The sequence below is a fragment of the Trichogramma pretiosum genome, unplaced genomic scaffold (assembly GCF_000599845.2).
Source record: "Trichogramma pretiosum strain Unisexual culture from Peru unplaced genomic scaffold, Tpre_2.0 scaffold116, whole genome shotgun sequence".
Classification (NCBI taxonomy): Eukaryota; Metazoa; Arthropoda; class Insecta; order Hymenoptera; family Trichogrammatidae; genus Trichogramma; species Trichogramma pretiosum.
In genome coordinates this window covers 137,146-386,172 of record NW_019641661.1, presented here as the reverse complement: position 1 = coordinate 386,172, position 249,027 = coordinate 137,146, and the positions used below count along the sequence as shown (strand labels likewise).

General features: G+C 37.0%; 1 protein-coding gene across 1 annotated transcript; it reads right to left on the bottom strand.

Moving 5' to 3' along the window:
* Positions 1–6,683: 6,683 nt before the first annotated feature.
* LOC106648904 (disintegrin and metalloproteinase domain-containing protein 11) lies at positions 6,684–232,267 on the bottom strand. The gene is made up of 22 exons (XM_023460222.1): positions 232,090–232,267; positions 214,638–214,688; positions 206,506–206,654; positions 168,007–168,066; positions 164,455–164,534; positions 154,077–154,146; positions 148,497–148,643; positions 134,769–134,972; positions 127,404–127,478; positions 114,855–115,027; positions 109,620–109,789; positions 100,955–101,118; positions 92,446–92,613; positions 87,413–87,717; positions 76,541–76,660; positions 75,398–75,482; positions 59,959–60,054; positions 48,319–48,478; positions 45,139–45,277; positions 24,777–24,929; positions 7,508–7,656; positions 6,684–6,766 (listed from the first exon to the last, which is right to left on the bottom strand). The coding sequence occupies exons 1-22, from the start codon at positions 232,169–232,171 to the stop codon at positions 6,684–6,686; spliced, it is 2,883 nt and encodes a 960-aa protein (XP_023315990.1). The 5' UTR covers positions 232,172–232,267.
* Positions 232,268–249,027: the final 16,760 nt, after the last annotated feature.

The window sequence follows — 249,027 nt, the reverse complement described above, 5'->3', positions numbered from 1 at the left end:
AGGTCTCCTCTTTGGCTGGGACGTTGTTGTTGTCATCAACGACCTGCTCGTGTTCGTGCGGGTAGGGTCCGGTGGCGCGCTTCGCCGCCGCAGCGACCTCTGGTGGCGACATTGCGGGTCGCTTTTTCCTCGTCGAGAACGGTGTGGATGCAGCCACCCCGGCCTGCTTCGAGGAGAGCACTTCAGAGCACTCCGTTGGTCTCTGTAGTGCTGCGAACGCCCGAGTGAGGCAGGAGGAAAATTTCCGCAGCTGTGTCGCAGGTTTCTTCCTGTTCCTCACGTAATCGGAAAGGCCACGGATGAGGCCCTCAAGCCTGGCCATCTTCTCTTCCTGGTCGCCAGAGGAGAATTCCTTCAGAGTGGGAACAGGGGCATCCTTGGCCATCAAAGGCGCCTCCACTATCCTCTTGGTAATGTCCGCCGCTGAGGGTGGCGGGACCACCATTGCCGGAGACGACGGCCGTGAGGAACGTAGCCACGTCGACATCGGCGTGTTCTCCAGCGGCTCGCTGCTTTTGGAGAGCGCCTGAAGGTCCAGCAGCCCGGCAGACATGGCCGTCATGCCTGTCGCCGCGAGCTGCGCGAGATCGCGTGTGAGCAGCCGGTCGGTGTTTCGGCGATCGGCACACACACACTAGCGCGAACCACGCACCAATAGGCCGAGCGCGGGAAAAATCGCCTCAACTGTCACAGGCCAGCGAGCAGTTAAAAAAATGCGATTTCCCACTATTCAGCTGCACTGGGGAGTTTAACACACACAGGCTAATGCAGCACCACACTGTTCACGTAAGGTGCAGCACTCGCACCAGAAAGAAAACGCCGATTTCTGGCACTGTGGGCACAACTACTTAGAGACACATAAACACACGACCGTAGCGGATCACTTCCGAACTCGGAATCCCAGAAGTTGCAGTTTGATGTATCGATGAACATATTACAGTATTGGCCATATCGCTGGATACGAACATGTTTCTTTTTGGCTTTCAGACTGATCTTTGGTAATTTAGGGATTTGGAGGATATGAATATGATTTTTGACATCAAATTTTACATAAAAAATCATGTTTCAATATCAGATAAGTATTACATGTTTATAACTAATATATCTCATTCAAACTCTGTTTACTTTGTGGGTTTTGTTTACTTTCTTTTTCCGGTTATCTACGCATGGAAGATAATTACAAGTACATCACAAAACATAAATGATGGATAGTTTTCTGCAATAATCAAAAAATTTATTTGTAAGTACACATATTTTTATAGCTTGGCATACAAAATTTTATCAAAAATGATTATTCTAATACTCAGAATGATAAATCCTCTTAGCATCAGCCTGGTTGGCATATTTTATGGCTACTGCATCTGGTTCAACATCCAATTTTTTCATCAATGCTAGAAGAGATTGTTTTCCATCGTTGAAAGAGTCAATAGCCATATTAGCACCCATCTCTAAAATCTTTCCACCAATCCATAGTTTCTTTGGAACGAATTTCCTCAATATATGATTGAACGACTCATTAAGATTTTGTGAATACGCTCCAATACATCTCTGTAGTAATTCTTGATCAGTTAGAGCTTTGATTTCATCCATAACAGCAGGTGGTAGATTAATTTGACGATTGTGATTAAAAGTGTTTAAAGTGCCTCCAAATTTTGGTGGATCGCTTGTGCTTCCAAGTGGCCCATATGGCATTATGCATATCCTTCACTGTTTTTTGTTCTCTAATGGCGTTAATGTACAATCAGGAAAGTTGGTCAATGACTTTTGTAATTAGACATCCTTTTGCACCAATGATTTTATTGTCTATAAAAAATTTTTCCTAGTTGTTTCTTTTTATTTTTAAAATGGGTGCTCATTCTTTTTCTAACATGGTTTATGTCCTTCTTCTTTTCCATTGTGTAGTTTTTACCAAATTTTTTGACCACTGATATTTTCTTGTGAACCTTACAGTCTCCATCTCCAATATCATTCTTGAATCGAACTTTCAATTTTACTTCTGCTCTCTAAAACATCTCCACTATACCATTTACTTCTATTAAACCTGAACTTCCTACATGGTTGATTGTGCATTCATTTTTATGCTCTTCAAACCATTCTTCATATTCGCATGACTCTTTGTCTTTTTTTACCCAGGTCAGCTTTGCAGTAGGTGTTCTTGGTAATTACATCCAAAACTTATCCAGTCCCATTACTAATAAGCAAGAAGGTCAGCATTGAATCTAGATAATAAACTGCTACTATACGAAAGTATTCTACAGCCTGCTGAACTTATGGCATTCAACTCTGGAGTGCTGTGTCCAAGTCAAACATCGAAATTATAGAAAAACTACAATCGAAGGTGCTGCGTGGCCTAGTAGATGCATCCTGGTACATTATTAATGAAGCTATGAGGAAAGACCTGGAAATTCCAACTGTGCATGAAGAAATACAACGATTTAGTAATAAATACAAAAAGAGACTCAAAAACCACCCAAACCAGCTCACACTGAATCTTAAAAACGTGACATTTGATAATTTAAGGCTCAAGAAACATAAATTAATGTAGTATACTGTAAAATATAATATACTGTACATACTGTAACCCCCTGGCATAAGAGGGCCGATTCTATGAGAGTTTTTGTTAATGGACAAAAACTCATTAATCTTACTTATCCTTCATATATGTATAACATTTAACGAATGTCCTCAACCAGGACAGATTGTAAATAAAGACTAATATAAAAAAAAATTACTAATAACCATTGCATCCTGCACCTTGCAAGGAAGAGAATCCGGGTGTGCACCATGTACCATGGCCTGATACTGTAAAATCACTGCTTTTTGTTAGTTGCATTTTTTCTTTGACTGCTCGACATATGAATTCTTTAGTGACACTTTCAGCAGCACTCCTCATGGTTGAAACTACTGCGTCATATGTATGTTGCTCCATAACCTTGGATAAATCTAAGAGCCCAAAAAGAGTTTGTACGGTAGTTAAACCATGGCCTAATGCTTTCATTAATTTCGCTAATATTATTTTTCTATTATATTCATAGACATTTTTCTATGGGCCAACTTTTTTGCAGGATGAAATTTTTGAAGATTTCAGGCACTTGTTACAGTTGACACTAAGAGTAAATCCAAAGCCACCAACATGACTCGTTTCGAAGGAATCTTTGCCACCACATGGTCATACTATAATCTCTGTCAGGAATAGTAAAAAAAAGAGATATATCTACCCGTCGATACTGAGATACTCCTGGCGTATGTGTCTCTGATAATGGTTGCAATTCAGAAGATGATGCAGATTGTAAAACTGATTTGCTCTCAGCAGCAGATCTTTCTTTAGCACTCATTAAGCGAGTCGTCTTAGGAGCATCTACATACTGATTGCCTTTGAAGCATATTTTTCTTGTTTTTCCAATAGAATTTTCAATCTCTGGATTGCTTGCAGTCTCTTCCATCTAGGTTCCATCGCGTAATAAACTAACAATACGAACAATAATTATCGCACTTTGTAACTTAAAAAATAGGAGAGAATGTGAAGCGTACGCAATCGTAGAGAATATTAAGGGGACACACTTGTGTTTATACCTATAAATGAAAAACATGAAAATAAAGGATTTTTATTACAATTTTTTGTTTCTGATGTAAAAATATGTTTTTATAGGTCCTTTTACAACAAAAAATATGTCTGTAGTTCCTCTTATTATTGAAAATCATCCATCAAACATTTATATTGACTTGTGATTTCTAAGTCATTTTGAATGAAATTTTTCACCAATCCGGATCCTTGCTGTCTCCAAAGTTTTGTAATAAAATTTTCTTCCACTTAAGTGTAACAGAATTTAAATAAAAGGCTTGGAAAATTTTTTTCATTCTAAAGTACAAAAAAAATGACAAAAATAGCTATTTTAATAATGCTTATTGCTATATTTGGAGATTAGTTGATTAAAAAAATAACTAAATAAAAAATCTGCTACACTTAAGTATAGAAGAATTTTACTACAAAACTTTTGAGACCAAAAGTATCACAATTGATTAAATATTACATTCAAAATCATGCGGTCAAGAACTTAGAAATCACAAGTCAATATATGTGGAAATCCGGGAAACTTTTAACTTTTAAGAAACCGATGTGGAACTCGTACTGTAATTATTTAAACGGGATCAGTGACTATACTTCTATTATTATAAACTATATTGAAAGTCATCATGTATATATTATTAGATTTTACTAGTGTAACATGGAGTATACTGAGTTATAATAGTTATTTATGTAACAAGTGCCCAAAAGGCGTTTTTGGGCACGAGTATGCGGAAAAAGACACGAGTGCCGTATATGCCAGCACGAGTGGGTGTTTTTTCCGCACACTGTTCGCAAAAAGCTGGGCACGTGTTGCATACAAAATTTTATGCAATAGTAGGCGAAAAATACGTTTATTTAAATGAGGCGTTTTACCGCACACCCGTGTCAAAAATGGGGCATTTTACCGCACACCAGTGTCCACAAACGCTTTTTGCGCACTAAAAAATGTGCGAAAAAATAAATTTTTCGTCAAACTATTGCATAAAATAATTTTCATACGATTTTATCACACTGTAAAAAGGAACCGGAGCCGATTTATAATTTCTTAGTGATATTTAAAAATGATCGAGTCACCAAGCACTTTGAAAATTTTTTTCTGGGTAGTTGAGGGATTATATTTTTCAAAAAAAATTGTGTCCAAGCAGTGCCCTCGTCACAAGACTCCCAATCCTTAATTATGTAATGGGAACTCGAGGGAACTCGATTTTTACAAAATTACGTTTTTAATACTTTATCGAATATTCTGAGATGATCGATTAATCGTTCTCTACCAAAATTTAGGGATTGAAGGTCTTGAGTAACCAAATCGATTGAGATGTCGCTGGTCCGCGTGCTCCTTAAGGAAAAAAGTTACATCGAATTGAATACAACATTTATGCTGGGCCAACGGACTAAAAATAACACATTTTTTGATAGCACACTCAGAAGGTGAAAAAAATCGACTTCGCGCCCCAAGCCAATTTAAATTTGGGTTATTTTGGACATTTTGGCAGAACGATCAAATTTAATTTGCCTCTAATCTCTCAAAAATGGACTTAGTACGCTCTGCATTATAATTATCACAATAACAATTTTTATTGATATTTCGTAAATTCTCAAATGATTCTATCTCCGTCAATTTTCATCGAATCAAGATGAATTTTTTTTCATTTCTTGATAATTTTGTCTTCTTTAAATCCATATATATTATGAATGGATTTGAGTTGCTCAATTTATCTGCGTCAATATCCAGTTGCTAGTCGCATTTAAGCATAATACTTTAAATGACAGAAAAACTGGATCTTTTAAACGTTCACGTGGATTACAGTATTTTTTAGTCCAAATTAAACTTGTATCATCGCAAAGTTCTTTTCTCGACAAGCAATTTAAAAAAAATAGAGCTTTCTACGAATATTTTAGCACCCTTTAGGCCCTTTAGCAGATATAGTTTGCAGTACGCAAATTACCTCGTATAACTGAAATTAAGTCTACTAGAAATATTAACTTGATAGCGAAATATTAAAGAAAAATATAACGGCATATTTTAACGTAAAATTTTCGGATTTTTTCAAATCTGCAATAAAAAATGGGGGTGTTTATTTGAAAAATCGATTTTTAGTTCACTGTAGCTCAAAGGTTATGTTCAAGGTCAAATTCAAGGTCACTATTCGATTTCTCGTCGAAAAATACATCGGACATGAGATTTTGGATTTTTTTATAAAGCTTAATCTGTGAAATTTCTAGAAGTTTCCATAAAAATTTTAACCAAAAAAATTCGAATTTACCTTATTAGTCGCTTATTTAAATAAAAAAAATACCGGTTGATAAAAACCGTAAGCCTTACATTTTTATCATTTTTCAAGTCGATGAGTAGACAAAATTGGATGTTGCACATGCGTGCCATACGAAAAAAAAAAATTTTTTTTAGTCGAAAAGTTAAAAGTTTCTCGGATTTCCACATATATGTTTGATGGATGATTTTCAATAATAAGAGGAACTATGGACATATTTTTTGTTGTAAAAAGACTTATAAAAACATATTTTTGCATCAGAAACAAAAAATTTTAATAGTAACCCTTAATTTTCATGTTTTTCATTTATAGGCATAAACACAGGTGTGCCCACTTAAAACTATTTCAACGATTTATTTCAAAATATCGTTTGAATTTTGAAACGTTTGCCCTATCTCGCTAGGGATTCGACTTCGCCCATCACCGAAATTCACTCAACATCATCGGATGTTGTGTGTTTGAAAATAATAAATGCTATTTATTTAATGTAATCCTACCATTGCTATAGCCTTTCATCGGAGACTAAGTCTACGTTAACTTTATTAGAATAACTTTTTGCAAAATTTTGGCTTCAATTTCATTATAGTAGCTTCTATAGATTTCTAAGAATTTTGTAAACAGCGAGAAAAATGTGATTTTTTGAGAATTTGAAGCCGAATTACTGAATTTTCAACTACGAAAACGTATCTTACAAAAATAGCTGTATCTCAACGAAATCTAAACCGTTTTGAAACGATTTTTCTAAATAAAATTTTTAAAAGGTGAAACAAAAACCTACCAAACAATGCATTGTCATTTTTTTCATAGGTGATTGTTCTTTGAAAAAACAAATACACTTTTCTTGATTAACGCAAAAACGACGTTTTCCAGCATAAAGTTGCTTGTAAAATGTGAAGTAATGCATGAATCTCAATTTTAACGCTGGATTCTGAAAGATAAAACAATTTTGCATTGAACTAAATAAAACTTTTTGGGGCTTCATTTTTAGGCGTACTAAAGATATTAAAATTGTAAAATCGAGGTTTTGAAGACCTTCAACTTTTCTGAAATAGTCTAATATACATACTACAATAATCATAATTTCTTAGGGCTATAAGCATTTTTCCAAAAAAAATCATGTGCAACAAATATTGTTTAGAATTGACCAAAGAACGCGTGTAAATTTTTTCAGAATTTCACATTTTTGAATACACCCAAAATAAAATTAAAAAAGATTATGTTGTAATATACTGTGGTCGGGATTGGACAATAAACTATTATCACACTCATTGCTCGGACCATATGGGACAATTTTCGACACGGCTATTAGGACCCGCTAGACTCGGGTCCTAAAACCACGCCGCGTCATAAAGTGTTACTTATAGTCCTTGTATCGTAGGGTACAAATTTATTAGTTCTTGTTGCCAAGGTGTAGTATAAAGGAAGAGTTTTTTTGGTTGTGATTTATATTATACTTTGTATTGGGATGGTTTTTAATAATATTAATTATTTATAATTAAGAAGTGACATTGTTCGCTACAGATTACACGCACACACACATACTCGTTCCTCTTTTGTTTGCTCGCTACGCTTGGACGCTAACCACGCCGTGTAATAATGGCCACATATCATAATATACTATTTCGTTACCTTCAAACAAAAATACATGCACATGTGAGAATTTACTTACCATATCCGACGTGTTTCTTTAAAATTCCTTTTTCAGGCAATTTAGATAAAGTGTTTGGTGGAAGATCGATGAAAGACACTACTTCATCATTTGTAGTCCCAATATCATCTTGATCTAAGCTTAGCCTCTGAATGGTTTGTTTGTGATCACTGAAAAAATAGTCAAAATGAATCATAGTTACATTATCAATTCATGAGAAATTTATTGGATTTATAAAAACATCGAAGTAAGGTATTCATAAAAAACAGTTACAAAATATCATAAGGTTGTGAGAGCAACTATTTTGGCTTACATGATTTGATTTGATTTGTTTATTTGATCCGGACCTCGGGGTAGAACCCCATGTGGCTCACATAGCAGTATACAGTATGCAGCTTTTTACAAGCTATTTTCAAAATTTACAGCAGTAGTTTTACAATTGTGCTTATTGTAACAAGATTGTACAATATTTAGTAATTTTTACAAAGTGATGAGGCGTAGATTAAAGATATCTATATACATAAATTCAGTGTTTTGCAAAAATTAACAGTGTGGAACAGTAGGCTCTCATACAGTGTTGTAGATTACAAAAGGATAGTTTGAGTACGAATGAAATTATTGAGGAACATTTTGACAGCTCTTGACGACGAAAGGGTGCAGGATTCTATGATGCGCTGGTTGGTGATGGATGATGACTAGAAGTGAACGAGCTAGAGAGCGATGGTAGTGCTATAGCAAACGCATTCAGGTCAGCTTCGGTGTTGATTAGGGTGATTTTGGTGCGATTTTGGCAACGCATGTAAATGCGCATGTTGCGTACTACAGGGTTGGGCAGTCTGTGTTGTTTGCGTAAAAGCCAGCATCTCCTCAGTAGTCGATAGCGCTCAGGTGGCAGAATGGGAGCGGCACTAAGACGGCCGTCCTCGGCTTCAGGCAATACAAAAATCTTCGACACTGGGAGACGCTGGAATCGCGGTGCAGCAGCGAGAAATGATTCACGTGCGTTTGTCGAGGCAAAGCGCAGCACGCAGGCATTGGTGTCTGGTACATGTTTTGCAGCAGTGTCAATCTGAATAAGCTACTGATAAGCTACTGGCTACTATTTCAGAGACTATCATTCGCAATTTTGAAAATAGCCGTTTTTGAAGGAAAAAAATATTATTTATCACAAAATTATTATAATTATCATAACTATTATTTTGGTTTTTTCATGAGGGATGATAAGTAATTAAACGATTGAACGAAATTCAGTGTAGTTCGATTAAAATTATACGAACACCTTCTCCTTCAAGATCAATGGTAGCCCCCCCCCCCCCCCCNGCCCCCCCCCCCCCGATTCATGTCCTAGATATCACACGTTATTAACGTATTATTTAAAATTGAAATCAGCCTTGCGCGCCCTCCGTGGTCGTTCCTCTGTGCGCCACTACAATACGCGTCATTCTTTAAAGTTTACCGTAGATGTTTAAGTTTAGGATGTTTTTAGAATTTAAATCAATAAAACAAGGTCCGGGTGGGACCTTGATCTTTCGGAGGAGGTGTTCGTACAATAGTAATCGAACTTCACTGAAGTTCGTTCGATCATTTAATTGTACTTTACACCTCCTCTTTCAAGATCAATGGTAGATGTTTAAAGTCATCATCTACGGCTGTGTCAGTGGGTTTATAATATCTTTATTCTTATTTGAAATACAATTTCTCACTTACTAGTTATTTACTCTCTGCTTTTCAATTAAAATCATCATAGCATACTCAGCACTATCCAAAGCTAGTGGTCTATTATACAATTTTAAAAATGTTTTGTAGCGTTAGTTTAGGTGGGGAGAAATAAATAAAAAAAAAAGAAAAACTGAAATTACTAACTTAAGTTCGACTTTGATTATTAATGAAAATATTTGATGTTATTACATGAAAGGCACCATTGCATGATACGGCAATGCAGACCGTCGTATTAATTTCATTTATTCGTTCGCGAGTTCTTGTCGACCGGCTCGGCTCGTCGGTGAGATGTGATTCCCGGGTGCGAATAATTACGTACGCGACGGACGCGGCGACTCGACGGTGAAGTTACGGCTTAAAAACTACCTTTACGCTAAAATCTTCGGCACATCGTTGGGTCATCGTCGTCGTCTCGTCTCAGTGTCGTTGATGATGGCGGGTGAAGGTGTTGAGGGTCGATGACTACGCTCGCTGTCTCTGCGATGCAAAAAACTTCACTTAGGCTCGTCAGTCCAAGTGGAGATTTGGCAGTTCGTCGAGCACACACACACAGTAGCTTAACAGAACGTTGACTCTTTCTTTCGAGAATAAACTTCGTGTTCGTCTTTTTTTCTGTTCCACTCGAGGTTAGTAGCCTCGTATCGTTTTCGTGGCACGAGAGATTCTGCGATCCTTCTCGCTGATCGATAGATCACAGCGTCGCGCGTGCCTCAATTGGCTGCATACGGTGATTCGTAGGCACGTATTGTGTACGCGTGAATATCGACTCGCGGGCCTCGTAAGTCGCCACTTGTAGACAGTACATTAGATGTACTGCTACAGTTGATTCACTAGACCAACCTGTAGTTTTGGTAATTATATCAACGTTAACTCCCAACCTCTGAGCCGATGAATTTGACGCATGACGACAACTATGTGCTATAAGGGGGTTTTCAGGCGTCTGGGATAAATTATAACAAAACTTTTTTATTAGGTTAAAGTATAATAAAAGAGAAGATGATAATTTATTGAATATACAAATGATATGACAGTTCGTTGGTCAACGATAGCAAGGGCGCCACCACGTGAAACGTGGCACGTGGACCGAAAAATACAAATAATGAAATAATAAATATTAAGTGATATTATTCTAATTAACAGATTTCGTCTTTGTCAGCATACAATCTTTTTTGTCTTCAAGTCTTACATAAATATTCGTCTGGCTTAGCGGAGAGCAATTAACACTGGCAAAAAAGTCTCGGAGGGACGCGGGGTCAAGGGGGGAAGATTCTACTAATCACGAGAGAGCTCGTGGTTTCGCACTTATAAATTACTTAAATTAGCTTACTCTATTTTCTTCGATCTTCGTCGACAAGTTCGATGGCCGGCTTCCACGAGGCTGGACGTCGTCACTAGGAGCACTTAGAAGGCGAAGAGATGCTTCTCGAGACACACTTTTGCATTCTTACTAGTACTTTCACTTTCTCGTTTTCGGCACAGCGTAACACGTGTGTAGCGTACAAGTAGACTTTCAATAATGGCCGATTCGCAACGTGGTCGCAGTCGTCGATCTCATGTGTCCTCTGAAGCGACACGCGAGCGCCAATCGATATTGATCGATAGGTGTCGAAAATTCGATGTTAGTTGTCTGCTTGTTTCACATGTCAACACTGCCTGATTGCGTCTGGTGTGGTTTCGCTGTTTATCATTCGTCTGCTTGGTGTCATCTGTTCCATTGTGCTTTACGATGAAGGCATCGTATCGACTGATTCTGTGTGTCTCATCGTGTACTCTTGATGTTCTCGCTTTGCTTTTCTCTCTTTTTTAGGTCTCAAGTGCTAAAGTGTATGGGAGAAGAATATACATGTGTGATAGGGGCAAGGTGTACGGGGTTCGTCTCGTCTGTACATCTTATATCTACGAGTGAGCTCGAAGGTGGATTCCAATGACTTGTAGCGTATACAGTATGCCGCTACAGTGCTATAAAGATAGTTAAGTCAATGTTCAATTCCTCAAAAACCTTTTTAATCCACCGTCTAAGAGTTTGTTTACAGACTGCTTTTGCTGGGCCGTCTAAAGATAAAAACAAATTATCTACAGTGCCTCCTTTTGCGCGTTACGTTGATATTATCTTGAATTATTGATGCCGGACATATCTTTTTATTTCAATTGAACATAGGTAATACCAACAAGGGTTGATTAACATTATTTTTAGAATTTTTTATTTTTTCGGGTATCAATATTTCAACTTTATCTTTTAAAAACTTCATGTTAGAAATCATTATCAGAGATATGATCTGAATTTTGTGAACTGTACTTAAAGCTAAGAGAATAATTAATTTATACGATAATTCTTTTAAACTCAAAAATTTGTTATCTGGTTTACTGTTATAATAATGAAGTACGAGCGAGGAAAGCCGCTAGTGAAGTATTATCTTTTGATCCCAAGTGGCATTTTATTTTGGCTGAGCCGGTCTCAGTTTCACGCCCTTGAGAAACCTCTGTAACCTTGGATCTTCTGAAATTTTTCTTGATATTATCAAAGCTACAGCTGATCTTGTCACATTCAAGGAACTGCAGGATATACCTTTCTCGAATTCTAGATGAAGAAATTTTATTAATTCTGTAATTGTTGGCTCCTAGAGCTGAACTCTTTTTTGCTGACAAAAGTGCCACCACTTCTTTAGTGCGATATCATAATTCTTTAAAGTTGAATTATCAATGGAATCTAATTTTATCTCCACTGCTTATTCTGGGATTCCTTGGTTTAATTGAGCGGCCCAGATAATTTCCGTGCCACCAGGGTAATTGATTTCCATATTGGATGAGGCCTGTCGGAAAAAAGAAGAAGGTCTTTGTTAGGTTTAAATTTAATCGGCTTTTGCACAAGCATTGCCTAAAATAGCGGGTACTAAGGTTGGCCCCGTCATTGTAGTACAATGATAATGCCCTCTGCCGCAATCACTCCTTATTTTAAGTTCGCAGCACTTTAAGTACCATGCCGAATGGTGGAACGGCATAAAAATTTAGATCTTTCCATCGTAACGTAAATGCGTCGATCGCTTCCGATTCTGAGTCTCTTTTCCATGAGACAAATCGTTTACATTTTTTACTCGAGTGACTAGCGAATAAATCTATATTCGGAGTTCCAAATCTTTTAATTATTTCTTTGAAGGCGAAATTTGCGAATAAAAACTCCATCTCCAGTTCCAGTTTTCGCGATTCTTCGTCTGCCTCCCAATTTTCTTTAAACGCTATGTACGAGGTGAAGATAAAAATCTTCCGACTTTCTCAGCGTTATTGCCAAATTTCCCAAGCTATATCGTTCAAATATTCCAGCTGCGAGCCACGCATCTTATTAATATAAGCAACTGCTGTCGTATAATCAATACGCAGTAATACGCCTTCTTGTAGACTCTTTGCGAAGCATTGAAGCTCATGAAAGGCTGCTTTGAGTCTTCCACCGTCCAAAAATCATTTGCTCGCTCTTTCTTACAAGCAGCTCCCAACCCTGATAGAGAAGCATCAGAAAAAATTTCGATATTAAATGTTGGCTTTGCGATATCGTTACAAACTATGAATGTATTGTTGCTCCACCATTCGAAATCCTGCTGGACATCTTTGATTATCATATTGGCCTCATAGGAGCCCCATGACAACGATAAACCCAATAGTTTGAGATGCTCAATATAATATACACCCAACTGTATTTAATGGCTGGACAACAAGCTGTAAGGCAACCGATAAATTGAGCCCAATCAGGAATTTTAAAAGACCCCTTGTTTTTGAATTCATCAATTAGATGGCTTATATTTTGCCTCTTATCAAGTGGCAATTCTATAGTCATATATTTTGAATCAAAAACGAATCTTAAAAAAGACCGCTGTTATCGCGGCTCTGGTTGACACTTTCTTTTTACATTTCAAATCAACCTATGTAAACCGTCTTTTTTAGGTATAATAAATATATTTGACAAAAATTGTTTATCGATCGGTTCACTAGGTACGAAAATTCCTTTGCTAATGAGATCGTCAATTAATTCGGAAATTATTTTTGTCTCTTTGTCCGAGAATTTTGTTGCTTTAAAAGCACTCTGATGAGGAAGCAAATCAATGGGTATCTTGTACCCTCTCACCCACGATAATATAGCTGAATGGGATACTAATCGTTTTCAATTATAGACGAATTTTTGCAACCCGCCGGCTGTCAAACTTATATTTAATATCTCTTGGTGTTCGATCGACAGTAGGAGCTCTTGTTCTGCTGTGTTGTCGCACGATCGTATGTGTTCCCTTTCCGATTCTTTCATTCTGGAGCAGCTGCTGAGTGTTGCCCGCTCGATATTCTCGACGATCTTCTGCTCATGTTGCAAGACGGGCGTTTCTAGTTTTCTGGCGTCCGTCGTTCCAATTGTTTGAAATCGTACCTTTCTTTGATTGTGTTTTCACATCTTTGCCTGTTGTTTGTACTTGTCTCATAATTTTGGACAAGCTGTTGCCAAAAAGCTGTTCATCAACTTCTGATGTAGCAAGCATGTCTTTTACTAAAGGATTAACATTGGCTAGTATCAAACTTCGACGAATAGCAGACTCATCATGGATTGAATCGACTATTAATCTAGAGACATTGCTCAAAGCCTCTATAGTTGGCAACTCTTCGTCCTTGTTTCCTATTAGCAGAGAATACAGCGCACCTGCAATTGCGCCGAACTTTTCCTGTTTTTGGACAATGCGCTGGCCCCTATTGCGACAAGACTCATTGATGGCTAGTTTTATTTCCTTTTTAAGTGGCGGTGGGTCAAGAAATAAATAATTTTTTGGAAGCCTATGCTTTTTTAAAAGCTCCTCCTGGGTAAAACCAATTTAATTACCTCTGACCATCGTGCCGCAAAGCTTGAATGGATTGCAGGTACCAGTGTGCCCTCTTCGATTAATTGTTGGCTGATCAACTTGAGTACGTTATCACTCAAGTTTGGCTCGATCTATGTTGTTGCGTTGGCTTCTGCACTAACGACAGATGCTTGCGTAATTCCCAGTGGTGCGTCATCTTTTGCTGCATTTTTTGCGAAAGTTGGTGTAATATTGGCGTCTTCATTACGCTTATCCAATGATTCGTTTGTCTACGCCGTGTACCGATCTTTGTCCATACTGTTGTTATTGGGTGCTGGTCTCCCTACTGATTGTAAGTTGACCGATTGTCTCTGGCTACTGTCTCCTTCGCTATGAGCTGCATAAAAACAAATAATCAAAATTAAATTATGTAATCTTTATCCAAACAAAAGAACTGTGTACTTTTTCATGTAAAATTATTGATACCAGCCATTCCTCTGTCATTTTGACTCATGTAAGCCTGAATAGAGAAAGACGTCTCTCAATACTGCCCGTGCATATGTAGCAATGTACACAGGCGGTAGCGATCCGCAACTCTCGATTACTTGCTTAGCTTAGAAGCTAGAGTCCTATTTTGGTTAGGTACTCTTTGAGTGGCTGGCGTTTACGAATGCAAAATCCGTTTGCGATTAGGGCCGCTACGCATGACATTGAGAGTTCTCAGAGAATCTCACTCAGAACTTAGAGCCACTGAGAAACATAGTTGTACAATATGCGTAATTATTCATGAGCCACTCAATGCAATTATCTGCTACGTAAATATTTATTGTTTCATCTGTTCACAGCATAGTTTACCGGCATCTCCTTGCGAGGAATTGGCATGCCCGTGCTTATATTTCTCATCCCAGCCATCATGGCGCCTCTCTGGTGCGCGGGAGATAAATCTTGGCTTGTACCGGAAGATGATCCGCTCGATGAGCTGCTCTCGTCTCGATATTTATGTCGCCTTTACTTCTTCTCCACCACCTTCGTGATCTCCTCTGCCAGACGATTCTTGTCCTCACTATGCTTCGATTTCTTCGATTTAACCATGTTTTTAAGATAACCTACTTATCTATAAACGTGTTAGTTCTTTTGCACAAAGAAGAAGCATAACACGTATTTTTTAAATTTAAAAATGCTTATTCTAAAATGGCCAAAATGGCAGTTCGAATTGCGTGATGCTCATTTTCACAGTATTTATTTTTTCAAAACGAATAAATAAGTGCACGTTTTTATTGGCCTCGGCTTCGCCTCAGCCGCTAATTATACGTACTTTATGACTTTTCTGTTTATCTTGGCTTCGGGCAGTAATATACTCCGTATCAAAAAAATCTTAAGGTCACCCATATATGTAACTATTAGAAAACCAATATGATTCCCATATGAATTTCTATGAGAATTCTTATATTATGAGTTCCCCGGACAAATCCCTATATGGCAAACCATGTGTGTTCCTACTTGAGGTTGATATGTGGAATGTCGCACTAAAAAACATCGATGTCCATATAAATTTTTATATCCCTAAAGAAACTGAGTAATAACTTAACAGGTAATTACAAAAATAAAATGATAAATTATTCAACTTTTATTTCTTCATTCTATATTGTAGTCAAGTACATATAGTTTTAAACAACTAAAATATGCCTGGCATGGATTCCGCGTCCAACAGAATGTATATTTCCTCATTTTTGTTGTTAAATGTTTTTGGACAACTGGTTATGGAAAAAATTAATAACAAAGCTTCATACATCAACTAATAGCTTGTCATCACAAAACACACTTCGAAAACATACAGGAACACCCTGTTATACGAGGAGGTTCGGTTCCTTAAGGGTACCGCGTATACGGAAACCGCGTATAACCAAGCATTGTTTACATGCGAATTAGGGGGTACGGTTCTAAAATAATCAAATTTTTACAATATACACTCGTAAAATTTTATTAAATCATTCATTTTTAAGTAATCAGTGATTCTCAGTTGTTTTTTACTCCTTATAATATCTTTATAAAGTTCTTCATACACTTATATCGCTAAAACACAGTAATGTTTAAATTGCATACTTCGACTCATCACGGGGTTATGATTCATAGCTTCGTCTATAATATCTTGTAATACAGTCATCACTTTTATTATGCTACTTGCACCAAATTGAACAGTGGATGGTTCTTCAGTATCCGGGACATTTTCAATTTTTGTAGCGTCAACAATCTGTTCTAAGTCTTCAATTTCAAAATGTTCTTCTTGAGGTGACACCAGTTCTAAAATTTCTGATGCAGTAACGTCTTCAAAACTTTCTCCACCAACTTCTCTTGAAACTTCAGCTATCTCTTCTGCTATTTTAAGAGGAGTTTCAATAGGATTTATTTGGCCAACGAATTCAGGCAACAGTTTGGACCAAGCTCTGTTTAGAGTGGATTGTCGAACTTCTGCCCATAATTGATCCATAAATCAAATGCACTGAAGAATTGAACATTTCTGCCAGAAACTTCGAACGACGCTTGCAGATATAAAGTTTTGTTGTTGATTCACTGCACGAAGCATAGCTATCATTACCCTTCTTAGATAAGCTTTGAACGTTGAAATTACCGTCTGATCCATTGGTTGAATTATGGAAGTCGTGTTTGGTGGTAAAAATACGACTTGAACGTCTGGATGTAATAGTAGCAGTGAGTCGCCGTGATCTCGTGCGTTATCCAATAAAAGTAAAACTTTAAACGACAAATTTTCTCTTGCTAAAAACTCCTTTACCGCGGGAATAAATGAATTATAGAACCAATCTTTAAAATGAATTTTCGTCACCCATGCAGTCCTATTAGATTCCCAAAATACTGGCAAGTGTTGTTTATTTTTTCCTTTTAACGCACGAGGATAATCTGCCCGATAAACAATCATCGGTTTACATTTGAAATTTTCAGATGCATTAGCGCATAATAAAAGTGTAAGCCGATCTTTCGATTTTTTAAAACCTGGTGCGTCTTTTTCTCCTTTTTTTAGGTACGTGCGGCTAGGGCATTTTCTTCCAGTATAATCCTGTTTTATCAGCATAAAAAATTTGTGATGGTACCAGATTTTTTTCACGAATTATTGCACGAAGTTCAGGTGGATAGTTGCGTACTGCATCTACTGAGGCAGACACATCCGAAAATTTAACATTGTGCAATGAATATCGTTCTCTATATCTGTGAAACCAGCCTCTACTTGCAAGAAAAATATCGCCCGTGGGATTTTTTTCCTCCAGATACGCATAAAAATCTTGAGCTTGCTACTGATTTGCTGCCTGGCATAATGGAATGTTTCTACAAATCACATCTTGTATCCATACTAAAGTAATATATATGGGTCGGATTCAGAATTTTTCAAATAAACCTGCGGGCGAGGTTCACGAATTTTCCTGAAATTTTGGTATGTTATAGTACATGATAAGAAAGATCCAAAACCAAAACTTTGGATCCCCTCCTCCCTCCTACCCCCCCCCCCCCCCCCCCCCCCCCCCCCCCCCCCCCCTCCACCCCTCTAAACGTCCATTTAATATCTATATTTTTTCTGAAGGCCTCAAGCTATTCAAAAATCGGAAAAAATTCATGAAGGTACTTTTCAACAAAACTTGCTACAGGCCTTCAGAAAAAAACATTGAAATTATTTTATTTTCGGTGAAATGGTTCGATATACCAGACCGAAGCATTTTTTTCTTAATTTTGACATCAAAAAACGATTCCTTGAATTTTTTCAGAATTTTTCATTCATGCCGATGAAGCCTAGAGCTAAAAAACCGCTTTTTTCACGGAAATAATAGAGCATAACAAAGATTAATGCGAAATTATGAAGACATTCATCATACTTAAATTTTTTTCAGATGTCTTCAGAATTTCGCATTAATCTTTGTTATGCTCAAGAATGAGCTAGGAAACTTCAATCGAAACTTTGAAACGGTCAAAATTTATTAATATTTAACAATGAATTCAAAAAAAATTCATCCAGATTTTTTGAGGCTCCGTACCGCCCTAAAAAAATTATTTTCCTGAAAAAAAGCGGTTTTTCAGCTCTAGGCTTAATCGGCATGAATGAAAAATTCTGAAAAAATTCAAGGAATCGTTTTTTGATATAGTAATAACATACCAAAATTTCAGGAAAATCCGCGAACCTTGCCCACAGGTTTATTTGGAAAATTCTGAATCTGACCCATATATACGTGTGAGAATTTTGAAGAAAATATGTAAATGTTTAAAAATAAATAATCTTACGTATCAACATTTCTTCCATTTTTTTGAGGTCGACATTTTGTGAAATTTTGACTTGTTTCGCATATTGGCCAAACTTCTGTACACTTTGGAACATTTTCTCCTTGTTTTTTCTAATTGAACGAATAGTCGACTCATTAACAGCGAATTTTCGGGCAACTGCAGCAACTATTTCTCCATTTTTCAATAAACCCAAAACTTTTATTTTGTCCGGTAACGTCATGGGTTTTCTTTTTTTGTGTAATTTTTGTATTAGGAGCCATTTTACGATAATTTAATTTCTTTAAATATTTTGCATAAAGAAATTTTTAGAGGTAACCTAATTTTTATGTTTGTGGATTAATAAACAAAGCATTGTTCGACGTGAATCTATCTTCAAAAACCGCGTTATTGCGAGACAAACTTCCGCGTATAAAGGGGTAAGTCGAATTTGGAAAACCGCGTTATTACAAAACCGCGTATACTGGATCCGCGTATAACGGGGTATTCCTGTATTTTATCTGATGACAGCTGAAGTTCACTCAAAAACGGTTGCAGCTGCTGAATCATAATTCTGATAAAGTTTCTGCAATACTGTTCTGCTGCTACTACTTCTGCTGCTTCACTTTTATCACGAAAATCTCTTGCTACGGTCGATGCAGCGCACCGTACTTTGAAAAATGAAAATTCTGAAAGTTTCAGACGCCTAGGTTCATTCCTCGTGGATCAACGTAGGCTTAATGTTAGATTTTCATTTTTCAAATTCTATTGATAACATCAAAAAACCCTCAATTATGAAAAATAGCATTGAGGGGGGCGTTTTTTGAAGAATTTTTTGACTAGTAAAAAAAAATTACTTCTAAAATATATATGGTTCATTCTCCTGAAGTCTGCTTTTTGCATGTCTACATGCCATGTTCTTAAACTAGTAAAGATAAGCCAAAACTGGCTCGGTTGTTCATTCAATATTGTTGTATTCTTCATGATTGGACATGAATATTTCAATTTTTTAGTGCCAGTTAAATTTGCCATGAAGATATACATGCCAAATGTCACCTTCGTGGCATTCTAGATCTCAAAATCAACTCTACTTGCATAGACCTTGCATTATCCCATAAGCGCGTGGCCCTATAATAACTACGAAACCAGGTTCTATACATCCAAAGTAAAGTTTAAGTCTTTCATAGTGCCTTAAAAAATGTTTTAAAGCAATTTCCCACACAATTGAAAAATGTCTCAGATTTAAATCATACTTCTGAATAATTTCAAATGTACCGCCTGCTTTAGGTCGCTAACTTAAATTTGATGTCCCTGGCTACATAACTGTCAAGTATTATGACCCAACTTTCGATTAGTGTAGGTTGCGAGTTCAAATTTTACATTTTAGCTATGCAGCGATAATTATTCTATTGGAAAATTCACGTGTTTCAAAAAAACTGTCACCTCCATGGAAATGAATATCTCGAGCTATGATCATTTTTTTAAACCGCTTGCCCCGTGAATTTATTTTTCATACTTAGTTGATCAAAGCAGCGATTTGTCACCTCCGTGAGTGTCACCTCCGTAACCGAAAATAGTCAATTTTAATAAAATTGGACATAGTTTTCGTATAACGAAATCTCAAGGCCCCAGATTCAATGATTATTCATATTATATGGTTTAAAAAAGGGTAAACTAGTTCGCGCCGTTCAATGTGAAAAAAAATTTTTTCATTTTCTATACCCGAAAAAGCAGACTTCGGGAGAATCAACCATACGTGAAAGTACATGACTTCGAGAGTATTTTGTAAAAATTTCATCAAAAAATTTTCATTTTCTGGCCTTTGGAAGCAAATCTACGAAAAATTCGTGAAAATTCTGGTGAGACACGTAACTTTTCACAGAAGCATCTGAATCGAAAAATGCAAAATTACCTCATTAGTTAATGAGTTTTCTCAGGTACTGACATGAAAAATCGACCTTTTTTCGGAAAATTTGTTGTAAACAAAAAAATTTTCGGAAAAATCGAAACATCTCGATACGTCAATACTTGCTAAAAGGATTAATAAAGGACTATGCAAAATTTCAAAAGGATCGGTTGGATACTTTTTAAGTGACGTTTCTCACCTATTTAAAAAATGTAATTTTGAGAAATCGCAACTCAAAGATACAACATTATATATTAGATACATAATAGTTATCGAACTAAAAGTTCAATATTTTCGTCAATTTTAACTGAAATTTTAACAGAATACTATTGAAAGTATAAACAATCAAATAAAACAATAAAAAAAATTCAAAATTTTTCAAGGCCAGGACAATATCCTCCCCTTAATGTCGAAAACATAATTTTTTTCTAATTTTCCTAGATTTTTGACTCATATTTGGCACAAAAATGAAATTTGTTAGTCTACACATGACCTTAATATAGTAAAAATGAGCTATGGATCAGTCGATGAATATATTACAATATTGCGGCCTAATCGATGGATATGAACATGTTTATTTTTGGACTTTTTTCATAATTTAGGGTTTTTTTACTTTGTGAATATGATTTTGGATAACGAATTTGAATTCCTCATTAAATTTTACATAAAAAATCATGTTTCAACAATTTTTTCATACTCACACCAAAAAAGCAAAATAAAATTTGAAAAATAGAAATCTAACTTTGAGCCCCTATAGATACACCAGGGATAAACCTAGGGGGATGAAACTTTCAGGATTTTCATTTTTCCATGTATTCTTTAAGACTACATACTTGCATTTCAACTGCATTTTTTTAAACATATTACGCTTGACGTGGCTTTGCTCATATACATTATCACACATATGGTCAAATCTCAAAATAAAATTCCGTTTCGTTAACAAAAAAAGGTGAAATTTTTTTTTGCGTGCCCAGCGGCCCAGATCCCCGCAAATTGTTCATAGGACCTCCAGAAGTGAAAAAAAACGCGTGAACATGAAATTTGAAAATAGTTAATTTTTTTTGGGGCACTTTAGTGTTTTAGACGCCGAAAAGTCATCTTTTCACGCAAATACGACTTATTACTCGATTTCCAAGTCGTTGAAAAAGTATCAAAACTCATCTAAAAAATGTAACTGACTACTCTATTTGATAGGAAATTTCCTTAGCTTTCCGATGGTACTATTCGATATTCCGAAATATCCAATTTTCACCGCAAAAATCGCCATCAAACTTAGAGGGCTAAATATGTCGAAAAATTCAGTACGGAAAAAGTGTACTTTTTGGATTATTTTCGATTTTTCCTTGTGAAAATGAGATTTTTCGGAAAATCTAACTGCACCATGAGAAAGCTGAGGAAATTTCCTATCGAAAGCAAATCTTCATTTATTTTTTGAGTCTCATTACGAGCGAATTTCGATTGTAGCGAGCCGTGCAACGCCAAAAACCTCAAGACCGCTCGGAAAACTGAAAACGGAGAACAGGGCAGTCAAAATACGCTTGTATAGGATTTAATTCGGCTAAAAAAATAAATGAAGATATGCTTTCGATAGGAAATTTCCTCAGCTTTCTCATGGTGCAGTTAGATTTTCCGAAAAATCTCATTTTCACAAGGAAAAATCGGAAATAAACCAAAAATTTCACTTTTTCCGTACTGAATTTTTCGACAGATTTAGCCCTCAATGTTTGATGACGATTTTCGCGGTGAAAGTAGGATATTTCGGAATATCGAATAGTACCATCGGAAAGCTAAGGAAATTTCCTATCAAATAGAGTAGTCAGTTACATTTTTTAGATGAGTTTTGATACTTTTTCAACGACTTGGAAATCGAGTAATAAGTCGTATTTGCGTGAAAAGATGACTTTTCGGCGTCTAAAACACTAAAGTGCCCAAAAAAAAATTAATTATTTTCCAATTTCATGTTCACGCATTTTTTTTCACTCCTGGAGGTCCTATGAACAATTTGCGGGGGTCCAGGCTGCTGGGCACGCAAAAAAAAATTTCACCTTTTTTTGTTAACGAAACAGAATTTTATTTTGAGATTTGACCATATAAATACTCGCAAAAAAATTGATACTTTGCCGTAAAATTTATGTTTCAGCAGCTTCAACCGAGTTTGAGTTGCTTCAGCTAATTCTAAACTCCGCGATTCATCAACTTATAGGCTAATAAACATGTTTCAACCACCACCTGAGCTCAGAATTAAGATATGGAACAACGTAATGCGTATAAAGCCGGGATTTTGGCTGTTTTTTGCCCATTTTACCTGATTTTCGACTACATGGTCGAGGTCGATTTTTAAATTCAACACCATCGCTCGCAGTCTCTTTCTTTTCTTTGAGATAAGTACTAACAATAAAAGTGTCCACTGAGGTGATTTTTAAAGCAGGAAAAATTAGGCGCGCTCGAAGAAAATCGGATTTTTATGAATTTCTTAAAAAAATGGATCGTTTCAACGTGTACCTGGAGTGGACTTGTACATATAGCAAAGTGAAATTGATTTATGGAAAATGATAAAAAATGAATACTAAATTCTAGAAAATTGTACACAGGAGTAGCTACAGTTCATCTTATGGCTAGCTTTTGGTTGCGACCATGGCCAATTGGCTATCGAACAAAATGAAACTACATAGGCTCCTTTAGCTGAATGCTTGATCTTGGATTTCTACGACAGTTAGCTTACATATGCGTATAGCTTGCGTTGATGACCAATACCCTCATTATTATTGTACTCAATTGTTTCTAAGTATCTAACTTGACAAAATACTTTCAAATAGGCTATTGAAAAAAGTTATCATTTGTGTTATTGAAAAAAAACATGTTTTTTACTTTTACAGCCTAATACTGTAATTGAAAAATGATAAATAATTAAGCCCCCTTTTAGCCCTTAAAGAATTTAATGAAGGAAATAACGGTTAATCCAATGGTAAATATTAAAAATTAAACAAAAATAAAAACATATAAAAAGTTTTGTGTTGACATTATTTCAGGTGTGTACGTTTGATGAATACACACAATTTGACGCTGATATTGCTGTATGTATTTCAATAGAAAATGACAATAATAACTTAAGTGACGAAGATATTATCGAAAACGATAATGAAATTGCCAATTCAAAGAATGACGAAGAATTAAAAAAAAAGACTAAGCCATATACAAATAATGAATGCCCTTCAAATAATGGAAGATTATTATTCTACAACCGATGTTACAATGCGATTCATTGAAAGTTTAAACTACATGAATTCTAAATACATTTCTAATAAACGGTAGGGAGACAAAATCTCCAAAACAAAAGTTCTAATGCCAAAATATCCAAAACCCAAAATTCAAAAAAAAAGTCCAAAGGTACAAAAGATCCAATTATCTAATGTCCAACAAAACAAATATCCAAAGTTAATTTGCCCAACCCCAAAAAAGTCCAATAATGAAAAATGCATAGCTGCAGCGTATGTACACGTACATGCGTACATTTATATATGTATACATATGTATATGTACTGTCACGTGGGACGACAGGGTCCCCACCTGTGACGAGGTGCATTGATGGGAGTAATGAGCACGGCTCATTAGTAGTAGTTTCGCGCTGAAGCGCATCGCATCGTAAAAAAAAAAAAAAAAAAACGAGCTCGATACCGCACGCAGCAGGGCAAATACACAGTCAGAAGAGTGAATCGCAGGGCTGTAAATGTGGCATGGAATAAATAGCAAGCTGCCTATACCATTGCAACATGAAAAAGGCGACACTTCAGTTGGGCCAAGCTGTTCGCAAAAAGCCCGATGGTCACTTTGTCACAGTCAAGGATCGAATAATGAACATCGTGATGCGTTATGATGAATACGTGGAGGACGATTCGCAGCATAAATATATCAAGGACCTTGGCCACTACCTACACCTTTAATAAAGGATTTTTTTATACATATCTTTGTTTTATTTTTCTTGGGGATATTTTATTTTTTGGGCCTACAATTTTTGGATTTTTGGACTTTTTGGATATTTTAGATTTTGGACTTATTTTTGCCGTTGGATCTTTTGGATTGGAGGTTTTGGTTTGGAGATTTTGTCCACCAATCCTAATAAACACAATTCTCAAGTTCAAAAATCTATAACGAATTATTTTGTATATTAACGGTCAAATTCAAATCAATATTCATATTTAATAAAAAAACATCCGTTCATTTTCAATATGAATTTTGATTGTTTCGTTTAACACAAACTTAGTTTATGTTTACGAGGGTCCATGTTTTCTCGATAAGAAGAACACTTGGTTAACACGAACAAAATTCCAATTGTATTTCAATTTTTAGTTTTTATTATATCATTATATTTTGCTCTTCAAGTGATCTCAAAAATAAGCAAACCTAGAAAAAAGCTTGTGTTGGATTCGGATATTAGCAATCCCAAAAACATTAAGTAATTGGAGTCTCGTCACTTGAACTGAGCTTATTTTGTGTGCTTGTGTAAGGAATTGACAAACTCAATTAAAGAAAATCTTAAAAATTTGCTTTAAAATCATTTCAATTACATTTAATTTATTTGTCACAATAAATAACTCACCGATAATGAGGCATCCTCCCAAATTTCAAGATTTTGTTAACACTATCTAAAGCTTCTATTTCTGGATTTTGATTATTTGTTGCATCATCATAACTTTTTTGACCAAATTTTTTTGAGTATGGTGGCTCTAATTTCTGTATTGTATTTTTTTTTCTGATAAAAGAAATGGTATTTTATTATTCGTTTATTCAAATATTCCGATTCTAATTATAAAATAATGTAAAATGAATTTTTGATGTTTCTATGTGATAAGTTCGGTTCTATATCTGACGAAGGCTTATGCAATTGTGGGGACAGATAGCCTGTCTACGTTTTTTTATGTTTTGTTAACCCTGAAAGGGCTGATTGTGTGTAGTCCTGAAAAAGACCGGTGGACTGTACTTCGCTTCTCTCCTTTTCTCGCGCTTCTTGGTTAGGTAGCGCCACAACCGCTCGTGGTGTCTACGCAATGTACTCTGAGTCTTAAATCTCCCGTTTCTCCTTCGTCTAATGGGCTAAAGTCTACTGGGTGGCAGAAAAGCGAGACTTCATCGATTCAGACGATCATAGAGATCTCGTGATTCGTCTGAAGGATCGAACTTGGGTACCTTGTCGTGGAGATGCACTTCCAGTGTGCGGATAACCAAACCACAGAAAGAGTCGGGCAAAGTCTCCAGCTCTCTATCAACCGGTCGAGGAGGTATTGTTCGACGCTTTCCTGGCGTCTCGCACGCCAGCGATCGCTCTTCTGATGTGACCAGCACAGGACGCATCGGCTGGCGGACACACGGTGTTTCTTCCATAGTTGTCGCGAGAGCTGACTTAAAAGAAAGCTTTTCCGCGCACTGTACCGGCGGACTGTCGCTCAACACGACTGATCGAATTGACCAATGCAGTATTAGGATGACCAGCCTTCTCAAAGTGTTGCCACTCGGGACAACTCTAACCGAGTTTAAGTGATGCATCACTCCTCTCTCTGACTCCAGATTCAGGTTTCTCCTAGCTAGGGTCCAGCTTTCCTACATTGAAGCGGTATCGCAACTGCGAGACTCGAAAGAAAATGTTCCGTGCAAGCTGGAAATCCGAGCTGGGCTGGTAAGTTTCTCGTGAGCAAGAGCGAGTGACTTTGTCGTCAAACGAGCCTACCGCTTATGCTCTGGCAGGGACACGTCGCTTGCTGAGTGCGACCTAGCGACCGAAGCAGGAAATGGGGAAGGCGAGAAGGGTGAAGTGAAAAAAAGATTGTTTCGTTGGAGAAAAAAAAGTTTACTTTAATTAAAATGAACTGTACCTATCCAAGTCAACAACCTTGAACAACTCGAGGAGTTGTAAAATCTCTGGAAGTCCGAGAGATATGCGTGTGTGTGTGTCCTCCAGTAATCTGAGAGAAGCACAAGTAGGCACCAAGCAGTCTTGGTGACTATGGTAAACCGAGAGTGACGTACTGCTCCGGAGATTCGGGAGATATGCTCAGTTCAAGAGCTCACGAGCGAATGCCCGCAGCGAGCCGGTACGTCTGGTTATATAGTCTGGTGGCGTCGGCGCGCGACGCCGGTAGTGGCGGCGAGGTTGGGGGTCGCGGCTGAAAAGCGGAGTGATCCACAGTTCACGTCTACATTGGCACATCCTCGACTTTGCGTGCATCATATGGTAGTGTGACGAATCCTGATACTAAGCGCACGAACGCTTCATAGATATTTGTTAATTTTATTTAACCTAAAAACTTTACTGCAAATACTACTAAGGAAGGGTAAGAATTAAAAGTACATATGGGTCAAACAAAGATGATACGATTTTAATTTAAATCTTATTTTTACCAAAAAATACTCGCGTTGTCATGAAGATAGCTGATACAAGTTGCAAGTAGTCGTCACTGGCTGAATATACGTAAAGAATATCCACATACACACAAACACACTGACTGTCTTTGCTCTCGGTATACTACTCACACACATTATACTGAATACTACTCGGAGACTACACTGAAATCGGCGTAATTACAAAATAATAAAAAAACTTTCAACTAGATAACAAATTCACGTTTTAACTTGGTAGCGAGACGCGCTCACATAGTGATTGGCAGAGTGCACTTAAGGGGGGAAAGGTACCTTGAACTTACAAACGCAAGCACTTTTCGATTTTTTACATTAGTGTCCCGATATACACTAATGTGAGGAAGCGTTCAGAAGGCGATCGTTAAATGGTTTTTTTAAATTTTTGAACAACATTTTCATCATTAGTTTGAATAAACGATATAGGCTTGGCATGTTGCCAACCTAAAAAATACATATTTTCAGAGACAAAAAGTACTATACATTGTATCTAACGTATATAAGAAGTTTTTTTTTCAAAATTTTTAAACGAATCGATCGTGCCAATTTTCGATAGCATGGAAAAATAGTATAAGGAGTGTAAAAAATGGCTGATGTTTTAGCTCGGTACGTTTTTTTCCTTATAGCTCGATCAAAATGAGCGTTTGTACCTTCAAAGTGTACTTCTTGACAAAGCGATTACCGGTCTCAGACTTGTTTTTTATTACAGATTACGCATTCGGGACGATATCGAAAATGCACAAAAAATCGCAAAAAAAGTCGAAAAATCGTCGTTATTGGGGCTATACCAGTAACACAAGAGTTTTTAGGAGTAACTATAACAATCAAAACTGATTGTTATTGTATTTTAAAAAAGGTTGGATCAATTTATAAGGGTCCGGTACGTTTTATTTCGTTTATTTGGCTTAAAGTTCAATTTTTATTCGAGAAAAACGAAAAAATACGAAAAAACGGAGTTTGACGTTTTGGTTGCAGTAGAAAATATCATTTGCCAACGTCTAGCGAACGGCTGTTGTTTTGTTTGTGTAAAAGATGAACTTTGAACACTATTCCAAAGTGATTTAAAATTTTTCGCCTACTTCGCTCCACCCTACTCTACATACTCTAGTATTTACATAACACATACGTTCTAGTAACTTGAACTTGAATGTTATCCCGGTTGAAAAATCATGTGAATTTCTACGTGGATTATCCACGCAGATTCCGCGTGGGAAATACGTGGATTCTACAAGGAAAGTGCATTGATTCCATGTGGAATCTGCGTGGATCATTTTTGTAAAAATCTGCCAAGATTTTTCGGTTATCTCTTGAAAACTTAACTCTTGGCAGATTTTTACAAAAATGATCCACGCAGATTCCACATGAAATAAGTTACAACTTAGTTATACAGTCGACCCCCGGTATAAGCGGTTTCGGTATACGCGGATTTCGCTTATACGCGGATGGCCAATTGCGAATTCCCCCGCTGTACGCGGATTTTGGCTTCGGTATACGCGGATGTTTTGAACTGAGGCAATGTTCAAGATGCTATATGTTTTCATTGTATTATTATTAACGTAACCTCGGGGTACATTAAATCGACAATTTTCTTAGAATGGCGCCTAAAATTACAAGAGCTCGAAAAAATCGAAAAATCGGAAAGTTATGAACATTGCTCAAAAATTAAAAGTGATTGAGCTTCTTCAAAATGGAGAGACGTGTGGATTCAAGATCTTGTACATAAAAAAATTCCGCTTGATGGCTCTGCCATTCGACAACAGGCATTGGACTTCTACAATCATTTGGAACTAAAAAATCACACTGGCGAAACATTTTCCGGCAGTAAGAGATGGTTCGAACGATTCAAAGAACGATTTTCGCTACGCAATGTCAAATTCACAGGTAAATTTGATTGAATGGTTTTATTTTTTTCTGCAATATGATGGGGTTTTGAAAACATTTTCATTCTCAAGGTGAGAGTGCTTCTGCTGACCACGATGCTGCAGCAATTTATCCTCCCAAGCTTCGTACATTAATTCAAGAGAAAGGCTATCGACCGGAACAAATTTTTAATTGTGATGAAACTGGGCTCTATTGGGAGAAAATGCCTTCTCGCACGTACATCACTCAAGAGGAGATGCGAGCTTCTGGATTTAAAGTGGCAAAAGACAGACTCACGGTCCTGTTGTGTGCGAATGCTTCTGGAAGCTTTAAATGTAAACCGATGTTGATGTATAGAAGTGAAAATCCACGAGCTCTGAAGGGAAAAAAAGGAACACTTGCCGGTTTTTTAACGATCTAAAAAAACAGCATAGGTCACTAAAACGAACTTCAAAGAGTGGTTCTTTCAAAGTTTCATCGCTGAAGTCAAAGAATATCTTGCCAAAAATGATATTCCTTTCAAAGTGCTGCTTTTACTCGACAACTGTAAAAGTCATGGAGATGCAGTATTTTTGCAACACCCAGAAGTGGATGTTGAATTTTTGCCACCAAACACCACCTCGTTACTGCAGCCAATGGATCAAACAGTGATCGCTACGTTCAAGTCATACTATTTGAAACGAGTCATCAAAGATATGTTGCGCACTGTAAATAGACACAGAGACTCTGACAATTTTCATTCCGAAAATGTCGTGCGAAAATTTTGGAAAGATTTTTCCATTCTTGATTGCATAAAATTCATACAGGAAGCGTGGCAAGAGTGTGCAGAAGCAACTCTCAACAGAAGTTGGTCAAAATTGTTCCAGAATTTGTAACTGACCCACGAAGACCTGCTCCATCTTACGAACAAACAATTCCAAGTGTTGTTCAGTTGGCGAGATCAGTTGGTGGAGAAGGATTCCAAGATATCCAGGCCTCTGAAATTTTAGATTTGGTCTTACCGGGATTTTAACTGTTACAGATATTGAAGAAATTATCAACCAAGCTGACGAAACAGTAAAAGAAGACGAAGAAAAACAAGACGATTCAGAACAGCAGTTTCACTTCAGTAAATTGAAGATAATCATAAATTCCATACAGAGTGCAATCGACGAAGCCATGGCATACGATCCGATCATGATTAGATCGTTACGTTTCAAATATAATTGTGAATTAGCTTTACAAGTATATGAAGATTTGCACAAAAACTACTTACGGCAAATGAAACAACCCGAAATCACTCAATTTTTCAAGAAATGGAAAAAAATTTTCATAAAAAATGGTTAATTTTTTTTTCATTGGAACGTATCCCCCCATTTTCCATAAGCCATGGGTCCCCGTATACGCGGTTTCGGTATACGCGGTACCCTTCAGGAACCTATCTCCCGCGTATATCGGGGGCCGACTATACTATCGAACCAAAATATTATAAATAATGTATAATTTTTGACTATGGCAAAATAAAAAAAAATATATTTTTCTAAATTTAAAATACATAGGGTAAAAGGGGGTATTACTGCGCACTTTTCAGATCTCTGATTCTGAAGTAAATTTAACGAATATAAAAATGATTATGAAACTGGAAATCATTTTTATAACAGACGAGAGCTTCATCAATGCATAGAAAACATTTCTTTCGAGGTTTAGGGTATTAAATTATTTAAAAAATGTTGCACCTATTACTGCACGGGTGTATGAATTACTGCGCAGGCATGTGTCTATTACTGAGGACTGAATTTTTCATGATTACTAACAAGAGACCACATGAGATGCGGGTCACCAAATGTCCTGAAAATTTTTTTCTGGTCTCCTGGTATCTAATAATAAAGCCCCGTATGCTTAGTTTGATCCAACGGGCCTTAGGGCCCATGTTAAAAATCTTTTTCTAATTGATTGAAAAATATTTGTGATTTTCTAACTCGTAATAGGCTATATTAAACGGAAAATTGCACAATGTACAAGTCTTAGAATTAGTCACAGAATACATTTGAATTTTTTCAGAATTTTCGACACTTGCTATCACCTATTTTCAAAGGCCCAAATTTAGGACGTTTTTACTTTTTTCTTAAGAATTTCAGAGACCTTTGAAAATAAGTGATAGTAGGTTTCAAAAATTCTGAAAAAACTCAAATGTATTCTTTGACTAATTTTAAGACTTGTACATTTTGCAATTTTTCGTTTAAGATGTCCTGTTACGGGTTAGAAAATCACAAAGATTTTTCAATACATTAGATATGATTTTTATAGTGGGCCCGAAGGCTCATTGGATCAACCTACGCATAGTGGGCTTCATTATTAGTTACCAGGAGACCAGAAAAAAATTTTCAGGACATTTGGTGACCCGCATCTCATGTGGTCTTCTTGTAAGTATTCACTAAGTAATAATCATTTTTACACTTTGAAAACTTGTTTATTGATAGGAAATTTCCTCAGCTATCGATTGGGACTATTTAAAAAAATCTTAAAAATAGGCTTTTTAAGATATTAGCGTTTTAAACTTTATGCCAAATTTTTTTGGTAAAAATGGAAAATTTCAGAGAATCTGACCACACCATCGGAAAGCTGAAGTAATTTCCCATCGAAACGATGGGTTCCCTTTTTCATTTAAGTGCATTTCAATACTTTTTACGCGAGTTAGAAACTGAGTAATTTCATTTAATTGGGCCATGTGGATACTTCTAACAAAATGCCTTATATGTGGTATTTCACGTCAACTCTCCCAGTGCCGCGCGGCGTGGCAGAATTAAGTCAAATCACTAAATTTGTAAATCGCTGTAAAAGTACTAAAATAAACTTAGAGAAAAAACGAATACATGATTTCGATGGAAAATTGCCTCAGCTTTCCGATAGTAAGGTCAGATTTTTCGAAATTTTCGGCTTTACCCAGGAAAATCGCTGGGAAAACTTCAAAGTCGATTATCTTAAAAACTTCATTTTTAAGAGTTTTTTAAATAGTCTAGATCAAAAGACCAGGAAATTTTCCATCGAAGAAACGTGGCTTTTTCGTGGTTTTTGCATGCCCGGCCGCTCGCGCGCGCTAAAACCACGTTTTTTCTTCTTTCTCTCGCTATATCTCGCTAAAATCAAAAAACGCCTTTCTGGAAAATATCTATATCGATGGAAAATTTCCTGATCTTTCGATCTAGACTATTTAAAAAACACTATCGGAAAGCTGAGGCAATTTCCCATCGAAATCATGTATTTGTTTTTTCTCTCGGTGCATTTTAGTACTTTTACAGCGATTTAGAAATTTAGTGATTTGACTTAATTCTGCCGCGTCGCGCGGCACTGGGAGAGTTGACCTTTTTATTTTTAGAAAAATTAAAGATAGTTACAATAAAAAGATTTTACATTATTTTTTGACGAAGTAATAGTTTTTCTTGCTTTCTACATAATTTATGTACGATCTATCTTCTCCTTTCTTGTTCCCTTCTTGTTGTTTTTTTTCCCCGCGGGACCGCCGTTAGGCATTACTTCGCGGGAAAGGAAGATTTAGCAGTTTGCTCTTTCTGAGGGCTGGTTAGCGCACCGTCTGCTTCCTACCATGAACGAGAGTTCCATCTGCAGCTGCGGAGCGGTGCGGGTCCGGGCGGCTTGGCGTCACGTATTCCGAACAACAGCGCCTGGTGGTTGCTGTGCGTGTCAGCTTGCTCACTTGCCATGATGTTGTTCGAGGAGAAAGTGTGTCGCGGACGAAGGTGACATCTATTATCAATTGTCCATTCGGGCCGACAAAAGTCGGCGTGTCTCCCGTATTGAGAAGCACCGCATCGAACGGAGCCAGGGAGTCCATGAGCACGGTGCCACGCGCACGGGTCTCCGAGCATCCCCACTCCAATGACCAGGCGTTGAAGTCACCTGCAAAGACGAGTGGTATTTTGCCCTAAGCCTCCTCTGTGATGTTGGCGAGGAGGGCTGAGAATTCCTCGTCGGTGAGTCTCGGGGGGGCAAAGACGCTGAAGACATAGATGTCGTTTATGCGGGCCCAGGTGTGGTATTTCCTTGCACGCACCGGACGCTCCTGTACTACGGCGCCACGAAGCACCCAGATGGCGGCCTGCTTGTCGGTGTGAGCGAGCCAGGTGTAGGGCGAATCGAGGTTCCTGTACTGGTCACATACGATGGCCACGTCAATGCTCCGCTTACGGACGGTCTGGCGCAGTAGGTCCTGGGCCATCTCGCAGTGGCTTAGGTTCAGTTAGAGGAACCTCATCGACGGTGGGCCTGGAGGGTCTCTCTGGCTCGTGGGCAGCTCGGGCTGGTGGGCGCGTGTTCATCTGCGCTAAGGCCTTTGCAGAAGATGCACAACGGTCGATTTCTGCAGTCTTTGGCCCGATGGCCCTCCTGCGCGCAGCGATAGCAGAGCCCGGTGCGGTTGGGTCCCTTGCACCGGACCGCGACGTGTTCTGGGGTCCAGCAGCAGTAGCAGCGCGTAGCCTCCACACGGCCACGTATACGGCAGCTTACCCAGCCGACTCTCAGGTGGCCGAGCTTTATTGCCTGCACCGCGAGATCGTCGCAAAGTGCGATGACTGCCGTCAGTGTACCTGCATAGGCCTTGCGGAGTGATTTGACAGCGCCTGGCTCGAGTCTGGGGCTGCTCAGCTGCGTGCCAAGGGCTCTCCGAACCTCTTCTGCGGTGGTGCTCTCGTCCAGGTCCCGAGGTGGTGTGTCGTAGGGCGCTGGCAGTAGCAACATCGCCAAGCACGCCTCCCAGCTCTGTGGTCAGGGCGGAGACATCGTGGACACCCTTGCTCAGTCGCAGCACCAGCACTCCGCATGCACTGTGCCTGATGCTTTCGACCTTCTTGCCGACAGTGTCCTGGAGACTCGGTTCCGCGTAGAGCTTACGCGGGATATCTGCATATGACGCAGCTGCCCCGTTGGTGGCTTTGACCACGATCGCATCCGGGCGTGTCTTGTGTCGTCGAGGTTGTGTCGCCTGCTGGTTTTGGCCGGGTCGCGTTGTTGGGGGCCCGTGGGTTTTATTCTCGTGAAGAAGCACGCCACGACTCTTCACTTCAATGAAGTCGCTCTCTGCGTGGGAGAGTTGATGTGAAATGCCACATATGTATGTCACTGTACTTTATGTATGTGTATATTACTGTATCATATATATTATTGTATGTTGCATGTGATGAACAAGATTAGTGGCAATTGATCAATTTTGAGTGATTTTATTTCCAATTATAGATCCAGTTATTAATGTTCTATGAATGTTAGTGAATAGTAGTATATAGTGGTAGAAGACTAGGTTCAAGTTCTAATGTGAGATTGTGCATATTTGTGTGAAAAGTTGATTTGGACATAATCAACTTAGTTACCAGTTTCCACAAAATCCATATTGGCGTATACTAACATTTTGGTACAACTTATAAAATGTAATAATGAAATTAGCTCATTTGGCTTTGTGTGGCTGTCTGGGATAATTGAACATTGTCCTTGTGGGTCCAATATGTTGAAAATTCCAATTGAATTACTGTTTTTTATTGTCCAAAAAGTTTTAAGCAGCCTCAGTGACATGAGAGTATTATTATGACATATATTGGTGTATTTTTGTTGTTTTCAACTCTTGAGCAGTTACGTTTCATCTCAAAATTGCTTTGTTGCCGTAACTTTCCATGTGAACCGTTTGAGCAAACGAGCTGAAATTTTCAGGGATTGTTGTACATGAGAATGGCTACAAACGCAAGCACTTTCAAAGGTATTGGGATAAATGAGCACTTTTTTCAGGGTATATTATAGCATAATCTATCATTTTATCATATTATATTAATGAATAAATGTGTTTATGTGGCTGGCAAATTGTGTATAACTAATTAAAAAATCTGAAAGTGCTTGCGTTTGTCAATACACATCTAATGATCAAAATGAGACCCCAATGACCATGATTGAACCATCAATTCTAGCTGGATCCTACGGCACAGAGGTACCTGTCAGAACTGTGGGCTTGCTTCATCGAGAAGGGTTCTATGGTGACTGAGACCTCAATTTTCATATTCCAGAATGAAAAACTTTGCAAAAAGAGTGAAAAAAAACAAAGTTTTCTCTGTTTATTCCAAAAAAATTTTTTCTTCATTTTTAATAAATTTTTTATAAATGTAGGTTTAAGGTACCTTTCCCCCCTTATGTTTTCTAATACAACACACCAATAACATACTAATAAAAGCTTTAATAGTATGATGCATATGGGTCATTCTCCTACTTTTTAAAAAAAGTGTGCGTGGTGGTATTTCAAAAAAAGTTGAAAAAAATATATGTTATTAAACAACATAAAAAAAGACTTTTCCTAAAGTTTTAGCCCGGAAAAAAATTTTTAGAGGTACCAAGCGACAAAACAGTGTCGAAAAACGTGGTTTTTTTCGCTTTTTTTGGCGATTTTTGAAAAATTCTACAAAGCGGAGCTTTGACTCGTCGAAGACGTAGTTGGACTCACTTTTTTTGTCTGAAAAATTCCTTATTGAAAAAAATTGACCCCGAGGTTTTCGACGATAGCCACATCTTGAGCTTAACTCAAGTAAATAGCTAATTTTGGTGATTTTCAACAATATTCAAACGTTTCTACAGCAGCCAATTTTGAAGCAATTAAACTTTTGAAACCGACAAATTAAAGGTATTTTTAAGACCTTTAGAATTTAGAAGAAATTAAAGAGCTTCTGTTCGATGGACAATCTTCTTCAGATCGTCATGACATTATCGCACGTGTTTTTAGACAAAAATTAAAATCTCTCATGGACTTCATTGTCAAATATTGTATTTTTGGAGAAACTCTGGAGAAAGAAATGTTTTTATTTGAGATTATTATTAATTCATGTACGAGGTCCAACATCTTTTCAAGATTTAAGAACTGTGAATGGTCAAATTTGTAAAACCTATCGAGATGCTTGCTGCAAGTTACATTTTCTTGAAAACGATGCACATTGGGATATACTACACTCTCTGATGCATCAAATAGCGGCCACCCATGTCAAATCAGAATGTTATTTTCTATAATATTAACGACGTATTTTCCTTCTAATCCAAAAAATCTTTGGGAACATAATAAAAATTTCATGAGCGAAGACATTCTGCACCGCTTCAGAGCATCAAATCCAGACGCATAATTTGAAACATCAATATTCAACGAAGCACTCATTTTGATTGAGGATATTTGTTTAGCAATCGACAATAAAACATTAATTCAACTGGGACTATGTGCACCGATTCGATCTGCGGTTGAACCTTATGAACGCGATGTGCAACGTGAATCGCAGTATAACGTTCACGAATTAAACATTTAAACTCAAACAAATCTTCCGAAATTGGTAACAGAACAACGCACTGTGTATAACACAATCATTAATGCAATAGCAAATAAGCGTGGTGGATTGTATTTCCTCGAATTCATTCCATTCCATCGAACATTGCAAGATTTGAAAGAAAACAGTGCAACCCTCGGAGGCGCACTCATTTTATTGTCCGGAGACTTAAGACAGACTCTGCCTGTTATTCCGCGTTCAACGCCGGCCGCGCTGATGAATTGAATGCGTGCCTGAAATCCTTATTATTATGGAACAAAGTTAAAATATTGAGTTTAAAAACAAATATGCGGGTTGAGTTACAAAGAGATACATCTGCTGAAATATTTGCACAACAGTTATTATATATTGGAAATAGAATAATGGTCATCGACAGATCTACTCAATTAATTGCATTGCCACAGAATTTCTGTACAATCACATCGACAAAAGAGGAATTAATCACTCAGGTTTTTCCAAATATTGTGCTCAATTACAAAAACCATAAATGGCTTAGTGAACGTACTATTTTAGCAGCTAAAAACAACGATGTCAATACAATCAATTACCACATACTCCAAGAAATACCAGGCGAATTAACATCTTATAAATCTATTGACACAGTAATGAATCAAGACGAAATAGTTAATTATACTACTGGATTTTTGAATTCACTCGATCTACCTGGAATGCCACCACATGATTTAACATTAAAAGTGAGCGTTCCTATAATTCTCCTTAGGAACATTAATCCACCTCAACTATGTAATGGTACAAGACTTTCAGTTAAAAAACTTATGAAAAATATCGTCGAAGCTACTATTTTAAATGGAAGATTAAAGGGTATGGATGTTCTTCTGCCACGTATTCCAATGATCCCAACTGATATGCCTTTCGAGCTGAAACGTCTCCAGTTCCCTGTGCGCCTTGCTTTTGCAATGACCATAAACAAAGCACAAGGCCAATCATGGCAAATGTGCGGACTCGACTTAGAAATTCCGTGCTTCTCACACGGACAACTTTACATGGCCTGTTCACGAGTTGGTAAACCATCAAATTTGTTCGTGTACGCGCCAACAGGCACAACTAAAAATATTGTGTACCCACACGCACTCACATAAATAAAAATGCCCATATAAACATTAAACAAAAATGTCTAAATTCTCTTTATGCAAATGCATTTTCACATTCTTCCTATACACCTAAAAATTGAATGTGGGCGAAGCCACGACGGGGTCGCTAGTTTTTTATATTGAAAAACTGGTTCCGTGAATCTGTCAAAAAGTAGAAAAATGAATTATTTTTTTTCAAATCTCATCGTTTGGTTTAAAATCTACGTTCTATTATACTATAACACACACCACTTTGAATGTTTTGAATTCTTTTTTACACACTATTTGCAATGTATATTAATTTAAGAGGACAAGATGGTGTTTTATATATAAAAATGGTCATAAAAATAGTAAGAATTAAAAAAATTTTTTTTTATTGTATAATATGTTCATACCGCACCTGATTGACAAAAAAACTCCTACTTAAGTTCTGAAATCCCGATGATATTAATTTTTCATAATACTAACGAGGAGACCAACCCAGCTCCGGGTCATGGATTTGCTCCAAAATTTTTTAAGGGTCTCCTGGTACCCAATACTGAAGCTCCCTGTGCTTAGTTTGATCTCATGGGCCTTAGGGTCCATTTTTTAGAGGATTTTCCACATTATAAAAAAATTTTTGTTATTTTCTATACCGATATAGAAGTACTTAAACGAAAAAATGCAACGATAAAAAGTTTTAAAATTTTCCAAAGAATCTGCTTGAATTTTTTTTAGAATTTTTGGGACCATCTACCACTCTCTTTGAGAAGTCCTAAAATCTATATAAAAAAGCGTCAAATTTCGGCCTCTTCAACTATGTGAAAAAATTCAAGCAGATTCTTTGGAAAATTTTAAAACTTTTTATCGTTGCACTTTTTCGTTTAAGTACTTCTATATCGATATAGAAAATAACAAAAATTTTTTAATAATGTGAAAAATCTTCTGAAAAATGGGCCCTGAGGGCCCACGAGATCACACTAAGCACAGAGAGCTTCAGTACTGGGTAGAAGGAGACCCCGAAAAATTTTTGGAGCAAATCCATGACTCGGAGCTGGGGTGGTCTCCTTGTAAATATTGGGATAGGATTGACTGACGTGAATTTTTCATCAATACTGATCCATGGCGTTTCACAAAATATTCAGAACAGTACTGAAGCGTACTTTTTGAAGATTTTAAGACCCGATCTATATGTATGGGCTAAGCCATAGTTAGTGTGATAGTTAAAACATTTTTTTTCTATATTATGTACTTTTGAAGAGTACATTGAAAAGTAAAAATCCTAAAAATTCTGAAAATTTAAGCTCTCTGGGTCCAACCCTCTTAGATCTTCAGGGTCTCAAAATAAAATTTTCTTTTTCTGATGTTATAATGATTGTTACTCTGATTTTTGTTATATCCAAAAAATCGAGTCTCGTCACGCTGTTTCTCGACCTCGAGTTTTTCGATATAACGTCATTAAAAGGGGTAATAAAAGAATGATGTAATTTATGGGTTATCATACCACGCGCTAGTCACGGGATAGCTTACGCGAATTCGGGTAATCTTCCAATATCGCCCCACTGTAATTCGGGATTAAACAATTATTATATATAGCACGCATCTTTGTAATCTCGGGCGGTCGGCTCTCAGCTCTCGCAGACAGACGCACTTACATCTTGCGGTCTTCACGCGCTAACACCTTATCCTAGTTTTTTGTAATTGAGCTACAACTGAGCCAATCGCGTGGTACATTATAACTAAAAGTGTAACGAAAAATATAATATCCATTTTATATGTGCAAACTCTATAATAAAAGTTTTGTGTCAAACCTTAAACGTGTATCTCAGATTTTGGTGCAGTTAGATTAAAATAAATGTTCGGGTATTATTTAACAAATAGCCCGGACATAACATTTTCTAGGGTTAATATGAAAAAATTGTTAAATCATGGTTTTAATTTAAAATTCTAAACTGTACTTAAAAATCATATTTATAACCTCAAAGCTCCACAAAAATGATAAAATAGCTGAAAATAGCGTAAAAGGACAAAAAAAATGAGGTCGTCTTTTTTGGTTGGGCATCGAATTTTCCAAATTTTTTTTCCAACGTTATTTTTTCTAAACTTTTGATTTTTCCAATGTCATTTTTCAAATGCTTTGATTTTTTCAACAATTATTGTTTCCAATGATTTTTCCAAAATATTAACAGTCTGAGCAACAAAGCTTGTGCGTAACCCAGTAACAATAATAGAACGGTAAGCACCTCGAGAGCAAACATCAGCCTTAGATCAGAATATTCAAACCGATTTCAACAGTATATCATTACGTCTCTATAGTAAAAGTTATTAGTTCACGCAATGGAAATTATTAAATCCGGAAATTCACCTTTTTTACACATAGGCGGCTATATACACTTCAATCACTGTAACGGAAGAAATGCCACAAGCTATTGGAGGTGCTAAAAATAGATTACTGCAGAGCGCGAGCAAAAACTACTAGGATGGTAAATCACTTACTCTTGAAACAGGTGGGCTCTTAAAGGATCACTCAACTCATACCTCAAATGGTGAAGCTGTTCAAACAACGAAAAAGAGCACCGAATTTCAATATTTCGGACAAGATAAAATTTTAGTCTGTTAGCACGAAGCCGAATATGATACGTCGATGAAACGTTTAAACAGCTCCCAATACTTTTTATCAACTGTTTGTGATAATGGCATCTATCCAACAACTTGCTCATAGCATCGAGATGAATGTAACTCTTCCATTTATGTATTCTTTTCTGTCAAGTAAATCGAAAGAAATATATCAAATAATCTTCCGAGTAACCATATCAACATCTAAAAAGTTTGGAATTCTGATGATTGCTCCCCAAATTGTGACATACGACTTCGAGCTTGCAATCATTAATGCAGCACAAAAGGAATTCGGACTAATTATACCTAGCTGCTTATTTCATTTGTATCAAAGTATTTTAAAAAAATGCGAGAAGATAAATGACAGACTCTATGTAACAATCATATAAACATTGTAAAAAATTTTTTTTTCAATTATCTGAAAAAATAGCTTCATAGGCATATTTGTATTAGTTTCGTGATCACTCCCAAAAAATTTCATGACCATAGGTTGTATACTAAATGAAGAAAATGGGTACAAAATACGCGAATTTAGTTACCGACCGAGTGTGTATAGAGGACCCTTAAATGTATCATTGTTATTTGCGGTGATCTATGCAAGACTTCACTATACCCAACTAGAATCCTTCTTCGATGCCCTTACTACAATATCCTCCAATTATGCCAATATAATCGTCACTGGTGACCACCAATTGGGAACACCAATTTAGCTGTATCAAACCAAACTGCAATAAAATTCAGAAATCTCGTAAACTCATTCGCCCTCTTCATAGTCCCGTCCGAACCCACTCATCATCCCATGATTGTGATTCTACTCCGGTGGGTCATTACAGCAAGACCTCAACCCCATTTTTATCAGCTTATGATCTGATAGAGCTTCGATACTGTGTACCCGTCAAGCCACCTAAACCTTTAAATGTCAGTCAATCAAGGAGACTCGGATCGGTGAACCATGGCAGACTACAGAATCTCTTGACGTCACTTCAGCTGATCTTGCTTCTTCTGAATCTGGTGTAGATGCAGCCGTCACATCTTTTACTACTGGGTTGCTCTCTGTGTTCGACACAATTGCACCATTGAGCCGTGGGTGGCACCCGATTTGCGCCAGTTTATGAAGGATCGAGACCACGCCTATAAACGTGCCTCAGACTCGAAGCTGTCAATAGATATCTATAACTACAAAAAAATCCGAAATATAGTCAAAACAAGACTAGACAAGGCTAAAAACGACTACATCGCAAATAGGATATTGTCGGCACCCAACGCCAAATCAAGGTGGTTCGAGTTTCACCGACTTGGTCTTGCTTCTCCGGAGCTCCCTTCATCGGTAGGCATATTTTCACTGGATGCATTAAATAATCATTTCGCAACCATCTCATCAGCCTCCCCTCCATTGTCAGAAGATGACCTGCTCACTCAGCTCGCTTTACAAATTGACTTGAATCGCCCGGTCTTTGACGTGAGCCCTACCACTCCTACTGAAATGTTAAGAATTGCACGCATATCAAGCTCACGAGCGCTGGGTCCTGACAGTATCTCTGTGCACATGATCAAGATGGCAACCCCTGCTCTGTTTGAACCACTAGTCAGGATTGTAAATTTTTCCATCGAAATGGGAGTTTTCCCGCGTGCCTGGCTTTTGACCCTCATCATACCGTTAGCAAAGCAGCGTGTCGTGACATCCTTGTCACACACGAGACCGATTACCAAGCTGTGCGAGAGGGCTGTATATATCAGGTGATATCCTTTCTGGATGAAAAATGTCTGCTAAACCCTCGACAATCGGGATTCAGACGTAGTCACAGTACTCAAACCGCGCTGCTGGGTGTCATGGATGACGCGAGGCGTGCCATCGAGAGTAGTCAGATTACTGTGCTCGTCCTGATCGATTTCTCCAAGGCCTTTGATACAGTCCCGTACCAGCTTCTTCTCGCTAAACTGAGAAAGTTCAACTTCTCTGACCGAGCAGTTCGTTGGTTCGCGTCGTACCTCGGGGGACGAATGCAGGCTGTTGCACAGAATGACGGTAGAATATCGACATAGCTTCCTGCGACGTCGGGTGTGCCTCAGGGAAGTGTACTTGGCCATTTGCTCTTCTCACTGTTTGTCAATGATCTGCCTACTGAACTCCGATTCTCCAAACACATGATGTTTGCTGATGATTTATAAGTCTACCACTCCTTTCCACTATATGCGTTTGATCAAGCGATTAGTAGAGTAAATCGTGACTTGGGTGCGGTGTCAGAGTGGGCACAGGCAAACGGCCTTTCGTTGAATGCCATAAAGACGAAGGCCATTTTGATTGGTAGCGACCCCTTCCTGTGAGGGATTGATCTCCGTTTGGCGCCTAAGATCACAATTGGTACCACGCAGATTGACTATAGTACGGAGGTAAAATGCCTGGGTGTATGGATCCAGTCTAAACTCGACTGGTCCAAACAGGTGGACACCGTTGTGGCCAGAGTTTTTGGGGCTCTTAGATCCTTGAGGCACTACAGGCATGCACTCACTATGCAAAATCGCAAGGACTTAGTACAATTACTTATATTTCCCCATTTTGATTATGCCTGTGCTGTTTACCATGATCTATTCAATGATGAGAACCTGCAACTATAAGGAGCACTAAACGCGTGCGTTCGCTTTGTTTCTGGAGACATTGGCTGGAGAGAACACATAACCCCCTATTGCCACCAACTGGGTTGGTTGTCGGTTGAGCACCGCCACCAGTACTTCATTGCTACACTTGCAGTATCGGTACTATCACACAACAATCCGCTATATCTCTCGCAAAAGTTCACCCATGTGGCAGGTGTATTGGACCAGTGGGACCCACTGAGATCAAATCCACAATCTCTCCACCATGGACCGGTACACACAAGCGCCATAAAGAATTCTTTTGTCTACGTAGCAACTGATCTTGTAAATAGTATTTTTACACAGCAATGAGCCTTCAATCCATGATCCTTACCTCAGCTGAAAACAATATCCTTCATCAAACTCCTGGCCGCCGACTTAAACTGATCTTCTTTTCTTCTGCAACCATACTCCAGGATCTATTATTCAACTATCTTTAGTTCAGTCTCAAATCAATAAATCCTCCCGTATCAGTTTATATTTCCATCCAACTTTCCTCCGTCACTTTCAACCTTCATCTTTTATCTACCCACGTTCATCACCACACATTTTTTAGACCAGTTTCACCGGCGATTTAAAATTGTAGACTTGAAATTGAGAATTGTACACATGTGCGTCGAAGATCTGTACATGTTGTACTTAATATGCTTAATATTGCCTAAAATCTTTGTAAATAATAATCTTTCTAGTGATCTATCTATCTCTCTCTCTCTCTCTCTCTCTCTCTCTCTCTCTCTCTCTCGTTTTTATACTCAGCAAATCTGCATCTTACATGTGCCTCGTGTTAAGATAGCTGCAACTGCGACTGAATCCCCGACATCTCCTCAACGAAAGCTACATTGAGCATCATCTTCAAGGAAAATCTCATCAACTCGACTACTCCAGCTCATCTCAACAAGTGCCAAGCAGTTCATCAAGGACTTTTACAAAGTACATCTCATCGGCGTACTCATTGAGGCTCAACTTATTGGTCAGCAAATCTGAAGCTGCTCATCGATTGCGACCAGGTAAAGACACCATCCAGGCTGCAATTGAAGACCAATAATGTCTACTGCAGCCTGGTGGGATCTTTTTGTCACCGACTCAATTCTCAGAATAATTTGGTGCACCTTAGTTTCACGAGTGCACGACGAGAGAAAGTGAGGTTACACGGTGCCATGTGTAACCTCACGTGATCTCGGTCAATTTCTATTCCGGCCTCTCCCACAGGCAGACAAGAGGATTAATATAACCTCAATCGTTGTGCTACGGTTTTCTCACAAATCAAGTTCAACTCGCTGTGTGCTCAAGAGAAAGCCTTGTTTGTCTCAAGTGCAACAACTGGTAGAAGACAAGTGTGAATTAATAAAATCTAGCTTCGCGTCGACTGCTCAAATCATTTGTATTTGTACAGACTCTTGACTACCCATCGTGTAGTATCAATAATATCAGTGAACACGACAACTGTTGTAATTATTATTAACGTTCCAAATTTATTGACTCAGTTTAAACTAATTAAGAATGATTTAAGTGATAATAAAAAACAAAAGTTAAAATTGAAATTGATGCCACCTATGCAGTGTTTTATTGTAAGACCTACTCATGAACCCATCCAATTATTTATTAATTATTTATGTAATTCCTGAACAATTACAAATGTGTGGACTCGACTAAGAAATTTCCTTCTTCAGTTAAATTTATTTGTATACATCCCACGAGGCATAACTAAAGATATTGGGTACCTGCAAGTTTTTATGTAAATAAAAATGGATCTATACACTTCAAACAAAAATGGACGACGTCCGCCAATACCTATAAACGGGGAAAAGGACTGCCGAATATAAATTACTGTTGTACAATCGTTTAAAAAAATAATAATTATTGACTTTATTGAAAGGGCCCCAGTCGCGGATGTGAGGCTTAAATAGTTGAACAATTATGAAGTGTATACATATCAGCCAAATAGATTCTATATTGTATAGCCGGTTCCTATCAATACACTTAGGGTCTTCAATAGCAGCTTCGTGTCACCTCAGCTAGTTTAATGTAGACGACAGGTCGTAGGGACAGGGCTAAGAGGTGAATGATGATCGAGAGAGATAGAATCAATAGTTTAAAGTGGCGCAATGCGTAGCGATAAAGCAACGGTGACTTACGATTGGATTCTCGAAATGGTTAAATAGTTGGACCAAGTCTGAATTGTACACAGCGTGAACAGACGAGTAAGGCCAGCTAAATTTTCTCCAAACACAGTTCACACTCGAAATCGCAGTAATTGGATACTCGACTTTCCAGTCACACGGGCCAATACAGGGTGATCAGTCCAGCGTTCACTCGTGGCTCTTTGATCCCACTCGACTCAACCGTCGCCGATGCTGTCCTCTGCTCTCGCTCACTCGCTTACGCCAGTATCGCAATTTTGCGCGCTTCGAACACAAATACGCATGTTTCGGCGCACATAAAATTATCTTGTGAGCGCGCTGGTATTATATTAGGCTCCTAAATGTCTCTCTCTCTACTTGGGAAGTTTCTAGGATAAGGTGAAGGAACGATCTACACCGTCAGACCCTGTCATAGCCGATGTAACTTCGTTAGAAGTATTATTTTGTAAATACCTTTTCACATTTTTCGTATAAATTTAACATAGGCAAAGACAGATGGAGTCGCGAGTCGATCAATATTGATAAAAAACTCACGTCAGAATCACGTGGTCAATCCATCCAATCATAATATTGACTATTATGAAAAAAGTCATGTAATTGGGATGTCAGAGCATGGGTATAAGTTTTTTTGTCAATCACATGCAGTATGAACATAATTCATGATAAAAAAAATTATTTCAACTACTTCGATTTGTGTGGCAATTTGAAAATATCAGCTCTAAACATCATCTTGTCCTTTTTAGAAAAACTGACAAGAAAGATCAATATGTACAAATTTGGAATGGAAATTGTAATTAGAACTAAAAAAATGTGTTATCTATGTGTTATGCATGCAGGATATTTGAAGATATTTGTTGTTTTTCTATTCTATGAACATTCAACTGCATACTAACCTGAGGCAGAGTGAGAAGTTTTTATGCACTACGACTGACCTGTAGCAAAGTGCCATCATTGCAAATACTACAAAAACCCCCCCTACAACTGACATGAGCGTTATAACTAAGTATACTGTGTTAGAGCCATGGTAATTTTCTGTTTATATCATTTTCAGCGTGTCCATTGGAGTCCAAAGATAAGCATAACAATGTCAACAATGGAAATGAAAAATTATATTAGTTATCACATGTTTATTATAACGCATTAAAGATGCTATAACATACGTAACAATTAATAAATTACTTATTCAAAAGTATTGGGTACCAAGAAACCGAAAAATTTTTGGAGCAAATCCATGACCCGGAGTTGAATACTGAAGCTCCCTTTGCTTAGTTTAATCTCACGAGCCTTAGGGCCCATTTTTTAGAGGACTTTTCACATCATAAAAAAATCGTTATTATTTTCTATATCGATATGGCCCATGAGATTAAACTGAGCACAGGGAGCTTCAGTTTGGGGTACCAAGAGACCGAAAAATTTTTGGAGCGAATCCATGACCCGGAGTTGGGGGGGTCTCCTTGTTAGTATACTTTTTGGGGCAGTGTGCAGAAGGGCTAAGCAGCAATCATCTGAAGCAGGGTTTTTTTTGTATGTAAAAAAAAGGAAATGAATTTTACTCATTTATCTCTTTTTGCTGTTTCGTTGACTTTTTTCTATTTTTTCCCTTCTTTGAATTACGGACAATTTTCGAGGTTTTAATAATGTCCACTAAAGAGACTTTACTGTATACGAGTGGTTGTACTATAACTTCAGCATGGGAACAGTGTTGGGGCTGACTGCGGCCATGGGTAGTTATTGAGAGCAATAAGAAGGGCGCACCGAATCTGCTGAGTGCAATATACAGGAGAAACAATTGCAGTTTTTTTGCTATATACTTTATTTCTTCTATTTTAGAAGACTTTTTTCGGGTGGTTAGGAGTCACCATTTTAATACTATTGATTAAGTATCTCTATGTAAGGAACTAATTTTTGCCCATATCAAATAATATCTTTGGAATTGAAGTTCATAATGAAACAAATTCGACAAATTTAAATTTTTGTTTCAGAATTTTTTCTAGCTAAGATATAAAATAAATTAGAACGCAATGTTAAAGACATTTCAATAATAATTTAAATAGATAGAAGCTAAGTAAGATTGCATAAGTGCTGCCATCTTGGCGGGAGTTTGTGCTATACGCTCGATGAGATTCTAAGATCGCGTAAGTAAACGAACAGACACAACCGTCTCGTCTCGAGGTACGATGACTACTGATTCATTATATTAAGATGAATGTTTTTTGATATCTTGGAAATTTATTTTTGTATTTAATATTTGAAGGTCACAATTCACATTAAGGTATACGCCCCTATTTTCGATCAAATTTAAATCAATTTTTTATATAGAATTAAAACTTGATATCTGATTTTAAATAATGTATTTCTGTTGAGGATGTTCGATTCATTCAGCCAATTATTAAAAAAAATTTCTTACGTACAATTAGGTTGTTAATATTAATTATTGATCGAATATAGGAGCTTATACCTTACTGGTGTTACATCGTGCAATGTAACTTTCCATCTGCCGACTCTGCCTAAATTTATATGAGTAAAAGCAAACAAATCAGCCAAAATCGACTAGCGAGCAGCCACACATTGGATGATCGTGAAACAAATAAATCGGTCTGTGCTGCCGATAAATATACACACACAAGTCCTAAATTTACAAGTAGCCGCAAGATTGAGATATACACGGCTATCAACCAAAACTGCTGTGAGGTTACGTAGATCAAGGCAGTACAAGATAACCGAGAGCTTGAATGAAATATCTAAATAAATGACCTATGAGCACCCGTTGCGAAAGGTTTCACAAATCTCAGCTCTATTATTAGGCCATTGATTCTGGCACGTTGGTCTTACAGGTGCAAAACAACAGTATCGAGTTGATAAGCGCTTGATGAATCAGGTATAAACTTGGCGTTAAAGACAACTCGTCCTTCTTGTAACTTCGATCTTTGTACGAGGTGTATCGTAATTGATCGCTCTTATTGCAACTATTGGTTGTAATTTTGGATTATTAAGACTACACGATTCAGAGCATCTACGGCCTTCGCCCATTAACCATAGCCAAGGGGCATTGCAGGCAGTCAACGATTTCAACCAGCGAGGACAAGAGTTGTATCAGTATGTGTAAGATCTGCAACCAATGAATGTTATTAAGGGATATACTACCATTAAAATTTTCAAAAAATCGATTTTTTTATTGCATTTTTAAAAAGTATACGTAAACAGAAGTATCTTATTAAAAATTCATAAAGACTGGAGCAGTCTAACTATATTTTTAGTCAAATTTCAGTTAGTCATTTCATCGCGCTCAAATGCTAAGAAAAAATTTAAATCGCGTTTTTCTCAAAACAAGGTTTTTCAATGGCACATTGACAAAATCTCGGGAAGCAATGAACCGATCCTTACGAAATTTTTATCAGATATTCTTTAAGACTATTGTATGAATTGGGGGTCACTATTAACCATTTTAATAAAATATATGCATAAAATTATAAATTCTACCTACAACCAATATTATAATCATTAGACCTCAGCAAGAAGGTTAATATAATTCCTTAATTATATTTATATGGACATTTGTATACCTGGAATGTCACACTAGGTCCACAATGTAAGTTTCTGGAAAGCATTATCCACATTTATTTTTAACCAACTTATTATTTAATAATTAATTAATAGATAAATTAGATTTTGACAATATTTGTTTTGGAGTCGAAAATTTCATGCAGAAAGTGATTTTTAATTTTTTTAATATCAAAATATCAGAATTTTCGCCGATTTTTTCTTATGATTATCACACTAAGGCCGGAACAGACGCTCAAAAAGTGCGATGAATCAAATCTCTTACCATTTTAACAACAATTTTTCTTAAATAAAATTTTTATTTTTTATTGTTTAGTTGTATACAACTTTTAACTTTAAATTTCAATTCAGTTTTAAGTCCAGATTCTAAAAAAGCATAAAATTTTATATCAATGACATGAACTTCAAAGTTTAACGAAAAACTGTAAATGATAATGAAATTCGACTTAAAATTGTCTTAAAAAACATACGTCCTGACGATAATGGGTTAATTTATTAACTTTATTTCTCACCATAAGGCGTTTCTTTCTTTTCCATTTTATTTTTTGAGGATGGAGAAAATGTTATTTCCACACTGCTAACTGTTGTCTGTGTCGGCAGCTCTTGTTGCAGTGAACAATCAGGACCACTCCAGCCATGATCACAATGACATTTATTGATGTTGCTACATACCTATTAAGAAAAACATTCATTGATTCAAAAAATTTTAACAGAAACAAAAAATAAAATTATAAAAAAAATTATCAACGTGTATTTAACAAAGTGATTTAAGGGCTAACGGGGGTCTTAATTATTTTTCATTTTTCAATAACAGTACTAGCCTTTAAAAGTGGAAAAAAATGTTTTTTTCAAAAACACACATGATAACCCTTTTCAAAACCCTATTTGAAAGTATTTTGTCCAGTTAGATAATTAGAAACAATTGAGTACAATAATAATGAGGGTATTGGCCCTCAACGCAAGCTGTACGCATATCTAAGCTACCTGTCGTAGAAATCCAAGGGCAAACATTAATCGATGGTACCCCAATTGGTTTAATTTTGTTCGATAGCCAATTGGCCATGGTCGCAACCAAAAGCTAGCCATAAGATGAACTGTAACTACTTGTGTGTAAAAATTTCTAGAATTTAGTATTCATTTTTTATCATTTTCTATATACTAATTTCACTTTGCTATATGTACAAGTAGCTACAGTTCATCTTATGGTTAGCTTTTAGTTGCGACCATGGCCAATTGGCTTTCGAACAAAATGAAACCAATTGGGGTACCATCGATTAATGCTTGCTCTTGGATTTCTACGACAGATAGCTTAGATATGCGTATAGCTTACGTTGAGGGCCAATACTCTAATTATTATTGTACTTAATTGTTTCTAAGTATCTAACTGGACCAAATACTTTCAAATAGGGTTTTGAAAAGGGTTCCCTATCAAAAAAAGTCAGATGATAAATCAGATGATTAATCATGTGATAAGTCAGATGATTTATCATCTGATTTGTCATGACAAAACATCATCTGACGTTGAATCAATAAATACCACCTTAAGTTTCGATGGAATCATGTCATTGTTTAGGTGTGAATTACTTATTTTTCCTAAACATAGTTTTTTATTGTATTTAATTAAATGAAATTATTTTTAATTGTAAATCCAAAAAAAATTTTCTTGTCATTATTTATCATTTTATTGTAAATTTGGTCATTTTTTCAATAAAATGAACCATGTCTTGATCTTATTTTGTAATGGTGGGTCTTTACAGTTTGCACTTCCATGAAGAAAATTAAATACTGCACCAAAACTTAAAAAAGTTTTTCATTTTTCATACAATTATTTAAAATAAAGTTATTTCTGCTGGAAAAAATCAAGTGTAAATAAGGTGATTTGTCATGTAAAAATCTGAAAATTCTCATAAATGTCATCATTTTGGTTATTTTGAAATTTAACAATAAATTTTTTATTTTTTTAAGACAATTATATAATTTATTGATTTTGATTAGTGAATAATTAAAATTCAGGGACCTTAGTACTCCTCAGTACATCTAAATAAAGCCCGTTATAGCAGTTTATTTTAATAAGCCAATTGGAAAGCATAGGAAAAATCAATTTGTTATAATTATAACAATAAATAAATAAAGCACACTGAAGGCTTACAGGGAGCTACCATTATTTAATTTTTAAGGGTTTTTATGAATCTAACTGGATAAAACAGCTTCCTTTGGCGTATAAAATATATCTAATTTTCAAAATTTTCAATTTCTTTAGCTTTCTATGGGGAAAATATTAATTAATATGAAATGATGAACGTTTTAAATCAAAGCACTCAAGGATACAGTAGTAACATTATAAACACTAATTAACAGTACCTTACCCTTCACAAACTTCAAACGTTGAAACTTGTTTCCACATAGCATATTTACAAAATACATTCAATCTGATGACAGTTATCTAAACATCTAACATCTGAGGACAGCCAACCTAAAAATGGATGCAGCACCTGAAATATAAATTGTACCACAAAGTATCACTTTCTTGCCAAGTATATATCTCTGTATTTATGTATATGATATATTATTATTAGTAGGAATGATTTCATTTTGCTTAGTAAACAAATTACTTATCTGATAAAGTCTATGTAAAATACTGCTGCAATACTGCTCGGCTGCTGTCAAAGCGATCACTAGGCAACATAACCATTGGTGTCAGTGCGCAGCAGAGGCTCTCTGGTGCTCTGTGATGGCATCGCCCGCAGCCGAGCAGTATTGCAGCAGTATTTTACATAGACTTTATCAGATAAGTAATTTGTTTACTAAGCAAAATGAAATCATTCCTTCAAATAACAATATATTATATACATAAATACAGAGATATATACTTGGCAAGAAAGTGATACTTTGTGGTACAATTTATGTTTCAGGTGCTGCATCCATTTTTAGGTTGGCTGTCCTTAGATGTTAGATGTCTAGATAACTGTCATCAGATTGAATGTATTTTTTAAATATGCTGTGTGGAAACAAGTTTTGACTTTTGAAGTTTGTGAAGTGTAAGGTACTGTTAATTAGTGTTTATAATGTTACTACTGTATCCTTGAGTATTTTCCTCATAAAAAGCTATGAAAATTTTGAAAATAGTCATAACAGCTTCTTTCAATATGCCAAAGGAAAGTGTTTTATCTAGTAAAACACTTAAAAATTGAATAATTGTAGCCCCTCTGGAGCCTTCAATGTGCTGTATTTATTTAAAGTTATAATTATATGATTATATAATTATATGTTATAATTGTATAAAAGATGAAAAACTTTTTTAATTTTTGTTGCAGTATTTAATTTTCTTCATGGAAGTGCAAACTGTAAAGACCCACCATTACAAAATAAGATCAAGACATGGTTCATTTGATTGAAAAAATGACCAAATTAACAATAAAATGATAAAAATGACAAGAAAAAATTTTTTTGGACTTACAATTAAAAATAATTTCATTTAATTAAATACAATAAAAACTATATTTAGGAAAAATAAGTTCACACCTAAACAATGACATGATTCCATCGAAACTTAACGTGGTATTTATCGATTCAACGTCAGATGATGTTTTGTCATGACAAGTCAGATGATAAATCATCTGACTTATCACTTGATTAATCATCTGATTAATCATCTGACTTTTTTTGATAGGGTTATCATGTGTGTTCTTGAAAAAAACATTTTTTTCCACTTTTACAGCCTAGTACTGTTATTGAAAAATGAAAAATAATTAAGCCCCCTGTTAGCCCTTAAGAAAGGAAAAATAAGAAAAATAAAATCTGATAATTTGGAACCAGTTTGAATGATTCGCTTATCTTTTTTTCCCCAATAGGTGCATATTTTTGCTCAATATAAATTAAAAATCATTCAAACTCGTACCAAATTATGAAATTTTATTTTCTTTTACTTTTTCTTCTTTCAATCAATAGCCAAAAGTATAAAATCGAGAAATATGTCGAATTTTTGGTTTCCGATAATTCTGTCAAGAAATATCCTGCCTATCGTAGGATAACAGGATGACCGAGGAAAACAGAGCGGTCTTTGGTTCAGTGGTTAGCGTGCTAGCTACAGAGACAAAGGCCGCTCGAGGAGCCTTGGGTTCGAATCCTGGTGGGGACAATCGGATTTTTCCGATTGCCATTCGGCAGGATGAGAACCCATGTACTCCGCATGTCTCGCGGCGGGTTTTTCCCTGAAGGAGGAGGAGGAGGGTTCAGTGCATATGCACTACGTACACCCCCAGGTTTCCCTTGCCCTACAGGTCTTCGGGCCTGGGCAAATGCGAGACAGTAGGGAGGGGGGTAGTAGTAATTTCTTCCTGCGCACATGCTCTAAACCTCCTGCAGGCCCTTCTAAGAAAAAAGAGTCTAATAAGAAAGAGAAAAACAAATCAACAACTCTCAATATTTTTTACAGCTTCTCTAATGCATAAACTTCATTGTTTAAAAATGTAAGTTTAATTTGAGTTTTACTAATTTTTATTTGTAATTTTTTAATGCCGAATCGTAACGTGTTAATTACTGTGCCAAATCCTAGCCCAATTGCGAAGGCTTCAGACAATGTCCTCTTCCCATGTGAAAATAGTATGTAAGATCTGACTCCAGATCTGGCATCAGATCTGGTATAAGATCTGACATCAGATCTAATGCCAGATCTGAAGTGACTGTATTGCATTGAATTAATTAAACAATAAGTTTATTAACAATTAAAATTGTATAACAAATTTAGTTATATCTTAATAATCACATCGATAATATCTTTAAGAAAAATTCCTACAATATTTAGGTTTCTGATAATGAGAATTTAAATTGATTCAACAACTTTTATTACTAGTGGCAACCCCAGTTGCAGAATGCTGAGCAAATAGAAAATTTAAATTCAATATTACAACCTAGTTGCTGACAGGACTGTTTCCGTTAATTATTATTAATTAATAATATAATTAACAATATAATTAATAATATATTAATTATTATTAATTAATATTATATTATATTATTGATATTCTTATGAATAATATGCAAACGAAAAAGATATGAGTAGTTATACGAATGGGTTATTTTGTGGGTTACCTCCCAATTTCCCGACTCCGCTTTCACGACAACCATTTTCACGACAAGTATTCTTTCCGACGTCGATCATAAAGAATAATGACAATGAATATGTAATAACAAATTTATTAACATAAAAAATGAAAGTATCTATCAGAGATTTATAGTGTGAGCCAATGAACGAAGATATTTCTCTGTCGAAGATATTTTCATGCTGAGCAATCCATTTTAGTTTTGGTGCTCTTTTTATAGCGCGTCCTAATTCTAACTCTGCGATGCATATCTCCACATCGGCCTGTTATTTTTGGAACTCCCCTAGTGCACTGTACAAGTCTGGATGGTGTTTGCCGACAATTAACCGAAAGCGATTGTGCCATCCTTCACTAACGTTATTTGTTTTATGAGTCCCTGCTAGCACAGCATCATACTGATTCCAGAACTGTATAGGAGAACGTGGAAGTGTAGCTTACATAGGACGTCTTCCTTGAACTGCTGGAATGCCAATAACATAGTATTCGGAGAAGTAATTGAATACAGTCTTCAGTGCACTTGGAGCTTCTTTTATTAAAGCTTTAAATGTTGGCAACACATCGTCTACGGGAACATAAGCTAGGGCCATCATCATATGTACAAAATATGAAATACTTGTGAAAATGGTTGTCGTGAAAGCGGAGTCGGGAAAGTGGGGGGAACCATTTTGTGAGTACGAGTGCCGGTTACGCTTGCACGAAAAGAGAACTGTTTCACGCAATTTCTGGGGAAAAAGCTTGGCACTTGCTGCATACGACATTTTATGCAATACTATGCAAAAAGTGCACAAATAACGAGCATGATATCTCACGAAATATCAGAAACTTTACCGCACACCAGTGTCCAAAAACGCTTTTTGTGCACTAAAAAGTGTGCCCAAAAGGCGATTTTTCGCTATACAATTGCATAATAGTTATTTATGCAATAGTATGACGAAAAATGTCCTTTTTGGCACATTTTTTAGTGCGCAAAAAGCGTTTTTGGACACTAGTGTGCGGTAAAATGCCTCATTTTGGACACGGGTGTGCGGTAAAACGCCTCATTTAAATGAACATATTTTTCGCCTACTATTGCATAAAATTATTTTGATTACCAGTTATTTGGCAACAATATAGAAACGGCATGAGTGAGTTACATGAGTTACTAAAGTTTGCATATTATTTACAAACTGCTCGAGCTGTGGGTCGATTAGATTACTTATGTAAGCTGGATTACTTAGGCTACTTGATTTTGCATTCATAATTATCTAATTGCACGAGCTGTGTCTATTGGGTTATTTGGGTTACCTTTTTATGTATTTTGAAATTGCACGAACTGGAAATTTGCCTTCGGCTTGTCATGTGTAATGTATCGATACAGCGACGAGCAAGCGCTGCGCACGGACAGTGCCGGCGTGATGCTGCGATACGAGCACCGAGCTCTTCGATGTACCCGACATTGCGTAACCTTTCCAATGAGTACATACACTGGGCCAAAAAATGCTGGTGATATTTTAAAAATAAAATTAAATCCAAAAAAAAATACAAATTGTCTATTTTTCGACCATCTTATCGAGCTGTCAAAGACCCTGAGCTTGGAATTCGGTTAAATTTTTATTTTTGACATCTGAGAGCATTATAAATGAACATACTGTCTAGAAGTGCATGAGGAACCTATTATCGATTTTCAAATTTAATAAAAAACTTTTATATGACAATTATTAAGGGTACCCAACGAAAATCGTTTCTGCTAATAAAACCTACAAACTTTTACCAACTTTTATAAACTTTTATAATCTGTTAATAATATGCTCATTTTGGATTCTAATAAAAGTTATAAAATGTTAATAGTAGTTTATAAAAGTTTATAGTTTTTTTTCAATTTTGGGTTCTATGATGTTGAAATAATCTAAACTTCTATAAAAATTTATAATTTGTGAATAAAAGTTAATAAAAGTTTAGAAAACTTCAAAAAAGATGATAATAGTTTACAACAGTTTATAAAAGTTCATTGTTTGTGTGTCCAAAACATGTTTTTTTCGTATTTTCATAATTATTGTATAAATATCATTATACTGCATTGAGACAATGATTTTGTAAGATATGGACAAGACCAAAGTTGGTATAATAAACCAGATTTACGAATTAACCCGTCTAATACCAAGAGACCCTATTCTTGACTTATTTTTCTACACGTTATTTTTTCATGAAACTATAGTCAAATTAATGTGAAAATTCCATATTTAATGGTAATTTTTATCGCTCTTTTCGAATCTGGCGTCAGATTTACGATACATGCAACCGCTTCAAAAATACATTCGTTTAAACAAAAAAAAAAACGTTGTTTTTGAACATTTTTTCTCAAAATGATGGTTTTTTCACCATAATTATGCATTCGGATTGGCTTGAAACTCTGGGTCTAGTGGCATTCAGGCCAAAACTAAAAAAATTAGCGGTGTTGGTTCATCCAGATTCAAGATGGTGGCCACCAAAACAGCTGATTGTAGCCGAAAATGTAAAAAGAAAGCTTTGGTATTTTTTTACTCGGTAAGAATGGACTCTACGGAAAAATTTTATAAAACAAAAAGTGCTTAGAATTGATCAAAAAACGCGTGTGAATTTTTTCATAATTTGTTGGATGATTTTTTATTTTTAAGCGAGCTTTTATTAGCAATTTATAGTTTTTTATAAAAGTTGAGATTATTCTAACATATTGAAACCGGAAAATAAAAAAAAACTATAAACTTTTATAAACTTTTATAGACTTTTTTAAACTTTTATAATCTTTTAATAAATTTTAATAACTTTTATAAACTTTTAGCAACTTTTAATAGAGTCTAAAATCAATTTAATAGAGTCAGTACAACCCAAAAATAACGAAAATTCTTGAAGAAGTTTTTACAGGGGCCAGATCGGTGACCTGGTGCACCAGGTCGACGGAATGCGATTCTACACTTTACAATCAGTCACTACGATCTGAAAATAACGAGAATTCTCGAAGAAGGTTTCACGTGGGCAAGATCGGCGACCTGGTGCACCAAGTCGACGGAATGTGGTTTGACACTTTTTACACATTCAGCATAACCTAATAATAACGAAAATTCTCGAAGAAGTTTTCACAGGGACCAGATCGGCGACCTGGTGCACCAGGTCGACGGAATGTGGCAATCAGACCTTCGGCTGACCGCCCTCAACAACCCTTAAAAATTTTAGACCATTCGGTAAAGTCGTTTTCCAGAAACTGTTGACACAAAATATGTCAAGATCTACCGAGCTGAAAGGATAAGAGACTTCGCTTTGCTCAGCATTAATTAAGATTTATTATAAAATTTTAATTATTAATAAACCTATTGTTTAATTAATTATAGGCAATACAGTCATTACAGTCATTTCAGATCTAACATTAGATCTAATGTGAGATCTGATATAAGTTCTGATGTCGATTATCGAATACAAGATCTGGTATTAGATCTGATGTCAGATCTGGCGTACATTTGTCAGATCTTATACCAGATCTGATGCCAGATCTGGAGTCAGATCTTACATACTATTTTCACGTGGGTTTTGCCCGTTATCTCTCTCTGGCGTACCACTGGTATATGCAACAGCTCAGCACAGACATAATCTTGTATGTTATTTTAAAACGGCAGTGGCCAATGTAATCGTTATCTATTCTATTATGATTTAATGCTCAGGTCTATTGCAAATAAAACCCCTGTTATGCAACAGCACGATTTCTTTTGTATCTTTTGGTTAATCGCCCCCTTTAGTTGGTACGGAAAATTATGAATTCTCTGCACAGTTGGCAGTTTTCTCGATACAAATTGAGAAGTTAAAAAGTTAGCCAGGATATCCTGGCATAACTGGAGCTACGATACAAATAAAGCCGAGTAATATGGTTATTGCAAACTGCTTATTCAAATTGCTTTTATTAATTGTCCCCGACGTGGTCGTAAGCTTGAAGATCAGCATTGTCTCTTACCCGTGATCATTTAAAATATTGTTTTTTAGAACGCATTTCAGTCTGGTGATAGCCTGGGCTTTTAACTTATTCGCACCTCGGACTCGAACCGATTAAAACCGGTTTTAATCCTGAGCCTTGGTGTCAAACCAGGTTTTTAACTAGATTTAATCTTAGTTTTAATATAGTTTTACCACCATCGGGTTTCCACCAGCTTTATAACCGGGCTTTAAACAGTTTTATATGATTTTTTAAATCTGAGTATCAACCAATATTCTATCAGGTTAAAGCTCGATTATCTACTGATTTTAAACCAAGTTTTTAACACGGATTAAATCCAGGTTTTAAACTGTATTAAACCCGGATTTTAACCCGAATTAAACCTGGATTATACGCGGATTAATTTTACTTGCTCAAAATAAGTTTGGCTCTAACCAACTTTCTCGGGGATACACGGCTTGGCTCTAACCACCGTGGTGTAAATAAAGACACACATCCCAAAGAGGTAATTACGAGCGCGTACGAGCTTGTATGTGCATACACAGGTTCTAACCTTTGTATAGAGCGGCAACTGAGAGAGGCCCTAATCTCTACTCTTCGCTCGCATGCACGAATCAATTACATACCAATACGTACATGATGCAGCTACTTGCTCTAACCTGTTTTACACGAAACTGCAACAGGCTCTAACCTGTAAAACAATAATATACAAATATGAAACGTTACAAACACCTTTTGTGTGTGTTTGTGTTTGCAGGACGCAAAAGCCGGGCTCGTAGCTTCAACAGCCGCAGCCGCAGCCACAGTCGTAGCGTCAGCCGCAGCGCTGGCCATAATCGCAGCCGATCTACGACACCGAGAAATACAGAAGAAAACCCACAGATTTCTGCCACTATTGGAAAACGCTTCAAAGAAGAACGTGTTTTAGCTCCTGACTTGCATCTGGAACTGACGCGTTGCAGGCAAGATGTCATAGAAGACGGATTCCCAGAAAAGGACAAAAATGAAATCATGAAAAAATATGATTTGCCGCAGAACTGCGTATTCAGAAACCCTCCAAAAATAAACGCAGAGCTAGTGTCCGTTGTTACGCCATCCCCGACACAACGATACCTCCGATACTCGTGTGGCTCGAGAGATCGCGACTAACTTACACACATTCACACACACCATAGACAAGATCATCAAGAGAACATGGCATAGCCAAGACGCTTTGGCAGGTCGATACGTCGATACTCCTAATTTATCGATAACGACACATGCGCACTAACGAAATTCACAAGGAGCCGAACTCATTCAAATTCGTGCCTGCAGAGAGTCGCCTCAGACTAGACCCACTCGCAATTAGGACTTTGACCAGCCAACATCGCTCACACTCGTAGTGTCTTTTGAGAAGATCTCCAACTCAAGGTGTCGCTTGCCATCCTGCCACCATGCCAGCCAACATAGGGTGGACCTGAAACCGTCGTCGCCGAAGAGACTGGCCAGCGATAATTTAAGTACACAAACACATTCACTATCTCTCGAGCCATATCGGTATTTGCGTAGTGAAGTCATTTCTTAGTTAATCGGATTCTTTTGCCATCGACATGTACTCGCGTCCCCGACATTATAATCGTTGAGTCTGCATGCTCTTCATGCAGTGGCGCCCAGAGCATCTTGTACACACACTTATTTTGGACTATACAATATACAGTTTATAATTAATTCTTTATTAATATCTTTGATAATTTATTATTTCGTTATCCAACTAAAATCCCTCACAAACAAAACAGCAAAAAATCATTCCTGGCCTCTCTGCCGTAGTTTAAAAGCTTTTCGATTTTAACAAAAGACGGCAGAGACCTGGAAGATCTAACAGCTATCGAAGCGCTGAGCGACAGTGTCAAGCTTCTCGATCGTGATAGTTATCATGAGAAATGAATCCATGCTTCATCGTTCATTAATCATCTCTAATACAAACTTAGCACTCAAGGACACATTAATGAATACTAAATTCAACACCTTTTTATTTGACTATAAATTGGAAGAAAGTCTAAGATCAGCAAAGTCAATGCAAGCCGCTATAAAGGACCTGCAAATACCTGCAAAACGTGTCAGGCACATCGAATGTAACAAGGTTAAAAAACTCAACTCACTCACCCCGTCAGATCAAGAAGAGCTACCAGACTTTGGGCAGGTTGAGACATCGCAACAAGCCATTGCACCATTACAACGACAAGAGGAAGGACAAGGAGCACCAGTCAACCCTCTTTTATTAGCTAAATGGTTACAAGATCCACTAAATAAATCAGCTGAATATGTCTTCAAACATTTAACTGAATAATATAACTCAGGTTCTGCATACAGAACATTGAATTGATACAGATCGGCAATAGCTCTCTTGATGGGCTCAGAGATTGGAGAGGACGGAAAGATCACAAGATTTTTTAAGGGCGTAGCTGAATTGATACTGACTACTCCGAAATACGAATCCACATGAGACCCAAAAATCGTGCTTGATCATTGTTCATCGCTACCTACTAATGATAAGCTATCATTGAAACCATTGACCCAAAAAATAATAACTTTGATTTCTCTTGACACAAGAACAAGCAACTCAAAAAGTCAGTCGTGTTACTACATCAACTTAGGATCGACTTGAAAAATATGAAAATCTTTGACTATGAATCCAATTTTATTTATTAAAATTGTGTATCTGTGAAATTTTGTACATCGATTTTCAGAAGTCGATACTTATTAAGTAAGAGGATACTAAAAAATTTAAACTAGATTTATAAAAAAAATTTTAAATAATATTATAACGACCTGTTAGTCTTATCTTGAAGAGGTTAGGAGACATACTGGTGAAATCTTGACGATATGTAATAGTAATAATTTTGACATGTATAATTTTACTTTTGATTGTGAGTTTTTATAGAAGGGACAGAAGGTTAACCTTCACGCAATTTGTTTCATTAATTTTTACTTGATAAAAATGGAGTAAAAATTTGAACTATACAATATACATATTATACAAATGGCTACAGCATTTATGTTTAGAAGCAAATCATCATCGTTTTGTACTCAATAATTTTATTTTCTAAATAATTCATGAAATTTTTCAAACTTACCCCATGACCTGAACACTCGTGATTACCATGGTTACTTGGACATTTAGATATTTGTATGAATGGAAATTGGCTGACACATGTTTGATTAATGCAAATCTAAAGGACAATATGAAAGAATCAGTTTACAGTTATGAAAAAATTATTTAAATAGCTGCATGGATTCAATAATAATTTATAAAATTCATAAAAAAATGGACTGTTAGAAATTGTTGTAAGTTCTAATCAAATGTATCGGTAACATGGAGAAACATATATCTTTTAACGCCTGCAGGACTAAGGAAAGTGGTGAATAATAGGGTGGTCCTTATTTCCCAAAGTGCTCCGATCCTCGCTCATTACCCCTCAAAAAGTTAGTTTAGGACCACAAATGAAGAAACCCGTCGTCATAACTCCCAATAGTAGTCGCTAAACACTTCCCGTTTACAAAAAACCGTTTTTTCCCCATATTATACTCAACCATGTTATACTCAATATTGTAGGATAATTTTATACATTTTATATTGAAGAAACTTTACCCTTTTACTGTTTAAGAATCTAAAAAAAAATCGTTTACACGAATATAACGTTCGAAATTAGGAAAAAAGGCGAAAAATGAGCATTTTCTTGAGTTTTTTCAGTTTTTTGAGCAAATATCGAATTTTGTTGTCTTGACCAAACTACATTCATCAAATTAAACTTTAAGACTTTTATTTGTTTTCCTAATGATGACTCTGAGAGTTTTAGAGACCTACGATTTAACGTTTTGAATGAAAAAAAAAAACAAAAAAACCTAGTCCGCTAACAACGAGATTATATAATTTTATTTTAAAGTCAAAATGAACCTCTATCGTATGTTCTGTGATACAGGATCCCCTTTTCAAGTTTTTTAATAATTGTTTAAACCCATTAAGTCCCAAGAAAACGTTTTTCAACACTTTACTCGGTCACTGTATTTTTCGTGAAAATGGGGTCATAAAAACATGCGAGTAACTAATTGTAATGTAAAATTGAATGCCCTTTTAAAATCTGACCTCAGATTTTAGAAAAAACGATCATGTCAAAAGTTAAACTTGATTTTAAAGTATAATTAAAAAAAAAAGTTTTCATTATTGAATTTCCAAATGAAACCATTTGAAATCTAAGAGGTTTCGTGCAAAAATCGCGTCCTCTATACCTAAACTAAAAGTTAGCGAGGTTTAGATTGAAGACGATAAAGTTGAAAAATACTCTTTTCTCTCAAGTCCTTTGTTTTTGAGAAAAATTCTAGAAAATTTCGTTTATTTTTTCGTGTTTTGACCACTATTTTTTGTGTTGAAACATCAATTTTTTTAATCGAAACCCTTCTTACTTTTAGTTCAGATATCAAGAACGCGATATGTGCACAAAACCCCTGAGATTTGAAATGGTTTTCATTTGGAAACTCGAAAAATAAAAAAAAAATTTTTTAGAAATCTCGGTTTTTTGGATAAAATCAAGTTTAACTTTTGATCTGATCATTTTTTCGAAAATCTGATCAGATTTTGAAAAGGCATTAAATTTTATATTACAATAAGTTACTCAAATGAAATGTGGATTAAATTAAATGTAGTGTTTGTAAATAAATCAGTAACCAGCATAAACCTGCTGCAATAAAAGTGGTTTAATTGCCGAAAAGACCCAAGTGACGATATTACAACTCACATATCAAAGGTGCATGACCCACGCTGTAGATTTAAAGCCTTGGGAGAAGAAATCTCCTTTAGTATGCTCATCACAAAAGTTTTACTAATATTGCCAGAGGATTACAATCACTTCATATCGGCTTGGGAATCTACGAGTTCAGCTAATAGTACAACTGACAATTTATCATCATGCTTAATTATGGAGGAAACAAGGAGAAAAACGCAATCTGATCAAAAAAGTGTTGCCTTGTCAACGAGAACTTCGGAGCATAAGGCATTTTCCAAAAATAAAAATAAGAAGTCGACCGATAATCATTCGAAAAAATATGTCGAGTGTTTCAATTGTAAAAAAAAGGCCATTTCTGTAATCAAACAAAATAAACGACCGTCAAGCATGAAGCAGAAAAATACAACGAATAACCATAATAACGACAACGCACTCATCGTGGTGGGAGAGACATATCTCGCTTCTATCTACACAGACGACGTAAACAAAGACGCATCGGTATGGATGATGGACTCCAGAGCTACGTCGCATATGACAGGAAGGAGAGAGATATTCTCCGTATAAGAGCATTTCAAGAATTCCAATCCCGTAAGATTAGGCGACAGTAATTTTTTATACGCAGTCGGCAAAGGTGATGTAAAAATAAGCGCTTTTATTGGGAAATCATGGGTTGAAAAAAGGTTAACTAACGTCTCATACGTGCCGAAATATAAAATTTAATTTGCTCTCTATGGGTGGCGCTTTAGGTGCAGGATTGACTTTAACAGCAAATGATAAAAAATACACTTTTATGAAAAACGATGGCATTGTCGCGACTAAAAATTAATGAAAAAAATCGATTGTTCAACCACGTTCATAAACTACAGTAATGAGTTATCAGAATCTAACATACACCATCGCAAAGTACTCTTTTCAACGATTAATGTAAAAAAATAGAGCTCTCAACAATTACTTTTGCGCCCTGTGCGCCATTTCAAAGATATTTTTCTGTATTTAACAAATACCACTATGAATTCCATCATTAGCGTTACTGCATTCACACCACGACGTAATAGTTCGTCGAATCCAATCTATTGTTTTGGCCTTCAACTTAAACTTATTAATTTTACAAAACATTAAATTTAAAAAAAACAAGAAAAGTACAGTGTGCAAAATGCCTCGCTTAATTGAAATTCAGTCAGCTCGAATCGTTGCCAAAGGTATATCTCAAAGCAATGTAGCAAGACCAATTCCCGTCCATCGGACAACTGTTTCTCGCGCTTTTAGACGATACCAAGAAACAAGTGGCTACCGCTGGAGGCCTGGCAAAGGTCGACCTACAGTCACCAATCGAGAAGATCGCTATATCGTAGTCGAAGTTCTCCGCAATCCAGCACAAATCGCGTATCGAATCCGTACGAATGCCTTACTGAACAGACCAATCAGCAATCAAACAATAAGAAGACGACTCCATGAAAGAGGTTTGAGGTATTTTAAGTTGTAATAACTGTAGCGAATTTAAAAACAATGGTATGTCTCCTATCACAGAAAAGTTCGATATAAAGCATAAGTTATTTTTTAGAAAATTATTTTAACATTCCAAAACAAAAAAGATTAAAGTGGGATCCGAAAGCTGAAAAAGACATTTTTGTGGGTTATAGCAAAAGTATAAAAAGATATAAAATTTTGAATGTTAATACTGAAAAAATGGAAATGCATCGAGATGTTGTTTTTACAAATTAATTATTAAGTAACAGCAAAATAAAGATTGATGAACATTATACAAAATTATTAAATTTTAAGACCGATTTAAATTTTCATGAACTGTTAATAGAAATTGGCGAAAACAATGGATTTTCGATTGAACAACCGCTCGTTGATGAAATTGATTTAGAAAATAATTTTGAAAATGAAGATATAACTTTACATTGAGAAAATCAAAATAGAGAAATTGAGACAAGTGAAAATGTAAATGAAAATGAGCAAAATGAGAATGCAAATGAGGCAAATAAAAATGCGAATGAAAAGGAACAGGATGAAAATTGAAATGAGAATGCGAATGAAAATTAACAGAATGAAAATCGAAATGAGAATGAACAGAATGAAAACCGAAATGAAAATGAGCCAAACAAGAACCAGGACAAATCCGAGCAAAATGAAAATACACAAATACAACTATACTAACAACCACCAACTATACCAACTATACAACTATACAAATATACTAACATTCAATTCAGGTTTACAAATAGAACAATGAGCAAAAGTAACATTAGGATCATCCACGTGATAAAATCAATTTAAGCCGTCTTCAAGAAACCAGTCAGTATTGAGCCTTGCCTTTTTTCTCGAGGCAGAAGCCGATTCATCAAGTTAACGAGCACGTTTGATTTTTTTCGAATCTGACATTCTACCCAATTTACTATTATGTACGCGGAAAAATAGATTTATCCTAATATATCATAGTACGATTAATTAAAGATAATGATAAAAGTAATAGAGAACACTTACAAATCAAGGAATATCAGGCGAAGAAATACAGCCATCGATTGCACACGTTGCGACAAGCAGCAGACTATTATCACATGGAGCGTGGTAATCACCCGCTAAATTCTTTTCAATACTCGATTGTCTGCTGTTAACAATTTTCACGCTGCTGCATCCATAGGTGCCGATATGCAAGCAGACATACACGAAATAGCATAGAAAATCAGTCATTGCTTTTGTTTTGTTTCAGCAAAACGGGAGCGAATGTGTCAAGCGAGAAGTATTAAATACATTACACGCAACGTAATAATATACACAACAGAGGAATAAAATAAACAATATAATTCAAAAAGTATATTTTTATATTATAAACTCAAAGGTTTTTATTTATTATTTTTTGCGCATAATATGGCCGTATAAAAAATACGCTGGTCTGAAGCCCAGAAGAATAAAAAAAAATTTTCATTTCAACTGAGAGAGATCGCAAAAAAAATATTTTCTCGATGCTGGGATCGAACTCGGTCGCCCAGCTGTATAGGCAAAAGCATACGCGCGGCGTCAAACATTACATTTGTTATGAAGTGTTAGTCGTATAAAAGCAGCACCCCCAGACTTGGGCAGCCGCGGGGCACTAGCGAGCTTGCCAACTGAAGTGAGTTGCAAAAACTCCAATTGTGTCATAGGAAGTTGGCTGCATGAGACGCGTTTAGCTAACTGCCGAACGCGGTATCAAAATTATTCAAAAAATGATTATGAAAAATTATGAGAAAAAATTGTATAAAAATTTAAAAAAAAATATTTAAAATGCAGGAAAATGCGAACCAAAAGTGACACCCACGTAGCCCAGCTGGCTTATATTTTATTAAACAATTAAACTGCATACCAAAGAATTAACCAACGTAGCTCAGCTTGATTCTTATGTAAATATTTGAGGGCTTATATGCACCTTTAACTCAAAATTATTTTATTGGATTTTAGAGTAGGATTTTTTCTCTCCTTTTCGTTGCATTATTCAAAATTTTAAAATTTTGATTTTGAACAGAACACAGCAGTTTCCGTGAGCTTTTTTCGTATACTTTAAGTCTTAAAATATTTTTTCTTTTACGTTCTCAAGCAAGTAGTGTTTTTGGTCACCTCTTGTAATTTTCAGAGGTTACTGATTGAGTTTTAGTAGGGGGGTCGTATACACTTCTTTAGAACATCAATGCTCACAGCTACTACTTCGGGTGAAACGATCGAGCACGCAGATTACTATTCATAAACAGTTCAACACCGATTCTTTTTCATTTTTCGTTTTTGCCAAGGTTGAAGTCATATCAGTACTGTTTAAGAGTGATCTATGAGCTCAATCGTCTCACCTGTAGTATCCCTGGCAGCACAAACATGTGAAAAAATAATTGCGCAGATCACTAATCAACTGTTTCAGCATTCAATTCAATTTCTGATCAAAGTGAATTTAAAAAGTTTTATTTGTTAGAATTGAAAAAATCTTGCTTAAAAACTCTGTCATCTAGCCAAAATAAAAGTAGTCTTAAACTACTGACCACATAGTGCGCCGCCATACACATGGTTCTGCGTGCGGACGAGTGCATGCAAATTCTGGTTGTGCTCGCCACTCACGCACGTTATATAGTGAAACGTATTATTTGTATACGTTATGTGAGTAATTCTTTAAGAAAAACGCATTTTTTGAGGTGGAATCATCAAATTTTTTTTTCAACCTGCGTGGATACGGAACCCTGGGAAGTGTTTCTGAGGGTCCTGGGAATATCTTACAACGTAGGAACCATTGACATTTTAATAGTGTTTATTTTTATAGCTACTTTTGTGATTTAGAGGACGAAAAATCATGTTTTTCCGTAAATACTCAATTTTTGAGTCGCTCAAAAAGTATCAAAACTTATTTCAAAAAAATAACTGACTACTATGATAGGAAATTTGTTCAGCTTTCTGATGGTGGTATAAGCTTTTCCAATATGTCGCACGTTCACCCAGAAAATTGCCATGAAATACGGAGAGCTAAATATATCGAAAAACTCAGTACGGTAAAAGTGAACTTTATGGTTTATTTTTGATTTTTCCACGTGAAAATGAAATTTTTTAGAAAACCTGACTGCAGCATGAAAAAGTTGAGAAAATTTCCTATCGAAATGATACCTTCATTTATTTGTTCAAATCAATTATTGTCCAAAGAGAATTACCAAAATATTCAGAAAGTAATTGGTAAAATTATCGCAATAAAATTGATGCAATTCTGCTGCGCGATTGTTACTGTTTCAATATTAAACAGGAATTGCATTGTCTGCAGAAATTAACGGGTTCATTTCTTCTGAAATTTTCTTACATTCTAGTACTTTGCGTCAGATTAGCATAAGATTCAAAAAGATTTTGCTACCGAGGATGAGCAGCGATATCAAGGTAGACGAGATGTTGCAATGATGGCTGATTACTACTGTATATTGAAGAGGGAGAGCGAACATAGAGAAACTTAACGCAGACGGCAACCTTTATGCCGATCATTTGAAGAAAACAAGGAGTGTTACAAACGAAAAAGTAAAAAGGCATACGAAATTAACAATATTTCATCAAGTTTAGCCCTCTTTTCATTAAGGGCTAACAGGGGGCTTAACTATTTTTCATTTTTCAATAACAGTACTAGGCTGTAAAAGTGAAAACAAATGTTTTTTTCAAGAACACACATGATAACCCTTTTCAAAACCCTATTTAAAAGTATTTTGCCCAGTTAGATACTTAGAAACAATTGAGTACAATAATAATGAGGGTATTGGTCCTCAACGCAAGCTATACGCATATTTAAGCTACCTGACGTAGAAATCCAAGAGCAAGCATTAATCGATGGTACCCCAATTGGTTTAATTTTGTTCGATAGCCAATTGGCCATGGTCGCAACCAAAAGCTAGCCATAAGATGAACTGTAGCTACTTGTGTGTACAAATTTCTAAAATTTAGTATTCATTTTTTATCATTTTCCATAAATTAATTTCACTTTGCTATATGTACAAGTAGCTACAGTTCATCTTATGGCTAGCTTTTGGTTGCGACCATGGCCAATTGGCTATCGAACAAAATTAAACCAATTGGGGTACCATCGATTAATGCTTGCTCTTGGATTTCTACGTCAGGTAGCTTAGATATGCGTATAGCTTGCGTTGAGGACCAATACCCTCATTATTATTGTACTCAATTGTTTCTAAGTATCTAACTGGGCAAAATACTTTTAAATAGGGTTTTGAAAAGGGTTATCATGTGTGTTCTTGAAAAAAACATTTTTTTTCACTTTTACAGCCTTGTACTGTTATTGAAAAATGAAAAATAATTAAGCCCCCTGTTAGTCCTTAACTTAACCTTGAAATGACCTTGAAGGTGACATCGTAAAGGACATCTGACTTTAGATTTGAATTCAGCATCCTTGAAAACCCATATAGAAGTTTTTCAATTTTTAACCTATTTTTCATAATTTGACCTTCAAATGACCTTTAAATGACCTGTAGATGTCTAAATTTAGTCAAAATGACCTTGAATTTGAGTACAATGACCCTCAAAACATAAAAAATATATTTTTCGGATTTTTATATCGACTTTTCTAAGTTTGACCTTCAAATGACCTTTAAGGTAAGGTCGACTATGGATTTGAATTCAACATCCTCAAAAACTTATGTAGGGATAGTTTCGAGTTTTTAAACCTATTTTTCATGATTTGACCTTTAAAAGACCTTCAAATCCAAGTTTTAAAGTGTTTGATACAATTTACCAAGCGATTAGAGTAGTTTATAAAAGTGCTTATGATAAATACAAAATCAAAACTCGAGATAGAGTGATATTAATTTATATGAAAATGAAGCATACAATTTCATATAGAATGTTGGCTTTGCTTTTTAATTGTCCTACAAGGCCAGACCTTCCAAGGAGAATTTTTTGGGGAATGATGAGGGTGTTATACCGCTGCTTGGCAGTGGCAATTCCTTGGCCAACAAGAGAGGAAATTCTATGCAATCTTCCAAAATGTTTTGATGGATTTGAAGACACAAGAGTAGTGCTAGACTGCTCTGAAGTCTTTATACAGCAACCCAAAAACTTGTGTTGTCAAATGGGAACATATTCTCATTACAAAGGACAAACAACAATAAAATTCATGATAGGAGTTTCAACAGCTGGTTTAATTACTTTTGTGAGTGATGCATATGGTGGTAGAGCCAGCGACACAGCAATTTTTTCTCAGAGCAAATTAATGAATATGCTGGAACCTGATAATAGGATAATGGTCGATAGAGGCTTTCTCATTGATGAGATTTGTGTCAAGAATGAATGGAAATGTATAAGACCACCCTTTAGAAAAAAAAGAAGACAATTTCCTGAAGATCTTTCTATTAATACTTCAAAAATAGCCTGTGCTAGAGTTCATTTGAAACGTGTTAACCAACGTCTCACGGTCTAGTCCATGATTAGTGGTAAAATGCCAGTAAATGTACTGGGGATAGCAAATGAAATTTTCACTGTCTTGTGTGCAACAGTCAATATGACTAATCCTATTTTAAGTGATGATAAGTTCAAAGAGTCAGTCTAAGGACTAAGTTGATTTTTACAAATAAATAGAAGTTTTTATAAATAAAAAGAAAAATAAATGTAAGCAAGTAAATTTGTTCAAATAAATCATTCTTTTATTGTTAGCTTTCTTTTTATTCTTTTACTATATTAAACAATATTATGTAATAACACTTAAAAATTATACATTCATCATGATTTGCAGATCATTTTTTAACTCAAATTACTATAATAATTTTTTTTTAAACACCAATAATGTAAAAATTTTTAATGATAAGTTTTTTTCAATGATTCGAGCATATCTTGAAGAAACTCATCATTTCTATTTATAACTAAAACTTGTATAGCATCGTCAAAAGACGAATATATGTCAAAATGCGTGTACTGGACATTTAGGATAGCCATGACCAACTGTACCTGACCATAATATGAATGCTTCTCTTTCAGGACAATTTTTCCATTAGCATTTGCTAAAAATCTTCCAATAGAGTGCCTCACAGTATCGGAAATTCCAACTTTTTCTCCAATAACTAGATACTTAATTTCTAGCAAAGCTTCTGGCTTATCATTAAAATAAATAATACCATCCGGGGAATATGCCAGCCAAGAATTCAAAACTGACACAATTAATCCAGTATTGATAACAATATTTTTGGTTTCTTTTACATAAATTTCTTGAGCCTTACTCTCCATTTTCTTTCCATACTCTGTGTGTGCTCTTGAAACTTTTTGGGTAAAATGTGTCATGAAATTTTTTTTTCTAATTGGGAGAATTATTACTTGCATAAGTATGTAGCGAACGTCGAATGTTCGTTCGTAACTACGTTCAGCTACCAAAGTGTGACGGTTAGGAAGGAAAAAGAAGACTGGCATTCGAGTCGCTCTCTCCGAGACGAGAACATCTTTAACCCTCAATAAAATTATTTAATAGAAATATTAATATACATCTTATTATATCTATAAGTATATATGCTGTAACAAATGCTTCCTGTGATGCGCATCTTCCTTTGATCAATCCATTCTTTATAATGCTCTTTTGTTTTCTGACATACCAAAGCAGCATCGCATTGCAATTCAAGTAATCTTTCTCCACAGCACTTATTGTTAACTTCAATAACTAATTTACTCAACTCTTTCATTAATTAAGCTGTGTGTCACTTGGATCTGAAATAAAAATATTTATTTAATAAATTGTATATAAAAAATATAAAAGCAAGAAATAAAATTTATGACTTACACATGTTTAGCAATGCTGCAGTTCCTTAAATTATTTGTTATCAAATTTAAGATTGTATTCTTCATTTGATCCTGGATATTAACTTGGGTAACAACTTTCTTGGGGTATTCGTGGTCCCTTAAGGGCTTTGCCCAAGTGCTAAACCAGCCGGGTCCGAGTTTTTCATAACCACCCGAGAGTCGGTAACTTGTCGACTTTTGTCGACAAGGCTAAGTAGTTGGTTATTGCTAATAGTCGGCTCTTGGGTTGCCAGCCCAAGAGTTCGCTTTGTCGTTGGCTGAAGGAACAATAATAGAAACTTCTGTGGATCAAGTGATCCACCGCTGGCGGACCCTCGGGTCAATCGGATCGCCAGCCCAGCGGCAGCAAATACGCGAGATGATGCCGATGTACCAGAGGCAGAAAGGGCAGCAGTAAATTTAAGGCATAGGGTAGCCTTGACATCATCTCGCGCACATCTTTTGGAGAACGTGGTCTCCCACCATCTAAGACGGCACCACGAAATAAAGCCGCGTCCGAGCACTTTCATCGCTCGGGCAGATAGAGTTTTAGTGGGTATTCCCTCACCGACGCAAATCGGTTGAGGGAAAGTCACACACACGGGGAGGTTCGGGGTTGATTTCAACTCAAACCTCCTTACGGTGCGTAACGCATTTCTCTATCTATAAAAAAAAAAAAAAAAAAAAAAAAAATGAAGCTTCATATTTTTTTATAATTTTATTGTAGTTATCTTTCCATTTACACTTCACATCTGTGCTGGAAAGCTTCGGTAGTATTTCTTGGCTGGAACATTTATTATAATCATTATAAGAAGTATAGAATACAACATAAACATGCATGGCGCTCACCTTTCAACATAAAGTAGCGTTGCTACAATGTGCTTACACTGGCCCCCTAAAACAGCTGTGCAAGTGCATGTGGATTTTAATGAGATTTCTCTCCCCAAACTTATTGAACCACTTATTTGATGTAGTTTCTCGCGAAATTTTGTTAGTTTGTGCACAATCTGCTGAAATCACAGCTTCGGTTTGACAAGCGCCGTCAACTTCTCCACAGAGTACAACGTGTCCTGCTGCATATATGCGTTTTCCTTCAACCATTTTTCGTTCTCCGTCGCTTGAATTAAAAAAATATTTGATATCCTCTTTTGTAACGTACATGTTTAAGCTGGTACTGGACTTTGGACACAACATAAACATCTACCATATAACCTTTAAACGTCTACCACTGTACAGAAATCAAAACAAAACTTGACAGGTAGCAACCAACACTAGCCTCCTATGCACGGTTTGAATAAATAAATAATTATTGCAAACGAACGGACAATCGGATTTGCTCAAAACTTTTTTCCTAACAATTTAAACTTCATATAAACTTCATTTTGACTGAACCCTAGACCTAGAAAAAAATTTTATACATTTTTAAACAATTTTTTAAGGCTCTGCCCCTATGATTTCCCGTGTTACTGCCCGATCTCCTTCCGCCATCTTGTCTAAAAAATTTCTACTTCATATTTCCCAATAGGAGTAGTAGGTGTGGTAAACTATTTATAAAAAGAATAAAAAGCAAGGGGCCGAGAACATTGCCTTGAGGCACACCAGATGTAATCCGGTTATCAATCGTCAAAGAGCCTTCCTCCCTCTGCACTGCAATGGACCAGGCAGAAATATAGCTGTCAAACCAGCGAACCCTGGTACTGTCACAGTCCATTTCAGGACGCTTACGAATCAAAGGAAGATGGTCGATCGCATCAAATGTCTAAATTTTAGTGGTATTAAAAAATTTTATAGATTTTTTCTGTTCAAATGAACTTTGCGAAATTTATAAATAAAATATTGAAAAGGGGCATTTTTTCTATGTTATCGTACTACTAGGTCAAAAATAACGACGGGGATTGATACTAAGCAAAAAATTATGTAAAAAAACATCTTTTTAATATAGATTGTACCTTCAGAGCACAGTAGGCAATATAAATCTTATTTAGCGATGCTGTCCAATTTTGGCACAACGTTTTTAAACTTAAAAAAGCTATCGACAGCTATTCAGGGCACCTAGGGACATCAGGTAGACGGCAATTTTCATGTTTTTAGTTAAACTAAAGGGTTCTGACAGTGTTCCCAAAATTAAAAAAATTTTTTCCAAAACGAACCGGTCTAATGTACGTAAGCAATTATTTTAAAAACCGCTGCCAATTTATTTGCAAAGAGCTTCCTCATAAAAAATTATATCAATGAAAGGGTTCAGTTACTGAAGGGAAAATTCGTATTTTTTGTAAATTTTGATTTAAGGGGGGCGCGTAGCACCCAAAAATTGCCTCGACTAGGAGGTAAGTGTACATGTAAATGGGGCTCCCACCCATTGCAAGGGGGGGGGGGGAGGTAATAATGACGCCATGTGAACTCATTGTGATTCGTTCCGGGGTGGGCGCGATGTGAATATGAATAATGATCTACCGTGCTCATTACTCCTGATACGGCGGAGATCGTCGGCCCTAAGCTAGGAGTAAGCGGTTTAGCGTACTAAGACTTATGCCTTGGACATCGTAGCCAATCGGCCGAGAAAATTTGTTGGTAATTTAATTTAGTTTCCAAGTACGTAAACCAAATTGTCCTACGACGTCTGGTTCCAAATCTTATTTTCAAGCCTATCACATAACTTCCTCTATGAGGAAGCAAAAATGCATTTTTGGAGGTGAAATCGCGACAACATTTTTTTCACATGAAGCTTGTACGGACCCCTGCAAAATGTTTGTGAAGGTTCCAGGAACATGCAGAACGTATGTGCAATAGGGTGGTCCTTGTTAGGTTGGTGTGATCACCGCCTGTCGATATCGCAGAGCCGCTGCTCTACCATGCGATACCTACGAGAGAGACTTGAGCGCCGCGAGTCTGCCGGCCGCCGTCTCTCCCTACTCACTCCGCATCTATACACCGCCCCGCGCGCACGTTTAGATCCTTCTCTAACTTTTTCTTTGCCTAGTGCCCTTTTGTTTGTTTTACGATAAGCTCGATTGCTAGTCGTACGTTTTGATAGAAACTTTCACATATCTTTCTTAACTACTATAAATAAATAAAGTTCAGTGTGTATTTGATAAGTGAATTGTGTAAGTGTTTAATCAACCCTTCCATTCCAACTAATTATCCTCGTCAAGCTCAATCAAATCACCACAGTCCTCTTTTTCAAAAATTTTTTGTATCTCGGGGGATCCATCGGAATCTGAAAGTTTGAGGTTTAAAATGAATTTTCCATTAAACTAGAACTCAAATAAATGATTTTAGATGGTGTCGATGAATTTTTGAAGTTTAAAAACGTGCTCCAAAAAAGAACAAAAATCGGGCTATTATTCGATTTATTTCAAACTCTGTTCAGAGTATAAAAATAATCGTAACAATACATTTCCTTACGTGTTTTTGACTGCAGAATCGAATGCCGTGGTCAATTTTTACCTAAGAGCACAATTTCATTCAAAAAAATACACCTTTTCGATCATTCTTTTTCGCAAATTCCGCAAAGTTCATTTTCGAGCGAGCGGCAAATGAACGGAAAAAATTGGGAAAATTTTTTGACACCACCAAAATTTAAGATGTTTTATGACAAATCCAACGGTATGTATTAGTATACACTTTAAAATTATTTTAATGCAGAAAAATACGACTTTATCCCAAAAAACGATTTTAAAACAATGGAAAAATGAAAAAATATATTCGTTTCTTCAAGACAATGGCTGAGTATAATCACTCATGAAAAAAAGTGCATGCAAATATCTGATAGGTTTTTTTCTCACCTTTCCAACGCCGTTTACCGATTTAAAAAATCAGCAAGATTTGCTGAAATACAGCTGTTTTTGTACGATGCATCCCCTGAGGATGCATTCCGATGGATCCCCCGAGATACAAAAAAATTTTGAAAAAGTGGACCACTCTAATGTACAGTCAAAATTTTGATATTGTCTTTTTTATAGCTACTCTTGTGATTTAGAGGACGAATAATCATGTTTTCTCATAAATACGGCGACTTACTCAATTTTCTAACTTGCCAAAAGCATCAAAATTCATCTAAAAAAAGTAGCTGACTCTGTGTATTCGATAGAAAATTTTCTCAGTATTTTAATGATAATATAAGATTTTTGGATAGATTGCATTTTTCCCGAGAAAGTATCTATCAAATATGCTAAGCTAAATATCTCGAAAAACTCGATACGAAAAAAGTAAACTTTATGGTTTATTGATGTTATTGATTTTTCTTTGTGGAAATGATAATTAATGGAAAATCTGACTGCACCATGAGAAAGCTGAGAACATTTTTTATGCTAACTACATATTTATTCATTTGTTCAGTCAAATTACGAGCGAGTTTTAATCGTGGCGTGCCACGGGAGAAACTGCGCGACCACGCTAAAAATGGCTACTTTTTTTAGATGAATTTTGATGCTATTTTTGTGGACTTAAAAATTGAATACGTATCCGCATTTCCAAGAAAATATGATATTTTGTTTGTACGTTCTTACTTGTTTCTGGGACTTCCAAAAACATATCCAGGGGGTCTGTACCAGCATCATGTGAAACAAATATGGGACAGTAAATCCTAATGAAATGAACTGCTTTTATTACCGATTATGTTAAGAATTAAGCCTGAAAAAGTTTCATTACGATTTATTTAATATTTCCAAGGTTATTGCAATTTTTTTCGAAAATTATTTTTTTTTATTTCAATTTTCCTGATTTTCGTAAAGGCCAAAGTGTGTTTCTAACATTTTTGAGAAGTGGTTTTGGAAGATGAGGAGCCAAACGTTTATTTGAGATCAAAAGCATTAGGATTTATCTATTATTTCAAAAATTACATCGTGAAAAAAAAAGTTTTTATCTTCCTTTTTCAGAAACTTTTTTTTTTTGTCACTGAGTTGAAGTTTGAAAAATAGCTTCATTAGCACTTATAAATAAAATAGAAACAATAATTTTTTTATGAAGAAAGTTTTTGACAATAAATTGGCAGCGGTTTATAAAACACAATTCATAGTGGAAGGTGGCCACTAGTTGCATAAATAAGTTGATTTTATTGATCGAAGGTTAAAAAAAGAAATCTGCCTTTATGTTTGATAAATTTTCAAATTATTAAAAGTTATCGATATTATTATGAGTAAGGCTCAGGATTTTTGAAATGATTGTACTCACGTATGTCACCGATCGGGACGCGCTTTTGGTATGATATAATACATAGTAAAAGGGTTACAAATGTACTTTTAAACAACCTCAAGTATCCAAACAATTTTAAAAAATGACTTTAGAATTGGCAGCGATAGAAAATTGACGTTTTACCTACAGGTCTAAAATTTCATCTTTGGAACATTTTTAATATGCACTATAACATAGTTCTTGTATTTGTCGCCCTCGGTTCTCCAACAAACTTTGATAATTAGTCATTGTAATAGTTTAAACCAATTCGTTAAAAAATGTTGTCATTTTGAAAGTTTGTTATACATTTGAAAGTATGTTTATAGTATATTTTAAAATTCCAATAAGTTCTTACTAAATTATCTCCACACAGTGTGCCATCGTGAACTAAACCAAGACCTGGAACTGATCTTTCCGATTTTATATCTTCCATCGTTGCTCTAAAAACAAATAGTCGTTATTTTAAAAATTCAAAGAATATATTATAGATTCTTCCATTTTTTTTAATAATAAAAATGTGTAAGTAATCTTTCAATACCAATTAAGAGAAAAGATGGTGTTTTAAGGTAATATTTGAAAATAGTCAAATAAATCGAAATAGTTGAAAATTTTATTTCTCGATAGAAAAATATGTTAATACTACACTTGTAGATTTGAAATCTTGTTATGGTACGGCATCAGTGGTACTTTGCAAGAGACTCTGGGATTCCAAAAGAAGTGTTGCGTCGCAAGAGTCTTAAGTCTCTGGTAAGTCCAAAGGCTGCGCTCTCTGGGATTTTTAGAGATGTGAGCAAGTCAAGACCTTAAGCTAGAGTGAGGCTCCGGACGAGTGCGCTCGCTTATGTAGCGGCAGAGTGGGGAGCCGACTGTGGAGCGCATCTAGCCGATGGATATTAATTTTCTTAAAATTTGTCGTATTTTGACGTGAATATCAAAATGTAAAGAATTTTTTTCAAATTTCGCTTTACTTGCATAAAAGAGGGTACTTTTCTGAAGTTTTTGAGACCCTATAGAACGAAATTGATGAAAAACTCGCTTCAATATCATGCAGCGAGTGACGAATATCACAATATTTCGTATTATGAAAAAAGTAATGTAACTGGGATTGCAGAACCTGGGTAGAAGTTTTTTTCGGTCAATCAGATGTAGTTTGATTATATATTATTACCAAGAGAAAAAATTTCAATTATTTCTTCATATGGACATTTATATGGATAATCAAATATCATATTAAAACATCATCTTGTTCCCTTTAGTCAATGAACATAAGTTTTTAAAGTTTTTTAGACCGGCAGTTAGTGACAAATTATATGTGCTGATTTTCCAATTTATGCTCATAAAATGACTGAAAGTTATATCAATAATAATTACAAAATCGGAATATGACGCCGTATTAGCGTGGAAATTTATTTTTAGGTGCTGATTTTTTAACTTATACTATTATTAAAAATGTCTCTATTTTTGCAGTATCTAGTTGTAAAAAATATTTTGCGCTTACTTGCATTCATACTCGTTTCCTTTTATTGATATTATTGTTCTTGAATATAAAGTATCAACACCATCAATGGCTGGTTGTTTTCCACCTTCTTGACACTGTAAAAGCCCACAATACACGTTTCTGTAACAAAAAATTTCATGATTTCAGAAAGTTCATGGGTAATTGAAATAAACTTCCACAATCAAATAATTATAAAAGGCTTCTCAATCTTGACGTAAAGTCAGTTCTTTATGAAAACTAGCGAATTACCTCGCTCGCTAACGCTCCACGGAAAAAAAGCTCAGTAAACGGTACGAAAACGCTAGTTATAACAACAAAATTCGTTTTTGTTACCACAACCGACATATTTTAGTTACGACAACTATTTTCCCTGTTGCTACAAAAAAATGGACTTTTGTTGTCCTAACCGAGAAAATAGTTGTCGTAACTAAACAATTTTGGTTGTGGTAACAAAAACGAACTTTGTCCTTGTAACTATCATATTGACTTCCCACTATTTACTGCACACTGAAAAAAAATGTACACGTAAGTCCAGCGAAAGTTGACAGTTGATCAGTAAAAAATATTTTACTGTGGTAGCCAATATTTTTGTCGCCGCGGCTAAATAATTTTAAAGTCCGAGCAAAAGGTTTTGTAGCAGTAGCAATCTATCTTTTCATGTCTTCGATGGCTACTCTTGTACAGGTAAACTCTTGCAGAAGTAACACGAGTAATCGCGTGAACACCGAAGAGCACTGTCAACATTTTAAATCGAGTTCTAAATGCGGCCGCATTGTAACTAACTATCATGCTACATAACACATGACACGCTGAACACCTACACGAGCTCGAGTAGTTGGCGGCTGCTTCGACGCACACACACGAGTCAACTCAGAACTTGTCGATCCAACACATGCTGCATACAAACACACTTACGCACACGTATACACGTACAAATACGAAGAGCACAGCGTAGCATTGTTGGCCGTCTGAAACAGCGTGACTGTTCTTCGTATTCGTATACGTGTATACGTGTGCGTAAGTGTGTTTGTATGCAGCATGTGTTGGATCGACAAGTTCTGAGTTGACTCGTGTGTGTGCGTTGAAGCAGCCGCCAACTGCTGCCGCATTTAGAACTTGATTTAAAATGTTCACACTTGGAGAGAAAAATGTTGGATTAATCCCGTAGCGCTACACATGGGGTATTCCGCACTATGTCTCATGCAATCTTTCCCCGCGCGAGCACAAATAAATACAGTGGCGCTACGGAATAATTACAGATTTTCCAAGCTCGGAATATTTCCAAGAGTGCCCCTGGAATTTGCTCAGCGCAAGATCAGGGAATTGACCACGCATGAAGCCGTCGCTGCGACTGCCGCCGAAAACCATCGTACGGATACATACTATTTAATAATGAGCTATTTAAAAAGTCCATGATTAACTGGGAAATAATAAAAATTAATAATAATACTTATTTTTATTTACCATCAATCTATTTATTGACATACATAATAAATTATAATACAACTGAAATAAAAATAAAAATACTGACAAAGTTAATCATAACGAGTAGCGATCAATTCATATTCAGTTTTACGTTTTACATAAATACACGGCGGCAATGGAGGCATGTTTTTTTGATCTACAAAAATTGTTTCATTTATTGTAACCACTTCATGTGCATGGATAAAATTATTGAATCCCAACTTTTGGAAAAGATTCGTTTCGAAAAAAATTTTATCATCGCAGTAAAAAATTTGTTTACTTCTACTAAATCGCATACCCTCGTCATTGATTTTATAAACTATTACAGTACCTTCATTAAAATCTTTTCCACGTATTTTTATGTATTTGAGCGTAACCACCTTTTTATCTTCAAATGTCTCTGGCATTTTTAATGGGATGATAACATTACTGTTCTCAATCGGACCAAGCTCAAATTTTTGTAAATAGTGCTCATTGTTTTCAATATAATTACAAAATAAAATTTGATTATGAATCGCAATTGTTAAAGGTAAATTAACATTTGATGTAGTCGCTGACGCAATGTCCTTTTTACTTTTATGTTCCCTTTCGAATTTATAGCATGAAAAATGCACTACAGGACCGAACGATTTTGTTATGTTCCCGTTGACACTGGGTAATAACTTTATTATTTAAATATTAAATATTATTTTCTGTTGTGTCTGAGTGGGGAGGGAACATGAAATAAAGTGTATAATGCTCAGGTGAGATTTACACACAAGACTTTATTACAAGAAAACTACTCACTATTAAACAAGCTTACAAAATAAGTGTGGCCGATGCTCGTCGATCTGTAGGGCTGCAAACGCCGTCGGGACGTTACGGTTGCCGCTGTTACTGGGGTGTTGCGCTGATGCTGCTTGGCCGTCGGTCACGGTTGTCTCGGTGGTGGCGGCGGCTGTTGCAGTGACGGTCGTGGCTGCTGTTGGGACGTTGCGCTGCTCGGCTGGTGGAAGCACTCACTCGGGCTTTACCGTTCGCGAATACAATTAGTAATTTCGATGCTCGCGGCGTATAATTACAAGTACAAGCTAGTCGCTGTTATAGCTCGTTATTGGTTCTCAATAAGTACAATATGTGCAATTCGTATTGTATTACAAGTCTGTTAAATATCGCGAAGTCGCTATTACAATGATTCTATTATTCGCGCGCACAGAGCTTCGCCTTACTCGACTCTCTATAATGATCTGCCCAGAGCTTCGCCCTGCTCGACTGTATAAAATGATCTGCCCCGAGGCCTAATTTTTATGCACGTTATATACTAATTTAATCGTGGACCTTTTGGCGGGGGTACGTCTTGGGTATTTTCCTCAAGTCGCAAATCTACCAGCTATTTCGTCACTTGTTGACTAAGTTTGCGCAAGACCAGGATGTGCCCAATAGTTATCTGGGGTCAAAGGTCAAACTTTTGGAGATATGGGACTTGCGAGTGCGCGTGCGAACTTGTTTCGCCCCTTTGTACCAATTCAAATCATTCCATGAGTCTCGTCTCGCATGTGTGTGTTATGCCTTCTTTGTGTTCGACTTGCACACACACGCGAGTACACATACACGGAATATATACGCGTGCGGGGCTTGATCTAGTGCGTCGGTAATGTTGCTCGCGCACGTCCGTACATACCTTCAGCCTTTGCCTTGTTCTGTGTTCGGCTGATACACATACGCGCGCGGGATACATATATGTGTGGGCTCGACCTAATGCGACGGTATGCGTAGGCCACTTACATTCACACACACATTCATGCGACAGCGCTTGCCTGTCTCTGTATTCGTCTTACACACATGACTCTTTACCCGCGAGATCAAGCGTCACACGTGTTAATTTAACGGTCTAATTTTAATTATTATATCTTGTGACGGGGCACAAGGCACATAAGCGTAGCGCCGTGAATTTTAGCATAAGCCGCGCGAGCATGTGTGTGTGTGCGTGTATGTTTTCGCGACTTACAGGTCGAGAAGAACAGCAGCAGCGGCAGCAGCAGGCAACGACGTTTTGGCACGTGCGGCGGCGTACGCGTGCGAGAGAGACAGATTGCTGCGCGTGAGCAGACGTGCCGACGCGCAATAGATCGCGAGAGAATAGCTCGAGCAAGCAACACGTCGAGACACGTGAGATACACGACAGCCATAACGAGTTTCGAGGTTATCGCCAAGTTACAAGTGCGAGAGCAGTAAAGTGAAAAGCCACCGCGGATTGTGCTCGTGGAAGACGACACGTACAAAAGCCGACGCAAAGATACGTGTGTGATTTCGCCCAGGAGGGCTAGTTATTGTGTGTGCTCGCGAAGCAGTTGGCGGCAGTAAGGCAAATCTCGCCCAGCCGGGCCCGTGCCAGCCAGTGCACCCGTGTGAGTGTCGCCCAGTGGGGCTCGTACAAGTGAGTGCGCACGTGTACACAGAATTGAACCTCGTTGCCCAGACGTGGGCGTAAGAACGCACCGCGTCGTCGCACGTGCTCATCGACGCCCGGACGAGGGCCGAAACCGGTGAGAAAAGGAGCCGATCCAACGTCGAGGCGCCGAAGATTTGGGGTTAGTTGTTAAGATTATTTGCGAGTCATTGGTCGACGCGACTGCCGGGTCGCGGGCGTGTGATTGCGTGTGTGTTCGAGCTCGGCTGACGAGTATCGCAGCGGCGATACGCAGCCAGCATTGTATTGGTGTGCGTGAGTACGTCAACATCCGTGCCGGTAACATTAGAGCGGATCACCCGCGACAAAGTATAAGACGCATCATCGAGACCACGGCGCGAGTGCCACGTCGCGTCGGTACACGTGCACTCGACATCGTCGCATAGATCACGCGCGCAGCGGCCATATTGGCTCGGCCGATTAAGCTCGTATCACGGGATACGATAGACGCGAGCGCCGAGCGCGCCCCTGGTGGGCAAAGTCGGAAGTAAAGTTGAGTCGAACTTGTGCCTCGTCGCGTATCATTGTAAGATATCGCCCGTTGGGCAATTTGAAGTGGTCTTTCGACCAGTTGGGCCTTGCATTGAATAAAGCATTACATTTAATCGACATCATAACCTAGTTATTTCGCGACCGTTCGTTTTCGCGGATTTCAGCATCAGTTGCAGGAGGTCAACGGTAAGCCAGCGAGTCTACAGCAAGCTCGCACTGACGACGGGCCCAATATCCCCTCTGGGAGTACTCGGCCAGGTAAGGTGGTCCTATAGAAATTTATTCGACGGCAGGTGATTTGCTGCTTTCTCCTACCCCGGGGTCGGCCATCCGTCGCAATCTAAATTTTACTATACCTAACGCTGGGTTATTGGTATATAACAATTCAATAATGCGGACGTAATGCAATAAGAAATGCATTTTTGGAGTTAATCGTTCAAAACATTCGACATACAACATAGAAAACGATTGAATTTTTTCTTTCAATACCGCAAGTTCTCCCTTAATAATGGATGGTTTTAAAATGATTCCTATTATTTGCCTAAAAAATGTGTATATTTTCCAACTCTTGTGATAGCCAATAATTTGATCGCCAATAATTAGACCCAGATATCGACATATCAATTCAGCCGAAGATTGTTTCACAACGATTTTACCTTCTTTTAAAAATAAAGGTCTAGGCTTATTTTTTTTCAACATCATTTAAGACAAATTGGTCAATTCGGTTATTAATTTTTTCTAAACATATTGCTTTTTTAGAGTGTAAATCATTCAAGACTTTTTCAAGCATGCACGTTCCAATCCCATGCATATCGTGCATACAATCAACGTAAATATTTTCTGTTATATTTATTTTGTCTATGTTATGAAAGATGCATTTTTCCTTTATTCCGGTTTTTGACGGATCATTTAAAATCAAATCTATTTCGTAATTGCTTGGATTTCTAAGTTTGAATTCATTTTCCGTACACAAAGTTTGGCATGTCTCTTTTGAACATGTACAGATCCTACAAAAATAATTTGCTTGAAAAGACTTATTAAAACCATAGATGGTATTTAATCCTAAATTATCACCTAATATAAGGGGACAAGCAAACTAAATTTTTTTATTTTCATTTGTGACAATTTCCTCTCAAAATAAAATGTTTAAATCCTCTATTACTTTTGCAAAAATAGCACTATTACCAAACGCATCGTGATGTTTCGCATGGGCAATCGTTGAAAGAAACACGTTTTCATTTTTACCTGCCATGTGAGGAGGTAAGCAAGCAAGAGATATGTAAACCCCTCCCAACTTTTCTTCTCCCGCTCCTCTTAAAAAGACCTTTAATTTGCTTTTTTCAAAGTTTTGATTGCTTCAAAAATAACTGCTGTAGAGCCATTTGAATATTGCTGAAAAATGGAAAAAAATCGCAATTTTTCTAGTTTTCTAATAGCTGAGGTTCGTTGGGAGAAACACTAATTTTTCCTAAACTCCGGGGTATTTTTTCGTGTGTAATAAGCTAAAAAATGACGTAGATTTTGACTGGAATATTGCATCCTAGCTCCGTATAGAGACATTAAAAATATTTAATTTTTTCGTATTTTTTTTTTGCTTTCATCCGTCTAATGATCACGCGCTTTTTATTGTGACGACATTCACAAAATACTGCAACATTTTTCAAATACTACTGATGATTAGAAGCATCTCGAGACCTGTCTTTTAAGCCCCCTAACGCGCTCAAAGGTGCCTCAGAACTAAATCTACAGCCAAATTAAGAATATAATCATTAACGAAATTGAAAAATAGAATCGCGATTTCGAGCTTAACTTTACTAAAGTGTCCTTTATTTTCTACAAATCCCTAATAAATTTTCAAAACATCATGTTTGACATATTTTTCGACGAGAAAACCAATGGTGACCATGGATTTGACCTTGAACAGAACCTCTAAGCTACAACGAACTAAAATTGATTTTTCGCTCGGTGACCCCCAAAAGAGCGGAAAATTTTAAGGTTCAAATACATCTTTTGTAATGTGCGCTTGAAGAGCAACTCTGACCTCGATGATGCTATTAAAGGCCTATACAACTGTATATTTGACGCTCTAGATATAGCAACCCCAACGATCAAAGATAAACCTAAGCTTTTTTACCTACCAAAACAAATCGAGCAACAAATCAGAGAAAAAAGAAGGTTGCGTAGAGTTTGGCAAAAAACGAGAACACCGGCCGATAAATATCATTTCAATAAAGCAATCAAAGACTTAAAGAAAATGCTGATTGAGCATAAAAATAATAGACTAAATAATTACCTTAAAAATCTTACGGCGGATAAAAATACTAACTATTCACTCTGGAAAGCTACAAAGCATTTAAAGAGACCCAAGCAGCACATTCCTCCTCTTTATAACCCGAATAACTCATGGGCGAGAACGCCTATGGATAAGGCAAATCTTTTTGCTTCACACTTGAAAGAAACTTTCACTCCACACGATAGAATGGTCGCCGAAGAAAAAGAAAATGAAATTCTGGCTGAATGCCCACCTCAAGACAATTTAAACAATGCGCCGATCTCGGTCAAAATTAATGAAGTTTCGGAAATAATTAAAAACCTAAATTTCAAGAAAGCTCCAGGTTTTGACGGAATCTCTGGAAAGGTATTCAAGGAGCTACCCTCAAAGGCAGTAAGACACATAACAATCCTGTTAAACGCGTCTTACCGGCTCTCATACTTCCCAAAGCAACTAAAAATCGCAATTTTTCTAAATTAAACTAAAAATAGCACAAATCATTTTGATAGCTAAACCGGGAAAAGACCCTACCAAGGTAACATCTTACAGACCCATAAGCTTGCTGCCAGTCCTCGCAAAAATCCTGGAAATCACAATCGCAAAGAGGCTTCATAAAATTATCGAAGAAAAAACGCTGATTCCAAATTATCATTTTGGGTTTCGTAAGAAGCATGCCACCATAGAGCAAATAAATAGGATCACTGCACTGATCAGGACTGCATTTGAAAGGAATGAATTTTGTAACGCAGTGTTCCTTGATATTTCACAGGCCTTTGACAAGGTCTGGCACAAGGGACTCATTCATAAACTGAGGAAATGTTTGCCCAGCAAAATGGTAGCGCTTATGGAATCATATCTAAGTGATAGATCCTTCAGGGTGGAATGCGAAAATCACTTCTCTGCATTCTATCCCATCGAGGCTGGAGTACCACAGGGTAGTATTTTGGGACCAACCCTGTACCTCATGTACACAGCAGATTTCCCGACGGAACAAAACATCACCATTGCCACCTATGCTGACGATACAGCATTGCTTTATACGAATACAGATCACATCTTAGCCGCGGATATCATGCAAACCCACATGAGTCGAATGGAGGAGTGGTTTAAAACCTGGAGGATTAGCGTCAACGAAACTAAGTCGGTCAACATTACATTTACGCTAAAGAAGGATACATGTCCTCCAATCAAACTAAATGATAAAGTAATACCACAAGAAAAACCAAGTTAAATATCTTGGTATTTATCTGGACCGTCGTTTGACATGGCGCCCTCACATCTGGAACAAGAGGATGCATCTGAATCTCAAGGTCAAAAAGATGTACTGGCTTCTGGGAAAAAGATCGCAATTATCACTAGAAAACAAGCTCCGATTATATCTATCGCTACTTAAACCGGTGTGGACATACGGTATCCAGATGTGGGGAGTGGCATCAAAAACGAACATCGATATTATCGAAAGGTTCCAGAATAAAACCTTGCAAAGCTTAGTTGACGCACCCTGGTACATGCCTAACAACCTCATCCTAAAAGACCTTAAAATAAGTTCAGTGCAGGAGGAAATCAAAGCAAGTTACCGAAGATACGACAAAAGGTTATCTGAACCCCCAACAACCTGGCCAGAGCACTGCCAACAGTAAATAAAAAAAGAACACGACTAAAAAGATTAAGATTGATCGAGACAAACAATGCATAACATATAAAACTACCAAGAATGTAATATCTGCTCTTTTTATGTAATTTAATTTTCAACTTTTATAGACTTCGCGTGAAATCATTGGATTTTCACGGAAGAGGATATTTGTAATTTCACAATGATATAAACAACTAAATTGCATAGCAAATGAACTCATTGTCCTATAAGGACAGATTGTATCATAATCTCTTGAAAATAAAAAAAAAAAAAAAAAAAAAAAAAAAAAAAAAAAAAAAAAAAAAAAAAAAAAAAAAAAAAAAAAAAAAAAAAAAAAAAAAAAAAAAAAAAAAAAAAAAAAAAAAAAAAAAAAAAAAAAAAAAAAAAAAAAAAAAAAAAAAAAAAAAAAAAAAAAAAAAAAAAAAAAAAAAAAAAAAAAAAAAAAAAAAAAAAAAAAAAAAAAAAAAAAAAAAAAAAAAAAAAAAAAAAAAAAAAAAAAAAAAAAAAAAAAAAAAAAAAAAAAAAAAAAAAAAAAAAAAAAAAAAAAAAAAAAAAAAAAAAAAAAAAAAAAAAAAAAAAAAAAAAAAAAAAAAAAAAAAAAAAAAAAAAAAAAAAAAAAAAAAAAAAAAAAAAAAAAAAAAAAAAAAAAAAAAAAAAAAAAAAAAAAAAAAAAAAAAAAAAAAAAAAAAAAAAAAAAAAAAAAAAAAAAAAAAAAAAAAAATACATCTTTAGTTTTTTTGAAGGTTATAGAATAATATGTTCATGGTCACTTAAGGGCGATGTTGTACGCTAAAAGACCTTCATAGAACCTAGAATAATCTCATATAAGAAATGAAATAAAATAACCTCAAAAAAAAACTATAGATGTATTTGAACGTAAAATTTTCTGCTCTTTTCAAATATGCAATAAAAAATGAGGGTCAAATCCAAGGTCACCATTGGTTTCACGTCGAAAAATACGTTGAACATGATGTTTTAAAAATTTTTTGGGGATTTGTAGGAATTAAAGGACACTTTAGTAAAGTTAATCCATTAAGTCCAGGATAGACACTTTTTTGATACTTTTTTGAGGCGTTATATTTTTGTTTAAAATGGGGTCTGAAAAAATTGCGAGTAAGCATAATCTACGCAAAATTTAATGAACTTTTCGAATCCAGCGTCAGATTTTTGATATAACCAACCCGTCAAAAGTTATGGCTGATTTTATCCAAAAAAACGCGGTTTTGAATAAAAAATTTGTTTCTTTTCAATTTTTCACATGAAAATCGTTGAAGTCCTGGCGTCTCGGGTGCTAATGAAGCGTCCATAGACCCTAAACTGAAAGTTATCGTGGTTTAGATTGGAAAAAATAAAGTTTAAGTAAACAAAATGGCGGTTAGAACACCAAAATTTTTTAGAAACCTTCTAGAATTTTTAAATCGAAAAAGAAGGGCTTAACGAAAAAATTTTACAAATAAAAAGTTCTTAGAATTGATCAAAGAATACGCTAGAATTTTTTCAGATTTTTTTCACTCAGATTTTTAGCTTATTACACACGAAAAAATACCTTGGAGTTTAGGAAAAATTGGTGTTTCTCCGAGCGAACCTCAGCTATTAGAAAACTAGAAAAATTGCGATTTTTTTCCATTTTTTAGCAATATTCAAATGGCTCTACAGCAGTTAATTTTGAAGCAATCAAAACTTTGAAAAAAGCAAATTAAAGGTCTTTTTAAGACCTTTAATTTTTTAAAAACTCTAAATTTTGATTTGCTTAAAAATTGATGGCTACAGAGCCATTTGAATATTGCTGTAAAGAAGCGGAAAAATTTAATTTGAATCAAATTTAAAAACCTTCAAGCGACTGGTGGCACGGGTTATCTCAATTTATATTAGCTAAAATTTTGCACAGACTATTTTTTTGGTAAATTGATCACTTTTCCGTTTGGTCCGGGCAAAATAAAAAAAATTTCTTTTTTTGCTTCCAGTCTACTGGTCATAGGATGGAACCGAAAACGACTGTTTAGACCAGATTTATTGGGAGGTCGTGAAATAAATATAATAATAATGCTTATATTAAACTGATTTATTATTATAAATATAAGAAATAAAGAATAAATGACAGAGTATGTGTTTTCGCGGCCGTGGTCAGACGTAATCTGCCGAGCGCCGAGCGCACAGGCACGAAGGGACTGGTATCCCCACTCTTGGGCCAGCGTCTCGCGTGAGCGCGCGTATACCATATGAATCACACTTCGCACACACACACAAGCATAGCACATACTAAAATAAGAGAGTCACAAACATTTGTGATTTTCAACAAGATTAAACGGATAGTCATATAAACCATAAAGATCATAAGCAGATTCTTGTATATTTAAATGATAGAACAAAGAAGAACGGAAAAATAATAAAATGGGAAAAGATACAAGAGATATAGAATGAGTTTATAGAGATTTTGATTCGAGTCGAGGTCGTATAGGTCTAAAGATCCAAAATTAAAGGTTTGAGCGTAATGGTCGTCTGAAGATGCTATATTTATGAATTTTCATATTTTCTTATAAACATATGATAATTTTTACTTACTCTGCTTCACATTTTATGAAATGACCTGAACGATCTGTACCACAATGACCATTTATAGATCCTTTTGAATTAAATTGTTCAAAGCATTGTCTATCTGCAGCCATTCCTCCGTATCCCCATATTTGTCGACATTGTTGATTAAGGGCAGGACATTGGCCATTGAAACAAAATCCTTCGCCGCTTGCGCAAGGGTGTCCATTTTTCTTGAAAACATCAATTGGACACGAACCAACATTACCAGAGCAAAACTCAGGTAGGTCACATTCGTTAGTTGCTTCTCGACAAATAGATCCACTTAATTTTAGCTGAAACAGAATAGTTTTTTGAAGTGCATTGATTTACTAAAATGCAATAAGAACTGTTTATTAATTTGATAATTATTTATTACAATTAGATAAGAAAAATGAACAATGGTTAAAAAGAATAACGCTTATGTTGCGTACTAATGGTACTCTGACCGTCGCTCAGCCAAGGTGTCTGTTAAAGTAACAGTTCCTTTCGGTAGCTCTTAGTTTTAGCGAGATACCTCATATCACAACTATCTTAAATATCGCGAAGATGATACTGCCCTTCTAGCGGCTTACTCGAAGGTATTTATGGACTCCTAAAAAATCCAAAGCCGTCTTGAGAATGTGCAAGAGTGGTTTAGCAAATGGCGTGTCAAAGTCAATGCAGATAAATCTGCACACATCACTTTCACCCTCAGAAGAGAGACTTGCGCTTAGGTGTTTTTTTATGGTAGCCCGATCCCGGTGAGCGACCAGGTAAAATACCTGGGACTGCACCTCGACCACCGTCTGACGTGGAGAGTGCATGTATGGTCTAAAAGAAAGCAACTGGGCCTCAAGCTGCGTTCGTTGTACTGGCTGATTGGCCGCAACTCAGCTCTTTCTCTGGAAAATAAGGTGTTGTTATACAAGGCAATTCTGAAGGCCGATTTGGACGTACGGTTGTCAGCTCTGGGGCAGAGCGGCAAACTCAAATATTTAAGTGATCGAGCATTTTTAGGCCAAGGTGCTTCGATGTTTGGTTTGTGCCAAATGAGGTGATTTGGGGAGACCTCAGAATCCCGACGATCCGAGAGGAGATCGACAAGTGTCGCAAAAAATACGGGTGTAGGCTGGAACTACACTCCAACCTTCTGGCGTTGATTTTGGCCCCATCTCTCATACGGTCGAGACTCAAGAAGGCACAGAAGCTTTTAATCAGCTAAACTCGGTCTGGCCATTTTAGGACAAACCCACAAATAAATCGCTAAAAACTGTCTGGTGTACAGTGGCGCACCCTCCAGACTAGCACTATTCACTCAATACACGCTAAATGTATTTAATTATTGTCCTGTATTGACAGATTTCAAATAAAAAGATTACAGATGAAAAAAAAAAAAAAATTTCAAATTTTTTCAGAGATGTGAACGCACCTTGTAACGGTGGGATCTGGTGGGGGCTTATAATGATAAGTCGTAAAGTTCGGTAACAAGTATTTGTTGTTTTATTAATAAACTAATGATTAATTATTTACAAATATAACAAATAAATTAAGTAAACAAAAGGATTGGACTTTAGTTAGAAAGAGCAGAAAGCAAAGGAAAATATTAACTTTGATTGCAAAGAAATAAGAAAAGCAACAAATGATTATTCAATATTAACAATTAAGCAAAGATTAATCAATGATAGCTAAGCAATTAGGTGACAGGCAAAGCGGACACAGGTGCGGTGGATTACCCGTTGGTCGGATAGGACCGGACAGTCGGTACCTGGAACAAAGTGAGTGTCGGTTCGTATAAGTATATATCTATCGGATCAAGTGTCACACATAAACAGCCCCGGGTCGGTCGGTACGGAACGGAGGAACGGAGGAACGGTACGGGGATCGGGACGGGGATGCTCACGTGTGCCCACGAGAGTCGGAGAGAGTGCGTGTGCTCACGCACGGAAAGGTTTGAGTGTGTTACGTGTGCTCACGTACACAGCTTGATGCGTGTGCTCACGTATTAAGAGTCGAGCTTCTCACCTCGTGTGCTCACGATGTATCGCTCGCTTTGGCCGGAGCCGAATCTGCTTTACCGCTGCGGCTCGCTCGTTTATATAGGCGGGCGCCGACGGTGGGGGCCGCGCGTTGCCTAGCAACGCAAGTGCCCGCGCGGGGCCTACAGCGGCGCGCTCGTCTGCTACGCGACTCGCTCAGCTGATCGCGCAGCAGACGAGTGTTCGTACGGCCACGTACTTGGTCGTCACAACCTTTTGAAGCCAAAAACCCCTTTTTCACGAAAATAATTTTTTTAGGAGTTTTTACGAGTAAGCACTCTTTCATAATGCACCAGATGTGAAACATTGATGCTTGTGTTGGGATTTTCTGAATTTTTTTCTAGTTTTTTGATTTTTTAGTTTTTAATTTGGTTTTTTGTGTTGACTATTGATTCATGTTTTTGGATTATTTTGGTTTTTAACTTATTTAACTTTTACCCTTCATGCAAAACACCGATAAAGATGTTTCACATAAAAAAAATCCTGAAAATATTAATCATCTAATTGAATTTTTCTTACGAGTCAAGAAGGCTCAGGTAACAATGCACACCATTCAATGATATTTTTTTCGAAAGAACAGTTTCTGAGAATTTTTCGGTGTTGACTTCGATAGTAAAGCTCGATGGGCCTATCAGTAATTAGAATTTCAAAATTGAAAATAGAATAAGTTGAATTTCAAAACGCATAATAAACGCCATAAAATGCATGATTTTTGTATGAATTCGAGTTTGAATCCCACTACACGGAAAATGTTTTAAGTTCGCTGCCGTACTTTTGGCGGTATTATTATTATAGGCGATTTAGTCCCTCAAAATGATAAGTACTGGAAGTTGTACAAATATATGCGTCGAATTCTAGATATTGTTACTTTACCTAGGATGACTGACTCTTTGATTTCTAATTTGAGTCGTGTTATTTTTAAACATAATAATTATTATAAAAATCTAAAACCCGTTTTACCTTATAAGCTGCACTTACTTACACGTTATGCACGCATATTAAATTTGAACGGTCCATGTATCAACTTTTGGGGCATGCGATTTGAATCGTATCATAGACGAATTCGATTGAATTTTCAAAGTACTAGTTGCAATAAAAATCCTTTAATCACTATTGCTACTAAGCAAGCTTTTGGTATGTAAGATTCAAATGGTAATATGAAAGTTGATGAACAAATCATTTTTGGTCCTTCTTTGAAAGAGGATCTAATAAACCATTCTATTAAATTAAACAACCATACTTGTCATGGATATGTGACCATCAAAGGGACAAAATATCATAAAAATACATTAATTGTAATTAATGCGACAAATCTTGAAAAGGATTTCGGAAAAATAATCGAAATAGTAAATGATTCAGATAGAATACTTTTCTATATTCAAATTTATAAATAGATAACGTTTGATGATCATTTCTACGCTTATAATGTAAGGCTGACAAATGTATTTAAATTGATACCTTACGAGGATCTACCCATGTTGTACCCTGTTTTATTTATAAAAAAAAATTTAATTGCTTCTAGATATTGTATCTAATAAATATGTTTGTAAATATACATTAATAAAGTTGTTTATTCATATATGTTTTCTAATAATGAATTTCCTGCCATCGCCACATTAATATCATCCGCGCGCGAGCGCTTAGTCATCGTCATCGCTCGAGCTCATATTCTTCCCAATCATGAGATTGCTTCGCTCTCAGACCCATGAGACAAGAGACATGCCTGAACTTAGGGAGCTCTGCGTTCCCAAAACGATAATGTCGCGCTCTCAAGACAGAGCGTTCGCAGCGCTACCGCCAAAAGTACGGCAGCGCACTTAAAACATTTTCCGTGTAGAAGTTGTTCTCTAGAAGAGAAAAAGTTGAAGGTTTAATATTAACAATGCCACAAATGGTAATTTTTAAGTTTTTACACAAATATTGTAGAGTTGATACAAATATTAAAATTTCACAAGATTTACGCATTAATGCTGAGCGAAGCGAAGTCGTTTATCCTTTCAGCTCAATTGATTTCGGCATATTTTGTGTCAACGGTTTCTAGAGAACGACGTCACGTAATGTTCTGAAAGTTTTAGGGGTTGTTGAGGGTGGTCAGCTGAAAGTCTGATTGAAACATTTAACCGACCTTGTGCCTTGTGAAACCTTGGGCGACCTGGTGATTTGACGCCTTTAACCTAGTCGGCAAAACTCAAAAATAAAGAAAATTCTTTAAGAAGTTTTTACAGGGGCCAGATCGGTGACTTGGTGCAACAGATCGACGGAATGGGGTTAGCCATCTTTTGCACAGTACATATATGAACAAGCGTTGCAACATGATTAAATTGAGGTTTTTGTACAGGTATTGTAAAAATTAAATGATTTAGTATCATTTTACCTAGTCAGTACAACCCAAAAATAACGAAAATTCTCGAAGAAATCTTCACGGGGGCCAAATCGGCGACCTGGTGCACCATGCATTAATTACTCTATGGTATTAATAATCTTCAAATAGACTTAATATTGTAACAAAATATCGGCTTATTCATGGCGATATCGCATAATTTTAGCTTAACAAATTCGTCCGTGAACCTGCTAACCACGTTTGGCAAAATTATAGCGTAAAATCAGAAAGACACTGCGAGAGATACAGATAAACAGCAGGCAGCTTGTCACGTTGAAAAATGAATGAAAAACACTTATTCAAGGGGAGGATTTCATAAGACTAGATCAAAAAATAAATTTTTTGTTTTGCTTACTCAGTTCGCAAATGTCCCGTAGAATACATCTCCGAAGCCCTTTTTAGCAAAATCAATTTGATTAAACAATTATAGGCAATAAACTGGAGCTTCATTTATGTTCAGTGTTATACATATAATAGTATTTTCAATAATATGCTTCACGTGCATCAGTCAGTTATTACAAACAGCACTGATTATCATTCAGTGTGTAACCGATAGTGGGTAATTGATTTCTGTCTTTATAGCATAAAAAGAAATGTTATTCAATTATGTATATGAAGATGGTTACCTTGCAGTTCTTGCAACAGGGTCCAGATGCACATTCTGCTTCTCGAAATAATTTACAAGTTATAGCGTCACAGCATGGATCAAAATTTGCACATTCATCAATAGTTCCACAATCGCATTCTTCACCATCATCAATGATTCTATTCCCACATAGACGCCTAATATCAAGCTGTTACAAAATAATATTCATTAGTTAATCGAAAATTTATCATACACAATTGGAAAATGTATAGTAATGAGTATTTGAAAATCGAAAAAATTGGATATACTCTTTAATACAGCAATTTATAATAAATTTACAAAATAGCGAAAATTTTCAAAAATAACGTTATTCAAAGAAGAGATTTCATTTGTGTATTGTCCGCCATTGAAAAATCATTTTTTACTAAGTTAACGCGTGTTTCAAGAAAACAGACTAACATATTTAAAAAAAATTTTTTTGAAAACTATTTTTATTCTCATCATTGAGAAATAAATGACATTTAATAGTACATTATGTAGCAGGCAGGATCTAGCGATCGTTGCGAATCATAGCGATACATTATATGGCCAAACACAGCGACACGCAGTGACACACAACGATTGAGGTTTTTCCCATCCGCCATTGTTTCTTGAAATAGCGCTCATTTGAACCACCTATTAACATACGCGATTGGAAGTGATATTGTTCAGTTGTTTTATAGCAAACTGTGTAAAAGTATAATAATGTCGAGCGACGATTCAAGTGACGTAGGGGGTTAATGAAATTGTATCAAAAGAGATAAGAGAAATGGCCCAAAATGTTTCGCTAGATTTGCTCGCAATCAATATTGCGAAGATTTGCTATTAGCCTATTTTGTGCATTTGTCTGAATCATACGTGCCTATAAGTCTTGGGTCGATTTATTTAAAATTAAAAGCGACTATCAAAGCCGACAACAAAATCGCCATTGTCAAATATTTTCAACTAACTGCCTTTTTAAAAAAAAAAATTTTCTTGCTACCGTTGTAAAAAGTCAGTCATATTTACTAAAGAAGAAATTAACAAGTTTCTGAATGAAGCCGCCAATGAACTATATTTGAGCGCAAAGTTATGTATATTTTTTCTTATAAATTTTACTTATTATTCGTATTTATTTATTTAATTGAGGGTTCCGTGATTGAGACCGTTACATGCTTGCGAGCCGAATGTTGGAGATGCTGAGCAGCATGTTGCGAAGATAGCAGACGACGCTTTCGGCGCCATGGGCTTGAATAGCCGGCGTTTGACCAGCGTGAAGCACTCTGTTTCTATGAGCCCTAGCGCGAGCGTGCGATAGAATTCCTCCTTCGATACTCCATATCATTATTATTCAACACGCAAAAGTGTGAGCTGCTGCGCTACGACAAGTGTCCTTCCACTGCCGAACACCTACTACCGCTTTTGTTGGGTCCAGGTTGCCAAGAGTATTTACGCCAATCTTCAACCCCTAGTCACCACAAGTAAGTCATTTTGCGAACTCCTTTGAATCCATACCCGCATCTACCGTGCAGAGTCATCATGAAGCCGAGTATAACAAGTCGAGTCATATATTTAAGGGGGACACATACACCTCAACATCCTTTTCATTTCATTTAAAAAAAATATAGACCTAAAATAAAAATTGATATTAGTCAACTTTAGAATTCTTACGAACCATTTAAACAAAAACGCTGCCGATTCATTGGCAAGAAGCTTCCTCCAAAGATGGTTTTTACTTATTGTTGAAAATGAAAAAAATTAAAAATTTTTTTCCTGCCTACTAATTCAGAAAGAGCAAAGATAACTTTAAAGAATTGAAGGAAAGGCTTGTCTCCAGATTTTGTTATAGTTTTTTCGAAGACATAAACAAAAAGGGTAAAAAAAGAAAGAATAAAGTGTTTTGAGTATTTTTCAATTTATCAATGATGAAATTAAGTTGGAAATATTAAATCATGTGATAAACTAAAAAAATTTTTTGTTTGAAATTTAAAATAAAAGGCGGCGACCTTCTGCTAGAGCTAAGGAAGGCCTCTGGGGACGCCAAGTAGATGTGTCGAGCTCTCGACGAAGCCCTTGGTGAGCTGGCCACAACCAGAGCTCGTCCTCAGGTCTCCCTCGTAGAGATCAGAGACCTTGATGAGGCTGCCACAAGAGATGAGATTCTCTCAGCCCTCCACAAGCAGCTAGAAAGAGCCTCTGAGCTGTCCCTGGAAGCAGTCAAGTCCCTGCGAAAGTCTTACGCAGGGACACAAACGGCTGTGGTTGTCCTGCCTGTTATCTTGCAGGAAAACTGCTTAAACTCGACCATATAAGAGTTGGTAGGGTCAACTGTCGAACCCGCAAAAAGCGTGAAACCTTACGCTGCTATCGATGCTGAGGCTTCGACTATACCGCGTCCGGACGCAAAGGCCCAGACCGCACCAAATGCTGTCTACTCTGCGGTGTGTCAGGCCACATGTCGAAGAAGTGCAAGAACGAGCCCTCTTGCGTCTTCTGCCAGGGTGGAGGAATTAAACCCCACTCTTCCATGAGCATAAGTTGTCCACTCCCCAGGAAGCACCTGCAAGGCGCAAAATAACCCGTGTCCTTCAGCTTAACCTGAACCACTGCATGGCGGCCCAAAGCCTTCTAATGAAGTCGGTGAAGAAGATGAAGATCGACGTGGCGATTCTGAGCGACCAATACAGAGACCTCCGGTCACCACATACCTGGATATCCGATGCCGACAGTCAAGAGGCTATCTGGATGCGGGCAGGAGTTCCTGTGCAACGGCGTGCCTCTAGGCAAAGTCGTTTTTACACCTAGGCGCAGATAGCTCGAATATACTTTTTCAGCGTATATGCGCCCCCTCGACTTTCCATTGGTGAGTTCGCTGGCTTATTGGCCAGCATTGTTGACGAAGCTAGAGGAAAAAAACCAGTCCTGTTAGCTGGTGACTTCAATGTCTGGTCCACTGAGTGGGGCAGCAGTGAGTCGAGACCAAGAGGCGAGATGTTGCTCGATGCAATCTCACCACTCGATGTGCTGCTACCGAACACCGGTTCGAGACCAACTTTTGTTGGTTCGCAGGGAGGCCCCGTGATCGACCCGACCTTCGCCAGTGACACGCTCTCCGAGCGAGTCAAGTCCTGGCGCGTCAGTGACGCCTACACCGGCAGCGACCACCATGCCATAGTGTTTAAGGTTCTCCCTGCGGGCTCCAACCCTGCTCCAGCCGGCCGTTGCAAGTGGAGCGTCTGCACGATGGACAGGGATTGCTTCGGCGAAATGATGTCTAGCGTTGACGTTTGTTCAGCGTGCCCTGAACGAATGGCGAATGAGCTTATGTCCGCACTCATGAAAGCCTGTGACGCCTCCATGCTGAGGGGAGACGGCCGCCGACGGCATGAGTCGGTCTAATGGTGGACTGAGGACATCGCGGAGTGTCGGCGGGCATGCCTGTGGGCACGGAGACTCGCTCAGCGAGCGCGTGGTCGTGACAACAAGGCCGCCCAACGAGAGGACTTCACCGTGGCACGTAGGAATCTGCACGTGGCCATTAGGGATAGTAAGCGCCGCTGCTGGAAGCAGCTATGTGATGAGGTGGACCGTGACGTGTGGGGCAAACCATACCGGACAGTCATGTCATGCCTTAAGAGCCCCAGAAGAGTATCCTCCGGCGAGCCCGAGCTGGTGCGATAAGTGGTCTCGACGCTTTTCCCAAGAGTCGCAACTCTTCGAATTGGCCTGCCTGCCCGGACGTACGAGGAGCGGATCCCTGAGGTAAGCGTTGGGGAACTTCGTGGAGTGTACCGCGGGGTGCGTGACCAGGCGGCTCCGGGGCCAGACGGAATCCCTAACCTTGCCCTAAAAGACGCAGTAGGTACTCGCATGGATGTCTTTCGCCGTGTTTTTACGGCATGCCTCAGCGAAGGATGTTTTCCCTGGCGCTGGAAGCGTCAAAGGCTCGTCTTAATGCTAAAACCAAGCAAGCCTGCCTTCAAGCTCTCGTCGTACCGCCCGCTCTGCATGCTGGACACCGCAGGCAAGCTTCTGGAAAGGATCATTGTGGATCGCTGGAATCATATCCTCAGCGCCTTAGAGAAGATGGGAGTGCCACCCTATCTTCCACGAATTATCGCCAGCTATTTCAGCGACAGGGTGCTGGAGTACTCCACTGACGATGGCGTGGAGATCTACAGTGTCACAGTGGGTGTCCCCCAGAGCTCTGTGCTTGGCCCCATTCTCTGAAACTTACGATCGTTGACGAAAAATTGGAAGATATCAAGGCAAGCGCAGACGACGCCATCCGGCTTGATGCCCAACATCGGGGGCCAGTAGCCAGCGCAGGCTTTATACCAACGTTGTTGACTCAGTCCTCCTCTACGGAGCCCCAACATAGAGAGAGGCTACAGAAACACACAGATATGTCCGCAAGGCAGAAGCAATCCATCGGCGCGCCTGTCTTCGTGCGATATGCGGCTTCCGCAGCATTTCCCACGAGGCGGTGCATGTTCTTGCCGGCACTCCACCACTGGTCCTCCTCATTGACGAACGCTCAAGGCTCTACGAGCACAGTCGTGAGGACGCCAGGAGTGAAGCCACTAGTGATGAGCGTGTCAAGACGCTGGCGAAGTGGCAGACCCAGTGGTCTACCACAACGAAAGGTCGGTGGACTCACCGGCTTATACAGAGCATCGCCGCGTAGATCGAAAGGAGGCATGGAGAAGTGAACTACCACCTCACGCCACTCCTGTCCGGGCACGGCTGCCTTAGGTCTTACCTATGTAGTACAAAGAACGACACAAGCAGCTCGTGTCCGACCTGCCATCCTGCAGTGGAGAACGTCGAACATGTCATCTTCCACTGCCCTCGATTCACGGTGGAAAGAGAAAAGCTTTACCGCCTATCAAACGGACCATTGGAGTCTGAGACATTTGTTGGATTCATGCTCGAAAACGAGCGAAACTGCGAAGCAACGTCCTCCTTCACTAGCTCAGTCATGACAAGACTTAGAAGCGAGGAGAATGCAAGAAGAAGATGACGAAGAAGACGCAATCCGAAAGACAAGCTAAACCATAGATTAGCTCCCAAGGAGTTACAGCCTTCCCCGCGAAGTAATGCCTAACAGTGGTCCCGCGGAGAATAACAAAGGCAGACGAAGAGGATGGGTTTAAGTCGGTATGAGTAGAGAGGCACACTACCCACCCACACAACACCTGTACACACCAACAGTACACTACTCGAGTCCGATATATCCATGCGACAAATACCTTTGTCGCATGTTGAATCTGTAAATAGGATTTCCCTCCTCCCCGAGAAAAAAAAACCACACACACACACACACACACACACACACACACCAAAGGAGCTTAGTCGAGGATCAAAGAGCGCTCGGCGCCCAGCCCGGATGGCGTACCCAACTCGGCGTTCGGGCTCGCTATTCCTGCACGTCCCAACATCTTCCTGCGGGTGTACACGACGTGTCTGGAGACCGGCGTCTATCCGTCTGGCTGGAAACGCCAGAGGCTCGTCCTGCTTGCAAAGCCAGGTAAACCCCCCGACTATTGCTCGTACCCGATTACTTGCTGAGAATAATCTTCAGCTACTTCTCAGCAAGAGTGCTCGACTTTACTACGGACGATGGTCCAGAGTCCTATGAAGTCACGGAAGGTGCCCCGCAGGGTTCAGTCTTGGGCCCGATCCTGTGGAATGTCATGTACGACGCCATCTTGCGCCTCAACTTCGAGGTCGATGTTCGTATCGTCAGTTTCGCGGACGACATCGCAGTGGTGGCTGTCGCCAAACACCTATGTCATATCAAACACGATCTGAACGCTGCCATTCTACAGGTGCAAGGCGCGCTCCAAGCTCTCAGCTTACAAACAGCTGACCACAAGACGGAGGCCCTGCTCATCACAAGCAGGAGGGAAATGGAAACCATCACCATCACGGTAGCCGACCACAGCATACGCTCGTCGCCGTCCATCCGCTACCTGGGCCTGCAAATCGACGCCAAGATGAAGTTCGACCACCACCTCCAAACAGTCAGCGCGAAGACAGCCGGTGTGATCGGTGCCCTTACGAAGATCATGCTCAACTCTGGGAGGCCCAGAAGTAGCCAACGTAAGCTGTATGCCAACGTCGTTAACTCTATACTCCTGTATGGAGCCCCCATTTGGAGCACAGCCGCACAAAAGCGAGCCTACATTCGCCAGGCTGAGTCAGTCCACCGACGAGTCTGCCTGCGTGTGATCGGAAGGCCGGCCACATGTCTCTTACGAGGCCACATATGTCCTTGCTGGCATACCACCGCTGGCCCTTCTCACGGACGAGCGAGCGTGGCTCTACGGCCGCCGCCGAAAGGACGCAAAGGACGATGAACGCTTGGCAACGATAAACAAGTGGCAGGAAGCATGGGACCAGTCGACGAAGGCCCGATGGAAGCACCGTGAAGTACTGCCTAACGGCGGGGATGGAACAAAGGGAAATTTAATGTGGATGTATCTACATAACCTATTTACAGCCCAAACCCATATGTTGCATTTGCTACCTAATGTAAATTTCTGTTTTCTCTTGTTACTAAATAAAATAAAATAATACATTCAAAAAAAAAAAAAAAAAAAACACCGGACTCCTTGGCTCAGTGGGTATAGTTCTTGCCTGCTGATACAAGGATGTGCCGTAAGGCGTGGATTCGATTCCCATTGAACGAATATTTGAGGATGTTTTTTCGCCTAGTGTGGTTGAGCCCGGGCCCAAAGTGGTACCACTCAAAAAAAGAAGAACCGAACTATGTCATCAGGATACGAAGCGGTAAAAAACCCCGATCACTGTGCGAGCGGGAAGCGAAGAGGGTAACCATAAGTAGGAGCCCGAGGCGAGGACTCACAAGGCTGGCGATAGATGCAGAGCACAACACTCCCACGATGAAGTCAGAAGTGAGAACCACACACACAAGATGGTAACAGAAAGAAGTATCAAAAACCCACCGTGACTTACAGGGTAGCGCCGGAAGCGAGAACCACACTTACATGATGAAGCTGATGCGGCAACCTGGTCACTTGCAGGGTGGCGACAGAAGCGCAACTACACTCACAAGATGGCACTGGGCAGCGAGTTCTAATACTTAACTCAAGAGGAGATGACAGCAATGTGTGACCACACAGTGGGGAACCCCGGCTCCGGAAGTGGGATACGACAATCGAGAGATGGCATCGCGCAGGGTCCCTGAACCCCTAATCGTTGCATATTACTATGCGACGGATGGGGATAGGATGGAAACGACCAAATACAACGAACCAGCAGAAATGCCCAACTAACCCCGAACACACCAAAGCAATGACTAGCGGCGGTTACCGGTGAGTGTCCAAATGGGGTTGAGTAAGGAAAAACACACACACACACACACACACGAACACATCTTCCCACGCTCGGTCCTATGGGTGTTAGCCACGCGAGTTAGTGTGAGTGCATGCCTCGCGATGTTATACCAGCACTGTCCAGACGACTTGTTGCAAGTCGGAAGCTATGAATGACGGGCTGCAGGACCAACAAGCACCTAAGACAGCGGATAAAGGCGGAATGATGAGTTAGTTGGAACGCAGGTCACTGCCGTTGACGACCTCCTCTTCGATAATAGTAGCGTCCATTACGCGGAAAATCATTGGCACCCTGCTGATAGCCAAAGATGCCAAGCTCCTGACTCCTGCAGAGTGCGACGGGGAGCCATGAAGGGAAAAAAGCTACATTCCCTTCGAAGAGGCAGAAAAAATCATTTATGCACCTGTATTGCACATGCCTTTTTTATATAATTTTAAAAGAAATTTGCTACTACAAGTAGATTTTCAAAAATCGTCCAAAGACCGCTCACCCTAATGCGTAGAGCTAGCAGATGATTATTGGTATCAGCATAGATGATTCAACTAACTGACTTATCTCACACAGCTTGACAAATACTCGAGGCTTACTTTGCAACTGGCTCGAGCTGCCTGATGTTTACTGAACGGCAATAGCTATCTCGATCACAAATTAGATGTTCGGCACAATTAAACACAAGCCTGAATAAAATGAAGTCACAGTACAACGTAAAATGACCTTTCCATACCGGATGAGACAATAGTCAAGTATCTATAATTCATGTGTCAGTCGTCTTCAAATGTATTAAAATTTGTACAAAATCGGGGAAACCGTTTACCTAGTTTTTCTGTCGATAACCATCTAAAACGAGGCCATTTGGCTGAACAGACATGTTTTCGTTGAAAAACTTTATGCACCGAAGTCACTGTTAGTGCATCTTGACAATGAGCAAATTGAGCAGTGTTCACGAAATTCATTATTAATGAAAGAAAAAATCTCCATGAGAGTTCAATTATATAGCATTATCATGTTAATTACTTGCAACACCAAAACTTTATGTGCATACAGCCCAATACATTTTTTATAATCAATTTTTTAGGTCTTCGTTACTCGGTACTATAAGAGGTAAAAGAAGTTATGTTTTCAAAGCAAAACTGAAAAATTTCATGGGAAAAATGAGTAAAGATACTTACCTCATTTGGTTTATTTAATAAACATACGTCTTTACCATTCTTCAACGCCGTTACATAATCAGCCCTGCTACATTCAGAAAATTTATATGGTTGAACATTTTCTAAACCAACAATTGATTGAGCCATGATGCAACCATGCCAATCATAACAACGACAATCTGATCCTGATGAATAAAAAGAAAGTTTTTAAATTATCTATGTAATAGTGAATTGAACAAAAAATGTATGAAAAAATACGATAAATGCAACTTTTTTGTGAATGAAATAAAATGTAAATTTTATGTGATTTTCTTGAACTTTTATTCTTTGGAAAAACAATTTACACTGGAAATCACACAATTCGAACTCATATGATTCAAATCATCTCATAATTTGAAGTGATCGCACATTTTCAAGAACTTAAATATATTTGTTTCGATTCGTCACCGCTAGGTGGTGACGACGCCGATCGTCGCAAGCACGGTAAGAAAAGGCGAGTTAGCCGCTTAAAGGAGCCTAGCGTCAGCGGTAATTTTTGATTTCCAGCGAATGCTAGTGGCAGAGGAGGACTTGTCTTCCAGCGCGCTGCGAAGCTCGAGGAGTTGTCGGCTGAGGAAGGTCCATCTTCTAGCGCGCTGACGATTTCGAGAGCTGATCGTTGAAGGGGGCAACCCCTGGCTCGCGATCACTTGAGCAACCGATGCTTTCTGCTGCTAGCTGGCTATTTTGTAGCAGTTCGGCTTGTTAAAAACCAAGCGCGACCGCATTCACACTCGGCGAGTCCGATAAATCAATCTATCAGAAAATAGATTGGAGATCACTGGTGTGAATAAGTTTAACATTATAAAGAACAAATATTGTTTCCAACTTCGGTCATCCATTATAGCAATCAACACTGTATCATATGTACTTATATTTAGCAATTTAATAAATAATACTTTTATACTAAACTAAGATTTTTGTCGGATCAATTCATTTAATCCTTTCCATCACAGCAAAGTCAGAAAAAAGGTTTTATTGTTTTTGGCCTTCTATTACAAAAAACAATATTTCAAAATTAATAAAATGGTTTAAGTCTCAATCAGCTACGCAGAATAATTCATCCAATTTAAATAATGTGGAAGATTTTATTATACAAAAAAATATTTTTTCTTAAACAGGCCACTATTAATGATTATTTTAAAAGATAAAAAAAAATATTTTTCTTTCAAAAAGCGATTAATGAAGTGTAAAATGAATCAGTGTCACACAATTCGAGAAAATTCCATTAATAAAAAGTACCATAGTTTCGGACACGACTGGCCAGTGAAACCAATTCCAAATTGATCGGCTTAGATCCATCACTTATTTCTTATGCTTCTGCTAAAACTCTTGCGAAAATATGATTCGCATGACGAAAAAATGATAAATCTCGGCCACGAGTATGAATGGATAACTGAAAAAAACTATAAAATTGTGATGATCGCGACTTCACCGATTTCGGGGAAAGAGCGACTCAAGGTCCGTTAGTATAAGAGCGCTAGACTGATAACCCAGGTAAAAAATGAATATAAGATCTGACTCCAGATCTGATGGCAGATCTGTTATAAGTTCTGGTGAACGCTAGGATGTTTCGCTTTTGCAAAAATGTTCAGAATCGAGTATACGTCATGGCGATTTTTAAAGTTTAAGTCTTTACGAAAAGAAAGCAGGGTTCAGAACCTCAAAAAAGTGTCGGTAACCGGTGTCGATCGATTTTTGAAGTTTAAAAACGTGCTCCAAAATAGGAGCAAAATCGGTCAACAATTCAATTTATCTCAAACTGTGGTCAGAAAATTTAAGTAACCAGGAGCGATACAGTCGTTTCTGATCTGATGTCAGATCTAATGTAAGTTCTGATGTCGATTATCGTATGAAAATTCCGATATAAAATCTGGCATAAGATCTGATGTGCATTAACCAGAACTTATACCAGATCTGATAACAGATCTGTAGTCAGATCTAACATACCATTTTCACCTGGGAATATAAATATCGATTTTTTCAAATTATCCGGGACATCCCTTCAAAAGTTTCAAGGTATCAGTAAATACTTCCCCTAAAATTTTGGCTCATTGAAAAAATTTTAACCCGTGCCCCAAGGCAATTTTTTAATTTTTTAAAATTAACTTAATTTTAAAAATAGCTTTTTTCGAAGCGTTTTTCTGACTAAATTTTCTTCAAATTTGCCAATTTTAAAACTCTGATATATTGGGGTGAAAGTTGACATGTAGACCATGAATTGGATGTCGGAAAAAAAATTTTTCATTGACCAGAGATCCGCATAGGCTGCCTCTAAATAATTTGGATTGAGTGCGACTTCAATTGGATAAGTTCCGCAATAGCGACCGATGCGACCACAGTGTGTATATAGAGTACAAACCTCGAAGATAGAATAAACATCTAAAAATGATTTATTATAACCTTTTAACTATTTTTGAGGTTAGTACTCTATATACGCACTGTGGTCGCATCGGTCGGTGTTGCGGAACGATACAATCGAAGTCGCACTCAATCCAAGTTATGAAGAGGCAACCATAGGTAGGTTTGAAGTTTTAAAGAAAGTAGAAACATAAAAAATGCAACAAAACTATGGAAACCATTTTAAATCTCACAAAAAAGCTGAGTATAATCACTTATGATAAAAATTACATTCAACTATCTGATAGGTTTTTGGATTTTGAAGATTCGAAAATTTTCCTGAGGTACAGTTGGATTTGTTTGATGCGTTCTTTTAGCGTAAAACTTATCATACAAAATCCTGTTCACTGGTTTTTTAATAAATAAAGTTAGCTCAGAATTACTAAATTTTAAGCTACAAAAGTATCTAGTACAAAAATATATATATCTCAGTTAAACTTGCAAATTTCAAAAATTTGAAAACGGCATTGGAAAAATGAGACAGAAACCTATCAGATGGTTTAAAGCAATTTTTTCGTGGGTGATTTATATAAACTGACGATCGATGAAGTCGTTTTTTTTGTATGTTAATAATTATATAGAATATAATATATATATGAGCAGTTTTTTCATATATGTCCAACTTTTGTGCGGGGCGGGGTTTTAACCCGGAGGATCGCCTTTTTAGGTCAAGGCATATATTTTTCATAAGAAAATTATTTATAGCTCGATAACCCAACCCCCGGTTATGGGGTGGCAATGAAGGGGCATGAAAAATCGCAAAATTGTCGTTTTTTAGCTTATTTGAATAAATGTAGAAGGCGATTGGATTGACGTATTGACTTTTTCAAGAACTCATTTGCAAGATATTTTTATTACCTTTTAATCACCGTGCGCAGGTTTAAGATTGGTTCGAGAACGACGGAGATACAGCTGTTTGAAGATATCAACATTATGAAAAAGAGCGTTTTTTCAAGATTTTGATAAGCTGTAACTTTTTTCTAGTGTGATGCAGTAAGTGCATCAGATGCTCGGCTGCCCGGCGAGCCCCTGTGTGATCGTCGTCGTCGATCCAATGATAATTTAAATGTAGGAATTAAGTATCTGATCGTTGTATTTATGTTTTCATGTGAGCGCGACGATCGAAGGAGACAAGGCCGTTGACTGCCGGTCAACGAATCAAACGTGTAGTGTAAGAAAAGAGAAGTCAGTTGCCTACGAATTGGCAAGATCGAGAGACCGTGTTTTGCGTGTGTTTGTGTGATTACTTTGAGTAAGTGTGTGTGATACGCAGTGTGTGTGAGCGCGACATCCAGGGTGATCCTCTGGATGTTTAAGTTATATTTATTATAACAACGTGTTATTAATTATTGTGTGAATGAGCCCGAGCCCCTTTTCTATTATTCTATATAGGGATTCGCGACGGACGGACCGACGACGAAGGGACATACGTGGCCGACAAGGGCCGTGGATCCGTGGAGTAAGTTCTAGGTCACACTAGTAACATGAATCTCTTTGAAATTTTATGTGACGTAGTTGATTACATCGTCGCCCCAGCGCAGGAAGGTATCTATTTCCAAGCTGTAGCAAGAAGGATACTTACTCGCACGCAGAGGCTAAAAGGTATCTAACTCGAGCGCAGCGGCAAAAAGGTATCTAATTCGAGCGAGAAGCAAAAAAGTAGTTTATTCAAACGAAGTGGCAAGAAAGTTTTGACGCGCTGAATTTAGGTTGGCAACGCAGCCGTAAATGATAAAATTTTGTTTTGTATTAGAGCAAAAAAGAGAAAAAAACGATTGAGCTAGTGTAATGATTTTCATCCATTTGTAATGCGAGCAAACAAATCAATCTCACCATGATTTCGACTCAATTTGGCACTTATGGAGAACTTTCTATGTTCTGAGAGGAAAGTAGAAGTTATCAGCTTTACATAACTTTGAATTAAATGTTGAATGTTCAATGTTGAAACAAAATTTTATCATTTACGGTTCCGTTGCCAACCTGAATTCAGCGCGTCAAAACTTTCTTGCCACTTCGTTTGAATAAGCTACTTTTTTGCTTCTCGCTCGAATTAGATACCTTTTTGCCGCTGCGCTCGAGTTAGATGCCCCTGCGTGCGAGTAAGTATCCTTCTTGCTACAGCTTGGAAATAGATACCTTCCTGCGCTGGGGCGACGATATGTAGTTTGAAGCCATGTAAGTTAGGATCTTGGTTAAAATTAAAATTACCTTAAAATTACTTAAAATTATCTTGAAAAACAAAAACAAAATATGTATTTGAACGTGAAATTTTTTGCTCTTTTTAAATCTGAAATAAAAAAGGGGGTCACCGTGCAAAAAATTAATTTTGGTTCGCTATAGCTTAGAGGTTATGTTCAAGGTCAAATTCAAGGTTACTATTGGATTTCTTGTCGAAAAATACGTTGGATATAGGGTTTTTGATTTTTTTTTATGTTTATTTTGCGATAATTTCAGGAGTTACCAAATAGTTTTGCTGACCAATTTATAATGTATTTTGCCTATATTAAGACTTAAATACCGAATTTCTGGGGCCTCTTTTTCATAATGTTAGTATCTTCAAACAGCTGTATCTCCGTCGTTTTCGAACCAATCTTAGACCTGCGCACGGTGATTTAAGCTAAAAAAATGCATCGTACAGAAATAGCTGTATCTCAGCGAATCTTGCGAATTTTTAACTTCTGAAACCGAGAGAAAAAAATCTATCAAATAGTTTCATGCAATTTTTTCCATAGTTGATTCTACTTAGCCATTTCCTGGAAGAAACTAATACACTTTTCGATTTTTCAATTTTTCGTAATGTCGTTTTTTGGGATAAAGTCGCTTTTTTTGTATGAAAATAATTTTAAAGTATATACTAATATATACGGTTGGATTTGTCCTAAAAAATCCTATAGTTTGGCAGCATTAAAAAATTTTCTAAATTTTTTCTGCTCATTTGACACGCCCTTGAATATGAACTTTACGAAATTTATGAAAAAAAAATATCGAAAAAGTGCATTTTTTTCAATGTTATCGTTCTCCTAGGTCAAAAATAACGACGGGGATCGATTCTTCACAAAAAATTAAGTAAGAAAACGTCTTGTTAATATTGATTTTACCCTCAGAGCACAGTACACGATTAAAATCTTATTTAGCGATGCTGTCCAGTTTTTGCACTACGTTTTTTAACTTTAAAAAGCTATCGACAGCTATTCAGGGCACCTAGCAACACCAAGTAGACGGAAAACTTCATATTTTTAGTTTAACTAAAAGATTCTGCCGGTGCTTCCAAAATTAAAAAAAATTTTCCAAAACGAACTAGTCTAGTGTACGTGCTTGTAAGTGTGATGAAGTGCGGTACAATTAAATTATTTTCTTCTTCCAATCCAATCTGCTGCAAATATCACACTTATAAGCATGTACACACAAAGAGAGATGGTCTAGAGACTGTTGATTCACCATTTATTTACTTAAAATTTAAATACATTGCGAGTACTCGAAAAAAATCGATTACTCGAATAAATTCAAGTACCCGAAAAAACCCGAGTACTCGAAAAAAAATCGAGTATTCGAAAAAACTCGAGTACTCGAATTGTCCCGACTCGACTCTAACTCGATTCGCCAAGTTCGAGTCGAGTAAAACTCGAAAATCGGATACTCGCACAGCCCTGAAAAATACATGCCTCGACCTAAAAAATGCGACCCTCCGGGTTAAAAATTATGTTCCGGTGCTTGAGTTACAAATATTTGAATAATACGCAAAAATAGGTAAAAACGGCTATTTTTGGATCTCTAAGGGGCCAAAAATTGGGCCCTAAGGCCCTTAGAGGGCTAAAAATTTACCTGAAGGCTATTTTTACAGACCCGAATAACATACTAAATTTTGGGGCAGATCCGAGAACCCCCCGCTCTAAAGTTGTACATATATGAAAAAACTACTGATATATATCTGCCTATGAGTATATTCCTGTATGAAAACGAAGTTACAGGACTAAAGTGACTACGGTATTTGATTCTCCAGACCAAAATCCGTAAGATAATATATTGATGAGATTATTTTCACTCTCAGAACAAAGTTTGAAATATATTTTCTGGTCGACCGAATTTTCTCCTTTGTAGGACCATGTTTTCAAATTCCAAAAATCCATCAGCACTTTTAAAAATCACTGTTTCTAATTTTTCCAAATTGAAAACTGCGTTTCAAACTATAGACTTTCAGAATCCGTTGGATCCACCAAGAAACAAAAATTTTTTGAAAAAGTGGACCATTCAAATGTATATGCGCTCATTTTAGTTATTTTATATTAATAAATCAAAGTCTTACATGAATATACGTCTCGTATTATTCATTTATTCACGACCACTCTTTCCCGCAGAGAGAACAGTACAGATACTCAAATCATAGGTAATCAACTCGGGAAAACGTTCATTAGAATTTTAATATTTAAAATTATTTATTTAACAATATTCTTAAAATCTTTCAGGCTTACACGAGAAATGCGTTTGTATAACTGTTCAAGTATTTTAAGGGCTAAAGTGTCAACGGCATTCAATTTTACGAAAAAATTCTAATCAGCCTAACGTTGAGTTTAAAATGTTTCAAAGGTTAAACTATACATTCTATGTTCTTTATTGGGGAGCGCGCCTCACGCTCCCTCTGGCAAGTATGACAGAGAGAGTTATATATTGCAAGTTTGCTCTCTTTTTTTCTTTACCTCGCAGCGAGTCGCGTAGTAGGTTTTACCTACTATTGTATTTAGTTATGAAATTGTTTCTGCGCGTTCCGCGGCGAGGTATATTCTATGAACTTGGGGATGGGTACGTGTACACTGATACACTGATTTTGCTTTATATTTTACTATAATTTATTTATTATTTTGTTTTATTATATGAAAATAGTCTATTTTGCTGGCCGTCGCGATCCGAAGTCGCGCAACCTTGGAATGGCTCGAGGATCTAGCGGCTACCCACGCACTATCGTCGGTGCGTAATACACTTCACGATGTTTACGCAGGTATCCGCGCTGCTGGGCTCCTAGATAAATGAAAAACGCGGTTGTGTGCTCGTTTATGATTGCGACGGGCTGGCAGAGGGGAGGTTAATACCGCGTCTATGCTATGTCCCACGCACTTTTTTTGTAGGCGGCACTCTTCTAAAAACGGACGGAGTAAAACATTAAAAGGACACTTGCATTTTTGTGCTTGTCGCTCCGTGGTGTTCCTCTCCGTTTTCCAGATGTCCCTCTTGGTGACGTCGGCTCGCTCTCGAAGAATTTCCGCTGGTTTCCGAATCTGGTGCTGTAAGAGCTGGCGATGAGAGCGAAATTAGGTTGCGTATGAGATTCGTCGGCTCTTGCTAGCACCACACTCCCACGGTCGATCGGGATCACGATCGGCGCACGAGGATTACCGCGGCTGGACGTGGTTATGATCGGCACACACGGACTTGGGAATTCCCGGTCAATTTGATCGTCGGCCTTGCACCGGGTCTCGGAAGACCGGTGTGCGTACCCAACGTCGTGCTGTACGAGCGTTGGGACTTGCCCGATCTATGACCAGTTTGGTCACCGCAGCCAACGAGTCAATGAAATTATTCACTGAGCTCAGCTGCTAGTCTGCTCTTACCGTCCGGTACGAGTCGAGGCTCTGTAGTGGCTGCGTGTGGCAAACTGCTGCGGGTTATAATCCCATAAGAAAAAAAGGTTAAAATTTACCTCGAGTGTCTCAGGTAGAGTCCTCGTTTCAGGTTACTGCTCAGAGGCTTGGACTGAATAATAATGAATGTTCGGCTTCTGCGCGGCCCGTATTTATACGCGCGCGCGACCTCCCCTCTCTCGGTGCCTCAGCGTTGTGGTGGGTCCTCTCAGCACACGAGTGCACGGCGCACGTGCGTGCAAGGGAGACGGGTGATGCCCCCACGCGAAGCCTATTTGCGTACGTTGCCGCGGTCGGAGGGGCACATGGCACCGCCGCGAGGACTTGCCCCTCGCTCGCGTCCGCCAGCACTCTGCCATGCCGATCGCCGCTAAACGCACCAACTGCCTCGCAATATACACAGAATTACTTACGTAAAACTTTGAAACAATAATTATATAAAACAGCTATTGATTTATTGAAAAAAATTTGCTAAAACATACTGTAACCATGAAAAATGATAATATATTAAAGAATTAAGCTATATTTTAGGCAAGATTGAGAAAAATTTCATGCTCTTTGTTTTCACAACCTTAAAATGAAAAAATTTTAATCGCAAAAAAAGGGATACCTACTTCCATCATCATGTGACATGCCTATATTATGACCAATCATGTGAGCCATAGATCCAGCTAATAAATGAGGTTCATAGGTATTAATATCCACACTTATTCCAACCGATTTTTGACTACAAACAGTATCTGGTGCTGCAATTCCAGATTCGCCACCAGCAAAATTTTTACCACTGCAAGAAAATAAAGGTTCATTTTTGTTAGAATTGTTTGAAAATCGTTAAGAAATTATTCAGAAATCTAAAAAATCAAACTAAATACGTAAACATGCCTGACCAAAGTCATGTTTTTTTCTCAAAAATTCTTAAAAATTTTAAAAAAATTCAAACATATTTTTTTCATCAATTTTAAGTCTTTCTTGTACTTTTCATTTTTTTCGTTTGTGAAGTTCTTTATAATTTGAGAAAATGACAAATATTTCCATATAATATTTAAAATATTTCCAAAAAAGAGCCGGATTTCTCAATAAGTTGAGGTAGATTCATTATCATGTACCCAGAAACACCGAAAAAAAAAAATAATTCGGTTAATATTTAAGACTCATAGGTGGAAATGTTTCTTCATAAGGATTACGTTGGTATAAGTTTTTTTACCTTCAAAAATGTGTTTTAAATATCTTTAATTAATACTTAAATTAGTTTAGGGACCTAAATTTGGTAATAGTAAGAATTTGCAAGGGTTTCGTTCAGGGGTAGCTTCAGATTACTTTCAAGACAGAGTACGTAAGGGCTAACAGGGGGCTTAAGTATTTTTTATTTTTCAATTACAGTACTAGGCTGTAAAAGCGAAAAAATAGTTATTTATGTAACAAGTGCCCAAAAGGCGTTTTTGGGCACGAGTGTGCGGAAAAAGACACGAGTGCCGGCCATGCCGGCACGAGTGGGTGTTTTTTTCCGCAAACTGTGCACAAAAAGCTGGGCACGTGTTGCATACAAAATTTTATGCAATAGTAGGCGAAAAATACGTTCATTTAAATGAGGCGTTTTACCGCACACCTGTGTCCAAAATGAGGCATTTTACCGTACACAAGTGTCCAAAAACGCTTTTTGCGCACTAAAAAATGTGCGAAAAAAGACATTTTTCGTCGTACTATTGCATAAAATGTTTTTTTCAAGAACACACATGATAAACCTTTTCAATACCCTATTTGAAAGTATTTTGTCCAGTTAGATGTTTAGAAACAGTTAAGTACAATAATAATGAGGGTTTTGACACACAACACAAGCTTTACACATATCTAAACTATCGTGTTTCAACAAGATAGTTGCCCAGCCTGTCCAAACGCGATAGAAGACGCGGAGCATGTGTTCTTTCGCTGCCCACGATTCCACGAAGAGAGGGAGAGACTTCAACAAGTCCTCCAAGAAGAAATCGAGCCGGAAAACATCGTCCGGCTCATGCTGGAGACTGCAGGCAATTGGATGGCGGTAGCGTCTTTTGCGCAATCAGTCGTCACTAGATTGAGGCAAGAGGCGCAAGAGGTTCAAAAACGATCCAGCCGATGCTGTAAGAAAAACCCAACTAGAAACTAAAAAAATCAAGAAACAAGAAAAAAAACTCAGAAAATCCCAACACAAGCATCGATGTTTCACATCTGGTGCAATTATGCTCGAGAAACTACTCTGATTTTAAGAGTAAGCACTCATTCATTATGCACCAGATGTGAAACATCGATGCTTGTATTGGGATTTTCAGAGTTTTTTTCTTGTTTCTTGATTGTTTTAGTTTCTAGTTTGGTTTTTTGTTTTGACTATTGATTCATGTTTTTGGATTTATTTTAGTTTTTTTTAATTATTTATTTTTTTTTATTTAATTGACAAAGATGCTTCACATCTTGCAGCTGTTCATAAACAGCTGATTTTTTAAAATTTTTTTTTAATTTTTTCAATTTTCAATTTGTTTTTCGTTTAGATTTTTCATTGGAAATCACGTTTCTAAAGTACATTTTTATCAAATTATTTATTTATGAATTATAATATAAAATTAGTGCATTGAGCGGTTATCGCTCAGTATTCATATGACATAAAAACATCTATTTCCTTGGACAAGTCATCGCCGAATCAAAATATCGTCCTAGTGCATCGAGCGGCTTTCATTCATTGTATGCTAATATGTATATAACATTATAAAAATTTCGTCTTGCCTAAAGAAGACACACACTCATAGACACTTATACATACATGCAGTAAGCATGGGACCGGTTGACGAAGGCCCGATGGACGCATCGACTGATCCCAAACATCAGAGTGTGGATCGAGAGGAGGCACGGAGAGCTGAACTACCACCTCACGCAGCTCTTGACCGGGCATGGCTTCTTTAAACACCATAGCCGACGCTATGACCACAATTAAAGCGCGCAATGCCCGGTCTGCCCCTCATCCATCGAGAACGCGGAGCACGTATTCTATCACTGCCCGAGGTTCAGCGAAGAAAGAGAGACTACAATCTCTGCTCCACGAGGTCATGACGCCGGAAAAAACCACCAGGCTCATGCTCGCAAGCGAGCCGAACTGGCTCGCGGTTGCTTCTTTCGCCTACTCAGTCGTAACTAGACTGAGAGACGAGGAAACAGACAGAAGGTGATGACCGGATGATGCGGCTGGAAGAAGACGCCATTCCAACCAAGCCATCACGAAGCGCATAACGCCAATCCCTCCATCCCCGTGAAGTAATGCCTGACGACGGTTTCCGCGGATATGGAACAAAGGGAACTCGACGCGGATGTATTTACATAGTCTATGTACCCTTAAGCAATATGTTTCATTTTCATTTCTATTGATACATTTAACCTAATGTAAACTTCTACCTCTACTTTCTGCTCAATAAAATATATTAATACATCCTAAAAAAAAAAAAACATACATGCAGTAATAAATATCAGATTTGACAACGTGCATGATAGTGCGTAGTCTCGCGACTTAAATGCATAGACAGCACATACGTATTCTATATGTATTATCGTATACGCATAAGCAAGAGAGAGAAAGATATCTCAACGCAGTCAATCCCGTGAGCTAAGCCGACTGCTGTTGCTTATGTTGTTACGTTGCATCGTGCACTGAGAGGGCCGTATTGCCAGCAGAGCGATCTCATCGCTATTGCAGCTAAACAAATGTTTAGCTTTGCCTGCAATGCTTGGTTAGGTTGTTATGGTGATTATATAGCTGATATAACTATTTTAAATGTCGACTTAGCGTTATATATTGCTATGTTGGCCATACTATGACAGCATTACTTCGTATTGCTCTCACACCAATACGGCCCTCTCAGTGTGTATATATGTAAACACAGACATACGCGCGTGCGAGAGCGAGAGAGAAAGAGATACACGCGTCAAGTCTTGGCAGCGGCCAGCAGCAGAAAGCGGTTCTATGTAGCTGGCGTGGCAGCCAATCACAGCGCGCAGCGCAAACCGACGCTGTACAGGCAGTTATACTACCAAAATTACGCTCGCTCGGACGGACGGACGGACGCTCGGTTTTCACGGGTTTACCCCTCATACCAAACGCCATTATAGATGTTTCACATCAAAAGACGAAAACGACGCTTCTGGTTCCTGGACCCCTAATCACCGTAAAGTGGACGGGGGATGTACGGAAAAGATACAGATGTAGCAGAGAAGCTCTACAGAGTTCCCACCGAAGTAATGTCAATGTAATAAAAAAAACATATCTAAGCTACCTGTCATAGAAATCTAAAGGAGCATATGTAGTTTCATTTTGTTAGATAGCCTATTGACCATGGTCGCAACCAAAATCTAGCCATAAGATAAACTGTAGCTACTTGTGTGTAAAATTTTCTATAATTTAGTATTCATTTTTTATCATTTTCTATATACTAATTTCACTTTGCTATATGTACAAGTAGCTACAGTTCATCTTATGGCAAGCTTTTGGTTGTGACCATGGCCAATTGGCTATCGAACAAAATGAAACCACATATGTTCCTTTAGATGGATGCTCGTTCTTGGATTTCTATGACAGGTAGCTTAGATATGTGTAAAGCTTGTGTTGTGTATCAACACCCTCATTATTACTGTACTTAACTGTTTCTAAGTATCTAACTGGACAAAATACTTTCAAATAGGGTATTGGAAAAGGTCATCGTGTGTGTTCTTGGAAAAAACGTTTTTTTTTGCTTTAACAGCCTAGTTTTGTAATTGAAAAATGAAAAATAATTAAGCCCTCTGTTAGCCCTTAAGTATATTATCGATGATTAATCAAAGGGCATCAGCATTACGGCTGGTGTGCCACAAGCGTCAGTCTTGGGCCCAACACTGTAAAACATATCGTACAACACTATTCTACGCCTCAACTTACAGAACAGGCTGAACATATTGGGCTTCACAAACGACATCGCTCTAGTCGCAGTTACCAAACACCTATGGCAGATAGACCACCTAAATGAGGCTGTCCTACAGATGCTCGAGGCTCTTCGAACGCTTGACCTGATCGCAGCCGACAATAATATTAAGTTCTGCTGCTCCCTTGCACGTAAAGGATGGTAACTATCACCATCATGTTGAGGGGCAGATACATAGACTCAGTGTCTTATAATTATTTTTCTTTACACCTTCGAATTGTACCTTCAAACCTTTAAATTGTAAGTAGCTTAAGGGCTCAAAGGAGGCTTAAAATCGAAAATATTTCATTTTCGAGTAAGATTTTTCGTCCCCTTTCCATTGCATTTTTCGAAACTTCAAAATTTCAAAATAAAGAAAAAAAATGGTGTTTCAAGTGCAGATTACACTTTTTGAAAAATAGTCACAGCACTTATCTTTGTACCATAGCGGACACTTTCTGATTTGACTTGACTTAAAAGTTACGCATGCACTAGTATTATAATGTACCATTAAGTATTCAGTTTCGAAGAGTAAGATCTTGAGATCAGTTCCTGTTCTTTTTTTCATGATTACTTATGAAAGATGAACAAAATCAATAGACATGAAATCAGCATCAACTGATATTAACTTCAAACTTCTCAAATTATTTGTTCATGTTCATTTTCTACCTCTGTTTTTCAGTACTACAATTTTTTTTTGAATTGAATAAAATGTCCTGAGCCGTTAATAAAATAATTCTTTTTTTATCAGTCGCATACACTTTTTATTATCGCTATTGAATTTTTTACATATATTTCAACTTAAAATATGATAATTTAAAAAACATTTAAAATATACTTGTAAATAATATAAAGGTTATATTTATATCATAATAATAAAATGATTTTCATACTTACGATAGTAACTGTGCCGTGTCATGAAAAATTTGAAACATGTTTCTGGTTTTGTAATCATTAAAATCAAGAAGAGCTCTGCTAATATCTGTATTTTTATCCAATGATATTTGATTTTCTCCTTGCCAAGTTTCAATATAAACCACCGACACTCTTGTATTTAAAGTACGGAAGTACTAAAAAAGTGTTAAAAAAGTTCAAATTAATTGATTGACCGTATTAAATATAAAAATAATCAATAATGAGCTAAAAAAAGGGTGATTGGTGTTATCGTTCAAGTTTTTAATTTGTAGGCTCTTGTGTCTGAAAGCCAGGATACAGCATTGTAATTGACTCCAACGTTTGAGCGATGGTGTTGGATGCTGACGTATCAATAAGGGACACGTTAAGTAAATTGTGTAATCACAGTAATTGCTCTCCCTCAGCTATAGTGGCGCAATATAAGTACCATTTATTATTTAAATAAGTCCAATTTGCTCCAAAACTTACTTATCATTACAAAGCTCTGTTCTGCGTGAATCTGAATGGAATCTTTGACCATTTTTGATCCTAGAGGTCTTAAAAATTTTTGTAATAACATTTTCTACCTTTTAAATGTAATAAAACTACAAGAAGAAGCTAGAAATTTCTTTTCAAACTAAAATATAAAAAAAATTTCAAAGATAATTTTTCGAACGCTTATTGCCACTATTCACGAATGGTAGATTGAATAAATAATATTATCAAAAATCTATTGCACTTCAGTAGAAGAGAATGTTATTACGAAAACTCTATGACCACTAGAATTAAGAATGGTCAAATATTTCATTCAGATTCATGCGGTACAGAGCTTTATAATGATAAGTACGTTTGGGTGCACGTTGGACTTATTTAAATGATATATGGTACTAGCGATATGTTTTCTGGTGTAAAGAGGCTTAAAAAAAATTTCAACATTTTATTTTCATTACGTTTGTATGCTCTAAGTCGACGAGTGCGAGCTGCGCTTTGTTTACCTTTACGATTCTTGCCTAGAATTACCTTTTATTTCATACCCTCTCGGCCAACATTTTGCTTTCAAAAGTAGTGATTCCTTTGTCAAAAAAATAAAGATTCGAGAAATCTGGGCCTAAATCGTGTATTTGTGTACGACAGAACAGATAAACGCGATAACGCATCGCAGTTTGCGATCGCAGCGGAGTTTATATGTTTTATGCCGTACCGGAATTCAGACAACTAATACGCCCATCGTTGAAACCAATTATCTGCTGTCTGTGGTATTCCTTCGCTTGGTCCCAAAAAAAGCTGCAACGACCTATTATCGGTTCGTAGGATTATTTCTTTTCCGAATATGAAATTTCGAAAACGTTTTAGTCCAAAAATTACGGCTATTGCTTCTTTATCGAGTATTATCCTTTTCTTCTTTTTTGGTGTTGTTGGCATTGTTTGAGTCGCGTACGCAATTGGTTTTTCTTGTATTTGAGCGATAGTATCGTGGATAGGCCGTAGTCAGAGGCGTCGCAAGCCAATACGATTTGATTATTTGGGTCGTAGTGTGTCAATACCCGTGGCGATATTATTTTGTTTTTGACCCAATCGAACGATTTTGTGCACTTTCCGTCCCAGACAAAATCTTTTTGACTTGCTAAGTCGTGAAGCGGCTGTGAATTTCCTGTACGCTTTTCTAATAATTGTGCGTAAAAGTTGATAAACCCAAAAAAAGAAGCCAATTCTTTGGCGTTTGACGGTTGAGGTACGTTTATAATAGCGGCCACTTTAGACTGTGACTTGTGCAATCCATCCTTACCGATCATGTATCCGAGTACAGTAAAACTTCGATAATTCGAACTTCGATAATTCAATCTTCGATAATTCGAATTCAAGTTCTGTTTTTAGCGTTTTCGATGTAAATTTAATGTTAATTTACCTCGATAATTTGAACAATATCGTAATACGAAATTTCGATAATTCGAAATGAAATTTTGAACTTAGAGTCTCTAAATCATGTAAATTTACCTCAATAATTCGAAATAAAAAACTGAAAAGTTATTAGCATTACACTATAATGTAAACACAAGTATGTATTGTGTATAAGCCTAACAACAATATTAAAATGAACACGTTAAATTTGAGTCACCTCTAGGCACTAGCCGCGTACATACATTACTAGTCTATTTAGATTAGTCTAAATATCATGTCAAGTGAAAGTAAATATAAATCTCGCCCAATAGCGCAAAAAATTGAAGCCATACGAAAAGTTGAAATAGGTGAAAAAAGTAAATCCCTAGTAGCTGAAGAATATGGTGTTTCTCGAAGTACCTTATCCACATGGCTGAAAAACAAAACTGCAATACTGAGTTCTTCTTCTGCTCTTCTTCTGTTGGTGGGAAACGGAAAAGAAATAAGAAACCAGGTTTTCCAGAAGTAGATGAAGAAGTAAGAAAATGGTTTATCGAAGTACGAGCGCAAAAAATCAACTTTGACGGCACATTTATCAAAGAAAAGGTGGAAAGTTTTGCAAAATTATTGAATATTCAGACAAACAATTGATTTTTTGGAGTTCTCCAACGATCTGTTTAGGCAGTAATTTAACTCATAATTTTATGAGTGTTGATTTTCCACGAAAAGCTAAGATAGGACGATGATTTTCAAGATTATTTAAAATACGAGACTTTTTTCTACGCTAATTTCAAATCTGGGGAGTTGAAAACATCTAAAGATGACTATTTTATCAAAGCCACAATGCAATTTGAATCGTACACAAAGTGAAAAAATTCAACCTAGACCAGGAGTCGAACCTAGAACTCCCCACCAATAGCCGGCGAGTGCTATACCAGTTTCGCTACCGAGGTCTTGGTCAACGCGAGTAATTTCATAACAAAATTAGAAATTTGAATCGATAAAAGTAACATCTTCATGTTACTCGGTTCATGTTACACCTCGGTAGCGAAACTGGTATAGCACTCGCCGGCTATTGGCGGGGAGTTCTAGGTTCGACTCCTGGTCTAGGTTGAATTTTTTCACTTTGTGTACGATTCAAATTGCATTGTGGCTTTGATAAAATAGTCATCTTTAGATGTTTTCAACTCCACAGATTTGAAATTAGCGTAGAAAAATGTATCGTATTTTAAATCATCTTGAAAATCATCGTCGTATCTTAGCTTTTCGTGGAAAATCAACACTCATAAAATTATAAGTTAAATTACTGCCTAAACAGATCGTTGGAGAACTCCAAAAAATCAATTGTTTGTCTGTATAAAAAAACGGCAGAATCGTGAACTCGATTAAAAATTATTTATTGAATATTGACAATTTTAAAACCAGTATTGGTTGGTTTGATAATTGGAAAAAGCGAAATGATGTTGAGTACAATCAATTATGCGGAAAAAATGGTAGTGTAAACTATAAATCAGCCACCACTTGGATGACATCGCTCCATCCAATTTTAAAAGCCGAGAAATATTTTTAATGCAGATGATACCAGATTATTTTACAAGTGCCTTCCATCAAAAACGTACAATTTCAAAGGTCAACCATGTTTTGATGGTAGACACAGTAAAGAGTGAGTATCACTTCTTGTTGGTGCCAATATGGATGGAAGTGAAAAACTTCCATTGCTAATGATTGCTGAAATATTCAATTGAGCCAATCCCCAGTGTTCAGTTCCCCCAATAAAGGTCTGTCTGAAAGGATCCGTCATTGTTTCGGAAAGGCTCGCTTTGCAATTGCATTTGAACCAGTCATACAGATAATTGAAGAAATTGATCAAAATTGGTATTGGGAAGAATATGTTTCTATTGATGATGGTGTATCAACATTTGGAGTATAAAATGAGCAAGAAATAATTGCTGATATTTTAAATAAGAAACGAAAATTGAATGAGGAATCATCTGATGATGATGACGAAGAAGGAGAAAAAAAGTACTAGGAAAATCATTCCTACACCGAGTGGAGCAATCGGAAAGTTTCAAGGAGTGAGAGATTTCATCGAGTCTTGTGACAACGAAGTTTCTGATGATTTATTTTTTGCAATGCAATAAGTTGAATCCTTTCTTATAAAAAATTAAAACAAAAGCTGTTAGTTCAATCTAAAATGACTTCTTATTTTAATTAGAATTGTATTTAAATATGTGACCTTGGTCTTACTGCCTGAACTCACGGCCCTTGTCGGCCACTCTGGTCCCTTTTGTCGTCGGTCCGTCCGTCGTGAGTTCTCCTATTGAACCCTAGATAAAATAACAACACGGGGCTAGGGCTCAATCATACAATAAATATAATAACCACTAATTCAATTGAATAATGCGATTTATTACTCGCGGTAGCTATACATGGCCGAGTCGGCCCGAGGAGGTCGTCGCTGGCGCTCTCGCACGGTGACGCGTCAAGCGCGAGGCCTAGACGAGGGGAAAATCACCAAACAGAAGACTCGTTGCCCGACTCACCACCGTCGCGATCTTCTATTATCGGGGCTTGCCGGTCCTCCAGATGAATTCCCTCCTGCAACACAAGTAGAAAGCTGGTGAGCCTGGACGTCTCGTCGTCCCCTCCTCACGATGACGATGACTGGCCCGCAGCACACACTCTCCGCGCACTCGAGCTCTCGTCGAGCTGACCACACTCCTCACGAAGAGGCCTTAGGGTGATTACACCCGTGGAGCTCGACCAAGAGTCGACTTAGGCATCCAGAGGGTCACCCTGGATGTCGCACTCACACACAATGCGTATCGCACACACACTTACTCAAAGTTACACTCGAAAGTCGATCGCACGATCTTGCCAGTTCGTAGGCAACTGACTTGTCGTTATTCATACACCGTGTTGACAAGCTGCCAAACGTCCTTTCTCTTCTCATCGTTGCTCACATGAAAATATAAATACCGCGATCAAATGATTTACTATATTCAAATTATTACTATTGGCCGACGACAACGACTACGCATGGGCTCGCCGGGCAACCGAGCATCTAATGCATTTACTGCATCACAAATATTAAATAAATAAAAATACCTGCGTTTTTCTATAATTCGAAATTTATTTAATTTGGCCTCTTTTTCACTTCGTTTATTTGAACTTCGTTAACTCGAAATTCTCATGAATTCGAAATTAAAGCCTGTATTTAGAATTTCAAATTATCGAAGTTTTACTGTATATCTAATTTAGGTTGCAAAAATTTGCTTCTGTAGGTATCGATTCGAAGGTTGCAGTTTTGGTTTTGTTCGCAAACGGATTTGAAATTCGTTAAATGCTCCTCGTTATTTTTGCCTGTTACATAAATGTTATCTATGTACGTTATTGCACCATCGTATAAGGGTATTCTTTCGTCTAAATCAATACGACAATATAATTTGAGTTAAAAGAAAGGAAATAAATAAGAGTTTATAATAATACATTTTGAAAGCTAATTCACTACCTATAAGAAGAAAGGGCGCCACCACGTGGTATGCGGCACGTGGACCGTATACAATAAAGAATTAACGATATTTTAATGCCTAATTCTGTATTACAATGTCTCGTAGTTATACCATTTCTATTTCGTCTTGGTAGATCTAAAGCAATTAGAAATTCGGAATCTCATACGGGCGGCGAGTTCATGTGGAAACTTCTGGGTTACATTATTATGAAAAAGGACGCTAGAGACTCGACCAATTACAATATAAATTCTTAGCTCATCTGATGTTTCGTCTCGATAATGGTGTCCGTCGGTCGTCTCGTCTGGTCCATCTTGTTTAGGGACTTCTGGCCTCTGGCTTCATGCTTAAGTGGAAGTGCATCTCAATCACACGTCTTTTTAGCTCATGATGTTGAGTGTACGTTAGGGCGGAACGAAAAAACACTTTTGACGCCGATCGCTTTGTAATAGTATTTTATCGAAAGTTTAAGATAAAAAAAGAGAAAAGCCGCGAGCTGGGCGCGAACAAATGATGTCTTCAGGTGGCGCATGAAGCCTGAAGTTTGAAATTCGTAAAAACAATATCTTTATGCTTCAGTATGAAATCGTTACCAAATTTTTCTGCACTGGATTGGCCGATTGGGCTGAAAGTTTCAGGGCTTGTTTTACATGTTGAAAGGAGTTTCTCTGTAAAATTTTAGCCCTCTAGGTGCCTTAGAAGCAAAGATATAGTCATAGGAAGGTTGAAAAATAACGTTAAATTAAATTTTTTTTGTTCTTTTTCCATCTTCACACAGCTGTACGTTGCGTAATTTTGCTGCTATTAAAACGAACGAGTAACCAATTTCTTCGTCTTTTAAAGGCCTTTTCAACCATATAAATTTGTATAGTGTTTTTTAAATTTTTACTGAAGTTACAGTATAAAACGTCCAACATTTTGTGTCGCGCTCGAAACTACAATTGTTATTTTTTTTTCTGTTTCTTAAAAGTTACACATTCTAGACAAACTTGAACCCCAATGATAGTTATATGGTCTTGAAGAGCATAAAATTTCCTTTAATTTGGTGTATTTAAAAACTCTCTAGGTCCTCTAGAACCAAAGATACAGCTGTTTGAAGATTTACTGAAAATGTAAGATACGATTGTGTGATGATAATACCATATCTGGCCTATGATAGATTCACAGATGCAGTACTTTAATTTTTGGTAAAACTTCAAACAGCTGTATCTTCGGTTCTAGAGGACTTAGAAACTTTTTACATACACCAAATTAAAGGAAATTTTATGCTCTTTAAGACTTTATAACTATCATTGGGGTTCAAGTTTGTCTAGAATGTGTAACTTTTAAGAAACAGAAAAAAAAATAACAAACGTAGTTTCGAGCGCGACACAAAATGTTGGACGTTTTATACTGTAACTTTAGTAAAAATTTAAAAAACAGTATACAAATTTATATGGTTGAAAAGGCCTTTAAAAGACGAAGAAATTGGTTACTCGTTCGTTTTAATAGCAGCAAAATTACGCAATGTACAGCTGTGTGAAGATGGAAAAAGAACAAAAAAAATTTAATTTAACGTTATTTTTCAACCTTCCTATGACTATATCTTTGCTTCTAAGGCACCTAGAGGGCTAAAATTTTACAGAGAAACTCCTTTCAACATGTAAAACAAGCCCTGAAACTTTCAGCCCAATCGGCCAATCCAGTGCAGAGAAATTTGGCTACGATTTCATACTGAAGCATAAAGATATTGTTTTTACGAATTTCAAACTTCAGGCTTCATGCGCCACCTGAAGACATCATTTGTTCGCACCCAGCTCGCGGCTTTTCTCTTTTTTTATCTTAAACTTTCGATAAAATACTATTACAAAGCGATCGGCGTCAAAAGTGTTTTTTCGTTCCGCCCTAGTGTACGTATTCACAAGTGGATACGAACATTGGAATGGCTTCTCGCGGATCTGTCGCGTCTCTTCGACTTCGAACTACATGTATGCGTGACGCAAGTCAAGTTCTGTTAAGGTTTGTTCTCTTTGCAACGCCGAAAAAATATCATCGATTGTGTGAAATTGGTACTTGTTCATGATGATGCAGGAGTTTACTGTGATTTTGAAATCTCCACAAATGCATATATTTCAGTTACTTTTGAAAATGAAAACGATGGGCGTAGCCCACTCACTGACCTCTACTGGTTCTTAATGATCTAGTGAGACTAATCTGTCTAGTTCTTTTTCGATGAGTAACCTCGCAAATTTATCTGGGTATCGAAAAGTTTCATGCTCGGCCATTTTTCGCGCCAAACTTTTTGAGATATTACCGTTTCATAAGTTCCTGAATCGACTTTTAAAGTTATTGTTATGCCGTTCACGCATACATCTACATACATCAGCTCACCGTCGCGATCTCCACTTAAAAATTGTTATTTTACAGAACGTTTTCCGTTGAATTCTAGATTGTAAAAATCTCCTCGGTGATCGTGATAATCTTCTTCGTACTTGATCTCGTCGTCTGAGTCTTCCTGAGTATCTGCTTCCTGTTTCGAGCTTTTCAAGGCCGCGTTTAGCTTGAGCGCATTTCTTAAAACAGGCGTCTTATATGTGACCGAGCTTCTTGCAGTGATCGCACGTCACGTTTTTATACTTACATACATAAGCGGTGTTCTACCTAACTCGTTTTTTTTAAGTAGACGGGCTCGGGCATTGGTAGCGTGTATAACCACCGGTATTCCAGCATATGTTATCTTGTGCGCGTCGGCCTGCTTGTTGCTGTCTCGGTATGTAGGAATTTCGGTTATCCCTGGGGACTGCTTCGTAATCTGGTGGGGTGTTTGGATTTAACAATTTTATGGTCAGCACATCTTTTTGCAAATTATTTCTTTCCTGCGCAGACGTATTTTTCTGCGCAGTTTCTCATGCTAATGCGCTTTTCAGTGCGGAGTCGAATTCTTCAAAAAGCTAAATTTTTGTGTCTTTATCCTGCAGTCCGTTAACGAACTGGTTTAGTAGTGATTCCGTTATTCTTGAGAAATTGCACTTGATGGATAACTTTTTAAGTCGCGCGGCAAATTCGGTGACGCTCTCGCTCGTTTACTGGTATGCTTTGTAGAACTTACTCCTTTCCATTAACTCTGATGGTTTTGGTTCGACGTGGTTTTGCATTAACTAGGTGAGCTCAGCATATTTTTTGTCTGCCAGTTTTTGTGAAGCACAAAGATTTTTTATTGATTCGTTATAGGGATCCTCATTGATTGATGTAAGAAGTATGGCTGCTTTTTTGCATCAACTGTTGTGCCAAGAGCTAAAAATTGAAACTCTAATCGTTCCACAAAAATTTCCGACTTATCTTTACTTAAAATGAATCTTATTTTTGAACTGTTTTCCGACATGATGCTGTCGTTATCTGAGTCAAGGTCTGACTGGAAATCTTTATATAACTCGTTGCTGCCGTTCCTGTTTTCTTTGATTGCCTCTGGGCTCTCTGCAGTCGATTCAGCTTTCTCTGCGTCTTCTTTCTGTTTTGCGTTCAACTCTTCTTCTTGCACGATTTTTATTAATCTTACGCGTAATTCGTCTCGCAATTCTGTGGGATCAACGTCGGCTCCACGTATTTTTCAGGTTTTCAACTATTTCGTCCTTAGAGAGTTTCTAAATCCACCCTGTGGCTTGGCTTTGTTCATGTGTTCACCCTAAATTCACTTACAAGGAGAGCCTTTCATCTGCGGGTCACAGATCCTTACCAAACTTGTTTGGGGGTCTTCTTGTACATAATAATAAAGCCCCCTATGGTAACTTCATTCCAATGGGCCCTGCAAACCATGATAAAGCACCATAAAGTATATATAATATAATATAATGTTTAAAATACCACTTATTGGTATCAGGCCTTGTACGGTCAAGTCTAACTGTCTCAAAAATATTTGTACATGAACTTATATGAATTCTAAATACTTTTGCAAATAATAAACAATTGAACTCAATTGGTTTGCTGTGTATGTTTTAAAGAGCGCACCAATTTGATCTAAAATTAACGTACCAAACAATAAATATTGATGTAAATAATATGAAAATGTTTTTTATTTGTATAACTCACATATCCCTTCTCTTCACCTATTCCTGACACTCATATGGAGTGAATTTACATATGTTTTGAGGGCCAGAAATAGGTGATAAAGAAAGAACAGTAAGTTTTATAAATGAAAACATTTTTACATGATTTAATATAAATATTAGTTGATAAATGCATAAATTTTAGCTTGAATTGATTCGCTCTTTTGAGAATATCAGTAAACCAATTGAGTTAAATTGTTTATTGATTGAAAAGGTGTTTTGGACTTTAAAAACTCAAAGTATAAATACTTCTCAATCAGTTAGACTTGACTGTGTAAACCTGATATTATTATACGTTAATATATGGTATTGTATACATTATATTATATTATATACTTTATGGTGCTTTATAGTGGTTTCCAGGGCTCATTGGAATAAAGTAACCATAGGGGGCTTCATTATTATGTACAAGAAGATCCCTACACAAGTTTGGTAAGGATCTGTGACCCGCAGATGAAAGGCTCTCCTTGTTAGTTCACTTAATTCACGTGAAAGTCACTATCAAGCATCCTCGTCGCACTTCTTGTCATAAATAAAATTGTTTATTATACACAATAATAAAATCACTGGGTTTGATTACAATAACTTTATTTAAATAAGTATGATGTATGTTTACATAGGTAATGTGGAGAAATATTTCGTCCAATTGCGAGCAGCATGGTGCGTACACTGGCGGTGTGTAGGCACGCACGCCTGCGTTACTTGGCATGGCTCAGTCACACACGATACACACTCGCACAAGCTCTTATTGATATACGGCAATATGTAATTTAAAAATGTATAATTAAATACAATCTGAATCGGTAATTGTGGCAATATATCTAGGCGAGCGGGAGGTCGCCGAAAAACGTCAAGATACGAGATAAAGTGACCACGAGAGCTAAGATAAACAACATGAATCCTTATGTATTGCATCCAAATATGACATTTATTTTTCCCTAAAATGACAGTGTCATTGAGAAAAACGCAATTTTCATGAAAAATGCGTAAAAAAATTTTTTTAATTTTTTCATGTTCAACTATAAAAAAAGTTAATTAGAACCCGAGATATGAATTTTTAAACTTTCATTGTCCGATTTAGCAGAGGGTCAACTACGAACTGAAATGTTGTGTGACGGAAGTTCGAAATTGGATTTTCAAACGTGATAACATTAAAATATAAGGTACAAAAAAGATTTTGGTAAAATTTCAGCCAGAAATATCAATTAGGAAAAAAATGGCAAGAGTTTTAAGATTGCGTACCGACCGCACGCGTTGGGTCTCGGCAGAGCAGCAGCCGCCGCGCCGGCCGATTGTGGTAGACACTGTAACTGAAAATCTACTCGACCGACTCTTTCCAAATTTTTCTCACTATTTATCTACATAAATTATGAGGTAATGACGTCGAGATATTTCGTTTAGAATGATTTTTGAGATTTTGGCATCATTTTGAAGTGAAAAAAATGACTTTTTTGACAAAATGAAGGCAAAAATTCATCGTACTTGTTCGTAAAAAACATTTAAAAATGCAAAAAGTTAAAATATCTCGACGTCATTACCTCATATATCGTCTACTTAAATAGTGTATAAAATATGAAGTTGATCGGTCGAGTAGATTTTGAGTGATGGTGTCCACAGGATTTTTTTTACGTTGCATGTGAAAATTTGCTGTAGCCAGCTTATTTTTCAGTATTTTGGGCTGAAAATTTAACTGAACATTCTTCAAATAACTATTAATTATGTATATGATTTATAGATCAATTCGATTTACTATATGTTCAAAAAAAAAAAATTTTTATCGAGACTGCGGAGGTACCTGCGAGCCCCGCCGACGACCCCACCATCACCCGAGCAGAGTGCCCCTGTCTCGACGCTGCAGACAACTGCGCAGCCTGCGGACCCCAGCGGATCTCCTCCACCGGTGTGGCGATTGATACGCCTGGACACGCCGCCTCCACCGCGGACCCCACGCCTCGACCGGCGCTTCCGCTATTCGGACCCTCGTCGCTTCAGAACGCCATTAAACGGCGCACAGACGCCACCGCTGCCCAACGAGATAGAGCGTGAACAACGGCGGAAAGCAACACACCATCAACTGGCCTTATTTTTAGCCAAGCATTCGCAGCCAGTAAGCAGCGCACCGAAGAAGCCTCCACGGACGCGACTTTCCCTACTACGTAAGCGTAGGTAGGGACAAACATCAAAGTCCTCAGTGCTCGTCACAGTGAGGCATTCAAAAAACCTCCAACCTCGAACGACGAGTCAGCGATACGCCTGCGTCCTCGAGCTCTCGCTCCAAGCCGCAACTGCATCAGTACCTTATATTTTAATGTTATCATGTTAAGAAATCCAATTTCGAACTTTCGTCACACAACATTTCAGTTCGTAGTTGACCCTCTGCTAAATCGGACAATAAAAGTTTGAAAATTCATATCTCGGGTTCCAATTAACTTTTTTACTCGAATGATAGCTTGTTTTTTTTCACAAGATCTCAAGAATATACGGTTGAAATTTCATCGAAAAATATTGAAAACTCTGCAAGATACAGCGAGTTGAACATGAAAAATGTTTTAAAATTAAAAAAATTTTTTTACGCATTTTTCATGAAAATTACGTTTTTCTCAATGAGGCTGTCATTTTAGGGAAAAACAAATGTCATATTCGGATGCAGCGACCAAAAATACATAAAGAATCATGTTGTTTATCGACTTAGCTCTCCGTGGTCACTCAAACTTACTTTTTGGGCAACCTCCCGCTCGCCTAATCCAAAGAAATTAAAAACCAATAAAAGTACCATTTCCGTTTCTGAGATTCATGAAGGAACGGTAATGATATCTTTGAGTCATTTCATTTATTTTTGCTAAAATAATCATAAAAGTATCGGTACTAAATAGGCTTTAGCTCATGACGAAGTTAAAATTTTCAAATTCTAATCATGGCACTGGAAAGCCGAAAAAAAATCCTATCGAAAAAGAAAATACTTTTTTTTTAGGGACTTTTTTTCCTTAGGAAATTGCTAAAACCAATTGATTTTTGAAAATTTTTTGAAACGGCTTAGCTTAATATTAATAGCATTTATGATAGTAACTTATGGCTTAACTTACCAAATCAGCTATATTTGCTACTTGAATAATGTCATGGACTACCTCTGTTCTCGTACTTCCATTTCTTTTATCAAACTGTAAATAGGAAACAAAAATTTCAGTTTATTGCAATTTAAAACAGCTACAATCTCAAATGGTTCAATTGTGATAATTCAAAATTTATTTCATAAGATTATGCTTAAACGTATAGATAATATGTAAGTAGAATAACAAACTGGTGTATTTGATCTGTAGGCTTGCTTTATTCAAATCAGAATGATCTCTGTGGCACGTTACAAATGAGCTACGCATTATCTTGTCGTTAGGTGCTCTGCGACCTACAATTATCTCCTAACATACCAAAGCAAACACACACACACACACACACACACACACACACACGTTGGAGTCTCGGCTGAGACAAGGGATCTTAAGTATGGACCCAACACATAATTTTTTGTTTTATTTATTATTCATAATAGTTTAATGTCGCTACAACGAAATAATATTATATATAATGACTTCGCTGGAAAGATTACTCAAGTCTCTAAAGCTATGCCTACACATAAGCAATTAAAACTCATACAATACCATTATCTGAATCATTTAAGAATCGAGTCGTTGTTCACACCTAGTATCCAGCAGTCGTGCAATTAGTTTGTTTACTCAAGCCGAATGTGATGTTGTTACGATGAACAGTAAAAGAACGACATTAAAGAGACACCTCTACATGTGGAACCTGATATACATCTTAAAACATTATTATCTATTTTTATTATCTTCAGATTTTGAAGATGATCTTTTATCTTTCCGTATTTCAATGACTTGACGTAATTTAATCATATATTAAAATAATAGAGAAGAAGATCATCAGCCTCGGAACGCGCGCAATTATACAACCCATAAATCTTTGGGACCAATAAAATCTTTGGGAAGAATAAAAAATAACAATAAATAATTAATTAAGTAATTGTAAGATAAGACTGTTTTATCAGGTAAACTTGAATTTGAATGGAAGGCTTAAATACTTGACACAAAGAAGTATAGAGGCGTTACAATCAAATAATAGAAAATCTTTCACGTTTGAGAATTGATCAACTTCTAGAAAAATTATCGATCACTCACCCTCTTCTTTTCCGGCTTCCACACTGGACAATTTTTAGAATTAAGCTTTGTTTTTTTGTATCAAAAACAGGTACTTTATTTAAGGGGGAAAGGTACCTTAAAACTACATTTATAAAAAATTTATTAATTATGAAGAAAAAAATTTTTTTTGGAATATACAGAGAAAACTCTGTTTGCTTCACTCTGGAATATGGAAATTGAGGTCCCAGTCACCATAGAACCCTCCTCGATGAAGCAAGCCCACAGTCCTGACAGGTATCCCTGTGCCGTAGGATCCAGCTAGAACCGATGGTACAATCATGGTCATTGGGGTCTCATTTTGATCATTAGAAGTGTGGTTACAAACGCAAGCACTTTCAGATTTTTTAATTAGTTATACACAATTTGCCAGCCACAAATACACATTTATTCATTAATATATATGATTAAATGATAGATTATGCTACAATATACCCTGAAAAAAGGGCTCATTTGTCCCAATACCTGTGAAAGTGCTTGCGTTTGTAGCCATTCTCATGTAGAACAATCCCTGAAAATTTCAGCTCATTTGCTCAAATGGTTCACATGGAAAGTTACGGCAACAAAGCAATTTTGAGATGAAACGTAACTGCTCAAGAGTTGAAAACAACAAAAATACACCAATATATGTCATAATGATACTCTCATGTCACTGAGGCTGCTTAACACTTTTTGGACAATAAAATCAGTAATTCAATTGGAGTTTTCAACATATTGGACTCACAAGGACAATGTTCAATTATCCCAGACAGCTACACACATCCAGGCGCCAATTTCATTACCACATTTTATAAGTTGTACTAAAATGTTAGTATACACTAATATGGGTTTTATGTGGAAACTGGTAACTAAGTTGATTATGTCCAAATCAACTTTTCACACAAATATGCACAACCTCACATTAGAACTTGAACCCAGTCTTCTACCTATTCTATAACATTCATAAAACATTAATCACTGGATCTATAATTGGAAATAAAATCACTCAAATTTGATCAATTATCACTCATATTGTTTATCACATGCAACATACAATAATATATATGATACAGTCATATACACATACATAAAGTGCAGTGAAATACATATACACTGATGTATACATGTCAATTTACAATGGAAAGCTGAGAAAAAATCCTATCAAAAAAGTCAATAAAAAAATTTTTTTTTGTTGAGATTTTAGGTACCTTTCTCCCCTAAATTCAACGATGTAAGTTCAGATTATAATAAATAAGATAATTAAAATATATTCATTTTTCTATTTCTTTTTTAGTTCAAAATACTTTTCATAATTATTCTACGTCTAGATAAAATGTTCATCACAATGTGAGTCACGGTTTCAGAGGCAATGAACACTCCAGTTTTGCCTCCGAAGAATTGAATTCTTGTTACCAAATTTAATATAAACCACATAAGAGAGAATAAAGAACTAACCAACAATTTATGAGTTATTGTTCGTTAATTCGGCACACTCAAAATGATCAGTATATCAAGGTCAACTCAACGAAATAATTGTTTAACGACAATTATTTACGTGACACTGAAAACTAGCTTTGAAACTGCTTTAAAAAACCAGAAGCCCAGAAATGGAAGAAAATCCTTATAAAGAACGTCAACTAGCCATTAAGGGAACACAAAACGTCAGAATTAAAACGACTGAACTAAGTCGCTGTTCCCTTGCCCATATTTATTTGATTTGACAAATAAAAAGAATATCGAGGATCCCTTGTGAGCTCAAAATGTATTTAAGTACGTACCCTGCGGTGGCTGAAAGGTGTGGAACTAAGCCACGACTTTTGTCCAGAAGATCAAGACCATGGCCGACATGGGCTTCTGATGAGATCGAGATCAATTACCTGTACACATAAGAAGAGATCCGAGTGTGGCCTTACATGGAGGAACAACTTTACCGCTGGGTGAAACGCGAAGTAACCATAGTACGAATGGACCAAAGTCGTTTCGACTAATTGCATTGTGCCATATTGATTTAACTTGAAAGTTCGGTTAGATGAAATTTGATTAAGTGAATCCGCCCTGATTTATTACAGTTCAATATTATTTAATCAAAATTAATAATTAAGCTTGAATTCAATTAATTGATTAGTGAGTCTTAATCAACTCGAGTCACTGTAAAATTAACGGAAAATTTGAATTTACAAATTTCTGAGCGTCTGCGCATATCTCCTGCAGAGGAAATCCCAACACAAACATTACTGTGGGTGGGTTATGCCGTTGGAGGATAGGGTTTGCAAGCTCGGTGTCATCATGTCTCGCGACATGGTGTTCTGCATCGCTTGCGCTATAGGGCGGGGATGCTCAACTTTCCCCTAAGAAGAGAGCTCGTGATGACTTGGTGCTACCCTTGATCGATTACTGCGGCCTCGTATGCCTGGAGTTCTCCGAGTACCTCACCGCAAAGCTGCAACGACTTTGGTACACTGCTGTGCGCTTCGTCTTCGGGCTGCGACGGGACGCCCGGCTGGTTCCCTTCCTTGAGACGATGGGTTGCACCAACATCGAGAGGAGAAGAAGATACTTCCTGGAAGTTCTGGTGCATCGGACTATTTCGTCGCTGCGCCCTCGATATCTCGCGGAGATGTTCCAGCAGAGAGAGGTTAGGTCGGTGCCGCAGACACGGAGCAGCCTTTTGCTCCGGTTGGTGGTGCCAAATTTGGACTCAGAGTCGTGGTGGCGATTTTATTTTTCGATTGTAGGGACAGTGTGGAACAAGCTGCCGCTTGCAGTTCGTGACACTAATTCGTCCTCGTTCTTCCAGAGTCAACTACGTGCCTACCTGACAGATCATAAGTAGCGATTGCTCGTAACGCAAAATTGTGTGATGATGTCTGTGTCTTGCTTTTACTGTGTTTATTGGCTTTAGTCTCTATGAAAAAAATCTAAAAAAAATCAATTTTATGCATTTTGATGTAAAAATAAGAAAAAAGTTTTTACAGATTCTTTAACCCGTTTCGGGCCAAACGGACGAAATTTCCCACATGTCAGAATTGTCAAAAAAGTTGAGGAGCAAAAATTATGAACAATTAAACAACAAAAAACACGATTTTTTTGAAAAAAAATGTTGATTCGACCTAAATTTTCGAATCAAAAGAGACTTGATCCGTGGGTCTAACACATATTTTTGCGTCCATGGGGTGTAGACATAATAGTCCAATAGTTACAATATCAAAACTTTACATGGTGGACAACAAAATGGCGCCTCGTAAAAAAAAACCATGTATAAACTTGATCAATTTTTTTATATGCTCACCAAGCATCTAGGCAAAAAACTTTATTCCGAAAAAGTTCTTAGAATTGTTCAAAACAGACCCCTGAATTTTTTCAGAATTTTCTGGGAAAAGTTTAGGATTCTTGAAAATGGTCAAAAATCCAAAATACCAAAAATGATCCAAAAAAAATCTTAAAAAATTCAGACATGTTCTTTGAAATATTTTAAGATTTTTATAACGTATAACACTTTTTCGTCAAGTTCTTCATTTTCAATTAAAAAAATTACATTATAATTATTTTAAGAACACAATTAGTTTTCATAACTCGAAAAATTTTTTTCAAAAAAATCGTGTTTTTTGATGTTTAATTGTTTATAACTTTTGCTCCTCAACTTTTTTGACAATTTTGACACCGGATTCGAAAAGTTCATAAAATTTCACGTCAGAAATGACTGTTTAAAGATTTTTCAGATATTTTTTTCACAAAGTTTATACCACCGGAAAAAATGTGGGAAATTTCGTCCGTTTGGCCCGAAATGGGTTAAGGGGACACACCTGTGTTTATGCCTATAAATGAAAAACATGAAAATTAAAGTGCGTTTCTCTGTGAACAAAGATTTAATACAATAAAATTATCTTAACTAATCAAACTATTTTACAATGATAAATACCTGTGAAAAAAACGACATTAAGTGTCGATTATTCACAGTATCCTTCTCGGCTTACTATTTACAAGACTCTGTCCCTCTCGTCTATTTACAAGTCGTATAAAGTCTCTCTAAATTCAAGAAATACAACCACATGACCAATAACAATAATATAGAAAGTACTACGTACTTTACATATATTAAGTGATGTTAACGAACTTATTTTATACCACATTCGACGCCACAGTGTACATTGTTTACCATTTGTTGCTTGTTATTATTATTGACATCTCTGTAATAGCCTATATGTATTAGCTGTAGTTACAAACACGTCAGTCTTGAAGAGGTAGACAAAGTGGTCGGCAAAACGATGACTACGCGCTCAGCAATAAAAAGTAAAATTCGACCCAAAAAAGAGTAAAAAGATCAGTTTACTCTTTTCAAAAGTAAAAATTAGTACGATTCTCCTTCTCCCTTTCTCCCTAAACTCGCAATTTTAATCTTTACAAAAGATGGCAACTGTTTCTCCTTTTCAAAAGTAGGATTTGACGAGATTCTCCTTTTGGGTTTGGGATAACTTTTTATAAAGAGTAAAATCACGAGGTTACTCTTTTCGATCATCGGATCGCAGCTAAAAAGAAGAATCTCTAATTTTTACTTTTGAAAGGAGTAAACTGATCTTTTCACTCTTTTTTGGGTCGAATTTTACTCTTTGTCACCGCCTTTATTGCCGTTTTTTTCATTGATATCTACCCAAAAGGCGTAGAGATTTTATGATGATTACTTTTAGTTGCCTTACACTTCTTTTCTTGATCTCTGGGTCAAAGTACATTTCAAAATAAATTTTTTAATTCATTCATTAGAGAGATTTTTTTCGATTTCCGCCCGAAGTTTGCAGCACTAGCGTTGTTAATGTTGCTCTAAATTTTTTTTCTTTAAACTTAAATTCGGGGTTTCTTCTTCATGGTCATATAAACATAACAATAACCATAGTAAATTTCATTATAATGTTACTTTACACTCCAAACAAAATTAAAAGCCATTTGGGCAAAATTAATTCAAAAACTTGAAGAGTTACTACATTCAATCAAAAAGATTGATAATCCAATAAATCACCTATTCTTCATGAGAAACTTACAAAAAGCATTTATTTTTTGACTCTGTAAACCAGAACTCTTCTTTAATCTTTCCCCCTTCTGCCCACCAGGAAAGGCTAATTCGATTATAACCTTTTTCATTTTTTTTCAATTCTCCTACTCCTTATGTTTTTGGTAGTTTTATTGACTATGTTTGGAGAGATTAGTTTATTTGTAAATTTCATTTTTTTATACACTACAATGGATTTAAGTAATGAAATTTTTTTGATTTATTTGAGAGACTGGACAAAGAAGCTTTTACGTTTTGGTGTTGCTTAATCCGAATCCGACATCCTTTTTATTTAGTTTTCTTATTATTGAGGATATTGGAAGCTTAAAATCATAATCAATGTTAAAATAAAATCTGAAAAAAATATGTTTATGCTCTCAAAAACCTCGAAGAAGGAAAGTGTAAAAATAGTATATTTTGCACCTAGGGAGTGAAAAACTGGGAAGTCTCATAGCACGTGCAATTTATTAACCGAGGCGAAGCTAAGGCGGGGATTTTTTCTTTTATCACTCGTATTTAGTTAATACTGCATTTTTTTGAAAACTATAAATACACTATTTTGAGTCATTTTTTATGAGAAATCAATGTACCGAATCAGAAATATCGTATCTTTTATAGATTTCAAATGATAACGTTAGGTTGTTTTGCAGGTCCCCAAATCGTGATTCTCGTGTATATGAAAAGCGTGGAGTGACGCTGCTCTCGTCTGCCATACTTGCCATTTGGAGCGTGACACGGGCTCCTCGACATGTGTTTTTTTAATCATTTTTCATGATACATTTTTTATGGTCGACTTTCACATAACCTTGTATGTAAGTTCTTAGAGATAATCTGAACTTTGATTTGGACTCAGCATCCACAAAAACCCATGCATAAATTTTTTCAGATTTTTTACTAATTTTTCTTAATTTAATCTAAATGACCATGACAATGAACCGACCCAGAAAATAAACGCCAGAATTGCATTCAGTGACCCCAAAGACATTAAATTCACTAGGCTCTGGAAGTAAAATTTTTTATTTATTGTGTGCTTGTGATATGTAAGTATATTATTATATTATTTATTCCTGTGTACTTATTCTTTAATATTTTACAAGAAAAATGATAGAATGTGAAGACATGCTTAAAGAGATGCAACAATTTCAGTTAAATACATTTAAATATGCAAGAAATATTTATTTTTAGCAATAACGCAAAAAGTAATTAAAATTAACAACTCTTACCATTGCTTTATCAATAAAGAGAGCTGTTTCAATGAATTTTGTAACTTCCCGAACATCCCTTGTAAATCTTGGAGAAAAACTATTTTCAGTTTCTGAAAAAGTTTTTGGACGTCGAGATTTAGATCGCCAATCCAAGCTTCCTGAATTGGCACAACCTTTACTGATTCTGGTTCTAGCTTCAAAAATAACGTGTGGGTGTTTCTGCTAAAAAAAAATAATTAATGTTATATGCTGCAACAGATAGTTGAAAATACCTATATAATAAACCTTTTTAGTTAGTTATATAAATAACTTGAAGATTGTTAAGCTGGGGCTGATGCTGAAAAATGTAGGTCCTGAGAGATAGTCTCTGCCCTTTTTGCTTGCACTTAGTTGTCATTTGGTGAACACGGGGCTGGGTAATTTAGTGATGAAGGACCGTTATTAACGGATCGAACCTCTATTTACCGCTTGGTGGATGGCGAATGTATGGATTAGGTCGATGAAGATGGAAGTGAATCGCTGTTATAGAGACGCTCATCAAAGTAATGTCTAACAACGCTTCTGGTTGGATGCCTAATTTCATAAAAGCACTGGCTACAGAGTGTACTCTGCACTAGACCGGTTCGTTTTGGAAAAATTTTTTTAATTTTGGGAGCACCGGCAAAATCTTTTAGTTAAACTAAAAACATGAAGTTTGCCGTCTACCTGGTGTCGCTAGGTGCCCTGAATAGCTGTCGATAGCTTTTTGAAGTTGAAAAACGTAGTGCAAAAACTGGACAGCATCGCTAAATAAGATTTAAATTATCTACTGTGCTCTGAGGGTAAAATTAATATTAACAAGACGTTTTCTTACGTAATTTTTGGTGTAGAAACGAACCCCGTCGTTATTTCTGACCAAGGAATACGATAACATTGAAAAAAAGTACTTTTTCGATTGTTTTTTTCATAAATTTCGAAAAGTTCATATTCGAGGGCGTGTCAAATGAACAGAAAAAATCTAGAAAATTTTTTGATACTTTCATAATGTAGGATTTTTTATGGCAAATACAACGGCATATATAACTATATACTTTAAAATTATTTACATACAAAAAAAACGGCTTTATCCCAAAAAACGACATTACGAAAAATTGAAAAATTGAAAAGTGTATTAGTTTCTTCCAGGAAACAGCTAAGCTGAATCAACTATAGAAAAAATTGCATGAAACTATCTGATAGATTTTTATCTCACCAAAACTCCAAAATTCTGAGTTAGCTCGATTTATAAAAAACCGGCGAAGCAGAATCTTAAGTGACAAAAACGTATCGTACAAAAACCGTTGTATCTCAGCGATGCTTGCGAATGTTTAACTTCTGAAACCGGCGTTGGAAAGGTGAAACAAAAACCTATCAGATAGTTTCATGCAATTTTTTCCATAGTTGATTCTACTCAGCCGTTTTCTGGAAGAAACTAATACACTTTTCGATTTTTTAATTTTTCGTAATGTTGTTTTTTGGGATAAAGTCATTTTTTTTTTTGTAAATAATTTTAAAGTATAATATATTAAGTTATATATACCGTTAGATTTGTCATAAAAAATCCTACGTTTTGGTAATATTAAAAAAATGTCTAGATTTTTTTTCTGTTCATTTGACATGCCCTCGAATATGAATTTTTCGAAATTTATGAAAAAAAAAATCGGAAAAGTACTTTTTTCAATGTTATCGTATTCCTAGGTCAGAAATAACGACGAGAATCGATTGTACATAAAAAATTACGTAAGAAAACGTCTTGTTAATATTGATTTTACCCTCAGAGCCCAGTAGGTAATTTAAATCTTATTTAGCGATGCTGTCCAGTTTTTGCACTACATTTTTCAACTTCAAAAAGCTATCGACAGCTATTCAGGGCACCTAGCGACACCAGGTAGGCGGCAAACTTCATGTTTTTAGTTCAACTAAGGGATTTTGCTGGTGCTCCCAAAATTAAAAAAAAATTTTCCAAAACGAACCGGTCTACTCTGCTTTTGGCAAAGAGCTTCCTCATAGAAAAATGTTTTTTTATGTATGTATTCAGTGGTATCACTAAATAAACTAACTGAAGTTTTATCATTGATAAATTAGTTGGAAATTTTCAATTGAAGATGATAAAAAGGGGTTACCGACATAATCTCCGCTGCCAAAATCTCCGCGACACAATCTCCGCGACAAAATCTCCGGAGACCAAATCTCCGGAGACAAAATCTCCGCAAGACAAAATCTCCGGAGACAAAATCTCCGGAGACAAAATCCCGCGTGAAAAAAATGCGCACTATCACGCACCCAAACACACTATCACGCACCCAAACACACTATCACGCATCCTAAACACACTATCACGCATCCTAAACACACTATCACGCATCCAAATACACTATCACGCACCCAAACACACTATCACGCACCCAAACACACTATCACGCATCCAAACACACTATCACGCATCCCAAATACACTATCACGCATCCCAAACACACTATCACGCATCCTAAACACACTATCACGCATCCAAATGCACTATCACGCACCCAAACACACTATCACGCATCCCAAACACACTATCACGCACCTAAACACACTATCACGCACCCAAACACACTATCACGCATCCCAAACACACTATCACGCATCCCAAACACACTATCACACATCCAAACACACTATCACGCATCCCAAATACACTATCACGCACCCAAACACACTATCACTAATAATAAATAATAATATAAAATTAAATTCGGCGGAGATTTAGTCGCCCGGAGATTTTGTCCCGGAGATTTAGTCGCGGAGATTGTGTCGCCGGAGATTTGTGGCGAGAAGTAAAGATGTACGTGAATACCGAACCGACGAGCGTCAATGTGTACGCCTCGAACCGAGAATGAACACTGGCCCCGAGACTCTCTGAGTCTCGGTTTATATACTGTTTGTTGCTGCCGTACCCTCTTTGTCTGAGCGAGGGTCACCGTGAACTTTATGTGTCCTCTAGAGCTTGCGGGCTGCGCGTTTTTTCCCATCCGTCGTTTCTGGGAATCTTAGGCGAATGCTTGAGCCGTCCCCTTAGTTTCTTCGCTCGCAAGTTGTGACCTGATTTTTGCCAACATCCGATTTTTCTGCGAACTGCCCGAGCCGGTTACCCTATCGAATTCCCGGTAACGGAGGCATCATAAATTTTGACTTGTAGCTTGCAAGCGCGAGTTATGCTTCACACAAGCGCGCGCTGCTCCATGCGTGTGCGCACTCACACCAGTGCATACCGCGGCGTACGTGAGTGGGCGCACACTAACGTTTGCTGCTCTATCCGTGTGCGCACTCACACCAGTACGCGCTGCGGCGTACGTGTATAGTCGCACACTAACGTTCACGGCTCTGTCCGTGTGCGCACTCACACCAGTACGCGCTGCGGTGTATGTGTGCAGTCGCACACTAACGTTCACGGCTCTGTCCGTGTGCGCACTCACACCAGTGCGCGCTGTCCGTGTGCGCACTCATACCAGTACGCGCTGTCCGTGTGCGCACTCACACCAGTGCGCGCTGTCCGTGTGCGCACTCACACCAGTGCGCGCTGCGGTGTACGTGTGAGGCCGTACACTAGCATGCCCGTTCGGGACTTGGTGTTGCATCGGGCTGATTTGCCGCCCCGTGTTTCACCTTCCTACGGCCGCAAAGATGATATGACTAGGTCATTACAATACAAATGAAAACCTAATTCAAAAGTGCATTTTTCGATTTTTTTCTCAATCCATTTAGTCCGGGACGGACACATTTTTTATACTTTTTTGAACCGTTGTACTTTTGCTGAAAATTTGGTCTGAAGACCTTGGAAGTAAGCATATTCTACGCACGTTTGAGGAAGGACATGTATCATGCAAGAATCGCCGAAACGCTTGCCTGGCTCAATCGCTTGCTGTCCGGCGATGATAGCCGGAGACTCCAGCGTCGCTTTGGTCACTCGCACGCTGGAATTTGAGTCGACCTATTTTGTAAGATATTCGACTTTAAAGGTTTACCGTCGATTTTCTCGGGAAAAAATGAAAATTTTGGAAAATTTGACCATACCATTGGAAAGCTGAGACAATTTTCTATCGCAATGATGGATTCATTTATTTTTTCAAGTGTATTCAGGTACTTTTTCAGTGAGTTACAAATTTAGCGATTAGAATAAATAATGCCGCGGGGCCGTAGTTCAACTCAAGTCTCAGCGTGGAGTCTCCGGCGATCATCGCCAGACAGCCATCGATTGAGCCAGGCAAGCGTTCCGGTGATTCTCACTTGATACAGGTCCTCCCTCAAACGCGTATATTTTCTCTCTGTGTATCTGATGTAGTATCTGATTTTTGATATATACTCGGCAACAAAATTATCGCAACAAAAAAATTGATCACAATTTTGTCGATTTTCAAATGCTTTCATCTTGGGCTAGATTTATCGTATCGACACGGTTTTTTTTTAATTTCTTGGAAATTTTGTTCTCTATAAATCCACATACATTAAGATAAGATTCGAGTTGATGTCGAGTTACCAGTAGTATTTGAGCGCGACACTAAAAATTACTGAAAAAAATTGACTGTTTGAACGTGTACCAGTACCACACTAATTTTTCTATCGAAATTTAACATACACCTTCAAAAAGTATTCTTTTTAACGAGTAATTTAAAGAAAAATAGAGCTCTCTACGATTTTTTAAAGCCCTGTAGTATGATTTGTGTACGCGAAATGCCCAGAAAATCGTCTTGATTTCAGCTAAACGGGGGATTTTACGTACTTTAAATGGTACCTTCAAAACGACCACTTTACCGCGTACATAATGTATGTAACCACGCCAAAAAAAAAACATGTTCTAAAATACATTTTTAATAAACTGAGCCCATTGCTCCCATTAAAAAAGGGTAGAGCTAAAAAGGCTCTGTATTTTACCTTCAAGACGGCTAGCACCATGGCATCTAAATTCAGCGCTACTGACACCAAAACTTTTTTGGCAAACGTATATGCTCTTTAAGCCCCCTGTGCACTGCAAGGGCGCTCAAAACCTCCTAGTAATGTTGTCGAGGCTAAAGGGAAAGCGCTAATCTTAATAGCCGGTGACTTCAATGCCTATCGAGTGGGGCAGTGGTGAGTTGAAGCCAACAGGCCAGCCTTCTCCAGGAGATGAAGGTCCGAAGGGCCGATGACGTCATTGTTGGCTAAGGTCAAAGCTTCCGATAGACCGAACACGGATGGCCTTGGAAGTTGGCGAATTGTATGCTCAGCATGTTCGGCTAGGTCACTTGACTTGTGTAAGTTGCGTGACATAAAATCCGATCACTTTTCTTTTCGTAGAGCAGTCTAAAGCCGATTGACTTTAGCTGGGACGCACTTATACTAGGACTCTGAAATCGGCTCTTTCTCTTGCACGTACGAGTTTTTTGTGGCGCTGCATCATCTAGTGGCTGAGTCGGAATCGCTAAAGTAGAAAAGTGGGGAAATGCGATCATAAAATGATGAGGTGAGTATTTGCAATTTGACCAAATTTACTACAGAGAAATTGCCTCAGGTCAAAACTCTTGGTGCAAGGCTCGGGTACGAGTATCGACTCATTTGTACGGCAAGGCGCCTCACTTACATAATCAATTCCGGAATTTAGTTTCAAATTTTTAGGCTAAAAACGGAAAAAAATTTTTTCCTTCGGACGCATATTGTGAATATGGGGTATTGTTCTTGAAGGTCTTAGGAAGCTTAAAAATGCGTGAACATGAAATTTAAAGATAGGTAATTTTTTTCTGGCTACTTTTGTGTTTTAGAGCCCAAAAAGGCATGATTTTACGTAAATACGAAAAAAAATCATCTAAAAAAAATTGACTGACTACTGCATTCGATAGGAGATTTTCTCAGTTTCTTGATAGTTGTATCAGATTTTCCGAAATATCTAATTTTTACTGAGAAAATTGCCATCTAACATTGAGAGTTAAATTTCTCGAAAAATTCAGTACGGAAAAATTGAACTTTTTGGTTTGTTTTTGATTCTTTCTCATAAAAATTGAATATTTCGGAAAATCTGATACTACCATCAAAAAGCTGAGAAAATTTTCTATCGAAATGATATCTTTATTTATTTTCTCAGTCGAATTACAATGTTATACAAGAGAATTTTTTTTATTTTTTCGCTGCTTTCTGTTCCCGAGCTGTTTTCAGCGCGATCGCGAGGTTTTCAGCGTTGTGCGGCTCGCTACTGTATGTTTCATATAAAGCGTACACCTTGGATCTTTGGTTTGCGAGAAGAGTTTGACAAATGTAACTATACGAATTTAAAGAGTAAAAAATTCCTTATTTAATGGACTTAATCTTATAATTATGCTTGACAATAAATTTAAATAGTTAATGATAGAAAGTGGTAGTTTGAAAAAAATTGAAAGGTTATGGGAAAATGTTTAGTACAGAGGTAAGAAAATAATTTATAATGAATTTCCAGCAACTTTTTAAAGCTAATTAGAGCTTAAATGAATTTTAATTAAAGATTTGAAGTAAGTTTCGGAATTTTGAGACCCTAAGGTTTTCTACAATGAAAATGTCGGTAATCGAAAAAAGATTCGAGCATCGAGTTCGACCGTAATCGAGTTGAGGAACTCTCGACGTTAGCAAAAAAAGAGATCATTAACAGATTTCTGTCGCACTGACCAAAATAATAAGCTGATAATGAGTGAACATGCAATTAACGATGAAAACCGCACATCGGTTCGAGTCAAGGTATCAGAGAGTTGAATTTGAAACCTTGCGCCTTGAATGGTCGGGTTCTTGACCATCAAATTGAACTTTTCGTCAGCCAGACTGCTGTCTAATGGACGCTTTTGTAATTAACAATGAAAGCAGCACATTAGTTTCAGTTATTTTTGTCTTTTAAATTTAAATTATTAGCCAGCATTATCCCTAATGAGTAAACAAACAATTAACGATGAAAACAGCACATCGGCTCGAGTCAAGGTATCAGAGATTCAATATTGGAACCTTGGGGTTTAGTTGCTCAGGTTCTTGACCTTCAAATCGGACACTTCGTCTGGCAGCCTTCAGTCTAACGAATGCTTTTGGAATTAACGATGAAAGCAGCACATTCGTTTCAGTTGGAGCAAGAGAATTTTCATTGTGAAACCTTGGAGATGGACAAGTGTGGTTTTTGTCTTACAAATTTAAATTTTCATTAGCCAGCATTTTGTCTTCTGACAAGGAGAGCCTTTCATCTTTGGGTCACAGATCCTAACCAAACTTGTTTCGGGGTCTTCTTGTACATAATAATAAAGCCCTCTATGGTTACTTTATTCCAATGGGCTCTGGAAACCATTATAAAGCACCATGAAGTATATAATATCTGCCTATATATATATTATGCTAAGACAAAAATTTTTTTTCGCAATTGTTGGTATACCTCCTCAACCTCCTCAATGATCCTCATTTTTGAAAAGTAGCATTTTACCGTGTTTTTTTGCCTCTAAAGTGTTGTTTTTACGTGTTTTTTGATCCTCATAATTGCTCCTCAAGTGATCCTCCTCCCGTACCTCCTCTGTTCCTCCTCTCGTTCCTCTTTATTCCTCCTCCTACCCTCCTCCTATACCTCATTTATTCCTCAATTCACACTCCTCCTATATCTCAATTGCTCCTGAATTACTCCTCATTTGCTCCTCAAACTGTTTATGTACTCTAAATTTAACAAAAAATTGTTAAATTTAAAGGTTAAACCTGTAATAATTTCATTCGTATCAATGCACTTTAGGGTAATAATAATTAGCAGTTAGATGTCGGTTCCACACCACCTTAGGGGTAATATTATTAGGGGTTCTATATCGTTTCCACACCACCTATGAATAATCTTAATTCAAGTTTTATTCTACGCCATTTTTTTTTGTAATTTTGTAATTCTGTAATAATAAAATATGATAGTTTTATATAAAAATGTTTTTCCAATCCTCTTGGGCCATCTATGACAAATATTTTTATATCGAATTTTGTAATTTTATTAAATAGTGTATTACCACTCTGTAAGGTTATGCACCCGAGGCGAAGCCGAGGGTGCGTGATCGCAGAGACTGGCTTTGGGCTTTTATCCCGCGTCACGTATACGATTTTTTTTTATCCCCGCTCAAAAAAACGTTTGGTTAAAATAGTTGTGAAACATTTAAAAATTTTTTTTTTTCATCAATAGCGATAATTTATTAAATTTATTATAATCTTTTTTTCGCCTTATTTTCTTGTTTTTTTTTCTGACGTTGGACTAATAGGATAAACACATAGATCAAAATCTTCAGGGATACCATTTTTTGATACTATAATTGCACCGCATTCAGATGTTGTTGGTTTATTGTAACGGTGTTTGTCTTTATCTGTTTTGCGTAAAAAATACAATCTATAATCTGGAATTTTATCCATTTGTACAACTTTATGTAAACATTTATACAATTTCGTATATGGATTATTGTTCATAATTTTAGTCAATAATTTTATGTGAGATTCGTACACCAAAGAATTGTTTTTTAATCTTTGTTGTAAAGAATCGTTATTATCCTATAAGTATATTTGACTATAAACAGGTTTTTTTTCATCTTTTGGATAAAGAAGACTTTTTGGAGTTGTGTGACAAACTAATAGCGTAGAATAAAACTTAAATTAATACTTTTCATAAGACGCAGGAAACAATATTACTCTTAATTACGCTAATATTTAAAATTTGTTATACCTAAAATTGGTAAAGGTTTAACTGAACATAATTTTTTTTAATTTCAATATTAATAACATTTTGAAAATAATTTTTTTATCGTTTTTTTAACCATGGGGGGTTGGCGAGTGGAGCGAGCAGGGGGGCGGAGCCCCCCTAGTAATATAATATAATGTATAAAATACTATATATTAGAGTATAAGGATATCAGGTTTACACAGTCCGGTCTAACTGACTGAGAAGTATTTATACTTTGAGTTTTTAGTGTCTAAAACACCTTTTCAATCAATAAACAATTCAACTCAATTGGTTTGCTGTGTAAGTTTTGAAGAGCGCATCAATTTCAGTTAAAATTTTTGCATTTATCAACTAATATTTATATTAAATCATGTAAAAATGTTTTCATTCATCAAACTTACTGTTCTTTCTCTGTCATCTATTTCTGACACTCATCTGGAGTGAATCTGAATCCAGATGAGTCAGGAATAGGTGAAGGGAAGGGATTTATGAGTTATACAAATAAAAACATTTCCATATAATTTACATCAATATTTATTGTTTGGTACGTTAATTTTAGCTCAAATTGGTATGCTCTTCAAAACTTACACAGCAAACCAATTGAGTTCAATTGTTTATTGTTTGCAGAAGTGTTTAGAATGCATAAAATTTCACGTACAAATATTTTTGAGAGAGTTGGACTTGACCGTATAAGGCCTGATACCAATAAGTGGTATTTTTTAGCATTATATTATATTTAATACTTTTTTCTGCTCTATAACTCTTTCCAGGGCCCATTGGAATAAAGTAACCATAGAGGGCTTTATTATTGTGTACAAGAAGACCCCTAAACAAGTTTGGTAAGGATCTGTGACCCAAAGATGAAAGGCTCTCCTTGTGAGTGAACATTCGATTAACGATAAAAACAGCACATCGGCTCGAGTCAAGGTATCAGAATTGGGTCTTGAATGCTGGGTTTATGTTCATTAAATCGAAATTTCGGCAGCCGGAATTCGGTTTAATGAGTTAACATTTTCAAAAAAGGTAGATGAGTGTTATCTTAAACACTCAATTATTCGTTGACGTTAAAAATTTCTGATACATTATTAAATTACGGCTTGCCGTCTTTTATTGCAAAATAACAGTTTAAAAATCATTGACATATGCATAGAAAATGTAAAGACAATTCTATAACCCGTTAGAGGTTTGAAATGATGATATTGGGAACCTGACCACATTGTTTTTAGTTTAATATGATTAAGATATGATTTCGATAGGAAATTTTTTCAGCGTTTTGATGGTCGTATCAGATTTTCCAAAATATTCAATTTTTATGAGAAAAAATCAAAAACTAACCAAAAAGTCAATTTTTCCGTTCTGAATTTTTCGAAATATTTAGCCCTCAATGTTTGATGGCAATTTTCTCAGTAAAAATTAGATATTTCGGAAAATCTGATACAACTATCAAGAAACTGAGAAAATCTCCTATCGAATGCAGTAGTCAGTCAATTTTTTTTAGATGAGTTTTGATAATTTTTCACCCATTTAAAAATTGAGTGAATTGTCGTATTTACGCGAAAACATGCCTTTTTGGGCTCTAAAACACAAAAGTAGCAAGAAAAAAATTACCTATCTTTAAATTTCATGTTCACGCGTTTTTTAGCTTCCTAAAACTTTCAAAAACAATACCCCATATTCACAATGTGTGTCAAAAGAAATATATTTTTTTCCGTTTTTAGGCAAAAAATTTAAAATTAAATTCCGGAATCGCTCATGTAGCAAGCTAAGATCGCTCTGAATGATCGGTGGTGCAAGATGGGGACGCATGCAGCAGTGCATCTCGTTTGAGTGGAGGGGCATGCAGTGGTCTAGTCCTGTAGATAACAACAGGTTTGGACTGGACATTCGTTGGCCCGCGGGGAAGCTTCATAGTTGATCTGACCGTCGCCAGCAACACATTCTCCAGGAAAGTCTAGTCCTAGCAGTAGAGCTTTTACTGGTAGCAATCACCGGACTATAGGTCCGCTCATCAAGGAACTGACGCTCCTTGGTTGGCCGACATAGATAGAACGCCCGTACATTGGACAACAACTACTTCGCTGAGATGATCTCAGGCGTTGAGGTTCAGTCACCTTTCCCAGAAGACATGGTGAACGAACTTGAATCAAGCCTATCGAGGGCCTGCGGCACTTTCACGTCGAAAAGAGATGGCCACTGGTCCATGAGTCAGACTACTGGTCAGACTACTGGTCAGACTTCTTGTGAAACGACAGCATTGCGAATTGTCAGCAGACTTTTTTCCGAGCATGCAGCCGCGTCGATAAAGCCATTCACCGAGAGCAGTTTGCCAAGGCTCACAAGCGTCTACGTGATGTAATAAAAACCAGCAAGCGCGTGTGGTGGCAGATGCTTTGCGACGAGACAGATCACAACTTATGGAATAATCCATACCGTATGGTCATGTCCTACCTAAAGGGCCCAAGAAGTATGTCTCCAGGCGAACCGGAGCACGTGCGACCGGAGGTCTCTACACTCTGCAAAAGTTGTAGCCTCTCCGATCAATCTGCTTGAGCAAACAGAGGCCAATCTGATCCCTGAGGTTAAAATTGAGGAGCTTCGTGAGGCGTGCCAAAAGGTGCGTGATCGGGCAGCTCCTGGTCTAGATGGTATTTCAAACGTGGCTCTTAAGGCCACCTTGAGTGTATGTTCCAATACCTTTCGCCGTATTTTCCCGATCTGCCTCAGAGAGGGATGTTTCCCGGCACGCTGGAAGTGTCAAAGATTTCTCCTGATATTAAAGTCAGATAAGCCAGCCTCAGAGCCTCGTCGTACAACCCATTGTGTATGTTAGACACCGAGGGCAAAATCCTGGAAAGGATCATTGTTGGTCGTCTGGAAACTTACATTGACGGCGCTTCTGGATGAGCAAACTCATAGTCAGGTTTACGGCAAGGGCGGTCAACTATCGACGCCATACAGAAAATGCTCGACAACGCCGAAGTGGCCGTCAGCGGTAAGAGATACCACCATGGCACACCTTGCCAGCCAGCAGGTATTTGCGTCTGTCTTCGAGCTCCAACTTTACTGTATGCGACCTTTTGCCGCCGCACAGCGAGCTAATATGCTCGATGAGCTTTCAGTTGAGGCCCTGTACATTTGTTCAATAACAACTCAGTTATCGTCCTAGATTCGGAGCCTCAGTGAACTCATTCCACAAAGTGATACACAAAGTGCGATATGATGAGCTGCCGATGAGCGCACCAGTCAACCTTGAGACTATAGCTACATTGCTCGGAGCACTGAATCAGCCTCAAATGCTTCAGCAAGTTGTGCGTGTCCATGAGAGGCTGCCGTAACGTCAACCAACATATGCTAAGGCGAACTTCGTGAGGCATAGGGCACTTGTGGTACGTTACTCTTGCTCATCTTGGCGTTATGAAGCCGTATGTTATGCTTTTAAAGCGACGATTGTAGCATAGGCAGAACTCTCCAGAGATGAAGTTGCAAGTACACTGACGGTAACACTTTAACTACCTGAAAATGTGTGGCGCCGATCCTTTAGCCACTCACGTGAATCGCACTTCCTTACTCCTGTGCGGCGTGGTTTTACGAGTTATATTCGCCCATCATGGGAAGCACCACTTGCCCTGCTACGATCTATGGCCTGATTAGATGGCATGACATCACTAGCTTCTTTTGACGACGCTCATCTTACTCAGAATCACATATCCAGTGACTGTGGAGTCTACGGAGTCAGAAATAGAAGATCAAAGTCTCTCTCATCTTGATTATCGACCATTCCGCATACCGTTGACCCGCTGCCCTCCATCTCAAGTTTAGATCAAGATTTCAATCTGCCCTGAGAGACGATAAGCGTACTACTGGACATTAGCTGAGTCGATCAAAATGTGACCATGATTAACTAGACATCTGCACAGTTGTACCACACGTAGACGTTTTGCTCGACCTACATCCTTCAGTCATCACCGATATACTTTGAAATTACTACTAAAATCACCTTGTATCTTACTTAAATATTACGTAAGCCATACTTGTAATCTTTTATAATTGCCATTACTATCTTGCTACTACTATTACTATTGTTATTACTATTACTTCTATGTATATTGACATTCTCTCGAGCCCGATTGCAACTCTGAGCAATACTTTGCACAAACTCTTAACCTCACGCACTTTCACAACAACAACAAGAATTGCAAATTTCGCGGCGAAAAATTTTTACTCTGCAACTAGCTTTTGCTTCGTCAGGCCAGACACGTGCAAAAAACTTTGCACAGCAGCTTCCTCCGTCTTAGACTTGTGCGTGCCCACGTCCACGAGACGACGGCAGTCCTTCTGCAGTCGCATCTCGCCAAATTGTTATGCTGGTGTTGACAGGTGAGAGTCTGCTGGCTCGCTATGTTTATTGCGTTTTGTGCTTTTGGCCTCAGCTTTGCCGCCCCTATGATAACCAATTCGCTTCTTGATTGAACCTGAATTCATATCGAAAGATATGATTTTAGATGACGTTGGATATGTCATTATTATCTCGTGACTAACCTAACTAGGTGATACAGTGTAATTTTGCGTTTGTTTGTGTTTCACTCGGATCATGTGCAAGGGTTCCTGTACGTAGGCAGCGACTGCGTCCGACTGGATCCCAGGTCACGAAATAGACAATAACTAGACACCTAATTAACAAAATCACACCCCCACGATCATAATTAAATAATCGTTTGCACCTGCAACCTATGACAAAAGCCTTCATGCTAGAACAGTGATTTTACTTCTTCAAGGAGGTTTTCATGGTAACTGGGACATGATTTCAAATATTCCAGAATGAAAATACTTTGAAAAGTGTTAAAAAAATATTTTTCTCTTTTCAGTATAGAATTTTTTCATATTTTCTCATCAATTTTCTCATCCAACAAAATTTACGTACCTTTCCGTCTTCAATGTTTTTTCCTCTGTTTTTATCATAAAAACCGGTGATTTACTTATGTAATAAATTAATATAATAAATTTCAATCTACTAAAAAAAAACTTTTACTGACCGACATATCTCCTCCATAAAATGGATGAATAACAAATGTTTCATTTCCCAGATGTATAACACCACTCACACCATTACAAGTATGAAATGCAGCAGTAGCTCCTGGATAATCTTTTATCGTTCCATGGTAGTAGCAGTGTTCTATTTCCTGTACAATGAAAAAACGAGTTTTTTTAAAAATAACCTTATATACTTTCAATATACTTTTTATAAACAAATTTTTATATTAACTGAAATACAACCAGGTTCAAATTCATGGGGCATGAAGCCTCAGCTCTTAACTTTGTAGATAGATCGATGAGATCAGTACGATAAAAAAACTTCGTAAAATACAATGAAAAATTTTAATTTTTACTAAATGAACGAATATATATTTTTAGTGTTATCAGTATACAGGAATCCCTCCGTATTCGCAATCAACTGGGGCTGCAAGAAGACCACTAATAACAAAATCTGCAAAGAATGAGGTATTTTATTTTATCGCCGCTGCTTATGACTAATAACTAACCTTAACAAAATACCGTGAAAAAAAACACATCTCGTTGGATGCCGTGAAAAAAACACACCTGATTGAAAAGCCGCGAAAAAAACACACTTCTTCAAAGACCAAGATATTTTCGACGTGATTCGTTAAATCTTGATTCGATGAGATGTGTTTTTCATAACTGCATTTTGATGAGATGTGTTTTTCTTCACAGCATCCGACGAGGTGCATTTAGTTTCAAGGCATTTTATAAAAAGGTTTTTTTTCATAGCGTTTTTACTCCGTTTTTACTCATAAGTAATGGCCCTATCCCTAACTATATAATCATAGGGTCTGACTTTTAAAAAAAACCTAGGCGTATGAAAATATTTCCGCATACAAAAATTTTATGAAAAACTCAGTTCAATAAAAGATTGATATTTTCTCGTATAATTTGATCTATGAAATTTCCAAAAAAAATTTCGTGTCAGAAATTTCTAAAATGATCTTATAAACGAAATTGTCTGGAAGCTTTTTTGTGTAAAAAAATGCCCATATTGATTTATAACTCGCTGCGCTCGGGCCCTAAACTACGCCGTGCCAAAAAGTGTTATTTATAGCCCTTGTATCGAAATAGTAATTTTCGATACAAGTGCCATAAGTAACACTTTTTGGCACGGCGTAGTTTAGGGCCCGAGCGCAGCGAGGGTCCTAATAGCTGGGCCGAAAAGTGTCCCCTATGGCCCGAGTATCGAACAACGTTTTATAGTACTGTGCAAAGTTCACATTTATGCCCCCTTTTCCGATGCATAAGTCGCACTTTCTGGTAGCGCGAAGTGAGGTTAGCGCACGAGCGTATGCGAGTGTGATGCGAACGCAGCGGTGCCAGAATGTGCGACTTATGCCACCGAAAAGCGTGCCATAGATGTGAACTTATGCCACGCAGTGCTATAAACTACTATTATGCAACAAGTCTCCAAAATGCGTTTTTGCGCAAAGTGTATGCACGAGTATTGACTACGCCGGCACAAAAAGAGACACGAGTGACGGCTATGCCGGCACGAGTGGCTTGTTTTGAGCACATTGTGCGGAAAAAGCTGGGCACGAGTTGCATACAAAATTATATGCAATAGAATGCGAAAAGTGCATAAATGACAAGCATGAAATTTCACAAAGTACTCGAAATTTTACCGCACACCAGTGTCCAAAAACGCTTTTTGCACACTAAAAAATGTGCAAAAAAGGCATCTTACAAACAGACTTTAGTATTGAGCATCATATGTGTCAATAAATCATGGTTTTCTCGAATTTTCCTCGATTTTTGACTCATATTAAGCTCACTTTAGTATTAAGCATCATATGTGTCAAAAAGACATGGTTTTTCTCTAATTTTTCTTGATTCTTCAGAAAGAAGAGAAGTTTAGGCCATATCGTTGGATACGAACATGTTTATTTTTGTCTTTGAGACTGATTTTTAATAATTTAGGGAGTTTGAGGTTATCAATATGATTTTTGACATCGAATTTGAATTCCTCATCAAATTTTACGTGACAAATCATTAAATAACATTATTCAATAATTTTTTTCATATTTACCCTTGGGAAGTAGAATAAAATATGAAAAATCAAATCAAAAAGAGGGGGGGGGGGGACAGTTGATATAGCCCATATACGTATAAATTTCTCAAAAATCTTTTTTACAATCTAATCATTCACAAAGGTCCTTTGAAGAGTAATTTGGCAGTGCCACAAGGAATATATTCTTTTATCAAAAGAACAAAAATTTATACACATTTTTTACATTTTCCTCAGATTTGAAAAAACTCCCACGCGCAATAAGTATTCCGGTTCCGGATTTTGCCGGTTAATAAGTACCCTTCACTGAGATCAGCGAAAAGGGAACGCCACGTTGCTAAACGGCGCTATCATCGGTCCGAAGCTTGTGTCAATCCTTCGTCTCTGTTACAGCAGCTCACATTGGATCTTTCTACCGCAGCGATCGGACGCGAACGGCCATTGCCTTTGTTCATTCAAACCAGACTGGATCATCTAAAGAAAGTGGAGATATCACTGAACATTATTTATCGTATTCGTGATGGGCGTATTTACAACATAAGCAACTCTAACGGTAGAGTCCTGTGAGTACTTAAAATAACAGTATTTATTGTGTAACGTAATTATGTTTAAAACCTATTTCGCGTCCCATTTCATATCGTGAAACAATCGGTTTTTTTACATTTTCCTCGGTTCATTTTCAACTTCGTGTTTATCGCAACGGTTAATTTTTATTTAAATTATTGCTCGTTGTCTAATTGTTTAAAACTCATCGTGCTGACAGTATTGTGCACAATTTTGCCAAGAGTGAACACTTCGAAAATCAATGCCTACGAGTATGCCTTTGTCGAAATTGTACAGAGTGCCGACGCCACGAGTAAGTCTCGCGCGGTTCAGTTGTTATTGTATAAAGTTACGCTGCCTCCTTGAATTCTATAAACTCGCGCTGCTCTTTCTTTTCTTTGACGAATTCCCCAATTGCATTTTTATTTTCAGCTACTTGCGATGTAGAAATATCAGATCAGGCTGTAGAGCTACAGCGCGCGTTTATTGAAAATAGCTCTTCGAGAGGCTTTCGATGAAAGAGTGTACTTAATCGGGTACTTTTTTCACTTTTTGCGCTGCCTAAATGGAAAGATTCACCGCTTGGGCTTGTCCGATTATGTAAAAAATGATGTTGAAGCCAACAGATTTCTTCGCCAATGCAGCGCATACAAGGCATTCAGCAAGACGAAGACAATAAAAGCGAGCTTCAGCTCCCCAAGAAATTGAAGCAGAGCCCTAGCTATCCCAAGAAGCTAAAACTGTGCCTCAGATGCCCCCAGAAGTTGGAACTGAGCCTTCACAGACTGATGCTCCAAAACCAGAAAATTCTACTTTAAAAATATTCAAAGCAAAGAAACGGACCGCTGCAGCTTTGGAACATCAAGCTAAGCGAATGAAAATACGCTCAAACAATAAACAAAAGCCCATAACGGTCGGTGATTGTGTTATAGTACCTATATCAGATGTTGACAAAGCAAAATCTGATTTAAGAAATATTATTGCTATTGTCTTGGAAAAAAAAAACGGCTTATTTAAATTTGGTACCAAATATGGAATTATTAACAAGATGTATACAAGGTACATTCTACATTCTACATTCTATATTTCTATTTTACATTCCATATTTTTCCTTTTTTATTTACAATCTTCTTTTTTTTAAGATCGGAATTAGATATATGTCAGCAACAATTTTTGAATCTAACTGCAAAGAAACAATCAACTTCTGGGGGCCAAGACTTCTTCAAATGTACTAGTAAAAAAAACTGTTCTACTAGAATTTGCATTTGTAAAAAAAATAATGTTTTTTGTAACTCAAAATGCCACAATAGCACAACTTCTCGAAATAAGTAAATAATTACACAGCCACACAAAAAAAAAAATTTTCAAATCCAGCGACCACCTGGTGGACTCTTTGTTTATGGGGTCGCTGAATCCGAATCTGTCGGTTTTTCAAGGTTGGCTCATTTTAGGGGTCATTTGAAGGTCAAATAACGGGAAAGTGGTAAAAAATCTGAAAAAATTCATACATGGGTTTTTGGGGATGCTGAATCCAAATCCAAGGTCCGATGACTTTCAGGAGGTCACCTTTAAGGTCATTTGAAGGTCACAAGAATTCAGTAAAAATATCCGAAAAAATCACACTTATGTTTTGAGGGTCGCTCAATCTGAATCAGAGGTCATTTTGACTGTATCAGGTCATGTAAAGGTCATTTGAAGGTCATTTGAAGGTCAGATCACGAAAAAAGCTTAAAAAAATCTGAAAATACTCATTCATAGGTTTTTAAGGATGCTGAATTCAAATCTGAAGTCAGATGACAGATATGAAGTCACCTTCGAGGTCATTTCAATGAAAAATTAATACAAGAAAGAAAAATATTCAGAAAATATTTGTAATTTTGCATGCGGTTTTTGTCTTTTGTTTTCGTAACGCATCTATTATTCTTCAAACGATCAACGTAATGGTTGTCGTTTGGGTTTTTTGCCTCTCTTATTTTGACAGTCTCTCTCTTCAACATCCAGCAATCACCGCAAATCCTATCTACCTTGATATTGCTGCTCCATATGTTTTATGTCTTGATGGAACCATTCTCCTTGCTCGTCGCCAAAATCTCCATAGTTTTCTGGGGACTAATATGAATAGCTATACAGAGAATACAGTTTATAAAACATATTACATTCTATTTCCCCAAAATGTCATGATGAATGCTATAAATATTGAGAATCTATTTTTTCTCATAAATCCGATAAAAAATTGAAACAAGAAATATTAGATGGACCATGGTACATGGGTAAGCTTCAAAAATTTTCAAGGTAATCACAGAAGCGATGATAGAAAAATTTTAATATCAATGATGATAAAACATTTCGACAAAATGGAATGTAATATTTCTTATAAACTGTATCCCTACCTATACGTAGGTACCTATACGTACCCATACCTATACGTAGATTAGCTCCCAGAAGACTGTGGAGATTATAGCGACGGGCAAGGAAAATAGTTCCATCAAGACATAAAATATATGGAGCAGCGATATCAAGGTAGATGGGATGTTGCGATGATGGCTGATTACTGCTGAATGTAGAAAAGAAAGAGCCAACATAGAAGAACTGAACGAAAACAGCAACCTTTACGCCAATCGTTTGAAGAAAAAAAGGTGCATTACAAAAGAAAAAAGTAAAAAATCATGCAAAAAACCTTGATCTTGATAATAGAATATCTGAATTCCTCAGCTCCAAAAACCTATACACAATCTTTTTCTGTTATTTTATCGCGTTCACTTGGTAACCCTTGACATGACCTTTAAATGACCACCAATTGACCTTAAAATGGCTAGGTATAGTCAAAATGAACAATGATTGAGATTCAGCAACCCTCAAAATAAGAATCTGATTTTTTTTGATTTTTATATTGAATTCTCTATGTCCTAAAATCATAGTCATTTCAGCTTTGGCCGAGGCTGACTTTACCGAGACTTGACTGTAAAATATAAATTTGATATTACATAATTTGATATTTTACCTGTTTTGATACTTGTTCTGCATCATTTGTAAGATAATCTTTTTGTACCAAATTTGGAGCAAGTAATTGCCTGCAAATAACACAGAAGAAATTGCATGAAATAACAAGTATTTTATATATTTTACACATATTTCTACCACTACAAAATGCCATTAAAACTCCTTTTTGCTTATGTCTTGTCCGCAAGTGCGTACCTGTTATCAGTGTGGAAAATGTAACATGTTGACAGGGGATGGTCTCTCTGCGTTAAAGTGAGAAAGACGGACATATTGATGTGTGCGCGAGAATAGGTGTTGTAGACGAATTAAATAATAAACAGGATCGTAGCGTGGCAAAATTGTGACGCGAAAATATAAAGTAAATAATATGTATTGAAAGAGGGGTATTTCGTAACGCATTACTGTGGGGTAATTCATTAATGTTTGATGGAAAATAAAATCAGAGCTTCCCGCCCTTTTCTCTTACACCTTCAATCATCGCCGGCGACTGAGCTCACGGACATCTACAACTACAGAAATATATAATATGCATTCCTCAGTATAAGAGGTTGAAGGTGCAGTAGTCCCCGTCTACTCAGTACGTCACGGCAGCGGCTGTGTGTCGACGCTCATGCCTTGTAACGTCTATGCAGCGTTGTGTAACTCTGTCTCTCTCGCGCGCGCTGTGCGTATTTGTGCGAGTTGCTCGGTCAAACAAAAACGCATGTAATATGACCTATGCTTCGTGCAGACAACAAAATTTGACTGGTTTTGTTCTATTAAATCGAATTTCTTATCACAAAATGTTATTCGGGAATCACTAGCATAGCTGGAGCTATGATACAAATAAAGCCGAGTAATTTGGCAACTGCACTTGAAACCGATTTTAATCGGTTCAAACCCAAGGTATGCATCAGTTAAAAGCCCAGGTTATTACCAGACTCGAATGCGTTATAAAAAAAAAAATTTTAAATGAGTGAGCGTAGGAGAACACCAGGGACAATGCTGATCTTCAAGCCAACGACCACGTCGGGGACAATTAAAAAAAGCAATTGAAATAAGCAGCTTGTACATACCATATTACTTGATTTTATTTGTATCGTAGCTCCGCGGCTATGCCAGTGATACCCTGAATAACATGGCTACTGTGGAGTAGGGTGTCCCTTAGTTCCCGAATTTCAGAAAATCGATTTCCCTGGACTTTTTTCGTTAGGTAACCATGAAAAAATAAGTTTCCAATAGTTTTGGGATTTCCATTAGTTTCCATTAGGGTTTCCAGTCTTTTCGGGGCATTATTTTGCCTTATTTTACTGTAAAAAAGTTTTTTTTTTTCGAGTTTCTCGATGATTTTTCAGTAATAAAAAAACGTCAGAAAACGCGAAATGAAAAATAAATTAACATACCAAGTATAGGAAAAAATATTATTAAAACGAATGTATTTTTTGAAGGAAGTAACCGTTGAAAATCCAATTGCACCATTCGAAAAAAGAGGAAAAATTCTTTCGAAAGCACAAATAAAAATTTGTTCGTTTTTTTTCACCGATATGAATCTAAAAATCCTAAAGGCGATTACAGGCACTATATAGAAGTATTCTATATGGCCGAAAACTATTGGAAACTTATTTTTTCATGGTTACCTAACAAAAAAAGTCCAGGGAAATCGATTTTCTGAAATTCGGGAACTAAGGGACACCCTACTGTGGAGGCACCCATAATACAACAATTTTATTTATGTATTCGTACGCTCCATTGAATTCTCAACAAATGTCTGTATGTACCAAGTGTGTATGTGTGTGTGACATTAAATTTGTTGGTTGGGAACAATCATAATTATTAAACTGTGACAAATATCGAGATAAGGTTGGGCTTATTTTGTAAGATATGTGGGCCGAAAGAAGCGTCAAACGATTATTTAAGAATTCATTAATTAAAAAAAAATTAGTTCACAATTTCTATAAATTTTATCAAATTTTATTAAATTTTGCACTGTTTTAATTTTTTGTTGATCCAAAACTAAAAAAACTGGCAGTTGTTGAAAAAATACTATAAACATTGAAACAATTTATAAACTTTTATAAACTTATAATAGTTTCTTTAAACTTTTATTAATTTTCATTAGAGTCTCAAATCCAAATGTTTATATTCATTAATAGAAGTTACTATAAGTTTATAAAAGATTTTTAAAGTTCATAGTATTTTATAGCAAACGACAATTTACGATAGGGATTCCAGTAATTAAAGGGAGCAGATATGAGACCAAACCAAACAAATATAACTCAAGTTTAAAGAAATGGTAGTTTTAAAAAAATGAAGATCAATTCTAAAATTCAATAGATAAAGTTTTAAAAAGGTTTTAATTGTGTACAGCTGATAAGCGCTGCTAATGCTAAAAAAACATCGAAAAAATATGACAATATTAGATTTTTGTCGTTTTTCTAACGGTTTGTGTCATTTTACTCGCATTAAAGCCGTCGTAACCCCCATAATAAGTTATTTAGCTTTCAAGAGTACAAAATAACCTTTGATTTGGTTATATTAAGAACATTTTATGACAAGCAGGACCAAAGATATAGTAAAAAAACGTTTCTCGAAAAATCGAGAAAAAAAGATAAGTTTTTGCTTTCAGTTTTGTTCATTTGAAAAACATTAAACTCACTTTAATCCATATTCTTAGTTGTACAGTTTTGAAGAGCTGAAAATTTCCTTTAATTTGGTCAATTGAAAAACATTATAAGTCACACAGAACCGGAGATACTGCTGTATGAAGTTTCATGAAAAATCCATGTATGAAATCTAGTTCATCAATGGTTTACACATTTAACATTAAGTTTTTCGTAAATCTTTATATAGCTGTATCTCCGGTTTCATATGGAATATTTTTTAAGTAACCAAATTAAAGGTTGTTTTCTGCACTTTAAAGCTGTACAACTGTAAATATAGATTAAAGTGAGTTTAATATGTTTCAAATGAACAAACCCCCAAAAAGCATCAATATTAAATAGCGGCAATAATGGTTTGATGCAGTTTAAGAGAAGAGGACATTTCACTAGAGTAGGAGTTAGGATTTTCGTTTGAACGTTTTCATATTCAGTGGTTTACATACATTCGAACACTTACTACAGAATTTGGAGATATTTTTTGGCAAACCCATATGCTCTTCAAGCACACTGTAAGCAGGCGCGGTGGCAGCTGAATCTTCATTCATCCTTTTGTGTTGTGAAGACCACACGTTTTCTTTGTACAATCGAGAAATATTTTCGTTTCACAAGATGGGTAAAAGAAAGAATGATGACAAGGGTCATCGCAGAGATAAAAAACATCGACGTCATCGTCACAAGAAGCGACGTAAGTTCGTTTTTTGTCTGTTACAGATCTATTTACTACAATCAATCGAGCGCGTTTAGGTCAGCCGATTGAGAGGTTATGATGCTTATGCATAGCCAGGGGCTATCCGCAATTAAGCTGTGAACAAGAGCACCTTGAGCAGTTTCGCAAACGATCGGATTATTTGTACAGCCTGGGGCTATGGGATCCAAAGAAACCTACACTCAGCCGAAGGCTAAGTGTAAGCGGGCAGGCTTACGTGCCGCGGATTGTAGGTCAAGCGAATGATCTGCACAGCCTAGGGCTGTTTTGCACACAATGACGAATAGTAGAACATAACCTAACTGAACATCCATTTCACACAGGTCATGCGCCATCACCATCCTCAACTTCTTCGCCCAATAGCGAGTACCAGGGCTGTCGCCAGGTTTAGTGAACGATCTGGACGGCGTGACAGCCGCGAACGATCGACAAGACATCGCGCTAAGAAGGGCAGAACACGCTCTCGCGAGCGATCTTCTGAGCGTAGGCCTGGAAAAGATCACGACGCAAAGTCTGATAAGGCAAATGAGGATAAGGCAGAGGAAACATCCGATAGCCGATCATATAGCCGATCTTGAATCAAGGAAAGAGCAACAAGAGATCGAGTACGGACTCAATGATACAATTTTTGCGGAAATTAGCAAGGATTTTGGTCAACCCGGAGTTGACATGTTTGCTAGTCGCGCCAACGTCAAATTCCATAAATACGTATGTTATATATGTAATGTTTTTAGTCTAATTAATTAATATTGTATGCCTGTGTTATTATTCCTAGCTATAAATAGCTGACTTGTATGTTATGTTTTGTTATTATTGTCGAGCCTCTCGAGCAGCGAGACGAGAGCACGCGTATATTAAATAAAGTAAATATAATAACTCGGAATACTTGAACAGTCTTTGGCGATTTCCGTCAACTAGAACCTTCCCTGGCACAGCGATACTTAACAATTCAGAAGTGGGATTCTGATCAAGTATTCAAAAAGAGAGGACGAACCCCGAGAAGAAACCTGCTCCAAACGCAGTTTTCGGAGGAGCAGCGACTTTTGGTGCGTTCCAACGCGGATTAACGAACGAACAACCGAATTGGCGATCTTTCCAGCGATCTCAACGACCGAGTTCGTTGAACGGCTCAATGGGCAGAGGCCAAAGCTCGAGGCAAGCGTCAACGACCGACAGGCGTCCAGGGTCAGGAGCGAGCAGTGACATGAGTCTCGACGTGAGTGCGAACACGAGCTCAGGTCAAAATCACCGATACGAACCCCCACCACTGCGGGTGGACAACACGAGCGGAGAGTCACGAACGTTGGAAACGCTAGTGATTACGATGATCGAGGAAAATCGTCGCCGAGACCAACAGAGAGACGCGATGATGGAGCGATTATTCACGCAACTCAGTATGAACACGACGGCTCCGCGTGGAAATACAGCGCCAGCGGCCACACCGGAGGCACCGGCGCAGAGCTATCAAGTGATGCCGGACCTCACGAAAAATATAGAAAATTTCACGGGCGACGAATCACCTTCCGAGGCTAGAGAGTGGATCTCGAATATCGAGAGCATGCTGTTGCTTCATCATTGGCCCGAGGAATTTGCCTTGGAGACCGCGCGCATGCATTTGGTGCGAGGTGCGCGCGATTGGTTTTCGGCGCGTCGCCGTCTTGTGGATACATGGCTGAAGTTCAAAGAGGCCTTCCAAACGACGTACGTGCGTCAAGATTCGACGGTTTGTCGATGGAAAAGAATGGCCGAGCGCACGCAGCAAAAGGACGAGTCACTACAGCAATATTTCCATAACAAGGTGAAACTGTGCGCTGATCTACGCCTTAATACACAAGAAACAAAGGAACAAGTCCTGGTGGGCTTATGGTCCAAGGACCTTTTCAATGCCATGTCAGCAAGAGCACATGCCGATGTAGACGCGCTTCTACACGATATGCTGGACTATGAATACCGAGTAGGCCAACGGCAAGAGCGGATCCGATCAAGCAATTCGTCAGCGAACCCAAGAGGTCAACAAAGCGGTGTCGAGACGAGGACAAATGGCGACAAGAGCAGCCGGAATACGAGCGTAAGACCCCAAAGGCAGCCGTCGAGAAATGAGAAAGGTGAACCGCGCTGCTTCAACTGTCAGGCGTACGGACACTTTTCCAAAGATTGCACACAGCCTCGAAAGGAACCATACTGCGTTGGCTGTAAAACAGCGGGACACTACAAAAAGGATTGTCAAAACGCGGTGAATGAAATCTCAAACGGGCGCGAAGAAACTTCTAGATCAACCGCAGTAAAATATTACAAAACAGCCTTGATCAACAATAAGGAAATGAGCTCGTTCATCGATCCAGGAAGCGCTGCGTGTATCATGGGCATCAACGCAGCCGTCGTCAATCAAANAGAATTTTACATCCGTTGCGTCATCAATTAGTACTTTTTTTCTTAGATGATATCTTCATAGCTGGAAAATCGTGGGACGATTTAAAACCCAAGCTGGTCTCGGTGTTCGAAGCATTGCGTGGCGCGGGTTTAACGATTAACTTGAAAAAGTGCCAATTTTTGAAAGACTTAGTAATTTATTTGGGCTTCGAAATATCCGCGAAGGGTATTAAACCGGGTCAAAACAAAGTAGACGCGATCGCTAAGTTTCCGGTACCTAGGAATGTACACGAGATCAGGCGGTTCCTGGGTCTGACCGGCTTTTTCAGGCGATTTGTACCGAGATATGCCGAAGTAGCAGCACCATTAAATGATCTACTTAAGACAAATCGAGCATTCATTTGGGACGAAAATGTCAGAAAGGCTTTCGAGCTCCTTCGCGATAAGTTGGTTGAACGTCCCATATTACAGCCGTTTAGCCCGAGTAAATATACCGAACTACATACGGATGCGAGCGCGCGTGGTTTAGCCGGTATGCTGTTACAGGGCGATTCAAGCAAAGACTTACGTCTGGTGTACGCGATAAGTCGAAGCACGAGTGAGGCCGAACGTTTTTATCACTCTAGTAAATTAGAGCTTCTCGCAATTGTGTGGGCTGTCTCGAGACTGCGTACGTTATTAATTAACATTAAATTTAGAATTGTAACCGATTGCCAAGCCTTGGTATATATGAACGCGCACCGCACGAAAAATGCTCAAATTGTCCGATGGCATCACTTATTGAGCGAGTTTAATTATGAAATTGTTCATCGCGAGGGTGCGAAGCTTGCGCATGTCGATGCTTTGAGTCGCGCCCCGGTCGAGAATCAGGCAAGTACGGACAAGGAGGGCAGACTCGAGGAAGCGATCGCGAGCGTAAACATTGTCAATTATGTGTCTGTGCGAAACGACAACACGGGCGTCGAGCTCGGCGTATTTACAATCATTCGTGAAAGCGACGAGATTTTAGCGTTCCAATACAAAGACGAGGAGATTGCCGCTAAACGCGATATTTTAGCGAAACCGCGCAATGAACGTTCACGAATGGAAAAAGAAATGGTGAAGGATTTAGTCATCACGGACGGCATTTTATATAAAAATCACAACGAAAAATTATGTTACGTTGTACCTCGATCGATGCGTAAAAGTTTAGTGGTGCGGTTTCATGATTATGGCGGTCATCAGGGAGTAGAACGCACGCTCGAGTCGATGTCGCGTAAATATTACTTTCGTGGTATGCGTAGATATGTCAAACAGCACGTTTACTCTTGCTTCCAATGTTTAGCTGCGAAGACGCGCCCCGGTAGACAGAGCGGCGAGTTACACCCTATTCCGCCCGGCAATCGAATGTGGATCACGTGGGTCCCTTTGTAAGGTCAAGCGGCGGAAATAGAGTTGTGTTTGTATTGATTGACAATCTCACCAAATTTGTTATACTCACTGCGATGAAGGGTACGCGAGCGTCAACGGTGATTAAAGCGATGGAGAACTTTGTATGCGATTTCGGAGCGCCGAAGCGAATTATCTCTGATCGTGGCCCATGCTTTATGTCCGCTAGTTTTAAGGAATTTTGTGATAAGCACGGTATAAAATTTAGCCCGACTTCGCCAAGGCATCCTCAAGCGAACGGCCAGTGCGAACGTGTCAATGCCACACTAATACCATTGATGCAAGCTGCCCTCGAAAAACCAGATGCTACCGACTGGGACGTCAAATTGAAACAAATTCAGCGCGATTTGAATCAGTCGTACAATGCCAGCACGGGAAAGAGTCCCTTTGAATTGTTGTATGGTTACGTGCCTAGCCACGATGAAGGGCCCTTACGCGATTTGGTTGAGAAGGAAGAGCGGTATGATGCGAATCATTCAAACCGTCATGTCGAGACTTCGACAAAAATCCTCGAAGCACAAGCTAAAATGAAGCAACGCTACGATCTTAATCGCAATGTGACATGTAAATATAACGTAGGTGATTTAGTCTTTTTCAAGGTAAATCCTACACACACGGGCGATTCAACCAAACTTCAATACAAAAATCGTGGACCTTTGGTAATAACTGAAGTATTGCCAAGCGATTCATACCGCATAGCCGAATTGAACACAAAAAAAGCGAACCGTTACTGTTCAACAGCTCACATAACTCAACTGAAGCTTTGGACGCCTCCAGTTGACCAGTACGATGACGGCGAAGACTCGTCTAGCGACGAAGAGGAGAGTGGCGTTGCGTTAAGGCGGTCGAGTCGTTTACAAGCGCAAAAGAAAATGTAATTAGTTCTAATCGTTATGCGTCTCGAAGCATGCCAATGATGGGAGGTGCGTCCTCAAGCTCATTTTAATCAAACATGTATTTGAAATAAAATAATAAAAATAAGAAAATTGGCGATTGAAAGTGTAGCCTGGACTTGAGGGCCCACCTCGCATCTCGCTTTTCTCTGGTGATGCTGTAGGATGTTGATCGAGGACGATCTACAATAGGATGGCCGTGTTATATATGTAATGTTTTTAGTCTAATTAATTAATATTGTATGCCTGTGTTATTATTCCTAGCTATAAATAGCTGACTTGTATGTTATGTTTTGTTATTATTGTCGAGCCTCTCGAGCAGCGAGACGAGAGCACGCGTATATTAAATAAAGTAAATATAATAACTCGGAATACTTGAACAGTCTTTGGCGATTTCCGTCAACTAGAACCTTCCCTGGCACAGCGCTATTTAACACGTATCCTGGAAAAAATATCCAGGATCCATGTCTGTAGACGCGTTTACAATTAAGTGGGACAAATTTTTCTTTTACGCATTTCTACCCTACGCTTTAATGTTAAAGGGGCTTTCAAAAATAAAGCATGAAAAGATTACAGGTATTATTATAGTGGCTCCCCATTGGCCATCTCAACCCTAGTACCCACTGCTAAATGATATGCTTGTATCCAAAACGAAAATTTTTAAACCACGTTATAATATGCAAAAATCTCTCCACTGAGCTCAACATCCACTTTGGCGTCAACTAAATTTAGTGGCAGGAATCGCGTCAGGCAAACATTTGCCTTAAAAGGCATGTCAGAAAATGCCATTGACCCCATGTTTGCTTCCATTACCAAATTTTCTCTTCGTCAGTACGAGGGCGCATGAAGAAATGGTTCGATTATTGTGATAACAAAAAAATCGACTCACTATCCGTCAACATTTTGGAAACTCAACAATTTCTGACGGATCTATTTAAAAAAGGAGCCTCGTACGGGTTAATCAACACTTATAAATCTGCCATATCATTTATTTTTGACCAAGAATTAGTCGCGCAAGAAGCGTCTATAAAGCGGCTGAGTGAGGGCACCTGTAAACTGCGTCCCCCGCAGCGCCGATACAAGTGTATGTGGGATCTACAAATTGTTTTAGACCTATTTATAGGTTGGCCTTCGAATGAAGATATTTCTACGGAAAGCCTTGCATCAAAATTGGCAACGCTGCTAGTGCTCACTAATGGCCACAGAATTCAAACACTGTCTTTAATAGATGTACAAAACTTTTCACGATTAGATGACAGTTTTGTCATAAAGATACCGTCCGACATTAAAACATCGGGTCTGAGTCGTACGCAACCAGCCTTGAGGCTGCTATTCTTTGAAAATAAAAAAATCTGCGTTGCAAAAGCTTTAGAAGATTATATGTCCGTACTCAAGCTTTACGCTGACCAGAAAATGTTTTATTTCTATCCTACAAAAAACCTTACAAGGCAGTTATTTCACAATTGATCAACAGGTGGATAAAGAAACGCTGAAGATGAGTGGCATCAAAACAAATTTTTTCTCATTATACAGTACAAGACACTCGTATACCTCAGCTGCCAAAAGATTAGGAGTTAACATAGATTTAATAAAATCCACTGCAGGCCGGACCGATAAATCGTGTTCTTTTGCCAAGTTTTAAGATCTACCGATCGCATCTGATGAAAATAGTTTCGCTAACGCTATGCTTAATCAAAAAAAAAAAAACAGTAATTAACTCTGTGACTGTAGCTGCAACAGCAGATTGATTATCTTATTCCTCGATGTTCTCTTATATTAATTTTTTCATATAATAAATAAGAAAAAATAAAAAATTGCCGGAACTCATCTCTAACTTTTAACATCTACAATGTGATTTCGAGGAAGAGGCTCGGAGTATAATTGAACGACTAAACGAACTTACCTGTAAGTGACGTTCTAACCTAATTATACGAAGAGCCTCTTCCGAAAAGATCAAACCCACCCTTTCCAGCTAAATCTAGCCCAAATAAAGTTACGGCATTATATTAATTTGAAAAATGAAGATTCAGCTGCCACCGCGCCTGCTACGGCAGGCCACCAAGCGGAGAAAATATGTTATTCTTTGAACGTATTTGTAACTACAATGTGATCTCTTCAGAAGAGGCTCTTCGTATAATTATGATAGAACGTCACTTACAGGTAAGTTCGTTTAATCGTTCAATTTGTTATTACTGCCTAAACCGATCGCTTAGAGAATTCTAAAAAATCAATTACTCCGTTATAATTTTTTATTCAAACAATCCTCATCCTTTTAGTTTTTTTTTTGTTTTCGGAATTTATTTTATATTGTGAATGTTGTAAAAGTATCATAAAGTTTCTTACGTATTTAGCTCCAAATCCAGACGAAACTTGTGATTAAAAGCTTTAATTAGCAACGAAGTTCGATGAAAATGTTTTCCAGCCTGAAAATATGAAATTATAAATAAATATTTCAAATTATTTGCTTCCTTTATTAATAAAATATAATGTTAATAGCATGAAAATATTTATTTTGAATCATGTTTTTGAAACGTTCAATGAATCAGAAGAATAAGTAACTTGTGACACATAAAATAAAAAGTTGGCTCAAACTGCCCTTATTGAGTTGAGTTTAAAAATGTAATGACCATGGCCCACTTCCAAAAACTTCTACCAAAATAATAATTGGAATCGAATATCAGAAAGCACTGTGATAAACTGTTTTATGTGATAACTGTGTAATTAAAGAGATTGATAATCAAAATGTAAAAATACTCTCTGATGCTCAAATTTTGGAAGCATAACAAACTTTGGAAAATTGAGTTAACCATTTGTCAACAAATTTTAAAGTTCAATATAAATATGAAAATTTTATTTATAATTCGATTAAAAAGAAATAAGAAATAAAAAAGATTAATGATTATTTTAAATGAATATGTAATTTTTTAGTATGTCTTAATGTTTGAGAATTGTTTAAACAATTAATTATTAAAAGGATGGTTGCATGGGTAGGTCGCACAATGACTGCTTGAATGCATGAAATTTTTTGGTTTTCACAATTTTCTTTATTTCACACTTCACCACTATGATAAAACAATCATTGTATTGTTCACTTTGAAAGAATTTAATTTACAAGAATATGAGTTTAAGAAATTGTATTAATTTTTCATTGAGTCGCGATGAGCAGTCCAACTGAGAGCACCGAGATGTCAACTTGAGCGGAGCACGAGACAGAGTAATCGGAGCAAGACGAAAAGCAAGGTTATATTAATCCTCTCGTCCTCTGCGTGAGCTGCCGGAAGTGAGCGGTGCTGAGAATCTCGTGAGCTTATACATGGCTTGAGCGTAACCTCACTTTTCCTCGCAGTGACTCCGTGCTTTGGTCAAATTGCGCCAGTGAGTGAAAGGACTCTACAGAGTCTGAAGAAGGCATTATTGGTCTTCTTCAGCACCTGTGTAGGCTCTTTACCTGATGTTTTGCGCCGAGATGAGCCGATCCAATGAGTTGAGCAATGACGCAATGCCGCGTGAGTAGTCGTCGATGAGTGGCCTGTGTTGATTTTCGTGTCCCACCTGGGTTGAGAGCAGCAGATGTGGACAGTTGAGCAGTCGTAGATTATGTTGAAGTTGTCTGGATGAACTGACTTCGACGTTGAGGGTAATTTGGAGCACGAGTCACACGCGAGAGGCGAGGTTAAAACGAGCTAGCAAAAAGTCGAGGTATCTCGAGGAGCGCGAGGTGCACAAGAGAGCCAAAACTCACGTGTCCGTCGCGAAGAACGCGCTGCACGTAGATTCGCGGCAGGCACGAGACGCTACGCCATCTCTGAGCGCGCAGCAATAACTCGCGCGGCCCGACACTGCACGTGAGCTTGAACGTGCCCACGGCCGTTGATCAACACTGTTCGAGAAATTTCTCGAACACTTAGTATTTATTCTCTTATTTTTAATATCTCCATGAAATTAAAAGTTACTTTTAAGAAATACTGCTTAATGCGATCATCCGCTTATTTTAATCAAAGTTTCGTTGCTCTATGTGATCCCATTAAGCGGATTGCACTGTATTTTATATTTGATGTTTTTCAATTATTTGTTATACCCTGCATCGGAGCCATAAAAGGCCCCCCAATCCCCCAATCCTATTAATAAACAAATTAATCAATATTTTTATCAAGTTGATTCTAATAAAGGTTATTACGATACTTTAACAACTTTCAATCAATTACTGGGACTCCTAAAGACAAATCTCTTTATGTCAAGCGATCATTTTCTTTAAAGTCAAATTTAATAGTTCGATAAAAATGTGCTTGCTTTTGGGAATCCTGGTAAGTGATTGAAAAGAGTTAGCATTTTGTAATAATCTATACAAGAATCAACTTGATAAAAATCAAAATTTTGCATAACCACTGTATTATCGGCACCATAGAGTAGGCAACTAACAATAACTCCAATTTCTACTGCATCAACGCACCTAGTGAAAGCATCCCTTGTGGCTGTAAAGTCTGGATACTTGTTTGTGACTGGACACAGATGTGCGTTAAGTGCATCTTGAAACTTTCTCTTGAAGTTCGGGTTAGTATTGTTCAACAGTGTTATGTTTTCTGCGACTCCGATTCTCGATTTTAATCGGCTATCGACAGATAGAGTGCGGTCAGCGGCAATGGGCAATGGGGAAGAAAAAATCATTAGACACACTGCACTCAAGTTTAATAAAGAAAAATATACTCGCGTATTTATTGTTAATTTTGGGGATTATAAGTGTTTGCAAGCGTCGCTCGCAAGTTAAGTCGTATCTCGAGGTCTTGCCTCTCTCAGCGTCACAACCGAACTAAATGCTCGCGATCACAAGAGTTCGCGCTGGACGCCAGTCGCGACAAAGCAATTTTTCGGAGCACTTACACACACATACACTGCCTTGCGGCCGACACCCGATTCAACACACGCAAACAAACAGGGTATGCAACAGTTATATTTTGTGTTTCATTACGTTCATGATTATGCATTTCACGTCACTTGAGGTCAGAGCAGGTTTAGATGGATACTAAGGGTGGGATGGTACTCTTTTATGACTTTAAGTCTTGCGATTTAGATCAGCAGAAAGCAGCAGATCAAAATGCGCAAAATGAGCACGATGGAGAACAGCCGTAGTATTCAAATTCTTACGAAATGTGACAATCGCACTTGTATTATTAGTTATTTCACTCACAGTTCACTGGTCCAACTCATTGACCGTGCACAGGTCTTCCACGATCAGTAATAAAATTTGTTACAGCACCGCATTTTATCTTCAACTTTTTATTTATGTTTTTTCTTTTAATACTCGAGATATTACACCCGATAATGTACACTTTTAAAACATATTAAGTTTTATAACTACTACTTCGGGTGAAGTAATCAAATCACTTGCACAACTTCGAAGAATACGTGTATGATGCAGATAATTAAAAAAAATGAAAAATTGTTAAGCTCAAGTTTTTATTTAGAGAAACCTATGGGTCATCATCTTATTCAAGATTGTGACTATAACTATTGATGTTATGAAGAAGTATGCATTACCTAGAAACTAAAACTGAAATATTTTTCTCTGAAAATTAAGTAAGAGAAATAAGATTTGGAAGAAATAAGAAACATAAGATAAATGCAAAAAACTCAACAATTTATAAAGCAAAATATCTAAAAAAAGACTCACGGAAATGACTGTACCTCAGTGAAGTATCAAAATTTTGGTTTTTAAAAAAATTTATTTAAACAAAAGGATTTCTGCCCAAATCACTTACAATCTTTCACGTATCTGAGAACTAGCTTGTGTTTTCTAAAAAGGAATAATCTTTTATCGTAAAGAACTGTAGAACTACTAATTGAGAATTTAGAATGATTTGAATTTTGTAAGAACAAATATCTGATTATCATACTTACTTTTGACCTCATTTTTGAATTCCCATAAGTATTTTCAATGTAACTTCCTTTCTGGGGAAACTGAAAAGTAAAAATACAATCATTCAGTTGTCATTTGGCTTAAAACAAATTTTAATTTAAAGAATGTTTGTATTTGGAGCAGTAATTATTACTTTTTATTTTTATTAATATTGTAACGAAGTTATGTCAGCACGCACAGGGTCGGACGATAATCCTTTCTCCACCTTATTTTATAAATTTCTCTAGTAGAGAGAGAGAGAGAGAGAGAGAGAGAGAGAGAGAGAGATAGAGAGAGAGATTGATTGATTGATTAGTGTATTTATTGGGGCCCTGAGGTATAACCACATGGGGCCCAACGGCAATTTACAGAGACAGTTTGGTCAGTAAAACATTTTAACAGCAAGTATAACAGAAGCAAAGGAATATTAACATTTGTACAAATCAGTCTAGAACGTAGATGGTAGTAGTCATAGCAGCAAGTGTGCCACTGTTTCACAGTTCTTGGCACTAAGTATCTCTCAATTTTGAGGGTAAACAGAGGAGCAAGTATTAGAGAGTAGTAGAGCAAGTAGTAGAGAGAGAGAGAGACTACCAGGAGCCTAATATAATATCAGCGCGTTGGCATTATTATTTACGTGCGCCGAAATATGTGTATTTGCATGCGTAACACGCAAGAGAATGCGATGCTCGTTAAGGGGAGTCATGCACCAATTCACTCCTCTTTTTCATTTTTTTGATATAAACCAGAGTTCAATGTCAATTTACATTTTCAATATAAAATTGACATCTTTGAGCCCTAAAAAATGTGAAAAAATTGCAGAATAGGCCTTTGCATCTAAAAATAGCTCATTTTTGCTATTTTAGCCTTTCGGCACTATGCGCAAGGTTCAGATCAGAGTTTTTGAGGTGGGAGTTCCTGTTAGGTCTCAAAATCTTCAGAAAAGTATCCTTTATGGGTTGAGTTTTGTGGAATTTTGATTTAGACCTTCATATCAGTTCTATTATTCAATATGTGCTGAAAAACATTGATAAATTTTTTTTATATCTTGCTTTTTTCACATCTGTTGGCATACAAACTTTTTTATAACTCTAATCAAAATTCCACAAAACTCAGCCCATAAAGGATACTTTTCTCAAGATTTTGAGACCTATCAGGAACTCCCACCTCAAAAACTGTGATCTGAGCCTTGCGCACAGTACCGTAAGGCTAAAATAGCAAAAATGAGCTATTTTTAGATGCAAAGGCCTATTCTGCAATTTTTTGCTTCCTCATAGAGGAAGCTTTGTGATGGGCTCCATTTCGGCTTTTTTATAGAGTAATCGTAGGGTATATTTAATGATATTTCTATATACTAGATCGAATTTCTGACACATGTTGGTATGTATGTGTGTGTGTGTGTGTGTGTGTGTGCGGCTGTATGTCTGTGTAGAGTGATTCCTCGATAACGGTAGCACGTATCGTGACGGGGTTTGGCTTATTTTGTTCGTTATTATGTAAGGATGAAGCCAGAAAATTGTATTTAGCGATAAAGGAAGAAAAAAAAATTTTTTTTCGATTTTTAAAAATTTTTGGAAATTTTTTTATGTCTGTGTAGAGTGATTCCTCGATAACGGTAGCACGTATCGTGACGGGGGAGGGCTTTTTTTGTTCGTTATGATGTAAGGATGAAGCCAGAAAATTGTATTTAGCGATAAACGAAGAAAAAAAATTTTTTTTTCGATTTTTAAAAATTTTTTTTTACGGGAAAAATTTTTTTTGCGGGAAATTGTCGTTTTCTTCCTTTTGCTCCCTCATATAGGAAGTTTTGTGATGGGATACATTTAGGCTTTCGTATATAATTATCGTAGGATATATTTAATGATATTTCTATATACTAGATCGAATTTTTGACACATTTTGGAATGTATGTGGGTGTATGCGGCTGTATGGCTGTGTAGAGTGATTCCTTGATAACGGTAGCACGTATCGTGACGGGGGAGGGCTTATTTTTTTCGTTATGACATAGGGACGAAGCCAGAAAAATTCATTTATCGATAAACGTAACGTTTTTTTTTCTATTTAAGAAAAAAATTTTTTTTTTTTTGCATTGTTTGTTTGAGATACCCGATAAAGCTGAGAGGCGCTTTCGTTTCGCTTTCGTAATTAGAAAGATGATATTAATATTTTCAAATTATTTTTAAGTTAAAAAAAAAGTATGAGGAAGCTACTTGCCAATACATTGGCAGCGGTTTTTCACATTTTTTAGGAATCAAAGGTGTCAATTTTATGTTGAAAATGTAGATTGACATTCAACTGTGATTTATATAAAAAAAATGACAAAGAGGAGTGAATTAGTGTATGACTCCCCTCAAGCGAGCGAGAGCATCAGCGACAATTGAGCCGAGTGGGATTGAAGGGCCACAAGTGAACGCTGGACTGATGACTCTGTGTTGGCTCGTGTGATTGAACGATAAATTACCCAATCCTTGTTATTGTCGTGTGTTAGGTGTCATAATCGTTATACTTGGAGGGGGTCGGAGTGCCCACGCTGTGTATGATCCGGACTTGACCCAACTATTCAACCACCTGCGAGACTCCAATTGTAAGTCCTCGTTATGCTATCGCTACGCACTGCACCACTTTAATATACAGTTATATAACTCGATCTTTCTCGATCATACATCCGTATCTTAGCCCTGTCCCTACAACTCGTTGTCTACGTAGAAACTAGCCGAGGTGGTACAAAGCCGCTATTAAAGATGATAAATATAATTTATCGGTACCTGCGATATAATCTAGAATCTATTAGGCTAATGTGTATGCAATTCATAGATAAGCAGTTTTTTTTATATATGGTTGATTCTTCCGATTCATCGATATTTCGCATCGGAAAAGTGCGCAAAAAAATTGTCTCCAAACCCTTTTTTAAGAACGGAACTTCGTTTCTTACCTTAAAAAGTATTTGTTTTCAAATTCATAGAGCTAGGATATGAAATTCATTTTTAATATGTAATTTGCCTATGCTGAAACCTAGTATTGCTTACGGAGCGGACAGTAACGGAGCGGACAAATCATTGTTATGGAGTTTAAGTGCGTGTAATTTCGCCGACAACTAGGACTTGGAGTTTTTAAAAAAGAACATTTCTACGTATTCTACGTTGAAAACGGACTTTTTTACCTGCGCATTCTTTGCTAACGGAGCGGACAGATTTTTTTACCGCTTGATTTTGCCAATACGTCTGACACTTTTGCGAAGGTATCGTCCAATGTTTGAATTTTTAACAGCCGAAAATCGAACACATGAACTTTTTTGAGAAAGTTAGTACAGCTTAGGAGCTTCAAAATGGTAACCATACCATTCTAATGGAGTAAATTTAAAGTACAAAAAAAAATGATCAAAACTCACGACACTTTTGTAAAAGCTGTACGAAGTTCAAAAAAGATTCCTGCAGTACCAGCGGCACATAAAAATCATCTATTAGAAGTATAGAATATAGTCTGTATACTATAAAATATCTAGGTATTCATTAAAAAACGTACGACGTCAAGAAAGCAACGATTCTGACTTTAGGACAGCTAACGGAGCGGACATTTGGCATGGTTATACTACGGTAGTGAGTGCTAGGTATTGAATTTGGAAATTTTTTCGGTGGGGATTTGTTAAGTGCACTTATTAAAAGACAACTGCATCACGAAATTTTCATTTTTTTTCAACATTGAACCCCTGCGTCACTAGGACACGTAATATTGAAAATTGTCGTTTTTAAGCTTTTTTTAAATGGATGTTGAAGACGATTGGATTGACGTATTGATCTCTGTAATATTTCATTTGAAAGCTATATTATTGCATATCAATCGCCGTACTCAGATTTAAAATTGGTTCGAGAGCAACAAAGATACAGCTGTTTAAAGATATCAATATTATAAAAAAGAGCATTTTTTCAAGATTTCGTTAAGCTGTAATTTTTTTCTAGTAACATGAATCTCTTTGAAATTTTATGTGAAAGTAGTTGATTATATGTTGTTCGAAGCCATGTAGGTTAGGATCTTGGTTTTTCCCTCTATAACCGAGAACGAGGCCCCTGAAATCCGATATTTTAGCCATTAGAAAGGAGTTTGTTGAGGTGGTGGTCAGTGGAAGAGTGCTGGTGAAAACGTACACGACCTCGTGAGAAATTCTGAGAAAGCCACAGATCGCACGAAGACACGTGCGTTGGTAGATTGACGCTGTAACATTACATCATCACAGCATCCTTCCATATCAGGGCACCGTAAAGAAGAACCGAGTCGATGACACTGACGTTGAGCCTGCGTCAGGTGCTCCTCTGGCCCCCGTTATTGGGCAATTTAGGGTGGAGCGAAAAAAAAATTTTTTTTCGCCCGACCCTTAAAAAGTTGCAAAATGATGCGAGGAATCATCCCCCGAAAGGATTTTGAATATAAATGACCTTTAAGGGTGGTAATCTTGATTTGAAGGTCGGAATTTTAAAAATCGTGAATTTCTCACGAATCGAACAAAAAATACTTCGTATTAGTTTAGTATTACATCCGAAACTTATGAATAGCCTCAAATGTTCTAATATGCGAGTGGAAGGGGCTAAACCATTTTCCGTCGACCTGGTGCACCAGGTTTCCGATACAGGGCTGGTTAAAACTTCTCCAGGATCTTTCTTTTTCTAGGGGTTGTAAAAGGTGAGCAGAAAAGGCTTAATCATGTTCCATCTAGGATTGGGACAAAATTTTCGCAATTTTTAATAATAACTAAACCATCTTTGGAGGAAGCTCCTTGCCAATAAATTGGCAACGATTTTTTTAAAGGTTTGGCTATCGAGAAATTTTCAATTTTTGTACACAAAACTTAAAATTTTTTGGAAAATTTTCGCGTGCAAAAATTAAACCCTCCAGCATACGTTTGACTAAAAAATTTGAGAAGCAGAGATGAATTCAACTACGAATATTTTATTTTTCGATATGTTGTGAACAAAAAATTCTTGTTCGGACATGAAGAATTTTTGTTCAATAAATGCGGTACAACTACAGTGGTGTTTTTATTAATAATATAATTAGTTTTTTGAGTTGAATACTCTATTATTTACGCTGATTCTCATATCCCAATTTTCTCCAATTTATGAAAATTGTTGTGCTGATAAGAATATTTTGCGAATTCGTGTGAGAAAAATATTTGGCCCAATCAACCACGGCTTCATTGTTTCAATGAAATTATTTTTTTGCGGGCAATCAATTGATTCATATCATTGTTTCTATGAAATATTCTATTAAAATTTAATATAAACAAACTATTCATTTGAATAATAATGCAAGACACATAATCGATTTAAATAAATATTCACTTGAATTATCAAAATAATTTAACAATTTGTAACAAAATTTAATTCTAGTAATGATTGTAAAATCAATTAAAAATTTCGTTGTTTTCATAAAATATTTCGAAAATTGTAATAATCGTCCCAAAAGTGACTACTTCCCTGCCGCTGCACAAAGCGGAAAGAGCGATTTTCGGGCCACTGTGTATGAAAAATAGTATACAGGCCTATGCCGCGAAAAAAAGCCCCAGAGTACCTGTTTATCAGCCTCGGCCACGAAATACGCGTACTCTGGGACTTTTCTCTTTTTCACGGCCTAGGGCAGTAATATACTATTATCATGAATAAATATTAAATCATTTTGAAAATCTCGTTTGATCGACTCAACGAAATCGATTTCATCGTTCACCCACATGAATTTCAATAAAATATTTATTTGTTCGAAATAAATGTTATAATAATATATTTGCAAAAAAATATTTTGTTGAGTATGATGAAATATAATAAATTATCTAACTGAAACAATTACATATTTTTTTTTTATTCAAAAAAATATTTAATAAGCTACCCGCAATTAAATTATTTCATTGAATGAACTCAAAATTCATTGATTCAACCGAATCTTCTTCTTAGTGTGTGACGCATTTTATCAATTGAGCAAAATATTTACTTGGTATGTTTGCCAATCAAATATTTCATCCAAGTAATCATAATTTAATTAATTTTATTTATTTATTTCATTCATTTTGTAAAATATGAAATATGAAATGATATTTCATTTAGGAAGTGATGTTTCAATAAAATTTTTTCCCCGGTGCAGACTCGCGATGTATCGCCGTAAAGGCTTCTTGCCGCGCGAAATCTTATCGCGCAGTTATCGACACAATTGGTCAGGTGGTGGGGGTATAAGACGAGCAACAGTTCAGCGGCGCGGCTCATATCGTTCACGACCTCTCAAGTGAGCGCAGCTCCTGTTGTTCATCGAGTATCTGCCGCAATTGATACAACGTATTGGCCATTCAGTTCTAGGAATTTTTTTCTATTCCAAGAATCCCCACATTCAATCTTTTGCTAGCCGGATACATCATTTAATGTGAGTAAGCATTTTTAATAAGAATTAAAATTAAAAATAGCCGACGACGGAATACCACTATGTCCTTCCATGTCACACAAAATGGCGGCCGGTAGCATGAAGTACCTCTTGATCCAACATGCAATTTTCAAAATAATGGACAGTAGACGGTGGCACTTTTTGTCTCGGTCATTCCTATGGACGATGGTCGATTAGCGGGTTCATAGTCAAGGCGACGGGTGGGTCGATGGTCGGTTTCATGGTCGGTTTCATGGTCGATGGGCGGGTCGATGGTCGGTTTCATGGTCGGTTTCATGGTCGATGGGCGGGTCGATGGTCGGTTTTATGGTCGGTTTCATGGTCGATGGGCGAGTCGATGGGCGGGTCGATGGTCGGTTTCATGGTCGATGGGCGAGTCGATGGGCGGGTCGATGGTCGGTTTTATGGTCGGTTTCATGGTCGATGGGCGGGTCGATGGTCGGTTTCATGGTCTGTTTCATGGTCGGTCTTATAGTCGATGGTCGGTTTCATGGTCGGTTTCATGGTCGATGGTCGGTTATTCATATATTCATGAATTTTATTTTTCATTGTATTACTTTGACGCTTGCTCGTGAATCGACCATATGACCGATGCCGTTTGGAATGTTATGATTTCATCTGTAATTATGCGAAATTTGGTTTGATCTCCCATCTTGTCCACATGGTATTCTAAATCTAAGTCGTGTGAGAAATCGTGCGCTCTACTATGATATTTTAAAAAGTGTACTTTTAAAATTTTAATATACAATAATTTCGCATGCATTCTTAAGTAATTAAATTGTTGGCAAAGCAGATAATTTTACGAATCGTAATGCGATGAATGATGTCGAAATGATGTAAAAATAATTAAAGTTATGGCAATTACGGAAATGAAGAACGATGATATATTTTGATAAAATAAATATTATTAAAAATAATAAAAATGAAAACGTTTATACGGTTAACAATGTCATCATCACGTCATCATGTCATTATAACTTAAGGAGATCTGGACCCCACGTTTTTATCGGCCGAGACACGAGACACGCAAAGTTTCTTTTATTTTTTACTTTTTCTGTAATTCGAATTTCGACAAATGGCTATATGGCGACCTTCATTTTCCGCTAAGAATAAGTAGTTAAAATTACAGCCCATTCCATTGAGCAGATTTCCCGGAAAACTGGATTAAAATTTTTGATCAAGCCGTGGATCAAAAGTCAGGATCAAAATTTTTAATCCAGTTTTCCGGTAAATCTGCTCAATGAAATGGGCTGTAATTTTAACTACTTATTCTTAGCGGAAAAATGAAGGTCGCCATATAGCCATTTGTCGAAATTCGAATTACAGAAAAAGTTAAAAATAAAAGAAACTTTGCGTGTCTCGGCCGATAAAAATGTGGGGTCCAGATCTCCTTAACATACAGTAATTAAGTAATTTATAAATAATGATGGAATAAATTTTATCGTTTTCTAAAAATAATTAATATAATACACGATCAATAAATAAATGAATTTATTTTAAAAAAATCGAAGATAATTTGGTTGGTTGCGAAAAAAAAGAAAATGCATGTTAGTTGCTGGAAAAATGATCTAAATTTTTTTTTTTAATTAACACAACCTCGAACTCTTAGATGTCAACTAAATTTTCATTTAATGTCATGTTTTAGAAGTAATCCATACCCCAGCCCAAAATTCGAATTTTAAAACAAATTTTCTGAAACTTTTACTGAATATATTGTCATGATAGCGGGGTCGCCGGGACAACAAAATTCAATGTACGAGAGTAGTAGTTTATGAAGTAACCGCTAGGTGGCGACTTGCCGAAAGCTCGTCATGCATAATCAAACTATGGCTGAAATAGTTTAAAGTGTAAGAGAATAAAACTCCGGTATGTTCCGGTCGGAACAGTAAACTTGTCTTTTCCATTGATTAATAAAGCAAGTGATCTTTCAACGAGACTGGCAAGGGATTTTTTAGTATAGTATTAACTCGTGTGGCCCGATGCCCCAGATGAAAAATTGAACCCTGAAAATATGTCTTTAAAACGGTAGTAGCTTTTTCACGAGAATGCCACTCTGGGTGGCTTGGTTGATACACTAAGTCAAAACCTGAGCTATATCATTCTTTCTTTTACAAATTCTAAAACAGCTAATCGCACAATGTTAATCTTTAATTACTAAGCTGTGATATTAATTAAATCAAATTTTATTTCTTCGAGTATTCAGGCACATTAATATTTTCATATTAAACCCTGTACGAAAACTAAAGAATGTCTGGAAGAATAATGCGAAATGATTGTACTTTTTTTTTAAATTATAATCGGGCAAGTATGAAAATCTGGTTTCTTATCAGTTGCGTCAAAATTCATCAATTACTCGTACTGTTATATACCCGTTACCACTGGGTAATAACTTTATTATTTAAATATTAAGTATTATTTTCTGTTGTGTCTGAGTGGGGAGGGATCATGAAATAAAGTGTATAACGCTCAAATGAGATTTACACACAAGACTTTATTACAAGAAAACTAATTACTATTAAAGAAGCTTACAAAATAAGTGTGGCCGATGCTCGTCGATCTGTAGGGCTGCAAACGCCGTCGGGACGCTACGGTTGTCGCTGTTGCTTGTGCGCTGCGCTGATGCTGCTTGGCCGTCGGTCGCGGCTGCCTCGGTGGTGGCGGTGGCTGTTGGAGTGACGATCGTGGCTCTGTTGGGCTGTTGCGCTGCTAGGCTGGTGGAAGCACTCACTCGAACTTTACCGTTCGCGAATACAATTAATAATTTCGATGATCGCGGCGTATAAGTACAAGTACAAGTTAGTCGCTCTTATTGACTCGCGCTTGGTTCTCACTAAGTACAATATGTGCAATTCGCGTTGTATTACAAGTCCGTTAAATATTGCGAAGTCGCTATTACAATGATTTGATTATTCGCGCGCACAGAGTTTCGCCTTACTCGACAGTATAAAATGATCTGCCCCGAGGCCTAATTTTCATGCATGTTATATACTAATTAAATCATGGACCTTTTGGCGGGGGTACGTCTTGGGTTTTTCCCGCAAGTTGCAAATCTACCAGCTATTTCGTCACTTGTTGACTCAATTTCCGCTAGACAAGTGTGCCCAATGGTTATCTGAGTTCAAAGATCAAACTTGGGGGAGATATGGGACTTGCGAGTGCGCGTGCGAACCTGCTTCTCCCCTTTGTGCCAATTCGAATTATTCCATGAGTCTCGTCTCGCATGTGTGTGTTATGTCTTCTTTGTGTTCGACTTACACACACACGCGAGTACACGCACACGGGATATATACGCGTGCGAAGGCTTGATCTAATGCGTCGGTAATGTTGCTCGCGCACGGCCGTTTGTACCTTCAACCTTTGCCTTGCTCTGTGTTCGGCTGATACACATATGCGCGCGGGTTCGATCTAATGCGCCGATGTGTGTTGGCCGCTTACATTCACACACACATTCATGCGACAGCGCTTGCCTGTCTCTGTGTTCATCTTACACACATGCCTCTTTACCCGCGAGATCAGGCGTCATACGTGTTAATTTGACGGTCTTATTTTAATTATTATATTTAAATTTTACTATACCCAACGCTGGGTTATTGGTATATAACAGTACCATTATTTTTATCAACTTGATTTTGATCAAGATATGAATAACGTACAAAAAATAATAACATTATTTCTTTACAATATAAACAATAAATTTATCTCTCACCACGAAACGTATAAAAAAAAAATTATGAACGAAGTTTATAATTCCATTCAAAAACATAGATCTTGCAAGTAAACTAGGGTGATAAAGAAATGTTTCGCATACGTTTAGCAAAATTACTGATGTTATCTCGTTCTGAACGGCTCTATGGTACCCTCCTTTTTTAACTTGAAACAATTAGGGAACTTTTTAATATTTTTATTTAATGGTTTCCGAAAAAAATATGATTGAAAATTTTCATCCCATTTTCCTTCGAAACCACTCGATGAATTCTGTTGACATTTTTACCAATTGTTAATGAGCAACAAAACGGAGAACTGAAATATAATTTTCATGTGTTTTAAATAACAGGATTCAACTCATGTGCCCACCCATAGAAGATTTAGTCTGTATAACTGATAATTAGGAATTTTTTTCACAGAAAAATTTAGTAATGGAGAACCGGTTTAAGACTGTTAGAATAGAATGCAACATTATAAATTTCGCCAATGATTTAGATAATGATTTATTGCCCACAATAGCAGAAATCCTGTCTTACTTTGAATTTTTGAAATGTGAACGTAGTCTCATTTCTAAGTACAATCCTTCTGTAAGTGAGATAGCTTCCGAAGTGACCCAAAAGCTAACAACAATTTGGAATGAAACTAATATTCCTATCATTTCGAATCAACGAGTTAAAGCTCTAATCGTTAGTTGGTACGATAAATTAAAAAAATTACGAAAAAGACAACGTGTGAGGGAATCTTTAAATATTAAGAAAGATATTGAACAGTTTTTGAAAGATATTGACTCTCTTTTTGATCTGAGTTGTTGTAAATGTGACCCCCTCCCTGAATGTTCATGTTCGGATGAAAAAAAAATTCCGCTGAATTCGCTCGAATTCATAATTGATCAACGAACTCTAAAGAGATCAGTCAAAATAAGTCAAATGTTTGTTGTGCAAGAACCAAATGATTCGGAAAATTGTGTTCCTTCACCTCCGAAATTACTCAAAGTTACTCATTGTGAAAATGAATCCAGATTGGTCGCTAGTTTAGATGAAGATGAAACAGAACCGATAACGAGTTCACATGAAATGGAATGGGATATTACTGAAGAACTAGCCGAATGCGAATATGAATCTGATTCCTCTAACGTTGGCTCTCAAAATACGCATGAAGATGAAACAGAATCGATAACAAGTTCGGGTCATGTTCAGATTTCGGAATGATAAATATTCGGAATCATAAATATTCGGAATATTTAAAATTTGGAATGTTTGAAAATCGGAATTTTTAAAACGGAACATGAAAAATTCGGAATGAAAAAATTTCGGAATGAAAAAATTTCGGAAAAATAAAAATCCGGAATCAAAAATTTTCGGAAAAATGAAAATTCAGAATTCCAGAAATGTTGAGTGGACATTTCAAATGACTTTTCACAGCTTACAACGTATTGTGTCAAACAAAATGCCGTACCAACACCAAAGGTAAGTCATTAATGGAAAAGTATAAATATTATAGTATAAATATAAGTTCGTTGTTGTGGCCCATACTGTTCCCACACACACACACGCAGATATGTATATGCAGAAAACTCACGAAGGCGTTAAAAAAATCGGGGAATTTTTTGTTTTTAGCAACTTTTCCGTAAGGTAATTTATTAAGTTTTAAAACTCGCAAAGATTCTTTTTCAGATTTGAATCGTTTATATCTCGAAAATGGAATATTCCTTACAGTATGGAATATTTTTAACTTTTTCGGTGGAATATTTTATTTGTAACATGGCAAATAGATTTTTCTTTGCAATTTACTCTAAATTAAATTTTAATTTGAAAATTCCTTGATCGAGAATAAAATTAATTCATGACCGAGAAGTTTTAAAATTAAGTATCAAATTTAATTGCCTAATCGAGGAATTGTCAAATTGAATTTAGTTTAAATTAGTAATCGAGAACTATTCAAATTCAAAATTAAACGTAATCGGCGGTTTATCTGGTTAATTTTTTTATTCATTAAATAACATTCCGTTTGCATGTTCGAATATACAGCTGTAAAAATCGATTTGTTTATGCAGTTAACAAACAATATAACCTAATATTGTGTTGACATTTTGTCGCGAGTGAAAGTGATCTACGTGGTTGTGAGTGCAAGAAATCTTTCACGATGAACCAAGACGACGTGGAGGTCAGAGGTAAATCTTGTGCGAATATTAATATGTATTTTCACGTCTGTGAGTGGGCACATATATGCCCTCGCACTCATTCTTGCGCTGCGATAATATCGTCGTCCCCGTATCATTGAAATCGGCCTGTCAAAGAAAGAGAGATCGCCCATATACGTATACGTGTGTTATGCATTACAACTCTGCGCAGTTCTCAGCACGAAATACACATTATATTGCTTCAATTTTGTACGTATGCTTGTATGCAAAATCTATATCTATATACCTATATAAAGTGTGTCTAAGCCCTGGCGCTCAAGAAAATTAAAATAAGAGAGAGAGACCACATGTATTATATAACGACTTGATCGAAAAATGCTTTAATACATATCGATGTTATGCCTGTGCTTTATTGCATCCCTGATTCCGTGCTGCCGCTACCATACATTATCTATATGAGCTAAGCCATATATACGCTGATGAAGGAAACTTTGACGTTTCGAAAATTTGAAATTTATTATTTTTTTAAATTCATACGAGTATCCTCTCGTAGCCGGCTGATATATATATGGTGCTGTGGCGACCACAGGCTCAGATGTCTCCGCCTGTGCGTGTGTGCAAATATGTGTGTGCGCGGCCTGCCTAGGCCGTGTCGCAGCAGCAGCGTGCCGTATGTTCCCCACCCCGGTGGAGCTGAAGCTGCGTGCATGTGTCTGCGGATACACTTGTCACCGGCAGATGAAAATTACTTTAAAGTAACCTGCTTAGAGTCCTTACGTGAGTAGAGAAACTGTAGGCGATAGCGAGTTGTTAAACTAATAGTGATCTAATTTAAAACTATCTGCGAATACGCAAATTATTAATATTGCACCCTTCTGACTCCAATTCGGGGACTTGACGCAATAGTACCTACACATGAGCCGCGCGCGCGCGATCACGTATTAGCGTTATTCAGAAAATTCAATCGATTCTCGTCTCATCATTTTTTGTATGTTTGCGTTCAAAGAACAAAGCTCGCAGGATCTTCAAAGATAAGGATTTCGTACCTGTGACTTCTTTCTATTTTTTTTAAGTTTTACTTTACGCTTGCATGGGTTTTTTTCGAGATAGACTACCAAAAAAATGAAGATAAAGACGCGCACAGGCAGAATTTTGAAAAAAATCGTTTTTTCGAAAAGCTTCGTCTCTCTCTCTCTCACAAGGAACTTGATGTGAAGATGAACACCACATAACTCGAGGACAATTTAGCTCGATCGATCCGCGATACGGACCAAATTTTTGGAAACGCGTACCATCATTCGTGTATATCTCTCATTCATATATTATTATAATTGGACGCGCAGTTTACAATTTTTTCATGAAAATTCTGCTGCTGCGTAGCAATTGATGTATATATAATATAAATTTAATATAAGCTGCTACTGCTCAACAAATTGGCAAAGATTAATTTCTCTCTGACAAACCATTAAAGCGGGACCTCAAATTTTCCATGAGATCGGCTTTTCTTACACGGTGAGATTTATGCGTCGATAACCGGTTTTCGAGATGTGCGCTTTTTGCTCGGGGGGCGACGATTTGCGCAATGTTTTCGAATCTTATCCATTATTTCTAGAATTAAATGTAGCAAATATTTACAGCAAATTCATCGAAAAACGAGTGGGTGGTATATTTTCAATATCATGTGCCAGATGCGTGTAATCTCTCACTAGTAGAATATACATTGAATCGATCGCAGTACTCAAAGATGAAGCGTAAGTAAATAAATTGAATTTTAAAGTAATGAAATAGAAAATGATCCAATAAAATTATCAAAGATACCTGAAGCTTTGCTTTTATTTCTTAGAATATTGTAGATAGTAAAATAACTAGAAGCAAAACTTTAGGTACCTTTAAGGGGCATTTTAGTTCTAGCTCTAATTCTAGTTTACACATTTCGACAAATCGATGTTTTTTAATTTCGGTTTTCAAAAGTAAATGCCTTCGAGAATATTGTGTTAAAACTTCAAACCGATCCGAGCTTTTTAAGTACAGTTTCTTCTACTGTATGTAATTATATTTTATAGTGTGTTTAAAAAAAATTTCAAATGGGTTTTTCTCAAAATATTGTTTTTAAAAATGGTTCCAGTTATTTCTCGAAGACTACTTGTCCGATCTGTCTGAAATTTCAACCACATATTCGTTACACATTTATGTGTGGTTAGAGCTAAAATTATTTCCAAATTCAAATTCCTTCGTTTTTTCCAAGAAAAAAGTGAGAAAAAAAGGTCTTTTTCGATTTTTTCTGTTAAAAAGGCCACCATTTTGTTATTTTTGACCCAAAAATAAAAATCCTAGTTCCAACCATACCCAAGCATCTACTAATTAAAATGCATATCTTATTTTGTGTAAGAGATATTTCTTTCTTGCGCAATCACTGGAACTATGCGCACCTGTTTTTTTTCATGCCTGCATACATGGCTGCATCACACACACATACATATATTTTCAGTAAATCCATTGAAAAAAATTTTTTGCTTTGTACTTCAATATTGCCTTTGTAAAACCCAAAAAGATTTAGACGACATCTGTCATTGTTTGCTGGATTACATATTTATTTTATTATAATAATTTTTTAGAGAAACCGGAAGAAGAAGGTTTAAAATATTTTGAAAAGGAATTTGGAGTGTTGAGTGATATTAAGACTATTTTTATGTCATTCGATGACGTAGATTAGTAAGTATTAGAAAAAACCAGTTGATATTTAAATACATAATTAAAAATACAACTTTTTTTCAGCCTACGTATAGACGTTCCAAAGAAGTTCTCCAAGGGTTCCTCATCATGTCTCGACAAAGATGACGATGCCAATGAGATACCTGCTGCAACAGCCGAATTGACAAGCCGCAAGAGAAAGAAGAAATTCTCTGACGTATGAATGAGAAATTAATTCTGATCCCTATAACGGGCATTTTACGCCAAGTGTTATAGCTCACCCGTCACGCGGCACTGTTAGGCTGAATTGTTTAATTTCTAACTCACCGAAAAATACTCTAAACGCATTAAGAAAAAATATGTCACATACGTTTTTGACGGTAAATTTCTTTAGGTTTCTCGTGATGTATTCAGATTTTTTGGAAAATCAAATTTCAACTAAAATAATTCAGAAAACTTATTTTTAAGATTTTTGAAAATAGCTTATTTCGAAAGATGAGGGAATTTTCCATGAAAGCACATGCTTACCAAAGAGTAAATTTTATTTTTACTAACTGAAATACAGCGATGAACGTGTAAAAACGTGAGATTCTGCGCTGCGCAATGTATTGCACGCCAAAACCGCTGCCATGTAAGCCAAAAAATTACGTTTGTACATGTTTATCGCTGTATTTCAGCGAGTAAAAATAAACTGTATTTTTTGAAAAACATGAATTTTAACGGGAAATTTCTCCTGCTTTTGATCTAGACTATTTCGAACAATATTAAAAATAGCCTATTTGAAATATTTAATGTTGAAAGTGAATTTTTTAAATTTTCCATGAAAAATTGAATTTTCCAAAAATTCTGAGTACAACACCAGATGAGAAAATTTCTCATCAAAAACGTATGTCACATATTATTCAAACGGTGTTTAGGGCGTTTCCCGTTAGAAATTAATCGATTTCGCCTAACAGTGTCGTACGGCAGGCGCGCTAGGACACTTGGTATAAAATACCTCATATACCTCTTCTTAATCTTTCAAATAACTTTATAGGACTCTGAAGCAACAATACCACAGTCTTCGTCTGATGATACTCCGGTATCTAAAAAGTATAAAATCACGCCAAAAAAACTGAGACGCCTGGATGGTAGAAGTTTCAGGGTTAATGGAAAACCAGATAAAAATATCACGTAAGTATGGTACTTTCATGCTCTCATACATGTCATATTTTTTACAAAAGTTTACTCGAATTATGTTGTTTGAAAAAAGATATTTCTCGTAGAAAATGTAGCTTATAGTAGATTACATGTCTAGGGGGTGTAAAACTGGAAGGCCTCAAAGCATGTGTTATTATTAGCCGAAGCGAAGCCGAGCTTTTTCGCTCTTAGGTGCTGGTACAGGAAAACCTAGATATTCGCGGTTAATACATTCCGGAAAAGTGTCGCGAATACGGAAACCGCGAATACTGAAGCATTGATTTATATGTAAAATGGGGTGTTCTGTTCCAGAGAGTTTGAAAAAGTCTGATTGCGGTGAAATTTTTTGTCAGAAACGAAAAATAAAGCTAATCTCAGGTGAAAATGGTATATTAGATCTGACTGCAAATCTAATATCAGATCTGATATAAGTTTTGGTGAGCGCACACCAGATCTTATGCCAGATCATCAGAACTTACATAAGATCTGACATCAGATCTAATGTCAGATCTGGAATTATCGTATCGCTTCTAATTGTTTAAACAATAATTGCTATATATTTTTTGTTTAAAATAAAATTCTTGTCTAACGATCATTTTCAATCCTTACAACCACAGCAGAGTTAGCTATAAAAGGTTTTGTTGTTTTTGATCTTTATCAATAAAAAAACATCCCAGATAGCTTTAACTTTAACTTCTTCCACTTACTGCAAAATTCTATTGACCATGATTTAATTTTAAGGTATTATAAATGTTCAACAAGCGGTTGTACAGCTTCGGCCAAACATGTGAAAGGTTTTGATAAATTACAACCACTTAGTAAGGATCATTTGGAATCATGTAGACCTAATTGGAACGAAGACATTATCGTTGAAGTAGAGGATTGGCTAAAGAAAAAGTTGTCCGAACGATATTTGAAATTTAATGATTTGTGGAAGGAAGCAATCAAAAAGTAATTTATTACTTGCACTTTACCTCACACGATGACATTCGATTAAAAAAAATAATTTTCCCATGTTTTCCATGTTTTTTCATTATCTAGAGGGCTCATATTTGATGAGTTTTCATTTTTTCAACATACTCTTGAGAGTACATATTAAGTTTCAATTTAGTTTTTCGGTAGAAATACCGTGTTCGCCGTGCTTTTTTTTCGAAAAATTTTCATACGCCTTATTTAAGGAATATGACTTTTTTGGGAAACTTAATTAAAGCGTTCGTGCTGTATGTCTATACTATTGTGCTAGACTGATACGGCGAAATTTTTATGAATTTATATTTTATATAGATATCCAAAAGCTGATCAGCTCATAAATTTCCCAACCATTAAAAATCAAATGAAAAAATGGCGATTGTCTTATTTTCCGCCTAAAGCTAAAAATATGGAAGCTTTTGTAAAACAAATAAAAGATAGAAGTTATGATCACATTTTAAATTATTACGACCATAAAGTGTCAGCAGTCCCAGTACAAGATGAAGATGATTACTGGCATGTTTTGTTCTACGACGAGGAATTTATTAAGAGTTATTTTGAAAACTGTACGCACTTGTTTGTAGATGCAACATTTAAAACAAGGCCTGCTTTGCAGGATTGTTTGCAACTATTTATTATAATGGGCGTTTTATCAGGACATGTAAGTGAATTTAGTTCTCTGATTCATTTAATTTTTTATTTCTGTGGTGGAAAGGGAGAACCGATCAACTCCATTTTTCGTGTTTTCGAGAAAAATGTGTTTAAAGTTGCGTATGAACGCGTAGCTAGACGCAGATGACTAGAGCTGTGATATTTTAATAAGTACCCGTGATATTTTAACCTATTATGAGATATCTTTTGACCAGTGTATCTATCAAATTGATAGCGTAGGTGCGGAGCCAGATTAAGTGGACTTGGTCGGTTTGCCGGGAAACGGTTTGCGACCAAGTCCACTTTCGCGGCAATTCTGCTTTTTAAAATGAATGTTTCTTGTGGGTTTTGTAGTAATTACGTATTATTATGTTGCTAACTTGAAAAAATAGCTAATAAAATGTATCAAAATGCCAGGTTTATCAAATTAACAGATGATTGATGTGTATCTACCTAAAAAAATGTTTTTTTGAGCCTTATTTTAGTCAGGCAGCTCGGCTTCCAATAACGCGAGAGTTGATATACACAGTGTTCGAACATCATATTTTATCATTTTAAAACCAAAGTAGACTCTATAACGCGTTTTGGGGCTCGCACAGGTGGACTTGGTCGGTTTGGCCGGTCACCGTTTGTCGCGAAATGGACTTGGACGGTTTGGCATTGTGCTGTACCAAGCGATCGACTAAATTTTCGGACTTTCTGGCATTTGCACATCAAAGTTTACACTAAAAATAGTTGTTTGTTGTCATAAACTCGATTTCGAAAAAAGTGGAGTTGGTCGGTATTTTAACATAAAGAGCATCTTGCTGTCAGGTTGAGTTATTAATACCCTTTTTAATTAAAAAAATTTTCTATTGCATTTTCGAATTGCTTATACTTCAAGAATCACCTTCTAAAAGTTGGTATGATTATTCGAATTCTAAGACCGTAGTTTGAATTGAGCGCAAGCGGAATCTCCGCATTTTTAAAAACTGTAAACGTGTTTTTATCAATATTATTTTTAAGGATGACTGATAACTAATATTAGAATCTATTAAACAAATTGTGATAAATTTTATTTCATTTTACTCGATAAACTTATTGAAATTTTGCATTTGATAATTCTTAAAAGTGTACTAGTACCTTAATAATCTAACGAACTTTTAATCGCGCTCTCCGAAACTTTCTCCAATCATTTTCCTTGCTGACTCTATGACGACCTTGTTTTAAATTTCTGTTTAAATTCAATGGTTCATTGGCGTTTATTACGATTAAAAAATAAGCCTCTCTAGGTGTTTTGATTAAATTAACATAAATTATAGTTATATGACGTTGCAAGCTCTCACGCACAAGTCAAAAATTTGAAAAAAATATTCGTCTTTTCACAGGCTGTCCCGTTATTTTACGTAGCCATGTCTCGTAAAACTCAATCGGCGTATCAAGCAGTTTTAAACCATGTAATTGAAGTTCATAGTTTTAAAAACGTCAAAGTGATTATGAGCGACTTTGAAAGGCCACTGCGTTGTGCGATAAAATCTTGCTTAACAATGGGAACTGCAGTTGGATGTAACTTCCATTTCGATAAAGTAAACAATAATCTTTACAGGGAGGTTCATGAGACTTGACAAAAAGTATATTTTTTGCATTTTTGAATTGCTAATACCTTGAAAATCACTTTTTCTTCTACAAAATTTTTTGTAGCACTTTTTTAAAGATAATAAGCTATCATAAAATTTGAAAAAAAATAAATTTTTAATCGAGCTTGGTTAGAACCTCCTTTGATTTTTAATTCTATTTAGATAAATCAATTTGTCATAAATTTAAAAAAAAGTGACTAGAAGTACATTGGATTGTCTCCAACAATTGTGTTTGATTCTTGTAATTTATTTCATACATGTTTTTAGGTCATATTAACGAAATTGAAAAAACTGGGACTGCAAGACGTGATAAACCAACATCCAGAATTTCATCAACATATTAAAAAGTTCTTGGCTATTGCTTTTTTACCGCCAAGTATGATTCAGGGTGAATTTGATCGTCAATCAACTATAATTTTTGAATTTCTACGCGAAAAAGTAGCTGATGGTGAAATTTTACTCAAAAAATTGCAGTCATTCAACTCATTTTTGGACTACTTTCAGTCATACTGGCTAAATATAGTGACTCCAGCAGGATTTAGTATTTTTGCATTATCTAAACGTACTAATAATTGCTGTGAAAGCTTCAACAGCATGCTTGTCAAGCAATGGTCAAAAAGACCCGTCCCAAATGATTTTACTCGTAAGTAATTTAAGGGGACAACCCGATGATTCGAGCTGAAATGTAAATATAGCCATAGCAATTAAAATTGAACTTTTTTCATAACAGTAATAATATATGTTCACACTACACTTGATTGACAAAAAAAAAACACTTTTACCCGAGCTCTGAAATCCCAATTTCATTACTTTTTTTATAATACTAAATATTATGATTGGATTCTGACATGAGTTTTTCGTCAATATTAATCGGTGGGGTCTTGAAATTTACAGACAAGTACCTTCTTCTCCTTAAGTAGAGCAGAATTTGCGGGGCCAGTCAATCCAATTACAATATTTATCATTATGAAAAAAGTAATATAATTGAGTCAATCAGTATGAAAATATTTTACTGTCACACAAAGAAAATTTCAATTTCGATTTATATGGCTAAACTTGATAATGGCTTTAGTATATTTTTCAGGCTGAAATATCCGTGTACCAAACTATTATCATTTACTATCAATTGTGAAAAGTTCTATTACGATACAAGTGCCATATGGAACGAGTACATCGTATGAACTTTTACAGTACTGTGCTAAGTTTATATTTATACTATGCTTTTTAGTGGCATAAATATGAACTTATGCTAGGCAGTGTTATAAAAAATATATTCATTCAATAATGGTTCAAAAATACAAATCTTTTTTTCAGAAAATATAGTTGAGCTCACGCTAAAATATAGAAATGAAGTTGAAAGAAGCAAAAATTTAATACTAAATACAACCGATCTGCCTCGATTCGAGAGTAATATTAAAAATATAATGTATCACCGACGTATGTAGAAGTGTCTTGATTATTAAAAAAAGGGCTGAACATAAAGAAAATTTTAATTTTTTTTAGAGTGGAAATTAATCATAGATTCTAGCGCGAATCACCCTATTGACGTATTTATCAGTGCAATCGCAAGTGTTAAAGGAGATTTGACGTTGATAATGAAAATGATTGAAAACGAATTTATGGAATTTCAAATTGAACTGAAGGAAAAATTGACTGTTATGCCATTCGGTGAGTATATGGACTTCCAATTTAATGGAAAGGTTCCCAAGTTCCAGTTAACATTCATGATTGGTTTCTTTTTCAAATAGATTTCAAATAGATTGTCATACTTTCAATAGAACTTAATTAATTTTAATAAGCTAAAGCAGACAAGTTCACCTTTTGTTGTTTTTAACCAAGACACTCCAAATTTTCTTCATTTTTAACGCATTTTATTGAGTAAATTAGTTTGGAAATTTTGTATGCAATATAATTTTTATAACTTTATGAAATTGAAAAATATTGCAAGTAAAAGTCATTTTTGTTTAAAACGGGTTAAATATTGAGACCTATAGTAAGTATACACGTGAGGGTTACGATGACCGTGCCTAGATCCGTTACAAAGATTTGGTATAGAGAAAAGAAAATTAATATAAAAGATAGATTTAGTGAAAAGAAGATGAAAAACCAAAAAGTCTTGAAGTTAGTTAAATAATATGTCAAATTTTCTCCGAATTTTTGAGACTATCTATCATCCTTTTTCAGAGGTCTCTAAAAACCGAAAGACAAAATTCGGGGCTTTGGAAATAGGTAATAGACAGTCTCATGAATTATAAATAAATTTCATAAGAACTGGAAAACTCCAAGGCCTTTGGAATAAGAAAATAACAGTCATAAGAAAATAACAGTCTTTTTTTTAAATAAACTAGCCACAAAAAACTTTTGAAGCCAATTGGGGTTTCTAGCTGCAGTGGTCTTATTGTTAGAACGTCATATTTAACCCTTTCATCTACTCACTTTCAATCCCAATAGTACTGTTGATTTGTACTAACCAGGTTGACTTGTACAACACGACTTCAAACTACATCGTTAATCTCAATTTCTAGACGATGAACTGCAATTATAATTACTATCCATGACTTTGGGACGTACATGATATGATAGTACATGATAGTACTGTATGCAAGTTGCCTGAGACTCGTGCTGTAACTTTTCGTTTTGCAGAAAAATCATATATAAACAGTCCACAAAAGTTGTATACTTGTACTTTACGATACAAGAGTCTTAAGTAACACATTGCGACACAGTGTGATTTGGGACCCGAGAACAGCGAGGCCCTTATATCGTAAAGTACCATTGTAGCATAAGAACTTAACGAGAAATTGAGGCAAAATTTCTATCTTTAAGTAAAAGTGTTACAATATACTATTAAAACATTTATTTTTCCAACTTATAGAAAAAGATTGCGATTTTGATACGGACGTACTTACTAACGATGAGACTTTAAGAATAGAAAAAAGGTACAGAAAAGCAGTAAAAGATGCTGAAAAAAAATTAAAAGAAGATGGAATTCCATTCTCCTACAGTAAGTACAATAAATGAAAAACTTTTTTCATTTATTATGATATAAATATAAGCTATCATTGTGACAATGTATACGATATATGATGAATATTTCATTCAGTGTAATATAATTCAGTGTAAATAACGTTCATTATTTCTGAAGCTAATGATTCATATTAATATGTACATGAAAATTTTTCAGACGATCCAAGTATTGAGAACATAAAACAAAATAAAGTCTCCTCGTGTAGTAAAAATAAAAAAGCAGGAACCACAAAAATCTTGGATACTATTAAAGGTAATAGATTTTAAAATAACAGTTTTATATGCTACACCGCAAAATAAATACAGCATCGCAGAGAATACTCCGCCTCCTTGAAAAAATGAAAAATTTCATGAACGAGGTAGAGAATTCTGTGTAATGAAGTATTTATTTATTTGTCAGTGTTCTCTTCACGATCATTGTATGGAATAATATTATTAATTTCTACGTAGAAAACATTCTTGAAGTTACAAAAAATCCACCCCCTGTATTGGCCTTTAATGATAAAGCAATGAGGAGTTTGAATATTTCGGAGTCTGAGAATGGCATATCAGTTTCCCCGCCTGACCGACAAGGTTCTCTTCTAATTAGTAAAAGTTGCTCAATTCTAATACTTATTTTTATATCACTTTAACCTAAAAATTGCAACTTTGCCGCTATTTTTAGGTTATTGTGCTATAAAATATTGTTTGCAACGTGTTTGAATAAGCTTTTACAGCAAAACTCGTTACAGCATTCGCCTTCGGCTCGTGCTGCAACCCCTCGTTTTGCAGAAGCGTATCCACACCCGTTGCATAAAGTATCAATTCGTCAGTATTTTCTTTACGATCATTGTGTGAAATAACATATTACTTTCTACATAGAAAACATTATTGAAGTTGCAACGGATGATGAACCAATGAAGAGTTTGGATACTATAGAGTCGGAGAATATATCCTTGCCAGTGGCTCAGAATGCCTATTCTGTTTTCCCGCCTAACAAACAAGGTTCTCTTTTTAATATATATTCTCATTCTCATTTCTTCTTCATAATGTTACTGCATTGTGCTCTCTCAATACCTTAAAATTTGAAGAGCTAAAAACTTACGGGGACAAGATGGCGTTTCGAGTTGAAATTTAATAATCGTCGTATAAGTCGAAATAGATGAAATTTTGTTCATGATAGTAAAATAGTTTCTGGTAGATACTATACCTGATTGACCAAAAAACTCTTATCCAAGATCTGAACATCATTCAAATATTTTATTTTAACAAATGAAAAATATGATGAAATTTTTTATTTTTTATTTCTGTGTCAAACGACACAGAAAAATTTCGTATACAAATTTTCATTGCTTAGCCAAACCCAAAACTCGAATTGTTTCGTCCTCTAACAACATTTCTACACAACAATTTGTTCTACGCGAGTGAATTTACTTGTACTTTAATATATTTCTATAAATTTTTTACTTTGATTGTATAAAATTAAATAACCCCTAAATATTTTGATAAATTCAATAAATTTATTTATTTGCATTCATTTTATTCTATTTGTTTAAACAGATGTACCTGGTAATTCTTCGAATGAAATAATAAAAACGAGAAATAAACCTCGCGTAATTTCTGAAGAAAAATTAAATGAAAAATTCTGCATTGGTTAGTAAAATTTTAATATTTTTAAAAAAATTTCGCACCGTGCGTAAAACGTGGTTTTTCTGATATTTAGATGTCATAAATACCACGTTTCACGCACGAGGTGTTGAAAATATCATATGCAACTAGTGTGTGAGAAAGAGACCAACTTAGGACCCTCACTACGCTCGAGGCGAAAACCACTTAGGGTAGTCGGACCAATCAATGAACGGGTACCAGTGAATGACCGCATGATCAATTATCACTTATAAATTAAAATTATAGGTATAACATCGCTTCGTGTTGGACAACTATTATAAATTAAATTAACATTCGTACATTCAATCAACTTTCGAACCATATAAGTGATTAACTACGCATAAAAAATATTGAAATTTTTTTGTGGTCATTCACTGGTACGAAGCGTCGATTTGCATACGACCAATAAGTGACCGATTCTTTTAGAATACAATAGTATACAGGTTAACTTTGTTATTAATAAATCAATTTTATTACATGTATTAAATCATTTTTATTACATTCAGTGCTAGTCGAATCAGTACTGTTTAAATTAGTTTTATGCAAAAATCAGTACCATTAGATTTATAGCGAACCTAACCTGTATACTATTGTAAGCTTAAAGAAGTGGTCAATAATTGGTCGTGTGCCAAGCAAGGTTTCGTCCAATTATTGACCGCAAAAAAATTTTGATATTTTTTTATATATAGTTAATACAATTTATATGGGTTAAAGTTAATTGAAAACATAGGTATAACATTACTTAATGTTGGGAAATTATCATAAATAAGATTAACATCCGTGTATTCAATTTATAAGTAATTATTGATCAAATGGTCAATTATAATTGGAATATACCAAAGAAATTAAATATAACGCAAATTTTTTATTTTTATACAACGTTTTTAGTTCGCGGTGAAACACAGAAAACTGTAATCAATCCGGAAAATTCTGTTCGGAGTAACACAGAAAATCGATCTGGTGGGGGTTGCAGGAAAAATAAAAGAAGAAGACGAACAATTAAAAAAAGTAAGATTGAAAAATATTTGTAGCACTCTAACCCAAAAAAACGATATTTTGTGCGACTTCTGCCCCTATTATTTCTGAAAAAGTATTTTTACGCCAGTTTTATCTTAGTAATTTACGATAACAGTACCATAAGTAAAACTGTTTAGAACGGCGTAGTTTAGTTTCTTAATAGCTGGGCAAAAAGTGTCCCCATGGCATCAGCCCCCTTTTCGGTGGCATAAGTGGCACATTCTGGCACCACTTCGTTCCTATCACACTCGCTGCTAACCTCACTCCGTGGTTTATGGCACTTGTTTCATAAAGTACCAGTATGCAACACGTACCCAACTTTTTGTGTACAGTGTGCGCAAAACAAGTCATTCGTGCTCGTGTAGCATGTATGTCATTTTTGGACAAGGATGCGAGTGCCGGCAGGAGTGGGTATTTTTGCGCACAGTGTGCGCCGAAAGCTGGGCACGTGTTGCATGCGAAATTTTATGCAAAAGTAAGCGAAAAATACATTTTAAACGAGGCATTTTACCGCACACCAGTGTCCAAAATGAGGCATTTTACCGCACGCCAGTGTCCAAAAACGCTTTTGGGCATTAAAGGATATGCGAAAAAAGGCATTTTTCGGCATACTATTGCATAAATAACTATCTCTCTATAATTCTAATAAACTTTTAATCAACTTTATTTTTTTTAGACAATACGTGTCAAGCGCAACCAGAAAAAAATCTGCAGCCAATCATTAAACATCCATCCCCACAACACAATCCCGTCTGCATACCAAACCAATTGAACCTCGTCACACAAAACACATCGAACACACAACATTTTATACACCCGGTCATTCAACATCTATCCCCACAATACAATCCCCTCTACACATTCATCCCCTCCACACAAACCACATCCAGCTTGCAACATTTCTTACACCCTCAAATACCTCAACCCAATACACAGTTTTTTTACCCACAACCATACATTTACCCTCATTCACACCTACACCCATATACACATTATAGATGATTGGATACCTGAAAGGTAATAAGATTTTAAAACTTATTACTAGTATTAATAATTAATCTAAGTGCCTATTCAAGAAAAATTCGCACGTAATTAAGAATTTTTCTGGAATCGGATTTCTAGTATCTTATAAGAGTGGCGAGGTTTTTAGCGTGAGCAGTTGATAAGAGCTGCGATAGATCGTTCAGTAGTTTGCTATTGTTTAGTGGTTCGCAAAAACGAGTGTTGTAGTAAGTTGAGAAAGTGGAATATTAACCTGTTGACGACTTAAGACTAATTCTGATTGGTTTCCTCGAGAGAACACCGAGGCGAAAAGCTGACCCTTCGCGTATTTCTACAGTTTATAACATAATCTTCGTTTATTTTATTTTTCTATTTTAAATATTGAAAAATGGCAAATGAGGATAAGAAAGAAGAGAGCGAGTGCAGTAGAGAGTCGGGCTAGTTCGAATAAAAATACTTGTCACAATATAAATTTCATTTTTTCGCATTTTTAATTCAATTCTAAATTGAACTGTAAATTACTAAATTATTATAAATTCCTTACTGGTTCTAATTTAGCCATTAATTGAAGAGTTTCATTTTTAATAAGATTATACTTTAAGGTAAATCGATGGTCTTACAACGACAATCACAAAAATTTTATGCTGTAGATTAAGAAAAAAGATTGTCTTCGTAAAAACCGTCGAAATAAAAGTAGTTGTGAAGATGTGACCTATCAATCACAGGTTATAATTTCATTACTATCAAAATAACATTTTTTTTTAAATGCTTTGAGCTGAGTTACAAGTGCAACGTGACCTATCTAGAGTGGTGTGAACGTGACCTACAAAGGATGTGGTTATGTAGCTTTGTGACTCGGTGTGATTGCAGCAGTATTTTTTTAATTGTATTAATGGAAATGTGATAAAAGTGACCAACCGAAAAATGGTTATATTATCCATTGACTCTAATACAGCGCTTTAATTAAGAAAATAAGTGAAACTCTTCAGTTATAAACTCTAAATTGCGACTGCTTTTTACCAAAGAACTACATATAATAAACTTCCTGATGCTATTTATGATTGAAAAAAAGAATGTGATTGAATGAAATGTATTGGACAATAAGAAAAAATCGTTGTAATAATGATCACCGTGAAGATTCTATGAACTCTATGAACGCTAATTAAGAAGGTTCGGGGGTCTCAGGCAGGGGGGCCGGAACGCTCCTATATTCACCGCGTTAAAAAATCAGAACTGCTAACTTCGAAGTAACACAATATTGAAGGTTTCGGGAAATACGACAATCGAGAAAACGAACGTTAACTTTATCTTTCATGTTTTATTCAATAGTTCGATTGCCTTACATGGCAATCATGAATTTGCCATGTAAGGCAATGTTCTTATATCAGCTACAAATATTATATAGTCACTTATTATTAATTATTATACTAAATGGTTTTATTTTTTTCAGGTACTGAACTATTTTGTAAAATAGTTTTCTTTTCTATGTTAATGTTACCATGATATGGATGATAACATGTTAATTATTATGTTTAATAAAGATCAAGATTTAATCTTTCTAGATTAAATCTCCAAAATCTTTTTTTGTTTATTGCGTTTTTCTTTTCTCTGCAATCTTGTCATCCTCGCGACCTCCTCAAGACTCCGGGATCTTACTTATTCCCGCATATACAGTAACGCAGCCACTCGAAACACGTGGGTTAGACATCTTCTGTCTCTCTCAGTTTCGTGCACGAACTCAGATCAAATGTCAATGACAGTATGCTGATTGCTTCTTGATTTTCCAGTGGCTAAATAATATATTACTACTCTAGGCTGCAAAAAACAGAAAAGTCTCAAGGTACGCGTAATTAGTGGCCAAGGTAAAGTCGAGAAAGAACAAAAAAAAATCAGAAAGTATTTTGACTTTGGGCTTGCTTCTTCGAGGAGAGTGGGACTTAAATTTTCACATTTCAAAGTAAAAAGCTTTGTAAAAAGAGTGAAAATAAAAGGCAAAGCATTTTCTGTATAGTCCAAAAACTTTTATTTTCAATTTTTAATGAATTTTTTATAAATGCAGGTTTAAGGTACCTTTCCCCTTTAACATTTTGTGAATTCCGAATTTTCGTTTTTCGTTTCACTAATGCCCTAATAATGATTTATAACTTATTTATTTACTTATTTTCCCCGCTAAAATTTTCGTGATCTTTTAAATGCGATCAATAGATTAACGTTTGTATTGCATTGTCCAACCTATCTAGTTTTGCTTCCTACCAGTGAAAGATCTGTGATAGGCTTGAAAACGACATTTTGAACCAACCGTCGTAGAAAAATGTCGTTCATATTTTTGTTAACAACAGTAAATTATCGCATGTGCGCAACAAAGTCTCATTGAACGGTATCAAATTCAATTGGATTTATAATCGATCGTGGTACTTATGAAGCCGGAATAACTTATTTTGCCATAAATGCATAAAAAAACTTTTTTAATTTTATATTTAGTTTTTTTTCTTATAGAAGAAAGCTCTTTCCTAATACATTTGCAGAGGTTTTTATTAATATATCATGAACTATAAAAATGAAATAATTCAATCATATATATAATTTTGTATGGGCCACAACAACGAACTTATATTTATACTATAATATTTATACTTTTCCATTAATGACTTACCTTTGGTGTTGGTACGGCATTTTGTTTGACACAATACGTTGTAAGCTGTGAAAAGTCATTTGAAATGTCCACTCAACATTTCTGGAATTCTGAATTTTCATTTTTCCGAAAATTTTTGATTCCGGATTTTTATTTTTCCGAAATTTTTTCATTCCGAAATTTTTTCATTCCGAATTTTTATTCTTCCGAATTTTTCATGTTCCGTTTTAAAAATTCCGATTTTCAAACATTCCGAATTTTAAATATTCCGAATATTTATGATTCCGAATATTTATCATTCCGAAATATGAACATGACCCACAAGTTCACATGAAACGGCATGGGATATAAATGAAGAACTAGCTGAATCCGAATATGAATCTGATTCCTCTAACGTTGACTCTCAAAATACTCAAACAAGAATTTCACTTCCGAATTTTGCTAGAGCTTGTGACCGACACAACACTTCCGATAGGGCAGCTGCTGATCTGGCTTCTTCTCTGGTTTGCGATATATTTGCATACCTAAATTCGCAAGGTATAAAGTTAAATGAAATATTTATTTTTACACTGAGCAACAAAATTATCGCATCAAAAATTCTTATCGAAAATTTATCAATTTTCAAATGTTTCCACCATCGTTTATTTTGATCGTATCGATACGAATTTTTTGTTCATTTCTTGAAAATTCTATCTACTTTAAAGACATATATATGTGGCATTTCACGTCAACTCTCCCAGTGCCACGCGGCGCGGCAGAATTAAGTCAAATCACTAAATTTGTGAATCGCTGTAAAAGTACTAAAATGCACCTAGAATAAAAAATAAACCCATGATTTCGATGGGAAATCGCCTCAGCTTTCCGATGGTCAAGTCAGATTTTCCGAAATTTTCCGCTTTACCCGGAAAAATCGCTGGGAAAACTTTAAGGTCGATTATCTGGAAAAATTCATTTTTAAGATTTTTTTAAATAGTCTAGATCGAAAGATCAGGAAATTTCCCATCGATATAGACCTTTTCCAGAGAGGCGTTTTTTGATTTTAGCGAGTTATAGCGAGAGAAAGAAGAAAAAACGTGGTTTTTTGTTCGGTTAGTGGCGTCCGACCGTCCGTGCGCGCGAAAAAACCACGTTTTTTCTTCGGCAGAATTAAGTCAAATCACTAAATTTGTGAATCGCTGTAAAAGTACTAAAATGCACCTAGAGAAAAAAACAAACCCATGATTTCGATGGGAAATCGCCTCAGCTTTCCGATGGTGAGGTCAGATTTTCCGAAAGTTTACGCTTTACCCGGGAAAATCGCTGGGAAAACTTTAAAGTCGATAAAATTTCAAAGGAATCAAAAAAAAAAATTCGCCTCGTACTATCGAAATAGATAAAGCATTTGAAAATTGACAAAATTTTGATGAAAACTGTTGTTGCGATAATTTTTTTTGCAACGTGTAATTTACAAAATATATAATTTTTATTATACGTAACGTAGATTCCGAAGGCATTATTAACATTCCACGTGACTGTTTGATAATTGATCGATCCAAGATGAGAAGAGAGCGAGAAAAGTCTAGAAGAGGCACAGAAAAAGTAGAGTTTTCAGAAAATGAAATATGGGGATTGTATTTTGACGGTAAAATTGACCAAACCTATACTATGGAAAAAGACGAGTTATCAAAAACACATCATCGACGAAAGAACACCGAGGATCATATCGCTCTTATTAAAGAACCTGGGAGTAAATATTTGGCATACGCGGCACCTAAATCTGGTAAAGCAGAAGTAGTATGCAAAACTTTAATCGATAAACTAATCGAATACAAAGCTCCACTTGAACAACTAAGAGTTATTGGATCTGATGGCACCAACGTCAATACGGGCAACAAAGGCGGTATCATTCTGTATGTAACCTTACATAGTAAACTATACAGAACTGAAAACCTACGCATCTACTATGTTAGATCATCTTATTAGGCATTATCCCGATATGAGTTGACAGCGAGGTGGCGCACTTGTGTTATCTGACATATTACTATTATTATTATTTCTATACAGTGTAACGTCTGTAAAGCAGACGACGAAATTCTTTTTGCTATATATATTTTCGCGAAAAACGTACCGTGCGCATGACGTCGGATAACACAAGTGCGCCACCTTGCGGTTAACTTATATCGGGACAATGCCTAATAAAAATATCGATTTTTTGGTAATTTGAAAAATAATTAAATCTTAAATTTAACACTAATTACATAATTACATTTCAAATGGTTGGTTTAACTAGTCACCTCTAGGTGGTGTAGACTCTGATCGTCGCTCGTGCAGTAGAATAAAACTAGTTCTAGGTACATAAGAGAGTCGATCTCACGGCATAAGGAATTCTAGCGAAGGCTGGTAGCAAGTGCACTGCTTATTCAAATGTCGCGATTGAAGATTTATTAGTCCATGAATTACATTTAATTAAATATACTTACTCGTATTTTTCAATTTATTACATGTATGAATGAATTTGCTTGTAATCGAAATCGAGTAATCACATGTTATGTGAATCTTTGCGAAACTCGAGTTATTACAAATTGATAAGGAATCCTTGATTAGAATCTGGGTAATGGAATTAAAAATGAAAATACAATTAAAAATTAAACTCCTGACTAATTACAACTTGAAATGTAATTATTAATTCAATTCTCGACTAATTACAAATGATAATTTAATGTTTAATTAAATCCGTGATTCAATTACTTCCGTTATTAAAATTTTACTACGCTTCTACTCATCAACTACCGAAACATTCCACGTGTATATTTTATACAGACAAAATTTAGAAAATTTAGAACAATACGGCTGCAGCTATTGGCGCGTCTATGCTGCATGCAAAGAACTTCGCGTCACGCTGTAACGCTAATAATCTATCGTTGCAGGTACATGGAAATGGAGCTAAATAGACCTCTGCAATGGTCAATCTGCTTACTCCACATGAACGAGATTCCCCTAAGACATTTAATTAAAGCTGTATGTGGACCTGCAGCGGGTCCAACTTCCTTTTGTGGTCCATATACAAAAAAACTACAAGAATGCGAGAAAAAACCAGTTTTGGAGAATTTCAAAATCATTGAAGGAGATTTGCCAGAAATCGATGACACGACTTTGATGACGTTAAGCACTGAACAACGCTATTTTTATGAAATTTGCCAGGCTATTTCGTCTGGCAAATTTTCTAATAGTCTAGCCGCCAAAAGACCTGGCAATATGACCCTTTCGCGTTGGCTAAATACAGGTGCAAGATTACTCAGATTGTACGCTTTTACTGCTACACCCGATGAAGGGATGATAGTTTTAGTAACATACATAATGAAAGTTTACGCCCCAATGTGGTTTCGAGTGAAACATCACAGCTGCGGCGGATCAGGGTCGAGACACTTGTACTACTTAATATCACGCTCGCGGTATTTACCTAAAAAATTTAGAACAATTGTGCAAAAGGCAATCAAAAACAATGGGTTTTTTGCACATTGTGAAAACATCCTAATAGCCATGCTGTCTGACAGCGATAAAAGTATAAGGCAAAATGCTGTAAACAAAATTTTAAATATAAGGAAGAAAAAATCAACATCGCAAACCGTCAGAGTTTTTGAGGTACCGCCAATCAATTTTAATGCGAAACATTATAGTAACCTGATTAACTGGAAGAACAGTACAGAACCTCCGCTAACAAAAGACTTTTCGAACGATGAATTGTTACGATTCGTTGAAACCCACGATCCTGAGGCACCAATATTACCCCTGTCACTCGCAAGCTGTTGAACGTGGCGTTAAGACAGTCAGCGAAACCAGCTTATCGGTTTGCTCTGAAGACTCGCGTCAAGCTTTAGTAAGAAATAAAATTGAAGCCCGGTCAGTTTTGCCTTCGTTTGAAACCAAAAAAGATTTCAAGGTACGTTGAAAAGAAAACAACCAAAAATTTCATACTCTAGCTGCAAGAAACAATTTAATTCTTCAATCCAGGCCCCAGCTGGCTTTGCCAGCTGCGTACGCATCAACAGTTACTCTTGTTAACTCACGCGTACACGCTGCTTTAAAAATATAAAACAAAAGGTTTTTTAAAATCTCATCACTTCAAACGCGTTGATCATTTTCGCGTTTTTTGCGTCACAAAATGTTTAATATGTCGAAAACTATTAATTTTAGAGATAAATTTAGGAAGACCTTTTTTCCTCAACAAAGTTCAGTTACTGAAAATAATGCGTTTTCACAACAAAAAAAAACCTCAATTTTGACCATTTGCATGAAAAAATTATTTAAATCATTTTGGTTACAAATTCGGATTTAGCGGGCAATTTCACGAAAGAGCGTGTAAAAAATTCGACCTAAAAAAATTTTTTGAGCATTGCGAAGGTGAGGCCTGGGCTAATAAAGTTTTATTTTGATTTTAAAAAAACCTGTTTATCTCTATCACTTAGGTTGGCCAGTAATATCCCGTCTTCCAAATCTCAGTAAAGAGTTTCAGTAAGTTCGATTCCATCATATGCGATTGATTCATAAACCACTAGGTGACTAAGGAACCTTGTCCGCTTTGCATTATGATTATGACTTGATAAATGTGAAATTAATTTTGAAAAAATTTTGAAAAAAAAAAAACGTTATCTGTCAAACTTCAAAAATTATTTGAAAATAATTTGTAAATAAACGTCAATGTTGAAATAAGAATTACCTAAAAACAGAAATAAATACGATATTTTTGGAAAAAAATAAAAGACAATTTTTTCTTTATGTTTCGTTTATCTTAAATTTGTGTCTACCCGGAAATTATTAATCACGAACCTATTAAAATCCGCGAGAAAAAAAGATCCTGGAGAAATATTAACCAGCGCTGCATCGGAGACCTGGTGCACCAGGTCGACGGGACGCAATCAAGCCTTTTCTGCTCACCTTATACAACTCCTAGAAAAAAAAAGATCCTGGAGAAGTTTTAACCAGCCCTGTATCGGAGACCTGGTGCACTAGGTCGACGGGACGCAATCAAGCCTTTTCTGCTCACCTTTTACAACCCCTAGAAAAAGAAAGATCCTGGAGAAGTTTTAACCAGCCCTGTATCGGAAACCTGGTGCACCAGGTCGACGGAAAATGGTTTAGCCCCTTCCACTCGCGTATTAGAACATTTGAGGCTATTCATAAGTTTCGGATGTAATACTAAACTAATACGAAGTATTTTTTGTTCGATTCGTGAGAAATTCACGATTTTTAAAATTCCGACCTTCAAATCAAGATTACCACCCTTAAAGGTCATTTATATTCAAAATCCTTTCGGGGGATGATTCCTCGCATCATTTTGCAACTTTTTAAGGGTCGGGCGAAAAAAAATTTTTTTTTCGCTCCACCCTAGGGTACTCCATCTACGTCAGCCTGCCGAAGAGCGTCAGTTCTTTGATGAACAGATTTTAAACACTGTAGCCCAATCATCGCTAACAGTGTAGGCGTCACTGACCTGCCAGGACTTGCCTGGAGAGCATATAACTGGCGAGGGTGCGATTAACGAATGTTCGATCCAAACCTGTGTTAAGCAGGAAGACGTTTTGGGTCACGACTGCATCTAGCAGAATCTCGCCTTTGAGGTCTTGAGGTTCAGCAACGGAGCATTGTTGCTTCATCCTGCTTCTTTACTTGTGACTTTTTTCTGCAATTTGATTTGCCAGTCCCGGTGAGTTTTAAGTCGCTCTTCTTGTTGTGTTCAAGCCAAGAATTTGCAACACGTTTTCAAGGGAATTAAGATTTACCCTGAAAATCGCTTTGGCCTTTTTCATTATTGCCACGCATTGGCTTATGAAGATTTTTCCGACCCTTTATAAACTCTGTCATCTATTCAAAGCTCTCATCGAGATGGTCTTTAAAATCAGCATTCTTGGAGTTAAGCCTCGATCTCAGTGACTCCATCTCTGTGAATGTTGTGTGGTATGTATTGATGTACGCACAGTAGGGAGTCGTGGTAGTACAATGTGGCACTTACACAAATTAGCATATTCTTGGTATAAAAATCGGTGAGAGATGTAATGAAATAAGACCGTGTAAAAAGTCAGGTTCAATCACATCCTGGCCCGCTCTTCGGGATATAAATAATATGACGTAGAGAGGGGGCACAGTGACGTCGAGTCGATAGCAGCCCAAATTCGAAGCAAAAGCCTAGAAAACCTTTTTGTAATTCGTAACTTAATTGAGTACGCTAACCAGAGTTTTTGTGAGTAAGAGTATTTTGCTGAGTGTGATTGTGTGTGAGCGTTGTGATGCGTGTGTGGTCGCATGGGGCATAGGTGTGTCAGCGAGTAGCCTCGTCGGGTGCGTGAATCGGCTCGACGATACGCTAGCGAGTACTAGAGTGTGTGAGCGTGTGAGTGTGAACGGAGACGTGGTGAATAACTTCGTCGTCCGGATTTGGCGCGACGCAGCCTCAAGACCCCCAGGCGACCCGTGCTTCGGCACAATCGGCCTCATGGCCTTGCGGACGCGTGTAGAGTCTTCAGGGCTTAGTGGAGTACGCAAAGTAGGTAGGAACGCGGAGATAGGCAGACATTGGCGCGTGCGAGCAAACCTACAGCTGCAACGAACCTGCGTTGCCCTTAGCGAGTCTCGGGGTACCTGTGCTAGCCAGTCAGGTAGTCGCGAAGAAAAGAAAGTGTTTGTGTCGCTCGTCGGCGGCGACTTTGCAATCGCCTGGCACTCCACTTGTGCGGAAAAGCCGAGGAGCACACCGGGCGAAAATATAGTTCACGTGTCTGCAAGGCGAGCAGTGAACGAGCGTCCGAGAAGCGGACGTACGTCATAATAAATAGAGCAATTCAAATCAAAATCAGTGTATTCACATCACTTATGCCACATCCGACTCTTTGCCCTGCCTCACCTAAGATCCCGCTTGCGGACGTTAAACGTATTGTAAAGTACCTAGGTACGTAGCCCACAGCTCGATACATCTGATAGCTCGAGCAGGTCACGAACCGCAGAGCTTGATTAGTACGTAGTATACGATTTCGTAGATAAGAAGGAGAATTGATCCTCTTTTCTCGTAGCTTATATACATCAAAATTTGCCTCCACCTTGGCGGTTGCTGTGTACGTCGTGAGGTCGATATGGGTTAATAAAAATGCAACAATCAAAAGTTTTAAAATTTTTCAAAGAATCTGCTTTAATTTTTTCAGAATTTTTGGGACCATCGATCACTTAATTAAAGAAGCCCAAATTTGACGCTTTTTTTATAGATTTTAGGACTTCTTAGAGAAAGTGGTAGATGGTCCCAAAAATTCTGAAAAAATTCAAACAGATTCTTTGAAAAATGTTAAAACTTTTGTTTGTTGAATTTTTTGTTTAAGGTAAGGCTCTCAGGAGACTCGATCAAAAAATCGATTTTTTTTGCTTACTTAGTGAACCAATATCCCATAGAATACATCCCCGAAACCCTTTTTACCAAAATGAATTTAGTTGAAAAGGTATAGGTAAAAAACAGAAGCTGTCTTTTTACGAGAGAACGATGTATGTATGTATGTATGTACATTCACTTTCTAAAACTTTAAACGCGTCTTTCTCGAAACCATGTTTTCTCAATCGGACAGCAAGATATCTCGAAAATTACTGGACTTTTACACTTTTACACTGGAAGGTACACTTTTTTTTTTTTTTAAAAAGCTAATTAAATTGTCTGGAGGTGAACCTATAAAATTTTAAATTTTTTCATTATTATTACTTTGTGCAGGCCTTAACTCTTTAACGCCCAAAATTGCAATTTTGCGCATAAATGTTTGATCGATTGAAAACCATAGATAAAGTTGATGTTTTTTCTCAAAAACTCATACCCAGGGGTTTTGGGGTGTGTTCTTTCAGAATCCGGTACTATTTTTGCAAAATATTAACAAAATCATTGTTTATTATGCAAATGAAAAAAAAAACGTGATTTTTCGACTCGAAAATTTTTTTAAAAGTCGATTTTCAACCTTTTCCTGCTCTCGGAGGGCTTTGGAAACCCCCAAAGTCGTGCAATTTTGCTATGAACCTTCGAGAAAAATATTATCGGGATTTTCATCTAGACCCTTTGCTTCTAAAATGGCGGATTTAGACCATGCAGCTGTATAAAACTTCATCAATTTTTTTCTCGACAACCGTAACCTTGACGGAAAATTTTTATAGGACAAAAAGGGTTTGAAATCTTTCAGAGAATACGTGTGAATTTTATCAGAATTTTTTGAAAATATTTTTGATTTTTCAAAATTCGATTATTTTGCAAAATATTCAAAATTCATCCGAAAATTCTGAAAAAATTCACACTTATTCTTTGGACACTTACAAACTCTTTTTGTTCAATAAATTTTTTTTCTTAAGTCAATAATGAGCGAGTACAAAATTCGTAAAGTATTTTTCTGATTGTATACTTAAAAATACTTTACTCGCTCATTATTGACTTTAGAAAAAAAATTTATTGAACAAAAAGTGTTTGTAATCGTCCAAAGAATAAGTGTGAATTTTTTCAGAATTTTCGGATGAATTTTGAATATTTTGCAAAATAATCGAATTTTGAAAAATCAAAAATATTTTCAAAAAATTCTGAAAAAATTCACACGTATTTTCTGAAAGATTTCAAACCCTTTTTGTCCTACGAAAATTTTCCGTCAAGCTTACGGTTGTCGAGAAAAAAATTGATGAAGTTTGATACAGCTGCATGGTCTAAATCCGCCATTTTAGAAGCAAAGGGTCTAGATGAAAATCCCGATAATATTTTTCTCGAAGGTTTATAGCAAAATTGCATGACTTTTGGGGTTTCCAAAGCCCTCCGAGAGCAGGAAAAGGTTGAAAATCGACTTTTAAAAAAATTTTCAAGTCGAAAAATCACGTTTTTTTTTTCATTTGCATAATAAACAATGATTTTGTTAACATTTTGCAAAAATAGTACCGGATTCTGAAAGAACACACCCCAAAACCCCTGAGTATGAGTTTTTGAGAAAAAACATCAACTTTATCTATGGTTTTCAATCGATCAAACATTTATGCGCAAAATTGCAATTTAGGGCGTTAAAGGGTTAAAAGAGCCAAAAAAGAGCAAAAAAGATATTTTTTCTCCGAAGTCCGCCATTTTATCAATTTTTAATTTTTTTGCAATCATTTGAGTTCAACCTCCAACAAATGTCATCTAGTTTAAGAGGAACTTCGCATTTTTAATTTCGGGCAAAAACTGAAGGCGCTAGCTTGGCGGCTGTTGAGGTATCTTTTTTTAACACGACCTCCATCAAACGCTGCTAGGCGATAAATAATTCGATATTTTGGTCTGAAAAAATTTTTAAATATAGTTAAATACATACTCTATAAGTACCAAAAAACTTGACTGCATTATTCACTTTCTTCCACGAAAAAAAAACATCACGAAAAACACGTCATTTTTTAGGTGCTAGATGAGAGCCTCCCCTTAAGAACTTCTATATCGATATAGAAAATAACTAAAATTTTTTTATAATGTGGAAAATCCTCTAAAAAATCAGCCCTAAGGCCCATGAGATCAAACTAAGCACAGGGAGCTTCAGTATTGGGTACTAGGACACCCTAAAAAAATGTTGGAGCAAATCCATGACCCAGAAGTCGGGCGGTCTCCTTGTCAGTACTGCAATGTACTCTATGTAAAATTTTTTTTTAATAGTTCAAATTGGATATTTATAAATAATTTATTAATAATAAAGGTTTGGTTTATTTATATTAGTTTTTAAACATAAAAATAACATCTTTATAAGGAAGCTTTTTACCAATAAATTGGCAGCGGTTTTTTAATTTTAAGAATAGAATGCGTGTTACTTACCCGAGGAGTCCCCGCTTCCCTAGTAGATATTCCCATTTTTTCGTGGTGTCTTAATTGCACTGGATATATTATCTGGTAAAAGTGTGCTCCTATATTTTTTACCAATTCTTCGTTTTGTTGGTATTGTCGCAAAAGACGCTCCACCTCACCTGTATCATTATTAAATTAACGGTATTGATTATATTTTCTCAACTCAGAAATGCACAATTAATACTTAAGTTTAAAAAAAGAGTTGAAAACACTTATGAATTTTCCCTTTAACGACGGTTTCCGTAGTTTCAAGCCTCAAAAACATTTTGCATGCATCTATTTCGATTTAAAATTTAACACCCTTGTAAAAACTGATCTCAAAATGTTGATTTTAGTCATTTCAAAAAAAAAATTTTTTGAAAAAAATCAAGCTTACGATTTTTTTTAGTCATCTTACCGTTAAGGAATTGCGATAAAGACATAATGAAGGGTGAACATGACTATCTAAGTACCTCAGAAAATTTTTATGAAAAATAAAAACAGAACTAATAATTTTTGCGGTGTTAAGAAAATAGTATATTATGTAATAAGTGTGTGAAGAAGATGACTCATTCGGGAGTGGTTTTCGTCCGAGTGCAGGTTTGCTGAGCCGTGCCGTTTGGTGAGTTGGTTTTTTTGCAGTGGTGAGCTCGAGCGACAAGCTCACGCAGGTATGAGGTACATCACTACGCTATTAGTACGATTGATTGGAGGGTATAAGTACAAAAGTCCCAAAACAAAAGTTCCAATGCAAAAGTCCCAAATTATTAGTCCCAAGAATTTTTAATTCCAAAATTATTCAGTTCCAAATAAAAATATCCAAAAAACAAGAAATCCAAATTTATAGGGAATTCTAAAATTAACATTCACTAAAGGCGGATATAGTGGCCAATACCCTTTCGAATGTTACGACAGTTGAGGTGCACTTTGTAAAAACATAAAACGCCAGAAAATGCAAAAGAAGAAAAAATTTAACACGCAAAGTATACGAAAATGGCTCACGGAAACAGCTGTATCTCAGTGAATGATCAAAATTTTGAAGTTTCGAAAAATGCAATGGAAAGGGGATAAAAAATCTTACTCGAAAATGAAATAAAAATTTTTTCGATTTTAAGGGGACGCACCTGTGTTTATGTTTATGAATGCAAAAACATGAAAATTAAGGATTAATATTGAAATTTTTTGTTTCTGATGTTAAAATATGTTTTTACAGGTCCTTTTACTACAAAAAATTCAATATATTATATTGAATTGTATTTTTTAAGTCCTTGACTGCATGATTTTGAGAATAACAATTATTCAATTGGATTCCTTTAGGTATCAAAAGTTTTGTAATTAAATTCTTTTCCACTTAAGTGTAGCAGATTTTTTATTTAGTTATTTTTTTAATCTACTCATCTCCAAATATAGCAATAAGCGTTATTAAAATAGCTATTTTTGTCATTTTCTTTATACTTTTATATGAATAAAAATTTCCAAGCCTTTTCTTGAAATTCTGCTACACTTAAGTGGAAAGGAATTAAATTACAAAACTTTTGAGACCTAAAGGAATCCAATTGAATAATTGTTGTTCTCAAAATGATGCGGTCAAGGACTTAAAAAATACAATTCAATATATATGAATCCTGGATGAATTTTAATAATAAAAGGAACTACAGACATATTTTTTGTTGTAAAAGGACCTGTAAAAACATATTTTAACATAAGAATTAACCAAAAAGTTTGATATTAATCCTTAATTTTCATGTTATTGCTTTTATAGACATAAACACAGGTGTGTCCCATTAAGCCCCCTTTGAGCCCTTAAGAAATTACATTCAATTTGTTAATTGAACTCTGATCAATTGATCCATTACATTTAATTGATTAATTGAACTCGGATCAATTAATCAATTAAATTCAATTTGTTAATTTGTTAATTGTCAATTAAAAAAATTTGCAACCATGCTGCAGAGCTAGTTTGGTGTTGTACCTTTGTTTTCGTATAGATATGTGGATAATGGTTTTGCTCGTGTAAATGTTGAGCACATTAATATCATTCTCGAGGTATTCAATAGTCATAATAGGTATAAAAATTCCTGCCTGACATCGATGTGAATTGTGAATAGTTGCCTTAGCTTCTTGAATGTTAGATTTACTAGGATTAGTATGGATATCGTTACTGATTAGTATAGGGAAGATTTTTCTTCAGAGAGAACGATTGATTTTACATGTCAACACCCGATAAAGCTTAAAATTGACACCATTTATAATTTGGTAAATAGAGCTTTGCTACTTTTTGATTTGTGATTCCATAAGTATCATATAGTGGACGTTGTACGACTTACCATTTTTACCTACACAGGCGTAGCCGGAACTGCAGGATTATTAATTATTTAACTTTTTCGCGATTGTTAGAAACTAATACGTATTCTCTTTTCGGAAAACTCGCGGGAAGTTATTTTTATTATATCTGATTGAAACGGAGCATCTGAAAGATGATTTTTCCATGTTCAATCGTAATAAGTTTCGTTCGTTTTTTTAAAAAATAATAAATATTACGATTGAACATAGAAAAATCATCTTTCAGATGCTCCGTTTCAATCAGATATAATAAAAATAACTTCCCGCGAGTTTTCCAAAAAGAGAATACGTATTAGTTTTTAACAATCGCTAAAAAGTTAAATAATTAATAATCCTGCAGTTCAGGCTACGCCTGTGTAGGTAAAAATGGTAAGTCGTACAGCGTCCACTACTGAAATAATCTCAATGAATTCATATTTCGGGCGCGTAAAGGTAAGAATTAAAATTGTATCATATAAGTGCTGTTTGTGATATTTTGCATAAAAATGTCTACCCTGATCATTTTGTAGAGATATATGTTGATAAGCGTGTGCATTATTAGAAGCAGAGACCTAAGAGGGTCAATATCAATGATATGTAGCCCAATAACTATAAATCTGTTACCATAACTTTGCCTTATAGCCTCGATTTTGTGAGATTCTCTGCACGCTTATTGAATAAATATCACGTTAAAATCATCACTTCCATAATACAATGTACGTAAAAATTTTAACGTTGCGCAAGCATTGACCTAGCTACACGCATTATACGTGAGTATTTTACACGTGTACTAGGCTCTTTCCGGGCAATATCCAGGTAAAAAATGATGAATTGCATTGGCAGTAGCCTAATTAATAGTATGACATTTATCTGATAAACATTTCATGCATTTTGCAGGTCCTAGCCTGTCAATGTCATATGACCTGGGGACACGAATTGTCCGTAAAGACCATAGGCTTGCTCGGATCAAATTCTGAATTTTTCATACACACGGAAATCGCGTAAATATTGACAGATTGTTTCGGCACTTTCCTGATGCGGCGTGGATATGCTATAAACATGAACATGGAGATGTGTAAATTATGCCATATCTCGGGAAGTGCGAGTGATGTACGTTTGTATTGATGTAACGCACAGGCTCTAGACTGATGATACGCATAATAACTATTATACAGAAGTAGTTCTTTTTTATGATGAACACGTTGTCATGCTTTGCCTGGCATATTTACAATGCTCATAAGCCTTGGTCATGGCTGAGATACTGACTTAGCAGCACGTATATCTATTATACTGAAACATTGATTTGATGGAATGGGATGGAATGGAATTTGAAAAATCTCGAATATTCAAGAATGTAAGTAAGCATCGATGCATCGATCACGCTCCACACTGATGATATGTATCTCTTTTTTAACGGAACAAGCATTGAGTACGCTGCGCAGGATCTAATATTTTTGGACATTTAATTATCATTCAGGCACTAACCTGGCAACACGTATATGACGTATTTCACGCTTAACCAGACAATGCGTTCGCGCGGGGCATTTTTTAATGCATCGCAACTTTTGTAACTCGCCATGGCCGATGCAATTAGGCCTGAAAAAATATTGCGCATATGCATCTTGATTGATTTTTGTCTGTTCTTTCTAATGGGTGTATCAGTTTTTTAAAAAAAGTTAATTTTCATTGAGAAAATTTACTTCAAAGTTAACTCAATTTTTCGGCAAGTATACCCATTTCGATTTTATTCATAGATATCTCAATCCATTGGTAATCTAATAACGAAGATTTAAAAAACAAATTTCAAGTTGAAGACTCAAACGATTCAAAAGTTATGAACAATTGAGTATCAAAAAACTTGGTTTTACGAACGAATTCCTGCCACGCGCCCAGCCGATAGGAGACGGGGTAACAGGAGTCAAAGAAAATATAGACGCAAGTACCATCTTGGCATAGTACACAAGCTCCAACTTTTCTGTCAACAGTTCCTGAACACCCCTGCCACTCAGGTGGTTCAGGATACACCCCTTATCTGCAGCAACCGCTCTTAGCCTTAGTCACGCTCAGACTATTCATAATGAAGCACCATACCCACAGGCTACTTTTGCAAATGCGGCATACAGGAACAGATAGGTAACAGTTCCTCCTTTTTTCAACATGATCCAGCACTGTGGTTCATTCTTTTTGAAAGTAAACTTCACTTGCTCAACATTATGGATGACTATATAAAACATTTTACTCTGCTCAAGGCGCTGACACCTGGCATTTGTAAATCGATTTCTCCTATTATTTGTTTTCTTCTTGTTGACAATAAATATGGGACATTTAAAGATCATCCAATAAAAAATCCTTTCAGTCAGTTCAAAAGAATATAAATCAACTCTTTCGTGATTGCACTCTTTCTAACAAAAAAATCCTCAGAACTTTTTACAGAAATACAGGCTCTTGCTCGAGGACATACCAGATAACACCTTATTTTCCTTTGGCCTAAAGCACGCTCGAATAAACTTGGTGTCCAGCTTGATTAAGCTATTACCAGCTCAAATGCACTATAAACCATTGCTGAGACTGACCATTTGCATGAGCGTCTTGAACCTTTAGGCTACACACAAATTGCTTCCATCTCGCCTCATATCAGTGCACCTTTCTCAAAAGATTTTGTCACTAGTATTTCAGAGAAGGTGATTTGTACAATCTCAGCCAAAACCAACTCGAGAAAATCTCGTCCTGTTAAAAAGAAGGATAAAACTGAACGTTCTAAATAAAAAATGAGGATGAACTTTGGATCACATAAAGATCTCTACTACTATCACTACAGGTACAGAGAGAAAGCCGAGAATTGCTCAGGCCCACCTTGTGCTGTTCCTAAATATGAAAAGGAATGGTGCGAGTCAAGAAAGTTAAACTAAGTAGCCTGAACATCTGTGAAGCAATTGTTCCGAGCACTTCAAGCTCCAAACGCCTCTTCATTTAGGATCAAACTTTTTTATTGATAATTTTGATTGATACAGGAACTGAACTCTCAGTAATTCCGAAAAACAAAAACGATATTTCATTGCCCTCTTTACTCGCGCTATTTTGCGATATTTTTTCCATTTGCGTGAGAAATCATTGCATTTGTGTCAGCTACGAGATCTTCGCGGAAAAAATTTTAACCAAATTCTGTCCGGTGATTCGGAAAGGTTTTGGGCCGTACTACAATAGTTCAAACTCAGAATTTTCACTTTTCAGAAAATTTCGAGCTCTTATTCGATTATTAACTCGTGCGCTATTTTGCGATATTTTTCATTCTTTTGAATTATATTCGCTTTGGGTTAAGACGAGATCCTATGCTTATTGAATGAATTTCAATATTGGAAAAAATCCAATGCACACTCTATATGTACATCTTTAAACTATTTTTCGTATCAACATCACAACATGTATTGGTCACACACGATGGCCTCGTGGCGTCACTCTCCTTGACGCGCTCTCCGTCCTGGACGTCGTGCTGATGAACACCGGACACACGCTGACCTTCACTGGTCCGCAGGGCAGCTCCATCATCGACCTCTCCTTCGCCAGCGATTCGCTCACCCCCAGAGTGGCGGGATGGCGAGTGGAGAGGGGAGTCGTCACGAACAGCGACCACCGAGCTATCACCTTCAACCTGAGCGATCATAGACCTCACAGAGGCTCGGCGGGCCCGAGACCGAGATGGAACGCCCGCACACTGGATGAGGAGGTCTTCTCCGAGCGGCTGTCCGGTGCGAAGATCCCTCATGCGACGCCCGAGCGACCGGAGGACATGGCGGGTGCCCTTATCTCCGCCATCACCGAGGCCTGCGGCGCGTCGATGTCCAGCGGAGGGCGCCGCCACCGCCGCGAGCCCGTTTACTGGTGGACAGACGAGATCGCCGCCCTTCATCGGCAGTACCTGCAAGCACGCAGACTTGCCCAAATAGCGCAGGGACGGCCCGTGGAGGATGCTCGACGCGTTGATTTCGTCATCGCGAGACGCCGACTGCGCGCTGCAATCGAGGAGAGCAAGCGCCGATGCTCGAGCGCCCTCTGCGACGAGGTCGATTGGGACGTGTGGGGCCGGCCATACGGGACGGTCATGTCGCGCCTGAGGGGCCCCAGGGTGACGCCTCCAAGAGAACCATCTCGGGTACATCGGACAGTCGCCACGCTGTTCCCGACGGTGACCGAGGCGCTGATCCGGCCTCCAGCGGGACCTGCCGGTGCCGTAGTCCCTGGCGTCTCCTTGGAGGAGCTGCGAGGAGCCTGCGCCAGGATCCGGAATGATGCAGCACCCGGACCCGATGGTGTACCAAACAGGGCTCTCAAGTTCGCCGTTGCCCTGCGCCCGGATACCTTCTTGCGGGTGTACTCGGCGTGCCTGAGCGGTGGTGTCTCCCCGAGCCCGTGGAAGAGGCAAAGCTTGTGAAATTCATCTTTTTTACACATAGACGGCTATATATATTATAAGCATTCCAATGAAAGAAATACCACACGCTATTAGAGGTGCAGAAAAATATATTCGTGCAGAGCGTGAGCTACAACTACTGGGGGTGGTGAATCGCTCAGTCTTAAAACAGGTGGGCTTTCACAGGATCACCCAACTCATGCTCTAAATCGTGAGGCTGTTGCAGCATTGAATATGCTAACTGACATCAAGAAAAAGGCATCTGATCATCCTGATGTACCACCTTCACAAATTTTACGACGGTTACAGGACGTGACGTCTACTGTGTTAGCAGAGTTTCCTGATCGAGCCAACGTTAATGAAGTGATTCAGTGCGAGCTTAAGAGAAAAATGCCATCCAATTCCCGTAACCTGGATGAGCTACTCGATATTCCTGAACGTTTTCGTAATTCCAAGGTGGGAGAACTGTTTTTGATTTACGAGTCATTCAAAAACGGAAACGACAACGACAAAGGGAACCGCATCTTATTATTTTTAACAAGAGAAAATTTAAGTTTGTTAGCAAGAAGCCGCATCTGGTATTTCGATGGAACATTTAAAACAGCTCCCAATATTTTTTATTAACTGTTTGATAATGGGATCTGTACAGCAACTGGTTCGTGGCGTCAAAATGAATATAGATCTTCCATTTCTATATTCTCTTCTGTCGAGTAAAACGCAAGAAGCATATGAAACAGTCTTCCAAGTAACACGTTCTTTGATGCAATTCCGGAAAAATTTCAGCCAGTTGCCCGTTTTTTCAATGTTAGTTTTAATACGAGAACATGCATACATAAGAGTATAAATTTAATTTTAATTTTGACTAATTATCTTAGCGAACATACATTCGTGAAAACAAAGCCGTTAGAGAACGAAAAGCGTTACCACCCAGGTACCCCCTTCAAATGTGGAATCAGTATGACGCCGTTTTACAGCGCCATTGTTAAAAATCATTACAAGCATTTGTTACAAAAATTTGAATCTTCTCTTGATGTTACGTGCAGAGAGGAGGGAACGGGCAAATCTTTTCGAAACGTGCAACACGACAAATATTTGAATAAAGAAAGTTCAATTTAACCTCGTGCTCATTATTTCACCTCCAATCCCAAGAACTAGAGGACCAACAGATCATGAATTCCCTTCATGTCTCTAGTAAATGCGGTACCATATATAACAGTTCTTAAGCCTCCGATTTTTCTTTGTGATACAATATTTTTATCAAGGCACTATTCTATTCGACACTCGCTAATCACCCTTACAAAAAAGTAATAAAAAATTTGAAACTCATTAGATTACAGGACCATATTCTAAAAACTTTCAAAAAATTAAGCATAAAGTAAATGCAAACAGTTACCAGCAGGAGTCTCTTCATTCCAAAACGAATCATCTAAAGTGTAGTCAGCTTCTAAAAAGGAAAGAAAGTATTTTACAACATTTTTCTTTTTCATTTTAAGACAATATCATGCAAAAGCTTATGTATTAATCAACTATTAAAAATAAGATCGTTTATTATGAGATTTAATAGCTCACATGGGTTTTAATTATGTATATCATTTGAATCATATCAGATGCTAACAAGGTTTCATCATTAACTTTTATACAAAATTAATGTTTTTACGAAATAACATTTTTATTTTTCATGAGCCTGTATAAATGTTATGTATTTTTTATGATTGCCTAAGGAAATTTTTAGAGTAAAATAAATGAACACCATACCCTCATCACTTAATGCTGAGTCAGTCAAACACGCAAAGACTTAGTATTAGTTTCAAATTTAGGTGTTTATTTAGGCGTTTGTCGTCACAGGCAAATTGTAGAAAAATGAAATATCCTCATAACAGCATCAAATACGCAGCATCGTTAGCATCGAACAGTATCGTTATTTATCAGGACCATCTAGGAATTGGTATTATGTTGATATTAGGAGCTTCAAAAACTAAATAGTATATTTTGTTACAAGTGCGCGAAGCAGTTGACTCATCCAGGAGTTGTTTGCAAAGACTCCTGGGTGAGTCAACTTCCTCGCGGACTAATTGCAAACGATATTTTTTAACTCTGCTTGGGAGAAACTAAGGTTTTCTGACGATTTAAGGTTAGAAAGCCCGTGTTTCGCGCACGCAGTGTTAAAAACATCTTTAAGACATCATTTTTGAGTATCTTTATACGGGGTTTCGTGCAAATGTCGCGTCCTCAATTCCTAAACTAAAAGTTAGCAAGGTTTAGATTGAATAAAATAATGTTGTTTTGACGGCCATTTTTTGTTTAAACATTAATTTTTTCAATCGGAACCCTGCTAACTTTTAGTTTAGATATGAAGGACGCAATATTTGCACAAAACCCCTGAGATTTCAAATGATTTCCATTTGGAAAATCAACAAATTAAAAATTTTTTTTTTTTTTAAATCACGATTTCTTTGGATAAAATCAAGTTTAACATGTGAAATCTCGAACTATGAATACTCGACTACGTTTACGATCTCGAACGGATGTTTCTCGGCTTGCGCGTTGAAATTTGGGTCACTGTCCGATCGATATCTCAATCGAGCAGTTAATGACTCGACCTCGCTGCGCAGCTCCGCATGCGGACGCTCGTGCTTCCCCCTCTCTGCGGCCCACACACAAGTAGCTCGCTCAGTCCGCGTACTGCCGAGCTCAAGCGAGAACATTGCTCCGTTTGTGAGGGCATTCGCAGGTTTCGTCGGACAAAGAAATATTAATTTTGTCGTCAAGAGACATCTTACTTAACACCAGATCGAGATTGGAGACATAATTTCTATGAATATCTATAAAATTTGACTTATTATCATTATTCAAATAAAGATCATAACTTTTAATTGTGTTCTCCAATCTCTTTCCGTTTGCACTTTTACAGTCACAATTCCATATAGTATTGTGAGCATTTAAGTCACCTTCCAACAATGTCGGCCGACTAGTAAAATTTTTTGCAATCCTATCCCATTGCTCTCGTGTCAAGTTGCTTCCTGGAGATCTGTGGCATGCTATAATCATTATACAGGACTGTATGCTGTTAAGGTAGTTCCCTCAGAACCTGACCTACAAATTCGGGCATATGTCTAGAAAAAATCTGAAAAAACTTATACGCTTTCCTCGACAAATTCTAAGACTTTTTTGTTCTTTTTAAATTTTTCGTAGAGTTCATACTTATTGAGCAAGTAACATTTCTTAAAATATCTTCAATGTCTGATTTCCCATAAATATCAAACAGAAATTGAGATACAATATTGCTATTTATAGCGAGCTTTTTTTAACTGCCTTATTGGCGTTCTCTTTCAATTCTTTCAATGTAATTTTTTGCTCGGACATTTTGTGCTTCTTGTTACGATGTTTTTGTAAATTATCTTTGTCGTCTTCATCTCGTATTGTTTCAGCTCTTTGAGCGTTCTGGTGTTCTTTTTCTGTTTATTTCCTGGGGTATACTTGAAGTTGTCATTAGTTGACTGATTTGATTAGTACTTCAGATTTATCTGAGCAAATCTTTATTGGATTCTTTTACTGACAGCGAATGACCTTCGATGTGTGATAGGTCAGACTCTCCTATGATTTTTGTTGTTTCCTCATTATGATTTTCATCATGCGTCAAGTCGTGGTATTGATTGCAGTAAGCACTGCAAATCGACCATTTCCCTGCTTTTTTGGATAAAATTTTGGAAAAATGCCATTTTAACCATTGAGGAAACGCGTAAAAAAAATCTGGGAAATTATCTAAAGTGGTTGAGGCCTCCATATCAGTTCTATTGTTCAATGTGTGCTCAAAAACATTGATAACTTTTTTTTATATCTTGCTTTTTTCACATCTTTTGGCATACAAACTTTTTTATAACTCTAATCAAAATTCCACAAAACTCAGCCCATAAAGGATACTTTTCAAAAGATTTTGAGACCTATCAGGATCTTCTAACCCAAAAACTCTGATCTGAACCTTGTGCACAGTGCCAAAAAGCTAAAATAGCAAAAATGAACTTCGTTTAGATGCAAAGGCCTATTCTGCAATTTTTTTCACATTTTTTAGGGCTCAAAGATGTCAATTTTATGTAGAAAATGTAGATTGACATAAAACTGTGGTTTATATAAAAAAAATGGCAAGGAAGAGTGAATTGGTGTATGACTCTCCTCAAACAATAAAATGCAACTATCAAAAGTTTTAAATTTTTTCAAAGAATCTGCTTAAATTTTTTCAGAATTTTTGGGACCATCTACCACTCTTTTTAAGAAGTCCTAAAATCTATTAAAAAGGCGTCAAATTTGAGCCTCTTGAATTAAGTGATGGATGGTCCCAAAAATTATGAAAAAATTCAAGCAGATTCTTTGAAAAGTTTTAAAACTTTTGATCGTTGCATTTTTTCGTTTCAGTACTTCTATATCGATATAGAAAATAACATAGATTTATTTATAATGTGGAAAATCCTCTAAAAAATGGGCCCTAAGGGAGCTTCAGTATTGAGTACCAGAAGACCCCCAAAAAAGTTTGGTAAAGATCTGTGACCCGGACCTGAAACGCTCTCCTTGTTAGTCTCTGAGAGCTTAAGGGGACTTAGTCTCTGAAAGCCTACTTGGACTCGGTCTCGGAAAGCTGAGTTGGGCTTAGTCGCTAGCAGTTCGAGTGAACTAAGCCGCCGCCTCTACTATCGGTCATCGGCAGTTTCGCTGATCAAGTTTAGGGACAATAAACAAGGCCTCGTCTACTTCGTCATCGGGAGTTTGGCCGTCTACTATCAGCTTCCGCCGGAGTCGCCAGCGGTCCTTATCACCATTGTAACTCGCCCGTCGGAAGCCAATAATCTCAAGCTACTATAGCATAGCTCGTAAGGTATAAATTTCCATAAGATTAAAAAGTTCATGTCCCGCAACACACTAGTGTCTCTTTATTTCCAATTTACCTGCCTACCTTAAATAAGCCAATTGAGGGGGGAAACGTACCTTAAACCTACATTTGTAAAAAAATTTTTAGAAATAAGAAAAACAATTTTTTTTTTGGAATAAACAGAGAAAACTCTGTATTTTTCACTCTTTTTCAAAAGTTTTTTACTTTGGTAAATGTAAATTGAGGTCCCAGTCACCATAGAACCTTCCTCGATGAAGCAAGCCCACAGTCCTGACAGGTAGCCCGGTTCCCGCTAGAACCGATGGTTCAATCATGGTCATTGGGGTCTCATTTTGATCATTAGATGTGTAGTTACAAACGCAAGCCCTTTCAGATTTTTTAATTAGTTATACACAATTTGCCAGCCACAAATACACATTTATTCATTAATATATATGATAAAATGACAGATTATGCTACAATATAGCCTGAAAAAAGTGCTCATTTTTCCCAATACCTTTGAAAGTGCTTGCGTTTGTAGCCATTCTCATGTAGAACAATCCCTGAAAATTTCAGCTCATTTGCTCAAACGGTTCACATGGAAAGTTACGGCAACAAAGCAATTTTGAGATGAAACGTAACTGCCCAAGAGTTAAAAAAAAACAAAAATACACCAATTTATGTCATAATGATACTCTCATATCACTGAGGCTGCTTTAAACTTTTTGGACAATAAAAAACAGTAATTCAACTTGAATTTTCAACATATAAGACCCACAAGGCCAATGTTCAATTATCCCAGAGCGACACACAGCGCCAAATGCTACAATTTTATCACTACATTTTATAAGTTGTACTAAAATGTTAGTATACGCTAATATGGGTTTTATGTGGAAACTGGTAACTAAGTTGATTATGTCCAAATCAACTTTTCACACAAATGTACACAATCTCACATTAGAACTTGAACTCAGTCCTCCACCTATTCACTCACATTCATAAAACATTGGATCTATAGTTGGAAAAAAAATCACTCAAAATTGATCAATTATCACTAATCTTGTTTATCACATGCAACAATATACATGAATAATACACATGATACAGTCATACAAATGGGCTATTCCACAACAGGTGATGCAGGCCCAAAAAATGAAGTTGAAACTAACCATTTACTCTTCAAGAACACAATGAAAAATGAAAATTCTAAAGAGCACAACCCCCTAAGTCCAACCCTCATGGATCTACAGGGGCTCAAAGTTGGATTTCTATGTTTTGAGGATATTCTGCTTGTTACTCTGCTTTTTTGGGGTGCATATGAGAACATTTTTAAACCATGTTTTTTCATGTAAAATTTGATGTAGAATTCAAATCTGTACTCAGATGAGACATTCATTAACTCAAAACCCCTTAAAATTGAAAAAATAGTGTAAAAGACCATCAAAGTCAAAAAATAAATATGTTCATATACCTCAAATCAGCCCATATTGTAATATGTTCATCGATACATCAAAATACAACTTCTGATAAAGTTTGGTAACTGAGTCTCTATTACAGATCATTTTGTAGCTTGCAGAGAGCCGAAAAACATGGAAAATGAGGAAAAAACCATGTTTTTTGGGCCTTCGCAAGCTACAAAATGATCTGTAATAGAGACTCACAAGGAGAGCCTTTCATCTGCAGGTCACAGATCCTTATCAAACTTGTTTGGGGGTCTTCTTGTACATAATAATGAAGCCCCTATGGTTACTTTATTCCAATGGGCCCTGGAAACCATTATAAAGCACCATAAAGTATATATAATATAATATAATGTATAAAATACCACTTATTGGTATCAGGCCTTGTACGGTCAAGTTTAACTCTCTCAAAAATATTTGTACGTGAAATTTTATGCATTCTAAACACTTTTGCAAACAATAAACAATTGAACTCAATTGGTTTGCTGTGTAAGTTTTGAAGAGCATACCAATTTAAGCTAAAATTAACGTACCAAACAATAAATATTGATGTAAATTATATGAAAATGTTTTTATTTGTATAACTCACATATCCCTTCTCTTCACCTATTCCTGACACCCATCTGGAGTGAATTTACATATGTTTTGAGGGCCAGAAATAGGTGATAAAGAAAGAACAGTAAGTTTTATAAATGAAAATATTTTTACATGATTTAATATAAATATTAGTTGATAAATGCATAAATTTTAGCTTGAATGGGTTCGCTTTTTCAGACTTTTTCAGTAAACCGATTGAGTTAAATTGTTTATTGATTGAAAAGGTGTTTTGGACATTAAAAACTCAAACTATAAATACTTCTCAGTCAGTTAGACTTGACTGTGTAAACCTGATACCATTATACGCTAATATATGGTATTTTATACATTAGATTATATTATATACTTTATGGTGCTTTATAATGGTTTCCAGGGCCCATTGGAATAAAGGAACCATAGGAGGCTTCATTATTATGGACAAGAAGACCCCCAAACAAGTTTGGTAAGGATCTGTGACCCGCAGATATTACAATATGGGCTGATTTGAGGTATATGAACATATTTATTTTTTGACTTTGATGGTCTTTTACACTATTTTTTCAATTTTAAGGGGTTTTGAGTTTATGAATGTCTTATCTGAGTACAGATTTAAATTCTACATCAAATTTTACATAAAAAAACATGGTTTAAAATTTTTTCATATGCACCCCAAAAAAGCTCACCCCAAGAATATCCTCAAAACATGAAAATCCAACTTTGAGCCCCTGTAGATCCATGAGGGTTGGACCTAGGGGGCTGTGCTCTTCAGGATTTTCATTTTTTCGTTGTGTTCTTGAAGAGTAAATGGTAAGTTTTAACTTCATTTTTTGGGCTTGCAACACCTGTTGTGGAATAGCCCACATATACATAAAGTACAGTGACATACATATACACTGATGTATATATGTCAATTTACATATGTAATGCTGTATTTCTTGAATTTGAACTGCTGAAAAGGTCACATTTTCATAAAAAACTATTGAAATATCTTCATAGATTTATTATGAAACACTATGTCAAGATGCAAAGATATAACATCACTGTACATGTACTTTTTTCACTTTCAAAAAAATGTAATTTTTAGCCATTGGAAAATCAAGAAGCAGTCAGCAGACTGTTATTGATATTTGATCCGGGCTTGCGCACGAAACATAGAGAGACAGAAGATATGCCGAAAGCCACGTGCTGCGAGTGGTGGCGTTACTGTACACCTATAGCCATGTAAACAAACAAATTTCTGCTAGATGTACTCTAACCAAAGAATAAAACTCTGTATCAATAGATGGCGCTACCGACTTATGAAAGTCTCGAGATTCATGAAAGAATTGCAGCGATATACCTTTGAGTTGTTTCATTCATTTTTTCTAAATCATCTTAAAAGTAACGGTACTAAATAGGCTGTACATCACGATACAGTTAAAATTTTAAAATTTCGATCACGACACTGGAAAGCTGAGGAAAAATCCTATCAAAAAAGTTAATAAAAAAAATTTTTTTTTGGGGGAAAGGTACCTAAACCCCCCTTAATATCGGATGGACGAAGAACGCCCGATGTAACAGTAGTGATATTACCTCGCAGAGTGAAGTGTTTCACTAATTTATGGAAAAAGAAAGGACCAGCCTCGCTGGGCACAACCGCCTAACGGTTCTACACTCCACCGCTCACCGACCTGGGCTGCCGAGAACAAGCTCCATCAGAATCCGACTAAAACCACGGACATGATTCTCGGCAGTCTCGCTCACGTCTCTTCCATAGACAAAACTACTCTGCCCAAGATCACTCTGAATGGTACTAGCATCGCATACTCATCAAGCATCAAATGCACTATCAGTTCCACGCTGTTATGGACCAAGCATATCAATTCCCTCAGGTCAAAATGCCACTTTGCTCTGTACTTATTGCGCTTTTAAAGGCACGCGCTAAATCGTTAGCTAAGAGCGAGGCTCACAGTAGTCCTAGTTCTACCTCATCTTGATTACGCGACCGCTGTCTATAATGACATTTCGGCCTCGTCTGATCTTAAATTGCAGCGTCTTCAGAATGTGTGTGTTCGTTTTGTTTTTGCCTCTATACCAGCTCGTGAACACGTGACACCTTATCGCTTGGCTCTTGGCTGGCTATCGGTTAAAAGACGTCGCCAATACCTGCTCGTCCGGCTTGCACTCAACATTCTGTGGAGCGGTGTACCTAGCTCGCTTTAAAATCTTTTCAAGCTCTTTTCTGATTGCCAGGTTTTCTATTCATTGCGTCAGCAGGCGCCACTGCTGCGCTACAAAACTCCTCGCACATCATCGCTTCATAACTCATTTTTCATCACAGTCTCACGCATTATCATTCACTCCCATTTCGAATCAACCTCACGAACACATCGATTGATTATCGGGTGCTTCTCTACAACTACTTGTATTGTTTCGACAAGGCTGACTGAATTGCTCGCTGCCATTTCGAGAACATCACCCCGATTCTACCTCCACTAGTGAATGAGCTAGTTCTTTGGCTATAGACAGACAGAGAGAGATTTGATTTGATTTGAATAACTTTATTCGGCCGCAGGGCAAGCCCCATCTGGCCCAAGGAAAATTACAATGAAGCATGAAACTTATAACTAAGTATAAAAATGCATAATATTGTAGTATGTAGTACTATAAATGATGCACTAGAGCGTGATTATTTGAGACATAGTGTTACATAAAAAGTAGCGTGGTACAGCATAGAGTGTCATACGACGATGTGACATTGCACAAGCAACATATACAGTATTAAATAGCACAGTAGAGAATAAGATCTAGATTATCATTGAGCATCTCGCTCACTGGGCGAGCATAGGTGAATTTATGAACATTTGTTTCTTGATCAGTTGTTATGGTGAAGAAGTCCCATTGCATTTTAAAGTGCATTCAGGATTGTTGGCAGGAGCGCATTCAGTGGGCTGGATTACGTCATCTTGACCTAGGTTTCAATGCTCTGATGTCACACTCGTTCAATATAAGAATAGGTTTTGAACCATTCGTTTCGTGCATAAAAACTGTGAGATATCTTACGGTTGGCTGAGCATAATTCAGCTTTTGAACAGCATCATAGGCTTTATTCAGTAGACTGAAGATCTCGCTTGGCCATAAGTGGCGCAGTCTAATCATCTCATCACCCTTACCAAAAAGCTTACTAGTGCTTACTGAAGCCAGTTTGGATGCGTTCGTCATGCAATGGTCACGAGTGCTTGGAGAAGACAATTTGAAGACGAATGCTCTGGTATTTTCAGGAGTAGGTTTGCGTCTATGTTTAGGCCTCCATGGACGAGTGTTAACCAAGAATTCATTGTAGTTTTTAAGTCCCATGGCTTTGAAGACTTTATCGAGAGCTTCCTCGTCCGTCATTTCGATGTTTGTAGGAACTCCAGTGAGAAGGATCTCACACGGGTCCGACACATAAGAGTTAGCTGGTGTAGACACTGAACTCAGAGGGGTAGAGGCCGGTATAGAGCTCAAGGACTTCTTGACCATGACAATGTCAGCACGAATATCGGCTAATTCAGCTGCCTGGTCCTCCGAACGCAGCTCCTGAGCTGTTATTCTGCCTTCAAGCCGAGTTATCGATGATTCGATCGTCATAAGGTGCGTAGATAGCTTATCGAGCTTCGCGTCGAGGCGTTGGAGAAGTCAGCAAGCTGTGGTGGTAGTTCCTGCTGCAGCGAATTTCCTGTACTTGCCATTTTGAGCCAAATTGCAGATTAGAAGAAAAGAAGAATCCCAGGCGTAGCAGAAGTAAAACAGGTAGTCTCGCGTGGGCACAGAATAACAGCTATACGTGAAGGTAGCAGAACTCTAGGCTCCTCCATTCACCCTAACCTTAGCTCAGTACACAGGTGTCGCTCCGGTGGAATTTGCCATGTGGTGGAAAACTAACCTTGAATTGTTCAGCACGCAAAAGAAATTGTTATTTATTAACTGCAGGGTCAAAGATGCAACAATCCAATTGGTGCACTAGGAACCTTGCAATTTTTGGCATGCAAGAACTGAAAAACAAAAACGCTCGAAGGCAGGTCTACTGCAGTAAAGAGACTTAATAGCGGAGCACGAAAAAGTGTGCGTGTTGTTACATACCCAGAGAGAGAGAGAGAGAGATAACTTTATTCGGCCTTAGGGGGACCCTATCTGGCTCAAGTGCGTCAATGTGGCAATTACAATATAAAAATACAACAATATGCTATGATACAGCAGTAATTTAGAAATAGTATAATAATAGTTTAGCAGTAAGATAGCAATTACATAGCAATAGTGTAGCATTAATATATCACCAATAGAAGCAAAATCATTACTTCCAAGAAAGGCATAAGTGGCAAAATTATTCTAGACAGCAGTACAACATAAGAGTAATACTAGATGAATATGAATGTTTGGATGAGGCGAAGATGGTGCAAATGATTAGGTGTATATTAAGTAGGTTCTCTCTGAGTATGATTATAGAATAGGTATTACGTTATTGAAGGTATATGAATTTCAAGGTCATTTTCTGAAAGAATGGGAATGAGTGGAGAATTGGGTAGCTTGCGGATGAATACGGTGAGGTTAACGAACAAATGGTTTAGGATATCTTGACACCCGAGACACTGAAAGTGCTTTGGTGTACACCAAATGTACTGGCTTTGGCCAAATTGGCCGTAGAGAGAGATTACCTTCTCCATCCGTATTGAAGAGTGATTGGGTTCGAATATTCGACAACCTATGAGAGTGAGAGAGGATTGTATGGCGCACGACCGGTGAGGAGCACTGAAATACCAGAGAACGAGTATGACCACTATTTGGATTTTTGCGTTGATTTTGTGGGCTCCAGTTCCTTGTTCGCGTTATGTAGCGGATATGCTGTAGCAGTCTTATATTCGAGAGGGTTTTATCTGAATGGCCCTGTCGGTGAGGGTCGACTCAAGAGGCAAGCCTTACAGCAGGACCTCACAGTCGTCTGTAAGATGTTGAGGATGTTGAGGAGCAGGGGAACAATCAGCCGATTGGATGTTCTGAACTGTTTTGGTGACATGAAGAAGCTCCTGTCGAATGGCTGAGATGGATTCAGCGTTCCCCTTTAAGGCATTCTCCTGCTCGGTCAGACGCTCTTTCAACTTGCCTGTGGCCCTTGCTACGCCCTCCATCCGAGTCACAACTGCATCAATACAATCTCTAAGAGGTTTCATCCTATTCTTAAAACTATCCGATCAAAGCGCATGATAATTTGATCCATGAAAACATTCACCCACTCTGGTGTATTATTGCTTGAAGAGGTCATGATGATAACGATGATAATGGAAGGAAGCAAGGAGGAATTATAGATTGGTATTGAGGGATATTGAGAAGATTGGTAAAGGGTGAAGAACTATGGTGTGTATAGAGTGAAATCATTGTCAATGGGAAGAGAAAGATGTGTTGAGAAAGAATAGGCTATGCACATTGAGTAATGAGAGATGTAATGATACAGTATAAGCTCAAGTTAATATCCACCAAGTTCGATTCAAGTACACTGTCAGGAACACTCGCACAAGCACAGGTAATCAGCGTCACACAAGCAGACGATATCCCAAACCAATCGGTGAAAATCTGCGCCTCTTCGTTGAAATGGAGAGTTTTTTTGGCTCCTCGCTTGACTCTTCCTTCACCCTGAAGATTAGCCTAGCAAACAGATGCTGTGCGATGTTGAGCCGTCTCCGTGCAATCCCAGTGCAATCCCAGTGCAGAATATAAAAAGGGGTTTTAATGGAATGCAAGGGTAACGGATGGAACAGTGGTCCAGCTGTAGTTGACCCTTGCAAAATTAGCGTGCAAGAAACTGTAAGGAATATGCCCGTAGGCAGGCCGAGGCAGTACAAAAAAGCAGAAAACAGAGAAGCAGATAGAAGTTGTCGTACTTACACAGAGAGAGAGAGAGAGAGAGAGAAAGAAAGAGAGAGAGAGAGAGAAAGAGAGAGAGAGAGAGAGAAAGAGAGAGAGAAAGAGAGAGAGAAAGAAAGAGAAAGAGAGAGAGAGAGAGCCTTGTATGGTGTAACGGATATAATATCCGCTACTCTTTCTCTCCCGCTTATGAACCAAAGGCCCAAAGCATACAATATTATACTATACAATATTATATAACATACAATATTAATGCTGGTAGCATACAATATTAACGCTAATCATACCTAAAGTAGGTAAATTAGATCGAGGAAGATTCACCTGACAACTGTGTCGCTCTCCGCGCGACGAGCCGAGTGTGGCCGGCGTCGGCTGAGAGGGGGGAAGCGAGAGAGTTCGGAGTGGCCATCTAGTGCCGTTCTATTGTTGATGGAAGGAAAAAAGCAGATTGCCTATGCGAAAATTTTCCGAATTTTTAGTGACCGTGGATGCGAATTCGGAATCTCACTTCGTCAACAACCTCGTATTATGTCTGACTTTGAACTGTTCATCATATATGCAGCAGCAGAATTGGGAGGAAATGTTCGGCTATGCCCATTCCATCTCTGTCAATGCGTGTATCGCTTTTTTTGTGAAGTACGATTTTTTATTCTGTCTTTCTTTCTTTTTTATGAACTCACTTCTTACACTGCTAATTGTGCACTTTTACTGATACTTTCTCAGGTGCTTCAGAGTGACTACGAAGATCCCAATGATGACTCCGTACGCACAGCATCACGGACGATGTACATCTTGACATTTGTCCGCATGGATGACGTTGAAGAAGATTTTGATTTTTTCAAGGAACAAGAAAAATTGCCTCAAGTCTTTATGATCAAAGTTGTACCGTATTTTGAGGTTAGTCTTATTTTCTTAACTTGTTATCTCCTTTACTTAATTTTTTAAAATCAAATCATTGCAGAAAACAAATATCCGTTACGCCGTTACTATGGAATCATTAGTACAGTCCGTTACGCACTAGTACTATGGAATCATTATCAGGTTTGATGGTAAGAACTAATAACGCATCAGAAGGCTGGCTAAATCGGTTCCCGGTGATTGTGGGCAAGAAACACCTCAGCATTTATACTTTGCTCGCGGAGCTGCAACATGAGCAAAGTGACACCAAAACACTGCTGCGTCTAATTCAGTTGGGTCAAGCCGTTCACAAGAAGCCTGATGGTTACTTCACCGCAGTCAAAGATCGAATTATGAACATCTTGATGCGTTATGATGAATACGTGGAAGACGATTTTCAGCTAAAATATGTTAAGGACCTTGGTCATTACCTACAACTTTAATATCTTTGTTTTATTGCTCCTGTGGATATTTGATTTTTTGGGTCTACGATTTTTGGATTCGAGATTTTTTAGATATTTTGGACCTATTCATGCCGTTGGATCTTACGGTCTAGACCTTTTAGATTTTACCTTTTGTACCCCAATCGCGTTGAGATGTTACTCGAGCGGTGACCCAACACGAACTCCACTTATAATAATGAAATTGGTTCATACTAAACCGGATTGACCAAAAATATTTCTTTCCGAGCTTGGAAATCCCAATTATAATTATTTATCAATAATATTTTATTTTAATTGCATTGACTGTCAATGCCACTGTGATGTAAGCTCTTCATCAATACTGATCTTTTGGCTCTCAAAATTTTCGGAACAGTTCCTTCTAGTCCTTGAGTGGAGTTGAATTTAAAGTACTTAAAATTGATCAAAAAATAAGCATGCATTTTTTCAGAATTTTTTGGATGATTTTGGAAATTTTTATAAAATGGCCACATCCAAAAATATCCAAATTCATCCAAAAAATTCTGAAAAATTCACGCGTGTTTCTTTGATCAATTCTAAACTTTTTGTTCATAACATTTTTTTGTATAGTCCATTCTTACCGAGTAAAAACATCTCAAAGCATTATAACATGTGCCGTATCGTCTTTTAGCCGATAATCGTTGAATCATCTGTTTTGGTGGCTACCATCTTCAATCTGGATGAACCACCGCCGCTAATTTTTAGTATAGGCCTGTATGCCTCCAGGTCCAGAGTTTTATCCTCATCCGAAAGCGTAATCGTTGTGAAAAATACGATCATTTTCAAGACAAATGTTCGAAAAACCACGCTTTTTTGTTTAAACAAATGTATTTTTAAAAAGGGGTGCATATATCATAAATCTGACGCCAGATTTGAAAAGAACGATAAAAATCCCAAAAAGCTTATTGAAAGTATTCAATTGCTGTTGGTAGGCCCGAAATGCTTTCTGAGACGTGCGAGGTACTTTGGCATTAGCCCGTGCTCGCGCTGCGAAGGCTCCCATAAGCATATACTGATCATCTTACCGCAGATGGGGTTGAGCTATCACCAAGTGCACCGTGAGTTTTGGTAGTCCAATGCTGAAAATAAATGAGAAGGTCGGGAATTAACCACAAGAGGATGTAGTACTTTTGTATACGAATAATCTTTACTTTATTTACTCCTGAACTTTTAAGAATACCATACAATCATTACTACTACGACTTAATTGGTGTAAACACATCACTTCACAATACTACAATCACACCCCGTCCTCGTTTTTATTAGTGAACTTCCAAATTAACCACACGCACGTCCTCTCGTTGAGATGAACTAATTTCGAATTTGCTGTGTACACCATCAGACATCTCCACAAGAATAAGCACTTGAGCTGCACGTTGCCTGACCAACATATCCGAGGGTATATTTTCGTTTATATAAATCCCGTTTACGTATATCCATTAAACTTAGAATAAATTATCGACAAAATATCGAATTATGAATTCCACTCAATGAATGTTAATAGTATAATGAAATTAATAGTATAATGAAATTGAAATGAAAAATGTTAGTTTTAACGAAAAATCTCTGATTTCATACTCCTTGAATGCCTTTTTAATTCCCACGTGCAATATAATATCGATATTTTGAACAAGTTTTTTTTTTATGAATAAAGTTTACGTTTATCCTCCATTGAAATGAAGTAGTGGTTTCATTTTGGTAATTCCGTTTAATTTCATTTACAACGGATTTTTTCCTTCCTATAGAACAGAAAAAATGACTTTTGAACCAAATTTACTCGTGGAGTTTATTTCCCTTATTATGAATCTGATTGTATTCCACAGAAAAATTTCACCAACACTTCCAGCTTATTGTATATAAAACTTCCTTTCAGTTGATAAATAATAGTTTAATGATTGAGTCAAGAGTTTATTAGTCCCAGAATTCAAACACTTTGCCATTCTTTATACCGGTAAAGCGTAGGAATTCTAAAACAAATAAGACTCTACTTTAAATAAATCTTGTGATACAGATACACTTTTTTAAAACTGTTTTAGAAGTATCCTTTTTTCATGTAGACTTCTCATTGAAAGTATGTTCAAATTTCATTATAACCTGTAAATCTCAAAGCATTTTGTTATTTATCAACGTAGAACCAATAAATGGATTTTCCGTGATAATTGATATTTATATTAAATGTTTTAAATTTCTTTTGATTATCCTAACGCTTAGACGGATTTTATTTTGAATTTTATTATTTAATTACCTCTTTTATTCTTTCATTACCTACGTGATGCTGTTGTATAAAATCTTGGTTACATAACACGAAGCATAAAAATCTCTAAGGAATTGGATATAATTACTTGTAATTACTATTGTTAAATCAAGGGAATGAAGTAATTTATTATATTTTAAAGGACTTAAAAAAATTATGCAAACCAAGGTAATCCGAATGAAAAGTTCTAAAACCAACAACTTATCGGTTACGTCATGAGATACAAGTATAAAATAAGTTAATTTATTCTAGCTAGAAAGAATGAAGGATAGTATATAAATTGAAGGTAAATTAAAGGTGGCACTATTACACCTTATTTTGGGGACATTTGAATTATAAATGTATAAAGTTTGACTTACACATAGTATTTCTAAATTCAAGATGATATGCGTAGGCTTGATGAATTTTTAGCTACTTTTAAGAGTTCCCAGGTAAAAATGGTATGTTAGATCTGACTGCAGATCTGATATCAGATCTGGTTTAAGTTCTGGTGAACGCACATCAGATCTTATGCCAAATCTTATATCAGAATTCGCATACGATAATCGACATCAGATCTGATATCAGATCTGATATAATAATTAAGATTTGGCATAAGATCTGATGTGCGTTCACCAGAACTTATACCAGATCTGATATCAGATCTGCAGTCAATAAATTTTAATTAATGATTGAAAAAAAATTACGATATTTTCAGACCTTGTGATTTTCTGTAATGAAAATTTCGGTAACCATAAATGATTTTAGCGAGTTCAAAGGTAAGCGTGTAGAGAATTTTCTAACGTTAACGTAAAAAAGCGATCTTTGAATTCATTCAGACGCTCTGACTAAAATAATTAGCTACCAATTTTTGCTGAAATTCTGTTGAGGTGAGATTAATAAATTTTTGGTATTAAAAACGACATTATCTAACCTAAAACATTATGGTAAGTTCCCAACATCATCGTTTCTGACATCATACAGCTGCTGAATCTGCCTCTCGATTTTTTACGTACCAGTCGTTTTTTATGTTGGTAGTTTAAAACAATGCTAACTTAACTCAAGCTAAAATGCTACTTTTATCGTTAATCAATTTTTGCTTTTTTTAAAAAAACTGCTTGATTGAGACTTCGATATAAAAGTCATAAGTACAACATTATGGGCTTGAAAGTACTAGAATGAAACCATGATATTTTGCTTTATATGAAACATACACTATTGCTATAAAATATGATAATAAAACCCTCGTTTTATGCACGAAATGTTAAAAATTCGCATGCACCTAGTGTGTGGAAAATACCCTCGCTGCGATTGGGTGAAAACTACTTATGGGTGAGTCATCTTCTTAACGTAATATTACGTTATATCTGCATAACATACTATTTTATCTGTGGAGATGCATCAACGAACTTCAACAGAGTAGTTAATGCAGCTTTCAATTCAACTATTTATGCGAACTCATTTGCAAAATTTTACGTTATATTGTACAGGGTTTTATTTGTATTTGTCGAAAACTCAAAAGTACGTTTACATTATATTTTGAAATTTTCTAGATATCTCATATTCGATCTCTGGAACATGACAATCCTTGTAAGTGGCTTCTTTGCAAAACCATCTATGATCATGATGTATACAGAATTCTATGTTTATCAAAAATAAATTACATGATAAAAACCATTATTGAAGAAGCGTGCCTTTTACTAGCATTTGTTCAATCAACTTCTCTTAAACATGATTCATTATCAGAAATAGTTACATAGATTGTATCAGTAAATATGAAAGAAAGTATATTAAATGTATTCATTTCGACTTCATTGGATAAATATTATTTTTTTAAATATCTTTAATATTGCTGATTGGTTAATTCCGATCGTTGCACAGAAATTGGAACGATTTTATCGTACATAAAACACATTATATGAGATATACAGCTATCTAAAAAGTTTTGAATCATTACGATTGATTTGAATTATTTAGAATTGGATCTCAAAATTGTGGTCTTTCAATGTGTTAAAGTTTTTCAAGATCTAACTCACTTCAGATTTTTACATCTTACACTTATACAGAAAAAATATTGTCAGTTTAATGCTTGAAAACGCAAACTTTTACAATCTTCGTCCTACGAATTTTTTGTAAAGGCTGGAGTGAAAAATTGATATTTGGATTGATTAGTAAAAGCAGTGTACGATATTTCATAGAACAGAAAATATTTACTATAAAATATTCATAATCAGCTTCTAAATAATTTTTATTTTTACGATATTTATGAATCAATTATTTTCTTCGAAAATATTGTAAATTTTATGAATAAATACTGAAAATATAAAATACAATACATATTTTAATAATTCTATTTGGTCAATTATTTTATTTAATAAAGAGCTTTAAATAAGGAGTACATATTAAAATGTGTGGGCTAAAAGTATACGTAAAGAATTGAACGTAATTGAATACAAATAAAAAGTTTCCTATAAGTGTACCTCTTTTATCAGATGTTCCAGAGCAATCAACATGATGAAGAAAAATGATTAAAAACATCATTTTTATGTTTTTCCAAAACATTTTAGCACTGTACCATAATTGTTTCTTTCCATGTTACATGTTGGGAATGGTCTTCACTTGAATCTCATACTTAAATGTTATTTTTTTGAAAGAAAAGTTGCAATGGTCATTATTTCAATTTGTATTATATCCATATCACTTGTTCATTAATCATATGTTTTTAGATCACTATTTATAATTAGTACAGATCATTCTCTATCATTTTACTATGCAAGACGATCAAATTTAAAAAGTTGAGTTTCTTAATTAATAATTTAGATCGTTTCGAAATGTATACACACTTAATTATTAACAAATATTTTTAATGTGAATAGATTACAATTGTACAATTAACATAGTAAATAACATTTCTGCATATCTAAGTAACATCCACCTCTTATCGATTTTCACGCTGTTTCCCGTCATTCCTATAAAATCAATAATATGGGTTTTCTAGCTTTCCATGAAGTACAACTATCTTAAACGAACATACCATATTAGAAAATTCGAATTATTCAAATTAAATGCATCCCTAAAAAATTATATTTATATAACTTATCTAAACCTATTAAACAAACTTACCGACATTTTTTAATTCGAAAATTGACTTACATTTAACGATTAAAAATTTGAAATATAAGCACCAAATTGTTTTTGTTTTTGTTTTGTTAGAAAAAAAAAAAAATTATTTTGTTGAAAATTTTCAAAGCCACTTTAATTTGATATCATCATCTTATATTTGAAAAAATTTAAACAATTATTTTTCGCCACCCTACATAATTTTTCTGAATTTAATTTTGAATGCAGTCGTAGAGTATTATACAAATATCGTTTTCAAAGTCTACGTTATTTACATGTCTTAACATTTTACAAAGATTCAATAAATTTATGTATACTTTTCAACTGTTCATAGCCTTGCAGAAAAAAAATTTCTAATTAAAATCTGTAATAATAGTGTAAACTTGAATGAAAAGTGTCAAGGAATTAAAAAATGTAAAATAACAAATGATTCTGGACAATTTTTCCACATTTGTTTACTTTTTATTGTAGTTAATAATATTTTAATTATTGACGAGACCGAAAAACCTTACAACGAATTATAATGAATGAAGGTTGTTTTGATAAACTTTTTTTCTATTTACATGCAGATAAAATACATAACATTGTTGTGACTGTTATAAAGTATAAAAAAAGTGTAAGAAAACATAAGATGTCTAATATTTTGGACGCGTAATAACTTGGTATGTGGGGTAAATCCGTTACAAACGACCTAACGTCCGTCCGTCCGTATTTACGAGCAAGCACGATTAACGACGGTTGTTAGCTTCAGTATAGCGTCTGATTATTTCGCACATTGTGATTGCTGAGCGATTGACCGTGATAAGACTCTGCTAGCTTCCCTCTACGGCGGCTAATAGTTTTTTTTCATAGCGATTTTCATCGTGTTTTTTCGTGAGCACCGGCATAATATGCTGATTTGTTTATATCAACGATTTTAACAAAAAGTTGGACATCTCGACAATAAGCTCGACAAATTTTTGTGGTAACATGGTAATATTTTAAATTTATGTCATACTGTTACCTGGAGTGAAGTAAAATGTCACCTGAAAATATTAAACTTTCATGAGCTATGGTGCGGGTCTTCGGCGTAGTAGGATCTATGTACTGGATCGACTACTGTTTGAAAATTCGCACCAATTAAAAAGTAAAAGTATTTTCAATGAATCTTAAATGTGGCTACATTTACTAGTTCAAATCGAGTCTTCCAAAGCCTCTTCGTTGAATTTAATCTCTCGGTTAAATTACAAGTAATACAAAGATCTTGATATTTTTCAATCGTGCACAGCCCATGTACTGGGTAGTCTCGTACGAAAAAATTAGGTATCTACTAACCCAAGTTAAAATAGTAGGGTACTTATACCAGTGATTGACCGCTTTCGACCAGTAAAATGACCACTTTTGGATGTGCAATAAGTATTGTTTTTCCTTGTTAAATTATGATCGAACATGGAAAACAAGATGCATCGTTCACTAAAGAATTGAATAACGTACATATAAATATATTTTTAATTGTTTTTCATATGATATTTTCCAAAATGGTCATTCACTGGTACCCGGTCTTTGATTGGTCTGACTACCCTATGTAAGATCTGACTCCAAATCTGGCATCAGATCTGGTATAAGATCTGACAAATGTACCCCGGATCTGACATCCGATCTGATACCAGATCTTGTATTCGATAATCTACATCAGAACTTATAACAGATCTGACATAAGATCTAATGTCAGATCTGACGTGACTGTAATGCCTCTAATTAATTAAACAATAAGTTTATTAATAATTAAAATTTTATAATAAATCTTAATAATAAAAGTTGTTGAATCAATTTAAATTCACATTATCAGAAGCCTAAATATTGTAGGAATTTTTGATGTGAACCATCTATATTCGCGTTTGGTATCAGGGGTAAACCCGTAAAAACCGAGCGTCCGCCCGAGCGAGCGCAATTTTGGTAGTATAACTGCCTATACAGCGTCGGTTTGCGCTACGCGCTGTGATTGGCTGCCGCGCTAGCTACATAGAACTGCTTTCTGCTGCTGCCCACTGCCGAGACTCGACGCACATGTCTCTTTCTCTCTCGCTCTCGCACGCGCGTATGACTGTGTTTATGTATACAAAAACACGAAGCAATTGTAACAACATAAGCAACAGCAGTCGGCTTAGCTCACGGGATTGACTGCGTTGAGATATCTTTCTCTCCGTGGGGCCAGATAGGGTTATACCCAAAGGTCCCTAATAAAAAGTCAATCAATCAATCAATCAATCTCTCTTACTTATGCATATACGATAATACATAGAATACGTATGTGCTGTCTATGCGTATACGTCGCGAGACTGTACGCACTATCATGCATGTTTTAAAATCTGATATCGATCAATGCATGTATTTTTTTTTTAATGGAGCGATGGTCTCAGTTTATTAAATCAAATGTATTTCGGTACATTTTTTTTTTTTTGTTTCCGTTTTTACATATTTTATGTAGGCGGGTGGAGTTAGAAACAAACTGAGTTATAAAACATATAGGTGTTGTGTGGCCCATCCACTTCTCCTTCTGCCCCTGTTTAACCCCCGCGGAACCGCCGTTGGGCACTACTTCGCGGGGAGAGGCTGGGCTGATGCAGCAAGCTCATCACGTTTACGCTGATTGTTGTTGCGTCTTCTTCATTCCGCATCGTCCGGTCATCCTCTTCTGGCCATCTCTTCGGCCCTCAGACTTGTTATGACTGATTTGGCGAAGGTGGCTACCGCGAGCCAGTTTTTTTTGTCTGCTAGCATGAGCTGGACGACATTTTCCGGCCTGGCAACCTCTTGGAGCTGACGGTGGAGCTTTTCTCTTTCCTCCTCAAATCGAGTGCAGTGGAAGAACACGTGCTCTGCGTTTTCGACCGTGTTGGGACAGGCCGGGCAATCCGCGCTGGCGTTGCGGTCGTAGCGCTGGCTGTGATGTTTGAAGTAGCCATGGCCTGTCAGGAGCTGGGTGAGGTGATAGTCTACCTCTCCGTGTCTCCTGTCTATCCACAAACTGATGTTTGGGATCAGCCTGTGCGTCCATCGTCCTTTTGTCGAGCGATCCCATCGGCTCTGCCATCTTCTCAGTGTCTCCTGGCGTTCTTCAGCTCTCGCGTCCTCATGGCGGTGCTGATAGAGCTGGCTACGCTCGTCTGCTAGTAAGGCCAGCGGTGGTATGCTGGCAAAGACGTAGGTAGCATCGTACGAGAGGTGCGGGCGACCACTGATGACGCGTAGGCAGGCTCGCCGATGGATCGCTTCCGCCCGACGCATGCCGACTAGTGTTCCGGCACCGTGGCTCCAGATTGGGGCACCGTAGAGAAGGATTGAGTCGATGACGTTGACGTAGAGCCGCCTCCGGCTGCTCCATCAATGCATGTATGCGTACATGTCTATGAGTGTGTCTTCTTAAGGGAAGTCGACATTTTTAACATGTTATAGTGTAGCGAGTAGAGTGGTGAATGAAAAACGATGGTACTTTAATATAAACTGATTTATTTAAATATGTGAAAAAGAAAAATACAAATATGGGACGTAGGTCCTTGCTCGTAAGCGGAAATATAAGTGAGAGCATCACAGGCTCCGACGCAGTGCTGTACTCAGCCGCGATCGCTCTCCCCACCACACGCACACGACATACCATGCTAGTCGTAAGTTGGCGACAATGAAACTGCGAGAGCACACACACATGATACTACTTTTCGTATCTTAACACCCCCACTGCTTGAGTTTTTTCGATAGAGTCGTAACTTACAATTTTCATTTTATGCCGGAGGGTGCTAAACTGTTCGTATGGCAATGCTTTTGTGAAAATATCTGCGTATTGTTCGCGAGTATTTACATAGTTAGTCGATAGAATTTTATTTTGAACGCTTTCGCAGATAAAGTGAAAACGAACATCAATATGTTTTGACCTTCGATGAAATTCTTGGTCTTTGGTTAATTTGATTGTACTTTGATTGTCGATATTAAGCGTAGTCGGCCTAACACAACCATGCCCGAGATCATTCATTAGTTTACGTAGCCATATTATTTCTTTCGCTGCCTCCGCTGCGGCTATGAATTTTGCCTCGGTGGTACTGAGGCTTACAATTGATTGTCGTTTCGATGACCATGCAACACACCCATCACTCATCATGCAAACGTAACCGCTTGTCGATCTTCGCGTGTCAGTATCGGCGGCATAGTCGGCGTCCGAGAAACCAACGAGTTCGAGCGATACTGCGTTCTGGCAGATTAAGATGCCATAATCGCGCGTGCCTTTAAGATAGCGGAAAATTCGCTTCACGGCGGCCCAGTGCATGTCGCTGTGGCAGTCGAGGTATCTACTCACGACGCCTACAGCGTACGCGATGTCGGGACGCGATACTAGAGCTAAGAATAAAAGCGACCCAACAGCTTCGCGATACGGGACTTGGAGGTCGGCGGGACCGGTTGGCTTGGTTAATTTTGAACCTGGATCGGCAGGAGTTTTGACGGGGTTAGCATTTTCCATTCGAAACCTCTGTAACAGTTTATTGATGTAGAGTTCCTGTTTTACAAAAATACTGCCCTTGTTACGCATTATTTCCATACCTACAAAGTAGTTCAGATCGCTAGTAACTATAGGGAACTTATCTTCAAGCGCTTTTACAACTTTTGTCAATGTATTGACGTTCTCACAGAAAACAATTCCGTCGTCGACGTACAGCGCGAGATAAACTTTATTATTATCTAAGACGCCTGTGTAGACGCACTTGTCGGCGTTGCTGCGAGTAAATCCCAAATTCAAAACAAAGTCGTTGAACTTTTGGTTCCAGCAGCGTCCGGACTGCTTTAGGCCGTACAATGCCTTGTTCAGTTTTAAAGCTGAATTGGGTTTTACTGGAGCAAGTCCGTCTGGAATTTTCATATAAATTGTTTCTTCCAGTTTGCTATTTAAATAGGCGGAACTTACATCGAATTGCGTGCATTTGAGGTCGTCGCGGACCGCTATCGCAAGAAGTACGCGTATGGACTCGTATCTTACTACCGGTGAGAAGGTCTCTTGGTAGTCGATCCCAGCTTCTTGCGTGAAGCCCTGTGCGCAAAGGCGAGCTTTGTAGCGGGGAGGTTTGTCGCCGCTCTGGTTTTTTATTTTAAAAACCCATTTGTAGCCTACCAAGGTTCGATCGGCCGGCGCGTTCACAATATCCCATGTGTTATTATTTTCAAGCGCGCGCATCTCCTCATCGATCGCGTGTTTCCAAAGTTCGGCATCTGCACAAGTGAGAGCTTCTCGGTAGTTTTTCGGCTCATGATAAACTGTGACGTTTGCCTGATATCGCTCTGGCGCGCGCATAGTGTCTCGCGGACGTAAATTGCGGGCAGGCGAATCGGCGGCCTCTTGTGCTTCGTTTGCCAGAGACGGCAGATCTCGCGTTAAAGCTCCATCGCGCGCGTCAACAAAGTCTTCGAGGTCAGATTCATGTTTTGACTCTTCACGTGGCTCGATATTCTCGGGTTCATGTGGGTCGTCGTTTCGTGTGTCATCGTTACCGAACGAAATATCTATTGTTGACGTTTCTGTACAGCCGCGCGATTGCTCGTGGAATTTAACGTTTCTTGATACTACAACACGCCCGGTTTCCGAGTCAAATAAGCGATAATTTTTGGAGTCTTTTTCGTAACCGACAAAAATTAGTTTTTTGGATTTTTTATCCCATTTCTTTCGGAAAATGTCTGGGATGTGTGCGAATGCATCGCAACCGAAAATTCGAAAGTGTCCGACGTCGGGCTTTTTCTTGAACCACAGCTCGAACGGGGTAGCTGTATTAGATCGTGCTCCGAGCGTTCTGTTCAAAATGTAAACAGCCGTATTTACGGCTTCGGCCCACAAACGCGTTGGTAAATTCTTTGCTACGAGCATTGTTCGCGCGGACTCGACAATCGTGCGCATTTCGCGCTCAGCACGGCCATTTTGCTCCGGTGTATATGGAGCTGAGGTGAGTAGTTTAATACCACGTTTTTCAAGGAAGGTCGCGACATTTCGATTTGTGTACTCGGTACCGTTATCTGCGCGAAGAACCTTGGCATGACTTCCAAATTGATTTTTTAACAATTCGATATAATTTTGCAGTGCCTCGAATGTATCGCTTTTATGCTGCAAAAAGTACACTGTACGATACCCTGTGGCCTCGTCTTTGAAGAGAAGAAAAAACTTTGCACCTCCGACGGACGGAGTCTGCATTGGGCCGCAGAGGTCAGTGTGTATTACTTCGCCGGGCGTTTTACATACAATTTTTGCATTTTTAACGAACGAGTCTCTATGTTGCTTTCCGAGCGGGCATTTCTCGCAGAAGAATTCTATTTTATTTTGCACAGACAGTCCACGCACGGCATCAGCGTTGATCATTTTAATTATATTTTCGCGATTGACGTGTCCGAGGCGCTCGTGCCACAAAGCTATCGGCGCGTTCGATGTATAGTTTACGTCGTGGCGATTAAAACGAGTTGCTGGTACAAAGTGCATTTCGATTAAATTATTGCTCAATTTTGTTCCGCAAGCTTGTAGCACATTATCTTTAGAATAAATGCTCGCGTCGTCGTCCATCAGTACGACCTTGTATCCATCTGATGTCAACACACCGGTAGCGACCAAATTTTTGTTCATCGCGGGAACATACAGTGCGTTACATATTATTCCATCCATCCATACATCATTCACGCATCGCTTAATGGCAACATTGCCTTGTCCTTCGACTCTAAGCTCTGCTCCGTCGCCGAGATAAACAGAGTCGTCGCGTGTCGGCAAGAAGTTTGAAAACCACTCGCGCCGGCAGCATATGTGACGCGACGCTCCGCTATCGAGATACCAGACATCTTTCTCGTCACAGTCGTAGGATAATGCGCGCGCGCGAAATTTCTCCAGTTTGGATTTATTACAGCTTCCGGCTCGTTGCGCAACTACAAATGCCGCGGTACGCGAAGAGTCGTCGTTTGAGCTCTCTTTTTTCGCTTTATTAGCGCGTTTTTTCGCGAAACAATATTTAGCAACGTGCCCTGGTTTTTTACAAAAGTTGCATACCGAATTTCTCTTCTCACTCTTCTCTTTACCGTTGGCTCGATGATGATGTCCGTTGCTCCTTTGACTGATCGTGGTCGTTGCGAAGGCGCTAGTGACGTCGTCGTCGCTCGTCATCCGGGTCTCCTCTCGCAGTAGCCTCTCACGTAGTCTGTCGATGGATTGGTCCCCCTCGGGTACGCTGTACCATGCTGAGATGAAGGCGTTATACTTCGCTGGCAAGGTGCTGATAATTTTAGCCATAACCATGACCTCGTGTACCAGCTGGCCGATGTCCTTGAGTTGACTTGCCAAGTTTTCAATTTTTGCTATGTGCTGCGAGACGGTGTCGCTCGGTGACTTTTTGCACTCGTGGAACCTTGTCGTCAAAGCGAGCTTGTTTGAAGTACTCTTTTGCTCGTGGATGTTTGATAGCTTGGTCCACATTTCAGAGGCGGTTGAACAATTTACCAGGTAGTCGAGCTGACTGTACTCCACTGCCGATGATATTACAAACATGGCTTTCGCATTGGACTTCACCCATGACTTGACCGCGGCTGCGTTAGTGTTGTTGGCACCAGGCTCGAGTTTTGTTATGTCCCCTTCGACAATATCCAGGAGGTCTTGGGCGACCAGTATGGCTTTAATTTGAAATTTCCATAACTGGAAATTCTGCCCATTGAACTTAGGGATGTTCCTATAGTCAGACGTACTGTCGGCCATATTTTATGTTGTGTGCCGTAAAGAGTTTGCTCCGCAAATTCGGACGGTAGAGAAAGCACAACAAGAAACTATTTCACAGGTGAAACAAATAAAACAGTACACTGCACCACGTTTCACTCTATACGAATCTCGCTGGGCCCATAACCTGTAGCGAGTAGAGTGGTGAATGAAAAACGATGGTACTTTAATATAAACTGATTTATTTAAATATGTGAAAAAGAAAAATACAAATATGGGACGTAGGTCCTTGCTCGTAAGCGGAAATATAAGTGAGAGCATCACAGGCTCCGACGCAGTGCTGTACTCAGCCGCGATCGCTCTCCCCACCACACGCACACGACATACCATGCCAGTCGTAAGTTGGCGACAATGAAACTGCGAGAGCACACACACATGATACTACTTTTCGTATCTTAACATATAGTATCATACAACGAACGATAAGCGCTCAATGAACTAATTTAATATTTTAATTCATCGATAAATAATTTTTAATAAAAAGAAAATAATTAAAGTACGAGTCACTTTTCGAAAATGTGATTTCCAATAAAAAAAATCAGAAATTGGAGGGGACAACTTTCAAATCTCCGAGACATTTTTGGTAAGAAAAAAAGTATAAAAAACCAAATTAAAATCAAATTGAAAATTGAAAAAATTGAAAAAAATCAGCCGTTTATGAACAGCTGCAAGATGTGAAACATCTTATTATTAATTAAAGAAAATGAAAGAATTTAAAAGTAATCGAACAAGTAAAAGTCAAAACAAAAAAATAAGTAAAAAATTAAAAACAAATTAAAAATTGAAAAATCAAGAAAAAATCAATTTAAATAAAAAAATCTAGTTCTTAAAGATATTATCGATGTGATTATTAAAATATAACTAAATTTGTTATAAAATTTTAATTATTCATAAATTTATTGTTTAAACAATTAAGGGCGATACATTCGTTTCAGATCTGACATTAGATCTGATGTCAGATCTGATAAAAGTTCTGATGTCAGATCTGATAAAAGTTCTGATGTCAATTATCGAATACAAGATCAAGTATCAGATCTTATGCCAGATTTGATGCCAGTCTGCTCTGGTGCGAGTCTTCGGCGTAGTAGGATCTATGTACTGGATCGACTACTGTTTGAAAATTCGCATCCATTAATGAACAAAAATAATTTTAATGAATCTTAAATATGGCTACATTTACTGTTTCAAAGCGAGTCTTCCGAGGCTTCCAGCCATTCTGTCGGAGCGTGTGTACAACAATTAGTGGGCAAGACCTGGGATTATTTTTATTATTAATTATTATTATAATATTATTAATTGGGATTAATTAGCTTATATTCTATTTCGCTGGTTATTTAATGAATAGAGCTGGCTCAGAATTATTGAATTTTAAGCTTAAAAATGCATCGTACAAAAATAGCTGTATCTCAGCGAATCTTGCTAATTTTTAACTTCTGAAACCGGCGTTGGACAGGTGAGAAAAGAACCTATCAGATAGTTTCATGCAATTTTTTCCATAGTTGATTTTACTTAGCCATTTCCTGGAAGAAACTAATACACTTTTCGATTTTTCAATTTTTCGTAATGTCGTTTTTTGGGATAAAGATGTATTTTTCTGCATTAAAATAATTTCAAAGTGTATACTTAAACAACTGAGATTTTGAATAATCCTTTAGTGGTAATTCTTTTTTTTCAAAAAGATTATTAGAAGCAAGTATGTCAGTTTGGACCCTACAGTAAGAATTAAACTTACCTCTGTTACCTATGAACCTATGATTACCTATGATGTTAATGAAATCAGAAACTTTTTGACAAGTACACAAGCAAACCAAGATTATATAAAATTAGAAACAACTTGATGAGTTTTTTCAAGTCTATTGATAATATTCATAAAAACTATGATAAAATTTTCATAATTAATTCTGAATTGAATGATAAGTGGATGAGAGCACGCTAGTTAGCTATAGTGTATGAAAAAAACCGTAATTCTATGACTTTACTTGCCCGGCCGTCTAGATGAAAAACGATGCGAACTATCCAAAGACATAATTTTTAAAAAAACACTGATAATTCAAAAATTATTATTTTATTAATATATATTTTTTTAAACTACAGAAAAATAATTTTTAAATAAATAACTACGATTGTTACATAATAATTTTGCAGCAGATATGTTGAAACGTTACTTTGAAAAAGCATTATTAATTGTTCGGAAATCTATCGAAGAAAAAAATGAATAAAATGAAGTAAAATACATAAATAAATATAAGTACTTCATAAATTGACATAATGTTTTAATCAAAAACCCATTTTCATTTTGCATACATTAAATTTTTTCTATTGAAGTAGGTGTAAACGTTTTGTATTTAATCTAGACGGCCGGGCAAGTAAAGTCATAGAATTACGGTTTTTTTCATATACTATAGCTAACTAGCGTGCTCTCATCCACTTATCATTCAATTCAGAATTAATTATGAAAATTTTATCATAGTTTTTATGAATATTATCAATAGACTTGAAAAAATTCATCAAGTTGTTTCTAATTTTAAATAATATCTTGGTTTGCTTGTGTACTTGTCAAAAAGTTTCTGATTTCATTAACATCATAGGTAATCATAGGTTCATAGGTAACAGAGGTAAGTTTAATTCTTACTGTAGGGTCCAAACTGACATACTTGCTTCTAATAATCTTTTTGAAAAAAAAGAATTACCACTAAAGGATTATTTAAAATCTCAGTTGTTTCTTATTTTATATAATATCTTGGTTTGCTTGTGTACTTGTCAAAAAGTTTCTGATTTCATTAACATCATAGGTAATCATAGGTTCATAGGTAAACATAGGTAAGTTAATTATTTTACTCTAAAACTGTATAAAATTGAAGATGCGCTCGCGCGGAGCAATAGTCGCAAAGCGGAGAAAAGTCTGGAAAAATATTGCGCTTGTGCATTTTGACAGATTTTTGTCTTCTTTTTTCAATAGTGGTATCATCGAAATGCATAAGCGCAATATTTTTCCAGACAATTTTCAAGACAATTTTCAGACAATTTCCAGATAATTTTTCTTCGGAACTCAGACTATATTTTGGTTGACTTTTGAATATAACAATTTATTTTAATTTAATTTTTTAATTTTCTTGACGCCCGGGGTGATTTATGTACAGTAACACCGCAACTTTCCGGTCAAAGTCATCGCCGAGTTCGAATTTCGACCTAGTGCGTGAGCGGGTTATCGAGGACGATATTTGAGCGAAAACATCTCGACTTTCCGAAGAAAGTCATCGTCGAGTCCGTATTCCGATCTAGTGCGTCGAGCGGGCCGCCTGGAATAATATTGTTATAACTAATTGTAGTTATTTAATTAATTGTTTAGACCTTGAGTTTTACCTCAAATAGTCTAGGAGTTCATTTTTGTTATATTCGAAACTGTTGCTTATGAGTGCGTTGGAATAATAGATGGAAAACGTTGTGTATATGTCTGTTAGGTATATGTGTATGGCGTATATGAGTTCGCGTCGGCGCGGGCTTATATTGGAAGTCCCGGGACTGATCGTATGCGCGTTATTGTAGTAGCCGCGGTGTAGCGTGGGTGTATGACCGTTGGAGAAAGTGACTTGTGTGCGTGTGCTATGTATATGAGTACGGCGTATATGAGTTGCGTCGGCGCGGGCTTCTATTGTAGGGCCCGGCACGGAGTGTACGCGTGTTATTGTAGTAGCCGCGGTGTAGCGTGGGTGTATGACTGTTGGCGAGAGCGACTCGTGGGTGTCTGCTAAGTATATGAATACGGCGTATATGAGTTCGCGTCAGCGCGGGCTTGTATTGTAAGTCCCGGGACGGAATGTATACGTGTTACTGTAGTAGACGCGGTGTAGCGTGAGTGTATGATTGTTGGCGAGAGGGACTCGTATGCGTCTGCTAGGTATATGTGTACGGCGTATATCTCTTTGTGTCGGCGCGGGCTTATATTGGAAGTCCCGGGACTGAGTATACTTCTGCTGTTGTAGCAGCCGCCGCACACACACAACAGGCAACGAGTCACGGCTCTCCGGTGTTATGAAAACACCTGTATACCTGTCAAGCACACGTGCTTGACTGGTGTCCGCTATTTTAGCGCTAGATTCGCTTTGTTTTAAAGCGAAACTGTCGAACTTGTTTTAAGTTCTTTTTGCCGTGAGTTATTCACGGGCTCGCAGAGGAAGAAAAAGGAATTCAAACACATACGTTATGTTGTATAACGCCTCCGTGGGCCGTGTTGTACAGCTGGAGAGTTTGAGAGAGTAGCAGACGAGCTTGTTTTAAGCTCTTTGCCATGAGTTGTTCATGGGCTTGCAGAGTAGAGAAGTGAAGGAAGGAAAATGAATTTTTGAACTTACTCGTTATGTTTTATAACGGCTCCGTGTGCTGTGTTTTACAACTGGAGGTTCAAGGGAGAATGCGAGGTCTGTTGGTTTGTTCATCGGCTTTTTATACTCTCAGAATCTCTATTGTTTTAGGTGGGCTAAGTACATGCTGGAATTTGATTTGACCTAAGGTCGTAAAATTTACGAGTGGGCTGAACAAACCAACCGTCCTCGGATTCTCGATCTTTCTACGTCCCACGGGCCAAATCTTTATTATAAAATATTAGACATAATTGTTGACAAAAGTGTGATACAGTGAATTGTTTAAAATCAGTGAGTTGAGACGAGTGCAACGATACCAAACAGTGCATATTTACGATGACTCACTGTTCGTTCGTGAAGTGCTATTGATTTCATTATTATTTAATTAATTGATAGATTACTTGAGTTTGATATCTGTGGTATAGTGACAATTGTTATTGTTTGATATTCTTGCACTCGGCTTAAAGCTTAATGTAATGTTGTGTTTGTAAATAATCATTTTGAGTCGTTAATACAGCCACGTGTAGTTATACTTCTATGGAGTTATTTTCTATTTAATTGACATCATTGAGTTATAATAAAAATTGAATTCATTAAACATAATAATTAAACATAGTGAGTTAAAATATTTAGAAATGATATAAGAATAATTAAACATTTGTTAAAATGAAATTCGTTAATTGGGTCGGTAACTTAGGAACTCTATGATCTAGGATTGATATTTTCTAACGTGGGTAATGGGAGCGATTATCGATCGATCATGATTGTAGGCGGGGAAGAAAAAAAACATATGGTATCAGTGGCGGTGCTGGACGTCACAATATAGTCTCGCGGTAACATTGCACCTTCGCGGATAAAGTCATTGCCGAGTTCGGATCCCGAACTAGTGCGTCGAGCTGGCTACCCGGGACGATACTTGTGCAAAAACATCGCGACTTCCCGGGAACTGTCATCGCCGAGCCCGGATTTTGACCTAGTGCGCCGAGTGGGTTACGCGGAATGATATTTCCGCGACAAAATCGCAGCTTCCTAGAGAAAGTCGTCGTCGATTCCGGACGGATATCAACCTAATGCTCCGAGCGGTCATTCTATAGGGTAATATTCTCGCGTAAAACCCGTGGAGAAAGTCATTTTCGAGTTTCGAGTTCAACCTGGTGCCCGACCGGGTTACCCACGATAATTGCGAGAATCTTGATGTCGAGAGAAAAATCTACATGTATCGTTTAAAACTTATACATATCAAATCGATTCGCAGCATCTATACATAGATACATTTAGCCTTATTAATCGATTAAATCGATGATATGAAGTTGGCCGGAAGACTACGTGAGACCGCGTTTTGCGTGAGACCGTTTTTTCGTCGGGGATTTTTTCTTTTATCATTCGTATTTAGTTAATACTGCGTTTTTCGGAGACTATGAATGCACTACTTTTGGTCACTTTTTACGAGGAATCGATTTACCGAATCAGAATTACCGTATGTTTTATAGATTTCAAATAATAACGTTAGGTTGTTTTCGCGGGTCCCGAAATCGCAATTCTCGCGTATATGAGGAGCGTGGAATGACGCTGCTCTCGTCTGCCATACTTGCCATTCGGAGCGCGACACGCGCTCCTCGATTTATACCATTGGATTTGTCATAAAAAATCCTAAACTTAAGCAGTATCAAAAAATTTTCTAAATTTTTTCTGTTCATTTTTAAACGTTTACAAGACGATTTTTTGTTTTTTACGCAGATTAAAGATATCGAAAAAGTGCATTTTTTTCAATGAAATCGTTTTCCTAGGTCAAAACTGACTACGGAATTCGTTTTTACACACAAAAATACGTAAGAAAACGTCATGTCGACATAAATTTTACCTTCTGAGCAATGTTAGTAATCTATTATATGATTGCCTTTTTCAGAGCGATTTTGCTAAATTTCCGAAGCACGTTTTTAAACTTCAAAAGCCTATCGACACCGGTTCCAGTCACTTTTTTGACTTCTGCAGCCCGGTTTTTTTCATCTGAAACCTTGAACTTTCAGCTCAGCCATGAGCCCAGGCAATACAAAAAATTTTTGCAAAAACGACCCGGTCTAATAAGTATCTATCTATCGGATCAAGTGTCACACATAAACAGCCCCGGGTCGGTCGGTGAGGAACGAAGGAACGGTATGGGGATCGGGTCGGGGATGCTCACGTGTGCCCAAGAGAGTCGGAGAGAGTGCGTGTGCTCACGCACGGCAAGGTATGGTTGTGTTACGTGTGCTCACGTATCAAGAATCGAGCTTCTCACCTCGTGTGCTCACGAAGCGTCGCTCGATTTGGCTAGTGCCAAATCTCCTTTACTGCTGCGGCACGCTGGTTTATATAGGTGGGCGCCGACGGTGGGGGCCGCGCGTTGCCTAGCAACGCGAGTACATACGTGGGGCCTACCGCGGCGCGCTCGTCTGTTTCGCGGCTCGCTCAGCTGATCGCGCAGCAGACAAGCGTTCGTGCGGCCGCATACGTGGTCGTCACAAGTATACGAAAAGTATGTATGAGCTGTTCGGGGCATAGATGTATGTTGTACGCTGCACGGAGTATATGTGGAAATCCGAGAAACTTTTAACTTTTTGACCTGTAAAAATTTTTTTTTCGTATGGCACGCATCAGCAACATCCATTTTTGTCAACTTATCGACTTGAAAAATGATAAAAATGTAAGGCTTACGGTTTTTATACAGTGAACTAAAAATCGATTTTTCAAATGAACACCCCCATTTTTTATTGCAGATTTGAAAAGATCGGAAAATTTTACGTTAAAATATGCCGTTTTATTTTTCTTTAATATTTCGCTATCAAGTTAATATTTCTAGTAGACTTAATTTCTGTTATACGAGGTAATTTGCGTACTGCAAACTATATTTACAAAAGGGCCTACAGGGTGCTAAAATATTCGTAGAAAGCTCTATTTTTTTTTAAATTACTCGTCGAGAAAAGAACTTTGCGATGATACAAGTTTAATTTGGACTAAGAAATACTGTAGCCCACGTGAACGTTTAAAAGATCAAGTTTTTCTGTCATTTAAAGTGTTATGCTTAAATGTGACTAGCAACTGGATATTGACGCAGATGGATTGAGCAACTCGAATCCATTTATAATATATATGGATTTAAAGAAGAAAAAATTTCCAAGAAATGAAAAAGAATTCATCTTGATTCGATCAAAATTGACGGAGATAGAAGCATTTGAAAATTTACGAAATTTTAATAAAAATTGTTATTGCGATAACTATAATGCGGAGTGTACTTAGTCCATTTCTGAGAGATTAGAGGCAAATTAAATTTGATCGTCCTGCCAAAATGTCCAAAATAACCCAAATTAAAATTGGCTTGGGGCACGAAGTCGATTTTTTCCACCTTCTGAGTGTGATATCAAAAAATGTGTTATTTTGAAAAATATAACCCCTCAACTACCCAGAAAAAAATGTTCAAAGTGCTTGGTGAATCGATCATTTCTAAATATCATTAAGAAATTATAAATTGGCTCCGGTTCCTTTTTACAGTGTGATAAAATCGTATGAAAATCATTTTATAACTCAGTATACTCCATGTTACACTAGTAAAATCTAATAATATATACACGATGACTTTCAATATAGTTTATAATAATAGAAGTATAGTCACTGATCACGTTTAAATAATTACAGTACGAGTTCCACATCGGTTCCTTAAAAGTTAAAAGTTTCCCGGATTTCCAAATACATGTATTGCGACCACACAAACGATTTTGAGTTGATTATGAGTTCGTGGAAGCAGCGAGCGAGAAAGAGAGAGACAGAGGAGAGAAAGCCGCGCAATAGTGTGAGCCCTCGATGTCACTACTCTCGCGACGTAGCTCACGTGACTAAGCAGTCACAACTCTCACTCATCACTCCCTAGTGAGAAGAAAGGGAAAAGGAGAGCGCCCCTCTCACATTGGCTGAAGCGTAAGGTAGAAATTTGAGTTCGAAGCCCAGCACGTTAAGTTTATTGTAACCTTTCTGTTAGGAAAAATTGTACTTTCAAGCTGAGTATCTACGTAGATATAGTATACGCATGTGTGTAAGCGATAATGAGTGAGTGGGGATAGCGTACGCGCGACACCTCTGCTTACCAGCTAAGAGTCGAGTGCTCCGATTTATACAGAGACCAGCACTGTAGTAACACTCGAGTTGTT

Coding starts and splice junctions, on each gene's coding strand:
- LOC106648904 (XM_023460222.1), bottom strand. CDS start 232,171: ATGTTTTGGAAAAACATAAAAATGATGTTTTTAATCATTTTTCTTCAT. Junction 164,535..168,006: donor ATTCAAAAATGAGGTCAAAA/GTAAGTATGATA, acceptor TCATATTTTCAG/GCTGGAAAACATTTTCATCG. Junction 115,028..127,403: donor TAGCAAATATAGCTGATTTG/GTAAGTTAAGCC, acceptor ACACTTTTTTAG/TACTTCCGTACTTTAAATAC.